General features: G+C 38.5%; 19 protein-coding genes across 46 annotated transcripts; 9 read left to right on the top strand and 10 right to left on the bottom strand.

The window, feature by feature from the left end:
* Nucleotides 1-1,542: 1,542 nt before the first annotated feature.
* Nucleotides 1,543-11,659, bottom strand: LOC112556781 (ras-related protein Rab-27A-like). Its single transcript, XM_025226149.1, has 6 exons — nt 11,480-11,659; nt 8,385-8,483; nt 8,149-8,255; nt 7,401-7,486; nt 6,409-6,636; nt 1,543-5,596 (listed from the first exon to the last, which is right to left on the bottom strand). The coding sequence occupies exons 2-6, from the start codon at nt 8,473-8,475 to the stop codon at nt 5,392-5,394; spliced, it is 717 nt and encodes a 238-aa protein (XP_025081934.1). The 5' UTR covers nt 8,476-8,483; nt 11,480-11,659; the 3' UTR covers nt 1,543-5,391.
* Nucleotides 11,660-13,567: 1,908 nt separating this feature from the next.
* Nucleotides 13,568-20,083, bottom strand: LOC112556787 (AP-3 complex subunit sigma-2-like). The gene is made up of 6 exons (XM_025226160.1): nt 19,892-20,083; nt 19,295-19,386; nt 18,024-18,135; nt 17,455-17,526; nt 16,893-17,000; nt 13,568-15,898 (listed from the first exon to the last, which is right to left on the bottom strand). Exons 1-6 carry the CDS (start codon nt 19,958-19,960, stop codon nt 15,779-15,781), a joined length of 573 nt encoding a protein of 190 aa, XP_025081945.1. The 5' UTR covers nt 19,961-20,083; the 3' UTR covers nt 13,568-15,778.
* A 4,425-nt stretch (nt 20,084-24,508) lies between these two features.
* Nucleotides 24,509-38,302, top strand: LOC112556772 (acidic leucine-rich nuclear phosphoprotein 32 family member E-like). 3 transcript variants are annotated; one of them, XM_025226130.1, is made up of 8 exons: nt 24,509-24,812; nt 30,203-30,346; nt 30,734-30,853; nt 32,739-32,895; nt 33,088-33,129; nt 33,400-33,491; nt 35,215-35,335; nt 36,269-38,302. In XM_025226130.1, exons 2-8 carry the CDS (start codon nt 30,287-30,289, stop codon nt 36,358-36,360), a joined length of 684 nt encoding a protein of 227 aa, XP_025081915.1. In that variant the 5' UTR covers nt 24,509-24,812; nt 30,203-30,286; the 3' UTR covers nt 36,361-38,302. The 3 variants fall into 3 exon arrangements, with proteins under 3 accessions (XP_025081915.1, XP_025081914.1, XP_025081916.1); XM_025226129.1 differs by lacking the exon at nt 24,509-24,812 and adding an exon at nt 26,913-27,070; XM_025226131.1 differs by lacking the exon at nt 24,509-24,812 and adding an exon at nt 28,031-28,187.
* A 4,744-nt stretch (nt 38,303-43,046) lies between these two features.
* Nucleotides 43,047-44,764, top strand: LOC112556795. The gene is made up of 2 exons (XM_025226168.1): nt 43,047-43,547; nt 44,011-44,764. The coding sequence occupies exons 1-2, from the start codon at nt 43,484-43,486 to the stop codon at nt 44,322-44,324; spliced, it is 378 nt and encodes a 125-aa protein (XP_025081953.1). The 5' UTR covers nt 43,047-43,483; the 3' UTR covers nt 44,325-44,764.
* Nucleotides 44,765-46,270: 1,506 nt separating this feature from the next.
* LOC112556749 (WD40 repeat-containing protein SMU1) lies at nt 46,271-58,921 on the bottom strand. Its single transcript, XM_025226076.1, has 13 exons — nt 58,297-58,921; nt 58,001-58,067; nt 56,313-56,456; nt 55,796-55,948; nt 55,351-55,501; nt 54,709-54,797; nt 53,390-53,530; nt 53,018-53,113; nt 50,455-50,582; nt 48,444-48,545; nt 47,861-48,053; nt 46,987-47,139; nt 46,271-46,546 (listed from the first exon to the last, which is right to left on the bottom strand). The coding sequence occupies exons 1-13, from the start codon at nt 58,320-58,322 to the stop codon at nt 46,448-46,450; spliced, it is 1,542 nt and encodes a 513-aa protein (XP_025081861.1). The 5' UTR covers nt 58,323-58,921; the 3' UTR covers nt 46,271-46,447.
* Nucleotides 58,580-63,375, top strand: LOC112556741 (serine beta-lactamase-like protein LACTB, mitochondrial). Of its 2 annotated transcripts, none has more exons than XM_025226029.1 (6): nt 58,580-59,255; nt 59,637-59,703; nt 59,975-60,165; nt 60,420-60,714; nt 60,941-61,106; nt 61,773-63,375. In XM_025226029.1, exons 1-6 carry the CDS (start codon nt 58,614-58,616, stop codon nt 62,353-62,355), a joined length of 1,944 nt encoding a protein of 647 aa, XP_025081814.1. In that variant the 5' UTR covers nt 58,580-58,613; the 3' UTR covers nt 62,356-63,375. The 2 variants fall into 2 exon arrangements, with proteins under 2 accessions (XP_025081814.1, XP_025081816.1); XM_025226031.1 differs by having other exon boundaries at nt 58,935-59,182.
* A 707-nt stretch (nt 63,376-64,082) lies between these two features.
* LOC112556731 (ankyrin-2-like) lies at nt 64,083-77,778 on the top strand. The gene is made up of 6 exons (XM_025226004.1): nt 64,083-65,052; nt 66,454-71,445; nt 73,277-73,450; nt 73,608-73,847; nt 74,134-74,258; nt 76,785-77,778. Exons 2-6 carry the CDS (start codon nt 66,550-66,552, stop codon nt 77,035-77,037), a joined length of 5,688 nt encoding a protein of 1,895 aa, XP_025081789.1. The 5' UTR covers nt 64,083-65,052; nt 66,454-66,549; the 3' UTR covers nt 77,038-77,778.
* Nucleotides 77,779-83,253: 5,475 nt separating this feature from the next.
* LOC112556729 lies at nt 83,254-96,641 on the top strand. Of its 4 annotated transcripts, XM_025226001.1 has the most exons (8): nt 83,254-83,404; nt 83,566-83,706; nt 85,707-85,856; nt 86,043-91,389; nt 93,245-93,418; nt 93,570-93,809; nt 94,093-94,217; nt 95,010-96,641. In XM_025226001.1, exons 4-8 carry the CDS (start codon nt 86,134-86,136, stop codon nt 95,245-95,247), a joined length of 6,033 nt encoding a protein of 2,010 aa, XP_025081786.1. In that variant the 5' UTR covers nt 83,254-83,404; nt 83,566-83,706; nt 85,707-85,856; nt 86,043-86,133; the 3' UTR covers nt 95,248-96,641. The 4 variants fall into 4 exon arrangements, with proteins under 4 accessions (XP_025081786.1, XP_025081785.1, XP_025081787.1 ...); XM_025226000.1 differs by having other exon boundaries at nt 83,343-83,706; XM_025226002.1 differs by having other exon boundaries at nt 83,343-83,706; nt 85,643-85,856.
* A 4,552-nt stretch (nt 96,642-101,193) lies between these two features.
* Nucleotides 101,194-107,126, top strand: LOC112556746 (ankyrin repeat domain-containing protein 27-like). Of its 4 annotated transcripts, none has more exons than XM_025226053.1 (3): nt 101,194-101,972; nt 104,215-104,888; nt 105,299-107,125. In XM_025226053.1, exons 2-3 carry the CDS (start codon nt 104,865-104,867, stop codon nt 106,880-106,882), a joined length of 1,608 nt encoding a protein of 535 aa, XP_025081838.1. In that variant the 5' UTR covers nt 101,194-101,972; nt 104,215-104,864; the 3' UTR covers nt 106,883-107,125. The 4 variants fall into 4 exon arrangements, with proteins under 4 accessions (XP_025081838.1, XP_025081837.1, XP_025081835.1 ...); XM_025226052.1 differs by having other exon boundaries at nt 101,194-102,020; XM_025226050.1 differs by having other exon boundaries at nt 101,194-102,026.
* Nucleotides 107,127-109,936: 2,810 nt separating this feature from the next.
* LOC112556754 (zinc finger protein 502-like) lies at nt 109,937-117,442 on the top strand. Its single transcript, XM_025226094.1, has 4 exons — nt 109,937-109,967; nt 110,149-110,358; nt 110,720-110,889; nt 111,178-117,442. Exons 1-4 carry the CDS (start codon nt 109,937-109,939, stop codon nt 112,102-112,104), a joined length of 1,338 nt encoding a protein of 445 aa, XP_025081879.1. The 3' UTR covers nt 112,105-117,442.
* Nucleotides 117,443-117,676: 234 nt separating this feature from the next.
* LOC112556744 (potassium voltage-gated channel protein Shaw-like) lies at nt 117,677-126,451 on the bottom strand. 2 transcript variants are annotated; one of them, XM_025226044.1, is made up of 6 exons: nt 124,859-126,451; nt 122,142-122,197; nt 121,526-121,753; nt 120,877-120,993; nt 119,968-120,090; nt 117,677-119,271 (listed from the first exon to the last, which is right to left on the bottom strand). In XM_025226044.1, exons 1-6 carry the CDS (start codon nt 125,004-125,006, stop codon nt 118,129-118,131), a joined length of 1,815 nt encoding a protein of 604 aa, XP_025081829.1. In that variant the 5' UTR covers nt 125,007-126,451; the 3' UTR covers nt 117,677-118,128. The 2 variants fall into 2 exon arrangements, with proteins under 2 accessions (XP_025081829.1, XP_025081830.1); XM_025226045.1 differs by having other exon boundaries at nt 122,142-122,364; nt 124,859-124,997.
* A 3,883-nt stretch (nt 126,452-130,334) lies between these two features.
* On the bottom strand, nt 130,335-136,061 carry LOC112556770 (sulfotransferase family cytosolic 1B member 1-like). Of its 2 annotated transcripts, none has more exons than XM_025226124.1 (8): nt 135,564-136,061; nt 134,388-134,565; nt 133,983-134,024; nt 133,647-133,804; nt 133,164-133,287; nt 132,777-132,880; nt 131,401-131,578; nt 130,335-130,941 (listed from the first exon to the last, which is right to left on the bottom strand). In XM_025226124.1, exons 2-8 carry the CDS (start codon nt 134,560-134,562, stop codon nt 130,826-130,828), a joined length of 897 nt encoding a protein of 298 aa, XP_025081909.1. In that variant the 5' UTR covers nt 134,563-134,565; nt 135,564-136,061; the 3' UTR covers nt 130,335-130,825. The 2 variants fall into 2 exon arrangements, with proteins under 2 accessions (XP_025081909.1, XP_025081908.1); XM_025226123.1 differs by having other exon boundaries at nt 135,585-136,050.
* Nucleotides 136,062-136,994: 933 nt separating this feature from the next.
* Nucleotides 136,995-144,797, bottom strand: LOC112555142 (mucin-2-like). Its single transcript, XM_025223373.1, has 8 exons — nt 144,649-144,797; nt 144,027-144,158; nt 142,996-143,182; nt 141,284-141,580; nt 139,064-140,560; nt 138,759-138,865; nt 138,654-138,707; nt 136,995-138,600 (listed from the first exon to the last, which is right to left on the bottom strand). Exons 2-8 carry the CDS (start codon nt 144,118-144,120, stop codon nt 137,552-137,554), a joined length of 3,285 nt encoding a protein of 1,094 aa, XP_025079158.1. The 5' UTR covers nt 144,121-144,158; nt 144,649-144,797; the 3' UTR covers nt 136,995-137,551.
* Nucleotides 144,798-145,622: 825 nt separating this feature from the next.
* On the bottom strand, nt 145,623-148,186 carry LOC112556793. The gene is made up of 2 exons (XM_025226166.1): nt 148,119-148,186; nt 145,623-146,306 (listed from the first exon to the last, which is right to left on the bottom strand). Exons 1-2 carry the CDS (start codon nt 148,136-148,138, stop codon nt 145,919-145,921), a joined length of 408 nt encoding a protein of 135 aa, XP_025081951.1. The 5' UTR covers nt 148,139-148,186; the 3' UTR covers nt 145,623-145,918.
* A 118-nt stretch (nt 148,187-148,304) lies between these two features.
* On the top strand, nt 148,305-152,312 carry LOC112556782 (peroxisomal membrane protein 11C-like). The gene is made up of 4 exons (XM_025226150.1): nt 148,305-148,798; nt 149,523-149,701; nt 150,167-150,247; nt 151,009-152,312. The coding sequence occupies exons 1-4, from the start codon at nt 148,577-148,579 to the stop codon at nt 151,238-151,240; spliced, it is 714 nt and encodes a 237-aa protein (XP_025081935.1). The 5' UTR covers nt 148,305-148,576; the 3' UTR covers nt 151,241-152,312.
* Nucleotides 152,313-152,548: 236 nt separating this feature from the next.
* Nucleotides 152,549-158,793, bottom strand: LOC112556769. 4 transcript variants are annotated; one of them, XM_025226122.1, is made up of 10 exons: nt 158,691-158,793; nt 157,606-157,828; nt 157,208-157,285; nt 156,293-156,412; nt 155,719-155,863; nt 155,432-155,485; nt 155,171-155,266; nt 154,436-154,561; nt 153,994-154,030; nt 152,549-153,670 (listed from the first exon to the last, which is right to left on the bottom strand). In XM_025226122.1, exons 2-10 carry the CDS (start codon nt 157,751-157,753, stop codon nt 153,542-153,544), a joined length of 933 nt encoding a protein of 310 aa, XP_025081907.1. In that variant the 5' UTR covers nt 157,754-157,828; nt 158,691-158,793; the 3' UTR covers nt 152,549-153,541. The 4 variants fall into 4 exon arrangements, with proteins under 4 accessions (XP_025081907.1, XP_025081903.1, XP_025081905.1 ...); XM_025226118.1 differs by having other exon boundaries at nt 158,318-158,709; XM_025226120.1 differs by having other exon boundaries at nt 158,397-158,709.
* A 4-nt stretch (nt 158,794-158,797) lies between these two features.
* LOC112556802 (CDC42 small effector protein 2-A-like) lies at nt 158,798-168,440 on the top strand. The gene is made up of 5 exons (XM_025226176.1): nt 158,798-158,946; nt 165,230-165,464; nt 166,114-166,221; nt 166,492-166,602; nt 168,307-168,440. Exons 2-4 carry the CDS (start codon nt 165,408-165,410, stop codon nt 166,597-166,599), a joined length of 273 nt encoding a protein of 90 aa, XP_025081961.1. The 5' UTR covers nt 158,798-158,946; nt 165,230-165,407; the 3' UTR covers nt 166,600-166,602; nt 168,307-168,440.
* Nucleotides 168,441-178,271: 9,831 nt separating this feature from the next.
* Nucleotides 178,272-199,506, bottom strand: LOC112556748 (leucine-rich repeat-containing protein 71-like). Of its 14 annotated transcripts, XM_025226075.1 has the most exons (19): nt 199,414-199,506; nt 199,056-199,165; nt 198,259-198,477; nt 197,625-197,750; nt 196,019-196,094; nt 195,189-195,263; nt 194,599-194,667; nt 193,988-194,147; nt 193,190-193,273; nt 192,648-192,734; nt 190,548-190,658; nt 189,329-189,416; nt 187,060-187,095; nt 186,159-186,185; nt 184,501-184,530; nt 181,440-181,528; nt 180,912-181,017; nt 179,840-179,955; nt 178,272-178,632 (listed from the first exon to the last, which is right to left on the bottom strand). In XM_025226075.1, exons 2-19 carry the CDS (start codon nt 199,144-199,146, stop codon nt 178,522-178,524), a joined length of 1,701 nt encoding a protein of 566 aa, XP_025081860.1. In that variant the 5' UTR covers nt 199,147-199,165; nt 199,414-199,506; the 3' UTR covers nt 178,272-178,521. The 14 variants fall into 14 exon arrangements, with proteins under 14 accessions (XP_025081860.1, XP_025081845.1, XP_025081847.1 ...); XM_025226060.1 differs by lacking the exons at nt 199,056-199,165; nt 199,414-199,506 and adding an exon at nt 191,874-191,894 and having other exon boundaries at nt 198,259-198,474; XM_025226062.1 differs by lacking the exons at nt 199,056-199,165; nt 199,414-199,506 and adding an exon at nt 191,874-191,888 and having other exon boundaries at nt 198,259-198,474.
* A 12,820-nt stretch (nt 199,507-212,326) lies between these two features.
* LOC112556798 lies at nt 212,327-229,260 on the bottom strand. The gene is made up of 4 exons (XM_025226171.1): nt 228,837-229,260; nt 216,146-216,247; nt 215,823-215,880; nt 212,327-214,777 (listed from the first exon to the last, which is right to left on the bottom strand). The coding sequence occupies exons 1-4, from the start codon at nt 228,886-228,888 to the stop codon at nt 214,675-214,677; spliced, it is 315 nt and encodes a 104-aa protein (XP_025081956.1). The 5' UTR covers nt 228,889-229,260; the 3' UTR covers nt 212,327-214,674.
* Between the last annotated feature and the right edge of the window lie 8,783 nt (nt 229,261-238,043).

Genomic DNA, 238,043 nt, shown 5'->3' with positions numbered 1-238,043 from the left:
AACCGAAATATTCGCTATCCGAGGCGTTCGTTAACCGAGGTTCCACTGTATTAAGTCAGCCCTATATGGATCTGAGACATGGCATGTGACAAACACCATCACGAACAAGATTCAGACATTCATCAATAGATGTCTACCCCACATCCTCAACATCAGATTGCCTGAGAAAGTCTCCAATACAGAACTGTGGGAGAGAACCAACCGAAAACCTGCCAGCCAAGGCATCAAGAAGCAGAAGTGGGGCTGGATCAATTTAACAAGACAAGCTCTAGAACCCACAGGGAAAGTGCAGGGTTGGGAGACCCAGACAGATATAGAGGAGATCAGTTCACAGAGAGGCGGAGGCAGCTGGCTCAGAGACATGGCTGGCTTGACATGGTCTCAACTGGAAAGGGACACCCAGAACAGGGTTCAATGGCGTGGTGTAGTTGCGCCCCTATGCTCCACTGAGGAACCAAAAAAAAAAAAAAATACACAAAACAGGTAAAGCACATGTCCATTTGACCATGACCTATTTTCTGATTATATGCAGGCATGTGCTTAAGAGCATGCACAGAAATAGTATTACTCTATGCATCAGCCTGATTGAAGATGCACCTCCCTACTCAGCATATGGGTACTGATTTATCAGGACAGGTAAATGTGATGGAAGAAGCCAGGTTCCATCTTCCATATGCTGTGTCCTAGACGTGGTTAACCATTTCCAGCTACGTTTTGGGAGCTTTTCCCTTCTTTTAAACATGCCTATGTCCAGCATGAACCTTCTATGCATGCCTTTCTCTGCTAGAATTTCTTCAAATCCAAAAGTACCTGAATGTATTAACACTACTATGCATTCTAGCATATAAAAATGACCAATACACAAATATGATGCCATTAGGAAATCATGCACTTCAGCATTTATGTCAGCATTGTGGTGTGGTCATGCAACGCTTCATATAGTCTGCACACATTGAAAAAAAAAAAATTAAAGGGAACACAAGCCTCACCAAATGGATGACACCATGACAAACATAAACAAAGTGTATGGATGAAAATTAAGAAAGAAGTATGGCTGAAGAGTTTGCTTGTTTATGAAAGATACTTCTTAAAGAGTTGGGTTTTGAGGTTGGAATTTAAAGCTTCAAATGTGGACACTCAGGGAGAGAAAAGGGTAGAGAATCCCAAATGATGGGGGCCAGAAAAGGAGAAAGAGCATCAAACACATACTGAAGAGACAAACACGGGTGGTAAGGTGTCAGTAGATAGAAAGGCATGCTAAAGCAAGACAGGTAGCACAGTATGGCGACTTGGCAAGCTTGAATTCACTGTAGCCAGAGAACTGAGAAGTGTCATATAGTCTGGATTTTCCTATGGAAAGCAGTACAAGTGGCTTTAATGAAATTTTTTGAAAAAATTGTACAGTAAGCGGATCAGGAGATCAACAAAGTTGCAGTAATCCAGTGGGCTTTGATAGATGTAAAGGTAGATATGAGCTTTTGGTGACAGAAACTGACAAGAATGGTTGGATATGACTGATTCTGTGAAGTTCAACGAATGGGAGATAGAAATTCAGTTTATTTCTTGTTAATCCTCGAGGAACATAGGGCTGCAATGAGAGATGGGAAGCAATGCTCTTTTGTTCACAAGTAAAAGAAAAACATTTAAACAGGTTATACCAATGTATTGGCCACAATATTTCTCTATGGATCTAATGTGTTGTTCCTACAACTATATTTAATATTAATGCAGACCTTAAAAATCTGTACATGTTGTTACCACTAAATATCATCAGCAGATGGTGACTGGCATATGAAACATTCTGGACAACCAGATACAGAAAATATATGTCTACTGGTCTGCCCAGTTTTTATCATTGCAGTTTGTAATAAGGCTGTGCAATGGATTTGTCAAAAACAAAATCAATAGCAGCACTTACATAATAACTGTTAAAAGGGTAAACGGGTTCCTAAGTGATGGAAAACTGAGTAAATATGAAGCATGGTCCCAGACCATTTTACTAATCTATAAATAGGGTACAAAACACTACAAATGGCTGTGTCAGCTGCCAGACTGAAAGCAACAGAGCAGAAAGTGAGCCAAGAAACAAACCACATTAACATATGTAAACATTATTAAAGATGTCTTCCAGATGGGTTTCAATAATATAAGACATCCCTACATCAAACACTCAACAATGGATAACACATTTCACTATCCGTATAGAGATTACACATAAGGTTGTGGACTAACATCCATTTGTATATATTCTTGAGATTTTTCACTATATACCTATGATTATCTTGACCATAATAATAAATAGTTAAAAACCAACTTTTAGATGTAGACATTTAATTAAATAATTATAAAACAGTAACATGATTTCAACAGATGTTTCGCTATAATCATAGTTTCCTGATATAGGCATTTTGCTGTTATATCTATAGAATGTGCTGCGATCTCATCTGGACACTTTAAACAAAATAATGCTTTTTAATTAGTGACCTCAATGATAATGAAATGTGTCAAAATAAAATTATAATACATAAGTTTTTAAATTAACATATCAAGCATACATAAATAGACAATTTTTTTTTGAAATGCCAAAAAAATGCACACTGGTTCAAAAAAGAAACCTAAGGACAGAACAGCAGTAAACAAAAATAAACATTACTTCAACAAATAAAATGGTTGCTTTAAAAAATATATCTAGTTTAGCTTATACAAAAATGTTTAATGAAAAATACAATTATAGCAATAATTGTTTACATGTAGCATACACTTTTTAATTATAAAAGTTTGACAAATTCATGCATAAATTTTCCTTTAAGTTACATTATAATTATGCTTCTGGTCCGTTTTTCATGGTTAACTAAATTAAGTACACAACAAAATACAATTCTCAAATATATAATTATTTAAATAAACAACAAGCTTTTTACAAACACTACCAACCAAATATAAAAGAAAGGAGTGTATTTTTGGAATGTATAACTATTTCAGATTCTTTCACAAACTCCTAGAGTTAATGTCTCAGATACTATTGCAGTCTGTTACAAGTATTTACGAACAAGAAAATCAACCATAAACGCATGTTATTTTTCTTATGATTTTGTTGGCTGTATTCTGAAGAAAAATTTAGCCATTGATTTATTGATTTGTATTAGTACTTCACAAGACAAAATAATTTAAACTTCTTTCTTCCCAGTCAGATAAGATCATGTTAGAACTTCTCTCAGACCAGAATTTCATCCAATCAATTTAGTTTTTCATAACAATGCATTTTTCGTAACTCTTCCTATGGCCTATGCAGTTCGCATCCACAGATGTGAACACCTTCATAGCTACAGCTCAGTTATGTCAATTCGTCCATGTTAAATGAAATGAAACTAGGCAAGATAAAACAGTATTCATATCTTCTTATGAATCTTAATTACTTCTACCTTATGCAAGTGCACATGCCAACAACTGATGAACTGCATGTGCATAAGAAAAATAAGAAAAAAAAAAGAATTGCACATATGCCTAATAATTTTCTCAAAGCAAAAGTAGAAATTAAATGTGTCTTAATCTTTAAGAAATTGAAAGGTTTCCTGAGGTTTTAGAAAAGAAAAAAATTGTTAATTAAAGTTTAATAATTAAAATGAAATGTACTTTAAAATCGCAGTAAAATGTATGCTTATAATTTTTAAAAACTTGATGAACCATGCAGAAAATGTCTTAATTTTTAAAACATGGAAACCCAACCTAATTCTTGTAAAACTAGCCATGTTTAAATCTGAAACTGTATATACTCTAATAAAAAAAATGTAATCCACAGTAATAAACAGCCTCTATGACTCAATTGCAAATACTAATTTAACAATACCCACAAAATGTGCTGGTCAGCTAGGCTGCAAAATTATGCTACATTAAAACTGCACCACAATTAGTCAAAGAAAAATAACATGGCATGCCATTTGCAAAATGGCTAACTTAAAAAATTTATATAAATAAAAGAGACCTAACATAATGAAGCATTCAATTTTAAAAGTAAATTTTAAAGTGATACAGCAAATCTTTCCCTTCCCACCCCTAAAAAGGCATATACTGCAAGAACATCAAATTGATACAAATACTCATCTGATTAATATGATGAGGCATTACGAATAAAGAATTAGTGATGTAGTACGAAGTCAGCAGTCAAAATGTAAACAAACTCCATAAATGAAAATAGTAATGAGATTTTAAAATTTACATAATTCTGACAATTTTGCTTCTAGCTGCTCTCCAGAAAAGCATTAAAAACCTTGTTAAAATGGGTCCCACCCACCTACCCATCCTTCCACCTATGCCCAATATTATGTGTGTACAGGTATACATATGCATTTGTATATGTATTTCCTATTTTCTTTGTAAAGCACATAAAACCTGTGAAGGTTGGGTTAGAGTAATAACCTAGAAAGGTCCATGATTTTCATTTTTGCATTTATTTTTATTCATGATTTCTGAAGGAAAACAGAGGATGTATTCTTCAGCAGAATATGATGTGTGAAAACTTTTAGCCCCTCCTCCACTTTCAACAACAAAATCATGACAAAAAAAATAATAAACTAACAAATAATTACAAACTAATAGTAACAAAAATTTTAAGACATTTTATTTCTTATGACTTACATCAATAGGTCCATGTACCAATGCCTCATGCTGTATCATTCATTTACGTGGGTCCCTGGGTCCATACATTCCCTATTGCTATAGGGCCTTTATTTATATTCAAAATTTTAGATTTCAAGCATCAAATGAGAACATGTGTATGCTCTGCATGGATACATGTGCATCCTCATTTACCTTATCCAGGTTTGACTTACTGCCAACAGCAGAAAAAATATTGGACAAATCTACTTTAAATCATGTGGATTCAATATAGCCTTGCGATGATACACTTTAAGCATTGTCTATTTATTCAGGTAAAGTAAATAAAACAATAATGATAAAAATAATGATGACATTAAGATGAAATGGAAACATGACTTTCATGGTGTAATCTATAAGAACGGTTATTTTTCATTATTAGTAGACTTTAAATTATTCTATGTTGCTTGCCTGCTCAAAAGTGGACATAAAAAGTTACTTCATCAGAATGAGCTTTGAACAGAGAGGAGTTTCTTATTTTCATTGCTATTAGTATTATTAATTAAGTCTTTCTGAGAACTTACCTAGTCACAAGTGCTTTCTGAAAATTCAAGTAATATGTGTTGTTTTGCTTCTATAAAACTAATAATTGTTTCTATGGTAACTGAACATACATTGAGATTACATCTCTTACTTGAAAAAGTGATCACAATCACAAAAATATATTTTGATAAAATGCAAGAGACCACATGCAGATAAATAACCAAGCAGTCAAAGTTAAAAACAACAATAAAATATTCAACATGCACAAGAGCCTCCATCTGAAGAGTGGTCATTGTATCTGAGTCCCTTGTTGGAGTTGTTGTTCAAAGCATTCTTTCCCTTTGGCAGCTGCGACTTGTCAACACAGCGCTCCATGCGAGCCATCACCATATCCAGCAGACACTCCACTGACTTTGCTACATTTAAGCCTGTTGCAGCACTGGTCTCAAAGTATGGCAGTCTGCAAGTAACATCATTCATTCAGAACTGGTCAGTGTAACAGGTGATTAATACCATCATTATTCTGCACTGAACACTGAATTAAGTAACAGCTGCTTGTTGCTGTGTAGCTTATTGGATTTATTCTCATCAAGCAGTAGTGCTAAAGCACTCAATAACTATAGAATCTGAAAAAATGAAGCCAATCAAAATTTTTTATTGACTTGCAATATAAGACATTACATTTGAACTTGGCGCCTAAAAAAAAAAACAACCAAAAAGCTGGTCAAAGCAAACCAATCTTTGTTGCGAATAACAGGATTACTTTTGCATTCAGAAAGAATAAAACTTTAGCAGTGAAAGCACTGTAATCGTAACAACAGCAATGATCAACATTACAGAATGCCCTGTGCTAATGGAAATGACTCTGTTAAAAGGTCAACAGAGGAATTATAGAGAGCTAGCAAATTCTCTACCACAATTTCTGAATCTCTCAGCAAGAGATTTCTGCCCCACATGAAAATAATGGGACAAGTAACTGATGTAAAAGACTGTAACTCTATTTTGAAATTATTATATCATGAATTTACTTGTATGCATCCATATTTTAACTTTTTGACTGCAGATAGTGAGAACATAATAAAAAGCATAGTGCAGAATGGATAATAAAATAAAGTAGTGCAGGTAACACCAAAAATATCTACAAGAACTATGAAAACAAAAAATATGAAATTAATCAAACAAATCCACACACAGAGAAATAAACCAAACTGCACTACAAAATGTAAATAAAAACCCATTTAAGAAAAGAAATACTGAAATTGCTGTACTTACCCAAATTTCTCAGCCATTTCTCTTGCTTTGTCTTCAGATACTCTACGCTGGTCCTCCAGATCAGCTTTGTTGCCACAAAGAATAACATCAGGGTTTTCACAGTAAGCATGGGTCTGTAGCTGGCTTAGCCAGTTTCGTGTATTCAAAAATGACTGCTCATTTGTCAGATCAAAGAGCAGGAGAAATCCCATTGCATCTCGGAAAAATGCTGTTGTAAGACTTCGAAACCTGTACACAATATGGCACTGTGACACCCTATTCAATTCTGATTAGTTGTCCTTAGAGAAGAAAATTTAAATAATCATCTACAAATATTTTATCATTCCCCGCTTTCTCAGAATAGACCCAGAAAAAAGTTTCATCATTGCATTTATATCATTATATAAATGTATAAAATAAGAAAAATCTTCTAATCTTAAGCCAAAACTAAGCAATCATATTATTCTTTCTTCTGTCACCTTATGAAAATATTTGCCTGTCATGCACTCCCGCATGGATGTATATTTTTGGGCCGTTTGCAAGGGAATTTTCCTGTGTTAGCTTCTAGAACGAAGCCAAGGCACAAATTCACTTCCAGTATCAACATAAGAAGAAGAGCTGACAATGCAAGCTTTTGTGTTGATGATGGTACAAAAGCTTCAAGCTTTATGGTCTGTTGTGTTTTCAATTTATTTGCTTTAAGTCATTGGAAGTGAGGATCAAGGATGTCTTACATCTTTTCACACAAAAAAAGTAACTAAGTAACAAATTTATTGCAAGTCTATTGCTGACTTTGGACATTTTATCACGATTCCAGATATTAAACTGTTAAATGGTTTGCTGAAACCTGACCGCCTACAACTTCATGAGAGGCAAAAAGCTGGCCTTGTTAGAAAGCTGCAGTCCAAATATATGTCCGTGACACCAGCATGAGCATTACCCACTTAATAAAATCAGTAGTTTCTGGGACCTGTTGAACTTATTTCTATTTACAATATTAATCTTACACTCACCGTTCTTGACCAGCTGTGTCCCACATCTGCAGCAGAACTCTCTGACTGCGACCCATTGACCCATCAGGTCCAGGAACTCTATGAACCTTAAGTCACATACACAGATAAAGATGAGAAGATTCACACTTAATTACTCTTGAATGTAACTACATCCATCACCTTTCTTTCTCATAGGTAAAAATATGTGTGTATATATATATCTACACACACACTATTTATTATGCTATTTTTTAACAGGAAAGCAGATTTTTATAGGGCTTTGCCTTCACAATTGTGTTTCTCACTATATAAAACAAAATTAAAAAAAACTTAGTATCAACTCTTGGGATGAATCAGCAAATAGTCATGATTCAAGGTGAGCCATAAAATTAATGATAACCAAATTCAATTTAATAATAATAATAACAACAATAATAATAAAAGCATGATTTGTAAAGCACATGCTCCTCTTCATAAGGAACATGCTCTAGCACTTGAGAAAAGAACAAGATATGGACAACATAGGAAGGAATGGAAGGATGAACAGAAGTATGGATGACTAATATTAGATAAATATAGAAAATGCCAAGAGGAATCAGGTAAGAACTAACCATGTCATGATTTAGCAGAGGAAATCAAGTAGGGATAGAGCAATAAACAGAAAAAAGGAGGCGAGGTTAAAAAAGGAGTAGAGAATTCTGTGGACTGTTGTTAGGAGAAATGCTCAAGTAAGAGATGTGTTTTCAGTGCACATTTAAATTTGCCTTACCACACGCTTTTCACGGAAATCTATACCAACTGTGGAGATGAATCTACCATTGAAGGTGTTGTCAGTGTACTGGTATAGCAGACTGGTCTTGCCTACACCTGAGTCACCTGTATACACACACATATGCACAAAATTAAGTTGATCACTATGAAAATTACTTTATCATATGAATGAGATGTAATGTGTAAGATATATATCTTTGCAACATAACATCTAAACACTAATCACTTGCTTACCCAATGCCAAGAATTTAATTAAGTAGTCATAGTCAGTTCCGGCACTGTCTCCCTTTGTTCCTCCTCCACCTCCAGCAGGTGGTTCTCCCATTGCTAACTCTGCATTTAAACAAATGGATCATCAAGAATACTGAATATATATATACAACACACGTGTATATGCTTTTCAATACATAAAGAATTTTTAATAGAAACAAGTTCCTGCCACATGACCCACTTCTCATTAGCCTATAATAATGTAAGCTGCTTTACTACAGATAGCAAACAAAGAAAGGAAATGCTGTTAACAAAAGCAACAGATGAGGGATAATTTGATCAATTAATACAGAGAGGGAGTCAGGTAAACTATATGCCAATAAGTTATCATACTTGTTCTCAAACATTTAAAAGTACTGATCACATGAAATGATGCCTTGATTGCTTTAACTGCATCAATATCATTAAGTCACATGTCTAACTGCCTATGATTTTATCCCAAAGAGCTGTATGTCACAATAAGCTGAAGATCCTTTGTTCGACTGATAATCTACTTCAAAATCATATTTAACTCAACCATTTAAGTCCAAAGATTAACTAACCAACCAACCAACCAGCTGACAAAGCGTCTTCTGGTGTTCGTGCTTTGAGCTTTTGATCTACTGCTTTCACTGAGTCATGTTTATTCATGCATAGCATCAGAATAAGGAAACAGTGAAACACTGTGAAATATGCCTTCCCTTACTAGACAAATTTTCAAGTGAAAAAGTGAGATATAAAATGTGGTAGTGCCAGCAGAGAGTACTCTCTGGTGCCAGTCACCAAGCAATGTGCCTTTTCTTTCCCCTCCCACTCTAGCATAGTATATGCTCTTAAATTAGGCGCTGTCCACATGAAAGTAGTAGAATAATGTAGAAATTTTTTCTTTATAGTATTTTCCCATTTGCAATGACTGGTAATGAATTATATTATAATGGAGAAAAGAAACATGTTGCAGGACAACACCAATCAAATACAGGTTGTGATTAACCCTCAGACAACAGAAACACTTCTACTAATTTTTGGTGAGGATTGCACAGAGCACAGAGTTCAACCTCCACCACACATACACATCTACACATTCTACTTTATTTATGAAATTAAGAGATATGATAAATTGTTCTGTTGACAAGACAAAAACAAACAGAGTCAATGAAGCATGCCAGAATTTCAATTGCTGTGCTTTAGATTGTTTTAAAAGTATAATAATGAGATTTCATGACAGGTTAAAAAAAAGAGGTAAAGATTAAAACCATCCTTGGAACACAAATATTTGTGTGTATATATATATAAACATATCTCAGCATCATTTATTTTTTACAAATTTAATGCCTTTCTTATTATTTAATAAAATACTTTTTATGCCAAATTAGTTTATTTTTCCAAGCCAGGGGTGGTAGTTATAAAATGAGGGTAAGTCATTGCCATGGATCATCATAGGAAACTCAAGGACAAGCGTCTCGTTTCGATAATTATAAAGCCATGTCCAGACCCGAAGATGTTGTGCTACCTGTGGAGACGTACTTGTAAATCAGTGGCAAAGGTGCACTAGTATAAAGAAACATGAAGTAGTGTCCGAGGGCTGGACACCATTAACTTTGGAAACAAGAAGCTTATCCTTAAGATCCCCATTTTGCCCTAGGGGAAAAGACTTACTCTCACTTTATAACTGCGGCCCCAAAATACCAAAGGTTACAAGCATAATATAACCACAGATTATATTACTGATGATGTCATAAATAGTCTGTGTCTGATGTTATTCAATCAATAAGTTTGGTAAATGAAGAATAGTTATTATACACAATCAAAAATTTTAGCAAAAATAAATGTCTTCCTTTTGCAAGAAGCAAGCCTTCCATAAGTAACAATGTTAAGTCTATATGAAAGCTTGGAATCTATATATGTTAATTAGGTATTTGACTTCTTTCTGTCATTTATGAATACAAATGTTTGAAGGCTTTACCTCTTAGCTCCTCAATGAGATTGAATTATCTGCTCAAATTTGGGAAATCACTTAAAATGACATAATACCTACTAATGTCTCTTTTTTTAAAGTTCAGTCTAGGGGTTTTGAGTTTATTATACTAAAAACAGCTAATAGCAAAACCTGAAGCACAAACTGAACAGTTACGTAGTTGGTATAAGAGAAGAAAGAACAAAATGCCTGCATGTTGTACTCCCTGTGTATCATTAATAGTGCACACCTACTAATAATGATTACTCATACACCATCACATCTAGAATGTATAAGGCACAAATTATTATGGTTAACAGAAAAAGGAGGCACATGTATTCAGGTGTATATCATCAATAAGTTTAGCCAATAAACCTGCGGATCTAATCAGCCGATGAAGCAAAACACACGGATACCTCCGTTAGCATCACACCCATAATAACTTAATTTAGTTCTATCTGATAATTGATTCGATCTGCTGTGCAGTAACAGTTCTGTCATTTGTTAATCGACGGAACACGTCATTCATGAAATTTAAAATGTTTGTGTCCTGATAAAACTTATTTCAGATACTTTGATATATGATATATGATGTGAATATGATCCCTGTGCTATTGTACCTGATTTTGAGAATAAATCAAATGTACCCTTCTGGCGTTGTGAAACTATTCTGAACCACTGCATTTTATGAACTCAAAAGCATCTCAAATTTTGAAATTGTTTGGGTACAAGAGATTTTTAAACTATATTTATTCGGCTTTTTCGGCTTTACCGGACGAAGAATATGTAGGACGGTTCTCAAATTATTTACCATGGCATCTGGAGCAGACGACAGCATAACAGTTTAATTGCTAACGAAGCAACGAAACGCATCCTTGATAAAGTCTGTACAAAGTGCAATATGTGTGGGACTATGTGCATACACACTAATCTCTTCGAAAGCAATACCGGCATATTTACAGACCACAATTTCATGCATCTGTTGCTACCACTCCACACTTGCAGTCACAAGCACCTGTGTAATTGACCTATCCCTTGACTAAAAAAAGCTATGTTGCAGACGACAGTCACAAACATATATAGCTGGGACGAAAATTACCGCATCTATTCTTTAAAACATACTTACATTTCCGAACAAAAGCGAAGAGTTAATCTACTGTCAGCGTATTCCGCACATAAATACTTTTCCTTTACTTCCAGCTGCTACCACCTATGTTTCTGTCATCGCCACTCTACAACGATAACACGGCTGATCCTACACTACATTCAATGTCTCAACCGCCCGCTATAAGAAACCCAACAGTTATAAATAGTTGCCGCAGAGTGAAGGCAAATATTTAGTTCTCCTGAACGGCAGCTGGACGAAGCAAACCTAACATTGGTCGACTGCATGGTCACGTGAGGTTCTTGCATGAGACGCCGGCCGAATTTAAAACTTGTTCTGTACTAATAGTAACAACCTAGAGAGTTATGGCGGTTTTATTAACTGTTTTGCAACAGGTAGGACCCCCCCGTATCATAATAACACCTTAGTGTTCAATTGTTTGCAATGACTGTGCTAGTAATGAGTTGAAAACCGAGTTTGAGCGAGAATAGTTTCATCGTTTAAAAATCTTAGTAAACATAGTTTGTTTCAAATAACTAATATGAGCTCAGTAAAGGATAGTATTTCCCTAAATCTAGTTGAATATCTTTACCACCCACCCATTTCCCTTAACACACAACTCGATCGTACGCCAGATGAATGTTGAAGCCAATAACATCATCTGACATCAATAAAGGCTACACATAGGCTTGTCTAAACTACACCACCTATCTTTGTAATTTCGAGATCATTCTGTGCAATGAGATGATAAGTTTAGTTAAAGGTAAGGAGTCCTACATTGAATTTAAGTCTGTTTTTCAGAGGAAGAACGCCCAGAGAGATAAAGTCATTTGACAAATGCATGGTTATGCTGGTCTGTCACCAAGGGAACATTAACTGGATAGTGTTTTGCTATATTGTGCAGTTCTTCCTTGACTTCAGTGCCAACCCTTTTGTTGCCTGAAAGAAAGTTTTAGACAAAATGTCATGAGACACATGGCCAGACTATGCTGCTTGAGTGCTGCAAGAAAGGGTTCCTGGGTGGTGACCATGCTATTTAACAATCTTTTTTATGTTACCTTTATAAGATCCTAGAGCAGCTTCTCATGCACTTTTTTTTAACTTCTGAGCTGCTGTCTTTGGAAAGGGTGCCTCACTTCTTAAAACTGCTCATCTCCTTGAGCTGTACTCCATGTTGGTCTTTGGTGTTGCCTAGACTTCGCTCTAGTTCTGCTGGTCTATATTTCAATTCATTTGAATGTCGTTAAGTCTGTTGCTAAGGTCTTGTTCTTGGTGCCTGCCATCATAGAGGTGTGTAAAAAGCATAAGTTGCACATAGACCTCCCACTGACGGAAATGGGGGTCCTACAGGATTTCTCACAAGATGTTCTCTAAGATATTTAATAGCATTGGCAATAGGTGGCACCCACTGGTGTGTGAAAGAAACCTCATGTTTGATTATCCAGTAGTACTGTGTTGATTTTGATATCAGGGCTGCCCAGAGCCAGCATGGGTCCCGTGGGAGATGACCTCTGCGAGCCTCTTGTAATTGTAATCATAAATTATTTTCCCAGCATGATTAAAATTTGATTGTTATCTACGTCATTCCGTAACATAATATAGACTGCAGACATTGGGACAAGTGCACTAGGATCTACATCACTACTTGAACATAGTTGTTTACAGGTGAGTGGTTGGTAAATGAGGAAAAGTGTTGGTAGAGGATCAAATGAAGTCTACCATAGAAAAACAAATCCCTTGAGTGAGGAATATTCCATCAACTTTTCCTTAAAAGAAAATGAAAAGGAGGAAGCAATCCACTGACCAAGGCCAGGCCCTCTTCACAGCCAGGGACCCGGGTACATCAGACCCCTTCCTCCCCTCTCATCAGGCCTGTATGTTGTATAGAGCTTCATTTTTTTTTTTTTAAGGCCCTTTGATTTTGAATTTTCGCATCACGTGCTACAGCCCCTCATCCCACATTCTGTCAAATGCCTTTATAGTTGATGGTCAGGAGCAAGATTTATCTTTCAGACAAATGCAAGAATCAAAAAGGCTAGATCCATAGTTACATAAGTGTTTTTGTGAGAAACAGAGCAAACACTCCTAACTAAAACATTATAACCAAAGTCCTTAGAACATATCTTTTATTTAATAGCACAAGGTTTAAGACTTAATCCATAAAACCATACATTTCCAATGAATTGTGTTATCCATATGATCATGATTAGTGATCCCAATGGACAGGAATTGATACTTAAATAAAAGTAACCCAACAGAACATGGTTCCAATCATAAATGCACCAGAAGTGAACATTTTTACTAGAAGCCAGATGAGACCAACTTTTTTAAACTCTACAAATAAATTATATAAACACAATTTAAAACATAAAACTTAAATTCAGTAATTTTTAATAACAAAATGATAATAATTAACATTTTTACTTGTAATATTAAGAAATCACATCTGCAACTCAATTCCCTTCTTTGCCAGTATCAACAGGCATGTGCTCAAAAGAAAAGTTAAAGCATGGGTGAAGCTGCTTGCTCAAGATAGTACTGTCAGGATATAGCTATATAAAAAGTTTATTTCAAGTATTCTGAATAACATAGGGTAATCTTTACTTTCATATTATGAATAAAAACAGATTTAATAAATTTATTACTTTTACAGCTAGGTTTTGTTGCTTCGAGAATGTATAAACACAAAAAGGAATCTGTTCAGGACATTGTCATGTCCATTACTTAAAAGGTATTTTAGACTGTGCCATACAATGCATCAACAAAAGTATATAGATTACTTAACTAGTTTCAACTCATTTGTAGCCTACACTTTCAAGTAAAGAAAACTGCTTTTGATGCTCCATTGTTGTTAATCCCATACAGGATTTATTTTCGGTCTAAAGTTTGAAACTTTACTACCACTGAGCTACTCTGTATCATTAATCTCACAAGAAACAAGAGCAACAGAAGACTATAGTTCTTGCAACACATGTATCAAAAAAGCATATTCAAAAAGAGTTAAGATTTTTTTTAATGACCAATCACTTCTTTAAGTCATCACCAACATACACATACATTCACATGCAAAGTACTTCTTAACAAAAATGTTCCACCTACATAACAAACATTTTATAGGAAATCTGGAATCCAGTCAATACTCACTATTGCTAAATTACTTTTTTATAATAGCAAGACAACCTGGATATCAGCATTCTGTGCATAAATACTACACAATCCTTGATTTAGAGACCATACAAAAGACAGTGGACTGAAAAGTTCTTAACAAGCCTGTTATCAAATCTTAGTAATCCAGCCTCATAATTAATCATCATAATCCTCATTAGTATTACCATCATTAAGTAGTGTGTAAGGTACCAGCTAGAGCAATGCATGTCTCTATGCAGGAAAAGGAGGGATCAAAATAAACACTTGCAACAATCTCTCTGCCATGTCCCATTCTATGGAATTAAAGAGTAGTTCCCCTTATAAACACATTAAAAAAAAAAAACAAACCCAAAACTATCCACACAATCATGCAAATGTTGTAAGCCAGATTTATGATAATTGTTTTGTACATATTGCACTACATTATCTGTCTCTTTCAGAAAAAAAAAGCTTAAAGAAACATTTGGAGATAAGGCCACAAAACTAATGTTCCATGTTCATTTCCATGCTTCTTTTCATGTATATTTCCACCACTCATACTGTTCATGAAATTAAAGCTCAAAGCATAACTCTAATGTTGTAGCAGAACCATACATAAGTGTATATTTTATAATTATTTTTAAAATGCTTATATATGTAGGAAGCATGGATCCAAAACTTGGAGTTCTAACAAATGCATACATGCTTATAATCAACTTTTGATTGAGAAACAAAGTGGTTGAATTATATTCATATCTCATCAATATATGCACTAAAATATTTTATTGATAGACATGCAGCTTGTCACGAGTTGGAAAGCTGTGATTCCTTTGTATTTAATTTATGGATGAAATTAACATATATGACGTAAGTTGAGACCTACTGTTCCAATAAATCACAGTAGAAATTTAAATTAATGATGGAAATGAAACTTTAATTTTTAAAAAGTCTCAATCAAGCAGTTGTAGTAAACTATGTTACTGTAAAATAAAACACAATTCATTACAATTCAAAAACTTGCTTTAAACTTTTTTTAAAAAACTATTTATGCATCTGCCGTTACAGATATGGTGCTGATGGACAAAACGAAGATGAAGCTAATACTTAGTGACTGTATTTTAGAGTAAACAATAACATTTTTTTAATGAAGATGAAAACATTGGTAATAATGACATTAATCATGATGACTGATGACTAGAACTTGAGGTTTCCAATGGAAGGAAGATCTGGCAACTTAATGTCCTTGATCTTCTGAGGAATGTTCATCTCTTTAACAGCTGATACTGCTCGTGCTGGTGCTGCTGATATTCCTGCCTGTAGGTGATAAAAGGTAACAGCACTTACATTAGCTTTACAAAAAACTAGCAGGGGAACCCAGAGTTGCACAGGATGTTTCTCCCACAAACACATACGAACACACACTGCCATACATTGCTTTATTTGATGGAGAGTAAGTTGTTTCTTTGATCTGATCTTAAACATCCATCAGGTTGCTGGTGGTTGTCTTACATATCACTGATATATATACACACATTATACATACATATCTTATATACATCCACAGAGATAGGTTCAGTTTTATGCAATTTTGGATATTCAACTTTATGTACAGAATTCTGAAAGAATAATCACAGTACAGTCCTTAAGTTGTTTGCACTTTAGAATATTTTATGACTTGAACAGATGTCTTAGTCTGCAGATGTCTTTAGCGGAAAGACTAAGTGAAGTGGACGAGTGAAGGTGAATTTGCCTTTAGTTGTGCAAATATTGCTTTACTACACAGGTCTGCAAAATGAGTCCACTTAAATAACCTGAGAATTGTCTCCACACACACAGTCAATTGTTTATAAAGATGCAGAAAATTAAATCATAACCTGTGTCAGCAACTCTTTTCATCTCAAGCTCTTATATGATTTTTAGTTTATATAAGAAATATTAATTTTAAATGTTATGCTTGATTTTGCTCTCATACATGGTTCATATGTAGGTCTGTGAGAACAGATTTTAAACAAGAAGTCATAGTAATGGCTAAAAATTGTTTCATCATTATAGCATCTAGGACATGCCACAAGGAAGACAGAGCCTTTCACCATTATATACAGTATTCTGCTTTGGTGCTAGATCTGTATGGCCTTTATGGGGGGTTTTTTTTTTTTTAAGAGAGTAAATTAAATGCTTACACCTATTGGGTTTATTCTTCTTCCTGCAAAATATATTACAAAAAGCTGAGAAATGGATGAAAAGTGTTTAAACTTTCTCTCTCGGTGACAAAAAAGTACAAAATGAAGCACAACTAAGTAACCTATACCTCTTGCTTCTCTAGCTTAGCTTGCTCCTCAATACGTGTAATTATCTCAGTCATGTTTGTCTCAAGCACCATGCCTCCCATGACCAGCTCTGCCAGGATGTAATGGACCTGTGCATTTATGACATACACCATTTTTTATTTTAATGAGAGCACAACATGAAGCCAGAAACAAAAATTTCTAGTAAAAAGAAATACACCAAGACAATTTTATACAAACAGTTCATAGTAACACACACAGGAACTAGTTGTTGGAGATGATAATTGTGTTTAAGATAGTTTATGTTATTTCTAAGTGGTTCTAAAATTCTGACTATATAACTAACTAATGCTAAAGATAAAGTGTAACATTGTGTTCTGACTTACAAGTGAAAATGACTTAAAGAAGATCTCAGGAACATGATTTATTCATAACCTGGAGACTGCCTGTCTGGTCCTTTTCCATAAGACCAGTTAGTTTAACATTAAATTCCCATAGTTTTCCTATTCCAGTAATTAAGTCATGATTTATCCATAGTACTTTTAATCTGCTGCCATGCTAGGCAAATATGTAAGAGATACACACCTTATCCATATGGAAAATGAGGTCCAACTCACAGACATTCTCAAAGCATTTGTCCAGTGTTTCAACAAATACCTAAAATGGGACATTTTGATAAAAATGCATAAGGTGAACATCATGTAAAACTTTTAATAGGCAGTGCACATATATGCTGCCTGAGTCAGAAGTCAGCGTGTTTTTAATCGGTTATCAGCTTATGAACAATTTTTTTGCATGGTCGTCTGTTCATGATGCGCTCACAGTTTTAAAGTTAAGAAAAGTATATCTGATTTCCAGACACATTACCAATCTTAGAGATAAAATCAATATCTTGTACTATTTATCTCAAAATGAATAATATCAGAATAGTATTAGCTATTTAAGGAACAAATAAATCCATAGCAGTATATTGAAGACTGATTGAATTTCCACACTAGCTTCTCAACATTTTATCACCACACAGATTGCAGTAAAAAGTGTGTCACCAGTGTCTTTATACTCCACCACAATAAACAATAAAATGAACCATGAATGGAAAGCACTCTTTTCAAAAATATTTAAGCGTTTACACACACACTCTCCTTTACTCTCACCTGAATAAGATCCAGAATTCCCAACTCACTCTCACATGAATCAACACAGAAGACAAAGTACAGTGTAGCATAATGGCGGTAGATCAGCTTATAATCAGACCCACCTATCAAACTAAAATAAACATTTTTATTGACACATAGAAGATATATGGCTATATAAATGAACAACTAAACACAACTTTTACACAATTAAGCTGTAAAATATGTTCCTTGATCCAACACATAATACAGGGGTGGAGAATCTCCAACCTGTTATAAGCCATACATCTCATTCTATCTGGCCCACTTAGGAAATCACCAACTTTAGTAAATCTAGAAACTTTCTTCATGGCAACACAAATGTACATTAAGGGAATAATAAAAACATAAATTTTGAGGAACAAGCAGGAACGTCCACTATAGGATAGATTGAACACCTACGAGTACATGATGGGACAGATTGTATGCTTCTTGTTGGGAGCCCCTGGCCTATGCGGATGATTTTTTTAGAATTATGCATGCATGCGACTTCACCCCAAGTAGAGGAAAGACCACTTTTGGTTTGATATCAGCTGTTGATATGCATACTGTTCTATGACCATGTCTGCTCATGTAATAAAAAAAATTGTCAACATTGATGTGTACCTTAGTGTACAAATCACCTACAAAACACTTTGTAAATGCCATGAATCCTCCACCAGGAGGAGGTGTGTATATATTAAATAGTCATGATTTTTACTATTAACATACTTTTACTGCATAACCACAAACAAAAAATTGTACATAGAATAAAAGGTTTTATTACTTTATACTCTGTCTCCTCTGGTAACTTCTAATTATAAATATATACTTAAAAACTCCACACGGTTGCCTTGCTATGCTTTTCATGGGAGTAAAACCTATTTTTTGTGTACCTAATTACAAAAAGGTGGATTGTGGCAACATGGGATTGTACACGTTGCAAAAGTGTTAAAACACTATGGCCACAACTATAACTTGACTAAATAAAGTAAGCTAATTTTTAAGTAGATAATTTTGTATGGCCCAAAAATGTCTATAAATATCAAAATGGCCTTTGCAGTCAAAAAGGTTCCGCACCCCTGATGTAAAACAACTTGTCCATAAGTCAGAAGAAACCATATGGTTTCAAAAGGGGAAACTACTGTACATTTTAAAACACACACAGAAAATATTGAGACAATTTTTAATGCACAAATGTTTGTACAGTCTTTCTCCCTCTCACTCACGCAAACACATGCAATTTCTTAAAAGTTAAAAAAAAATATACTTACGTCCCTCCCTCAAGAAAATTGCACACATTGTCATCACGTTTGGAGACCAAATGAAATGTCTCACGAACAATCTGCTGTTGCAAATCTTCAGGCTGGGAAAAAACGTCAAATTAAACTTGAAACCTTAACAATTACACACTCGTTTTGGTGAGATCTTTGTGTTATTTACATTAACATTAAATTACAGACTCACAGAAAGAGAGTGTGTGTGCGGTGAGAGAGAAGAAAAAAGATAGAAAGGCCAAGGGTTGATAAGAATAGGATAAACACTACTGGACATACAAAGGGCTTTTAGCTTTGGATGTTTAATATGAAATAGTACACAAAAGTGTCTCAGTTCTCTCTTCAACATTTTGTGTTAAACTCTCCAAAAAATATTAAATATAGTTGTCATAGCAAAAATCGTGACTGCTTAATGAATTTCCAAGAATAATTGCGTAATAAGTATGACTGGCGATTGTATGCTAAAGTATGAGACTTTCTCCTATCTAAACGACAGTACAAAATTTTACATCATGTGATTTCATTCAAATTACATGAAGCGATACAGCGACGAAATATTTTATTTGCAGATTTCTTTTGCTTAAGCGTACTTACGTAATACTGATAAAACTTCATCAACCGAGGTTTCCCGTGGTTGTTGAACACAAGTATTGCTTTTATCATTGTTGAGTTCTGGTCTAGTATGCAAAGTAGTGTGTATTTCACTGTGCACTCCTCAGATCCATGAGGGTGACCACTGTTGTCGTGGCTACTTCCGCTTTTGTGTACCTGTTGTTCGCTTGTCTCCCTTAGAACACCTCCCCTTCCTGGGGCCCCAAACAAAATATACTGGGTCAACTTCTGAAGGAGCTGAAGGACAAAAGTTGGTCAGGTCATTCAAAATCGCGGCAGTCTTGAAATCTAGCTCCAGAAGAAAATTAGATCCTTTTCCAATGCCGCTATCTGCTGTGACATGATGGCATCTGCGCCAGTTCCTCGGTGAGCCTGGGTGAATTCGATCAGAGCGTATGGGGAAAAAAGTTTTTTTAAAAACAAAGTCTGTCCTTAGCACTCACTCAAGAGATGTGTTACCTGTAAAGCAAACGATTAACCCATTGAGGTACAAACTGTACAGAAGAGCAAAGTTTTACCCCACTCAGAATGATTAGATGTCGCGGGATGCTTACAGCACAGTCACAATTATACCACCGTAAACAGGAAACAAAGCATGCATCTGCTGCTAAAGTACCATAAACTACACTGGAGGTGCCAGACCCAGGCGAAGTAAAGGTCGGTAGTGTTGAAACTCCGTCTATGTGACTGGTGCGAACTTTGGTGTAAAAGGGGTGGATGGGAGGGGGGGGGGAAGCGGCCGATAGCCAAAGGCGAGCTGCATGCTCGAAACCCGTGTGGTGCCGCAGCGTCCTTTCCCCAGTTGACCCAGCTTACGGGAATGGGTACCTGACTCCACAGAGAACTGGGGAAGGTAATGCAACGAGAGGGAGAGGATATGGGTACACCCTTACAAGGGGGGCGCGAAGGTGGTCATTTTTCAAAAGTTTCTTATACCGGTATTAGTGAAATTAGCTTACATTGCTGGCTAAGGGGGCGCGCGGACCTACCTTTGTTCGTCAGGGGGGACGTCACAAGTAAAAGGTTGAGAACCGCTGTTTTAATTGCTTTTTTTTTTTTTTTTCCTTTCAGCACTTTTTTCAGATACAAAGAATTTCGTCTTCCAAGGTGTTGTGGTGTCGTCTTTAAAAGATTTTCTGTGTTTACGAATTGTCCGGTTCTTCAGAATCGTTATATGCATCTCCGTTTTATACAGTGATCATGCATGATACACACATGTATGGACACAATGAACTACTCAACAATCAGCCAGGAGACTTCTGTCAGACAACGGTAGTTTTCCGCTTAGGGTCCACCCTATCGTGTGTACTAACATCATGCGAACTGCGAGCCGTTCGCCATGCTCATCAAACCACCGTGGTCGCCAAGCTGGTGGGTCACTAAAAATTCCTTTTGGCAATAGTAAAACGGCGCTAAGCTTGATTTGGCCACGTGATCCAGCACAGCACGTACGCTGTCTGATACTGTCCTCAAGATACCTTAGAAAAGCTCAACTACAAAGCCAAAGTAGTCTAAGGAAAAAAAAAAAAAACCAACTGGATGGCAAGCACAATGGAATGGAATGATCATACCATGCGAGACTTGCTCAAGTAAGTCCTCTAGCTGTGATGATCGTTGTTAGGCGCTGCCTTTATCCAATATTAGATAATCTGTTAAGCATTGGCCAGCCAATACCGGTCAATGGAATAAACGAATACACTATAGAAATTCAAATGAAAATAAATAGAACACAATCACACATGATAATTATCAGAAATACACTGCTCATCCATTTGCTTGCACTCTTAATTGTTAACACTGTAAACTGTAATGTGGTAAGTATGTGAGCTCGACAAGCAGTGATCGTTCATAATGACTACTGAATATGATTTAATATAAAAAAGTGCAAATGTAAGAGATGCTGGAACAGTTGCCTCCATAGCAACTAAGTCACGATTAAGGTAAAAATATCCATTTCTATTTAAACACATTTCAGGCCTCGAAGAAGGCGTTTTGATCGGCGTACATGTATAATGATTCCACCGTCCCGGCGCTCCCCTTATTCATAAGAAGATGAAATCTACGTATTTTTTCTTTACTGAACATTGAGCTAGGCTTAATAGTCTTAACTACTCTTGTAATAGTTTCTGTTCGCATTTACTTATATTACCTGCAATTTTAACGGAATTAACTGATTAGTGAATCGCGTAACACTCCAGGTTCAGTCTACATGCACCACACACCCACATCTCCCTTTGGACACTACATAAGTTAAGGCAGTCGAAGTTTTAGTGAATGGTGAATTAAAGAAATACGGCCATACAAATGTAATAAATAGTTGAAAGTCTAAAAAGTTTGCATTTTGGCCATTGATGTTCATTCTGAAAGGTATAAATAATAAATAGTTTTATCTCCAAATGAAGCTTTTTACTTTATTTTCTGATAAAGGTATTCATTTAACATTATAGATTATGCCTACGTAGTATTTGTCCAATACATTTATTCAACAGATTTGTTATTGAATTACATTGGGACATATATAAAAGATTTGAATTACCAAGAGCACACCTTCATCTTCCGTCTTCACAGTCTCTAAATCTGAGTTGGTTACTGTGACGTAGTGCTAGCATCATAGAATAAGGTTTTCTAGTAGCCACTTCCATTTGCAACTATATTTTCCTAATGAGAAAATGAATTTTTAAAAGAGAAGTAAAAATTATCCAAATTAAAATTTGAAAAAAAGACTAAATTTAGTGTCATCATGTGTCCACAACCTCTCTCCACTGCGTCTGGCTCAAGACCAGATCCCTCGACTCTCCCACGATACAGCTTTGACTATTCAATTTTCAATGCATGAACTAAATCGCAATTGCGGATATATGAAACCTGAACACAATCTTAACATCTGTGACCATGAACCCAAATAGTCTTGTCTCTTTTGATCAACTGAATTGTTGTCATTTTTTTTTCCACAAGAAGCGTTGCCTGTCTCATCTGGAAAGAAAAGTGCACTTATGCTTATTTGAGTGTGTAGAATGATTACCTGAGAACAGAATTTAACAGGTCAATTAAGATCCTTTGGCATATTTAGAACATATTTTCAGAATGTTTTCATTGAAGCTATTTAGCCTTATATAAAACTGCTAGTATAATTACTGCAAAACTGTTTTCAGAAACTTGAGATGTAATACTACAGCAGTTATAAAAGTCTGCATTCACTTGCTAATCACAACACAATACTATCATCGTATTTAAATGAAAATAGTTCATATCATTCCACTTTTGTTTACCAGTCTCATAAACAATTGACTTTCCTATGTAGATGTGAGCTTTCGATTAAAGCTTTAGAGCAGCGGTTCTTAACCTTTTACTTGTGACGCGCCCCTGATGAACAAAGGTAGGTCCGCGCGCCCCCCTTAGCCAGCAATGAAAGCTAATTTCACTAATACCGGTATAAGAAACTTAAAAATGACCACCTTCGCGCGCCCCCTTGTAAGCACGTCGCGCCCCCATTGGGGGGCGCGCCCCACCGTTTGAGAAACGCGGCTTTAGAGTGTCTCAAAGCAGTTTTAAATTATGTTTTGCGACAGAAATTTTACTTTCTAGTTTTATTACATATACATCCACGCAATAATTGGTTATCCAGGTGGAATTTTTCACCTCGCTATAGAGGTAAAAGCACTTTACTGTTTTGAACGTCGTATTCGTGGCCTCCACTCAGTTCTGAAACAGTTTGATTCGGACTTTTATAAACAAATCACTGCTGTTATCTATAGCTTTTAGAATTTTAAGAATTCTTTGATGTAATTATAATAGAACCAATATTCTGATGTGCTTAAAAACACACACACAAAAAAAAAAACAACAAGCGAATGGCTGCAGACTGTTGTCCCAGAGGTAGCAGATAAACTGCCTTTAGGTTATTTTGTGCTGGTGACCGTGGGACGCACTGAAATACCGCTTGCGCTTCGAGGTCAACATCGTATTTCGAGTTTGTAGAACGATAAGAACGAACAAAAGTGCGAGACCAAACATCCACTTTTATAAAAATAGCTTTTCTCTCTGCCGGCTCTTTGTTTTGTATCCACCGCCAGTCTACGGCGCGATAGCTTGACTTTTCGAAATAGCTTGTCAGCTTTCTGTGTGTCAGTACTCTGCCTACGTAGCACTGAATGCGGCATTTTGTCACCAGCATTTGCTGCCTTTAGCAACGATGGGCGAGTAGGCGACATGAAACGATTCAACCTACTCTCAGATTTTACTTTCATTTTGCACAATGCGTTTAAGTCGCAAGTTGATTACTGCAAAACGTTTGCTAATGAACTTAAGCACGATTACACACAGGTACAATCACCGCGCCATGGCCAGCCAAAGGCACCCTTACGAGCAGCTCACATACAGCACCTAAAACTACTCGAGACAAGTGAAATAAAATAGTAGCTAGCTTTAGAATGAAAACTGCGCCTCAAGTGTGTAAGCGAGGCGTCCTACGATACTGCGCTGCACAGGCCCTTACATTTCCCCTACATCTACCGAGCATAGGAAAGCCGCCACTGCTCCACTTTGCTCAGCCTCCCTTCCTACAGTCGAACAGCCAGTAGGCTTAGCTCAACACTGCAGTCGTGTCAGGATGGAATATCCTTAGCCGCCATCTTGAATAGGAAGAGCTGCGAAACCAGTTTGTAAGCCCTAAACCCTTAAATCGGTATTGTATCAGAGACTGGAAACAGCAAATAGTTAGAAATATGTGTCTGTGAACTTATTTAATCAAAACCTTTCAACATTGTGCAGTCGATTAATCATAATAGTCTGACGATGAAGTGGCTTCGTTTCGAGCTTCTTCTCTGCTGTTATTCGGAGGAGTGGAGCACGAAAAAAGACAGTCTCTGGGGCTGCGAATGCATTGTTCCAGTTTGGGATCGAGGTAAGAAAGATTTTGCTCAAGAAATGAACAAGAACAGGATTCCACTGCCCCTTCTAATAATCTCTCCTGCCTAACAGCGTAATTTCTTTGTCAGCGAACTGACCTGGCAAGCGAAAGAACATGTCACGTGACAAAATTGGCGGGAAGTATAAGCACCTGAATGATGTGTGAATCACATCGACTTGCAAAAGCGAATAAAACTCCACAATACCACAAAATGGCAACTAAATGAACATGTTCATTTTCAAGACAATACAAATTCCACCTTAAAAATTAGCATATAAAGAGTGCAGTACGTGGAATTTTTAGGTTATAAAATAATTCTTAATTGTGACCACTAGCAGAAATCTAAGAGTTCAAATTTCCGACTATAAGGATTATTCCCAAAGCAAAGCTGATTAGAAATGTACAGGCCATACTCTTGAAAGATGACTTGGATAATAAATCGATAATAATGATAATTGATCCTCATGACACAGGAATAACAAAACTTTGGAAAGGAATTTAGTTGTCTTCAAAAAAAAAAATGTATCAATTGATTATACAGTAATTATAAGTTTGCAGAAAATCATAGCCTAGTCGCACATTATGCATTAATAAACTTTCATACAGTTTTAAGGAAGCCATCTTTTTTTATGTTTACTAAATTGGTCTCAGTTTGCATGCATTCTGCATCCTCTACGTACTTCACTTGCTTTCCTCTTTGTTTTACATCCAGAAACCAATAGACAGCAAATGACAGACAGCTATAGTAGTACTCTAGACATAACTTGACAATTAACAATCATAGATTAAAGATAAGAGCATACATTCATGCTATGCTCCTTCATGAAAAAAGGGCTGCATGTGTTGTGTAATAGGGCCGCATGTGTTGTGTAATACATGTACTAATTGATAACACAAAAAACACCTAAAACACTATAAAGACCAATATTTCTTATCAAAGTTGTGTGATGCTGAACCCAGATAAAAGTACATTGCTCTAGATTTCAGAAATAAGCAATTTTTATAATGCAGAAACATAGGTGCGTATTTTTTTGGCACTTGACACAAAATCTAGGTCAATATTATAGAATGTAAAGGAGTGGATCGAAAGATGAGCAACAATGAGGATGAAGTACAAAAGACAGTGAAGACAGATGTAACAGTAACAGCAAAGTGTTAGCTAAAAGTAATCACTTGAAAGACAAGCATGACAGACTAATCAAGAGAATAAGAAAACAGTAACAGTAAATGATTAGAAAGTTACGTGTTTGATATTAACTTTAATGCATGCTTACATTTTGAAATATATTTTGTTGTTTAATTCTAGTTGTATTCCTGGCGGCTAGATAATGGCCCTGCTGACATTACCCTTTATTGACTATATAATGTAAAACAATTGTTATAATTATAAATTGGCTGGATTTTATATTAATGATGAAAGATCATTTTCATCCGTTTTTCAGAAACACTTTTAGTTATCTCAAATCTGTGATACACAAGATGCCCGGTTATTATTTAGTGCTTTTTTTTTCTTCACAGTTTTAATTGCTACAAGGTTGTTTTTTTTTAAGACCGGTAGAACGTTAGACTTTGGTAAGGGTTTTTAACCGATCAAATATTGACGAAAGCTTGTACAAGTTTGATAGAGTTTTTATATGGCACTTATGTAAAACTGGCAGAAAATGAGCCTGAGCACACTGCGTCGAATAAAACGTCAAAGTTCGTTATAAAAAAGGCGGCTTAATTTCTACGCGTAATGGCACAGTTAATTAAAACTGTTGAATCATACTCGTAACGTAGGTAATGTTAGACCGTAACAAAGAAAAAGGCTTGGGAGAACAAATACAGAAACCCTAAACAACGATTTACGTTGTCAAAAATAGCCATGAACCACCAGTAAAAAGACAGTGGTGCTTAGAAAACAATTGCCTTGAGAAGTAGAAGCAGAAGCAATAGGTGCGAAAAACCACGTGCTTTTTGTTTTCATTCGCAATGACCGCGTTTCTACGATTGGCTGTTTTAAAGACTTTTTCATCCATATTCATGTCCTTGCCGTACGCGTTTGGTCCGTGATCCACCAATCAGTAGACGTCGGGGACCCCGCTCTGTCCCGCGCGCTCTGTCCGTCTGTTGTACGCTTATCAAGTCAGCGAAAGCTAAGTTGAGTGAGGAAGATCGAGAGGAAGGGAAAAAAATCACAGAAAAACACGAAAATGTCGGTGGGGATGCAGAAAAGAATCGAACTGGAAATGCGAGGGAGAGCAGCAAATCAGGTATTATTACTATTTGTGCATTTAAAACTACTTAGTTTAGTAGAGACGATTTTGCCACAACGGCAGAACTCCCGTCCCTGTATGATTTAGCCATGTTGGTTCCCTCTGTCTCACATGTGCGCACGTAGAGAAGCTGCCTCTTGGAGGACATTGGAGGATTGTTTCTTCCTTCTTGCAGAATTCTTACAGTATCTCTGATACTACCGATACCATTACCATTTTGTTATTCATTATTTAATGAGTTACTGTGCGTTTTGCTTTGTAAAAGATCATTTTTAAACAGAACCATGTGTGTCGCGACTCTTGCTTACTACAGATCAAATATGGCGCCCTTTTTGGATGCTAGCATTCCGATACTTGTTTATTGCGAGCTGTATATCGCTGTCGCATGCTTACGTGTACAGTAAACCTTGTTAGGTGCATTTCGTGATATTTGTCCTCAGCACAAGCTTACATCTCATGGTTATCACCATTAAATAGTTAGTACGTACTGAAGATGGGCGTCCCTCTTTACACTTGTCTGCAACACGCGTTAAGTAAAAGCATGTAATGTCTGGTTGTGCTCGACGAATGACGATATAGCATGTTTGTCGGATTGTAGTGAATGTCATTACTAATCGGACGATCGCGATACTAATAATTTGCTGATTCTTTATGATGGCGCTATACACAATCTTTTTATGTCGACCTTGGCGGACTTGCGCCATTTACATTAAACCTAGTGTTACTGTGAACGTATTTTGATAGCAAGTATGACACGTTATTAAAAAATCATTAATTGATTTGCTCATTCGAGTGCCAACAATAACACTGAAGGGAATATTCCGTTGTCCTAGCATTTACTAGCGCTTTATTTATTATCGCCACTAATGGTTGAGACTGTTGTTGCTTGAGTAGCCAAAGGGAGATCAGTCAGTCCATGTCTTGCCGACTTGGCCCCGTGGATCGAAAAAGGCGTGTAGTCGCCATCTTGAATAGCTTATAATTTTGATTAGAAATCTAATAGGATTTTTACATTTTCAATAAAAAAGAATGGACAGCAATGATTTTTTCCCCATGTCTTTAAAATTTTCTGGTTCACGATCGTCTTTTTTTGATGGTTCATTTTTGAAGAGAGGTAAGGACAAGTTGCTACATTGACCTATTTAAGCGATAACGTGAAGCTGGTCTTAGATAAAGAATGCATGTACAAAACCCCACGTTATAAGGGCTCTATTAGATATATTTTCATATATTTCTGTATTTTAAACGTGCTTGTTTGCAATTAAAATACTTGTGCTATTAAATAATGCGTAAACTAGTTCCGCGCTACTGTAACGCATCACGTCATTCACAAGCGCGGAGCACAATGTCGGAAAAAAGGGATATATACGAACATTATTTGTTCAAAGGTCGTTGTGACTGTAATTTATCCCCCAGGAGCATTGTCTTAAGTCAATTATAGATTTTTGAGGCTATCCTCTTCACTTTAATTACAGAAACTAGAATTTTTTTTACTGGTGTTTTGCTTACGTAGCGGTAGTAGATAATTTGTCGTTTAAAGTTGTTTTTGAGGAGGAGGGGGGCTGTGGGTTTTAACGCATATTCCATAACCTTTTGTGTCTCGGTGTTTGGTGGTTTACCATATTTATTAGAGATAGTGTTGGATAAGCTTCTAAGATGCAAAAGACAGCGGCACGTGACTGACTTTTATGTTAATGAGATTGTGTCGTCTGCTTTTGCGTAATATTGCAACACGGTAAGGCGCGATATCAGATACAAGATTATGTATGTGCTTATACTTTATGAATAATGTTCAGGATGATAGTATGTAACTCAAAATTTGTATTTCGTGATGATGCTAAGGCAACTTTTTGCATAAGAATTAACGATTGAGAACTCAGATATCGCGGAGAATATACCTATATATTAACTGTAGCAGTAGATTTGCTGAGTGTAGCCCATTTTTTGTTTTAATGCTACTTTTTTAAATACAAAATCAAGTTGGCATTAAGTTTTATTACCACAATGTAATCATTGTGATACTATTGTGTTTAGGAAAAAAATTATCAAGTGATCATTTATTGCCGTACCAGTTTTAAAGAAACTATCATCATGCAGACTAAATAAGTCTCATTTTGGAATGGTCATATATCAAATACACTTCTTTGCTTTACATCCTTAAAGTAAAGTGATCCAGACAAAACATACTATATGAGCTTTGTCTCATTTCCTAAACCGTCAAAAATAAAAAATGGAAAGAACCCACTACACTTTTCTTAACAGTAAGGTGGGGTAAAACTGTTTTCAAGTATATTATCCTGGCTATGATTGCATTAAATAGCTTCCAAAATAAGATGTTTAAAACAGATACAAATATATGCTTATAGTAAATGTAACTTTATTATAGTTGGTTGGTCATAGTAGTTGGAAAGAATCCATGAAATAGAAACGGTATATTTATGTATTTATGCACTATATTAAAGCTTTATAAACCCTCCCCCATACTTTTACGCCAGATAAACCTTCCCCATTTCCTTAATAACCATTCCCACGCTTTTCTGCGCATGTATTGTACTCTTACTGTAAATAAACAAACACATGGTATATACTATAGTCATAGATTACACAGTGCACCGAGCTAATCAGGGGCTGGGGTACAACGCAGCACTCTCTGCTTGGTCGCTTCTCTAGCAACCAATCAATGGTGTGTTTACAATTGTGAGTAGGTGCATAGCGTCTTCAGGGTAAATACTTGCACCAATAACTGCAATTCATTATTTTGATTGTTTATAATAGTTCTTTATTAGGATTTATATTAGTAATATATTTGTATACACTGAGCTTTTTTCATCTAAAAATTCATAAATAAAGTTGTTTTTTTTTTTTCAGTCTCCTGAAAGGTTAGGCTTGGCTGTTATTTCAACTGCTGTGCTTTGTATTTAATCAGTGTATAAGATGGTATCTACCAGCTCTCTTCTTTAAGCAAATAAGGCTTCGAATTGGACTTCAAAAATCATTTTGTTCAGTGTAGTACGATCTTATTTTTATTATCAGTTTTCGTAAAGATTTGCATCATGCAGATTTGAAGTTACATAGTTTGAAACTTATTTGTTATCATTAGTGTACAAATTTTGCTTTACTTTTTCACAGATCAAAGACTTAAACCTGGATAATTGTCGAGTTACTGAAATTGAGGGGTTGACCAGTGATTTCAGTGCCTTGGAGTCCTTGAGCATGATAAATGTTGGCCTTCAGTCATTAAACAATTTCCCAAAGCTTGGCAATTTGAAAAAGGTACCTTTCAAATTTTATGTTTATATTGATGAATGAAGTAACGTTTTAATATCTAACTTTGTGCAAGCTTGTACTGAAGTATTGTAGTGACATTCTGCACACTTGCAGCTGATACATTTTAATTATAATCTTACATGACTGTTTGGCCGCTTGAAGTGTCACCATAAAATAAATACGAAAGGTACAGCTGGAAAAATTGTCCATTCAAGTTTGTCCTTCCCCTAGTTTAAGGATAGAATCAAGTAAATGTAACATTTATTTTATCAAGTTGCTTTGTTGACCTAAAGATGAGGCCTTCTTTTTGTTAAATAAAAGTGCAGGAAGAGGATCCTGGAAGGCAGTAAGAAATTTTACAATGCCTCATTTTTGCATGTGGGGTTGTTGCAGCTGGACTTGAGCGACAATAGGATATCAGGTGGTCTGCAGGCTCTTACAGGATGCCCAAAGCTCACATATCTCAGCCTCAGTGGGAACAAAATCAAAGACATTGAAGCCCTCAAGCCTTTGGTAAGAGATTTAATATGGCTCTTCTTAAATCATTCTCTTTAGTTAGTTATAATCTAAATTGTCTTATAGATATAATGGTGATGCCCATCTGTTATTATGATGTGGCTTTAAAGCAGTTTTCAGCATATCTTGACACCAAAGAATTTTAAAGACCCGAGAATTGCAAAAGTGTAAAATTATTTTGTCATTTTCAATGGAGCCTTTATAAGCTTCTGTTTATCGAGCAGTTTGGATAGGTTATTAAAAAATAGATTTTTGGCAAGGATTCCAAATGGGTGATGAATAGTGTTTTTTACGTTTGTTTGCGCCAGTTTTTCATTCACTGACAACGAGCTTAAATATTCCAACAACAACAACAAAAATTACAAGTGTATGAGAAGATAATCTTTAGCTCGTAGACAAGTTGAGCATTGGGCAATGCCTTTTTTGTTATTGTTAATAAAAAAAAAGAAAATTCCAAGAGCAGGGAAGAATGGTTCAAAATGAGGTCTGAGGTTATTCACTGGGCCAGAAAAAGCAATTAGCATGACTACTGGGGTAGCCAGTATAGAAGGTGCTTTTCAGATCCTTTTGGATCAAACCATTTTACTAAGGTTTTTAAGTTTGGCATTTAATTTGCATATGCAAAGGCAAATATCAGAGGTTTTAGAAAATGAATTTTCAACACATGAAATACTATCTATGATGGGAAAAAAAATACTTGGCTAAAAAAAAATTGTAAGCAAAAAGCATTTTCTGAAACAGTAGCAATTCTGTTGGAAGGGTAAAAGTGGTTGAACAATTGTTATGCGGTTGTGGAAAAAAGCAAATGTATTCAACCTTGTATTGGCTAAGTGATGAAATTGAGCATTGGGCAATGATTTATAATAATGATTCCAAATGCTTTACTGATAGCCATCTCTGTTTTCGAAACATTTTTATACCTGCGCATAAAATATGCCAAACAAGCAGTTGCTGTGTAGCAACAACAATTACCAAGCCACATGTTCAAAATAATTTTTTTTTTTTAAAGCAGTTTCCTTGACAAAAGTTGTCTGATAATAGGCTATTTATATAGCAGGTTTTAGGATTTGAAACAGTTTTTATGTAACTAATTGCTAAATAATTATACAAGCAAAAAGCATTTACTGCAACAGTAACAAAACTGTATAATTGTAAACGCAGTGGTGTCATCGTTTTTTTGTTAGTGAAAAGAGCAAATGTATTAAACCTTGTATTGGCTAAGTGATGAAATTGAGCATTGGGCAATGATTTATAATAATGATTCCAAATGCTTTACTGATAGTCATCTCTGTTTTTCGAAACATTACACCTGTGCATAAAATATGCCAAACAAGCAGTTGCTGCTGTATAGTGACTCAGCAATTTGAAAAGAGACCTAGCTACATCTTAAATATAATCTGTAATGATGATTTTTAAAAAGGCAGTTTCCTTTGATGAAGAGTCATCTGATTAAAGGCTATTTATGTAGCAGGTTTTAGGTTTTGAAACAATTTTTGATATAACTAATTACTGAGTAATTTATACAAGCATAAAGCATTTTCTGCAACAGTAGCAAAACTGTATTAACGCGAACGCACTGGGTCATTGTGGTGTTGGGGAAAAGAGCAAGTTGTATTAAACCATGACTGGCTTCAGATGATTTTAGTGTGTTGGCAAAGTGGTTGAACAATTGTTATGCGGTTGTGGAAAAAAAGCAAATGTATTAAACCTTGTATTGGCTAAGTGATGAAATTGAGCATTGGGCAATGATCTATGATAAATGATTCCATCTGCTTTACTGATAGCCATCTCTGTTTTAAATTTTTTTTTCAATCTGTGTTAATGGTTGCTGCACATACTAAACTGAGCTAGCTTTGATGCAATGTGTCCTTTATGTCCCCAGAAAGATCTGCCCAATCTGAAGAGCTTGGACCTGTTTAACTGTGAAGTAACAAACATGGAAGACTACAGGGAAAAAGTGTTTGAACTTCTGTCACAAATTTCATACCTTGATGGGTTTGATCAGAATGACAAAGAATGTGAGGATGACGAAGAAGACGGTAAGTTTAATACAGTTCACCTTTGCAATCTTTGTGAAAATTTTATGTTTAATGTGGTTTTTTAATTTAATTAGAATTTGATTAAAGCAGAAAGTGACACCGCAAACTGACAACATCAAAGCTTGTTCTTTTCAAGTGAAAAAAAGACCTTTGGCAAATAGCATCTTATGTAGTTTTTCTTTTTCTCCTCAGGGGATGACATGGATGGTGAGGATGATGACGACGACGATGATGGTTAGTGCCCTTGGATTATCACTTTCACTTCAGCTAAAATAAAATATTTTGAAACAAAAGAAATGTCAACTTCATTTGAATGAAGTTAATTGCTGTTCTTTTTATCTGCGTTCTTTACGCCTATATGGCTGGTTCCTCCTTCTCAAATGTAATAACTAATTTTAGATGCCTCAGTATTTGTTATCAAATAGACATTAATGATTTTTAAAAAAAAAATTAAAATAGCCTTTGTGTGCATATGTGCATTTTATTCTTTTTTATGCTTTTCAGATGAAGATGATGACGAAAACGACGATGATGATGAAGAAGTGGAAGGGGAAGAAGAGGTTGGTCTTGACTACTTGGTCAAGGGAGATATCGATGTTAGTGTAACACCTTCACATATGATACGGGTGCACTTGTTTCAGTTGTTACTGCTTCCATAGGCAGGTCTGACTTAGGCTGCATGCTTTTGTCTGGATATTGACCTAGAAAGAAAGGAAAAGTACTTTTTCTTGGTTTTGTAGATTTTTGCCATCTTGAGCTGCCCAATTGTATGATTTGCACTTTCTGAAATATGTAATGTTAACAGTTTTTTAAAGTAAAGTTTTTATGATTAGTTGAAAAGGATTAGTAGATTTTTAGAGACTTGTTTAACTACTGTAAGTAAGTCTTGTGGAGTATGTTATAGGTGGGTCAGATTAATACGTAAATGAGTTTTACCTGGGTCTAGCTGTACAGAAGAGCAAAATATGTAAAACTTTTTGTGCTTTGATAAGCAGCTGGTGTTCTCTTTTAACAATTTTTTTTTAAATTTTGGGTTATGTGTAATTAACTTTTTTTTTTTTTTAAACAGACTGCTATGTGTATTCCATAATCTAGTATTTAACTAATAAATGTGGTGGCGTGGATCATTTGTGGATTTACAGCTTTTAGATGAAACAAGTGCACCTTTTGTTAATGTTATTTAAGTGGTGTATCATTTTAAAGGTCATGTTCACAGTTCATTAGAACCACCACCAATACACCATCAAGTGAAGATTTTCAGGGAAATCTAAATATGAAAAGTTTTGTGGAAAATCTTTAAACCAGATGTCAAGTACACAAATTTCTTATTAGAGAAATTTTCGGTGTTTTCACACTAGAATCAAAAGCTTAAGACTGCAGAAGTAATTTAGATTGGAATGAAATTTCTTAGGACTGCTGGCTAACACTGACTTAAAAAGGCTTTGCATTAGATCCGTGTGTAAAAGAATTCATTGTGACTTCATGTGGATATCAAAAGTGACTGCCAAGTTATTTATTCATATCAGTCTAGCTTAAAACTGAGGGTGCAGTTGCAATTTTCTGCATGTTTCCTGTCCGCCAACATTTGTGACTCTGCCCTTTCACCTTCTACTACCACTGATTTTTTTTTTTTAAGTCTAATTTTATCTGTTCGCTTTTGAAGCTCAAGGTCATGGTGCAGTATTTTGTGTTTGAGTTAAAAGTCTATTTGTGAGTTTGTTTGTTTTATGTTTAATATATGCTGCCATGCTTCAAGACTTTCATGATTTTCTTGGAACTGTGATTTTCTTTAGATTTTAATAATTCATGTTTTTGCCCCACCAATTTGATCCCACTGAATTTCCTATTCAGATTTTTCAGAATAACAAGCTATTGCTTAAGACTGTGTGAAAGTTGTGTAGCTAGTATTTGTGTGTGATTGGGAGCATTAGAAACAATTTCATATTGATAAAGTTGATAGAGGAAGAGTCCTCTGTATCGCCTTTTTTGCTTTGTATTGTTCAAGATTTAATATTCGCGTGTGACTGCTTTACTCCGATTATTAGAATTAATATATTTCAGTTCATGTCATAAATTAGTGTCGAGCACTCTTAAATAGCCTTAGGTGGAGAAATCTGCTTTTTATGTGGACTTGCATTTCTTGTTTTGATGTTTATGTAAACCAGGTTGTCATTTGTTATGAAACTTTAGGGATTTTAATGAGTTATTTAAAATTAACAAAAAAATTAATACATCCATGTAGGAAAAGTTCCTTTATTTTTTAATAGTTACTTTAATTGTGAGTTTTCCTGCATTTCTAAAAGATTGTTTTTTTAACAGGATGATGAAGAGGAAGAAGATTTTGAGCCAGAAGGTGATGATGATGAAGAAGAGGATCTTGGAGGAGAAGATGATGATGATGATGGAGAGGATGGTGAGGAGAATGAAGAAGAGGATGGAGGTACAATATAATTAAATTAGTTTTAAGGGTTTATGAAGACACCATTAAGCGCAAATTAGTGGGTGTGGTGTTTTGCAAGCAGTGATGAGAAACAGGAACTAGCAATCCAACTTCTAGGAGAGAACATCCTGGGCACAGATCGCTTCGTGTATTGTCAACAAAGACAATGACATCAAAAGCAACATCAACAAGGCAAGGCATGGTTTTAACAGCCTACGCCCCTTCTGGAACTCCCGAGCATTATCCTTTTGCAGCAAGCCCATCATCTTCAATGCCAGTGTGAAGGCAGTTTTACTAAAACTGCATGGTTCTGAAATCTGGAGAGTGACAAACACCATCAATAACAAGCTCCAGACTTTTACTGATTCCTACACCATATCCTGGGAATAAGATGGCCTGAAAAGACCTGTGGAAAAGAATCAGTTAGAATGCTACTAGCCAAGACATCACATTGGGGCTCAACGAAAATGAAATTATCTTCCTTTTACTTTTAATTCAGACAATACTCAAAGCTACATAAATTGCAACTGAATTTGAATTAATAACTGATTTTAGCCATTTTGCTTACAGGTTATGTGCTCATTGGAAGGGATATATCGAGATTTTGTTTTGTCAGATGCAATGAAATATGCAATATGCCTAGATTTACAAAAGGGTGACCTAAAAAGGCTTTCGATTTATTCACTACTTAGGCCTTTTACTAATACCGAGTATTACAGAAAAGATTGACAAAATCATTTGAAACCATTTTTAGAATCTGTTGAAAGCTTTTGAAATAAAATTTGTAATGGTAGGTGTAAATATAAATTTTTATTACATCAAAACATTTTCTGACAAAATTGGACATGTATTTTGAACTAGCCACCCCATAATCATATGCTTTACTTTTTTTTTTTTTGGTCTTATGCTCATCTGAATGGGTTTTTATTTCAGAGGAAGATGAGGAGGAAGAGGATGAAGAAGAGGGAGGGCGAGGGACAAAAAGGAAGCACGAAGAGGAGGAAGAGGATGATGATGATGCATAACTTGTCTGTCACAACATCATGGCATACAGCAGTCTTTTCTCACACACACTCCATCCTTCATAAACCACCCACCCATCCCATTGTTCATATTGTCATCCAGTCATCCATGTATCCATTTTGTCACCCCCATCTTTACTTTGTTCTCCATGCAAGAGATGGGAGTTCCTGAATGAGAAGAATGGTCAGAGTGAATGTAAATGTTTTGTGGTTTGTATCGGAATCATAACAATGGAAGCTTACATGTCTGTCTGTTCACACCATGTACTTATAAAACAGAATGTTTAAATGATTTTTACTTTGTTCTCCTAGCCAGCGGTTCTTATGAGGGAGGTACACCAAAAAGAAAATGTGAAGTGTCAGTGGTTTTGCTAGACAGTTAATGAAAAGCAGCATATTTGGATGTCTTGTTCCTCTTATGTCTTTAGATTTGCAGGTGAGCCTTTAGAAAATCCACATCAGATACACAGCCAAACTTATTGTGTGTTAATTTTTTTAAAACAGGTTCTCAGAATATTGAAAGTCTACCTTCCATTAGTGTCAGTTCATATTGTGAGATTATTCCATTTACGCAATGTCACAAGCGAGTGGCAGCATGCAAAAATGCACACAGAAAAAACTTTAAGGTTTTGTAAGTTGTCCCCTCAGCCTTGTTTTTGATTTAAAGAGCAGAAATATAGGTCTTGATTGCTTATTATATTTTAAGCATGAAACATAGAATCTTTTGCATGGATATCCTATGGCCAATGACTTTTTCTGAGCAGTAATAAATTTACACAACACCAAAATTTTGTGGTGCATTTTTTAAAATACTTTTTCTGAGAGGATCAAATAGCATCATTATATAGCCTCTTTAGAGTGTTAATTTTTTTAATAAACTTCTATAAAGTAACAAGTCAACTGTCAATCAATTTGTTGGCTGCAAAGAAAGTTTGTTCTGCTTAATACAACAGTGGAAGAAGAACATAGCTTTTTACACCATCCAGTTTGATGATTTAAGTATTATTTTTCTTTCCTTTTCCTAGTGCTTTAATCTGCTATGCAACAGAAGTGAAATACATAAGTGCCTGGTGTATATTTCATCAAACTTGAATACTTGCAGGCATTGGATTGCTTTAGTATTGTAGTTGATATTTTTTTTTTAACAATAAAAACCTGAGGATTAGTACATTTAAACTTTGCTCAGTCTGTAATGTTAATGGTAACTAAAAGGTTTCATATGCAAGAATAATGCTATCTGGCATCTTGAAAAATTCTTTTCTGTGTTGCTGTTCTCGTTTATTATGATCATCCGATCCTGTTGTCGCCCACTTTAGACCGGCAATGATATTGGAATGTGAAGAGAACACTGTAACATCTAGTTTTGTAGAAATTTGTCTTTGTTTTTTGGGAGGGAGGCAAAAATGAACAAGCATAAAGTAGGACGTACTCCAGGGTTGGGGGGGGGGACTTTCCAAAACCTTGTTCCTGGAAGTAGTGCTGCTAAGCCCTAAAAAGGTTTAATGGTGACAATGAGATTTTGACGTGCTTAAAGCTAAAGTGCATTTGAATGTGTAACTTGCTGTCAGTACAATACTGCCATTACAGAAAGCTTATGTTTAACTATGCATGTTATGCATAAAAAATTTATTTGGAATACACACCAATGAATGTTTAGGAAATGCAATCTGCTCTCTTCCGGAAGTTTTTTTTAAATGGTAAGATCTGTTTGCTACACAAAGACTTTCAGCAGTTACACCTCTTTGTAGGGTTGGATTTTTTTTTAACAGATTGTGCGCAAGCTGACAGTTACCCTAAGAAAAGTAGGGCACCATTTTTGTTGGCTGGTTGAAGTTCAGTTGTCGGACAATTTCATGTTATATTTTTAAGTTATTTGTGCATTTTCTTTTTGAACACATCATCCCATTTGGTAAAATTCTAAGTAAACCATGTAAATCTTTGCATAGTTTCTTGTCCCATTTGTCTTTACTGTGAGCAAGATGCTGAGTAAAAGGAAGTGGCTGTGGTCGTCACACAGCTAGGCAGCTGATCTTTTATCATAGAAGTGTTGAAGGTTTTTTTTGTAAATAAACAGAAAATCAGGAACGCATTGCATTGTTTCTTAGGATTTGGCAGAAAATATATAGGTGGGAAAAATAAATTGCATTCGACATAAAGCAAAGGATGAGTTTAGTGAGGAATGTTACAACTGCTTTTCTGTAGCAAGCCGATAACTTTTTTGGAAAACCAATTGAAATGTACACAAATAGCATTGTGAAAGGAAAATGCGAGAAATTAAATGGTGGAACACTAGTTATGATGACACTTAAAATGGGTTTTTGCTGATGGCAGTCATAAATAATTAAAAGCAAGTTGGGGTCCAAAGTGAATACATGATATGAGCAAAGTCCATGCAGTATCAGAAAGGCATTTTCTGTATGTGCTTGCTATCCACTAAATATCAGTTGGGGAAACACGCGAATGACTCGTTTTGGTGCCAAGTGAATGCCTGCTTATGACAGGAATTGGCGTAAAGCTGACCATTCCACGTGGTTTTGCGTGCTGCACTGTAGTGAAACCTTTAGTATTGGTGTCAACAAGGACTGATCCATACCAGTTAAAAAGCTGTGCGGTTCCAACCCGAACTAAGGCCCCAAGAACGACACGCTAAAAGTACCCAGATCAGGAGTGCCCAACCTACGGCCCGCTCATTTTAACCAGACAATATTAGTCATTTTTAACATGATGCTGGCGAAACCGCCATGTTCTGGCTCGCGAGATTATGTCCAGTACAACCTCGGGTGAGAAAAGGTTGGCCACCACTGCCAGAAGAACACTGCTAGATATCTTCAAGAAGCATACTCCAGCTCACCATCACCCCTATTTACGCGAAAGAACCAAGCGGCTACCGCTCAGCAAGTTTACGAAATAACTTTTCAATAATATAAAAAACAAAAACAAACTGAGCTTCCATGTTAAACAGTGCTTGAGCTGTCACTAATGTGTCGGCTTCTCATAAGTGTCGAGCTTAGCATCGTCTTGTGAAGTGCAAAAGTGGGCGTCACCTTATAACTTATCTTCTAGCCGACAAGTTCTGTTTCAGTGTAAGTTTTGTACCTAGCAAGCGGTTGGACTGACTCGCGAGTGTTCGAAAGGTTTTATTCTCGGAACAAAAGTAATAATTGTTTGCATCATTGTGAGGAAGGCCAATTGACAACCAGCAGGAAGAAAGGCCTGGATGTTAACGACGCAGAAATAAAAGTGACAGAATTGTCTTTATTTTTTAAAAGACTATCTGATGTGAATGTCTTAATTGCGCGTTCTTACCAAAAGCATTGTAATTTGGTCGATCTGCAAGGTTTTGGAGAGGTTAACACATCTTTCCGTCAAACTCACTACATGCTTTTTCCCCAGTGCAAGTTAGTTACTGAGATGCTTGGAGTCATCGCCCTAGAGATTAAGTGTTTTTTTTTTAAATAAAAGGTCGCCTCTGTTTGACATGAGAAGGTGAGGGCGAGGTAGAGAGTTCTAGAGCAGTGGTTCCCAAGCGTGGTCCGCGGATGACAGACATCATTTTTTAGCAAAGTGATATTTAAATCGCCGGATACGCTGATTAGTCCAGTATTGATTTCACACGAGTTGTAATTTTGTTGATGCCCAACTGCTCGTTCGCATCGTGTCATTTAACCGCGTTATCCGTTATTTTTAGTAACGCAGTGCACTGTCTTATTTTTAATTGTTATGTGTACTTTGTAATTTTATGTTAACCCATTACTATACTACTGTCACCGCTTGTATCAAACCACTCCAGAGTAAAAGGTAGTTCTAACTAGTGTTTCGTGCATAAATATTATATGGCTCCCAGGCAAACTCAAAAAGGAAAAAGTCTGAATCGTCTGGCCAAAGATCTGCGACCATGCAAACATTCCGAAAGCGGATCCACGTTGTGTGACAACGCCAGGAAAGTGGCCTCGAGATGTACAGTTGGTGCAACCATGACCAACATACCTGTCACTGTCAAAGGTTTGACGATGAACGATATTTTCTGCGGCACCGTGAACGTCTATCTACTCTGATGACTGCTGAAAATGACACAAGAAATGGTGGGTATGGTGTTTACATCACCATAATCACTGTATAATCACTATAATCACTGTATGATTACAGTCTTCCATGACTGTCCTGGGTTCAGATCTCGTCTGGGGCACGCTGTTCTTTCTTTGCATATGGCTGCTTTGCCGTGATATAGCCTTATATCGATAGTGATTGTTCATATTTGTGCGATGCCATACATGATCTGGATTCAGGTTATTCCTTAGACTTTTACCTTTCTACACCCACAATGGACAGAACCTCTACAACTTTCAGCAAAACTTTGTGAAAAGCACATACCGGAGAACACACGCAGAGTCTAGCCACACAATTTAACCATAAGTAATCAGCCCAACAGGAGACCGCATGCTCAATCGTGCCTTTGCCAGGTAGTGCCAGGTAAGATTATACCAATGTTGAAGAAACTCCAGGACTGCAGGCAAAAATCAATTGACTCTCCGTCGACTTGCACCAGAAATAAATGCCATGGGTTGTTGATTTTTTTAAGCGTGAATATGTAAACAGGGTCTAATTGCATTTGAAATGCAAACAAACTGTGTTATTTGTCCTGTATCCGTTACGTATTTAGCTGCTTCTCTGTATGTAACATACACCACTGATAGGGAGATGGAGGGAACAAGAAAGAGCAGTGAAGATTTATCTGATGTGTGTGTGTGTGGAGAGAGTACATAAGTATATCGTGCATCACAATTGTCTGCAGAGGAGCATACAGTTCAGACACTCTTTGATACAGAGGACATCATTTTAATATTTCAACTTTAGAATATGTTAGACGAAAAAAGTTTTTAGAAATAAGTCCCTTTTATTTGGATATTGATTTTAATGCAATGTACACTAGAACAAAAACACGATTTTCTTTTTGCTGTCGGAACGTTTCATCTGCATACTTTGCTACTTCAATATACATGGAACTATTGAATTACGATATTGAATGTCCGTCGGCTAACGCCCATTATTTGTATGCATGTGTGGAAATTATGTATGTAGAGACAAACAGTAAAAAGTACACCCGAGAACTCGATGACGGAAGGTTCTTCGTATGACCGCTCGACAGTAGAAGCAAACCGTGGAAAAGGTATACACATGGTGCCATGCGGACTTCGCCTCTACACTGCACTCAAGAATTTGCTCAAAACATTTCAAAAGCGATTGTTATCTAGTTATTCATTTATACAGTACAGACAAGTCTTGGACTTTCACTAAAACGAAGAGATCTTCCTACACCAGTGGCCAACGAGCACGAGCTGATAAAACCAACTGATTGCTGGTAAAAAGGTTCAACAAAGATCAACCAACAGATCTGAAGCTTAAACGGGAAAGTGCGAGTAAGTAAATAGTAAACAATGTTGCCCTCGGGTTAACCTTTAAAGCATCAATCTCGTTTTTATTTCTACTGCCACAATCGGAAATATCGACTGGCAAAATCTGACTAATACAAAGTTGTCCAATCTCAAAGTCTTTGGTAAAAGATAACTGGATATTTTCCTGTAAGAAGGTTGCGTTCACGCTTGAGAAGTCGCAAAGGTAAGACGCCTCTCCGATTTTCAGTCCTATTTACACTATTTTGAAGTCTGTGTAATCTTAATACCAACATTTTCTCGGCGCATATCTCTCTCATTTTTCTCTCCTAACTCTTCTTCTGTCTCTGTCTTCTTTTTCCGTCTTCATTGTCCTTCTAACCGTCTACTTATGTACCTCGATAAACATGGGTACTATGGTATTTTCGTCTTCATTTATTTTTTCTATCTTTTTCTATCCTTGAAAAACCATTATTGTGCTGAAACTGATATATATCATACCAAGCACACAAGCGAGTTCCTAAGTCAGCTTCTGACAAGAATATAGTTGACTTGAGTGCAGTGGACACCACGAGCGAGTAGCACGGGCCTGTATGTTCGTTTTCTCTGATATTTCTTGTATTTTATCCTTTCGGTCTCTAGGCTTGGCCTCTTTTAATGTTAAATTTCGCTTCCATTTAGCAGGGCTTGAAGTTAAGCTCAGTGATAGGTTTTGGATGAGGCTTACTTCATTTAGTAGATCTTAAGATCCATTTCATTAACTGATGTCCGTAGGTTTTCTCCAGTATCTAAGTCACATGGTTTGCATAATTTTCCTGGATCTTGATAATCATACTTTTGTAATAATTTTCTGATCTTCAGCCGGCATATCTGCCGAGTCTTTTAAGAGTTTTGTTATATTGAGAATAATTCTCCTAATCTGAGGCACATTTTTTTCCATTTGAAAGCTTTACCGAGGTACTTCTCCCATTTTTGAAGCATGCATCCTTCCACGCTAAGGCATTCTTATAGGGAAATATTTCTCCATCTACTTCGACGATCTATCGTTTTCTAATCCCGTATTCGAAAGTTCTGTTCTATTGTTTCTGTCTTTCCTCAAGGTTTGTCCCACACAAAGCCATTTTCTCAGTTTGATTTGGATTGACATCGCTTTCTAATCTGATTTTTTCAGGCCTCTCCACGGACGTGTAAAGGTGGATTACAAGTTCGTGGTCTCTCTAGCTTTGTGTTTAGTCATTCAGACACTGCTACAAATCCGGAATCTCACTCCAGTCCTATTCCTTAAGTTGACTGGATCTCTGAATCGCACCAAAGAACACTTACTACATCCAAATTAAGGAATACAAAATTTGTGGTGTTGGCCGTCGATTCGGAGTGTATAGTTCTTCCTAGAACCGTTGGGTTTTTTTTTTTTTTACATAGTAATTTTGCTCTCAGCATCACCATTTTTTAATGACAGCACGAGTGTGAGCATTCGGATGGTGCGAATATAAAGGATTTTTTAAAAATCACTTAAACGTGCTTACGATGAGAAGCAGTAAACACAAACGTCACAGCATAGTTAAAATACCCGTTGGAAGAGCACGGTGCCTCAAGCGAGTGATTTGTAGAAAAACAATGCTGGTCGGGTGGAATGGCGAGACGCTAATTAATAGATTGACTAGTGGCAATGTAAACCACTCTCGGAGTTAATAATCCTACGCTGCTTGACTTACAGGTATTTCCTGGAAGGAAAGATGGGATGTGGGGAGGTGGCTGGTATTGTCCTGATTGTGTTTGTCGCCAGCACCTGTGCACAAGGTGAGGTCTCTGCTATTCAATATTTTTATCATCCTTTGTCGTACTCCTTCAGTATTGTTTTTTTTCCATTACGAAAATACATTTTTATTTAGGGTAGGGGAAAAACGGCAAGATGAATTTGGTAAACTGTGAATGCGGCTGAGATGGGGGTGGGGTAGAGGCAGAAGAGAGAGAGAGGAGGGGATTGGTGTTTTACGCCGAGGCGGCAACTAGGGCTATATCACGGCAAGGCACCCAGCCCCGTAAAAAGATGCCACATGCAGAGGACGAACAGCGTGCCCGAGACGAGATCTGAACCACGGCGACAGATGCTAACCGTTGCGCCACCAGACCGTCCAGAAAGAGAGGGAAACTCCCGTAAGCCAACAGGAAAAAATATCTAAAAGAGTCAAACAAAACATCTACTCGTATAGTAAAAATAGTTTTGTCTAACAAATTCAAATTGTGTGTTTTCTTTTATCAGATCTGCCTATGCAGGACAACAACAGGCCATCAAATGATATCGAGTCTCCACAGCATGATGAGAAACTCATCCCAGCTGATGATGCTCCCCCAGATGTTGAGCACGCAAGTGACGTTAACACTATGGCGCCGATATCGGGTGAGGGTGACGTAACGCCTGGCAGCATCACCATTGCGCGAATACAAGACCCTGCTCTCTATCCAGGCCGGAACCACGACCGCCATATCCAGCACCTCTTCCCACCACGACGACCTATTCAACAAGCCCGAAGCTCCACGCTATCACAAAGATGCCGACAGTTGAACCCGGTGTAAGAGCAGATGTGACCTACCACAGCGCTAGCTTTGTCTTTAATTTTATTTCAAGCACAGCCTACTCGCCAGAAACTAAACCAAACGAAAACACTAAAAATCCAGAGGTTCCCTTTAATGAAGAGGTTACATCTTTTTCTACAGACAGCATAGGAATTCCTTCTAAAAATGACAATACTGCGATTTCTGTAGAGGAAAGTGGCAAAAGTACAGCATCCTCAACAAAAGATGTCCAAACCTTTATGTCTACTAAAGAGCAATTTATGTTTAAAGGTTTAGCTGACACCACTGCTAGGGAGATAACTACACACTTCCCAGTTAACATTCCCACTACGGTTTCATCTGACAGTAAAACGTGGAACAGATCTTTGCTCGGCAATAGCTTCACAGTCAAAGACTCTCCTCTCTCCACCGATGTCAAGATCCAAATAACTACCAGTTCAGCTATGAGGACAACCACGACAGCTTCCATAAGAGTTACATCAGAAACCACAGCGTCAAATATGAAAACACCCATGGTAAACTCATTTGCTATGGATACCTTCAAGGCTGTGACAGAGAATGAGGTCACATTAAAACCTAGTTTAAAGGAAGACACTGCAACTGCAGCTACTTTCCATAAAATAATTACTGGTCAAATCTCTTCTTTCGACAATGCCATCACAACTACATTGGCCATAAACAAAAATGAAAATATAAAGTATTTTGCTTCTACAAGTCAGGCAGTAACCACAGCTTTTCTTCAATTGAATAAGTCTGAAAGCAGCTCACATGCACCTGTGGCACATAGCCTGAAGCTGGTGCCAGTCATGTTCCCCCTATGCAGTTGTGGGTGCAATCACTACCACCAACTCAGCATGCTGTCTACTGCAGCCATGCCCCAGCACTCACAAGCCTGGGCCATGGCTACCAAGAGGCTTGTAGTTCCAAAACACCAAACAGCCAAAGCATTTGATGGCCTTTTGTTGTCCTGCATAGGCAGATCTGATAAAAGAAAACACACAATTTGATTTGTTAGACAAAAGGCCAGCGCTCGAGATGCACGAACATCATCTGCCATGATGGGAATCTTTGGAATAGTTTCATGCATAGCTGCCATCTTTCCCATCTTTTTTTGTGATTTGCTTCGACTGAGTCATTTTTTGACTCGGAAGGATGGATTGTCAGGCTGCAGTCGACACCACTAAGTGTGCCATTTGAGGGTTGATGGATTGCAAATAGTTTGTTGTATAACTTGATGCTCTGGATTCATTTGTACCACTGTGGAAAAAAAAGAGATGGAATATCGGCAAGTTCTCAATGCTGTTATTTGTGCTGTTCACTGGTTGACCAAGTTTCAAGACTTGTGTTTAAAGTATCTGTGTGCAATAGCTTCCTGGTCAACAATACATTCCAGTGTCTCAGCTGAATGCAGTGGAAGATACTTGGCTTTTGGGGTAGGGGTGACGCAAACTCCATGTTGATAGTGAACGTTTACATTCTTGACCTCTCATGGTCGCCTCCCCACTTGCCCTGGTTCGTACGCCACTGGTATGTACACTGTACATTATCATCTATATTTAAATTTTGCTCTGGAAAATTTTTCAGGAATGTTCATTTCCTTTGAATAAACATAGCATTACTTTTAGTACTATTTCTTTTTGTGTATAGGGTATGCATTTGTCTTCATGATTCATTTTTATTTCTAGCTGTGGAATCAAAACACTACCCCCCACCCACACCGAAACAATAAACAACCAAAAACACAAACAAAACAGAACAGTATAGAGCAAATCAATACTTTTTCATGTACAGAGACTGCTTTCTGTCCACACAATGTGTGCATGTTCACAGCTCAAAGATGTATTATCAGCCTAACTTGTGGGAATGTAATGTGAATGTGTGATGTTAACAATCACATCTGCCACCACCTGCATATGCTCACATACATCAATTCCAGAAAAACTAAGGACAATCATAGTGTATTTTATTTAATAAAAAGCATGTAATCTGGCAACTTTTACCATGAAAGAAATTCAAGTCTCTGGGTTTTAAAAAACACAAAAACCCCAAAGTTTTTATAATTAAAGCAGCATAGGATACAATCAACTGCCGTGATAAAAATAGTAAAACCACAGACTGATAAATTATGGCTTCCAGAGCTTCAGCATGCCATCTTCTGAGTATGTCCCAATCAGGTTCTGGTGAGGATGATGACAGATTCCAATCACATCTTTTTCATGAACCTGTAGAAAGATATAAAGTCAGAAATTTTACAAAGGCTGCCTCACGTTCAGTCAAATGTCAGGTTCCTCCTCCCTGTGATTATACCAGCATTAGAAAAAAGAGAGGAAAATTTGGCATAAGGTACAGTTAAGTGAAACGAACTCAGTGCCAGTTGCAAGCTCATTAAAGCCAAAATCAGAAAAAAAAAAAATCATCATCCCTAACTGAAGTCTGAAATTTAGAATGCAGCAAACTTTACGGTTTGTTTAGCCAATCTCTCTCTATATGTATATTTACTAAAAAAGGATTCTCCCTAAGGAAGGTAGATTTACTTTTTAATCCAATAACATGCATTTGCTGTTCAACCAGCTAAGTTGTCCATTACAACCACAGCTTCTGTCCTTTCAATGGACAAACTAAAGAAAAATAAAGAAAGGACTACAGTGACTGAGACTCTTACTGTCAGTGTTCTTTCCAGCTTTCCTGTAGCAACACTGAAGCAATACAGAACATAGTCCTCCCCAACACAGTAGATCCACTCCCCACGTGGCGACAAAGTTGCACATACAAAATCTCCACCCTCACGTTTACCACTGGAGAAACTCCTCACAATCTGAAAGGAAAGGAGTTTTACATAGGATGTTAAATGACATGTTGATGTAGCAACTACTTTTAAATTTGTAATCATTCTTACTATATTAGTCTAAAATTGGTCAATACTTTAAGTTGCTTTATCTACGTGGCTGTAATCCACCTGAAGATAAAGATAAAACAGCAGAGGCTATTCTAGGATTTAAAAAAAAGAGAGACCCAGGGGTCCTCTCAATGGGAAAAAGGCCCTTTACAATAAAACAAGAGGTCCATCAAAATAATTTTTAAACTGATTTTTCTGATGATTGATATGCAACAGAAAAGTCTAAACTATATGTATTTTTTGGTCCTAAATTTGGAGCTAGTTAGGTGGATAACAATTGGTCAGATTGATCATTCCAGATGGTCCGATTTAAGCAAGTACAAAAAATCTCAACAATTATTTTATAAATGTTACACCCCATGTTCAAATGTGTGCAAGCTACAGTATTTTTAAGGGAGCATGGTCACACTAACTGAAACTTTGCAACTCTCAGCAAAATTTTGCAGGAATCTCACAAGGCCGTAGTCTAGAATAACCTCTGAAGCATGTAGACTTCAAAGACTGAGATTGTTTCATAAACATTCACATACAAAATTATTTTTATGTACACTTTAAAAAAAAAAATAAAAATCCATTTTATAGTTAAAAAGTAGATAAGGCAGAATACAGGATATGATAACAAACCATTCATAAACCTCACCTGGCCCTGAAAGTTCATGATGACTACTGTGTTGGATCTGTTGCAGACGACAAACTGCTCTGCATTCTTGGGCATTGGATGAACACTGTGAACAGTTATGTCTGTGCCAACAGTTCCTCCAAGAGACTTGAATGTGTTGACACACTCAGAATTCTTTACTGACCAAACTTTGATTGTACCATCTGAGCTGGCACTGGGACAGTTAGAAAAATAAAAATATAAAAGACTGATGGAACTTGTAGAAAAAAAAATATAGAGTCAATCAGGAAGAAGAGAGGGAGACAGGAATACGCATACAAATAAACTTTGTCATGCACCTTTTTCTACATATTCAGTAGTGCAATGTGACCATTTTATGATAAATTATCATATGCTGACAGAGCAATACAATTATGCTGAATGTAAAAGTCTTAATGCATGTGAGGTGTGTTTTGATGAAAGTCACACAGTTTTTTTAAAATTAAAAACAAAAAACAAAAAACTCCAAACAAGTTACTTACCACCAGAAGGGAAATGTACTGCATCTTAAATGCTAAACATATTTATGCAGCAGCAAAAGAAATAGTAGACAGAAGATAAATACCTGATAACTTGATGACCATCCTGATTGAAGACTGCATGATTTACAAATGATGTGTGACCTCTGAACTCTTTTAGCTGTTTGCCAGACTTCAATCCATGAATGCTTCAAAAGACAACACACACAAATAAGAAAATGCTATAAGTATAAAACAGACTCTCCATTAACCAAAACTCAAGCAATGGCACATTCATGTGACCGGCAAAAGAAAATAATAATAATAAATTTTTCAAGCGTATACTTACACTCCTAAGGAGCATGGTCTTAGCGCTTAAGAACAAGAACGAAACAAACAGCATACAGGGGACAGGAAAACAAATAACATATGAACTATAAAAGAATAAACAACAGCACTAACGAGGAATAAAATCAAATACAGAAAGCACAAAGAGAAACCAAATAACAAGAACAAGAGTTGAGAGTAACATGATATTTGAAAAGGAAGGGTGTGAAAAAGGACCAGCATTATGGGAAAGGTTGTTAGGAATAATTTTTACGGAGCGTTTTCAGTGGACATTTAAAGGATTCAAGAGTGGGTAGGTGGCGGATATGGAATGAGAGAGAGTTCCATTGTTTCGCTGCACAAAAACCACAAATCCTGTGGCCATATGTTGTTGTTTTGGTGACAGGAAGAGTAAGGAGAAGATCATCAGATGAGGAGCGGAGTTGTCTAGCTGGGACGTAAGGGAAGAGCATTTCGAGAAATAATCAGGGCAGGTGCCAGCAAAGAAATTAAAACACAGCACGGACAGTTTGGACTGGATGTGAGAACGGATGGGAAGCCAGTGTAGAAAACGAAGGAGAGGGGTGGCGTGGTCCTGTTTCCTAGCTCTAAGCACTAGACGTGCAGCAGAGTTCTGTACTTTCTGGAGTTTGTGAAGAAGGTGAAAGTGAAAGATAATACTATAAACAAAACTTAAAATAAAATCAATTTCTACATTTATCTTGCTTCTGCCAATCCCCATGGCTGTCGATTAACTAACAGGGTTCCCAGGGATCAGGGATGGTGCCAAAAAAGGACCTTAAAAGTACCTTTCATGCATTCGTAAGGACCTAAGTGACAGTCATCAATGCTTAAGTTTTTCTTTTGTGTGGTCGGAAAGATGTATTATTTATGAATCTGTGGTCTTCTCTATGTTCTGAAATACATGTATTTCTAGTAATAAATAATCAAAGAGTTAATTTTGATGCCTGTCTGCCATATTTAGATTAGATAACTTAAAAAGTGTCCTTAGCGCGCTGATAACATACACCGTTAATGTTCCAAGTTTTCTAGAAATCTAAGTAATAATAATTGCAAAACCTGAAAGCCATTCTTTGGTGTAATACAAAAGTCAGTTCACGTGTCTCTCTCTCGCACACACACTCTAACGGGAAGATAGAGAGAAATAGAGCTATGCACAGTAGTACTAGAAGATCAAAGTTCAAGAAAGAGTAAGTTTCTAAAGACCCTTTTGAAAAAAGAGTGTTTTTTGCGAATACGGAAGGGCAACTAGTGTTGTACAGATGTGTAGACCAAACATGCGGCGAAAAATCGTCGGTATTTTGCGCCAAAGTGAACTCCAGAAATAAATTTGTGGTAATATTTTATCGATAAAAGGACTTAAAAGGGTCACAGAGAAAATGTAAGGACCTGTGTGAGAATTTGAAAGGACCGCATGGCAAATAAAAGGACTTAAAAGGCCTTTCGGCGAAAATTCAATATAAAAGGACTTAAAAGGACCTTGCAAGGACCTGGGAACCCTGAACTAAGACTCTAGTGTACATTTGGTATGGTTACAACATGAGCTCCTAAAATGACATAAAGCACACATAGAAAATATAATAACAGTTTTTTTTATATTTTTTGCATGTAAGTTATAAATGATTAAGCATTATCATGTACAACCACGCTGTGATGTTAAACTATCATAAACATGCATTCTCACATATACACAACCATGCTGTAATTTTAAATGATCATCTACAAGCACAAGCACTTCAAATATGTATTTTGAACATTTCATTTACCAACCGTATAGTCATGTCAAAGGATGCACTAAGAAGCTGGCTGTTGTCTTTGGCAAACGAAACACATGTAACACCCTTGAGATGTGCTTTCTCAAACTTTCTCAAACACTGACCTGTTGTAATCTTCCACACCTGTCAAATTAAAGCACTTCTAAATTAAAAACAAGCAAATAAATAAGAGGAATACAACACACACAACGATCTAAGTAACTTTCCTTGTAAATGAATTTTAAAGAATTCTGCATGTTCCCTTGGTAACCAGATATCATAAGTGAAAAATCAAGGTTAATCATGGTGACTTTAGACTCTATCCTGATGACAGGCAGAACAATGGTGATGTGTCAGAGGAAGGTGCTGACAATTTTAATTCTTTTGTCAACTCAGTTATAATTAATCTCACATGAGAGGGAACTATTGAGTTCTTAAAGTTAACCATTTCTTCACTTACTTAATTCCTGAAAGCAGCAAGATTTATGAAATATTTGAACCAAAATTCCATGCTGTTAAAAGTTTGAACAGCCTTCAAAACATGAAGACCCACACAAATTTAATGCATAAAAAGCCTTCAAAAATTGTATGAAAATTTACTCTAATGATAAAGAAACTATCAACACATCTTTCTGACAACAAATGCCAACTTTGATGATATTCTGACCCATAATGTGGAAATTTCTATTGCTGAATCAAATGATCATGTGTCAACATGCAAAAATGATGATCAGGCAATTCATCAATTGTTTTAGAGCATCAGTGAGACTGAAGTAAACGTACCCAACACTTCAGTTTCATGCAATATACTGAAGACATAGTAGAAAACACTCAACGCATGTTTTGAAGACTACAGCACTGACTGTTGTAAAAATCTAGAATATGTTTCAGTAGATGTTCTTTCATAGCTATGCCAGACTACAAGGCCCACTGATCTTACTACCCTGGGAATAGTGCACACCTCTCACATTCTTTTGGCTTTTAACTGATATACAAGCAGAGGCAGATGAAAATGGGAAAAATAGACATGTCAGGTTGATAACTGACAGACACTGGCGTGAAGCCAAGCATTCTTTGTGACTCAGCATCAAAATATATTCATGTAGGATGTACAGTGTTGATTTTTCAAATGAACTTAAATTTCAAGAAAATAAAGGTAAGAACAGTGACAGTGATTCTTAATTTAAGTTTTACATTTTTATCTAGGTGTTATGGCTTTTTTAACTAATAATTATTAAATGGAGTTAACAGGTCTGCAAGACAGGCTGTGTGATTGTTAAATAAGAGGTGCTGCTTTACACGACTGCTTTCAGAGGAATCAGCACTTTATAACTGCAAATCAATAATCTAAAACTACCAGATCAACTTTGCTGAATTCATCATGCAGTCATTTTACCACTTGCAATAGTCCTCAGTTATGAAATCAAAACAGGGCAAGAACTACAACAGTTCCAAAAGGAAGTAAGAAAAAAAAAAAAAAAAAAAGCATGCAATATTGACAGTGCACAAAAGAGACCCCCCCCCCCCCCCCAAAAAAAAACCCAACAAAATACAGTGGATGGCATTCCAACTACTGAGACAGTATCACCTTATCAGTTTAAATATGGTGGCTAGTGGGCCTCAAGCACAGCCTACCAGAGTCTGTGCTACAAGGCTGATATGATATTGTCACGTAACCATCCCAACCGCTCAATCAGCTGGCACAAACACACAATCACTCGCTCAGCCAGAGATGGTACCAAATGGTTCCAGTTGAACCACAGCTGAATGCAGGCCACACAACACCAACAAAAACAAAATGAACGGTACAAAACAACAAATTAATTACACATACAAAATAATACCAATAAAATATCCTACATACACATAAAAAAAAAAAAAAAACTGCCCCGTGTACAGACAAAGGACCCCCCCCCCCCCAAAATGAAGGGGTGACGCAAGGGGACACCCTCTGCAGGTATGAAACCAGAGCAGCCTGTTGGTCATGTGGGCGCCTGCTTACAGGTTCGCACCCTCGTAGCTCTGGACGAAAGCTTGGCTGCACCCAGGATCACGTATCCATGCAATGACGGGGTGATGAAGGTGCAGGGTAAACGGGTGGACAGGTGGAGACGTTGACGTAGAGGTGGGGGTAAACTTGGAAATGGAGATGGAGACGTAGACGGCGAGCCCAAATGGCTGGTGACAAGATCAACAAGGAGCAAAAAGGGCGCCAGCTGCCAGGACGACTGTCCAAAAGTGGCAGAAAAACGCGCCAAGAATTGCGCGAGCGAGAAGAGAAAGTTGAAAAAAGAAGGGGGGGGGTGAAGTGAAAGGGAGGGGGTGTTGTCCGGTAAACAGGTAAAAAGGCAGGTAAACAATCCCTGACATGCAAAAGATAATGCATAAAACTTATAAAACTCAGTGACAACTTTCCTGTTTAATTAAACATATCAGTTGGGGAGTAACAGCAACATTAGCCCAATTAAAGGAAGTATGATTCTCTGCAAAACAAGAGCATAAGAAGCTTCAGTATCTGCAATGTCCACCTCAGGCTGGTTAGTTGCAGTCCAAACTAAGACAAGGTCAAGCAGTCATACCTTAATTTTACCATCTTGTGAACCTGATGCCAGCATCTCAGAGTCGCGGCTGAATGCCAGACACAATACTGCATCATCCATCATCATGAAATTATCCTGAATAAACAAATCATAAACAAGTTAATGTTATAAAAAGGCACTGTTTTCTTTTAATGGAACATACAATTCAGCAAAATAAGTGCACATAAGAAAACTTACAGTTGGTATTAAAACGGTAATTCTGAGTAACTTACAAATACAATCTTCTGCAGGAGCTGCCTTTTCGGGAAGTAGGTGTTTTACAAAGTTAGCCATAATAAGAAAAGCACACCTTTATTATAAATAGAAAGAAAAAAAAAAAAAAGCTTCAAAATCACTTATTGCATTTCCTACCTGTGCTTGGTAACGAAGATCCTTTCTGATCTTGCCTGTAGTGAAATTCCAAACCTCTATAAAACCATCAATGGAACCTGTCACAAGGTACTGACCATCAGGTGAAAACTGAGCACACTCCACATGAGCTTTCTGACCAAACTGGAGACCATAAAACCAAGAAAAAATATAAACATTCTACAGAACTGACAAATTATGTTAGCCTGGAACTGTATACACAACACAATTCAAATAACATTGCGACAGCATAATGATCTACCCTATCCCAGACAGAAATTTATATGGAAAAAAAAATAGCACACATCTTTCCAAACAAACAAATGAAAGACAGTAAAAGATTTGTCAATAAAATGCAGTTCTTGGTGGTTGGTCTAATTTTCTCACCAGTATCAGATTGCAAACATTTAAAGCAAAGTTCCCGGAAAAAAAAAATCATGATTTTCATTGTTCAATTTCTATATGAACAGAAAGAAGTGATGAGACTGACACAGAAATACATTTAATATATTTAGGTATCTAATAATAATAATACTACAGTGAACTTATCTAGCACCATATCCTAGTCCTATGGGCGGTTCATGGCACTTCACAGAAGAAAAAAAAAACCCAAAGAAACACACAGACATGCATAGATGCACACAACATGCAAAATTGTTGAGATGAAAGATATGCAGCAAGAAGATGCTCCAGTATATGCAATTAGCATATCTATAAGAAATCTGGTGGTTGATGTCCTTAGTCTGGTGGTTAGTACATTTGATTTGGAGCAAAAGGTTGCAGGACTGAGGCTCTGTCCAGCAAAAGGGAATCTGACACAGCAGGGAAGGTAAAAAACAGAAAAGAGAACACTGGACTTCACCTTTCTTATACTCTAAAATAAACTGATTACATTTCACCTTCCTTCACACAACAAACCAGTCATAAATCACTGACTCTATTGCTGCTTAGGAATGGGATCTCCTGCATCCATCCTTTTGAACCATTTTGGTATGAACTAAGAATATTTCTTAACAAGCGGGGCACTGTAAAGTGTGGAGAGAAAAAAAGGTTGGTCTAGAAACCCCTGGTGAAGTAAAATGGACACCAGAAGGGACTTACTGGAAACATCTGCATAGAAAGGAGAAAAAAAATCCAGATTGCCCTCCCCTTTCTTCTCTTACCACGGCAGCCTACATGCCAAAGGAAGAACAGTGACAACTATGAAATGTGTACATACTGCATATCTGTCATCTACATGTCAGCCTAAAACTTACCAAATAAAAAGAACAATCCAACATCTCTTACTTGTGAACCTCAAGTTTATTTACTTATTCACTCACCTTGATCGTTTTGCCGAGTTGTGTTGGGTATTTCTCTTCCTCCTGTTCTTTCACTGCTGCTTTTCCACGAAACACATCAATTGTTGTACCTGTCATAAAATTGTTTTGATGAATGTTTCTTTCTTTGATGAATGTTTCAAGAAAATGTGAATAAGCACATCCACTGAAATACCTTCCACGCATAAAACATGAGAATGTGCACTGCTGCACACAACTAGAGAACAACCAAGAAATCCATATACTTTTTCATGGTAAAATGCAAATGAGCAAGTAGGATGCATAAGTATTCATCAGTGAAATGGTCATAAGAGGTATAATGCAAAGAAAGGTATTAAAGAATTTAATTACTTGTACTAACAACTGCAACAACAGCAAAGATGCCATTAACACAACAGTGATTTTGAGTGTCTTAATTTAACATTTTGTCCACATTCTCATTCTGTATGATGAAAAAAAAAATTTAATAAAATGAAAATGTTAAACACTATTACAGTCATTTAGCAATGACATTTTGATGAAGGTCAAGTCATTGTGATTAAAAAAACTGAAAAAGGAAACATAAAACACATTGACTGGACATTTAATTATTTGTAAATGTCCACAACTAATACTACTGCATCAACAATGTAAAAAATCTGTGACCTGGAGGTAGTAGTCCTTGATGTTGTTGCCATTTAAGGGCTTGACCCAGTAGGGCCAGCAAACGAGATGGTGGCACTACATTCACCTCCCCTGCCAAAGCTTGTGCAATGGCTTGCCGTCGCTTCTCTTTTGTTTGTCCATCAACATAAGCCTGTGATTTACAACAAGGGTTTATTTATCTGGAGGTAGGAAATTTATGCAATAACAATATCATCTTAAAAAAAAACTTATTTTAGAAGAGAAAACTGTTTTCTTAATAAAATAAGAAAATCAGAAAATCTTTGAAGTCTTTTAGGCAAATGGTAAAAACACTGCAACCTGATAGGTTGCATTAACTATGAGCTATGGCTGCTGGATGCTGCAATTATGTTTTTTCATAAACTTTATTTTTCAAAATCTACTCCTCATGCACTTGCATAGGCACTTTGATGCACATACAACTGACCTCTCTGGGATCAAAGTAAGACCGAGCCAACATATTCTCTAGATGAATGTAACGATCTGGCTGGTTGTGTTTCAACATAATCATAGGGTCAGTCTGTCTCAGCAAAGACCGGGCAGCACCCAGTTCTCGCAGCTCAATCAACTCCAGGACAATCTGCAACAAAGGACAACTTGTTTTAGACCAAATGGCACCAACCGCATTTTATTTTGTTTTGTTTACACCACCACTTCATGAAAAATGTTTGCAATCATGGTATTGTTATTGTATTGAATCCCATCTAAGGACTAAGCTCTCTGAAGAAATGAATAAGCAAGAATCTTGACTCGGATCATTTATAAATCTGCAAACAAACAAAAAGACACAGACTGGACCAAAAAAAAAAAAAAAAAAGATGAAGAAGAAAGAAACAGCAAAATTAGGAGAGGGTAGACAGATATATGCACAAAAGCATGAAGGAGTGTCAAAAAGAAGAATACATATTACAAAAATCTAGATTTTGTAAACATTTTGTACTCACTTGTTCATAAAGATCTATCAGTTTGTTGTCAGGAAGCTTAAGTGTTTGTATTGCCTGCAAAACTGTATCCCAGTGACCAGCCGTTATATCAGCTGTGAAACTTTCAACTGAGTCAACTGTATTCAAGGATATGGAACTCTCTTCCTGCACAAAAAAGATCATTGGTTTAGATGATGGTTTAACAACAAAAACATGTATACACAACATCCATTACATTAATTTGCAATTTGTCAGAATTGTCGCAACATTTAAGGAAAGAATAAGGTCTAATAGCAAAGTGTAATATAGCAGACTAATATTACACAGAGAAAAAAAAAAAAACTCTGATGTGAGGACACCCCAAAACTGTCCCTATAAGAACAATGTACTTTTGTTGGAGATTTCTATATTTTTAAAGTCAGGAGCAGAATAGATTCTCAAAAAAACCCCCCAAAAAACAAAAAACAAAACGTAGTTATGAAATTGTACAAGCTGCTTTATAATGTCCAATGTAAGTGCAAAAGTTGTTACAAAATGTCTTTCCAAAAATATAACAGATGTTATAATTAAGATTTTGGTTCAAAGGTAAGTTTTTTTTATTATTATTGTATTATTTAATTCTGACAAGTCAGGAAAAAAATCTTTGACAACAACTTGAAAATAGCTGGGAGGAAAATTATGGTTGTAAAACTATTCAAGTGCTCCCATACAGTTTTTGCCACATTTTATGGATGCACTGGAGCAGCCATTTTGGGGCCGAATAGGGACAAAGAATGAAAGGCAGTAAAATTAAAAACAAAATAAATTAAGAAATAAACCTAAGGTTTCTGTATGTCAACACAAGCTAAGATTTTGTGAGGGAAGGGAGGGGTAAAAGCAAACAGTATCATGTGTCCACTAGCTAGCAGGTATTGAGATTGTGTTGTTCACATTTTGATTATTATAAAAGAAATTTCTTTTCTTCAAGTTAGCTGTGACTTCAATTTCCATTTCTTGTGAAATGGCATTTGGCTTAATAGGGAAAATTATAACTCTGATATATTGCTGAGATATTAGAAGTTTTCCAATTTGCGCAGATATATAACTTGTAATAAAATGAACATGTGTTTTCTTTTGTTTTGTTAAGAGGATGCCACTGCAAATGTACACTTATGAGAAATTGTCATGTGTATCAAATATGACAAAAGCGTGTGCCGCTAATCTGTTGGACTACAGTATTTTAAAATGGCTGACACTGTCATGAAACTAATGCAAAACTGTCTGCTCATGACAGGTAAGGTGACTAATTTTGTCCCGAAAATCTGCGTCCACATTAAGCTTATGTCTTTCAATCAAAGGTTGTGCAAAACAAGTTTCTGGCCATGGGAGATGTCCATTGCTGAGAATATCCACACATAGCAGATTTTACTGTTTTAAAGAATGGCATCTTAATGCCTGGTTGAAATGAAAGTTTTGCTGTAAATTGTGATACCGAGCAGCATTAAAAAAACAAAAACAAACAAAACCTTATGGCAAATGTATACCAATTTTAAAACATGCATCTACATAAAATCGACCAAAAATATATGCCCATATCATGCTGAAAATTCTGTCAATGGTTACATTTTGCTTATTGTGAAAACCTGCCACATGCTGTCTGGTCGATAGCTTTCATGTGTAACTATATATAACTATTTCTCGTTTATTGAACATCTAGTTTTGTGGTTTACCTGAAGCACTGTCAATGTGCGATGGAGATTATTCTCTTTCAAGTACTGTTCAATCAAACGCACGACGCTGTAAAAGGAAAGCAACAAAAATACTCACTAAAAATTGCGCTTGCGCTGTAAAAGTGATATCTCACACAATATTAACATGCCACTGACTTCACACAATACAGTTAAAAACCTAACATGATAAACTAACTTTTATAAACGTATAAATGGGAATTTTATAAGGCCAACTATTTAACATGCAGATTTGATATCAAACAAAGGGAATAATATAGAATTATTTTGAACCCTACTCTGCAGACTCGATGACGACCGCCATGATGCTTTGAATAGTGGGAAGTAGACTCGGTAAGCTCACACCATACAGACTCAGTTATGTCATGGCGATATGAGACGTGGTTTTCTCGAAACTGTTTACTTGAAATACATAGTTTTAGTGCTTTATTTCAAAACAATAATCGCACGTGTGCACGATGGTTTGTAATGTCATGATTTAGATTTCTCAATTTGCTTAAACTTGGGAGTAAGGGGTGGCTTTGACCTATTATCAAAGAGCATTGAGCTGACTTGTTTCAGTTCAGGATCGCAAGCGAAAGAAAGGCGAACGACGATGTGGACCTTGTTGCTCACTTCAGAGCTGAAGAACTTATGGCGGTCAAAGCTTAGTAAAATTGTGTGTCGTCCTCATAAAACAAGCATAGGTAGTGACAGTGATGGCACAAGAGGTATCGTCTGTAGGTATAGCTGTGACACAAAGAAACCTAGACATTTGTCGTCATCGACACTAACAAATACGTTGGATTTGTCAAATTCTTTATTTCATCGGAAGCACGGAGGGATATTAGTTCGTGATCGGAAGCTTGCCAGTACAAAAGTCGTCTCCCAAAATGATGGAGACGTCTTTTCCAGAAGAAAGACTTCCTGGCGATCATACGTACATAGTCATTTTGAACGCACTCACACTGATACAGCAGGATGCGAGAAAAATAAAGCAGTATCTAACCTGAGTATTTTTCTCATGACTGTTTTTGGAGTAGTTTTATTTCATGTCGCAAAGCGGACCAAAGAATCATTTTGTGAAGAAGATGTAAGAGAGGAAGGCAAAGAAATAGACGGAGAAATAAAGAACTATCAAAATGGCTTGAAGATAGCTAGCAGTACTAATTCCAGTGCAAGCAGGTATGACCAAAGGCAACACATTTCCTTGGAGGAAGCTATTAAGCAGGCAAAAGATCTTTGTCAAAGAGTAAAGGTAGTTATAATCAAAGCTGCATCATTGTAAAATTTCTTCTTGCTAGATTTTGTTTTTTAGGTTTTTGAAGTGTATCCACATTCATTATGATTTTATTGTGGCATACATGACAAAGACTGCCCAGAAAAATTTTGTTTCATCTCCACTAGAACACAGTAAAGTGATGACAAAATAAATCTGATCAACTTAATATAACAAAGCACGTAATAGGTTAAAAAATTAGACAAATATCTTTTTGAATGTCGTTTTGAAAAACTGGTATAAGTTTGGTATTGCTTATCATAACACATGACAAACGTATTTGCTTGAGTTTCAGGTGGCACTGACAATGTTAATGTTTGATGCATTCTATTTTTTTCAAATTTATATCTTTCTTGTTAGGATGAATCCGGATCACCAGGACTAGTAATGGCTGTCAGCGTTAATGGAAAAATTGTGATGTCTGATGGTGAGTGCCATGTAAAGATTTATACATTATTAATCTATTTGAAGTTGAAGTATAAAGAATTAGGACTGAAGGATGGAGATAACCCATTAAAAGAAACTGCTCTATTTTTCTCTTTAAAGAAATTACCTAAAACTCTGTTAAATTAGCAAATCAAATGTAGTATTTTGGCTTATTGCTCATACAATCACAGTAAAGAAGAAAGAAATAAGATATGAATCAACAAATGAACAAAAAGCTGGCCACTTAGACTGCTTCAGCTTTCTCTGTGTAGGTTTTGGATTTGCTGATGTAGAGAATCGAGTACCATGCACACCTGACTCAGTAATGCGTATTGCTAGTATTAGCAAATCCCTGACCATGACAGCTGTTGCTAAGGCAGTGGAGAATAATATACTTGATCTGGACAAACCTGTACAAGAATATGTGCCCCAATTTCCAGAGAAAGAAGTTAATGGAGAAAAGGTATTGTTTTATAATGTTATATGCTGTTATGCTCAACAAAATTAAAGAACGAAAAAAAAAAAAAAAAAAAGAAAAAGAAAAGTAAGGCAAAAGTTAATGCTTAATTTTGTTATATATATCAAACCTGTAAAAATGCTGCTACTTTTACATACATCTCCTGCAATGAAAAATTACCACATAAATGTGCATTCGGGTGAGATGGTACATAGATTGTTTTTAAACCTTGCTTTTTTTGTTTTCTTTCCCTTTGACAGGTCACTGTCACAACACGACAGCTGGTGTCCCATCTTGGGGGTATTCGCCATTATGACAAAAAGTACATGCAAAAAGATGGAACAAAAAATTTAGAAGGAAAGACTTTGAAAAATGATAATGAAGGGCCTTATCCTGAAGTCACAGAAAAATCAAAGGTCAGCCGTGCTAATCCATTCAAGAACTTGAAACTGACCAAGGAGTTTGAGCAGAAAGAGTATTTTATCAGGAAACACTATGCATCTGTTGAGAAATCTCTGGATATTTTTAAAAATGATCCACTTGTTCACAAGCCAGGTAAGCATTACCATTAAGAACAGATTCTTGGTTCTTGACCAACCTGTGCACCATATTCTTTCAAATGAGGTAATACATGTTGATAAAACGTTTATATTTGTGATTTTGCATTCCATTTTAGACATTTTGTAGTTGGAATGATTTTATTCAATTAAACCTTTTGTCATATATATAGATGGTTTGATGTGATATTTCAATAAAATAATAAGTTCTATGATGCTTTTAGGCACTAAGTTTTTGTATACAACACATGGATGGACATTAGTAGCAGCAGTACTAGAAGGGGCAACAAAGCAGAAATTTCCAGATTTGATGATCAAACTGTTCAAAGACCTTGGACTAGAAAATACCTACTTAGAGAAAAATCAGCCTATTATCTACAATAGAGCCAGGTGGGTGAACTTCAAAGATGCATGCACTTGTGTATCTGTCAGCAAACACATATTTAAATATATTTCATATGCAGCATTTCACATCTACTATTTTGTCTGTTCTAAAAGAAAATGATTGATGTAGAAATGTTATTTCTGTGATTCTTGACCCAGTGTGGTTGACATGCTGAGCTATATGTAAATTGTCATCTGCTTCTTTATGAAGCTAACTTTTCCCCCATTTTTATTCAGTTCTTCAAGATAATCTTGGGTAATGTAGCATGATATCCTTTCGTAAGGAATGATTTGTCCATTATTAAGGAAGTATAAAGTGAAACCAAGTCTTAATAATAAAAAGACTAAGACTGTTTAAATAGTTCTAAAATGTATTAGAATTTAATAATACATTATATGTTAATGTTGTATAATTTATCATTTATTTAATGTATATATTAATTTGCTGTGCGTATTAACACGCTGGGCCAAGATCACATTGATGTGATAGTGATCAGAATTATGCAGCAAAATAGCTCATTGTGTTAATATGTATATATACACACCACAGAAAGACAAAAAGTATTAGCATACTGATGTGGCATTTAAAAATTAGGTTGTAAGTTACTGGTAGTATATATGTATATACACATACATATGATATTTAGTCTAATAGTTTCTGTCATTACACAGGTTCTATGCTCGAAGCAAGAAAAACCAGCTGGTGAATGCTCCATATGTGGAATGCTCTCACAAGTATGCCGGCGGTGGTATGATGTCAACAGCACCAGATCTTGTCCGCTTTGGAAATGCCATGCTCTACAGCTATCAGCTTCCAGACACAATTAATCTTGAGCAGAATAGAGAAACAGAGAGAAGCGGAGATGCTGATAACATTGGTGAGTCTACATCAGATCGTAGACTGCCAGGATACCTCAAGAAATCCACCATGCAGCAGATATGGTCACCTGTTTCCCTTGCTAAATATAAAGTGGTTGATGATGGATTCTATGCTATGGGTTGGGCTGTTGTGCCCGAGCAACAAGAAGTAGGCAGTGGTCGAAAGGGGCACTTTTATGTATCCCATACAGGAGGTGCAGTTGGAGCGTCCAGTGTTCTGCTAATCATACCCTCTACAAAAAATGCTGAACTTGGAGAAATCAGCTGCACTCCCCCACAAGGTGTGGTGGTAGCAATGATAGTCAACATGATTTCAGTTAGCCTCCTGGGGACTGCTTTGAAAATTGCCAAGCTATTTGAAGAAGTTTCTGTTTGATGGAAATTCACACCTTTAATCCTATTAATTGCATTATTATTTTTTTTATTTTTATTAAGGACTGTATTTTTAAACAGGTTGCTGTGATAAAGACTTCTATCCAGTTTTGAGAAAGCCATCATTCTTATATGTACTGGTCAGTCTCAGTTCACATGCACTCAGAACGGATTGTACTTTATATGTGCAATTCCTTGTTTTACATCCGGAAACAACTTATTTGCAAGTGATACTTGGCATTAAATAACTTGCAAATCAAATATGACAGATTAGAGATAAATGTAAAAATCTCTTAAAGGGCTGGTTCATGCAAGGAAGAAGAATGCTGAGGGAACACATGCAGATTAACAGGTAAAAATTTTGTAAAGAAAATAAATTAGTTCTAAATCGAGAATAAATGGGTGAGAAAAATAAGCAGTTCAAAATGTCCTTAACTTTTCTGTGCTGTTGGGTTTGAGAATAATTAAACTAGGGATTGCATAGGGCTGGTAAAAACAAAACCAATCAGAATGCATTAAACAGTTCTTACCCAAGTCTTTTAATGATATAACTTGATGAAAGTATATTGTGGCATCTGTTGTTTTGGCTTTGTTACTGATGATGTATATCAAACAAAATTGTTTATGAATACCCAGGGCTTTTAGAGGGCAGTCTGGTGGTGCAAAGGTTAGCGCCTGTCACTAATACATTGAGGGTTGGCTGTCCTGGTTCAGTTCTTGCCTTAGGCTTACTATTCTTTCTTTTGCATGTGGTGTATTTTACAGGGCTGGCTGTCTTGCTATGATATAGCCTTAGTTGCTGGCTTGGCATAAAACATCAATTTCTCTGTTCCCCTCCCACAGGGCTTTCAGTGTGTATTTTGTATAAATGGAACAAACGCTCACTCACATGTGGGAAAGAAAATGTATGGTTTGTTTCAAACACCAGATACACCTAAGTTTGATTTTGATTCTTTTTATTTTATTGATTTTCTGGGTATGCAGATTTAGTTAAATAAGTTTGATGTTTGTGACATATTGCAGGTCCCAGTCAACTTCAGTGACTGAAACTTGGTGAGACCTCACCACAATATTCGTGATGTTTCAAAATTTAGTGTTGGTGTTGGTTTCTGTTATCCGACAACTTGCGTTGTTTCTTGAGTTCATATTCATTGACTTTTATATTTGTAATTGCCACTTGGTGATTGTTTATTATGTGATACTTCCAATATGGTTATACAAGACAGTTGATTTCTTTAGTTTGTTTATTTATTTTTTTTTAGTCTGGCTTCTTTACAGTACCAGAGCTAAGAACTTTCAATTTTACTTGCACTTTGGACAGTACAGATTTTCGAAAGACTTGAATGTGGAATCTGGATGAAGACAAAGGAAATAGCTTAGTTTGGTAAAAAAAACAACTTTCATTCAGGCTTTGATTATGTATGGTTAATAGACATTTATCTTTCATTTAATCTTATGACGATTTGCTTAGTTTCACTGTTACAAGATGAGAATGTAAATTTTTATAATGAAAACCTATTGACAAATATTTCAGGATCTGACGTTTATCTGTTATCAAAAGACTGTGTAAAACAAGTAGATCATGGCATTTATTTCTTTTTGTGCATATAGGTATCAAAAACACTACATTTCTATATCTCATTTGGTATATCTTAATAGTGTGTTAAAGTACAAAACTCCCGGTTCCACACCACTTCACCCCAAAACCCCCAAATTAAAAAGGTGGTCAAATATAAAAATACAAATGAAACTTAAAGCGTGGACACTTATCATAAACGTCGCGTCTCATTTTCTAAGAATTTTACTTGCCACAACAAGTAGTTATGTGAATAAGCTCTTATGGTGGACGAGGAACGAGACCAATTTTTTTTTTCCGCGGAGACAGGTGTAGTAGCCCCATATATTTGTCCATCATTTGGAAGATTATAAGTAGTGGAATGCTTTGTTAAGCAGTCACACCCTGCTAGCCACCCATTAAAGCAATACGCACAAACACCCTCCCACACAACGATTAATTTCTTTGTGATGCATGATAACTTTAGGGAACAGTACCTAAGTTATACATGTATATGTAAAACCCACATTCTAACAAGTATACAGTCACCGAAGCCAACAAGAGGCAGAAGAATCCGACAAATCCTAATGCAGGGGGAGGTGGGATACATTTGCCTGTATTTATATTTTGAGAAAATCATATTTTCGTTTCATTTTTAGCTAGCTATCTTGAAAAAAAGAATGAGCGGGATTTAACGGTTAGTGTAATGAAAAAATTGAGAAATACACTTTGTGGGTAATTTAAAACGACATTTCACTTGCTTTTCTGTTTAAAACACTTTTGGAGTTTGTTTCAACATTCTAAATAAAAGTCGAGTTAGCAGGAAAGGAAATCGAAAGTAGCAGCTTTCCGAGCGTATCCAAGTGATTGCGCATGCTCAAAGCTGAGGCGTATAGCGGAAGAAGCCTTTCAATCATGTCCTTGTGTCGCCATAGTGAGAATTTTCATCGGGAAATTTTGAACTGATCATCAGTCCACCTGTGTTTGTGATACTTCACAAGCTGTTATTGTGGAAATGGTACTTTGTGTCAGCGATTTGAACAGGATCTCTTAAATTGTTATAGGAACTTCAATGAGTTCTTAGATCACTTCAACAAGGACATTAGGCACCTCACTGACAAAAGCTACAGAACTGCAAGCAAAAATGTAAGTTTTCATCAGCCATTTATATCTAAAAAGTTCAGAATGTTTTTCTTCTTTGAATTTCATATACTGTAGTAGTGTGCTAAGGATTTATTTTCCCACGTACCGTCGTCTTATTAAAAGGTGAATTCAAGTAGCGTTCCTTCTTAAAACTATTAATAGTTTTTTGCAGACAGGAAGTTATTTTTTATCGTATTTATCTTATATGACCTCAAGAATGTACAAAAGGGACATTGAATTCGCCATTCAGATTTCTTCTCTTTGGTTTTGTTGTTGCGAGACGGCAACCGGCCATGAACAGCTTTTCGTGCCACGCAAGCACAAGTAGGAAACATGTCTGTTATCGAGCAGTTGCGATAGCGCCTACCCGAAAACACAGCGATTAGTCAGATGATATCGCCTGGTTGAGAGCAGTTAAATGCTAGTGCATGCAATGATTTAGCACTTGTAGATTTGTATGTTATGGAGGACAAAAGTACTGTACGCGAAGAGAACCCCCCGACGGTCAACATGTGCCACATCGAGACAGTAGTACGCCATCCTCCGAGACTGAGCCCAAGACTCGCTGCAGCGGTGACAAACGAACATTTCACCACACAACTACCACCCCTGTCAGGTGTCGTCTGTCCAGCTCTCGGTTTATAAATTATGATCACTGCTAAAATCCCTTCTAAACCAGACAAATATAGGCCAATGTTTCTCCAAACTTGGTCAACGTTCGTACATATTGTCCACTTAATAATGTCGCGAAATCCCACCTGTACCTTCACAGCACACACACATACCTGAACGAGCATCTGTCGGTAAGAAGCAAGCAGCACTGCTGTAAGCAGCGAAATGGCGAAAACGTTTGATAGATGCTTTCTACCGGGAATGCTTTATAACAGCAGTTTCCATTTTACAACAATGCTTCACAACAACCTGGATACGGTTCTGATGCCGCTCGTTTTTCGTATTACCTTGTTTTAAATCCACACTTAAATGCACAGAAAAACGTGAGCGGGTTGCAGATACTGTCGGAAATTACGAGTACAGTGTAGAGCCATTAAGCCGCGGGCCGGTAAACCGCGAATTCACTTAAGCCGCGCAAAATGTTTGGATCCCAATTTTTTGGACACTATGGATCCTGTGGACCTGGATAATGCTGTTATATCTTCTCTCTCTCTCTCAACTCCGATTGAACGTATATGCATGTATTTATTTACACACACATATATCAGTCTAACGGTCATCTCTACGGCTCGACACGTTTTTATTATATACTGTCCAATCTGTCTGTAAATAGTTATTTAAAGTTAATATATGACGTTCATAGACCGGAGGACATAGATTAATACGCAATTAAGATAAACGAGACAGTTTAAGATAATTACTTTAATATCCTCTTGTTTGTTTCCTAATCAGGCGAATAACCTCAAGATGTCACAATCTGGAATCAGCTTTGAATAAATTCTTTTAAGTCTCAAAACTTACCACTTAAAAATCGACAAATTTTGAAAAATGGAGAAGGAAGTGGCCATCGGTAATATTAGATCACCCGGGGAAATCAGCAAAGATCTGAGTTTCACATTTTCGGGAGAGAGGGGAGAAAACTACTACAAGAACCTAATCGAAAACTTGGAAAGAATTGGAAACAGTAATGTCGAAACCCCCAAATGGGTCACTTCGTCAAATATGGAGCACCTCATGAAGCTGAAAAATCCAGAAGTAATGTCGAATATTCAAAAAGACCTAGGGATAGCAAGTGTACACGAATACACAAATAATCTACAATCTCAGATAAAGAAACCAGTTTTGGAGGCTTTTCTTTCAAATGAAAAGCAAGGCGCTTTCCAGCCTGGCAGCGTGAAGTTCGATGACGCAGTGAGTAAACTTTTCCTGGCGTGCGAAAACGGTGAAGTTGGAGTTCTTAAGAAGCTACTTGCAGCTGGTGTCAATGTCCAGGAGACAAGGAATGGGGTAACACCCCTCCATATTGCTAGCTGGAATGGACATGCTGAGGTAGTTACAATTTTGTTGGCACACGGAGCGCACATTGATGCAAGGGATGCGGTAGGGGGACAAACAGCACTGTTTTTTGCATGCTGCAGAGGCCACGGAGATGTCGTGAAGCTTCTGGTAAACAAAGGAGCCGATGTAAATGCTGTTAATGCTGTCATGTGGTCACCACTGCATGCTGCATGTCAGTTTGACAACACCAGCGTGGTAACGACTTTACTTCAGAACAAAGCTGACATAAATGCCAGAAACAATCAGGGCGCAACACCTCTTCATGTCGCAAGTGCTCGTAATCGCTGGGAAGTCGTGAGTTTACTGATCGACCACAATGCAGACATAGAGGCAGCTGACGTGCTTGGCTTTTCACCTCTACACGGTGCTTGTTTTTGGGGATGCAAAGAAGCCGTGGAAATACTGATACGGAAGAACGCAAACTTAAACGCTGTAACCATCCAGAGAAGAACACCATTGCTTCTGGCTTGCGTGCACCTTGCACACGTGATTTCCCAAGCAAGGCTCGAGGGAAGGTCGAGTGTTACAGGTGATCTCGTCTCTAGGCTTAAGGATTGCAGTGGCATCATTATATTACTGGTAAACAATAATTGTGATGTTAATACTGAAGACGAATTCAAAATGACGGCCTTACATCTCGTGTCGTACGTTGGACAAAAAAATCTTGTGAAACTTTTTCTTCAATACAAGGCTAAAGTAGAAGCAAAGAATACAGTGGCACAGACCCCACTGCATCTGGCCTGTTTGCAACCAAATAAAAGAGTTGTAGACATTCTTCTCTCAAACAAAGCATTGGTAGATGCCCAGGACTCTTTTTTAAACACACCTCTGATGTTCGCGAGTTGTTATGGCTATTTTAACATTATTAAAAAGCTTATCGAGAACAATGCCTTGATCAATGCTAAGAACAAGGAAGGGTTATCACCACTCTGTTATGCATGCCTCAACGGGCATAAAGAGATTGTTGATTTTCTGATTTCTCATAAAGCTGAGACTGATGTAGTAAGCACAAAAGGCATCACTGTACTTCATTGTGCTTGCCATAATGGAAACAAAGAGCTGATATGCATGTTGCTCGATCTGGGGCACAATGTGAATGCAGAAGATATCTACGGAAGAACTCCCCTTCACCTTGCCAGCTTGTGCAACACAGTGGATGCCGTTAGAATTTTGCTGCAGCGAGGTGCTGATGTAGATCACCCAGCCAAGGATGGATTCACATCTTTGCATTTTGCTTCATTGACCGGTTTTCTGGAAGCCGTTAAACTTCTTCTTGACTATAAAGCAAACGTAAATTCAAAAACCAAGCATCAAGTAACATCTCTTCAGGCTGTAAGTGAAAATGGGCATGTTAAAGTTACTCAAACACTGATGATGTGGGGCGCCAGTGAAGTTACACCATTACATTACGCTTCTTTTTATGGACACATGGATGTTGTAAAAGTGCTCCTTCATCATCATGCCAGAGTGTACGAGAAAGATTCGTTAGGGTGTTCAGCACTGCACTTGGCGTGCATGAGGGGTCACCTGAATGTTGTCGACACTCTGCTGTTTCACGGTGCTCATGTGAATGAAAAGACAAAGGAAGGCGAGACAACACCCCTTTATTTAGCTTGCGCTAGTGGCGTTCTGGACCTCGTGCGAAAACTGTTACAGCACGGCGCAGATCTTGAAGCAGAAGACACAGAAGGAGATACCGCTCTACAGGCAGCGATCCTTGCCGACAGTTTTGAAGTTGTAAAATTGCTGGTCGACCACGGCGCTAGAACTGACCACCAGAATAAGAGAAGATGGATGCCGCTTCACTTTGCGTGTCAGTGTCGGGACCAGCGTATCTTCGATCTTATCATCGAAAAGTCCAGTAATGTGGACGTTACAACGTCAGATGATGTCACTCCCCTGCACATTGCTTCAGTACGCGGCCATGCTAGCGCAATAGAGGCTTTAATTCGAAGGGGTGCTAATGTCATGCTAAAAAGTAACAATGGTGTAACAGCTCTTCACTATGCCTGCCGATCTGGCCAGAAAAATGCTGTTGAACTATTGCTCAAAGAGAAAGTTTCACTAGATGAAACTACTTCTACGGGAGAAACACCTCTACATGTTGCTAGTATTATCGGCTCTCGTGATATTGCAGAGATTCTTCTCCAAAATCTCTCAAATGTTGAAACCAAGGACATAAATGGTAATACTCCACTTCACTTAGCCAGTTTGAATGGTCACAAAGAGGTTGTAGACTTGTTAATTGAAAGAGGGTCAGACGTTGATGCCATGAATTGTGAAGGACAGACACCTTTGCATGCAGCATGTTTTATGCACCACTATAACATAGTGGGCAGGGTCCTCCCCAACTGTACTAAAGGTGACATTACTACAAAACCAGGTGAAGCACCCATACACTTTGCATGCTTTTTACGAAATGAAGAAATTGTTAGGAGACTGCTTTTGGCCAAAGTTAATGTCAACGTGGCAGACATAAACGGGATGACGCCAATGCACATAGTGTGTTTCACCGGACACTTGGACATCATGAAGCTTCTGATACAATATGGATCATTCATTGATGCTAAAAATAAAGCAGGTCGTACGCCATTGTTTGTAGCATGTGAGAAAGGGTTTACAGAGATCGTGAGATACCTTTGTGAAAGCAATGCTAGGCCTGACATTGCTGATGCAAGCGGCTTCACAGCTCTGCACATTGCTTCGAACTTGGGTTATTTTAATATTGTGGATATTTTGCTCAGAAGAAGCAAAACTGAAATAGAAGCAAAAGATATAGAGGGCAAAACTCCGCTTCATCATGCGAGTTTCAATGGACATAGCGACATAGCCAAACTTCTATTACTCAATGGTGCACAGGTTGATGCACAAGACTTGAGAGGCCGGACACCACTGCACTTAGCGTGTCAAAATGATCACATTAATGTTGCAAATGTTCTTTTACAAAACGGATCTAAAACAGACAGTACTACTTTTGAAGGCCACACGCCACTCAGCATTGCCATATTGTTTAATAAGAAAAATATTGAAAATATGCTGTTACAACCTGGGAAGAATACTTTTTCAGAAGATAAATTAGTTGACACAGAACACAGAGCTTCTCCTCAAACTAAATCATCAGAGCCCCAACTAGAAGGGAGGACGCAAATGAAGGGTTCACCAGCGCAAGAAATGAAATACCCTCCTAAAGAGACCATACTTGTAAAAGAAGATATTCAGGCTAAACCCTTGTTAGATAAAACCACAGACGTAAAAGAAGCTAGTGGCACCAATGATCAGCGCTCATACGAGTCGAAAATAAGTTTCCAGCACATGTCAGCTCTTTCCATGGAACAGAAAAGTAATGACAAAGGGGACGAACTTCACCACAATCAACAAACAAGGGAAGATGCAGAAGACGGCAGTGAGACAGAGAAAGTAAATTCATTGCTGGAGTTTGGTCCTGATATTGATATATCACATTCTCCAATTTTCAATCCTCGCTGGCAAATAGGTAAAAGTTTTTCCAGCGCTGGTGGAACTTTGCAGAAACTAAACTCCGATATTGTGCTGCACGTACCGGAGAGCTGTGTCCACCTCGGCCAGTGGATTGACGTCAAGTCTGCTGTCTGCGCAGACGCTGCTCACGTGCGTCACGTGCTGCGGACGAAGCTTCAGTACAAGAATGAGGAATGGCTGGCCAGCCCTGTGGCCGAATACAGCTCCAGCCACAGCTTCAGCCTCCTGAAGGGCCCCTTCCGCATCGAGCTGCCTCACTGCTTACCTCCTAACCCCGATCCTGACCTTATCCACGTGTACTGCGTCTTACGACACTCGGACGGACACCTCAGTCTCAATAGAGTACGACCCGAAAGAACAGACATTCGTAGGAAAGATTCAACAGAAATCGGTTGTAAAGTGAAACGAGAGGCAGATCATATAGGACCTGCCGTGTCTGCTGCAGATGATGCGTCTCCCGACTTGTCGCCTCTGTGCCGCGATGACTCTTCGTCTCTAAGCACTGGGAGCCTGTTATCTGACTCTGATCGCAAAGATTCATCAAACACCAAAGTTTCAGGTTTTGAAAAAACGCGCCTTAAGCTTAGCACGGACAGGCCACCTACTAGCGACAATGGTCAAAAGCGTGCAAACGATTGTCAGGAAGTAGACGACGACGTGCAGTGGGATCAAAGCGCCACATTCAGACTGCTGCCTGATGGGAAGGTCTCCATCACTACCGATCACTTTAGTGCCTACTTTTGCGCATACTGTGGGATCAGACAACCACCGCCCCAGCTAAACGCCAGAGCCTACGGGTCGCACACTGAACGACGGGATGGCCGACGGGCAGCACACGTGAAAGTACTGGTGTGGGACGACAGACTCAAGATCGCCGACTTCCGCCAGGTACTGTTTCCCTTTAAAGACACATGAACTGGGAATTAAGGAAAAAATGTGTGGGTATATAGATATAATGTCATTAGGACCTGTGGAAAAGTCTTCTATTATTGCCACCTTAAGGTTATGCTAAAAAATTTTACCAGAATGAAATATAGTAACAATAATATTAAAGAAAATCCCCGATAGTCCAAACAATTTTTTGATAACAATACGTCAGCAATGAAGAGTGGTTTCTGTCTCTGCATACAGTTTTCTGAGCTGATCCAAGATGATGCCTGACTTTTTCTTAGTTGTTTTAAAACCGAGTTGTTTTGTGTTTTGGGTTATCTTAATTTTAGACCTGCATGATAGAGAAAATTTATGACAAATAAGGTAATGGCTTCATAATTTACAGAAGGTTAGTCTATTGCTTTTACACTTTGCCGCAGGCAAAAACTGGTTCTTGTATTTGGACGACGTATCTTTCAGTATAAATGCTAGTCATTTGACTTCTACCCATTGGCAGTGTTATGTAAACTATACTTCTCAAACAGTGGAAAAGCCACCTTCATATTTTCTACATTTTGATTAATCATGTTTGTACCAACTGAGCAATTCCTTCAATTTTTTTATAGTGAATTTGTTGTGTGGATGAACAGTCAACGTGAATTTTATGACAGTCCAGTTTGGTCTTGTGCTTGTTCAGGCCTGAAAATTAGGTAATTGAACCCTAACAAATGCGTGCAATTGAACCATATGCACATGACAAGGCAGCATTAACGATAAAAAACACGGAGTGTATGTGCAAACCTTATCCAGTGACATCTCCGTCATTTTAGAGGCCTAGGAGTGTTTTTTCAATCATGTCTCAAAGACGACTATTAAGTGCTGTCGACCAAGAGTCATTGAATGGCAGCAGGAGGGCGCAGATGTTCGAGACATTGGCCGCCGACTATGGTGGAGTGTGATCTCCATGGTGATGGATCCTTCAGATCTTCCTTCTACCAGGTGCAAAGTAACCTGACAGGCGTGGCATACAAAGATAATATTTTACAGCATCTGGTACTGACAGTAATGCTCGCCATTGGACCAGGCGCAAGGACGACAACTCCAGACCTCACAGGACCTGAGTCGTCAGTGACTTCCTGCAGCAGCACCAAGTCAACCGCATGGAGTGGCCTGATCTCCACATCTGAATCCCATTGAACATCTGTTTGATGCCCTGTGCCAGTGACTTATAGACAACCACCGCAGCAGTTGGTCTCCGTCAGCTGCACCACTTCAGCAGGAGTGGCAGGCTATTCCTCTAAAGGCTGTCAGAATATTGGTTCAGTCCATGAGATAACAGGGCCTTGCCTGCATTCAGGCCAATGGCGAACACACAGAATATTGACTTTCTTTTTCTCTGATATCACATATATCTGAAAACATTGGTTATGTCAGTCCAAGCTCAAAATCATGTTAAAATGATTTATTTCAATGAAATTGGCGGTTTCATTTGCTTTAAATGTTATTGTCTGTGTGTTTATTGGCACAAAACGGTGATTGACTATCTATTGGCATTTTCATTGTTTTGAGCAGTATTTCCAGTATATGGATTCAGTAAGTTCTCATTGCAATGTGGGTTAACCACAGATGTGGTATTACTGTGCGATGTTATCAATTGTCACACAAGTCTGCTAAATATATATGTCGTTTTCACAACTGTTTCCAGAAAAGAATCGACAAAAACTTACTGATATACATTGCTGACTCTTTTCTAAACACTACGACGAACATAACATGTTGAAAGCAAACTTGTAAACATTTTCTTTTACGCTCTTTTGCCCTCATTTTAATTCTCTCGTTTAAATTCCAGACTTTGGGCATTCAACATGAAGATGATTATCTGGGAGAGGAAATACTGTACCTAGCTGATACTTTACAACTACAAGACTCGAATTTGAGAATGTCCTTTGAAATTCTTGAAGATTGCGAGGAGTGGCAACATAAAAGAAAAAATAATGGAGATCATATAAGTGCTATCAGAGAGGTATGTAAAAAATGTAATTGTATATGCTGCAGTGAGGGGATAAAGAGAAATGAGAGAAAGAAGTTGTGGTGGTGGTAGTAGTAGAAGAAAAAAAGCAATTTCTCATTCATTTTTTTTGGTCATTCTGATTTAAAACATTTTGAATAACATGTTTCAGAGTTTTCCTTTGGAAAAATACTACGTGAGGTGGTGTGGCGAATGCGAAGAAGAACGAGTAAAGGTGTTTGGGGATTTGAGACCCATCAGGAAAACCTGGCACATTGAAAACAAACTGAACTCGACTCCAGGGTCACACCTCGAATGCCTTGTCGAACTCGAGCAAGTTCCAAACAGTAATGCTGATGACAGAAATGACAACATCATCTTCACCAGCGTGCAGATGGTCCTGAACATGGCGGTACGTAGAATACAATTTTATAAAATAGTTAAGAAACCGAAGAAATACAATAGTACCCAGAACCAAATGCAAAACAAAACAACAACAAAACAAAAATACCAAGAATATTTTTATCAAAGGAAGTCAAGACTGCTTTCTCTCTCTCTCTCTCTCTCTCTCACACACAAAAACGCATGTACACACGCACAAACACAAGCACGCACACAGACATACAAAGGGCAGAAATTTTGTAATGAAATGTCAAAAATCTGCCATATAAATTAGCATGCTTCACGAACTTTTCTAGCTGCCACAGAATGAAATGGAGAGCATTTATGAACAGCTGAAACTAATGACTATCGGGCAACTGGAGGTCCTGGCCAGCCTAGGGAACCTGATAAGCGATCAAGATATGGAAAGGTTACGCAACAGGTAATCGGGGATGAAAAAAATCCACCATCGCTTGCATCTTAAACTTGTTTGAGATGACTAAAGTGTCTGCTGTGTTTTGCGTGGCTTTTTAAGCGTTCAGAATGAACTTGAGAGCCCATAATGTTTTAGATTGGGAAACCACGTAAATAGGAAAGAAACATCCCATTTCTACTGTCTTAAGAAGCCAAGTAGATTACTAGGACCACGATAAGTACTTAAAAGGGAAAATGAACTGCTTCACTACCCATGAAGATTTCAAACAATCTAATGCTGGCTGATTGACCTCTGAATAAGGATGTCTTGAGTACTGCTGGCTATTTTTGTGGAATGTTTTCTTTAGAAATTTGGTGAAAGATTTCGAGCGTTAGCTGATATAGGGGCTGCTTAGAGGAGATGGAAAATATGCACTTTGTCGCTATACTGATAATTACGCACGATGTTTTAATTGAACGAACAATTGTCTATAGTCCAACAGCTGTTATATAAACAAAACGCTTTTGGTAATCGTATTTAATCGTACGCTAATCGTATTCCTTCTTTTTTGCCATCTGAAATTCATTTTCAAGCTAACATGTTAGATGGCAGGCTTTTCCACATGTTCTTGATAGTCCTTGAGCACAGAGTGACTTTCGCCTAAATTTTAGAAAATAAACAACTCATAGCAACTGCTGTGAGGATGCTAGTATATCAGAAAATGCACGAAAAAGTGGAGATAATGCGATTCAATACAAAATGTAATTCAACTTTATTTGTCTGAGGTGGGAATTAGGAAACACACATTTATTATCAATAATGTTACAAAACTGCGAAGCTTAACATTAACAACTAACAACAGCATCGCATATTCGTACCCTCCACACAAATTATCACCAACAAAACCATACCATCACAGTTTATTTACAAACGCCAGTGTTCAGAAGTTGCATGAAACAACGAAGGGCAGCCTCCTGTTGATCCCGCAAGCAGGCACACAGTATTGGTGGCTTGATGTGAGCTGATGGACCACTTCCAAAAGGACATGTATAATAATATCCTCATGTAGTGCTTTTGAAAATGTCTTCAGGTTACAGAGATCTGAAAGCCCTTCTGGTAAATGATAATCGTCGAGGAAGTGCGCATAACTTGGCCCAAAATTTATTTATCCTTGACTGGTAAGTTGTTATAGTAACAGGTGGACAAAGATGACTTCTAAATGTGGTTTGCTTGTAAAACAACTGAAATAATCTTTGGGAGACAAAGAAATACTTCAATTTCTTTAGAAGGAAGAGGCGTTGTTTTCTTTCTTCTTGAGAGACTCAGTACTGGCATCCCCGCAAAATTCCTTGTCCATGTACTTAAATGTGTCGAAAATGTTCCAATCTCTTTGGTGGATGACTCTTAGAAAAATACAAATTGTCATACATGAATATGAATTTATCCAAAATTGCGCCATTGGTATTTCTTGACCCTTAGAGAAAAGAGAGCAATCCAGTATCATACAGGATAACAAAAAGCGGGGATGCAGTCATGACATTCTTTGTGGCAAGTAGGTGCACATTGTGATGGGAATCGAGACTACATTAATACACAGCATCGCGTTGGTAACATCACCCGGTGATGAATATATAGGTTTAAAGAACAGAAAATTTCTCAGGAAAGTGAAATGGGCACAAAGGAATATTGAGTAGCTCAAGGTTGCGAGTACCCATTCCTCCTCGTAGAATCACCATATTACTGTACCTTTTGTTAACATGGAAACAAATACCTACACCACAATTCTTACCGGTGAGTGAAGTAGACCTATCTGATCATGGGTTTGCATCTATATTTGTCCGTGAACTGATCACAAATAAGAACAAAAGTGGATGATACCATGCTTGCAAACATCAGGGATCAAATGCACGTTTTCACACATTCCAGATAAAATCAGCCTGATGAAGTTAGATTGTAGTATAAGGTAAACATTAACGCAAACCAGATGACCGACATGAGTGGCCATCTAACTCAACTTCTCAGTGCACAAGCTCCCGCCCTACTTTAGCACTTGTACCCACACTTTATAACACAATATTTATGTGCAGTTAGAAATTCAATAACACTGTGTAATAAGTAATGAGCTGGGTGACTAACGTGAAGAAGTGTACAAACTGTTCACTGGGGGACCCTCTCAAGCGGGTAGATGACCGTATCCGCTCTGCTAAGCTCCATCAGACTCCTTTCCCTTACGACTGGAAGAAGGAACGTTATGGAACAACTGAACCGAATACGTAATGGTGTACACAAGGCATCCCAGTGTACATAATTCCTAAATAATAGAGAAACTGGCTTAAATACACTTGTGTGTTTTTTTAAAGCTTAAGTTAACTGCGACTTTGTAACTTTGAATCTGTAACATAAGGTACCATAGCTTCATGTTAGCTTATTGCACAGCAAGTCTGGAACTGAACTTCTGCTGCTGTCCATTTTTAGTAATCCACTATAATATAGACTAGACAAGAAGTTTCCTGTGTAAAGCGTTTTGTAACCATGATGTATCATGCTGTGCAGGTGGAAGAATGATGATGCATACAAAGATCAACTCCTCTGTCGGGTATCTGATTCGCCCAAGCTGTTACAGGCTACACTATCTGCTCTGCGCGAGCAGAAGGTTTCCCCAGCGAGTCGGCAGTCGAGACCTTCGAATGCTGTAGAATTTCCAGTTTCTTCTGATGTGGTTGGTGCGGATGGAGTGCAAAAGACGGAATTTATTGATTCTATAGAAAATATGTCCACCCAAGGTTCTGAGTGTTCAGACTCGTGACATATTTTGTGTGTATCATTTTTTTTTGCTGTATATCTAAGGTAGAATGGTCAGCCTCAGATTCAGAAAACCAGGACACGAAAATGGTCATATTTATCAGTCGATAGGTGATTCAAGCATCAAATACTTTGCTTTTAAGACGTGATATTGGAATATATGTTCTCTGCCTTATGATTAGATCAGAGCATACAATATATACAATGAAATGTTCACACTTATCTTCATCTCGAGGGCCGGAAAAGAAATTGGGTCCAGATATTTCTGGCTTAACTCAAATAAATGCTACTATATTACATTGATCACCAGCACAACCAATCACACCGGTATAACCATTACATGTTAAAGGACTAGGGCCAAAGTTTTTTCCTAATGAATGGGGAAAGGTCAGCGTAAGATACTATTTCGCCAAATATGGGTGAATACCCAACTACCCTTCTGTCAGGCGGTTCGCACCATACCGAGTATACAGAGATAGCTGTCTAAAAGGCATACTCGGCATGCGACAACATTTGTCCCGATGTTCCTGTAGTCTGTCACCGCATGCTCAGTATAGTGGCCAGAGAGTTCAATCCCCTGTTAGTGTAGAGCATTGAATACTGAGTATGCGGCGACAGACTAGAGCAGTGATGCCCAACCTTTTTCGGCCTGCGGGCCATATCCATTTCGAACAGCCGTGTCGCGGGCCATATCCATTTCGGACAGCCGTGTCGCGGGCCATATCCATTTCGGACAGCCGTGTCGCGGGCCATATCCATTTCGAACAGCCGTGTCGCGGGCCATATCCATTTCGGACAGCCGTGTCGCGGGCCACTTCACCGCAAAAATACACAAAGGAAAAAAAAAATAGAGCAGATACCATTTTTTATTAGAAACAAGTTGTACTTACCATTAATTATGTAGTAATTAGTGGGATATTTGAAGTGGTTTTCCCGAAACCAACTTCTGATTGTCCGGCCTCATCGTAGAGACACCTCGTCGGAGCACTGAATCGAAATGTTCGTCCATCGCTGAAAAAGATTGGGAAACGCCCCTACGTGGGGATAAATACTTCTCCTTCCCTTTTTTTTTCGTTTTTTTAAGGTCTTCTTTTATTACTAACATGCCGATTTTTTGCACTGTGGGCAGAAGTTTCGCGGGCCGGATATGGCCCGCGGGCCGTAGGTTGTGCATCCCTGGACTAGAGGAACACTGAGTATGTGGTGACAGACTAAATATTATTATAATATTATATACATAATATTACTAATCCTAACCCTCTGGCCACTATATTGAGTATGTGGTGACAGACTACATGAACATCAGGACAAATGTTGTCGCATGCCGAGCATGCCTTTTAGACACCTATCTCTGTATACATGTACTCCGTATGGTGCGAAACGGGTGCTTCTGTTCTCAAGCTATACACCTACAAACATCACTATACAAAGAAACACTTCCACACCACATGTCGGGATCCGCTTACATTAACCGATGGGAGATTGGGAACATGTATGCATATCATCAAGCCACGATTTTGACCGCTTCCTATACATGCTGATGTAAGTGATACGTACATATCAGGAACGGATAATTCTATATATCAAGAAAATTAAGACTATCTTGAAGTGAGCTGTTCTCATAGGAAACAAAATGTTCATCCACCCAGTTCTTTATCATGCTTTAGAAGATAAATAGTACAAATACCTACAGGATATTTTAAAATAATTTTAATTAAGATTTAACATCTAAATCTTTTGTAATTGGGATGTTATAAGAGCTTATATTGTCTGATGTGTGCCATTTTTCTTTACATTCAGTTCTACAATTTCTATAAACTTTACTAAAAGGCAAATACAGCGTTTAATTTAAAGAGTTACGTCCCTTCACCTAAGACTTGAAGATGATGCATTCTGCATTTTCTATTTCTTCGTTGATCTGCTCTAATCATTTAATCGTCAATGTTAAACCTACAATTTTGCTTTGTGCATAATTATGAGCTATATCTTATTTTTGAGTCTTGGCATTTTATTTTTACGATTAGACTGATTTTCACATTAGCTAACCGTCTACACTCAATCATGTTTGAATGTAAGCCACTGGAAAACTATTCAGTCAGCTATACATTTCAACCACGCAACCATTTAAGATTTAGAGCAATATCTGGAGAACTCTTCTCAAAACTCTTCTCATAAATCCTGTATCTTATATGAATTCTGTTTTTTCATTGTGTTTGTTGATGTTGTTATTATAATTAGTAGTACTAGAATACTGTCAATGACAGTGATTCAATATTTAGAATTTAGAGTTTATGTAACCTTTCATATCCAGTGATGACAGTGTCATTAGTGTTATCCAATTGTTTAAAGTTATGATAGGAAAGGTTTACATAACAAACTCGTAATTCTAAATCTTATATAATATATTTGGTTCCCAGTCACTTAATCCCCAGACACTTCATCCCCGACACTTCATCCCCTAGACTTTTAATACCCAGACACTTCATCCCCAGACACTTAATCCCTAAACTAAATCCTTAACTATAAAAATTATGAAGTCAGCGAAAAATTTAATTGAAATTCAAATAATTCAAATTCAAATCATGCTATTAACTTCAACGTCATTTGAATATATACAACATTAGTTAAAGTTCATATAAGCTAGTAAATGTAATGTTCATCAACAATATGATATGAAAATAATTGCTGTTAATCAATATGAAAGGTAAGCTAATGATCGGAGGTACAGAAGACGATCCATTGACTCATATCTCTCTACAATGTTGCTAACTCTCCTGGCTAATTCAGCGTATTTCTTCCTTCACAGAGGAAGTGTCGGGGATTAAAAGTCTAGGGGATGAAGTGTCTGGGATGAAGTGTCTGGGGATTAAAAGTCTAGGGGATGAAGTGTCGGGGATGAAGTGTCTGGGGATTAAGTGACTGGACACCAATATATTTAATAATGTATAATAATGACAAGGAATTCTAAATGCTGATAGTAATGTGCCGTTTTAGAAATAGCTGTGAGAAACATTTTGTTTTACACGTATTTGAGTGATTTACCAAAGTGTTAACTTGTGCTGGGTCTTTTCTTGCACAGGTATCCACAGCTTTATCGTGTGGACCTCTGAATGTGCTTTTTATTTATGCACTAGCATGTTGTCAATAAATTTGCTGATGGAACTGATGCCATGTATCCGTAAAACCTTGCGACTAAAACACTTATTTAAGAAGTGTCTGAGGACACATTTCTTGCTAAACTTTAATCGGCCATCATAGGAGTATGCTTTAATTACTCAGTCACTGTGTCGTGTTGTGCCGATGTGGGGTAATTTTCACGAATGGTAATATCAAAACGCAAGATAATAAAATTTTGTCAGCATGGAAGATTTTTCGTCCATGAGTATATGTATGTGAGGTCTGCGTCGAGAATCAATTAACACATGCTTTTACATAGAGTGGAGCGCATGAAAGTTTCATTTATCGTATGCGAAGAAACCTCTTCTTGGTAAAGTGAAATCTGCATTCTAAAGGGCAAATACGCTCCGCACTCAAAGGCTAATTTCCATGAATGATTACAATTTGTAATCATGACAATTTAGTTTCATAGCATGGATTTCTTAACATTATTTTAACCTGCGTGCAACATCCATCATTCGGCAAACAAATTTATGTAAATTCAGGTCTTCTACTCATTAGCATGTTCATCAACGTTAACTTCACTGGGCATATTTGCACACATAATTATAAAAAAAAGGACAAAGAGGTGAACTAACCCTTCTTGATTTGTTTAGTCGCTGCTTCACATCAAGCTGCCCCGAATTGCCCTTTGGGATAAATAAAGTGTTATCTGATCCAACGTTCAAAGTTCTCCGCGCTTTATACATTTTTACTGTTTTGTTAAAAATGTAAATACGTTCGGCATTTATAGTTCTCAATAATTCTAACCTAAACGATGGTTTACTACAATTATAATTATTAATTATACACTGCTTCTTAAATTCTCTACAAAACTAGGACAAAAACATAGGTGCAAACGAACAGCTCTGTTGATTTTACACCTGGCTGAAAACACTCATACACTAAGTCGCAGAGATGGAGATATACCTCACTATCCGCGTATACTTAACTATCTTCGCCAACGAACATGTGCATTAAATTTATATTTGAATCGTCTCAAATGTTTTCATATGTCTCGTATGTTTTCGTCTTGACAATTCCTCGTTACATTTTATTCATTCTGGTATTGAACTAAGCGACTTTAGTTCAAACGTAAATGTTGTAGTTCTTTTGCAACTCTATTCAAACACAGATTTACTCATCTGAGAAACTGTTCTCTAGTCATGATATGGTCTGGGAAAAAAAAATAATTATGGCATATATAAGCGTACTTCCTCATGAGCTCGATGTGCTTCACAAGAGAATGACACAAAATAAATTCAATTAAAGAAATACAAGAGCCACTTGGAGCAAAAATGCAACGGATTCCTATAATCTGGTGCTGGTTTTTTTTTCACAGTTAAGAGTTGTCAGATTATATGGTTCAAAGCTGTACTAAAGGAAAGGGGTGATATCAGATGACAAGCGTATGTACGTATACATTCAGACAAGCAGGCACCACACGCATGCTCACTCCAAACAGGATCGTACAGATTTAGTAGGATGCATATGGCAGGATAAGGCAGCTCTCTCTAAAACACACACACACAGAGCCACCTGTCTACGAAGATAAAAAAGCAAGCTTGGTCCCGGTCAAAAGTAACCGAGATGGAACAGGGCACCACATCCAGTGGCATTCACGACCCACAAACATATGAAAACGACTTTAGTCTGAAAACGAAGATCAGTGGCAGGGCAAGACATCAGGCAAGACAAATACACAAAGAGTAGTCCCCTCAAATTGTCATTTGTCCGTTCTCAAATCTTACTTAGAATTGGAGCTGCACAAAGGTTCATCTTTTCACCACAGTTGTCTCTGAAATCAATGAAAGTATGGCTGCTAGACACGTTGTTTCTCCAAAGTCAGGCGAAGTATCTTTTCCTGCGAAAATTTCTCCCATGGACTTCTCAAAAGGGGCGATGTGATTGGTCGTGACGTCACCATACCTCTACTTGCAACATTCAAGCGGCGAAAGCTGTTCTGGTTTGATCATGTGACACGGCACCTCACTTGTCACCTGTCCTTCAAGATACCTTGGAGGGTGGTCAACGCGGCGATGGCCAAAAGAAACACTGGCTTACAAACGTCGAAGAGCGGACTGGTCGTCCTGTGCAGGACCTGGTAGTTATCGCCTACAACAGGTGTAAGTGGCGGGCCTGTCAGCTGCCGCGACTATCCATGTGCTCCCCACCAACGACAGTTGCTGATCAAGGGATGACTGACACTATAGAACACGAAGCGTCTAGTGGTTCGCATCCAATCAGGTTTTAGTGAGAACATTCTCATTGCCATGAAACACACAACGCCACAAGAACTACTCTGTGATGTTCACTGTGTGTTCGTGTCCAAGCTGGAACCTGAGGGAAACAATGTGTGGGATACTTCCTGTCCAAAGTGCATCATCACAGAAAGGAAACCGTATTTTGAACATGGCAATAGGGAGAAAATTTATGAATTTGATAAGCCACCACATTATCAAAATATTAGAAGCAACAAAACTGCTTTCTCAAATGCCAAAGGGCAGAACATACTTCATTTTAAAGTAACATTGTAGCTAATGAAATTCAACAAAATGCACACAGTCATATTTCTGTTGCAGAACCCAAAGCCCTGTTTAACAAAGAGATGAAGACCTGACAAATGTTTGCCATTTCCTCTCCATCAGACGCATCTAGAGATGTTCTACATCTACAAACATTACCAGTGAATGTGCGACTTCAACCATGAGGGAGATAGTTCACTGCTTGATGAAGGAAATAGGTCGAGCGGACCTATTATAATAATTATAATAATTTATAATAATTATAGTCTTTGGCTCAAGGAAGATGGACACGCAGACATCGCTGCTACAATGTTTATGAGGCATTGTTGTATCCATGATAATACCGAGATTCCCGACGATCTGGGAAACGTTCATTACAAAGTGAAAGGAGTAGTGGATGTCACACATTTCAGCTTATTTTCAAAGGTGGTTGGAATAATCTCGATTTTGTCGTAATTGATTGTTTTCACTTCATTGGCGGACATAGTTTACTGGTAGTGCAGACCTGCTGGGGCTGAGACCTACTTTGTCACACACACAGCATAAAGCGAAAGAGCACACCATGCTTGAGCTCTCTTACTGACGAAGGTGCGAAAGCAAACATTTACAGGTCTATACTGAGTCACATGTCATATGTACAGTGTTTTAACACTTTATGAGCTCTCGGCCCAAAACGACTCATTATAAAATGTGAGTATAAATATTTTAAAATTAAATTTTATTTTGTCTTCTCAACAACACTAACGTTCAACACAAAAGAAAAAAAAATTGAATTCAACGGACATGGAAAAGGAAAGTAGAATTTTTCAACGAGTATCTAAGCGATCACTGCGCATTTTCACAATGTGCAGACCGGAGTAATAAATGTCCTTGTGTCGCCATGTTGGAATGTCATCTACCTGGAGAAGGTTTTACCTGGCTGAGATTATTGAGTTCAACAAAGCATCTGGGCGTGGCAATGAGTCAGACTGTACAAAACTTCGTGAAAAAATGTAAGTTTTCTCCATTCATTGGTATCAAAATGTTTTAAAATTCTTTCTTTCCTTGTTTATCTGAAGGTTCTTGATTTTAATGTCGTTTTATAAAAGGTGTATTCTATTATCTTTCCTTATCCACTTGAAAATTAATATTTTTGATCAGTGGTTTTTCAGTCTACATTTATCTAGGTCCGTAATTCTGCTTCTGTGTTGTGAAACAGTTTAATAACTTGATTTATAAGCATGTGGCGAATATAGGAAATGTAGACAACACCCATATTAAACCTTGGATATTTATGAGCTAGTCAGCCCGCTGTTAATAGTACTAGTTTAAAGCACAGTAATGTACAAACAAGGCACTGAATTTTTCGTACCAATTTCTTCCTTTCTGTTTTTGCCGTTGCCTGCCACCCAGGCAGAGCAGAGAAACTCATGTGTGTTATTGAACAATAGAACGTACCCGAGTCAGGTGTCGTCTGTGTAACTACCTTTCTTTCGCAGTCGGGCGTGCCGCAGCTCTTAAAGTTGACACGCTGTCAGTAAAATGGCCATTGACAATGTATACACACACAAACACGAACACATGACACCCATGTGCAAAAGATTTATTCCCCAAAAGTACGCACGCGTTATTTGTGAATATGTGACGGCCAAAGCCCGAAGTTCAGCTAGTTCCCGAATAGGCCAGCCATTTCGCACTTTGGCCTAGAGATGTGGTCAAGGGCCGATGTATTTGAGATGACCAGTATATTTCGCGAAGAGACGGAAAATCACTGGCCAGAACTCGGTGTGCTCATATATATCCGTATACCAGATGTTGACAGAGGTCGCGGTGATCCAAGAAGCGTTATTACAGTTGTCATGAACGTACAAGCTAGGAACAAAACATGGTATTTTCAAACAACTGTACTCTAGAAGTGAATTTTCCATTCTGCACGAGGAACTGCTCACACTGGAATCCGTAGGTACGGAAGAAAAAATCCTTACAAAGTGTTGCATCTTCTCAATCACTGACCGACAGCCAAAGCTACACTCGATACAACTGCACTACTAAGTGCTCAACACATCGCTGCATATTAGAAATAACAAACTGTTGGATGATTCAAAATTACATAAAAGTTCATCTTGTTGTAACAAGTGATGAATGAGATTGGTAATTTATTTATAAGTTTAACTATCAAAATTAAGCTTGATAATTTATAATTAATAATCAATGTAAAGTATGAAATTACACAGAGCCACTAAAATCCGTTCATGACTTTTTATTCCGACTTTGGTCGATCACCATTTCGCAAACTGGCCAGCCAAATCCCAAACTCAAGATAAGATCGGACACTGGCCGATCAGTTTAAAGCAACATTGGCCATTTCCAGTTTTGGCCAGACACTTTCCACTTTCCCCGATTTCGGGCTTTGGCCGTAACGTATATTTATATGTGTATATCACTTACTGGTACACAGGTGTATTGTTTGAAGAAACCTATGTTCCGTATCAGATCTCACAAACGTCTGTTGGTAAAAGATATGTTCTCATGCAGAACATAGCATTGTAAGCAGCGAAATAAACCTCTTTTAATAGACATTTCTATGGAAAGAGCATTTTAACAGTATTTTTAGAAGCAGTACACTTGAAACCTTGATATGGTTGTGATGACCCAGTTTCCGTGTTTATACATTAAATCCTGTCCTATTCATAATCGTACTTGAATATTAATAAAGTAATTCTCCATATACTTGTTATTAAACAGGCTATGAAAATCTTATTTTACAAGATTTATTTGCGAAGCTTGCGAAAAATGTAAAATTAGAAGGCAAACACTCAATTAATGATGGATTACATAGTGCAGCAGTGACTAAGGGTGGCATTACAAAAAGAAAACATCCGCATGAAAACGCCTCAAACTCGGCAAAGGTTGTTTGGGGTTCTTTATTTGTTCACCTTATTCTCATAGCAATAGTAAACACAGCGTGTGGGGCTGGCGTGGGAGAGTCAGTAATTCACGATCATTAATCCAGTGACCAAGCTCACCGGATTTGGATGGGGGCAGCTGGTGATGGTAGCCCAGGACAGGAGGCGTTGGAGGGCTGTCGTCGATGGCCTATGCTCCAGGAGGGGCGAAGGGCACTAGACTAGAATCCAGTGACCTCCATATAAGCTCAGACAGCGTAAGTTGTAATTAACCAGTCACCAAGAGTACATTATAATCTTTAATAATCTGGACATTTTTTTTACATGATAATCTTTACGCAATATGAGACGAACGTTACATGATTGCCGTATATAAAACTTAAAGAGATAGTTAAAAGAAGCAAGACAGCTCGAAGTAAGAAACTGTGTTTTTTTCTAAACAGGTAAATAAGCGTAGGAAGTGTCAGTTTGACATCAGCTTTAACTAGCACCTTTTACAAGTTTACCTGCTTGCAAGTATCGTGTGACAAGAATATGGAGAACAACCCGGCCTTAAGAATTAAACTACCCACCGAAATCATCGAAGATCCAAGTCCGATATTTTCAGGAACGAAAAGGGACGACTACTACAAGAATCTAATTGACAAATTGCACAGAAGAATTGAAAATAGTGATGTCAAAACGCCTAAATGGCTGACTTCACTAGAGACTGAAAACTTCGCGAATCTGAAAACACTTGGAGAAAGAATGAACATTGAAGAGGACTTAGGGATGACAAATATTCAGGAATACGTAAACAATGTACTATCAACACTTTGGAAACAGCCTTTCAATCCCGTTCCTTTAGATGAAAAGCATCCACTTGAAGACGCTGTCCACAATGGTGACCTAACGTTTCTCGATGCCTGCATCTGGCGCAGGAGTAAAGAAGACAAAGTGGAGGCACTTCACCTTGCGTGCTATTTCGGTCGAGCAGCAATTGTTCAGAAATTACTTGCGGCTGGTGTCAACGTCCAGGAGACATGGAATGGTCAAATTCCTCTCCACATGGCTAGCGTGAATGGTCATGCTGAAATAGTATCCAATCTGCTAGCACAGGGAGCGCAAGTTGATACGAGGGACACAGTGGGACAAACAGCACTTTATATAGCATGCTATAAATGCCATTATGAAGTTGTAAAGTTGCTCATTGACAAAGGAGCCGATGTTAATACCAGCAATAATATGAGAGTCTCACCGTTGCATGCAGCATGCATGGTTGAGGGCTTCAGTATGGTAAGGACCTTCCTCAAAGGCAAGGCTGACATGAATGGTGGAGACTTTCAGGGCGCTACACCTCTTCGTGTTGCAAGTCCTCACGAGATCAGGAGATTAGTTAGTTTGCTGATAGACAACAATGCAGACATCAATGCAGCTGATATGACTGGCCATACACCTTTGCATTACGCTTGTTTTTTTGGAAACAAAGTAGGCGTTGAGATTCTCATTCAAAAGGAGGCTAATTTAAACGCTCGAAGCATCACTGGACACACACCATTGTCTTTGGCTTGCATGCACACAGTCTCGATAATGTCACAACTTGAAACTGATACGTCTGCAGTAAACCGGAGCCCTTATTCAAATCCACTCTTCTCTAATTGCACAGATATAAGTATTTTACTTGCCAAAAAGTCTGATGTTAATGCTCAAGACATGGAGGGAACGACACCTTTACACCTCGCGTCATTTGGAGGACACAGAGACCTCGTCGAAGCTTTAATAAAGCATAAGGCTAAAGTGGAAATAAAGAACACACTGGGACAAACGCCATTGCATCTGGGTTGTATGCAGCCAAATAAATCCATTGTAGATATTCTTCTTGCTCAGGGAGCATCAGTAAATGCTCAGGATGAATCTTTAAGGACGCCACTCATGTACGCGAGTCAGAGTGGCAGCATTAATATTGTTAAAAGGCTCATTGAATATAATGCCTGTGTTAATGCTAGTAGCAATGAAGGATTAGCACCTTTACATTATGCATGCATCAACGGGCATAAGGACATTGCTGATATCTTGATTCTCCACCAAGCTAAGATGGATGTGCTCAGTGTATATGGCATTACAATACTTCACTATGCGTGCCACCATGGAAACAAAGAACTGATACACATGTTGCTTGGTCTTGGACAGAATGTTAACGCAAAAGATGTTGATGGAAGAACTCCACTACACACTTCGAGTTCGCGCGGCAATGTGGATGCCGTTAGAATTTTGCTGCAACACGGTGCAGATGTGAACTGTCAAGATAACTATGGAACTGCATCTTTGCATCTCGCTTCCCACAATGGCTTTCCAGAGGTCGTGAAGCTTCTTGTCGAATATAAAGCAGACGTAAATGCCAAAACAAGAGAAAAAGAAACATCTCTCCACTTTGCATGTTCAAATAACCATGACGAGGTTGCTGAAATACTGCTTACGGGGGGTGCAGAAGTCGATGCTAAAGATATCAACGGCTGGACACCATTACATATCGCTTCCTTCCAAGGATACATGGATGTTGTAAACGTATTGATGCGCCATCTCGCCAGCGTCAACGAGAAGACTTTGCTAAATGTTTCAGCACTGCACTTGGCGTGCATATACGGTCATCTGAACATCGTAAACAGTTTGTTGTCTCATGGTGCAGAGGTCAACGCAACAGATCCACGCGACAGCTTTACACCTTTACACTTTGCAACACTTTCTGGTCAAGCTCAAATTATAAAGTCACTTATTGACAACAAAGCAGAACTAAATAGAGTGGACTCAAAGGGATTTTCGTCCCTGTGTTATGCGTGTAACAGAGGACAAAAAGAAGTGGTTGATATTCTGCTAAGTCACGGTGCTAATGTTAATATAAAAACAAAGGTAGGCGATATGACACCACTTTTGTTAGCTTGCCAAATGGACTTTCCTGACATCGTGCGAAGACTGTTACAAGAAGGCGCGAATCTTGAGGCGGAGGACGCAGAAGGACGCACCGCTCTTCATGCAGCAAGCAATGGCAGCAGCGTCGACCTTGTGAAGTTGTTGGTCACTAGGGGCGCTAGAATTGACCACCGGGACAAGAGTGGATGGACGCCGCTTCACTTTGCATGCCAGCGTGGAGACCAGAATGTCGTTGATCTTCTCCTTGAAAAGTCCAGTAATGTCGATGTTACAACATCAGATGATGTCACTCCCCTACATATTGCTTCTTCACATGGTCATGCTGGCGCCGTAGAAGCGTTAATCAGAAAGGGTGCTAATCTCGCGTTTAAAGACAAAACAGAGTTAACAGCTCTTCATTTCGCTGCCTATTACGGCAAGAAAAACGTTGTTGAAGTACTGGTCAAAGAGAAGGTTTCATTGGATGCCACCGACTATAAGGGATATACTCCTCTGCATCTTTCTTGTCGGGAAGGCTATAGCGACATAGTTGAAATGCTCATAAGAAACAAAGCAAACTTTTCATTACAAACATCTCGTGGTTTTACACCTTTGCATCTTGCTAGCATTCACGGCGCTTGTGACATTGCAGAAATTCTTCTCGAAAATTTTGCTGAGACCGAGGCTAAGGACGTAAATAAAAATACTCCACTTCACCTAGCTAGCTTTAATGGTCACAAAGAAGTCGTAGACTTGTTAACTGAATGGGAATCAGATATCAATGCTACGAATAGTCAAGGGTATACAGCTTTACACGCAGGATGTTTTATAGGACACTACGAAATAGTGGACTGTCTCCTGAACAAAAATGCTACAGCTGACCTTACTGCAAAAACAGGTAAAACGCCTCTACACTTTGCATGCTATTTAGGAAATAAACAAATAGTTATGAGATTGTTTATGGCTAATGCGAATGTCAATGCTAAAGACATAAACGGGATGACGCCTATGCACATGGTCTGCTTCACAGGGGACATGGAAATCTTGGAACTTCTGATGCAGCGTGGTTCCATCATTGATACTAAAGCTAAAAATGGTTATACACCATTGCTTCTAGCATGTGTGGGGAGATATGCTGATATTGTGAAACGCCTTTGTGAAAGCAATGCAAGGTCTGACTTTGCTGATGCCCGTGGCGTTACACCTCTCCACATTGCCTCAAGCTTAGGTTTTTATGAAATTGTAGATATTCTGCTAAAAAAAAGCAAAAATGAAATCACAACAAGAGATGCCTTTGGCGTAACCCCGCTTCACTGCGCATGTTTCAATGGACACAGTGAGGTAGTGAAACTTCTGTTAAATAATGGGGCAGAGGTTGATGAACGAGACTTCCAAGGCTGGACGCCACTTCACACTGTGTGTCAAACTGACCACGTCAATGTCATAACTGTTCTTTTACAAAACGGAGCTAGAGCAGACTTTACTACCCCGGAAGGGCATACAGCACTAGACATTGCTGTCTGGCACAGAAATGAAAAAGTGATACATCTGCTGCAGAAAGTCGACTCTCAAAAGAAATCTGCATCCAAAGGCAAGACAGTTGACAAAGACGACAGAGATTTTCATGTCGGCCATTTGCAACCGCAGAGCGCAAGTGGAAGAAAGCAAATGAAGGATACACCAACGCAAGACACGAAAAGCACGCTTAAAGAAGATGCGATTGTCAAAGAAAAAACCTTGAAAGAAAACGTCTTGGACATTGAGAATTATGCCAGCACTAAGCACAGATATAAACAACACTCATATGAATCGAAAATAAGCGATGAAGCAGGACTAACTTCGTACCTTGAGCAGCCACCTCACGACAGAGATAAAGGGCATAATCACAGAACAAAAGAAACTGCAGAAGAAGAGAACAGCGAGACAAAGAAAGACGCAAGCTCTGGAGCGTCACTGCAGGCCACTTGTCCCATATCCCATCCCCCAATTTTCAGTCCTCGCTGGCAAGTGGCTAAAAGTTTTACCAGCGATGGTGGAACTTTACAGAAACTAAACTCCGACATTGTGCTGCACGTACCGGAGAGCTGTGTCCACCTCGGCCAGTGGATTGACGTCAAGTCTGCTGTCTGCGCAGACGCTGCTCACGTGCGTCACGTGCTGCGGACGAAGCTTCAGTACAAGAAGGAGGAATGGCTGGCCAGTCCTGTGGCCGAATACAGCTCCAGCCACAGCTTCAGCCTCCTAAAAGGCCCCTTCCGCATCGAGCTGCCTCACTGCTTACCTCCTGACCCCGATCCTGACCTTATCCACGTGTACTGCGTCTTACGACACTCGGACGGACACCTCAGTCTCAATAGAGTACGACCCGAAAGAACAGACATTCGTAGGAAAGATTCAACAGAAATCGGTAGTAAAGTGAAACGAGAGGCAGATCATATAGGACCTGCCGTGTCTGCTGCAGATGATGCGTCTCCCGACTTATCGCCTCTGTGCTGCGATGACTCTTCGTCTCTAAGCACTGGGAGCCTGTTATCTGACTCTGATCGCAAAGATTCATCAAACACCAAAGTTTCAGATTTTGAAAAATCTCGCCTTAAGCTTAGCAAGGACAGGCCACCTACTAGCGACAATGGTCAAAAGAGTGCAAAAGATTGTCAGGAAGTAGACGACGACGTGCAGTGGGATCAAAGCGCCACATTCAGACTGCTGCCTGATGGGAAGGTCTCCATCACTACCGATCACTTTAGTGCCTACTTTTGCGCATACTGTGGGACCAGACAACCACCGCCCCAGCTAAACGCCAGAGCCTACGGGTCGCACACTGAACGACGGGATGGCCGACGGGCAGCACACGTGAAAGTACTGGTGTGGGACGACAGACTCAAGATCGCCGACTTCCGCCAGGTACTGTTTCCCTTTAAAGACACATGAACTGGGAATTAAGGAAAAAATGTGTGGGTATATAGATATAATGTCATTAGGACCTGTGGAAAAGTCTTCTATTATTGCCACCTTAAGGTTATGCTAAAAAATTTTACCAGAATGAAAAATAGTAACAATAATATTAAAGAAAATCCCCGATTGTCCAAACATTTTTTTTTATTACAAAACGTCAGCAATGAAGAGTGGTTTCTGTCTCTGCATACAGTTTTCTGAGCTGATCCAAGTTGATGCCTGACTTTTTCTTAGTTTTTTTAAAACCGAGTTGATTTTTGTTTTGGGTTATCTTAATTTTAGACCTGCATGATAGAGAAAATTTATGAAAAATAAGGTAATGGCTCCATATTTTACAGGAGAAGGTTAGTCTATTGCTTTTACACTTTGCCGCAGGCAAAAACTGGTTCTTGTATTTGGACGACGTATCTTTCAGTATAAATGCTAGTCATTTGACTTCTACCCATTGGCAGTGTTATGTAAACTATACTTCCCAAACAGTGGAAAAGCCACCTTCATATTTTCTACATTTTGATTAATCATGTTTGTACCAACTGAGCAATTCCTTCAATTTTTTTTAGTGAATTTGTTGTGTGGATGAACAGTCAACGTGAATTTTATGACAGTCCAGTTTGGTCTTGTGCTTGCTCAGCCCTGCAGTCAAGAAAATTAGGTAACTGAACCCTAAAAAATGCGTGCAATTGAACCATATGCACATGACAAGGCAGAATTAACGATAAAAAACACGGAGTGTAAGTGCAAACCTTATCCAGTGTCAACACATCTCTGTCATTTTAGAGGCCTAGGAGTGTATTTCAATCATGTCTCAAAGCCGACTATTAAGTGCTGTCGACCAAGAGTCATTGAATGGCAGCAGGAAGGCGCAGATGTTCGAGACATTGGCCGCCGACTATAGTGGAGTGTGATCGCTAAGGTGGTGGATCCTTCAGATCTTCCTTCTACCAGGTGCAAAGTAACCTGACAGGCGTGGCATACAAAGATAACATTTTACAGCATCTGGTACTGACAGTAATGTTCGCCATTGGACCAGGCGCAAGGACGACAACTCCTTACCTCAAAGGGCCTGAGTCGTCAGTGACTTCCTGCAGCAGCACCAAGTCAACCGCATGAAGTGGCCTGATCTCCACATTTGAATTCCATTGAACATGGAATGATGCCCTGTGCCAGTGACTTACAGACAACAACCGCAGCAGTTGGTCTCAGTCAGCTGCACCACTTCAGCAGCAGTGGCAGGCAGTTCCTCAAAGGCTGTCAGAATATTGGTTCAGTCCATGAGATAACAGGGCCTTGCCTGCATTCAGGCCAATGGCGAACACACAGAATATTGACTTTCTTTTTCTCTGATATCACATATTTTTGAAAACATTGGTTATGTCAGTCCAAGCTCAAATTTTTCTTGTTAAAATGATTTATTTCAATGAAATTGGCTGATGTTTCATTTGCTTTGATTAAATGTCATTGTCTGTGTGTTTATTGGCACGAAACGGTGATTGACTATACTATTGGCATTTTCATTGTTTTGAGCAGTATTTCCAGTATATGTATTCATTACGTTCTCCTTTCAATGTGGGTTAACCACAGATGTGGTATTAATGTGCGATGTTATCAATTGTCACACAAGTCTGCTAAATATATGTGTCGTTTTCACAACTGTTTCCAGAAAAGAATCGACAAAAACTTACTGATCTACATTGCCGACTAGTTGCTAAACACTACGAGGAACATAACATGCTGAAAGCAAACTTGTAAACATTTTCTTTTACACTCTTTTCCCCTCATTTTAATTCTCTCGTTTAAATTCCAGACTTTGGGCATTCAACATGAAGATGATTGTCTGGGAGAGGAAATACTGTACCTAGCTGATACTTTACAACTACAAGACTCGAATTTGAGAATGTCCTTTGAAATTCTTAAAGATTGCGAGGAGTGGCAACATAAAAGCAAAAATAATGGAGATCATATAAGTGCTATCAGAGAGGTATGTAAAAAATGTAATTGTATATGCTGCAGTGAGGGGATAAAGAGAAATGAGAGAAAGAAGTTGTGGTGGTGGTAATAGTAGAAGAAAAACAATTTCAAATTCATTTTTGGTCATTCTGATTTAAAACATTTTGAATAACATGTTTCAGAGTTTTCCTTTGGAAAAGTACCACGTGATGTGGTGTAGCGAATGCGAAGAAGAACGAGTAAAGGTGTTTGGGGATTTGAGACCCATCAAGAAAACCTGGCACCTTGAAAACAAACTGAATTCGACTCCAGGGTCATACCTCGAATGCCTTGTCGAACTCGAGCAAGTTCCAAACAGTAATGCTGATGATAGAAATGACAACATCCCCTTCCCCGTTGTGAAGATGGTCCTGGACATGGCGGTACGTCGAATACAATTTTATAAAATAGTTAAGAAACCGAAGAAATACAATAGTACCCAGAACCAAATGCAGGAAAAAAAGGTACCAAGAATATTTTTATTAAAGGAAGTCAAAACTGCTTTCTCTTTCTCTCTCTCACACACACACAGACACAAAAATGCATGTACACACGCACAAACATGAGCAAGCACACAGACATACAGACAAAGCGCTGAAATTTTGTAAATTAAATGTCAAAATTCTGCCATATAAAGTAATTGTCATGCTTCACGAACTTTTCTAGCTGCCACAGAATGAAACAGAGAACATCTATGACCAGCTGAAACTAATGAATATCGGGCAACTGGAGGTCCTGGCCAGCCAAAGGAACATGATAAGCGATCAGGATATGGAAAGGTTACGCAACAGGTAATCAGATTTGTCAACAATCCACCCATTCATGAATCCATCGCTTGCATCTTAAACTTGTTTGAGATGACTAAAGAGTCTGCTGTTTGTTGCGTGGCTTTTTAAGCGTTCAGAATGAACTTGAGAGCCCATAATGTTTTAGATTGGGAAACCACGTAAATAGGAAAGAAACATCTCATTTTTACTGTCTTAAGAAGCCAAGTAGATTACTAGGACCACGATAAGTACTTGAAGGGAAAAATGAACTGCATCACTACCCATGAAGATTTCAATATAATGCTGGGTGATCGACCTCTTAATAAGGATGTCTTGAGTACTGCTGGCTATATTTGAGGAATGTTTTGTTTAGAAATTTGGTGAAAGATTTCGAGTGTTAGCTGATATAGTGGGGGGGGGGGACCCTCTCAAGCGGGTAGATGACCGGATCCGCTGGTGAGCATTTGTCCGCTCTGCTACGCTCTATCAGACTCCTCTCCTCTACGACTGGAAGAAGGAATGTTATGAACTGAATACGTAATGGTGTACACAAGGCATCCCAGTGTACATAATTCCTAAGTAATAGAGAAACTTGCTTAAATACACTTGTGCTTTTTTTTAAGCTTAAGTTAACTGCGACTTTGTAACTTTGAATCTGTAACATAAGGTACCATAGCTTCATGTTAGCTTATTGCACAGCAAGTCTGGAACTGAACTTCTGATGCTGTCCATTTTTAGTAATCCACTATAATATAGACTAGACAAGAAGTTTCCTGTGTAAAGCATTTTGTAACCATGATGTATCATGCTGTGCAGGTGGAAAAATGATGATGCGTACAAAGATCAACTCCTCTGTCGGGTATGTGAGTCGCCCAAGCTGTTACAGGCTACACTATCTGCTCTGAGCAAGCAAAAGGTTTTCCCAGCGAGTCGGCAGTCGAGACCTTCGGATTCTCTAGAAACTTCTGTTTCTTCTGATGGAGTTGGTGCGACGGAAGTTATTGATTCTATAGAAAATATGTCCACCCAAGGTTCTGAGTGTTCAGACTCGTGATATGTTTTGTGTGTATCCATTTTTTTCTGTATATCTAAGGTAGAATGTTCAGCCTCAGATTCAGAAGACCAGGTCACGAAAATGGTCATACTTATCAGTCTAGAGTTAGGTGATTCAAGCATCAAATACTTTGCTTTTAAAACGTGACATTGGAATATATGTTCCCTGCCTTATCATTAGATAATAGCATACAAGCAATGAAATATTCACACTTATCTTCATCTTAAGGGCCGGAAAAGAAATGTGGTCCACATGTTTCTGGCTTAAATAACTCAAATAAATGCTACTATACTACATTGATCACCAGCAAAGCCAATCACACCGGTATAACCATCACATTTTAAAGGACTAGGGCCAAAGTTTTTCCTAATGAATGGGGAAAGGTCAGCGTAAGATACTACCCAGCAAACTCGCAAGATTCGGCCAAACTTGGACCAAGCTTGGGCCAAGCTAAAAACATTGGCCCAAGCTTGGCCGAATCTTGCGTGTTTGCTGGGTATTTCGCCAAATCTGGATGAACTGCCCAACTACCTTTCTGTTCTCAAGCTATACACCTACAAACATCACTTCACACGGTAAAAACGTCAACACCACATATCAGGATACGCTCAGATTAACCGATGGGAGATTGGGAACATGTATGCATATCATCATGTCACTATTTTGACCGCTTTCTATGCATGCTGATGTAAGTGATACGTACATCTCAAGAACTGATAATTCTATATATCAAGAAAATTAAGACTATCTTGAAGTGAGCTGTACTCATAGGAAACAAAATGTGCATCCACCCAGTTCTTTATCATGCTATTGCTTTAGAAGATAAATAGTTCAAATACCTAAAGGATATTTTAAAGTCATTTTAATGAAGATTTAACATCTAAATCAAGTTGCACATTTGTAATTGGGATGTTATAAGAGCTTATATTCTCTAATGTGTGCCTTTTTCTTTACTTCCAGTTGTACAATTTCTATAAACTTTACTAGAAAGTATATACAGCTTTTAATATAAAGAGTTACGTCCCTTCACCTCAGACTTGAGGATGATGTCTTTTTGCATTTTCTATTTCTTCGTTGATATGCTCAAATCATCTAATCGTCAATGTTAAATCTACAATTTTGCTTTGTTCATAATTATGGGCTGTATCTTCTTTTTGAGTATTGGCATTTTATTTCTACGATCAGACTGATTTTCACATTAGCTAACCGTCTACACTCAACCATGTTTCAATGTAAGCCACTGGAAAACTATTCAGTCAGCTATACATTTCCGTGTGCGGACGTTTCGCCGACGGACGTTTCACCGACGGACGTTTCGGAGCCGGACGTTTTGTCGACTGGACGTTTCGCCGCTGGACGTTTCGGAGTCGGACGTTTCGCCGCCGGACGTTTCGCCGCATTATGTCAGAGAGAGAGAGAGAGAGAGAGAGAGCTTACTTACTTCTCAAAGAATGAAAGTAACTACTAGATTACACAATAATTCTTTATTTCAAACACATTTTACACACAGACTTCACAGACAGTTCACTTTGATTGTCACAGATTATGGGCAACAGCTTTGAGAAAAAACATTGATACAATGGCGAGAGAAATGTGTGAGCTAACGGTTCACATGAGGAGGGATAGTGAGAGAGAGAGTTCACTGATACATTGATACAATGGCGAGAGAAATGTGTGAGCTAAGGGGCGTCACACACTTGACTTCGGCTAAAGGTCCCACGTGAAATGCCGAAATGAAGTGCCCCGCGCCGAAACTCCGGTCGGCAAAACGTCCGACTCCGAAACGTCCGTCGACGAAAAGTCCGTGTACCATACATTTCAACCACAGGTTCGCACCATACCGAGTATACAGAGATAGCTGTCTGAAAGGCATACTCAGCATGCGACAACAGCTGTCCTGACGTTTCTGTAGTCTGTCACCGCATACTCAGTATAATGGCCAGAGGATTAGGGTTGGTAATATTATGTATATAATATTATAATGGGTTAGGGTTAGTAATATTATGTATATAATATTATAATGGGTTAGGTTTAGTAATATTATGTATATAATATTATAATAATATGTAATCTGTCACCGCATTCTCAGTGCTCCTGTAGTGTGTCACCGCATACTCGGTATTCAATGATCTACACTAACAAGGGATTGAACTCTCTGGCCAGTATACTGAGTATGTGGTGACACACTACAGGAACGTCAGGACAGCTGTTGTCGCATGCTGAGTATGCCTTTTAGACAGCTATTTCTGTTTACTCGGTATGGTGCCAACCGCCTGTTTCAACCATGCAACCATTTAAGATTTAGAGCAATATCTGGAGCGCTCTTCTCAAAACATTTTACCCCTGTATCCAGGCCCGTTCTTAGCCCCCGCGGGGCCCGAGGCAAAGGGCATGTGCGGGGCCCTCACACCACGATCACACGGTTCATGCGCGATAAATCCTCGGTGTCCAGCAGCCTTCTGTCTCCAAGCGCGTCCAGCGAGAATGTGATACGGCTGACTACACTTCCATATGCCTAGTTACCATATCAATCAAAAGCGCGGGGCCCCTTGAAGCGCGGGGCCCTAGGCAGATGCCTCGTCCGCCTGCCCCTAAGCACGGCCCTGCCTGTATCTTATATGAATTCTGTTTTTCTATTATGCTTCTTGATGCTGTTATTATTGTAATTAATAGCACTAGAACACTGTCAACAACAGTGATTCAATATTAAGAATTTAGAGTTTATGTAACCTTTCATATCCACTGATGACAGTGTCATTCGTGTTATCCAATTGTTTAAAGTTATGATATGAAAGGTTACATAACAAGTTCGTAATTCTAAATCTTATATAATATATTTAATAATGTTTAATAATAACAAGGAATTCTAAATGCTGATAGTAATGTGCCATTTTAGAAATAGCTGGCAGAAACATTTTGTTTTACACGGTTTTGAGTGATTTACCAAAGTGTTCACTTGGGCTGCATCTTTTCTTGCACAGGTATCCACAGTTCTATTGTGTGGACCTCTGAATGTGCTTTTTATTTATACACTAACATGTCGTCAATAAATTTGCTGATGGAACTGATGCCATGTATCCGTAAAACCTCGCGACTAAAACACTTATTTAAGAAGTGTCTGAGGACACATTTCTTGCTAAACTTTAATCGGCCATCATAGGAGTATGCTTTAATTACTCAGTCACTGTGTCGTGTTGTGCCGATGTGGGGTAATTTTCACGAATGGTAATATCAAAACGCAAGATAATAAAATTTTGTCAGCATGGAAGATTTTTCGTCCATGAGTATATGTATGTGAGGTCTGCGTCGAGAATCAATTAACACATGCTTTTACATAGAGTGGAGCGCATGAAAGTTTCATTTATCGTATGCGAAGAAACCTCTTCTTGGTAAAGTGAAATCTGCATTCTAAAGGGCAAATAGACTCCGCACTCAAAGGCGAATTTCCTTGCATGATTAAAATTTGGAATCATGAAAATTTAGTTTCATAGCATGTATTTCTTAACATTATTTTAACCTGCGTGCAACATCCACCATTTGGCAAACAAATTTATGTAAATTCAGGTCCGCTACTCATTAGCTTGTTCATCAACATTAACTTCACTGGTCATATTTGCACACAGAATTATATATAAAAAAAGGACAAAGAGGTGAACTAACCCTTCTTGATTTGTTTAGTCGCTGCTTCACATCAAGCTGCCCCGAATTGCTCTCTGGGATAAATAAAGTGTTATCTGTCTGATCAAACGTTCCAACTTCTCCGCTTTATACATTTTTACTGTTTTTGTTAAAAATGTAAATACGTTCGGCATATACTGTTCTAATTAGTTCTAACCTAAACGATGGTTTACTACAATTATAATTATTAATTATACACTGCTTCTTAAATTCTCGACAAAACGAGGACGAAAACATAGGTGCAAATGAACAGCTCTGTTGATCTTACACCTGGCTGTGATCGCACTTATACACTAAGTCGCAGAGATCGATATAACCTCACTATCTGCGTGTACTTAACTATCTTTACCAACGAACATGTTCATTAAATTGTTTTCGTCTTGACAATTCCTCGTTACATTTTATTCATTCTGGTATTGAATTATGCGACTTTCGTTAAAACGTAAATGTTGTAGTTCTTGTGCAACTCTATGCTAACAAAGATTTACTCATCTGAGAAATTGTTCTCTAGTCTAGTCTGTTAGACATTGGTGACATGTTCATATTATTGCTACAAGCTTTAGGGTAGGCATCAAATGCATCTCCCTGCTGTATTAATGTTGATTTCTTAACTCGTTATATTCTAATTCCTTATTCTCTTAAGACAAAAAACAATCTGATAAAAAACGTTGTCTGAAGTCTGGGTCGAGAATTACTGAGCCAGAGAGAGCAGTTAATACCAGCTTCCTTTTTAGATATTAGTAACCTTCTCCTTGTTCAAATAGACGAAGCTTCCAGTATATCAATTCTTAAAGGTAGTTTAAAAGAGATAATACAAAAATTAATGAACATCGACATGGGTCTCTTAATGTTTTAACCTGGACACAACGTTTGTCATTGTTTTTACCAACTTCTCGGCAGAGCGTTAACATTTGTGTAAAATTTGCTAAAAATTCTGCTCTGTAGCATATCAGAGAGTTAATCAAATTTAACCCATGCATTATTATCATGTAACATTCATTTTCGCAAAGTTTAGAACGAGTTTGACCTACCGGGGTCAGCAACGTAGAGCCCATTCAGTCAGTGCGACAGCGGGCTTCGAAGTCTGGCGGAAAATAATGTCTACCCAACATGTTCAGTAGCAGACATTTCTGGCGCTTTAAGAATCACAAACATGAGTTAGGGTAGGGTACCGATTGGGCAAAGTAGATGACATGACATCATACGATCTCCACAACACCGTTTCCTCCACCATTTGTCTTGCGCGAAATGAGTTGAATCACATACTCCAGAGATCATAGAAGTCTGTGGGTTAAATGTCCCTCTCCCCATCCCTGGTCCCGGTAGCGACTGTATTTTCCCGAGGTTCCACGAGGTTCTGCCACCGAATTGTTCTAAGCTCTAGGCATGCGCAAACATCCCAAGGAGATTACTAACCGCCAAATTTTGACCTCAACCAAGCGTTTTCTCTGCTTACTCATTCTGCTAAAGCAAAAACCTACACGTACTAAATCCTAATCCTAATATCAAACGCTTTCTTATAGACAACAAAATATAGTTTGCAACTGAAATTCATTTAATTTATTTTTACAGTTTCAAACACCTTCGCCCTTCATCTCATGATTTACGTAATATTTCAAGGAATTCCACGTTTCTAATTGGCTGTTGAAGTACAGATATGAAAACAAAATCAGTGGCTGGAGGCACTGTCATACCATGGACTTGTATTGATGGACTGATGTCTGTATGCCAAGACTCTTGGCCTCTTGCGAAGTGATCCGCTGTTAGTCTCGGCGAGCCGTAACAAAGAATGTCAATAAACCGGAAGCCATGTCGTTTTAACTGGAAAAAATCGTCTGCAGCAGTCCAGGGATATTAGTTTGTGGTCATACCGATTAATATACAACAAAGCGAAATCACAGCAAGTACTAGTCGGCGGAGAGAGACGTTTTATTGCTTGGGCAGTCGGCAGTGCTTGTGTACCTCTACCCTACCTGTCGATGTAGTAATTGGGGGCAAGTGACAAGTAGGTGTCGGCACCGCGTGTATCCACCTTCCCTTGGGCGGGCGAAACCATTAAAAAAAAAAACCCACACAATTCCGCTTTTAAAACATAAAATACACGCGCTCGCGCACACACACAAACACGTACGCTGCTCCGTGCTCGGATATTTGAGTAGTCGACCAATATTTTCGAGAGAATTCTGTTTTGCTGCTCGACTACTTGCTCGCTTACCCGTGACCTTTCCGGGTGAAGGGTGTGTGTTGGGGGGGGGGGATACTGGTGTTTCAGCAACAAAGCTATATCACGGCCAACCTTTCGGGGTGAAACAAAGGATAGGACGTCACTTCATGGACGTGTAGTGATATCAGTTCGTGGTCACTTTGCGCGTCGAGTTCCAGCCAGCAGTAAAGATCTGTCCTGGTGATGTGTTTGTGATCTCGTTTTGTTCGTGTTTTTTTTTTTTTTTTTTTTTTTTTTAAATACGTGTGCGCGCGCACATCCACTATGTGGTCATCATGGCACGCAACTTCGAAGTCTATTGTGCTAAAATTTAAGGAAAGATGAAAACAGAAATAACAACTGTTTTAAAACGAGAACTTATTGCCAAGTATTAGAGTAGGGTATTCGACAAACTAAAATACAGTATGCACATGCGTGTTAAAATTAGACCTTTGTCGGGCAAAAATAAAGTTGTGTCCTAGTAAGTTTGTTCCAACAAAACTAATGACAAACTCTGAGGAAGTGGTTATTTTGATGTGTTACTCCAAGCCAGCCAATAAGCAAATACCGACCCTGTTTACAGTTGTGGCATGTACGAACACTGCTCACAACACGTGCCTCGGCTCACTGTGTCACATACACACGGCCAGCCACGCGCCTGAATTATCCGTCCGCAGGCACTTCGAGACGCGGATGAGAAAAGAGACCTTGTGACCCCAGTGTGACAGCTGGCCGCCCAGCTGCGACATAAGAGGCGTATCCGGCACTGGAGGCCGCCACTCGCCTCCGTCTCCTTGACGCACCGCCAGCTCGCTGCACGTCGCACTGGGCCAGGACTAAGTCGGTGGGTGAATAGCTTTCAGTCCTGCGAGTTAGAGAAGGATATGTCCAGGTAACGGTGAGTGTGAGTCCGCAGTACAGCGCGATCGTACGATGCCCACCCTTTATTTTCACTTCCTACAATAAGTTTGACCGTTACTATCGATGTATGTATAAGGCTGCTTTTATTTGCTTTAACAGACTTGGAGACTAGCTACAATACGTCAACCACGCTCTCTTTCCCTTTTGTATGTGTGCATGCTCGTGTGTGTTTGTGTGTGTGAGAGAGAGAGAGGGCTTTGGTTGGGTGGCTACCATAGAAAATGCAGTACAGTATTTCCTTCTTCCTTGGTAAGCCGGATCTTTTACATTAAACCTAGGAGCGATGGTCTCGCTCTTCCTTCGGTTATTTTTCATCCAACACGCTAAGGCGCTCAGCGTTTGCAGAATGGGGCCATGTCAGAGGTTCCTAGTGATGATAATCTATATCTATAATTGTATTCTTCATCTGATGTCACCGAGACTCGCATGCGCCAAGCGTGGTGGTCATTGTTCTAAATGTTACTATCCACGAGAAACAGGAAGTGTGTATTCTTCTGATAAACATCCGGTGATTTGAGAAGAAAAACAGCGCTGGTGTGTGTGTGGAGGGGGTGGGGAGGTGAACAGTAATTTCCCACCTTAGGATTTAATAACTTGAGGTGCACGGTACAAACTAACAATTGTACGAGCATGCAGTCCCGCACACAAGTAAACGTTACATTAGCAGAATGTGATTTGATAACAACTGAACGCAAAGTTGAGAATGAGGCACAGTATAGACGCAAGTGACGTGGGGGACTAATTTTCAACTCGGCACACAACTCGCATTTTTATCTGGCATCTGTATCTGGTCGTAAAGTATGTGCAGAACTGTAAAATCACCCCATACCATTCTAGATTTTATGAGCCTTTCAGTGAAAAAGGTAACCGCATTCGACCCCGATGTGTAAAGAGCTTACTGCTTACGAGTGTAAGTATGCGCTTCACAAATTTTGCATTTATTGTTATTTATTATTAAAGGACTCGGAGAAAGACTGTTGTGATACTTGAAAGCAGGGCCGAGCTTAGGGTTAGTCAGACGAGGCATTTGCCTAGGGCTCCGCGCCACTGATAGTTGTCAGGGACCCCATGCTTTTGATTAGTGAGGTAACTATAGGCTCAAATTAATCCCTATGTCTCGGATCCCCGGGGGCTAGGAAGGGGCCTGATTGAAAGAAGGCATTATCTAGTACACATTGCTAGTACACGATACAAGCGACTAGCCCTTCACAGCGATCCCTTGCCTCTTGTGTCTCCCAGTAGCAAGCAGCCTAGAAAGCACACCTGTTCGTGACGTCAGCCCCTTATTTCAGGCGGCAGGTGTGTGTGTCGTCCAAGACTTCATGATAAAACACAGGTCAACACCCGTGTCTCATCGGGCGATATTGTACCTGTCCAACAGAACCTCGTTTCTCAGTAGAACTCTGCTGGGCTATTTATTGCTGTTATCACTTTCTTATACACATCCTTTGCTCTCGCTCGCAGTAACCAAACAACATCATAAGACCCTGAACGAGCACGAGAAAGCCTCATGTTCGTGTAGCGAAGATATATTACAGTGACATTTTCTGCTGGCGTTTCCTTTTTTTTCTTTCTACCCCTACAAAAAGATGAAAGGTTAGTAGAAAGTCGTCTGCAGCATCATTCAATGCACTTAACTAAATCTGGTTCAGATCCTTCGGGAAGGACTGCCCGGGTGTGTGTGTCACCGGGTCTTTATGATAACCCCTCACAGGATACAGCTAATGCTGAGTTTGTTGTAATACACTCGAGACATTCCGTTTCACATTTCCCTCTCCCCCACACATTTCATCTGTACTGATAAGACCGAACACACTGGGAAATCCAACTGGCGTCGCTGCTCACATAGCTGAATGCAGAATTTTATAATAAATTACCCTACGGCAGTAACGGCTACTGTCACACACACAGTCTTTTGAAACATTCGTGTTTGCTTATGAAATACTTACTAGGAAAAATGTACAAGTCAATTGAAGAAAACATATTCTGCTAAACTTGAACAGCCCAAAATACACGTTGAAGGTTTGTACAAGGATGTGTGTACAAAGATGTGTACAAAGACATGTAAGACTGACGAATTACAAATGACATCATAGGACAACATTTTACACCGCTAACCCTATCAACCCTATCAAACTGAATCGTGACCTTCGTGTCTGTTTCAGACTCAGTGGTCCATGACCGAACCTTCTCCAAGGTCTTTTCAAACGACGACGAATGCTGTTTGTGTGTGTAGACAGGCGCTTGTGAGATTGCATGTTAGCAGTCTGAGGTGTAGTTTTTATCCTGTCACGTGACAGCACGCCTACCAGGAAGTGTACATCCAGTTCGTCGTCGTCCTCCTTCTCGGAACGTCTCACTTTCGTCTTCATTCAGCTCTCTTGACATGCATAGACGGGCGCCTTAACACAAAATTCCGGCATACCTGGGCTATCAGCGACCGTGGCCTAGGACTCTCTACAGTCATGGATCCCATAATAGTAGAACCGAAAAAATGACCTTCACAGCTTTGTTGCGATCGTATCAGATCCTTGCATGGTGGCGAAGTGTAATCTGTTCACCCTGCTTCCATCAGTGGGACAGATTTCCTATCTTGACGAAGTGAGCATAGTGTCAGCTCCTGCAGAAGTTCCGGCTACTATAAGCCAACTAGTCATGAGTGTGTCACATCCAATAATTTCGACCACCAGGTAGTCGTCTGTCATCTTCAAAAGTTGACAGAGACCTCGTATTTCGACGCCTTGAAATACACAGGTGGCATGGTTCGTCCAACGCGGGTTCGTTCTCCGACAGCTTGAAAGGTTGATGTAAAAATATGGGAGCTAACCAAGGCATTCAAGTTAGTTTTTAAATATTACAAAATTAATATAATTAGATTCCTTTAATTAATAATCATTATATTCCTTGAAGATATACAGTTTCATTATTATCTTTACTGATTTTTTATTATATTATTTTGTCACATCTACTTATACATAAGCGTGTACGTCTACATGTATGTGAACGTAAGGGTGCATTCTCTTTTTTTGGAACATATGTACGTATTAGACATTATTGCACAAGCGTGTGAACATGCAGTCACGTGCATTGTATCATTGGCACCTTCCTCGCAATATCACTTTGATTAGAGGCGTTGTCGATGCGCACAACGCAGGGGCAACATTCTTGGCCTTTATTTACTGCGCTGAATCTATAGTCTGTTGATAAAGCATAAATATGAATGAATGTCTTGATTTCCATTGAACGCAGGAATCCGATGGAAAAAAACTTCATCTAGCCAGCCGCAAGGGAGACGCTCGACTAACCCGGAGATTGCTTTTGAACGGCGTCGATCCCGATGCATGGGACAAGCTCCTTAGAACTCCTCTCCATCACGCCTGCGCCGAGGGTCATGTGACTACTGCTCGCATTCTCATTGGCCACGGTGCATCAACTTCTGCTATTGATCAAAATGGGTGGACACCACTGCACTACGCCTGTCATAAAGGTCAAAGGTCGGTGGTGAACATGCTGCTGGAGCACTACAAAGAAGGCTGTCAAAAGCAGGCTGGAGTGGACAAGACACTTGGAAAGGGCTCGGCAGCTCCGGATGACAGCAACCCGTGTCAACCTGAATGTGAACCCTTGACGTTTAATTCGTCTTCCTCAGAACCAAGGCACAGCATCGTCTTGGACGCATGCAGCATGCAGTTAGTCACCGCTAAGCAGGACTACATAAACCAAAAGACATCAGACGGATGGACTCCTCTCCACAGCGCTTGCTGTTATGGCGATGCTGAGATCGTCAGAGAACTACTTAGCTACGGCGCCTCGACGCGCGCTTTTGACATCGATGGACGCACGCCTCTGCACGTGGCTTGCCAGAAGGGCCACAAGGAAGTGGTGGACATTCTTTTAAGGGAGAAGTGCTGTTATGAAGAGAGAATGGTAGACACGATCAACGTTCATGGCTGGTCGCCGCTTCACTATGCTAGTTTTTATGGTCACCTGGACATCATCGAGGCACTGATTCTGTGTGGTTCGTCTGTCAATGCTCAAACTATGGAAGGCGCGACGTCTCTACATTTATCGTGCGAAAGAGGTCACCTGGATGTGGTGCTCGTTCTTTTGAAAAACGGCGCGTCACTCCAGACGCCAGACGCTCACGGCCGAACGCCACTGCACTGCGCATGCACTGATCGCGCTGGACACGTGGACGTGGTCCAGATGCTGCTGAGGCAGCGGCTGGAAATGAACGCCTCGGACGAGCTAGGACATACGCCACTGCACTACGCTTGCAGCAACGGCCATCTTGCCATCGCGAGGCTGCTTATTGGGCACGGCGCTTGCGTCGACGCTACTGACCTCCGTGGCTATGGACCTTTACATTTCGCTAGCGTGTGGGCTTTGGATGAGATGGTGGACCTGCTGGTGGCCGGAAGTGCGAGGACGGAGTGCGCGGCCAGCGACGGCATCACTCCGTTGCACCTCGCCTGCCACTTCGGCCACCTGCTGGTGGTGCAGAAGCTCCTCACCCACTCCCTGGCTGCTCTTGACGCTAAGGACGCGCACGGCAACACGGCGCTGATGCTAGCCTGCACAGCCTGCCATCACCATGTGGTGTACGAGCTGCTGCAGCGAGGAGCCGACGTCAACGCGGTGAACGACAGTGACAATACGGCCCTGCTGTGCGCATGCGCTGAAGGTCAAGTGTCGCTGGTTAAGGTGCTGTGTCAGTATGGCGCTGACGTCAACCACGTGGACAATCAGGGGAGGACAGCTCTCAACTGTACCCAGGCGAAGGGATCTCGCGAGATAATCAAGATGCTCATAGAGGCGGGCGCTACGGTGTAAACATGATGGCGATCTACATAGAATAAAAGTCACATGATGTACATGATAATAACGTACAATTGATGCTGCAGAGGGTTGAAAGCGGCTCTGAACGAATGTTTGATCGTATTTATTAATAAAGCCTTGTCAGAACCTTTGACTTTTGGCAGCTATATGATTTGACTTGGATGTTTCTGGAGGAAATGAAAGAACGGTTTATTTTGAAATTTCATGATAGCAAATCGAGAGTGAGAGAGATAGGGAGGGATGGGGAGAGAGAGGAGGGGGAGGAAGGGAGGGGCACGACTTTGCTTGTCCGGATCAGAATATCATGAAAGGTAAGCCTATATGGTTTTCTAGACTCCGCAGTCCTACTAGTAACATAAGCAGTCAAAGAGTGGTTTCCTGCCAAATGATATATTTGATAATAATGGTTAACAACTTTCTTTGAACCCTTCTATAAACTGTGTCGAAAAGGTTTTCTTTTTAGAAATACTTGATAATGGAATAGATAGTTGAATACTAGGTTTAGTTATGGTCTAGGGCAGGGGTGGGCAATGTTTTGTGTTTGCGGGCCGGTCTCAGAATTTTCAACTATACGGGGTGGGGTGGGGGCGGTAAAATACGAAAAATGCACGTCACGTGACTATACAACAAGCCCAGTAATAACGAGATGAAAACATACTTACATTGTGGTGTTCACTTAACGAATTTAATGTGAAAAGTGAAGGTGGTGGAATTCCTTCACGGGCCTTTCAAAATCTGGCCGCGTTTCCGATGTGGCAATTCACAGAACTGCGGCCAAACGCTTGTCTGTCTTCCACGAAAGCAAGTCGAACTTCAGCAGGGTTCATGTCTTATACACTTTAGCACAGCGCTTCTTGACGTATAGTGCAACGAAAAAAAGAGACTTCGTGGTATATATATATATGAATTTTGCTCAGAAGACCAACATTCCTGCCGGTTAAATTTGGAAATCCATCTCAATTTTTCTCATGGAAGTCAATGCTTCTCGATGCACCCTTTCAATTTCATAAGCAAATCGTCGCCTGCTGTAGTGTCTTTCATTGACTCCATCGAAAGCAGTTCCTGGATTATCTCGAAGTCATCGTTAACGCCACGGATAAAAATAAGCAGCTGTGCAGTTTGTTACATCTATACTATCACCGAATGCGAGTGAATACCAGTCAAACAGCTTACACTTATCCATCAGCTGTTCCAGTAAATCATGTTCCATGTGCTGTATTCGACGCATCGTTGTTCTCCTGGATAAATGAATATTCTCTAAGTCCTTATATGCCACAGTAAAAGTGGCTTTTGTTGGCGCCTGCTGGGGGTTTCTTTCTTTGGTAAGACTATTTTGCTGCATTTTTAACTAACTAATTGGTCTGACTTTCTGCCCTTGTTTCTTCGGAAAGTTCACTGCAATACCCTGGATGTTTTGTGCTAAAAGAACGTTTCAGATCGTGCTCTTTGAAAACTGCGATGCCTTCTCGGCAAATTAAGCTCAAGGCTTTATCTCCAATCTCTGTGAAAAATATCGTGCTGTCTACTCGCTGAATTTACGACACTCACTATCAACGCTCTTTCCTCCGCCTCGTTATTTGTGTACTTTGTCTGTTTGACTGCTACGTGTTCTCGATTTCTAACTGGTCGTATTCAATAAAAATGAACATAGGTTAAAAAAAAAAAAAGAAAGAAAGAAAGAAAGAAAAAAAAAACCCCAAAAACTAGTGCACTTCACATTTTGGCAGACATTTCCCCCCCCCCCCACCCCCGTTGTTTTGAAGCTACACGGGTAGCGGGAATCTTTCGAGAAAAAATAAAATTGGCTTGTTTCAGCTGCAAAATACTAAATGTCCGGGAAAGGGAAGGAGGAAATATGTAACATATGTCTTCCTTACAGTTATCGCCAGAAATTCAGTTTCACGGTAGCCTTCCTTTCGATATCGGGCGGCCCGGTGGCGCAACGGTGAGCGCCTGTCAACAATGCAGTGACAGTTGGCTGGTCTCCGGCACGCTGTTTTTTGTTGTTGTTTTTTTTTTTCTTTGTATGTGGAATTTGTTTAGAAGGTTGGCTGCTTTCCTGTGATATAGCCTTAGTTGCTGGCTCAGAGCTAAACACTAATATCTCCCCCTCCTTCCGTTATCCATACACTTAATTTATGTATTTGTCATCTAAACAGCGCATTAAAAAATACAAGTTTTTAAAAACTAAAACCATGGGGAATGAGATTGCGTCTCTTCCTGAACTGGTTTGATTTACCTGTAATAGGGCTGGTGATCTCCTTTACTAGCTAAGTAAACAAGCAGGGCATCCACTACACACTCGCACTTAGCTAACCTTGAAATCCACAAGAGACCCTTCTTTATCCAAAAGTGTGTTTTCTTCGGTGTGTCTTAACCTTTCAACTCCGGATCGGATGGCATCAGTCCCCTATATATATATACGTCCGTGATCAGTCTCATCATACATGTATTATGTGCACGAGCGACACAGGACTCGATCATTCGCCCAAGGAAAATATGTTTACTTCGTTCATTCAACGACGAAGAACGAACAGCATGCAAGGATTATTGCTGACACACACACAAAAAGAATAGTGTATATTTAAAATAGATTTATTTACATTATTTACACATGCATACCAGCTCTATCATAATTCTACTCTTATATACCTAACGGCTACACCGCTAATAATAGTAGTTACCAACACTAAATGGCTGGGGGGAGAGAACAAGAATTGATATACTAAATATATATATTGTGCGTCTTACTTGTGTTTAGATCATCGATCATGCTGAAAGTGCTTGCCTAGATCACACCACGAACTGTGCTGAAGCACGGACGTTAAGGTGGACTGGCGTCTGCATCACGTCCTTGTGAAATTAGCAGACGACAGTCCGGCAAGCGTTAACAATTCTTCGAAATATGCATACTCATTTAAACACTCTTGAAATATAAAGAGATAAATATTAAAATATATAGATAATACTTACTATTTAATGTCTGTATTAAATTTCATCAGAAATACGAAACTTTAAAATATTTGTATTTCTGCTCTACATCCGAAGATGGCGTCTGCTGATAATTCGTTAATGCAAAGTAGGATGCTGTAAACAATAACACTGTGTTGGATAAATGTTGTAAATCGGTTGTAACCACTGAGTTATTACCTAGATGTGGGAACTTTGTATTTGATGAAAAAAGTATTTTATATGTTTTTGTTTGATGGACTGTCTCGCAATTTAATCGTCAATATTATATTCTACTTTCACAATTACAGCAACAGAAAACATTAGTTTCATAAAAGCGAAGAGTAAACGATCAGCAGCTTTGGAAATGAACAGCGACGAATCTACAAAGTCGCATAGTCTACCGAACTGTAATTTGGTTGGCAAACCAAATAATTTTCGAAGTGTTTACAATTCAATCGTACCTCGAGACGCACGTAGAAAGCCAAAGTTTCCCTTAAAAAGGAAGATTAAAAACAGAGGTATTCTCTTTTTTTGCGAATTAAACTGTATTTCATTTTTGTGCGAGTCTCAATAAGTGTCTGTCTTAACATGTGCGTGATTGTGTTTGTGTCTCTACTCCTTAGTTATTTCCAAAGATTTGGTGGTGGTGAGGGGGAGGAGGAGAAAAAAAGAGTAATTTATTTTTTCCAAGATTAACAAGTTGTCTACATGCATACCATGTGTTAATTGTATTTAGTAACAATAAGATATGACTATAACTTTGCAATGGTAGATTTTGGTAGAAAATGAATGTTTGCTTGGAAATAGGATCTAGCATGTGCAAGGGTGTTCAAAGAAAGATATCAGATGATTAATGTTTTGTTTTTAAATTACCATTAGTTGACAGTGTCATGGTCTCAGAAGACAACTTCAACACTAACAAGGAAGACATGAAGAAAGCAGAGAGTGAAGTCAGAATGTTGTCAGTGTCTGGATATATTCTGAATGTTGACGAGGAGCTGAAAAACTTCAGTGAAGAATTATATCCAAGCATCCTAGATTCAAAGAGAGTAAGTTTCTACAAAGTTGTTGCTTCTTAAATTTCTTACTATTGGCTTTTAATTTCTTAATGTAATGTAAAATCTAGGGATGCCAGATGTTAACTGCTGAGGTGAGGTGGCAGCAGGGTGTAGGGTGGAGGGGAAGAGGTGGTTGGAGGTGTTAACTTAATTTCACTAGAAGTTAAATGCTTTCCAAGGATTTTAAAAGATTATCCTTATCTGATTAATTTTTTAAAAATTTGATATAAAAAAAAGATATTTCTATATCTTAGCTATTCATGATAAATGTTTTGGCAGATGGAGAGCATTGCAAGTGGTGGTGTGGCATCAACATCATACTCATCAGTTCCTGTGTTTCCAGAAGTTGTTCCATTATGTCTCCCTGTATTATCATCATCATCACCACCATCATCACCATCACTATATGTAGATGCACCAGAAGAGCCTGTCTTTCCAGGTCTAAACTCTGACCATAGTGTATGCCCAAAGATGATGTCCACCGAACCTTTAGCACAGTTGGTTGAAGACTTCAGGCAATCAGAACGGAACCCTGAAAAGACGACCCAAGTAAACAAAAATAATCAGACCATCTTCGGTTGCAAGCTTTGTCAAAAACAATTTCTTTCTCGTTCTGGATACTTACGGCACTTGCAAGTTCATGCAGGAAATAAACCTTTCATTTGCCATGAGTGTGGAACAGCATTCTTACAATCTCGTGACCTAACTATTCATATGCGGATACATTCTGGTGAAAAACCACATGTTTGTTCACAGTGTGGTGCTTCCTTCACACAATCAGGCAGTTTGACTAAGCACATGCGAATTCACACTGGTGCTCGACCTTTCATTTGTAGTGTATGTGGACAAACATTTTCAAACTCCAGTAATCTGAATGTGCATCGAAGAACACACACTGGAGAGCGACCTTTTAAGTGTTCAGATTGTGGAAAAGCATTCCCTCAACCCAGTGACCTAAAAAGACATACGAAAATGCACATAGGAAGTAAGGTCTTTCATTGTCTGGGCTGTAAGAAGACATTTTCTCGTTCTACCGATCTGGCTCGACATGAGCGAGTTCATTCTGGTGCAAAACCATACAAGTGTGGGGATTGCGGTGCCATATTTGCTGACTCGGGAAATCTTATGGCACACCTGCGGCGGAAACACAAGGATCCACTGTCCATCAAAGCATCCAAGTGTGAAAATTGGCTTGACAATAAATAGCATCGCATCAGAACTTTTTAATACAGTTCATAAATGCTAACATAGTTCAATATATTTTCGTAACATTGTCATATACTATTGAACAGAGATATCATGTCTTTCCCTCCCCCCCCCCCCATTTTTTACACTGTTAAGATTAAGGGGTTTACTTTTTGAAAGTCTAATAACTGAGTTTTGAGAAATGTGGTAATGACAGTTCTTTAAGTACTTATAGCATGAATATATCAAATATGTATGCAAAGATCATGGTATACATTGTAATCTTTGCTTCTCTAATTGTCTTTTTTTCCTGAGGATACTAGTCATCATGTAGCTTGTAATATTAATTTCTAAGTAACTGATTTTTCACTGCTGATTTGAGATTTGATGTATTTTGCACAAGAGACTTGTTAAATGCTGTTATTAGTGTGAAACTTATTGTTTTAAAGAAAATAATATATATGTATTTACAACCACACCTTTAAATGCAAGGCATTTAGTGAAAACTGTACTTTTGCAGAATCAAGACTTGTAAGCATTACTTATTAAAAGTGTAGTCATAACCCATTTATAGCAAAATTGTTACAAAGCACTATTCCCTAAAGTAACTTTTGCATCTTGCCAAGCTTCTTACTGTCATTCTCCTGGAGTTGATACACCTGCTACATTTGAGAAAATTATAAGACAAATAAAAATAAACCATTTAAAATGTCAGAAAACTGCTTTTTGTTATTAAAAAATAGAATGTTTTGTATTTTCAAAATGACGGATAACTTGTGAGTTATATTTGTAAAAATATTTTCCTGGCTAAATTTTAATCCCATTCCCTTTTTAGCAGTAGAATTTTAGGTTGCAACATGCTGTTTCTGCATTGTTTGGATGATTTTTAAATTGTTATTTTTAAGTGCAAGGTTGTACACTTTTATTTGACCATATAAATGGTTTGTGATATTGCAAATCGTAGTTATTGCAAGTGTTACTTTCAGTTGTAAATTTATTGCCGTCTTGCACCTCACATTGACAAATATGTGGGGATGCTTTTTATGGAACATAACTTATCTGCAGCAGGTGTTTGGAAATATCACAAAAAGTATTGGGTTCCTTGTGCCCGTGACATCCATATGATAATCTGAAAAAAATGTAGAAATGAAGCTTTGTAATTTGGTCCTGCTATCACTCCCTCTTGTGCAGATTTGCTTTTACAAGGTTGGTTTTTGCTTTTTATGTTAATGCAGCATATGTTGGGCATTTTATCTTTCCCAGTAAGTTAATATACACTATTCCACAGTAAATCTTTTTTCTAGATTTAAAATTTCAACTTTGGTTGTTTGATCCATTCCTACAGTTCTTCTGTTAATGGTTTATTTATTTTTAACTTTAATGGAGTAATGTCTTTAATGGTTTCAGTGTTGTGCCATCCACTTATAAATACATATTTTTTAAGCATACAAGAACTGAAAAAGACTGTATGTCTTTGAATGCAAATTTATGTCTCATTGATCCCAGAGTAGAGAACTTTGATAATAACACTACTTTATACCTCAGTATTCTAACAGGATCATGTTCTTTTTCTTAGTGAACTGCGTACTGTTGTAGGCTCAACATTTTAAGAAAGGAAATTCCCTGAAAGAGACAAAGGAAGGTCATTTGTAATCTTGTGTGCTTGCACGCATGCTTGCATATTCAGTGTGGAAAGTGTGACTACAATTTAAAATATAAATTATTTATTCATATGTAGTTGGATTTAAATGCAAGTAAATGCATAAAATGAAAGTTAAAAGATGTCTTAGACCACTTTTCCCCTCTTTTGTGTAATAAAATCCACTGCCAATAGCAACACATTGAAAATTGTCAATACTTTCAGGGATGTTTCTGACAGATAAAGAATGCAAATATCTTAGAATGCACGATAACTATAATTCTTTTTGTAGGCTAAATCTAATTAAAGAGGAAAGAAAGTATGAAAAAGGTATATAGTTACCCGTGATAGTTCAAACTAATGTACAAAGTGAGTACACATTCTTCTGTCTTGATGATATGCAGACTTCTAAGAGCCTAAAACGCATTGTCTTGCTTTATCTTATAATCCAGCAAAGTAGAACTGGAGTCGCTGAAGGTTAAAAAGTACTTGAGCAAGACAGGGGTTGTGGACAACAATGTTAGATGGAGGTAAGATAAAAATCTTGTAAAGAGTATAAGAATGGTCCCAAAACTGTTAAGTCATTGCGAAGCTTGCATGACTCTGTGTTTGTATATTTACATTTTTTTCTTGCATATTTTATTCTAGACAAGTGGTATAACACATAGATAAAAAAGAACATACAGAACCAGGAGGTTGTATGGACGAGTGTCCAGTGGAGTTTACTTTTGCTAAGGGAGGCTAGCATTACTGATCATAGCTTTACTTTTCAGGGTAATGACATCTTTATCCTTCTGCTTTGCAATTAATTACATACTAGATGGAGATAGCAAATAGATGAAAAAGAGTATGCAAGATGATAACAAACCATAATATATTACCCCTTCCTCAATCATCTTGTGTTGGTGTGTAAAATAAGTTTCTGTATTGCAAAGATTCTGACAACGAATGATTTAAATGGCAATTCACACTTGGTTGTTTAAATTAGAAGCTAAAGTTTTTCATGCTGTAGTGACATTTTAGTAATTTTCATAATGGGAACACCAGATGTACTGCCTTGTGTATCACTCATGTAAATTTAAATAAAGGGCAAGAATAACGCCAGTAGAACACAAATTACCACAGAAGTGGTCACTGCCTGAATCTGGTTTTAATAACATAAATCAAATGGTAGCCTTAGGAATTTTCATATATTTTTTCAATGGCACTGCAAGTTTAACTGTTCAAAGTACTTGTGATATTACAAGATCACTATTTATTATAAAAGTTGTGCTAGATTATAATAAAAATAATAAAATTGTTCAACTTGTTTTTAGTTCATATTTGAAGATGAGTATATACTATCATCACCTGTTAGATGGTTTGGGTTGACAACAGGATGATAAGTAAAAGAGAATGGGGAGGAAGCGTAATACTTGCAGGTATTAAATAATCTGTAGTATCAGGTACATAATGACCTAAAGTGGGACTTGGGCTGCTTTATACTATAATTCAGTTGTGTGCCGTTTGATACTCTTAATAAAGACATCAGCGGAGACCCATATTTTTTTTTTTTGTTGGTCAAACTAACATTGTGCTCACCCTAAACTTAAACTCCTTGCTGTCTGTGTCAAATTTGAGTGAGTATCTTCTCAAGATGCAGGAGAATACCTAGAAAATGACAACAATAAGAAAAACAGCAGTAACCAATAAACCATATAACTATTTGAAATGTTAATGTATTTAATATAAATTTGGTCAGTTGTTCATGCTTGATTAAAACATTGTTCATGATAAAGCTTAGTATGAAATTATGTATTCATATTTTCATTAATTTATAGTCACTGTATAGACTTTATTTGGTCATCTGTACATTATTTATTTGCTGCCAAAAGCTGTTATTCTTCAAAGATATTTAACCTTTGGCACTTTTTCCTGGTTGCTCAACTCAGAAAGCAGGAAACAAGGCCTCTGCAATCTGATGAAGTTTGTTTGCTTGGTTCAGGTTACTGTGATAGAAATATTTGTTTTAAAATGTGGGGCCAAATATGTGACTAGTGAGCACAATGTGTTTTGGTCTTTATTACCCTTTTTGATATTGACATTGCTGACATTGTGCATCTACAGAACTGTTAGCATGATGATTTAACAAGATTTGTGTTGATGGAACAATATTTCTGTCTGCAAAGGTTAGGCCAGTGCATCAATGTATTTAAGTTAAGCTTCCATACAAACATCATAATAACTTTCAGCTACTTTTTGAAGCAGAGCTTTGTTGACTTACCAAAGATTCCATGCAATGGCAAGGCTACAGACTGCATCTATGCTGATGGCATTTACCTTCTCAACATGAGTAGCTACACTCACTCAAATCTGGAATGCAACGAACTCTTTGCTTTGGGACCAACTTCCATTATTATTATTATTTCTGATTTTTTTAAAATAGTGGAGTAAAGAACTATATAAATCATAAAATTTATTATTATTATTATGCTGAAATTCAGGCTCTCGGTGTATGTTTGCGGTTTCTGTAGCGTTTTTTTTACAGGGTCGGGTTGCTAGCCCCACGCCCAACCCTCCTCCTTCATCCTGGCTTGGGACCGGCAGATTCTGTAGCAGATTCTGTGTCTACATGGTGGTGCGATAGAAAACATACAATGTTATACAGAGTATTCGTTATGTGCAAACAACTCATTCTCAACTGTAAACTGTATTTTAAAAAAAAATCGGTGGCTCCCAATTACTTTAAGCCGTTGATCACACTGAAGGGCGTGGGGTTAAATTGGTGTTTGGCACCTAGCCAGCAAGGCTATATCACGGCAACTTAGCCAAAAAACAGGTGATACATGCAGAGAAAAAGACAGCCTGCGTAACACGAGATCGGAACCCAGGGCAGCCAATCCTGTGCAGCCTTCGGTCGGTTCGGCGTCGCGAGGATTGGTGTAGCTGTTGTAGCAGCATCATCAGGTCTGTTACCAAATATCCTCATAGTTCCCGTTTCGCTCTACAGACGTGGAACTTTGCTTGCCCCAAAAAAAAAAAAAAAAAAAATTCCGGGCATTCCTGTTTGGTTTCATGAACGGCAGTTTTGTGCTTTTAGGATTTTTTTATTTCTTTGGTTTAACAATTATTTTGTCTGGTTTTTTAATTAAGAAGAAATGGAAAGTTTTTTTTTTAAAGTTCTGCCTTTCTTTCTTAGAGATGCTGCATTTCATTTCAAAGGGAGAAAATCTTACCAGCTTCACTTTTCTGTATTGGAGGGTTCTAGGGTATGGAACGTACTTTAGAAGCCATAGCTAGATACCTTACCTTTTCTCTTTTTTTATGATAAGTAAGGTAAAGAATCGTATCACGTGCCGTTGACGAGCCAGTTGTAACGAGTAACCGAACAAATAATTAAAGAAGACTAGGAGACATTTCGAATAACTTGTAGAAATACTCGCCGCTGGATAAGATTAGGACTTTACGAGTGATTGAAAGTAATTTGAGAGTGATGATATTCACATTGTTTAAAAATTGCCAACAAGATGACTACTGAAGTCGTTGCGTACCTCTCACAACACATTCACTCTCACACCTGTGTATGCGCACGCGCACACACACACACACACACGTATTTACTGTTTATTCTTCTTCACATCAGTTGGTTTTGTCGTCCATTTCTTTCTTTTTAAAATAATTTGCTTGTGTGTGTCGTGTGTATGCGTGAGCCTTTCTCCTGTGCGATTAAACAATACAAATAAACACCATTTGAAAAGAAAACTTTACATATAAACTATTCAATGTTTCACTCATCCATCCATTAGGCGGTCCGGTCGTTTGTCCATTTGACGTCATCTGTATATCCCTCACTCATCTATTCGTTTACCAACATACAAAAACTACCCTAAATAACTGTTTTCTTTCATTCACATTCATTTGAAATAAATATCACACAGGTTAAACTAAACGTTTAATAATACGCAATTTGGTTGGTCTCTGAAGATGTACCCTGTTTTCAAACGACATGGGAAAACGATCCCCTGCGGTCACAATCTCGGTGACCAAAGCGCAGAAGACTCTACAATTAAACACCCACACCCACGCACATCACGTGATCATAAATTGACGACTCCACAGAAATAAAGAGATCGTTTCCGAATCTTTAAAACATTTCGAGTTGCTACATAAACTGTCTAAGGTCGTGCTTCTCGGCATGAATGGAATACAAAAGGTACATCGAGAGGGCCACCTATATGACATCAGCAGGCTCAACATCTGCTTTGTGTCCAGGGTCCTCGCCCAAAGCTGACGAACTGGGTATCGACCACCCGCCCAGAAAGCTTGCCTTACACTCATCTCCTCCCGGTCTGAATAAGTTGGACATCTGGTAACATATTTTCCTTGTGATTGTCCACGAATTGACTGCGGTCACCTCTATGGTCGTGTCACGTGACACGTAGTTTCAGCAGCTTGGCCAGGTCGGCGGTGTCGCTGCTTGTTGCGTCGTTCTGACGGGTAGACAACTCTGCTTCGTCTTCGAGTAAAGCTGTACCATCCTCAACACTCTGACTGACAGTTTTCTTTGTTTTCTTGTTGCTCCTACACGTCTCATTGCAGGAAGGACCGGGTTGGCCATTGGCTGTATGGTGATTCTGAAAACACTTCAGCACTGACATCTGCACCTCCGGCACTCTCTCGTGGAGGCCTTGCGCGCGTTTCTCCAGGCATTGCCGCCGCTGCTTATTCACGTGCGCCCGCCGTTTGGTGGCGCGGTCTCTGCTGAAGGCGCACTGCGTGTGCTGGTAGTACAGGATGAAGTTGTTGACCAGCACGGGTACCGTGAATCCCACAACCAGCACGCCACAGATCGCCGTCAGGGTGCCCACCACGTACCCCCACCTTGTGGTCGGATACATATCCCCGTAACCCACCGTCGTCATGGTGATAACCGCCCACCAGCAGGCAGTCGGGATGCTGGTGAAGACCGTCTGATCGTCAGCGTAGTGGATAAGAGAAGCGAAGAAGATCATGCCGACGAAGACGAAGAGCAGTAGAAGCAGCAGCTCTCGCAGGCTTGCTTTAAGAGTGTAGAAGAGGATCCATAGTCCCGGGAAGTGACGCATCAACCGGAATATGCGGAAGGTGCGCAAAAGGCGCATATTGGTGATGACGTCGACGGTGCTTTGCCCTTTTTCATGCCGGAAGATCCGGATGCTGAACTCTATGATGTCCGGCAGCAGGGCCAGCAGGTCGATGACAGTCGTCGGCATGGCTAGCATCTTCAGCTTCCGGGGGGACAGAAAGAACCTGCACGCGAACTCCGCGATGAAGAAGACAAGACACGCGCCGTCCATGCCCAGCAGGACAGGGTGAACCTCCGTCAGACCCTTGGTGATGTTTTGTCTGTTTAGCACCACGGCCTCAGCTGTTACATTAGCCGATGATGTGTTATGTGTGATGGGATGTGTTGCCTTGCTTCCCAGGTTAGCAGCCTTATGGTGACTAGGAACGCGAAAAAATTCATGCGTCTGTGCGACGAAAGAGAAGATGCTGATGATGACGAAAGTTAGTGAGACATAGCCGTATAGCTGAAACAGAAAAAAAGACGGATGATGATGATGCTGATGATGATAACACAATCTTAATTTCAATAATCATCGACAAGATTGGCAGCAGCATAAGTGTATGAGTTTTCATGAAGGAGATTGTAAGGACTTACCAAATAGACAGATCCGTGAGCGCATTAAATAAAAATGAAGAGAAAGATTGATTATCGTCAACAAAGGGTTACAAAACTCAAGCTCAACTGTCTCTTCTTTGGTTAAATTCCAGCTTGACTACTATTTAGTAAAATTATTTGAAATCAAAGCGTTAGCGGCTCAGTGTTGTAATCCTTCTAGCACTTTCACAAATCCCACACTTGACTACACACAGCGAGACTTATCCGATTTAAAAGTAAAGATGTAAACAACTCGATAAAGCATCTTTTAAAAAACATCGTTTACAAACATAAGTTTTTTCCTGATCTTTACTGTTTCTCTCTTTCCTTTCTTATTTTTACAAAACACGTGTAAGAATGATAGTGACAAGTTTGACATGAATTTGTACAATGGCAATAAAAATAAAGACAAGCATTAGTGATGACACCACCGAACTATTCTACGCTCATTAACACACATTCATGTGCACTCGTACATAAAAGCGAAAGCAGGCAAGTGAATGTAAAAGAAAGTCTTACGCTAGAGGGCAAGCACCTGACATTGTTTGAGAAGTGTATTTCTTACATTAGCAAGCAGACTGGATCTTGGATTATGAAGTATGTTCCAAAACTTTATTTGGAGTTCACGAACTTTGCTGTGACTTCTCTCGACTTCTGGCCAGTCATCCTGTGATCCTGGCATGTTGACCTAACGATTAAAGAAAAAATACCACTAGAAGTTCAGATAAGTGTTTACTGCAAAGGATTTTAACGAATAAATAGCGATACACACTCAATACCCCAAAGTGAATATAAAATCAATAGCAGTTAATCATAACATTACTTACAGAAAAAACTTACACACTTAAAAAAATCTATTTGACTACATAAGTAGCAGAAATTAACATATACAAAGAAAGTACAAGAAAAGTAGTAATAACTTCGAAATGGTTAAATAAGTGATAACTGAGACAAAGACAAACTGAGACAAACGAGTCATTAAAACGAGAAAGTTTTGAACAATTTTTTAAATTGTAAAACTTTGAACAATCAATTAAAACAATATAGAAATGAAATGGTTGATGGTTTGCGCATTCAACTTAAGATTGATATGGAGTGAATGAAAACGCAGACATAATTTTAGAAAGCCGATGGTGGCTTTTTCAAAATTGATTAGAGGTTCAGATATAAAATTTACTGAAGACCTCTCTCCTTCACATGTGTCATTCTACGGTCACGTGACTACCCCAACAGCCTCATCAAGGTTACCCGAAAGGCGTATGGGAAAGAGGCAGATGGATGAGCAAGCAACACAAAACCCGCTCCAATTACAATAATACAATATAATACAATTTTATTAATCCACTAAGGCCATTCGAGATAGTGCTCATAGTAGAAATATGCAGATAAATACATATATACATGCATGTTGAAATAATCTCTCTCTCTCTCACACACATTTTACACAGTCACACGTACACACACGACTGCCTACCTTTCTGTCCTGCTCCAGTCTGCGCAGTGCGTCAAGTGTGGTAGTCCATGAATTGTAGTTGGTCCAGCAGCACTCTTCGATCTCGTCCTCCTCAATGCCCCAGAACTCCAGCTCCGTCTGCCGCCAGTAAAAACGTCAATGTTTCCCTCTTTTCTTCTTAGTGTAATTGTGTTCATTTTATTAACCAGCTGAACTAAAATAGCTTATTATTTTTATCCAAAAGCAGGCTAATAAACAAACAACCCCGACCCACCAACAACAGAAAACAAAAACAAAACCATCCCTCCCCCCTGCCCCCCCAAAAAAGTAAACCCCCCCCAAAAAAAAAAAATCAGAAACAAATCAAAACAAAACAAAGAAACCACATTGTATTCCACTACCACTAGTTAAGTATAGTAACGGTCCATTTTCATTTATGATATAAATATGCTGGTTCATGTTCGCTTCCTTCCTTCATTCCTGTAAACGACTGTCTGAGAGATATTCTACTGAAGATATGAATTTACCAAAACTGAGTGGCATTTCTGAATTTCTGAAGTAAATTACTCCTTCACTTAGATGTAAAAAAAGACTCCCCCCCCCAAACAAAACAAAACAAAACAAAAACAAAACAAACAAACAAACAAACAAACAAACGAAGAGTTGTTACCTTGACAGCGGGACCACAACATTTAGTTGGTAAGTGGAGTTCTCCTGTGCGAAGATAATTCAAAATCGCGCAGAAGACATCCGGGTCCCGATCAAAAAAGTAATGACCTTTCTCTTGTCTGAAGTGCTTCCGGAGAAAAGAGTCGTCTGCTAGTGGACTGTGGGGCAAGCTGTGTAGTGTGGACTTGTAAGTCTCAAACATGGTGCCTCCCACATTGAACACAACTGTCTGCGGAAAGGTATGCATGTTGCTGTGATAGCGATATGTCGCTTATTTTGAGATAAATAATTTTGAAAGTTCAAATCAGAATAATAATTGACATTGGTGTAGACTTTGCATAATACAACAGACTGATATTTGCGACAGTCATTAAAATTATCATTCGGAATTTTTTGCTATTTAAAAATACAATAGGAACACGTAGGTCTAAAGCTTTCTTAAACTTTCTTTCTGATAAATATTTTGTGAAACTTGTTCTGTATGGAAAGTTTGAAAAATTGACATAAGATATTAAAATAGTTCACATGTAAAGTTTAACACTACACAGTTGAGCAGAGTACAGCCACAGGTACAATAGATATATGTAGGTACTTAAAATTCAACTGTATTCACCTACCTCGTTGCCAGTTGCAACATGGGTGAGAATTCTACCCGGTTCTTGAATGCTGGCTCCTGGAAGTAAAGCGTTCAAGACACTTTGTTTATATTTTGACCTTGACCCAGTAAATGAATCCATTTGATGTTGTTTCTTTGTTGCTGGATCAACCTCAGAGTGTGATGCAAAACAGTTCTAAGCTTTACAAGTGAACGACTGTGAACTTACAGCGGGTGCTGATCTTCTGCGAACATAAAATGACATTCGAAAAAAATACACATAGAATAGACATTTATGCTCATGTTTTGCATCTTGAATAAACACCTATATGGAATACACATTTATGCTCATCTTTTTGTATCCTGAAAACGTATCTGTCGGAACACAGTTCTGCCCTGTTAAAAAAGACCTTAAAAATCACAAAGGGCCTTGTGGAATCTAAGCTCATGGCAAATTTACACGACGGTCATATAACAGATTTACCCTACAGTCATAAAAAAAAATTACACTCTAGTCATATAAAAAATCCATAAGACACTTCTAAAAAATAAAAAAATGTATCGTGACATACTTAGACCATAATTCTTCTCTGTTAAAAGACCCTGAAAGATGTCTGACAAACGCACGACTCATTTTTCAGTTAAATTCATACAGACATTGTAGTTTTATGTGTGCACATAAATCTTGAAGACGCACACTCGAGCTTGCGGGATGTTATCCCAGCAAACCGTTGGATTCCGTACCCTTTACCAGAGACCACAGAGACGGGTACCCCCATGCAGATTGGTGGGGCGGAGGGTTCGGTGCTAGTGTCTCAGTCGCTCATTGTTTTATGCTGTTGGTCAATCATGCTGTGACCAAATGATGTCATGTGGCATTTCATCAAAGTGAAAAGCACACACCTGCCAGTGCCCTTCATAATTTTATTTGTCCGAGCCAGTACGGAATCCTATAAATCAGTGATGCCCAACCTTTTTCGGTCTGCGGGCCATACACATTTCCGACATGCGTGTGACGGGCCCCTTCACCGCAAAAATACAAAAAAAAAAAAAAAAAAAATAGAGCAGATACCATTTTTATTAGAAACAAGTTGTATTTACCATTAATTATGTAGTAATTAGTGGGATATTTGAAGTTGTTTACCCGAAACCAACTTCTGAATGTCCGGCCTCATCGTAGAGACACCAAGTCAGAGCACTGAATCGAAATGTTCGTCCATCGAAACAAAGATTGAGAGATGCCCCTACGTAGGGATAAATACTTCTTCTTCCCTTTTTTTCGTTTTTTATGTCTTTTTTTATTACTAACATGCCGATTTTCTGCACTGTGGGCAGAAGTTTCGCGGGCCGGATGGCACCGCGTCGCGGGCCGGATATGGCCCGCGGGCCGTAGGTTGGGCATCCCTGCTATAAATCATCGCATCACCACATACCTGCGCAGAACGACTTTAGGAATGTTATATATATTTATATAGAGTGCAGATGCTGATCTGGTAAACAACGGATTTGTTTTGCTGTTGTTTGCCACATCAGCCGAAGACGTGACGTCACGATGTCACGCACCTTAGGGCCTACGCAGACTTTGGGGCAAACCAGAATAACCGTGTGAAATATAGTACAGTGGTGTTTGGAGCTGGGCGATGGTTTTGAAAAATACGTGCGTCCCTCGGTGGACAGATAAAGTCACGTGGATGTATAGGTTCGTGAGGGACTTCATTAGACAGCATGCTCTCTGGACAGAAAAGCAAGCGTGGCTGTGTCGATGAGAAGACAGGCCAATGTTTTGGTCCTCAAGGTGCAGTGTGTAACAGTGTTGATGCTCACGGTGCAGTATGTAACAGTGTTGATCCTCACCGTACTGTGTGTAACAGAGTTGATGCTCACCTTACAGTGTGTATTAGTGTTGATGCTCACCATACAGTCCTCAAGGTACAGTGTGTAACAGATAGTGTTGAACCTCAGGATACAGTGTGTAACTGTTTTGATCCTCACCGTACTATGTGTTGATCTCTCCTGTGCAATAACAGCTAGTGCGTTGATCCTTCAACAGTAACAGCAAGTGCATCATCTTCATTGTACAGTAACAGCCAGTGTTATTCCTAGTGTGGATTGTGTAGCAGCCAGTGTATTATTCATCATGGCACCTGATGCAACAACATGTGTACTATCACCAAACAGGGTGTAACAGTGTGTTGATCCTCACTGTACAGAGTGTAACATCCAATGTGTTGATCCTCACTGTATGGTGTGTAACATCCAATGTGTTGATGCAACAAAGAGTTCATCCCCATTGTACCGTGTGTAACAGTCAATGTTGAGGGTTTATTATTGATGTTGTTTATGTTCTAATCCAAACTAAAAAGTGTTTTTAACATAGCATAACAATACATCAGAAAATGACTTGGAAAAGCTTTTGGTTGAATTGTTCCAACTGTACTCAACATTCTACTATTTTTTGTGCCTGAGGTAGTAGGCAGCTTTTACACTTTATGATTTATTTATGGCTATGTCCTTTCATCCATATAGGCCAAATAGCCTGAAAAACTGGAAATTATTATTTTATACCCACCCACACCCACACACACCCTCTGTCTCACACACACAGAGATACACGCCAGGTCAGAACATACAACCCGACCGCAATGAACAATGGCAACATAAAATAATTTCATCACCATGACAAACTTTGTGAAAGAACTTCTCACTCACAACAACAGGGAGTGAAGTAAGCAGCCATACCTGTTTTTGTGGCCAAGAAGTGTGGAGTGAGAACACGACTTATGCTGTCTCCCTGTCTCGTGCACGTCACACAGTGAGGGGACGTCAAGTTGACGGCGAGAAAACAGCCTCGGGCCTCACGTGTTCGCCCCTCCCTTCCTCCCCCCATCCACCACCGGACATCTCCGGTGTTGTGCAATGACTGACCTGACACTTTCCTGCCATTCACCTATTCATCTGCCTTGCCATCGACAGTTTTAAAGAAGTTCCCCATCTCCATCACAATCAGCAACATTGTAGGAATGCTGGTTACATTTACTGCGTCTGATGTCAGGTACAGCGCACAGCTTCATGACTGTGGACCCCGGTCTGTATCAACTGCGTATGATGTAGTACAGGTGTGGTTCCCGTAAGCTCTTGTCGTAATTAAATAGATATTCACACCACAATGTCACTCCACTGGTTAATACTTTTGACACAGCACTGTCGGCTCGCTCTGCTTTCCTTCTCTCAATATTCCCGAACTCCAGTGAGTTAATGAAACACCTGAGTGAGTTAATGAGTCATGAGTTGAATGAGGCAAGAGGTAATGGAGACAGATTTCCATCTTTTTGACGAATATATCTTGTTTCTGTCTCTGTGTTTATTTTTAATATTATTTAATTCTTAATATTAGTTAATTACTAATGTCATTTAATGTATTAGTAGGTAGGCATTAGTCAATGTAAGTTCGGGTCCCAGTGAGCCTCATCATGTTATTCAATGAATGTGTACTGGTGTGTAGACATGGGGTAAGTTGTGCAAGTTGTTCCCCAGCTACTGTGTAAGGGCCGTCTTCAAGCTCCTGTAATGCAAGGACAGAACTGTCACTAGCTGTGCCATAAACACTGTGCCCTGGCGTGCATAATGCCCCAGAATGACAGCGGCTAAAACCCGCCACAACCCCTAAAAAGAGAGAGAAGAAGTTTGCTTCCACCTCGACACCTGATGCTGTACCTGTTTACAGACATTTTTCCACTAAGGTGGGCTGAACGAAAATAAAAAACAAACAAAACCAAAACAACCCATCCTGGACTATGTATAAGTCAAAAAGACGGGAAATATATGTTGACATGTACCTCACTTCTTTAAAATTAAATTGTGCGTTTTGTCTCGTCTGGTCAAGAAACACTAACGGTAGTAACGTTTCACTTTTGTGAAAACGTAAATAGGCTTTGCTGTGCTAATCCGCCAATCCTGGGTAAGTCTTTGCTAATACCTCTTTGCCATCAGTACCAGGATTTGTGAACGCAGTAACAAACCCTGAATGTCCCTGCAGTCTTTTGACATGGCAGTTCGAGACGGAGTATGAATATCCCTGGGAAAGAGAAATGAGCCACTAAAAATAACATGTTGCCCTGTCTGTGCCTGTGGCAGGTTGTCCCTCTGCCGCCTGTTTCAAGACTTGAGAGGAGATTAATGTAACACCGTGGTGCTCTCCACGACAGGATAATCCTTGCCTTACCCCAGGTGTCTGCTTTCGCAACCCTTGTGTGGGTCGGTTGATGCGCGCAGATTCCTGCTTGTGAGAACAGGGTTAGTTGATGACCATCGGCGGGCTCATTTGATCTCCACCTCAACGTTTGACCACGAACTTGTACTACTGGACTGCTGGCAGATGATTTTTTTTTCCAGTGCTGAAACGAGGCATTAGACGACAAAGCTTCCGGTTTAGTCACATTCTTTGTTACGGCTCGCCGAGACTAACAGAGGAGAACTTCGCAAGAGGCTAAGCGTTGGTCTTGGCAGACAGACAGCAGTCCACCTATACACATCCGTGGTTTGACACCCACCAACGTGCGACGATTGCTAGTGTCACTGAAACATTGTCACCGAGAGTCGTCTTGACACTGCTCGCAAGATGAAGTAAATAACGGCCGTGATAAATGGCGAGTCAGTTCAGTCTTTTCAGTTTTTCTCTGCCTTTGGTCCATTCATCCGGAGCTAAATGCCAACTGTATGTTAGTCGGAGAATTTATCTCTCTTTTTTTAAAATGTCTGAAATAGTTTCTGTGTCCCCTGTCACTGTGTGTGTGTGCCCGTGTATATTTGAGTAGTTTTATGTGTGCAACATGAAGAGTGGGCTCTGTATAAATACCGTAACTGTTATTTAACACATAACACAAGGTAAAAAGACAGTGTGTTTAATTTTGTTAAAGCATAAATTAAAAATATGCTCACAGAGCATAGAAAAAAGTTGGGATTTATTTATTTCTATTTGAGATTTAACAGATTTAACACTTCCAAGGGGAAAGAGATTTTCTGAAGCCCAGTGTCTCTGGATAGAGAATACAAATACAATGCAGTGCGGTGAGGGCAAACTCATGTTGGTAGTGAACGACTTTCACGTTCTTGCCTCTTCAGGATCTTTTTTAGAGAGGGCGGCTGCACCCCTTGACCCCGCTGGTTCCTACGCCTTGCAATGCTCAGTACTTCATGACCTGCAAGCCAGGTTACTGTGATTTACGTGGCAGTTCTGCTTGACCGACTTTGCATCCTTTTCCACGATGCTTCTGTGCTTTAAGGGAGAGTTGACAGTGAGGAAATACTAAACAGAATGGAGCAAGTGACTGACCATACAAAGACCTTGCTACATATACGCCAACGAGACACATTTCAAGATCATCGGGATATCGACAACCCTGCAAAACAGCAAAAAAGTAGAAGGAATGGTAGATGAAAAATAAGATGGGAGGACATCTACGAGTAGACAGGCTTGTAACTCAGCAGTTACAAAAGAATGTCGGAGAAAGAGAGAGAGGGGTGGTTGGAGTGGTTGAGAAGATCATTAGGGTTCACCTTGGACAAGGGAGATGACTATGATGAGTTGGCGGCTATTGCTTTATGTGCACACCTCATCTTGCGGTGCATCCGTGACCTCTTGGCTGGCTGAAAGGTGTGGTCTTTTCTTGCTTTGCACCAACTGACACATGATCTGCTTCTTACCTGGTAAGCAGCTTAAGAGTATGCGCTGTGTGAAATTTGATACATTTTTGTAAAAAAAAAAAAAGGTTCCCTCTCTTCCTGTCTTACGTATCTCACGTCTTTCGAGACTCTCTCCTCTAAGGTCACTTTTCGTGTCTCAAAGCCTTCTAGAAATGTTGCAAGGTGAAGTTTTGGGTTTTTATTGCCTACACAAATTCTGTGAGCATGTTACATGACAGCAAGAGACACTCCTGTAAGACAACGGAAACTTTCTGATCTGAATCAGAAAGGTTAATCACAGAGGTTGCAGAGGAACTCTGCCAGCCGTCAACACCAGTCAGAGTGACAGTTCGGGTTATTCGGATGTTGAAAGTCTGTATGTCTCGTGCTAAAGTAGCAGTTTTTTAAAACCACGAGAAATGCAGACTGTCAGCGTCCGACTAACCCGAACTGTCGCTCATTCTCTCTGTGATTGGTGTTGGCGGCTGGCAATGTTGTGAATGGTGTACCAACGTGACGTCATACACTGTTATCAGCGCTCGTTGATCGCAGGGGATAATGAATTAACTGGTGGGTTTTGGAGGCTGACATTTACAGTTTATTCTTATATCGCATATAGCTACTGTTATATGAAAAAAACGCCAACCGTTCAGGTTGGTCTTTAACATTTACTCGCCTCATCAGATCATTGACAGAGGACTGGGGAATCACTAACTCATGCTCAGGGACCAGAGACTACTTTAGTGTAGAAACATTATGAGGGAAGTCGTGTTTCTCACAGCGGGCCTTAAAAGGAATTAAGCACGTTGGGAAGATCACACTTACCAACGCCAAGTTCCATTGGATGGTTTTTTTTTTTTAGTAGACCAACCTAGACAAATAGCCCAAGAGAGGATAGAAAATACAGTAAACCTACCTGGTCTCCTAGGAAATTGATCAAACGACTCGTATTGTTGTCCAGACTAAGCCTGAACCCCTTTGGTGAGGCGTTTTGTCGGTGTGAACTGTAGAATTATTAAGGACGGGATCTTTGGGTTCGTTGTCCTTCCGAGTACGGGTGGATGAACTGTCATTTCTTTGTCCGTCCATTAGTTTGTCGTCTTTATACACACACCGTCTCATCCTCCCTCTCACATTTGAGGACATGTTTTTACGCGGAGATGCGAACACATGCAGTCAAGGTATTCTTGCTCTGATTGGAGTAGAAGCCTTAGAGAAAGCATGGACAAATTCTTCACTTCTAGTGGGCAAGGACTTCCCCTAGGTTACATGTGTACATGTCTACAAATTCTAGGCATACAGGATAGTGTAAGATGACTAGACGCTTAGGGAATGTTAGTTCGGTTGAATAGTTTAGGTGATGGTACTGCTAAGTGCTAACACATACACAAGGTTGTTCTGGCTGTATTTCACAGTATTGGTCTTATCAAAAATCAAAATCAAATCAAATCAAATCAAATCAAATCAAAACAGACTTTATTGTCTGCCCAGGAGGACAGAAATTTGTCTTTGCTCACATACCCATACAGACATTTAACACACAGTTAGGAGTAAAAGTGAGGAGTAAAATAGTGTTGATTGCACCAGTCCATCAAGGCAGTGTATGTTTATCCTAACAACAAACCTTGGGTGACCAAGGGCCTAAAAGCACTGCTGAACAAAAAGAAACATTTGTTCATCACGGGCAGAAGCCCACGACAGAAGATTAGTACATAGAGAGGACCATGATGCCTTATCACGTACAGTGATGTCTGAAAGGAGTTATATATATATACACAACAGTTCATTGAAGTCAGGATGAATGTAACATTCGCTGACACACTTTTTATCACCTTCAGTTGTAAAACGTTATTTAAATTCCTGTTTTCACACCTGCTATTTCCTTTAAAAAAAAACACCATTCCCAACCTCTCGTTTTAGCCGTTTAGCATTTAAGGCAATAATAAAAAAAGGCAAATGAAAGGCCCGGCAACACATTCCTGAGATATCAGTTAAAGCCGCTTTGTCGTTTACGAGGCTGTCGTGTCATCTTTGTGACACAAAAAATGAAATACGATTAAGAAACAGGGGAGGTAAGTGGATAAAATTACAAAATGTCGGAGCAGACAACTCGTGACGATTCTTTGTAAGTCAGCGAACACGAACTTATAAACGATGACGTCACACACGCGAGCACGCGCAGTCACACACACACTCAGGCAGCGCGTGTGGGCGTTCGTGCATCGATGTAATGGCGTCTCGAGACATGTTTACGTGTGATGATACTCTACGTGCCCTCAGGAGGAAAAGCAGCAGCAAGCAAAATGCATGGATGAAGATGAGGAGCTGAGGAGTGAGCAGAAGAGCTGGTAATGAAAGGTATAAAAATGAGTGCAAGAGAGAGAGATTAAAAGAGAGGAAAAGTATTCAAGGGATGTAGGTTATCTCTGGCCAAACCCGTGTTGCATTACTTCCCTTGGAAGTCACAACTACTTCCTAAATTTATTTTTAAATATTTCATACAGAAAACTTAGAAAAACAATCATAGCCAATATGAACCTGGTAAAATACTTTATTTCGCACATGATGGTATTTCGGGATTTTTCATGAAGTTCATGAGCTGTTTACCGAAGGATTAAAAACTTGCCTATAAAAGGCCATTTTTAACATACTCATTCGTGGGTCAGTAGATTGTCAATTTTTAAAAAAGTTACCTCCAAAAAGTTTATTGATATAGTGTGTAAAAGTTATGAGTATAGAACAAAATAATAACATTATTGAGTTAGCGTGTAAACATTAGGGAGTCTGGAATAAAATATCAACATTTGTGAGTTAGGAAAAATCAGTCAGCACGAGTTAGCAGCAGGTCAGGTAAACAAGTGTTGCGACCTGTTTCTGGAACAAGGTGCATGAGCATCTGTATATGTTTCAAATACATAATAGTCTCAATAAGCTTCAGATGATTAATGGGTCTACAACCATTTTCATGTATGTAAATATGAAAAATATGATAAGAAAGCGTGTGGGCCCTAAGATGAAGTGTGTTCAAGCTTTCAGGTAACGCTCAGCAAGTATGGTTCCTCCCAGTTTCGCTCTGAACACCTCGTTGAAGGCAGCTTCCTCCTCCTTTGAAAAAAAATTCTTCCAATCCCCAATCACACCTGCAAATGAAGAAACAAAAGGGTAAAGTTCATGTAACATTCAGTGATATAATGTCATTCGACGACGCACTAACACTCGGGGACAGGTACACTCGGTCCGAGTAGCACAAAAGAATCTCCGTGTCAGTTGTAAATCCGTAGCTATGGCCGCCCACATTCCTGTCTCCTGTCGTTCTTCGACATCAACAGGGTATCAAAGTATATTAGCTCAAGTCAGACTGAGTTTTCTCCACCGTCTTAACTTGTCCACGTCATATCTAGAAAGTCTAGAGTTTGTTTAAATTGGTCTTAAATCATTGTCTAATGTTCTTTGTTCATTTCATATTAAAAAATAATAATTTTAATTTTTGAGTAACTATGTATTCAGTTCTCTAGGTTTGTTGTCTTAATCAAGGTAATGCTCATTCTGCTATCCTCAAGAGGTTTTACACTAGTGTCACACAGAAAAAAAGAACAGACCTTTCCTGCAGACCCCTTCAAATCCTTCCTTGTGGTCGCCACGTAAAGGGTCTGGACGGTCAACGATGACCTGCTTCAGTTTCTTGAACTCGCAGGCTGCAGCGATGCCAGAGCACAGCTTTTCATCCGCCGCATAACCCAGGAACCGTTGCACCTTCAGCAGCTCTTCGGCGCAGTTCTGATCGCGCACCGACCCACAGGTCAGCAAGGGACAGATGGGTATGGACAGACGAATTCATACATCATGTTGCATCATTGCCTAATTCGACAAACTTGAGGAATATATGGACTTGACACGATTGGGATGAATGATGTGTTCCACGTGTGGTGACAACAAAAAGTAAGCACAAGAACGAAGAGAAAGAAGGGGAGACCACTATCACCATTATTCTTAAAGGCTGAATGGGATAAATTATTTGTTTCTAATAGCTTGGTAAAACTCAGTGTAGAATACCATTTACCAATATCTTGGTGAAGCACAAAAAGGTCAAATTGGTGACGTAACGTTTGTACACGGCTAAACCTAATTATTGTCCTAGCTGTCCCATTGGCTGAGGCCTTTATAAACCTCAGCGAAGTGCGCTGTTATCAGAGCACGAGAATCAAGTCTTTAGACATGGAAAAAAACGCCAACTGTTCAGGTTGGTCTGTAGGAAACAAAGTTAGAACCTCATTTTGCCGCGACGTCTCGTTCAACAGCAATAATAATATCCTGGCTGCTACCTTCAGACGAGAATGTAGGTCAACTTATGTGTACGTCTCCCCCTCCCCAACCACACGAGATTTCGCAACGCATATTTTAAACGTGTGTTTGAATGCACTTGCGTGACACACTAAGGCTAACACAACGCCCTGTGCTGCTAACCTGCAAACACATTTGAGGCTGATTTCATGTTTGAGTCAGGGTTAACCTTTAAAGGTAAGTTTGTAGATAATTAAATTTTAATCTGCTGACACCAGTGACTAGAGGCAACGCGGGACCAGGGTACGCGTATTCCCTAACTCTAACCCAACCATTACGACGGTTTGAAAATACGCCTTAAAACCTAATCTTATGTTGTGCAGCGGACCCCTGTTATCGATACAGCGAGTCATGGGCTGTGTGCTGTGGGTTCTCTCCTCTCCTTACTTTCTATAAGTGGTACTTGTTTATAGGGCTGGGATAGTTGACCGGGATACAGTGTTGGTTGCTGGATCAGTTCTATGTTTAAGGTTTGCTGTTTAGTTGGAACAACAACAAACAAACAACAAACAAAACAACAAACAACCAAACAACAACCAACCAACAACCAACCAACCAACAACCAACCAACAAACAAACAATCAACCAACAAACAACCAACCAACAATCAACCAACAAACAACCAACAACAAACCTTGAGTAAATCCTCGTAGAACACGTGCAACACGGGAATGTCAGGATTGTCCTCCAGCGTCTGCATTATGTGCTGTTCAAAGTCGATGAACGATCCATAGGGCACTGCCACATACAACAATCATTCTCTAAGTCATCGTCACAGAGATCAATCATTCTCCAAGTCATTGTCACAAAGGCCACTCTGGGGCTTACCGATTCCTTACAAGATGTTTACAGAAGACTTGCGGGTGTTGCACGTGATTCACTGAAGAGGAAGGAACGAAAGAAGTAGATAATGGAAGGAAAGAAAGAAACAAGGAAGAGGAATAGCAAGAAAATTCGAAAAGCCACAAAGTAGATGACATCTACAACTAACATCCAACTTACAGGTGGTACGTCTACTTACATGTGCCCTCTAGGAACAACTCCAGGAAATGGGAGAAAGTGCCGTTGTAGTCAAAGAGCTCGGCAAAGCCTTTCATAAAACTATAGTAGGATACCACTGTATCCTTCGGGTCACGATGTAGAACCTGTCACAGAAAGGCATCACAATCACACTGGATGTCACACCATCGACGATTGACTGAACACTCCACTGAACACTTACAGCACTGGCCACATGTCTGCAAATACCTGGGTGAAGCTAATTTTTACACCGTCCTCTTCTTATTTCTCCTTGATTTTTTTTACATTTATTGTTTTTTTGTGTTCTCATTATCGTTTTCTTTTTTTCTCAGTGTGACAGCTATGCTAGGCGATTTTTAGGCGGTGCTCAGATGTTATCATAAATTCATCTGCAGACATACAGACAGAGATTGTGTAAGACGAGGCTGCGGGAGAAGGGGAAAGGGCTAGTGACAGTACAGACTAAGGTTTCCAGACCACTGACCACAAACTTGATCTTCTTCTCCTTGGTCTGTGCTGGCAGGTGATGGAAGTAGAAGTGCGAGTTGAGTGTCCGTGGCGAGGGCATGGCCTCCAACATCTCAGGCGTCATGAAGTCCAACATGTAGTTCTCTTTAGTGTTGGCGTCGTACTGCACGCTTCCTGTCACATGACAACTTCATTAACACTGACTCATTAATGACCGATATCATTAGGTTCATCAAAGCCAATGAAATGATAGAGGTCGGTAGTTGGTCATTACTAATATGCCGTGATTAGTATTTCTTACTGAAATATTTTATTGGCTGTAGTTTGTAGATAATAAAGACACAGCACAAACCTTTAGATAGCATGCAAATCATTTCCCACAACCAGTGACAGCCTGCAAACAAAAGACATTTTGTTGACAGTGACGTAGGATATCACGGGCCAAACAAGAAAGCGAAAACAAGCGAGGGAGAAAGACAATAAGGCATAAGAACCAGCTAGCTCATCAATATCTTTGACACTTATGTAATTCTGGTTTTAGATCAGTTACTCAAACACAACCAGTGCCGACTACTCTGGTGTCAAATGTGACTTACTAGCTTATCACATCTGACATAACTGCTTGCCTATAGGATGCACACCTCCGCCCCATTCGGTCTGTCGCGTCCATGGCGGGCGCTCAAGCTGGGCACAGGTCACAGGTCATTGACTTGACCGGCCTGTAGATGGGATAAAAGTTTGAACACACAGTACACACCTGTTCTGGGGTAACCCCAAAGCAGAAGATCATCGTCCCTGATCGGTAAATTCCTGATGTTCGAAAGGTGGCGCTTGGGGTCCTTGGTGAAGGGAAAGAATGGGAAGAAGCAGCCCTCCACATACAGGGCCTTCATGGTGTTGCCCCCACTGTCGATGGCGTGAATCACCGGCATTTCCTGCCACACATCCCCAGACATAACGAAATAAAACAATTAGACAAATACTGCAGCAAAGGCCTTCGTCAAATATTACAACAGTCCGCACAATGCTAGTACATCTTCTCCCCTCTCCCTTTTCGTCTATTGACTTCTTCCTTACTCGTCTTTCACTGCGGAATCGTGATACCCTCAGTTTTTGTTACCCGATTCATCTTTGTGTTTCTATGTCTGTCTTTCATTAGTCTTCGACACTGTTATTTATCCTTCCGTTCTTCTTAGGCTTCTCAAGTCTCGTTCTTGTGTCAAGCGCTAAAAGCTAAAAGCATCCTTACGAGCGTGAGTATGCGCTATATAATAAATCAAGCGTTTATTATTATTATTATTATTATTATTATTATTATTATTATTATTATTATTATTATTATTATTATTATTATTATTATTATTATTATTAAATGGGCTGGATGCCATTTGGGAAGTTCCTTGAGCAAATGACGTAAGGTGTGACGTGAAAATAAAGTGACGACAAAAAGGTGACGACAAAAAGGCTGAGGAGGAAAAATGGCGGATCGGAGAAGGAGCATCGACGTGTGGCTCAGCCGTGGCTATTGTTCTAACCCGTACATGAAAGGGTTGTGCATCTGCTGACAGTTCCTGCCCTTTTGGGTTGAGTGTTGGGTTGAGCTTTTTGGTTTGAGTGTTGGTTAACCACTCTGTTACAATTATTACTATTGTCGTGGTGGTGGTGACAAAAAAGTCTTAACCACTGTACTACCGGGCACCCTATGTATTTGACCACACTCCTGCTTTTCATCTTATCTTGCTCTCGCATTCTGTCGACTTCACCTACCAAGACATCTTCGTCTTTGCTTCTAAGTAATGAAACTTTCTTCCAGCCCACAGTCGTCATTCACGGTCAAAGCCAGTATTCAAACGCTCGTCATAAGTTTACCTTCATGCTTAATTTTTACTATCGTATCCCAAAATTTCTGGCTAAAACTTGAAAACTCACTCACCTGCCTCGTGTACTGTCTTACCTTGACGTGTTAGTCTGAGCTTTGTGTGAGCAATGGAGTCGTAGGAAGGTGTCAATGCCGGCGGCAAGCAACGAACAGGTTGAATAGGTGTGTATACACTCTTGTCGGGGCAATGGGTTGCAAAGCGCCGCGGAGCTGTAATGTTCGGGTTGCAACACCGTCTGATGTGGAGCAGGTGAAAGACAGCTAGCGACCTACATAAGCGACTACACAGCTTGTGGCACAATCATCGCCACCCGTTGCCCTAACAACCCTTGCGACCTACGATCGTCACGATCAAAGTCAAGGTTTTGTTCCCCCCACACCCCACACACCCTTTGCTATGCCTTGAGTAAAGATTTGTGAGACAAAGGAGAGAATTACACTGGGGATAATCATGGTTTCTTCATTCGGTTGGGATCTCCATTTGGCAGTTTGTAACAAGGTGTTACACCTGATTGACAGCAGCCAACGGTTACCGCATGTCGTGTCTCATTGATCACAGCCTCACAGTATTTACTGTCGCCACAAAGAGGTTTTGTTCATGCACGGTGCTCGAGGTTTCTCCACCTTGTTTATCAATATTCAGGCGAAAATTCTGTCCTATTTGTATCACTCTTTTCAAAAGTCATTGCAAGGTTTTCTATGCAGACGAGAATAATTATCAAAGTATTCTGTTTCTGTAACACTACACGTGCAAGATAAACTCGATCTCCTCGTCAGAACAAGGGACCTGATCCTGTGAGGATAAGCCTTACGATATGTTGCTTTTATACTATGTTGATATGGCTTTGGTGACACATATAAAACAAGCATGCAGTGTGTATGCCGTGTCATAGAGCAAGCAAGAAGTTGAAAGGTGAGGTGTCGATTTTTTTGCAGACTCTACATGCATGAATGGCTGGGTCATGGCAGTCACGATCGAGCGAATCGAGTATGTCAAAGGGAACAGTGTTTGTTGGGTTTTACTTCCTCGTACCACAAACTAATATATCTGTATACGTCCATTAGTTTGTCTGCATATCGTTGAAGAGATACAGAAACATCTTTGTTCCCCAAACAATCTCCTTGAAGCAGCTTCGCCAACAAAGCGAAGACCTGTCAGTCCAGTAGTCTGTGGCATACAATGTCCGGGTTTCTATTATGAGGCTATGGCTTCACAAACAGCAACAGCACTCGAAGAGAACACGTGAACATACATAAAATATACGTATGGATGGTACGTGTGCGCGCATGAGGCGATGTGCATGCGTGTGTCACTGAGCGAACTCACGTGGGTTCGTTTCTAGAAGCACGTGCTTACTTCGTCACAGACATTATATGTTCTCTTGGAAATTGCGGACATAAACAGAAAGAGATATTTGTGTATCTGCAGTTAGCGCTTACACTGAAGGAAACAAAATCATCAATAAAAACAAGTTTACACAGGAACAGGGCTTCATGTTTATTCAAATCCTTTACATATACACAGTATATATCCCGAGAAAAAAATTAGAGAAACATACGAGTGAAAAGAGAGAGACTCCAACAACCCCACAAAGAGCTTCAAGATACTCTGAAAAATTCTGGTGAGACGACTCTGTGAGCAGGACAAAGATGAATCTCTGCGGAGTGGACAATATTACTTTTGAAAAAAAAATGATATTGTAAACAGACTCGAATTTAAAAATCACAGCTGAAACTTGTCGATTACATTGATTCATGTGGATGAACGCAGATTGCCTTTAGCAAGGAGGCTCTTCAAGCAGATATTAAAATAATAAAGAAGTAGAAAAGAAATACCATAGAGACGCTAGTCAGTGCAGAACTGTAGTACTGGTGACCAGTCGTCTGCTGTATTGTATATGGATATATCTCTTGGTCTTGTAGAGCAAGTCATGTAGCAAGTAGGTACCGCACTTTGATCTTAGCGTAGAGGTTAAACGGATTTTTGTCGAACTCACAAAGTCGAGTCACCACATAGTGACACATGACACATCATCTCAATGTCAAACCGGGAGCCTCTCCGGACAGGTGGTGGAGGTGAACTGACAGCTCCTAGCGTTGTCGTCCCACTGCAGTCCGCTTGGACACTGCCGATTGTCCACCATGAAGCCTCCCGTGCACGAGACGTACACAGAGCAGCCGTTGCACGACTGGTAGTTGCCGTCCACGAGCCACTCGCACGACGTGATGCACGTGCTGCCAGTGGTAGACGTCGGTGTGCTTGATGGCGTAGTGTTAGATGCTGTTATAGTTGTTGGCGAAATGGTTGTTGTTGGAGTAGTGTTAGAGTCTGTTGTAGTTGCTGGCGAAATGGTTGTTGTTGGAGTAGTGTTAGAGTCTGTGGTAGTTGCTGGCGAAGTGGTTGTTGTTGGAGTAGTGTTAGAGTCTGTTGTAGTTGCTGGCGAAGTGGTTGTTGTTGGAGTAGTGTTAGCGTCTGTTGCAGTTGCTGGCGAAGTGGTTGTTGTTGGAGTAGTGTTAGCGTCTGTTGCAGTTGTTGCTGAAGTAGATGAAGCGGACGAAGGTGGAGTGGAGGTTGCTTCAGATGTCACAGAAGATGTAGGAGATGATGAAGTAGATGGCAAAGAAGAGGAAGTTAATGGCGTTGAAAATGTTTGTGAAGAAGTTGTTGAAAGGGATGGGACTGGGCTAGAAGACGTGGGCAAAACATAGCATGCTAAAGGTGTTGTGGACGAAGGTAAAATGACGAACGCCGTTGAAGTCGGCTCAGCTGAGGTTGTAAAAGGCGTGGTAGGCACTGAAGAAGAGGCTGTCGTAGTGGTGCCTCCAGACGTAGTGTCAACTGGTGTGGTGGTGCTACCGGGTGTCGTACTGGTGACTTCAGATGTAGTAGCACCTGGTGTGGTGGTGCTACCGGGTGTCGTAGTGGTGACTTCAGTTGTAGTGTCAACTGCTGTGGTGGTGCTACCGCGTGTCGTAGTGGTGACTTCAGTTGTAGTGTCAACTGGTGTGGTGGTGCTACCGGGTGTCGTATTGGTGCCTCCGGATGTAGTGTCAACTGGTGTGGTGGTGCTACCGGGTGTCGCATTGGTGCCTCCGGATGTAGTGTCACTGGTGTGGTGGTGCTACCGGGTGTCGCATTGGTGCCTCCGGATGTAGTGTCAACTGGTGTGGTGGTGCTACCGGGTGTCGCATTGGTGCCTCCGGATGTAGTGTCAACTGTGTGGTGTGCTACCGGTGTCGCATTGGTGCCTCCGGATGTAGTGTCAACTGGTGTGGTGGTGCTACCGGGTGTCGCATTGGTGCCTCCGGATGTAGTGTCAACTGGTGTGGTGGTGCTACCGGTGTCGCATTGGTGCCTCCGGATGTAGTGTCAACTGGTGTGGTGGTGCTACCGGGTGTCGCATTGGTGCCTCCGGATGTAGTGTCAACTGGTGTGGTGGTGCTACCGGGTGTCGCATTGGTGCCTCCGGATGTAGTGTCAACTGGTGTGGTGGTGCTACCGGGTGTCGTATTGGTGCCTCCGGATGTAGTGTCAACTGGTGTGGTGGTGCTACCGGTGTCGCATTGGTGCCTCCGGACGTAGTGTCAACTGGTGTGGTGGTGCTACCGGGTGTCGCATTGGTGCCTCCGGATGTAGTGTCAACTGGTGTGGTGGTGCTACCGGGTGTCGCATTGGTGCCTCCGGATGTAGTGTCAACTGGTGTGGTGGTGCTACCGGGTGTCGTATTGGTGCCTCCGGATGTAGTGTCAACTGGTGTGGTGGTGCTACCGGGGGTCGCATTGGTGCCTCCGGATGTAGTGTCAACTGGTGTGGTGGTGCTACCGGGTGTCGCATTGGTGCCTCCGGATGTATTGTCAACTGGTGTGGTGGTGCTACCGGGTGTCGCATTGGTGCCTCCGGATGTAGTGTCAACTGGTGTGGTGGTGCTACCGGTGTCGCATTGGTGCCTCCGGATGTAGTGTCAACTGGTGTGGTGGTGCTACCGGGTGTCGCATTGGTGCCTCCGGATGTAGTGTCAACTGGTGTGGTGGTGCTACCGGGTGTCGCATTGGTGTCTCCGGATGTAGTGTCAACTGGTGTGGTGGTGCTACCGGGTGTCGCATTGGTGCCTCCGGATGTAGTGTCAACTGGTGTGGTGGTGCTACCGGGTGTCGTATCGGTGCCTCCGGATGTAGTGTCAACTGGTGTGGTGGTGCTACCGGGTGTCGTAGTGGTGACTCCAGATGTAGTGTCAACTGGTGTGGTGGTGCTACCGGGTGTCGTAGTGGTGACTTCAGATGTAGTGTCAACTGGTGTGGTGGTGCTACCGGGTGTCGTAGTGGTGCCTCCGGATGTAGTGTCAACTGGTGTGGTGGTGCTACCGGGTGTCGTAGTGGTGACTCCAGATGTAGTGTCAACTGGTGTGGTGGTGCTACCGGGTGTCGTACTGGTTACTTCAGATGTAGTAGCAACTGGTGTGGTGGTGCTACCGGGTGTCGTACTGGTGATTTCAGATGTAGTGTCAACTGGTGTGGTGCTACCGGGTGTCGTACTGGTGATTTCAGATGTAGTAGCAACTGGTGTGGTGCTACTGGGTGTCGTACTGATGACTCCAGATGTCGGTGTGCTTGCTGCACGTGTTGTTGTACGAGTAGTGCGAGATGTCGGTGTGCTTGTTGTACGAGTAGTGCGAGATGTCGGTGTGCTTGTTGTACGAGTAGTGCGAGATGTCGGTGTGCTTGTTGTACGAGTAGTGCGAGATGTCGGTGTGCTTGCTGCACGTGTTGTTGTACGAGTAGTGCGAGATGTCGGTGTGCTTGCTGCACGTGTTGTTGTACGAGTAGTGCGAGATGTTGGTCTCCTTGTACTACGAGTAGTGCGAGATGTCGGTCTCCTTGTTGTTCGAGTAGTGCGAGATGTCGGTCTGCTTGTGAGACGAGTAGTGTTAGATGCTGTTGTAGTTGTTGGCGAAGTGGTTGTTGTTAGAGTAGTGTTAGAGTCTTTTGTAGTTGTTGGTGAAGTGGCAACTTGTGTAGTGGTGTTGGGCTGTTTCGTGCTTGTGGAGATATTCCTGTGAGACAGAAGTGAGACAAAATATATGAACGTTAAAGAAACTTCCACACTGGCATACTCTACAGTTTGTTGAACGGGAGATATTGCGTCTATCATTATGCGCATGCGCATTAAGCGCTCGTCGTCGCATAAAGTGGAAGCTGGGATTTAGTCAGTTTACTCTACGGAGACTTACGAACAGAAAGAATTAAGTGAAAAGATCACTTTGTGATATAAACTGCCAATGGTAGATTTAAAATAGGTAAGAGAAAAGTAATTATCCACACAACACACAAGATTGGGCCAAGCAAAAAACATTGGCCCAAGCTTGGACCAAGCTTGGCCAAATCTTGTGTGTTTTGCTGGGTATTAGTTGTTTTCCCGTTCGTAAATACCTAAAAGCTTGAAAGACGAAACTTGTGAATGTAAGAAGAGAGAATTAGTTGATGACAGCAAACTCAACAGTATGGGTTCGACATTTACTTATCCAAATTTTTCAGATAAATGACACGTGTTTAATCAGCTAAATCCCAATACTACTTTCTCAACAAGCAAGTTCATGAAAGCATACAAGCGTCACCGTGACAAGTAAAACAATCACTTGACAGTTTAAGCTGGAACTTCTTTGCCATGCTTACCTACAAGGCCGTTAGGGTAAAAGGGTAATCTGTCACACAAAGTTCTCCGAAAGTTAAAACAAAAGCGTATATTTAGTAAGCCAATAGTGGGTGATATCTCTTACCCCGGGCATGTGTTGGACACATAGTTGCAGATCTTGCGATTGTCGTCCCACACCAAACCTGCGGGGCACGGTCGGTTGTCGAAGAATTGTTCAGAGAAGCAGGACGCGAAGACGTGGCATCCGAGACACGACTGATAGTCGCCGTCACGACGACCCACGCATGACGTGATGCAATTGTTAGACTCAGGCCTTGGTGGTGTCGTCGTCGTCGTCTTCGTCGTCGTCTTCGTCGTCGTCTTTGTCGTCGTCTTCGTCGTCGTCCTTGTCGTCGTCGTCTGTCCGGAAGGATTTACAGCACTGAAAATAGCAGACGACTAACCGTTAGTTCACGTTCACGAAGCCCTCATTTCTCTCTGTGTACCTGTCGCTCTAGTTTGACATAAGGCGTGTTCTACAACCAGACTATATTACTGCGAAAGAAACTTTGATATAGAAGTTTCCATAACGAATAATTATGTCTTACGATCTAATTATTATACTAATTTAGTTCTAATACTGTTACATCTGATTATCCGTGTATAGTAAGTAACATACGTAATTGATTTTATATGTTTCCAGAGTATTTGATTTTACATGTAATTTCTACAATCCATCATTTCAATTTACTCGTAATGTACATACACGCCCCGCCTCATAGTTCTCAAGATAACAAAGATGACAAATTGTTGGCCTCAGCACAGCACCGTGACACGGTTGACTGGATCGTGGTTGAGTAGAAAGATCAACTGCTACAACAGCTACACAACTCTTCATCTACGTGCGTTTGCAAATCAAACGTTCACTCTACTGACTGAGAAACGCGAATTGTAAGTTTATCTTACTTTCCAGTTGCCTAGGTATTGTAAGTCATCATTGTATTGAGCAGAAGACAAGTGCACTTCACAAACAAGAAACAGAGGGAAGTGCGGCAAGACTCAAAAACTAAATAAGACTTTTTACAATGTCCTAAGTCACGATGAGTTTTATTTATTTATTTATTTTTTTTTTGGGGGGTGACAAGGAAAAGGTCATAATTCATAGTTTAGACTGGTGTTTGCCGCCCCACCATCACTGGGGGCATTACAGTTGCAGAGTTTAAATAATCAGTTGTTCCCCCAACATCCGTGCAGGTCCAAAATCGCATGTTCGTGCCTATGCGCTAACCTCAGAATACAATATAAAAATGCAAAGAAACTGTATAAAAATAGTAAAATGAACTAAAAATCGAACATTTCATTCTCTATTTCTTTCTCTTTCTTCCTATTTCACAGTGTGGTTTTTTAAATGAATGAGAGCGACACTCGAGATACAGAAAATGTCCCTCCCCTGCAATTAAAATTGAAGACAACAGAAAATAAAGCTTGGAGACTACAAACTGTTGTAAAAATTTAGAACAGATGTAACTTTTATCCCTATGTCGGGTATATAAGACCTATCTAATCTAACGCCCTGAGAAAAGTGCACACTTGTTGATTTGTATCTGTTTAGTTTATTGATAAGGAGGTGCTGAGGCAGATAATACGCGCGTAACAGAACAACAGTTTCATTTATCTTAAATTCAAGTTTAAAATACCTTTACAATTTTTCTAGGTCATATGATTTTTTTCTATTTTTTTTTTAAATGCCCGATCCACTAAGTGTCTAAAGGATTGATAAACTAGATTCCTAAATTTCACTAAAAAATTCTAAAGCACGTTGGTTTCGAACCGCAAGGGCCCGTTGTTTAAACTTACCTGCAATTCACTGCTCTGGCGTAGTTACAGACTTGGATCTGTGGATCATAAAGGGTTCCCATAGAGCAGGTGACCACTTTGGATGTACTACCGCACAGCACGAACTTACTGCAGTCAGAACACAGCGGGTACTGACCCATGCTCCTGCTGCTACACTCCGCCACAGAGCTCATGCAGACGGCCGACCCTGTAATGAGGACGGTTTGTGAGGTCAGCCACCCGATATGCAGCATTCATCAGACTGCACAATGCCAACACCTTACAGCAGGGACTCAGCCAGTACGAATTCACAGAGAAAACTGAGCAGTTACTCATGACAGAAGTGTCTTTACGCCTGTGTCAACCCGTATGTCTACGAACGGTACACGGGTATATCTCCATCGTATAAAGTTGTCCCGTTGGTCTGCGGTTTAAATATTGACTAATATATTCGTTCCAAAGAAACCCTTACTAACCTCTCCAACATTCCTTCTAGTTGAGAACCTCAAACTTGCCCCTTCCTAAATCCTGGTGCCCGAGGAAGATACCATCACTGGCAGAACTGTGGCGGCATATACTGGTGATGTGTTTTGTGTTACTCTTTTTGTGTTGAGCCCTTACTTTCAATTCAATTACACAATTCTTTTCTTAAATGTGTTGGCTGTATGTGAGACAGGATACTGTCTTACTTGTTCCTGCTCTCTTGGTTCTTACTCCCACTTGTCGAGACGAATAAATAAAAATTAAAGACGATAGAAAAGTAAGCTAGAATCATATTTTGACACTTTGCATTCAAACAAGTGTAAACACTTGCACGTGCTCTCGTGAACACACGCGCTGTCTAGAGTCATTCGTCTTGTGATGTAAATAACTGCCCACCGACTGGACCCAAGCCTTTCCCATGGTACATCTTCTACCTCCAATCTGTCCCTCACCTGTATGTAGTTTTCTGATTTGATGAACCTGTCGCCTGTTAGACAGCTCAACAATCGTTTGGCTCTACTCTGAACAGTATACTTGCCTAACTAGAACATTGATAGATTCATACTTACCAAACTCCGTGGGCATCTGGACTGAGCGTTGAATCATGAGGGCAACCAATGGTAGTGATATCAGCTGGAAGTACTGCCTCATTCCCGATGCCATTGCTCTACTTAACTCAGGCTGCACAATGTGGAGAAAAACTGTCAAAATAGATGAAATCATCTTAAAACAAAGCATGTCACAGAATGATAGAGTTCAATGTCACTTTTAAAAAAAGAGCTCTCACAGTCCACCTGCTAAAGCCCTTCCCCCACCACCCCACCCCGTTCCATCTATCTCACTGTTTTCACCTCCTTCCCACTTTTCACTTAAAATTGACGGGTTTAAAAAAATGTAGAATAAGCAAAAAACGATAAAAAGCCCCAACAAAAAAACAAACTACATTAATGGCGGCAAAATAGTAGTGGGAGACGACGACGACGACGATGATGATGATGAGGAGGAGGACGAGGAGGAGAAGGAGGAGGAGGATGGCAACAATTATGAGCATAAAATAGACGAACTTAGTCTCTTTTCAATATTTGAAAAGTTTCTTTTCCTTGAAACTGATCTTACGATATGAATTAAAATAAAACAATAACAAGGGAATCTAAATTCCATTCAAGCTATTAATTATGAGTTTCGAAATACCTTTCCGCTGTGTAGCAAGTGTCCAAACGTCCAACGCTGACTTGACGGAGAAAGACCAGAGACTGGTCCACCGGTCACGTGGCTTGTACTGACGGCGACGGGCAGTTATAAAGCATGACGGCCCTGCTCATGGATGGTCGCGGTCATCCCCCGCCTTGCTTGGCTGACCAATCGTATCACATAACCATCGACAGTAAACTTGCTTCATCAGATACAATAGAATCATGTACCCGCTTTCTTCCTTCTACATGATGTTATCAATGTGATCATATTTACGTTGGTGACCTTAGGTATTGTTTGTCCAAACGTTTATGTTTGAAAGAGAGATGGGAGGATAAACAATATTTCCGAAGGACCAGAGGTGTGTCGTATCTTGTAAAGGATTACTGAGGTGTTTATTTCAAAACAACGCGTTCAAATCGATGTCGACTGTATCAGAAAAACAGAAAACTAGATGCCGCCAAGATTATTATTTCTTGCTTTGTCTTGTTTCCTTTGTCCCTGCGATGAGATCCCTATCATGCTGACGGTGACCATTTCTTCCACTCGTCCTGCGGGATCTCTTGACAGATCAGTAGGTAGAAAGTCCTGTCACATAGTTATAGTTGTATTTATTTTTAACATACAGACACTACTCTTGTTCTGATCAATGTCTTTTATTTTTCAACCAGACAGAGAGAAGAAAAACGACTGTTTTAATCATGCACATTAAGGTTCATTCATATCATCATCATCATGACTACTACTACTACTACGACGACGGCGATGCTGCTACTGCTGCTGCTGCTGCTGCTGATGATGATGATGGCAATGCTGATAAAATGAACTCCGTCACCTGCAATCATTGAAATTAAAAAAAAAACACCTGATCTTACAATGGGATTCAAAATAATAATTATAAGCAAAGGAAATACCCATTTAATTGAATGTTGATTCAAACTATCTCTAAACAGGACCGGAGCTAAACCCCTCACTACCCTTCCAGTCCGCCAACTGTCAAGTAATTATAACATAGTCAGCAATTAATTGGTAGGTTTTAGTCCTCAAACTGAAGCTTTAAATCTCTTTTTTTTTTTTTTTGCTTTTTGTTGTACAAAGAAAGTTACTCTTTCCGATCTAGTGAAGCAGCCATGCTGCCAACCCAACCATTTTTGCACTAATGTTGACCTTAGATAATGTTTAATTGATGTTCATTTTGAGATAAACGGGTAGCACATACGAGCTTTGTCTGAAAGGTAAGAAACAATTTATTTCAACTTCAAACAACAAACTACATGGTTTTCCCTTCAAAATAACTTCCTTTGAGTCGAATGCCCTTTTCCATCCTCCTCTGCCATGCTTCTATGCACTGCTGGAAAGGTTCTTCTGGGATGCCCCTCAGCTCCCTTGCGGCCTTCTTGATGGCCTCTGCGCCTTCAAAACAGGTTCCCTTGAAGATCCCCTTGAACTTGGGGAAAAGATAAAATTCACATGAAGTTAAAACAGGTTGATATGGAGGTTGTTCCAGTCCAGCGATATTCTTCTCGGCCTGAAACTGCATGATGCTCAGGGCGTTGTGAGCAGGTGCTTTGTGGTGGTGAAGCAGCCCCCTTCTCTGCGTCCCCCTCATTGCGCCCTCGGCAAGTGCCTGTATAGATGGTCTAATGGTAGAACTGGGCCTATACAATGCACACAAAAATCGTTGTTTTTCATACACCTCCTTCAAAATGATATAATAAACAAGAAGAAATGGGTCATGAAGAATAAAGCTTTTTTGTATCTGAATAGTAAGTTCCTGTATTTATGTCAATAGCGTTTCTGTATTTACATGAATAGTGAGTTTTTGTATTTACTCATAATTGTTTTCAGAGATTGTTTCGAGATCACCACTTGTACACAAATTTCCTTATCGTCTATACCAGGGATGCACAACCTACGGCCCGCGGGCCATATCCGGCCCGCGACGCGGTGCCATCCGGCCCGCGAAACTTCTGCCCACAGTGCAGGAAATCGGCATGTTAGTAATAAAAGACCTAAAAAAACGGAAAAAAAGGAAGAAGAAGTATTTATCCCCACGTAGGGGCGTCTCTCAATCTTTTGTTCGATGGACGAACATTTCGATTCAGTGCTCCGACTTGGTGTCTCTACGATGCAGCCGGACATTCAGAAGTTGGTTTCGGGAAAACAACTTCAAATATCCCACTATTTACTACATAATTAATGGTAAGTAAAACTTGTTTCTAATAAAAAAATGGTATCTGCTCTATTTTTTTTTTGTATTTTTGCGGTGGTGGCCCGCCACACGGCTGTCCGAAATGGATATGGCCCGCAGGCCGAAAAAGGTTGGGCATCACTGGTCTATACCATTCAATGTACATTTCTCTCTTGACACTCATTCTGAACACATGGGAGACACAAGGAAAGAGGAATGGAAAGAAATCTCTGTAAAAAACGAGAGAGAAGCAAATGGAGAGAAGACTGGAGTTCTCATATTTGATGGCAACAGCTGTTTTTAATAACTGTAGTTATGATGAGACGAGAAAAAGACTACTGTTCATATCTTTGCATAATTATAGTTTTAATCGGGGAATTGTGCTGTTTAAAGCAAACCAAGACTGAGAGAACAAACCAGGTTTAATGCAATAAGTTCTTGTTGCCAAACAGGGAATTTCGACAACACCTGCAGAGTAACATGCAGCCCAGGGACGACACAAGAACACAGGCTAAAGAAACTAAAATAACAATTACTATAAGCATGAATATGAACACGCTTCATGCCTCGGGTGGCCTCTAGCAGTAAAAGAAAACAAAGTACCCACAGAATGTCGGCTTATTTATTGTCAAGGGACACCGTTACTCTTGAACCGTTTCTCGCTTCACGCCTCGCCTCTCATGAGTGATGGGATCGAGGCTCTCAGTGCTGAAGGCGGAGGATGATGGGTGGCGGATTGACCAAGATACCCATCATCAAGTCGTAGAATTCTTTTGCTTGCAGGCATGTTCAGGCCGAGCTCAGTTATCAGCAGCAACTATACTGACTCCCAGCGCCTGCGCCAAAGGGGTGGAAAGACCTTGGATCAGTTTTCTTTGACCTCGCTCTCACCGCCCCAAACGTATATCTCACAAACAAAAAGAATCAGAAATAAACTGTTTCGGAAACAGCTGTTCACAGAAGACTATAGGGGAATTGAAGAAGTACCTGTGTTTTTATTCTTGTTGCTCTCGTCTACGCACACTGACATACAGTCCATCTCGTGAATGCGTTGTGAAAACATCAGCTTCTGTACTATAGTGGCTCTAAATACTTTCACTTCCATGATATTTTCGACATCCATTATTATTATGTTTGTGTCTTTTCAATAAAGCTCTTTAGGCCTACCTGTGGAAATACAAATCAACATATTATTGCTATTAATGGGTTAAAATCTTCACATAAGTTTCTTAACCAGCCCGCGGCTTTGAGGCCATTTTATTCCGAGGACAACACGTACCGTTCTCGAGAACGAAGCATGTTGTAAAGCTCGATGCACTACGGAAGAAACAAGTCTGACAAAGGGGTTAACGATATACTCGCTGAGTAAGTCAGACGGCGAACGGCCAAAACTGCCGTGGTCGTCAGCAACGCAGACGTCGAAGCTCACGCACCCAGCTGGTCCTACAGTCCGACATCACAGACGACAGTAGCAGACGACACCATCGCGGATCTCAACGCAGTGATGATTTTCTGCCCTTACAAGAACACAGTCATGTGCTGGAATAGTGAAATGGGAACGATCTTGTTTTCGTGTCTTGTCAACAATTTATGAGCTATTTTTTGCTTGTTTGTTTATTTATTCTTAAGTCGCAAATACCGACAATATGACATCCGGCAAACATGACTGCCCTCAATAACGAAAGCTGTTAAGCGACCTTTGAGCTTATAGAGCAGCTGCTAAACTGAGAATACACAATGTCCAGTCTCGTAAAAGTGTTGGAGAGTTATCGAGGGAAAGATCGAACAATACGACTGTTTACATATGCATTTATGTACCTTGGGGGAAAAGGAAATACACCGCTGCAAGCAAAATTTAGAAAGCTTTCTGCCGAGCTTGGAGCATGTCGTGTTGTGCTGCGGTTGTTTGATGATTACTCGATGCTTGCGCTTAATTTGGCCAACTCTTTTGGGCTAAAGGTATTATTGCTCAGTTATTTTATATGAAAACAATTTAAGTTTTTTTCTGCCTCTCGTCATGTTTTCGCATACAAACAGCAAACGCCGCGTACACACATCGAAATTTTGAAACAAGATAATTCTTTAAAGAATTAATTTTCTAAATAAATAAATCAAAACAAAAGCTCATATGTTTGTAAGATAAAATGTACTATAGCCCTTGTGCTTCCATCATTCTTCCTAGCATCTATGTGGCTTTTCCAGACCAGCTGATAGAATTTAATAAAATTTATTAACATACTGTAACTGTCAGTTGATTGATGTTTTTATTAGGTTTGTACACTTTAAACATTTTTGAGTGCAAGTAACATATTTCATGATTTAATTATATACAAGATGCACATAATAAATTGTACAGAAACAGTTAAGTAAAAACACCAAACAAAACAAAACAACCTTGTAGCAAACAGATCTACAGAACTGAAATTGAAAAACAAAAACATTGCCAAGACCTGTTACAACAGCAAGTCAGCACACTCTTTGGAGTCGTAGGAGATTTCATGCTAAATGATGTCATATTAGATTGATGATTAATAATAACAATAAGCACATTAAAAAGGTGCTGAAAAGCCAGAGAAAGTGCCTTTAATCATTGTAATCTATAATAGGAAATGTATTGGTAATGCCATGACTTCATGGGTCAATTTATTGCTTATTAATTAAGATATTAATATTTCATTAATAGGAGCCAAATTGGCTGCTGCGACCATTTGAGGTTGTTGCCAACATTTTATACCAGCTGTACTACCCAGTTGAGCATATTGCCTGGCTGAGGGACAAGGGTGTGTTGCCAGGCAACTCCGGGGTCTTCTGGTTGCTTGGGACAATCATCTGGGCAGGGTCTCTTACTGCAGAAATTATCAAGTAAGAGTGCTTTCGAAGGAGTTGCCTTGATATGTTCTGCAAAATATCATGGGATGTGGACGCCGTTAGAAATTTTATGGAAAAAATAGTCAGGACAGGGGTGGTAAACTCATATATTATTTTAAGTGAGATTTACTTTGGTAAGAGTTGTGGAGGTAGAGATACTGAGTGTTGTTTGACCGAGCATTGATTTACTATAATTATTATTATAAGTTTGAAGAAGAGAAATATGCATATAAATTTTTGTACTGTATGCATGAACATTTTTGCATCAACATTTATGAGCCTTCACAAACCACATTAAATTAGATAAATTTTTTTGTCAATATTAACAATAAAGTTTGAATAATGAATGTGGACTTATCTGGGGAAAGATTTGTTATTATCAATGCCAGTGATACTATCATATCACTATCAAAGCTCCATCAGCAGTACATGAAACTGCATTGTGCCTTATTTTTTCAGGTGTCTGATTAATCTGCACATTAACAGTCTCAAGACACAGAAACTGAAGAAACAAAGATACCTGGAGAAGACAGAAGACAGGTACTCACTTTAGTTTCCTCTCTTATCTTCATCATCTTTATGACATTAACCCACTGAAGCTTTAATTATATTGCCTAGCAGATGCTGCTATAATGAGAGTAGGTTGTGAGATTCATGTGTGTGCAAACGACAAATTTCTGTTGGGAACTTGCACCTTATACAGACAATTATGGCCTGTTAAAAAACGTCTGATAAAGTATTGGTGAGTTTTATTGCTGCAAAGTATTTTGATGAAAATAATTCTTGTGAGCTGAGCTAGAGGAAAAAGAGCGAGACAGTCCAGCAGTCAGCAGAATAAATAAATAATGTATTAAACATTTTGCAGCTGAGTTTGTAACAGGATTAGCTATTTACTTGACATTTAACTACTTCAAGTCTGGCACCATCGACCCTCCTGATAAAATTCATTCATTATGTAAGATAGTTTGTAAAATTTTTTTTTTCTTGTAGTATTTTATATTCTGGTATTTTGGCACTTTGAGCTTGGTAAGCGATTATCTCATGTTTCTCTTCCTCAGATATAATGGCAAAGCAGCCGGCCCTGTAGTAAAGGCAAAGGGGATGTTAATGGACTTAACAAGTCTTTGCAGGGAATGGGAACTGTTGTGGGGATTTCTCTTACCATTGCAGGCTTGTGAAGGCTTTGGGAAACTAAAAGAGTGAAAGGCAATATTAATTGATAATAAAGTGATGGTGGCAGAGTGTGTGTGTGCACCCACAGGTGCATGTTCATGCTTTTGATTTTGATTTACTGTGTGCAGGGAAAATAATTCCCAGCAAGAAAAGCTGATTGAAGAAAATCTGGAAAAACTTAGGCTGCAGCGACGTGATTTAATCCTCAATGTCATACAATCAGCAGCAGATCTGACAAATGCCATTAGCTGGCTTCCTAAAGGATTCCTTTGGTCCCAGAAACTTCACCCTTCAGCAAATGGATTGTTTGGTATGCTAGCCACATTAATCATGCTTCATCGTAATTGGCCATCGAGTTAATACATAGTAGCTGTCAGGTGAAATTGTTTGTATCAATTACATTGTTATCAGGATATTTTCTTTACCATAGAAAAATGTAATACAACAGAAATTCAGAAATTGAGCATTTAAATTTTGCTGCTTATTGTATCAGCATCATTTGTGAATCACTTCTTCTATGAATGGAATATGAGGAAGTTTTTTTTTTTGGGGTGGGGGTTGCCATATTGCCATCATGTGATTTGTACAGTGTGTGCAGTGGTGATGATGCCCAGTGGTATTTGATGATCATGCTGCAGTCGTCCACAGTTTAATTGATTGATATTAAAAGGAAAGTTTTTGGTTTGATGTTTTATTCAATTTTACTTATCTGGTGTTGGGAAGGATGAGAGGCAAGGTTGTGGTATCTTGCTGGGCCCACAACTGATGTTTTCATGTCACTTTTTGTGTTATTTTATACAATTTATGAAAGGATATCAAAAGTATTATTTTAAACTACTTCATGTTTATTTTGAAATGTACATATGGTAAATGCGTATCCTATGATGGACAAGAAGTTGAATTGCAGCATTTAACTGCAAATAGGTGTTTTTTGATTTGCTTAACAAATGCCATTTCTTATTTTAACTTTGCTGAAGTCTTTATAAAGGCAAATAGCACACATTGGCACAGCTAGGTGAAAATTAGTAGTCTGCATTGCTGATGTGTAATATGCTGCTTTATAAATTCTTCCTTTTGAGTCACTGATGTTAAAATTTACCACTGGACTAAATTTATATCAATACTCGTAGCTATGATAGTATAGACAGTGCTTTTTCTTTTTGAAAATGTAGGAGGGTGCTTTTCAGAAAACTAAATGAAATGAGGTATTAACAGATTTTACAACTTATCTTACATTTATCATTTTATTTTCCCTGTTTTATGCTAGCATGTGAATGTTTTTAAATATATGAACAGCAAACAAATGTGCATCATATGTGGACTGAAAATCTTTTTCAGTGAAGAGAAGGATTGTGAATATTCATCAATATTAACAATGATCCCTTATTACATGATTTAGAAAAAAGATAATCATATGTACTTGCCTGTAATATGCATGTGTTTGTGTTATTTCTTCTGGGTACGCATGAATACTTTCTGTGCCTGTTAACAAAATTCACAATCCACTCTAACAATTAATTTTATATCATATAATGATGGGTGCTTATGGAGCACTTCATGAATACTATGCTTGCGCGTAGTCAATCTTTGCTTGTATTGGGCTCAACATTTCCTCATATAGAAAGTGATAATACATATATCTGTCAAAGATAAGTGAATACATCTCCAAACATTTTAACATCAATATATTGATACCTGAAGTTATGAAAATTTAATTCCAAGTCCCATTCTCCAGAGATACGAACATCATTGCAATTGTGTTTTTGGCAACATTCAGTACACTAGGCATAAAAGTAGCACAGATATTCTGATGAAGTTATGCTACTTCCATTGCATAAAGAAGGAAAACCAGCAGAAAAAATAAAACCAAATATCCTAAAACACAACCATAACAAGCAATTCAAATACATACAACAGTTATTAACACACCATAACTCCTGAAAAAGAAAATGCACAGCGGAATGTAAATACAAAGAGCCATTACCAAATCTAAGAACGTTTGCCTCCATCAATGTGCCCTCCTCCCATCACTACACATTTATAAGGCCACCTTCATTCCTTTAAATTAAAATGGAAAAAAATGTTTACCAATCAGATGACATTTTATTATAACCTTTTATAGCTCAGCCAAACATGGATAGAGTTAATCCTTTTTACAACCACGCTTGATGAGCTTATCAGCAAGTTTACCAAAAGCCCACAGAAGCTGAGAAATTTCTTAATATTTAAAACTGAGGCAGACAATTTTAGAGCAAAGGTAAGGACAGCCATTCTCCCATGAACATCCATGTCAACAGCAGACAATCTTTAACTTAAACCCCCAAATAAAACTGCCTTTGAAACCGTGCTGGATGACCTTCAACTAAAAGCTGCTGCAACAATTTATACTATTTACCATAGTCACTTCAATAATCATCAACAGTTCTTGAAGCATGTAAACAGGACATCAAACTTTTGACTAAATGTTCAAACCTGGCAAAAGGTTTGTGCTAAAAACAACAGCAACAGAAGAAAAAATTAATGAATGAAAAAGGCTACATTTTTTCAGTATTTCTCAAGCCATAAATTGGAGAAAGCAGTTACTTAACATCATAGATTAAAATTAACACACTGGAACTGTTTCAATATGGATAAAACAGAAATGTAGCAATGAATTTGTTTTTAGTCTTTTTTCATCTTGGAGTCACTTCCACCTGTGATGCAACAGAAGATGATGACTATGACAAATGTAAATGTCAGCCCTCCAGCAACAGCCAGGATCAGAGTGCGGTTTTCTCCCTGCAGCTGAGACTGGAATAAAGAAGGCAGTCTCGTGTACTTCGTAGTTTGATATTATCACTGTTGTTAGTGATAAACTACTAAATATATTAGTAACTTGTCTCATTAAGAAGAGAAGCCCTCTCTGAAATAATAATATGATGTCACAGAGGCATGAATATAAGGCTTGATGCAATTTCTAACAAAGACTGAAAAAGATGTATGGTCAGATTCTGAGACAGAACAAAAACCTGAGTTTTTTAAATATCATCTTGGACTCAAATTTTATGCATGTTTCATGCATGAGTGTTTTAAAGCATACTTAAAATTAAAACGTCAAACTACGTAAAACTTACCTTGATATACAATGCAATATTCTCCGTTAAAGCATCACTGAAAAAAAGCATGTTATATCATTTCATAATGCATTCTATGAACATATGTGAAAACTCTGCTCTTATTTGAAATTGGAATTAACATTACGAAACTTATGAAGATTTTTTTTTTTAACAATAGAAACTTACAATATTCTAACCCAGGATATCCACTATGGCTGACACGATGCCACTATGTTAGCCACTACTATGTAAATGCATGGGAGCAATCTGTTAAATATTATGCTTGTGGCTGCTTATATGTGAACGTTTACAGTTACACATCTGATTTATTTACTTTGCATGTATTGAATGCTAAAATATATAGTGAAAGAAATATAAAAATACTTGGAACTTCTGCAAGTTACAGGAGACATAAGAAAAGTACAGAATATTGACCTACTGTGAAAAATAGTGTACTCACAAAGCTGTGCTCTCCACAGGAACAGGTGAGGCTTTAACATTTCTATACCATGACTTGACAAAAGAAGTCACAGATGGTAAATCATACTTTTGTGTCTCATAGCGATACATCTTTCCATCCCTGAAACTGTCAACAAAGAACTGAAATTGAGTATACTAAGACTAATTCTCACAAGCATCCCAATAAGATGAGGTTTTCATAATTTTATGGTCTGAAAACCATTGAAACCAAGTTTTTAAAAATGCTCTTTAATCATCTGGTGCTTGGACCACCTATAGCTTTCTTGGGCATCTTTATACAAAGTTTTTTTCTTGCGCCACTCCCTTTTTCTCCCTGAGGAGAGGGCCTTCTTAGCCAGAGAGGTATCAAATATGTATCATTGGCCAAATTTTACATAACATTCATAAAATATTTTCCAATCACATGTTCAACTTAATTCAGTCTGGCTAAGAAGACAAAGCTTTACATCATAAATGTTTCCAAGACTTATATACATTTTAAAACTTTTATTTGACTTGGCAAGCTTTCAGCAAAACTCATAAGACGAAAAGCCTAGCTTCCCCTTGATAGATACATTCAAACTCAAACATTAAAAAACATCTATACAAACCTCATTTTACAATGACATACGTACAGATAGCATCATACGTCCAAACAAACAATTCAGCGACATAAGTAGGAGAAAGACGGTTTATGCACACTACTTCACTAAATGAGAAATGCAAAAGGTCATACTATATGAGTTCTGGACATGTGGTGATCTTGAAACGCAAAGCCAGCTTGGGGTTTGCATCCACATCAACCTTGGCAACATTTATCCATGACTTTTCACTAAAGCCAAAAACAAAAAATCAAGAAGTCAGTGTTCAGGAAGACAAAAACATAAGCAAATCTTAAAAAAACTGGACTAACACAATTGCACTCACTTCCTCTCTTTATCTCTCATACACAAATTATTCCCCTCAAATGAAGAATACAAAGATACAAAAGACTTACTTGACACCTATGCTTTCAAGGATATGGAAATAGTCTGGACATGACTGCCGATAACTGTAAAAAAAGATTCAGCTACTTAAGATTTGTATCACATTTTCACTGACGTAAAATTTCCATGTATTTTTTTTTAATAGCAATCATAAGACATTGTTATTCTGTTGTGTTTCCAATAAAGCAACCTCTCATTTATAAAATGAAATTGATTAAAATTTCTTTCTTTCTTTTCTCTTATGTCTTCCTCTATGTATGTGTGTGTGTCTCTCTCTTTTGCACTAATTAAAACTCACAATAAAACAAGCCAGTGACCAGTAGTTGAACCTGTTGATGCCTGTGTCAGATGTTCAAAAGTATCATCAGTCAAAAATCGAGTCAGTGATGTGGAACCTGCCTTTCCCAACCATGAGAAGATTTGCTCAGAATCATCCAATTTATCTGAGGATGATGCATCAAATAAATCAGTATTAACTTAGAACCAAGATAAAAATCCACGAATGAAACCTGTACAGGCTGAAAATAGTCTGCAAATAATCTACAAAAAAATATATTTTGAGATAATGGTGATACTAGAAAAATGACAAGGGAACAATTTTTGTAGACAATTCTGCACTATGGTGACTACTTGTTTCCCCGAAAACCTGATTCAAAATTAAATAAGGCTGTGTATGGCATAAAGAAACAGAGGCTTCAGTGAAATTCTAAATTCTGCAATATTTTCATAAAAAAAAACCAGTTTGGAGACATTGAGTGTAACAAAAAATTAAAAAAAGTTCAAGACTGCAATGAAGAGTAGTGATAGCAGAGAAAATAGTTATAGTAAATCTAGCATGGCAGAAATAATTCCGACCAAATAAAACTGATTACCTGTATATACTGCAATTTCTCCATCTCTTATAAGTACGAAAGTGGGTGAAACTTGAGATTTCAGTAAAGAAGCAACAGCCCCATTAGTCTTTTCTTTCATAACTTGAATGTCTGGTATTACTGGAAAAAAATGTATTCATTGAGAATAAGTGCAGTCAGCATAACAAAAAGTAGCAAAGCTATAATAAGATGTAGATAGTGTAATAAAATGTAGTATTAGTCACGTAAGAAGAGTCATAAAAGGTACCATCTCTTAAAGCTGCTCATACCGGAAAAATTCCTTAAAGAAGTTATAAAATGCTTTTGAAGGATCTTTAAATGATTACAAGCAATAGAGAAGTAAGCAAAAGATAATTTCATAAATATATATTTTGTTTTTTATTCTTATTCAGTGTAAATCCTTTTTAACTTTTTTATCAAGAAAAAAAATTATGCCTGACTGTATTATAGAAATTGCATAAGCCCACAGCAGACCAACATGTTACAAACAGATTCTATGTTATTATATATCAATGAAAATAAACTTTATGCTGAAAATCTGATGACATATTGATTGGGCAAGTTGACATAAGTCTTTTTGTTTTCCATCAGCTTTCAGATCTATAGCTATGTTGTTTAAAAAGCAAAGCAGCTGGCCCTGAGAAAAGTGTAATCTTTTAAATGTTATTCCTAATGACTGCAAGGTTAAAGAACTACTTTTGGTTTTTATTTTAACTTTATCCATAACAGCAAATTCCTTACCACATTAGGAACTATTTATGTCTGTATACCCATTGAGAAGTATTTGAATGCTTGCTGTCTCACGTCAAATGCACACCTCAAAGTCATATGAAAATATGTCTAATAAAGCAGCTTACTACAGTCATGGACCTTGATCGTGGGTCTGTAATTACAGCTGTAGGGTGTGTTACTTACATTGACTGATCTCCCCTTGGCTTGTCATTGTATTCAAGAGGTCTTCAGCTTCTTGACATGCTTGACAGCTATCAGAATCTATACACACAAACATACAGGGAATAACATAAAACTGGTTTACAATTTTGCACCTTTATGCTCACCCTCATTTATAGTTGTCAATTAATATATGGTGCTTAGCATTCACATAAGTGTGTACCACCTGGATGTGGACTCGTGCATCTATTTACAATACAGAATACAGGATCACATCTATGTATAATTTAGCACCTTAGTTTTGCACCTTGCCAAAAGTTATGCTCATACAATGTCAAGGCTACACTGCGATCCTCATAAAAGTTGTATTAATGAATGTTCAAATGATAGTAATGTTCATATTAAAAAAAAAAAATACTCACAAAGCAACACCAATAATGGTGCCCTGATGTTTAATGCATCCTGTAATTTATGCATATCCAATTCTTCCATTGCTCTTGGACAGTTGAAAAGCCCTGAGAAAATCACACTCAATATACAAAAACTAGGGAAAAACCACATGAAAGCCATATTGGTGATCCAGAAAAGATTTATATTAATTCATCAGCACAGTTCTGTGTACAGCTGCAGGCTTGGGACTTCAACCTGAAAATAATCAAAAGTCTTCAATAAGTTGACAATTTTGTTTGTTTGGGAAAGAAGAGAGAATAGAGAGGTATCTATATATGTGTTCAAACATTAATTAATTGATTGTTTGAACATTATATATATATACCTCTCAATACTCTCCCCTCCTGATCAGGGCATAAATGTTGAAGCTTCATTCTAGTTCTTTTACTCTGCATGGATAGCTACTAGCAGGTTGCCATGATTGACTAATGACTCACGCACATTGCATGAAATACCATTCATGCATAACAATGCGCATTAAATGAGTGTAGATGCGTAATTGTACGTCATACTTCACCTGGGATCCATGCACAAATTAATTGCATTCAATCTCGCTGTTATTCTGGGGCTTCAGTGGCCTATATCTATGCCTTGAAAGTTATGAGCAATTCTGATGAAAGGAAAGCATGCTAGTACAAACACAAAAATAAAAATTTAAAGCTAATTGCGTACGTATATACTTACAATTGCATCTGATACTTTAGACAAAATTTACACTCCTTAGTTGATATAATAATTGTCTTCCACATATAGTAAAAAACACCTTTTACGGTTTAATCCTGTCTTTCAAACTGTACTTGATGTAAAAACATCCAAATCGTAAGTTCGCAGTCTAACCTGAGCTGAGTTGAGCACGAAAGTAACAGCGCACTGTTTGCAGCAGGCTGCTATCGTGATCATATCCACAACTGGACATGTAAATACGTCCTACAATCAATGCACACAAGATGCTGCCATGAATAGATCAATTCGTGTGAGTATTGAAAGAGTTGTAACACCCGACGTCAACAGCACTGCTGAGAAAATGAGGTCAAACCTAGCTAACAGAACAGATTACCGTCAACAACGAAACGCGGTGTGAGCAGACGATTTTTCTTGCGAGTCAATGCAACGTGGTTAGATCTCGCTGAGTTGCACCGAACTCTCGCGAGATATTTTACTGTTACAAAAACCTATTTCCGGGTTCGGGAAAGGTCAAAGCTAACTACATCGGTTATCGTAGCTCGTGAGAAACTTTTTTTTTAACTCAGGGTTTCATCTGACTAGGACCAGTAACAGTTCGCAATGCCTACATAACGACACAAAACAAAAAGGTAAGTGATTCAAACTTTTCTAGCTTTTGTATAAAATGTTAAATCTTCGATCCTGAAAATATTCGAGCACTTTACTTCCAGTCGGCGAGTTGACGCCATTTTTGGAAGTGGTATGTATAATTGATCAAGTTCAGCCGAGCGTGTTAGTGAGGCTGCGGTGAGATTGATATTTTGATAGTTCCTAGTGAGGACGGGTATTACATATCAAGGATATGAACCGGTTAGGGGGAATGTGTAAGAGATATACGTTAAGGAAGACAGAGAAACTAAATGTTATTTTGCATTTTTTGTTATTTTTCTACTTTCCACTTGGCACTTCCACTCTTCCAATTTAATTCTGTATGCCACGGTTTGGGTTCCACCAATAGAAGTTTGTGACCTCCCCGCAATTGTGATGGAGCTGCTCTAAAAGTATGCTATAATTTAATCATTCAATTGTTAAAATGTGAACTAAACCGAAGGAAGGTACAGAAAAAGCGTGGTGGGATTATTTCTTAATACATGATATTTTGTGTGGATTTGCATCACAACAGTTGCAGGTCCTGTTAATGAATGACCAGAAAGGCAGGGTCTAATGATATTTGAGTTTTCCATCCACAAAATACTAGGGATTTTTAGATTCTCTCCCCCCCCCCCACCCAGTAAAAAATTGTTTAGTGATTTCAGAACCTCAGTGAAAATCGGTGTTTTAGCTCCATTCCCTGATAAAAATAGTATAGACTTTATCAGCAACAAAAGTACACATCAATGTCCAGCTGTTAATATTATTATTACCATCATCCCTGATATCCTGTTTTTATACATATAAAAGTTTGTTGCTGATGTTTTATAGCAAGAAATATTGATAAGGAAACATCATCACCTTTCAGGTCCAGTTTATTACAGAATGTCTCTAACATAAACTCTATGAAGTTTTCAGACCTGACAATGCCAAATCCTTTATAAGATTTCAGATCCCACGATAAATTTTCTTTACATGATCACGATGAAAAGCTCAATCTTTCACTTGATTTACAAACATTTTTTATATGATGAACAACCCTGTAGACACATGAGTTCATGTTCGCAAACACAACCCATAAAGCAGTTGTACAATAAACAAATGATAATCATAAAAAAAGCAAGGTTGAATAATATGAGACGTGATATGGATCTCTGAATACGCAATCTGTTATCAGGTCACTTAAAATTAGACAAAGTAAAAAGAGCTCCGAGCACTCTGAGTCCGCGTTCGACGAAGACTCCCCCGGATGCGTACACTTCACCAGTCTTGGACACATCTTTGAACAAAGTGCCCTCGCGACAGGCTGCCCCTCGACAACCAGTAGTGGACAGCTGCAGAATTGCCTTGGCAAACTACTGCTACTATTGGTGGAGATCTCAGGTCACACTCCGTTTCCCCAGGCAATGATGTTGGAAGTGAGTTTTCCGACACACTGTCCCTAACTCACTAGCACTGCTGCTCCTCTGGTTGCCCCAGGCAATGGACAACAGATGAGGTGGTGATCTCAGGCGACAGTTGTCCAGCACCGGCTCCAGACGACCAAGACACTAGGGACACACAGGCACAGTAGTTACTACCCCCAGCGGTTGCCCCAGGCAACGGTTGCAGAGTTGCTGTTGCCAGTTCTGACGGTTTATCCCCTTCTTGTCGTCTGCGAGGACAGAGACCCCTTCCTCGCTCTCCATGGTCCCAGACTGTAAGTGCCAGCAAGTAGTGCTATGCGTTCACATGGAACAGACTTGCCTCAGACTTTCTGCCTACAGCTGGTAAGGCGCTCAGAAACGGTAGTCCCTGCTTTTGTGTTGGGGAAAGACACCTTAAACTGCATACTATTAGACCACGTGACCCCTTGGCATCAAATCTACCCGGCCCTGACGCTATCGCTCTAATACTAACAAAACTACTGCCCACCACGCTACACCCCTATACTGCTACATCTTACCCACCAACCCTTTATAACAGTATTACTGATGTAGAACTGAGTGAAAATGTGGGGCATAAAGAAATATGCTGAATTATTTCTCATGGCTGTTGATATATAACTTATGTTGGGTTGTGAGACATTTTTTATAGCGAACATTAATGATTGTGAATTAGAAGTGGTAATAAGTTGAAGCAATATCTTACAATAAAGAGTAAGCAAAAGAATTTGAAATTGTAGTTAAAGATAACGTTTCCCATATTTTTTGTGCTTGTCAGTAAATGATTGCCATTTTCTGCTTATTTTCTCTCCTGCTCATTCTTAACACCTTGTCTTCAATTTAACCTTCATTTGTTGTCTGATAGGAACAATTTAAATAAATGTAATTGATAGGGAAGTCAAGGGTGGTGTTGAAATCCTGGAATTAAGGCATCCCATGCCCTATCCTCATCATATATTTCACAGTTTCAGTTTCATAATTTTGGGGTCATTGCACTATAGGCCAGAGTAAGCAGTTCTCATCAGCCATTATCAGCATGACCATACGTCTCTGATCAGTTTCCTGTCAGACCAACTTTGCAGTATGCCTTTAAAATAAATGTGTTAACCTCCGTGAATATGCAGATAAACAAGAAAAACTATAGTGTGTGGATGGTAGGTGGCAACTGCTGCCCATGATGTTGACTATAAGGTTAAAGTTTTGGGCTGTATATTTTAATTAATAATGGTGCTACATTGATATTTCTTTTTAAATTAATGATAAACAGTCCAAAAATGTTTCTGGTTTCCTTGATTGTGCCCTGAACAATTTTTTTTATATTGTTTGATATGACATCCTTATTTTCTTGATTTTTGTCTAGCCTCCTTAATTCCCCCCCCCCCCTTCCTGCACACACATACACACACACTTTTATTAGGAACTTGACATTTTTTTCAGTGCTGGTTTTCTCTGTGTAGATGTATCACACCTATCTTTATTATGGCATCACAGCTGGACAGACTTTGTTGTAACAAGGGGCACAGGCAGTTGCAGACTGATTGTTTGGCTATGAATAGATGCTGATAAGATCAGTAAAGTGATGCTGCAGGAAAGCTAGCCTACAGAGTAGCATCTTAAAATTTTCTGACCCACTGTTTGTGTTCACATTGAAGCTGCTGAGTTCAGCGTGTAGTGTGCAGGATCTTTATTTCTTCTAAGTGTATTGAGCAGCATATCATGAAGCTAGGCCCCAGTTTTTTTCTTTGGAATTTTTATTCTTGGTGCTTTGAGTTTCTGGGTGTACCAATGAAATTCAAACCAGAGAATATAGTCATGCGGTCAGTACTGTAAGTTTTTTTATTGCTTTAGCATAGGCAGAATATCTTAACATACAGCTTGCTTGAATTATTATAATCTCATTTGTATGCCTTGGTTCTGAAATTTGCTTTCTTTGTATGCATGAAGACATCCAATACTCTTAAGAAATAAGCATTGAAATTTTCTTATATACAACCTTTACTGTTATTACACTCTGAGAAACAGATTTTGAAGTGTTGCTGCTGAGCAGAATGTGAGAGAAGTGAAAGTAAGATGGGACCAGGATTTGAGTAAATAGCTGCTGTGATATACAACATCTGAAACTTTAAAAAAAGGGCAATTACTATAGTATAAATAATACCTATGTTTAAATCATCAAGCATCATAAGTGGTGGTACATTTTTGACACTGCATGTACTTAATATTTGTAGGTGTTTTGACATTGGGAATAGGTTTTATGGCAGCCGTACTCTGATTAATAGATATTCTCTAAACCCATCTTGCATTTGATTGTCGGCTTTTCACAGCAGTTAATGGTGTCAAAGAAAAATTGATGAAAACATCACTAGCATAGGCAGTGGTTTCAAACTCTAGCTGATTAGGTCAGGAGTATTTCTGAAACATTTTTTATGCCAGAAAATTATTGTAAACTTATATTGTGAATATTAAAAGCAACTATTTGAGCGGCAGTGAATCCGCATGCCTTTGTTGCAGGTAAATAATAACTAGTTAAGGCATTAGGGTATAAGATCCTCTTCAACTTTATTGTGAAGGATTGCAGCATCTTTTCTTAACACATACCATATGGCACAAAATGTATTGAAAGTTGGAGTAGGATTCCTTAATTTTGTTTTTAGATATGCACATCTGCTTGTGATGAACAGATGAAATGTCATGGACAATGGAGAGTAACAGCTTGCAAAATGTGACGATGCTTGAACTTTGAATTTTCCTCCATGTTCCATTATGTATAATGCTACATGAGCAAGTGCCATAAAATTGCAATGCATTTACTTCTGGCATATCAGCTAGTGAGTTCTTGCATGTTCATTTGCACAAAAAGTAGTCTTTTTTTAAATTCTGTTCTACTGTGTAAGAATGTGCTAGAAAAAAAGGGATGACAAATCAAGGAAGTTTTTGATTCCTAGCTCATGTCAGTGAGAGTTAAGTTTTTACCCCTGTGTACACTATCAGCTCTGCACTTCAGTTGCAGCTACACTATTAAAGGGCATGTTATTTGCTGGGTGTGTGTGAGCAGGGGTAAATGTGGAAATAGAAAAAGGCACCACTTTCCAGCGCATTTGCTGATTTGCTTCTTCACTAAAGCAAGGAGTTTGAGAAGAGGGAAAATAACTGGAGGTAGTAGAGTCTTGTCCATAAAACAATTTCTACTACAGAGATTTAAGGTATGTAGCACTGTACTGGGGAGAAGTAAATCATGCCATTCACATTTCACAAGCACAGTGACAAAAATTTGAAAAGATGCAAAATATTTTCAGATATGCTTAATGAAGTGCACACACTCTTAATAACATAACGGACATGCTTGCCATTTGCTCAGCATTGTTATATTCCTTCTTTCTGCAAGGTCATGTAAAGAAATGTAAGGAGTCAAATTTATCAGAACAGAATCATCTGTACATTTGAGGTGAGCAGTGAAGCAATCTCCTTGCCTTGTTCAAATAGGTGTGTGAACTTTGTGCTGTAATCACTGTCAGCACAGTGAAGGTAATCCAGACTTCTGTCAGCCTGTTTAGTGATGGCTGCACTTCGGGTATTATGTCATTCGTTTGAATTTAATTAGCTGTGTTGCAGACAAAGTGGTCCAAGTTGTAGTGACGCACAAAAATATCTCAGGTTGAGGTCAACTAAAGTAATGTAGATGATAAAATCATTTCAAGAATAAGTTGCAAAGCATTATAATTGACAAATTTGTTTTGCTAATTAAGAATATTTGAATTACTTTTAAAGAAAATTTGCAGAGTATATTCAGAGTGGAGTGGCTGCTTATTCGTTTTGGATTTCCCAAATAATATATGTAGTGTCAAGTATGAATAGTGAATGTCATGAAGAGTAACTGGTTCAGCAGGAAATGCTGACTTTTTCCTGTTCATGTAACATGTGACATCTGAACTTTGGACTTCAAGAAAACAAATGCAAGCATTCATGTCGTAAGGAGAGGAAATAGAATTAATGTAGGGGTTAAGACATTCATGCATGATGAGCAGTTATAATGAAGGGATTAGGTTAAAAAGAATGTAGCTGCTTAGGTTAGAAAGGTGTTTAATCTTTAACATTGTTTAGACATATTTAAACTAAAGGATTTGGTCATGTTCAGAAAACGATCTATACCATAGGCACAAGGCATAACCATTGACGGTTGAACAAGGGGAATTAGGGATTAGACTTTTCTTTACCTGATGAATGTGTAACATTCACTTCCTATGAGATAAATTCAAAATAATTTGTTTTATATTTGGGATTTAGTGTAACAAGCTAAACAGCTGGGCATGTGATAAAAGAGGTCCTAACACAGTTGCCTTATACTTCCTATCAAAATATGGGAAGAAGTAACATATGGGGGAAAAAATAAAGAGTTGTTTTCATCTTTGGTACATAATAGTCAGCAATAACAATAAATGATCCTTTTATTCAGCTCAGTTATCTGTAAAGAGGAAAAAGTACTGCCACTAACATGCAACATATTCAGTGTGTTTTGAGGTTGAGGGCCGTTCATGCATGTACAGTAGCATGAATGCAGACCAAAGACTTGAAAAAAGAAATTCAAGAAACCATTGGTTGAAGAGTTAAAGTGATTTAATATTGTTGGTTTTCATCTTTGGAAACAAAATTGTTTCTCATCTGTTTAACCTGTATAATTTTGGAAACACAAAAGAAGTATACTTTAGGCAGCTTACAAAAGAAAACAAAACCAATTTAAAAGGTGCTTAGTCTAACAGAATGTTTATCTGATTCAGAAAAAATACCATACTGCAGAGTAGTTTACCTTTTGTCACTGCTATAATGACCTCTTCCTCAGATTTTGTTTTCCCTTTTGCAGCTCTGCACTACTCCATTTCCAGTCCAAAGAAACAGTTTGGCATCTCTCATCAAGGCTTTGGGAACTTGGTGGTTCACTTCAAGCTGGTCTGTTCCTGAACCCTTCCTGCTTGTTCATGCTGTCAGGCTGCTAAATACCTGTAAAAGAAGCATCCTAAGCAGGGCAGATAGTCAGCCTGATGATGGGAGACGCCCTTTTGTGTTTTAGTTGTTGCATAACAGAACAGCCGCAACCTGTAAGTAGGCTGCTTATGTAGTTTTTAATATTCTTGAGGTATATTTATTAATTTTTATTTTGAATTGAAAAAAATTCAGAAAGATTGATATACATACACGTTTAAATCGAAGGATTTGGTCATGTTCAGAAAGCCATCTACATCAGTGGTTCTTAAAGTATTTCGGATCGTGGACCAGTTTGCTAAAGTAAAAAATATGGCTGACTACCAATGCCTAAAATCACTTTGTACTATGAATTTCAAATTTAAACTGCCGCATTTGCTTCATTACAATTCAAAACTAAATGTACTTTTGTGATAGTATTGTAGTAATAAGTTTACATAAAATTAAATACTTCGCAAAGTACACATAAAAATTAAAAATAAGGAAGTGCACTGTGTTACTAAAGGAATAACAGATGACCCAGCTAAAGGTCACAAAGCTCACGCTGTGATATAAAGACTTTTGTTGGTGAGCGAGAGTTTTATGTGAACGAGCAGTTGGATATCGATAAAATTAAAACTTGTGTGAAATCGCCCTTTGAGAACCATTGATCTATGCCATAGGCGTAAAGCATCTTTGAAATTTATCTTTATTAAGAGACATCAGTTAAATGTCAAGTCAGTTCTTATGTTTCGTTTAAGTTAATTTAAAATTTTTTTTTTTCAGAAACGCCGTCGACGCATTGACCCTAGCATGATTGGTTTGCCAACAAATTTCCGTCACACAGCACATATAGGTTCTGGAGATGTACCCAATAGCTTTAATTCTTCACATGTGAGATATCTTACATTTTATTTGTCATTTATAAAAAACATTTTTTAATAAATTATATTTTACTTAATGCTTATGATTGATTTTTAGGTAATCTTATAGCATCTTTTATATATTTTTTTTTTAGTTGCATGAATTTTACTGAAGTACTTATGCTAGAGTTTGAAAAAATCACTTAGAGAAGAATCATATATATATATAGAGAGAAAATGATCAAATAAAATACACAAAGAAGATAAATTTTGAATGTTGTGTTGTCCACCTTATCCACAGCTCCATTCCGTGCAGAACCAAATGGCCTCTAAGGGAGATTATGAACACCACCTCTCACCTGGACACCTGCAGCTTGCTGTCGTAGAATTACCTCGGAAAAACCCTTGACAGGTTTGCCATTAATGTAGATGTGGGAATAGAATGTTATCATCATTATTTTGCTTTGAAGAGGGTTTTGCACAGAATTTTGAAATGAATGTTTGTGATCAATGAGGTTTTATTTTATTAGGACACTCCTCCAACTCTGCCTTCCTCTTTAATCATAGATGAGGTTTTACCACATAAAGCTACTGGCCAGGTGAAGCGCATACCCACGTAGTAAGGATGCAATGCAATGAGGTAGCCCTAGTCTTCAGCACCTCTTGAAAGAGTTCGCTATTCAACCTAACCCCAAGAACCCCTATGCCACCTCTCTTAATAATGACTTAAGACTCATTGCCCTGAAATCTGCTGTGGCAAAGTGTATGGAGAAGGTAGAAGGTTAGCAGTTGTTACCACAGACTAACATTTCCCACAACCTGCAGCAGTTCATATGTTGCAAAGTACACAGGAGGCAGTCATCACTGAGCTCAGTTTCATCCTTGAGTGGCTTGTAGTATTCATGTCATCTGTCTGTGTTCTAAGTTTAGCGTTCAACACCATCAAGCCCCACATTCTAGCTTGTAAGCTCCTCTTCTCTTAGAAGATTATGACTTGACCTAAAGATCCGCTGTGAGATCATTTTTTTTGAGTCCTTAATTTTCTTACTAATTCTCAGTAGAGCATCTAGTATCATTGACTGCTCTGGCTCTGTCTTCAATCCCGAACGAGAGTTGCAAAATCAATTACTAGCACTTAGATATAGCAATATATCACAACCATTTGCTCCTCAGTTTCTTGCTGAGCAGGTTGATGTAATTAAGTTCCTCATCATTCACCTAAACATGAGGCTGCCTTTCACAGATCCTTCTGTCTTTACAAGAAAGTCCAGAGCAGATTATATATGCTTCATAAATTGCACTTGTTTGGCATCAGGGATGAGACTTTTAGGCTGTTCCACAGCTACTTGATTGAATGTCTGCTCATTTTCTCGTTCCTTGCTTAGTTTTGGAACCTGTCAGTGAATGATTAAATCCAGTGGTGAGCTGTCATGCATGTACGATTAAGTTTCTTTGTCTTGTGAGCCTTTATTTTAGAGCATGAAAATTTTATTCCACTCAAAAATATATCAGTGTACATATTGGTTTTATAAAGTTGTCTTATCAAACAGTCACAGGATAATGCAAACATTAATTTAAATACTGTAGATGAATATTATAGTGATCTTGATCTCTGTTGTCAAAAACTGCTCTAAGGGATATGTTTTTAACACTGTGTCACTGACAGCTGAGAACAAGTAATGATGAAATATTTTCTAGCATTTGGTTTATTGTGCAGTGTCTTAAGTGATAAGACCACTGACCTAAACTCTTATTTTTTCAGATACACTATTCCCTGCTCTCTCTGTGTCCCAATTTGTTAACATTTTCTGATCCTCTATACAAATTTTCTTTGTGAAATTTTGCTCTTTCTCTTTGTGTGTGGATGTGTGGAGCATTTCAACATTTTATTTAAATGAAAAACTGTATAACTTTTTTTGTTAAAAGACTTGACATAGATATATTGATCTATACATTTCATCTATAGGATAATTTTGTATTTTTGTTGTTTAATAATGTATTCGACTGATGGTATGTTTGTAGTATGCCGATTATATTTACTCATTATCAGCATTTTGAAACTTGAAGCATATTGTAATATTAGTTACAAACCACTTTTCTTTCTGATTTATTGCAGAGTGACAAATAGGATGAGTGAATATTTGTGTCTGACTGTAATTAACAGTAGAAGATGGGACTTGGAGCTCCTACGGCTTTGTCTTCAGATCTGCTTATATACATCCACATTTAACATCTTTATAGACATCTAAGGGAGTTCAGAAGCATATATTTTTTACAGTGCATCGACAGTTCATTATTGCTAATGAAAAGTCCACACCAAACAGCTCAGCATGAGCTTAGACTGAAGTATTTAAGTATTTTGTATGATTGCATCTAAAGAATACTTTACTATAGCAAGTTTTGCAATAAAAAGTATAATGCTTTTGGAATCTTGAATAAAAATATTTGTTAAATTAGTACCTTCTCTGTTTATGCCTGCTGCATTAAAAACATTGATCAGTGTGGCTGTGCCACAAATTGCAGCTTTCACATGTTTTCCGGTGCATAAACTCTTTGAGGCAATCAGGTTATGTCAGATTCAACATGTTGCTAAAGTCCTGGATCTGGATAAATGCTAAGCTTTGGTTTTTCTTGCTTGTAATACTATTGTCCCTTTCTTTTAATCACTAGAATGAAAGCATGCTTACATTCCTATAAAAATTTTCCAGGACCCTGAGTGCTTATCTTACCTGTTAAAGCATTCTTGAAGAATTATTTGGTAAAGCCTCTTCAGAATGGCATCTGTTCATTTTCATCTGGAGATAATAAAAGGTTTGGGATCCCCTTTTCCCCAAATCAAGACGGTGCAAACAAATATGGAATGTAGACCAACACTGACAAAAGGAATGTCATCGTTAACACCAACAACAATGCAGATACCTACATGAAAGGAGTACAACTGAAGGAGGTGAACAGCTTTGAGTACTTGAAAGCTACCCTTTCCAAAGATAGCAGTTCCACTGCAGACATCTGTACCAGGATCGTGACAGTGGTAATGGCCAGGCTGGACAGAATCAGGCGCAGCAATGCATGCTGCCAAGACCACTCAATGCTTTTGTACTTTCTTTTCTACTGTACAGATGTGAGCTATGGACTCTGCTTACTAGCTGCTTGAGGAGAATCCAGGCATCGAAGAATACATGCTTGATGAGTCTACTCCAATTATCATATGTGGAATGCAAAGCTATTGACTTTGTATGGCAGCCACCCTTGTGAGACACCAGGAACCCTTTTTCAATTAAGTAAAGTGGTACAAGCTGGTCTGGTTTGGTCATGTGACCTTTAAGACTGTTCTTAGAACTCGGGGATCGTTGCTGAGGTGGACAGAGGAAGAATCAGCTTGCAAATGTGAAGAAGTGGCTGGTCATTTCATGCAGGACCTGCTCACCGTTGCCCAGAATAAGCTTAAGTGGCAAGCCTTGTCAGTCGCTGCATATGTCCATTTGTACCCTCCCCTTCCTACCATGACAAGCATAACCATTTGTCAACTAGTACCACATAAGGGATGAATGAATGAATATCAAGAGCATCTTTGATACTGGGAATTCAAAGCTGTTCATGTGTATCCTAAACTTGAAGCATGTTATTAGCCTGTGATTGTTTGTTCTTGCTGTGAAAGTCAGTATAAAGCTATTGAATGATTAGGAAAATAGTTTTTTTTTTACAATGTATTTTTTTTGCATGTTATTTCGTGTTTTATTGTACACTACGTAGGAGTAGTTTGTAATGTACAGACTCTTTGACACATTTTAATGTAGGTTTCTTGGTTGCTTGAATTAGAATAGTTAATAGTCAACCATCTTCAGGTCATTGCTACAATTTCAACTGTTGCAGCACTATTATTTACACCTACAGCTGAGTTAGACTAGATTCATATTTCTTCAGAATATAGAAAATATCAAAGCAAATGTCTAGCTGTTTTGACAATGGTATTTAAACAAATTCTTACAGTAACATAGAAATATCTACTCAGAGTTTGACAATGCCAGGCACAAACTGAAATTTTAGTTATTGGCATAAATAGAACCATTTTAAATGATTCATACAAAGTTTGATACTAACATCTTCCCTGTAACAGCAATATTTTTCAAGTGTAGTCCTTCAGAGAAGCCCATCTTAATCCATAAGTAAGTCAGCAGAAGTGTCTCTTGCATTTAAAAAAAAACAAACTTTGGAACTATTTTCATCATAGAAAGATGACATTGTTTAAAATGTTGAAAGTCCCTATAAGGGAGCCTTTTTTGTCAGCTTTCAACTTGCTTTCCAGAACTATTGCATCATTAACAATGCAGTCAGCACTTTCTCTTTAAACAAGTGTTTTTATTAATGTTGAATTACTCCTGTGCAGCCAGTTGTATTAAGGGCAGTCTTTTGTCAAATCTTGTTAATGTATTTTTCATGCTCCCATGTGATGAACTGGCAGTGGATCTTCCTTAACAATTTGTACCTGCAGTTGCAAACATCTTCATAGCTACAGCTCAGTTGCACTGATCCACCTATGTTGAATGATCTAAAACTCTTCTATGCATGACAATACACTTTTCTGTACATTTCTGATGGGCAGTTGATATTTCAGTAGGGCTAATTGTTCCTTCATTTATTGATTGTGAAGATGGTAGGTGTCACTTTTCATATTTTATGATCTTTTTACCTCCACTAAAATATATCTGCTTAGAGATTAAACAGTGAGGTTTTAAAAGCTCGAAAATGGCTAGATCTTAAGTTAGATGTAGAGAACTATGAGTGTTAACTTACAGGTCAGGTTTTTACTTCTTATTTTTTGAGAGAGCATTTAATGACAAGTTGCAAGGTCCATTTATCGCTGGCTTACGTCAATACAGTCACATTATTTTGTAGCAATCATGCCTTTCTCTAATGCTTCTGCCTTACAAAAAATTAGCTGTATTGTTTCGGAGCTAATTTTTGCCTTGAAGCAGTCTTGGAACTGTAAACTTTTCTTAGCATAAATTTTTAACATGTTTTTGTTAACTTAGATGTCTAATTTTCTTGTGGTAAAAGCAAGTTTACCAGTGTGGCATATTTTAATCAAAGTTTGTGCACCATTTAAAATCTGAGTTTATTGTACCTCCTGTAGTAGTTTAAAAAATGCTGTGGCTTTGCATTTGACCATTCCTCGCATCTTTTTAAACTAAACAAGTATGTTTTCTTGAGTAGAGATGGAGCTACATTATTTATTTTTTTTTAAAGTGCCTTAAATGTACAGCAATTTTGACAATACCAACCTGCTTTATAAAAGTGAAACGTACTTGTCTCCCACCAGTCTAACAAAGAAAAAAGATCGTTGGTTGCCTTTTGTGTTGTTTATTTTTAATAGTTTTACCCTTTACTCTCTCTAAGATGATCTTAAGAATTTTTAGAATAGTTTTAAATGAAGAGGAAAAAATCATTTGCAGAACTGTTCGCAGTAGCAGATGTTTTAAATGTATTTTTAGTCTTCAGTGTCTTTATTTTGTTTTTTTTTGTTTACTTCCTTTGAATTAATCATTTTCTTTGGCGGGAGAGATGCTTACAGCAGCTAAAGCAACAGAGATAGGAAAATAGCCTTTTTGGGGAAAAAAGTCTTTTTGTGGCTGGTGTGAATGTAGACTGAGTAATCTATTTTGTACTGTGCAGTTTTAGTTAAACAGATGCAAGAAAATGCACTTAATTGCTTTTTTTTCTACCTCTATTAACAGTTAAGGGTCCTTTGACAGGTACAGTACTTTTCATTTGCAATTGATTAAAGAAAGATTGGTCTTTTATGATAAAATGTTTTTTTACATGGCACTAAGCCATCTTATTGTGGTCTTCTGGGGTCTGTTTTCAGTGGGATACAAAATGCAATGTGAGGCAGGCTTAAAGTAAAAAAGAATCATGATCACATTTGTACAGGTGTTTTTATTTAGTTTAATATATTCTTTAAAGGTAACTGATTGTTGTATGAAGATTGTCATATGAAGAGGCGTCCAACTGTCATATTTACTGTGACTATTTAGTGGTCAAAAGCAAGTTGATCAGTATTGCTTTTGTACTGCAAGGCAACCCATGACCTCTTGGGATGGTGGCTTTGTCTCCTACACACAGAGCTGATCATGATCTTGTTTTGTGTAGCAAATCTCTATGTTTCTCTTGTGTTAGATAATGATGGTGCTATTCTCCCACCTCCCCACATTTGTTGCCTTCACATGTATAGTTTTTAAACTTTGTGGCTTTCTGGTTTGTTAATGAATCGAATATATGTACATGCATCAGTGAGCAAAAGTCAAGATGAGAGGATAGTTAACAGGAAGCTGTATGGTCTGTTTTACTTATATACATGCTTGTTACAGTTACAGTTCATATTATGTGCCAAAATGAATAAGATTTTAAAACCTATAAGGAAGTGAGCATGTTGAACTTGTACATTTGTTCATAGAAGGAAAAGCTGCTGAAGATACAGCATCTGAAAATTTTCAAAAGGGGCATGTTTAGCAAGATGGTTTTAGTTCCTTTAAAACTGAACATGTGGATGACCTGGTCCAGAACATGCTGAGTTCATTTCATTTCTGCTGGTTTTTGTTTTTGTTCACATAAAAAAGAGAAATACGTAGTAAACAACATAGTGCATAATTTTAATCAGCAGCAAATAAGTTAACCAAATGTGTGAACAGAAGGAAATGGAAAAAAATGTGGTGTCTGGTAGATTGTAATCATAAGTGGATTTATTAGCTTTTTGATGACCCTGCCCCTTTTTCTGTTAATGAGGTCATTCAGTTTGCATAAAGTATTCAATTTAGAGATCATTGATGCAATGTTTCTCCTGACCAGACTGCAATAGTACATTTTGCGTGAAAGTCCTATAATTACATCTGGCATTATTAGGAGTCTGTCAGTATTCTGCTTTGCTTCGAACTGCAAGCAAACACTCGCACACACAAAAAAAGCAAAACACATGCTAGGGTGTTAGTACACACAGTGTTTGATGCAAGCTATATGTAAACATAAGCCTGAAATTTTATTGTTTAGAGCAGACCTGGGCAAAGCGCAGCCCGTGGGCCGAGTCCGGCCCGCTTCCTGTCTCTGACCGGCCCGCCAGCTGGCCCGCCCGTCAGTATATATACAGTCAAATCTCTCTACTATGCCACCCCTCTACTATGCCACTCTCGGTATTATGCCACTTTTGCTCGGTCCCGACTATAAATTCAATGTAAAAAAAAATTTACTATGCCACCCCTACTCTCGCTACTATGCCACTTTTTTGTGATTGTTAAAAGGCACAAGTTGTGAAATTCCACGCAGTGCTCGATTATTATACTCTAGGGTAGTGTGGGACATGGCAGTTAGGTGGACGGAACCTAGCACGCACACAGGGAGGGTGGAGGCTGGCGATGGGAGAGCGGGAGGGGGTCGACTAGCGACAGGATGCAGGTGCGAGGATGTGGTTGGGAGGGGTGGAGGATGAAGAGGTGAGGGGGAGAATGAGAGGAGACAGCTAGCGCCAGCCGATGATTCTTGAGAGCGTTGGACTGACGGGTAACGAGCAAATAAAGCCGTTTTTACGAACCCTCCGTATTATGCCACTCTCGCTACTATGCCACTTTTGCTCGGTCCCAGTAGGTGGCATAGTAGGGAGATTTGACTGTACTATATATACAGTATTGGGTAAAACGGAGTTAACTATATTAGTCCAGCCCTCTAAAACCATCCCAGTTTCTCATGCGGCCCCTTGGGAAAATTAATTGCCCACCCCTGGTTTAGAGGAAAACACACAGTAATAGTCGTATTGTTCACAAGGGTTTAGAGGGAATATTGGTTGAGAAAGGAAACATTTAGTAGCTGTGATTTATGTGTATAAATCATTTTCATGATACTTGCGCTTTTCATGGTCATGTCATTGATTGGTACTATGATCTTAAAAGCTGTTCTTGGTCTTTCAGTGAAACTTAAAAGGGACAAATTAAAGTCTTTTTGGATGAAGAACTCATGTTACTTTTTATTTTTGTGACTTTCACTGAAGAATTGTTATAATGTATAGTGTGTATATGAGTTATTTTAATATAATCAACAAAAATAAGCAATTCAAGACATTTTCTATCCCCTGCATTGCTTAAAGCATAATTTGCTTTTTGTTCTTAGTTGATGGTTTTACAATCTTCTACTGACAAACTGCAAAATCAAAATTATATTGATCTCCTAGAAGACAATTGTCTGAACACTAATCTATGTTTGATGTGTTCTTCCTTTGATAAATTAATGCATTTAGATTTGTTATTCATTTTAACACATTAAGAAGGAAGCTATTGAAGTTCATTAGAAGTCATCTACAGGGCTTCTGCTTAAGCAAAAAATTGCGTACAGTACGCATTAAAAGTTCTGAGGACCCCTTCAATTTTCGTCAATGGGGTCCCCTTCAAATTTGGGCGAAGAACAGGGACCCCTTAAAAATCTGAAGGGGTCACTGGGACCCCAAAGAATTTAGCCTTAGCAGAAGCCCTGATCTATTTTTTGTTGCTTGCAAGGTTTTTTTTTAAAAAGTGAAACCAAAGTACAGAGGATGATTTTAGAAAATACCTTTTTTATTGGTTTAATTGCTCAAAATATTTAATATTGTGATTTAACAGTGGATGTTTTAAAAACATTACTCTTTTGTTCTGTGCAGTAATGCCCATTTACAATTAAAGAAAATTTGGTTAATTTTATGTAATAATAAACAATAATAGAATTTCTCCATGTGGAGGTCAGCTCAGAGTACTGTAATTTTAGATATTAACTTAAAAAAAAAATACTACTCAGCATTTAGGTATTTGAGTCTTTGTGCCTGTCTCATTGAAATTTGTATAAATTTGTTAAGGTGGTGTTGGTCTTTTTTATTTATTTATTTTTTGGGACTTAATTATAAAACAAGCAGTGAACAATCTATGTAGCTAGGATAACAGCATTCCTAAATTCTTTCTGACCAAAAATTTTGAAACGTCAGTAGTTAGAGTATATATTTGCAGTTTCAATCACCATGGTAAAGAAAATATTTAGGTCACTATGTTAAATATTTAGGTCATCGTGGTAAATATTAGGTCACCATGGTAAATATTGCTAAAAGTCAACGGTAAATTTTGTTTGGTGACTAAATCTCACTCCACATCAATAATATATTGTGACAAATTATAAATGTTGTTTTTACTTTTGCGTTCATACCTTAAAGTGTTTAATTTTTCTTTCTTTCCAAAGAAAAACATTACTACCAAAGAAAACATTGCTTACTGTTAATTTTCTCACATGCATTTTGTTTGTGGAAATTGTAAACATGAAGTTGATACCACAGAGCTTATAACTTGTCTTCTTTTAGCCCAGAAATGTTTAAAAGTTTATGACCACACATTTCTTTGCAGCAGGCTTTCTCAAAATGAAAAGACCTTATATTTAATGGGAATCAGGAATTCTATGACTGTCAAATGATCTGTTTCTTTTAATGTTGAGGCATTTTTCTATAAATGTGCTTATTGTATTAGTGTACAACATTAAAGAAAACAGTGGTACTTCTAGTGGAAAGTAAGTTTTTGATATTAATTTAAAAAAAGAAATTTAGAAGAATTGATGTGTATATTTGCTCTGAGAGTGTTACAAAAGAAAATTACATCAAAATCATGATTCAAATGCAATGGAATGGATTGTTTTCAAGCAGGTTCATAAGGTTAAATCAGTCTTTAACCTCATTACAACAAAGTATTCATAGCAGTGTTCATTTGGTTTGTCAGTTCCGGTTCATGTGACTTGTAAGCATTACACTTTAAATTATCTCATGGCCCATGTTTCCATTTATTCTACTTTAATTACCAGAATTACAGAAATCTTTCTTGTCTGGTAAATGTTAAATGTACATCTTAGTACATAGTATTGTTGGCCGTTTTATTTCAGAAGGTAAAAGTTTAAATCTAGAACTTCAGTTCATCATCCCTTCACATCTTTAAAATGAATAAGACGGTGGCTGGATTTGTATGGTTTTCCTTATTCTTGATTTCTTGCCTATGCAATATATATTTTCTAAAGTTTTTTGGAGAGGGTGGTGTGGGGGTCCAGCTTACCTTTATGCCTTGGTACAAAAGGTTATAAGAGATAATCCCCCCCAAAAGCAAAGGGTTATAATGATACTTATATTTTTATTATTTTATTTTTATATTTTTGAAAATGTTTGAATTTGAAATGAAGTTCTTTTTGCATGTTCACTCATATTTTATTGCAAACACAAACCAGTCACTGTTGAACAAATGCTAGTGACATAACTACTGTGTTTAGGCTGTTGAATACCTCTGCAATTTCTACATTTCATTGCAGTGAAAGTTTGCTGTGTATTCAGCTATTGAGTGAGAGGCACACCCTGCACGCAATGAAAGCTACTGCTGCATTTGCTGTTAAATGATCTGCTTACAATTATTTATTTTACATGAATGAGCATGTCGGTGCTCAAATGCCTTCCCCATTTTTGAATGACCTGTCTCGCTAGTAATAACACATTGATGCCTGTAACTTATGTATACAAACATGTAATTATTGCACATGCTTTTGCATCTTGGACAAAGTGTAATCTAGGTCATAAGTATAATTTATTCTTTGTGTTTGGGTTTGGGAAGCACGCTTGTTTTGATCAAGGTCAGTTTGGAAAAGGGTATCTTGTAATCTTTAAGTGGCATAGCATCTTAACTCTGTCTTTTACTTGTGTATCTAAAGACTGTTTTGCTGATGTGAAATTTTGATATTTTTAAAGAGAAAATGCTAACATTGACAAACTAAAACATGGTTGTACATGTAACAAAATGTAGGAATATCAGACATACTATCTGCTGTTGCAACTATCATTTTGATGTTGTACTTCAAAGACTGCTTAGCACATCTTTGGTAAAGGAGGCAGACGGTAGTCTTTTTGAGAGTTTGGAGAATGGATGTAAGTGGCAACCCTGCCTTAAATATTTCATCTCTCTTAGGTACTGTAATGTTTTGATTTTGTTGTGGGTTTTTCAGAAACAGGTTTCCTCGAAGATTCAGTGAGGATGTTTTGTTGTGGTTTTCAAAATTAGGTGAACCAATGAGACAGACCTTTTGCATCAAAATTTTTCCCACCTTTTCTTGTCATAATAACTTATTACTTTGAATTTTTTTATGTGACCCATCTTTTTGGTGTCCTTGACCCATCAGTCTTATTTTTTTTTTTCGCTAATATTGTAAACATGGATACTGTCAGTAGATTAAACTGTTAATTGCACGTAGCCGAGTATTGTGGCACTTCTTATTTTCAACTTAGGTGACAGATTTTTGAGAAGTCTGCATATCATTTCCTTATTTTGCTAACGGTATGAACACATGTTTTTATTTACAAGTTGTCTGCACAAGAATGGAGTGTACCAGGAGACTGCCAGTGCGAATTGCAGTATGTACGTGTATTTTTTTGTATATACAATCTTTTCTTAATCTTTTACACTGAATAAAGGAAATTAAGTGATTGAGTTATTTGTGTGGCTGCAAATCTGGTTTAATTAAAAACATAGAAAAGCAAGTCAGAATGCTGTGCTTATTCCTTTTTTGCTTGCATAGGATGTATGTTTGTATGGTGGTCAAAAATCTGTTGTGCTGCTCTCTTTCAATCCTGTTGAATATTTTTTGTTTTGTTTGGTATAGCATTTGATGGGCCCAAAGGTGTCTACTGGGTATTGATAGGTCAAGCTCCCTAAACAAAAATTGTGGATGAAAAAAGATACTATTGACAATGAGTTATAGATCCTACCATACAATTTCTGAAGTAGGCAGACAATGAGCTAGTCAGTTTGTCAGGAGCAGAAAATACCAGGTTGCAGAAAAGAAAACAAATCAGGAACTACTTCCCTTGCTTCTCCAAACTAACTTTACCAAAACAAATATTAGTACAACTACAGAAGATCTCAACAAAAGAAATTACTCCAAAATTTCTGAGAGTTTATGATCATCTTGAAATGATAGCAATTGTATAAAATAACTTAAGTATTACAGTATATAATATAATTTATAATATTGTTGCAAAAGAAGAGAATGTCTACAAAAACTGGAAAAGTTATTTTTATTAGCTTTTATACAATGACAGTTGTTAAATGAGTCTGAGGTATAGGGAATGAGAGGCATTTCCCTTATATACAAAAAAAAAACAACAACAATAAAAACCAGTGCCAAGATAAGTGCTGTCTTGACTTCCTCATAGAAGGTTACAGCATTTCCTTTTGCACCTCAGATTGTGACAAGGTTTCAAGAACTTCCAGCTACAGTTAATACACCATAGGAAAAGTTTGATGCATTAAGATTGCTCGCTGTCTGGTGTGACTGGACTTTTGTAGAAAGGATCTTTTGCTATCATGTGGTCAGTTATCTTCTTGAGAATATCATTGTCTGCTGGGACAGCATTTCTCTGAAAGGAAAAGAACACCTGTTTCATTATGTGTTATAATGTTTTTGAAGATCAACAATTGCAAAACAGTGCTGGTAATCACTTAGTCTACACATCAAATTGATAAACAAGTAGTGCAAGGAATGGCAGGTGAGTACATTCTTTTGTCTAAACAGTATGTCAATTATTTCTCAACCCGTACTGTGCAAAGGCTTTTTTTTTTAACAAAAGTGAATAACCCTAATAACCAACTTTGTTGGCTTGATTGGCCTATGTTTGGATTATAAGTTTTATGAGTGGTCATTCCAACATAATGAATATTGCATCCAAAGAGAGTTTAGCTTTTACGTTGACCAAGGTTAGAATTTGCACTATTTAAGTCCATATATCACATAAGAAGTCCATCTGCATAAATCTAGCATGATCTTCAAAACCTGCATTTGCTCAGCTGTGATATTCATACTACAGTGTCATCCTTTCAAACCTTAAGTATACAAAGCAGCACTCAAAGTTTACATAATTTAAAGATGACATAGGCTTCCTAAAATATGGGACAGCAAGTCAATATATCCAACATTTATAGGTTGCTGCCTCCACCAAACTGCACTTATTCTGTCTCAGCTGGACTACTGCAATTATTTGTTGGCCTTCCTAACTGCCTGCTTGACAAGGCAAAATAATGTTGCTTGCATTGTCTTCCATAAGCATTGAACTGACTGTTCAGTAACACTCCATAAACTGCGTAGTCGGTATTTGCCTCAGCTACAAACGCTCTATATTGTGCAACCATTATCTTCATTTACTGACCCTAGTAAACTTTTTTGAGACCTTAACAGCCGAATGGGTTGTCTAGGTCTGTTAGTCCATCATTCTTGCATGCACCCCATTTAAGAGCTCTTACTTTTCCAGCAGTGTCTGGAATGCTTTGGCCCTATTGTTTCATCAGGTGACAAACCTTTAAAGCTTTCAAACCTGGCCTTAAGATTCGCATCCTTTGTAAAAAAATCTTCTAGATGGTGGTCTTCTTTTTCCATCAACAGTCTACCCCTATTACTGCCATTTTGTTCTGTAGTTTGCAACAGTTGCTCATCGAGCTGACTTCCCTGATGGCAAATGTGCTGTGCATGTTTTATTATTATTCTAATGAGGTATATTTTTACTGGTAACCTAACACTAAACAGGATTTTTCAATTTGAGTGAGAGACCAAGTGTGATTAAGCATTCTAACAGTAAGACAAAGCCGCATGAGGCCAGTTCCACTGCTACGACTGTCCAGCGTCAGCGTTGTCTGGTACTGGACTGCTTTAAGCAGTGCCTGCAGTCCACTCTCTCCTATTTCATTTCCTGCAAAGACAGAATTCATATACTTGAGTATAAATGTGAAATTAAATTTTCATTTATTTCTAATATTGATTTATGCAATGTTTTTCAGAAGGACTGCATATAATTTGAACATTCCTATCGTGGAAGCAATTTTCCTTTACAATAATAGGAGAGAATCTTATGGTTTGATTTTTTTTTCAGTATTTATGTGAGTGATTTGTAATGTGCCTTCACTAATACCCAGTCTTTTTTTCATGTGGTTGTCCATTCACTATAGTGATATGGACCAAGCATTTGTGCAACATACTGGCATTTTCAACACATGCACAGGGCAAAGTTGGCGCTAAAATGTTCTTCAAAAACTCAACGCCATGTTGAAAAACGTCAGCAAGAGGACAAAGGCAGACTGATGAACAAGTGGAAAATGTATAACTTCTAATTTGCATAGCCTGAACATAGGTAAATCAAGTCATCTAAATAGGCTGCTTCATCTCACTGTTCATGTAGGTTATATTACAAAAATGCCCCTTTAAAGAAGTTTTCTTTGTAGACACCTTTTATGATAAGACTTCTTCAAAGACAAAAAGATCAATAATTAATGTCAATTCCTCTGTGACCTTTAGAACTGTCTCTTGTGGTGAAAACCAGTGATTCTGAGCATCAGAAGCATACCAATAAAATTATATTACATGGTGAAACCATTTATTGATCTATCCAAAAAAAATCCTGATTATTTAACATTTTAGCTTTATTTAACTGATATCTCCATGATTTTTTTCATGAGAGTGTTCATAAAATCTTCGAAGATATTGTAAACATTTCAAGAATTTTCAAAGTTTCTGCTTCTGACTGCCTAATCCCTACTCTCAAACTTCTGTGCTACATAGCCACATCTCTAAGTCTTATAATCCCTAACCTTTGATTTGTCTTTTGGAGTTTAGTAATCTTATGAACATAAATGTGCAAACAGTATTTACTTGATAGATTGAGGTTGATGAGAACACGGTTTCCTGCAATCATCAACTCTCCATCAATGAAGTCTGCTTCCTCCATCAAAGGGTTGATAACCTCTAAGACATCAACCTGTGAGAACTTGCCAATTCAATACATTGATGCACAAGTAATGCATGTATGCATATTCATGGTGGATGCACACATGTCTACAGAATAGCAATTTGAGGTTTATTTATATATTATCAAAGACTGAAGACATCAGCATAAGTACATCACACAAAAGCATGACAAACTGCATTATGTTATGCAAACTATGTGTGTGTTTCACCATTTGTTTATTCATGCTAGTGTATAGTCCTCTCATACAAGTAATGTAAAATTATTGAAAAATAAAACTATGACACCTAAATTTGTTTTAATGGAAGGCGTCATGCCAATTCAAAGGCTTTTATAGTACATTTGTCAGTTTTATGGCACTTAGGATTATCTCATTCATTTACCATGAGACTGCTTTCAATTGCTTGCTTTGCCATTGTCTCACATGTTATTACCTCTAATTCAGTTGCTGAAGGTTTCTTGTCTTTCTTCTTGTCTTTAGTCTTCATACCTATTGTTTTTGCACCATCAGTAACCATTGAAGCTGCAACAGGAAAGGGTACTTTATCATTAAAGTGACATGTCTAGCTTTGGTTTTGTGGACAGAACACTTAAGTGCACTATCCCTGATATTTACAGTGGCAGTTTACCCTTATGTTAAACACTTTCATCCACAATAAATCAATATAAGAGTGCGCTAACAAAATTGATGTAGGAACTTATTTCTATTGAGAGTAAGTAAAATGCTGAGTAATTTACATTTTGTTTTTATTTTTTGAGAATATGATTAGTAAGTGACACAGCCGAGCACATTAGTAAAACAGATATGTATGTCAAGACATTATTGATATAGCCTATTTTGTGTAATGTATAAGCATATGAATGCTAAATTAAGTTTGCTGTTATACCAAATGCACTACTAAAAAAAAAAAAAAAATAAATAAAGAAAGAAACAAAAATATGCCCAAGAACATATACCATTTTTTCGTACTTCTGTTTTGTTCTTTCATGTAAAGATTCCTATCATCTTCCCCACAACCCACCCCAGGGGATGAGGGGCAAGCTTTCTTCTTTCCATCAACTATCCTTCCCAAAACTCAGATATGAAAACTTATACAAAAATGAATATTTGTAATAACATTAAAATTCCCAAAATTTAAGTTGATACCCTTGGATACTGGTACTAAACTAAGTCACTGAAAAAAAGAAACCTAAGGTGGAGCAAAGTGCAGGTACTAGAAAAGAATTTCTCAGAACAACAGTTAGCTAGAGACTGAGGAAGGTATAGCAAAGACAAAGCAAGCAAGTCAAGAAAGGAGGGATATGTAAGGTTGTTCATTACTAGATGCCAACAGCATGGTAAGAATCAAGAGGAAGAATGATCAATCCTGTGCATAGAGCTGGATAAGGTGGATATGTGGGAGGTACAGTAGGAGGGCAGAGGAGTAAAGAATCAGAGATGGTGCCAGCTATGACTGCTGTGACATGCAGACTATATATGTTGCTGATGGTTCAAACTGCATGGTTAAGATCCAATTTAAAATACAAGAGCACACTAAAAATGTTTTCCCAGTTTTATGTATGCTTATTCCTATTCACACACCAAATGCAGCAGTAACCTTGAGGAGAAAGTTCAGAAAGTCATTTGCTCCACTAAATGTAGTTACGAAAGTGTTCAACTGCAAATAATTGCAGATATTGTTATTCATTTAAAATAAAAAGCAAATTATGATTATCTTTCTTGAATGGAAATTAAACAAAGATGTAAGGGTAAGGTAAGCATAGTTTATAAATAGCTCACTACAAAGACAAAAATCTAGGTTTGATACTAAGAATTCTAGTATCACATGTAAATGAGACCACAATAGGGCTGTTATTTGACTACACATGGATCTTACAACCTCAAGAATGTCCCAAACATTCAACTTCTAGCTATAGCAAACACACATTACATAGTATGACAATGAAGTACTGATCAGGCTTAATCTACTCTTTTCATTAGTTTCACCACAACAAAATTACAATATGTTAATATACACAGGTCTATATACACCTATAAGAAATGATACCTTGGTGCATAAGCACACATGCACGTGAGCACCAACATACAAACTCACACACAAGATGCTTGGAACAACAAAGGAACAACACAATAATTTTTAATGTTTCTCTTGTCATGGGGTCAGTGAAAACTCCAAATGCAGCTTGATTATTTTGCTAAAATGGCATTTTCACTAATGTTCCTAGTCTGTCATAGGATAGAACACATCTTCAAAAACTAGAAAGCCTGCACATTACATGTTTCAACAATCTGATAAGGAGACACTGATGTTAAATCATCTCAACATAACAAACTACTATGGTAGTAGGTGTTGCTAGATTATTTTCCCTTATCACTATTATCCTCCTCATCATCAGATGACACAGGTGTCCTCCAAGCACAATGCCCCATGTGAGAAACTGTATAGTGTGAACAGCTTAGACTTCATACTTATAGCATGCAACATGCAAGCCTACATCTGATTTAGGTCCTGTGCAAGTCTGCAAGCACTGTGTTTGGAAAAAATTTGTTTGTTCAGTTCTGATAGGTGTTGATAATATATCTTTAAACGTCTATATCACAATAAAGAAAATTTCTGATTTAAAGAAAAAATTTAGTTTGAATCTGAGGATGAAAATGAACTTAATTTATTCTTTGAAAGATGTGAAGTTTCTAGTTACTTGTGCTGTATACAAGTGTAAGAGGAGAGAGCTGTTTATGTATTAGTAAGAAAAAATAATATTTATTCCACTGGAATCCTACATTACAACAAGAGACATACCTAATACAGCACTCTACAGTACAGTTTTTGCTTCTGCATTTCTTGGTTTTCCAAATTTGCCTCAACTGAGAGTCAAGATCCATTTAAATTGCAATTAACATTTCATTTCATGACATTTGTTATTCTCAACCCACTCTCAAATCCACACATGAATTTTTGTCAGCTGTGACAAGTTTTTCACCATCTTAAAAAAAACATCATTTATTGTACATTTTTATAATGAGCGAATTCTTTGCATTTGGATAATATAGATAACTCTAGCATTTTAGCTTGAAAACTTTTGTGATATTTCAAAATAGGAGGAAAGAACATAATTTTTTTTAAATGGAAGAAATGAATAAATGCATCATCTTATGAATAAACAAAAGAATGAAGAAATAAGTTTAAATAATCCGTGAACAAATGATTGAAATATTATGCCCTAAGAAGTTTTCAAGAAGGATATTTTATGCCTGGACTTAACAGGCTAACACTTGCAACTCTGCAGTAGTAAATATAAATTTTGACATAATAATAGTAAAGCATGCATTGCTGGTTAAAACCACACTTTTAACACCATTAGTCCTGAGTCTCAGTTGAGAGGCTAACATCAAGCAAGGCAGTCATGCACTGGATAAAGGTGATAGCAGGTAAAACTAGGGGCTGTTGATAAAGGGTAATGATATTTGTTTGGGTAAAGTTCATTTATTTTTACCGGCCAAAGTAGACACAAGCCGGAAAGTAGCTGTTTATTCACAACAGAAATTTTGTTAGTCAACACGTGCTAAGAAAGAGATAGCAAAACTGACAATAATTTAAAAGTAGAAACATAGTTGACACTTAAGAATTGAAAAGATATCTATGTATATATAGACAATTATAGTTACGTGGATGTGAATGAATTTGGGTTATCAATTTTTTATAGGTGCTAATGTATGTTTATGAGTCAACATTGTACGCTTCTGTAATTTAGACATGACAGTGAAAATATGATGACATAAATTTGTTACAAAAGTGCCACAAATGCAAATAGCTTTTTCTTCCAGACAAATCTCCCATGCAGCATGGAAGATACAGAAGTCCATGTATTTTGCTAAGGATAAGCTTTGGACAGCATGTGATATTTTATCATCAGCTACAAAGTGTTCATACAGGTAATAAATTAAGAAAGTAACATAATGAGCAAATGAAGGCACAAAAATCTTAAATATATTGTATATGCTCTTATAATACTCTCTCAGCCTGCACTCACTGTATATCTGTCAGTCTCACACACATCTGCATGGATATGTCTATGCACAAAACTGGGAATAAATTAAATGATAAATGATTACATGGGGTTGCATGTGTTATGCTAAGAATAATGTTATTCACAGGTGGTATAAATACATGAAATAAAGAGCACATACATATATATATATACTTGCTAGTTAATAATTTCAGTTATTGACAGGGTAGTAAAATCAAAAGGGAAAATATAGTGATAATCCATAGTTTATAACAAAAAGAAAAACATACGAAACATATAGGACTTCGAAATGATGGTACAAAACATGAATGAAAATGGAAAACAAGACTACGCATATTTATTGGCTAATTATTGTGTTTTTTCTTCTCTTTGAAATGAAGCTGTGAACAATCAATAAATAGGACTCTATACACTTGTCGAACAGCAAAATAAATGGTGTATAAGAGAAAAGTGAGCATTCCCACACGTGTGCATTTATGTATATGTATGTTAGCCAGTGTGTGTTTCTAATGAACTAAAAGACTGGAAAGCAGAAGTGTGTTACAGAAGGCCATAAGGCGATGACATTAGTAGGATGATACTTGAGCTGTGCCTATGTATGAATAAAAGTTACTGATCAATTTTGCAAAACAAATTGAGTATATTTCCAGTTATGTGGTGTCAACATATTCCATCTATATCACTTGAAATATTCAATAAAGAAAATTAAAGATGAATTAAAATGGGTGCAAAAAACAACCATGCTGGATTATAACTTGCATTCCTTCAAATATTAACTTTATTGCTTTATCTGACTTTACTGTCTTTTTTCACAGAACTCTCAAAGTGGCAAACCAAAATTTGTGAAATTTTACTTACCCATAAAAAATTGAAACACTTAAAAGGAAACCTAGCATATGCATGTATAATGAATTTAGCTGATTGAATAAATACTTATTTAAGGATGCAGGGTCTTAGCTTGAATGGCAAAAGCCTTCATTAGTACTGATAACAACCATGAAGGGAAGAGAAGAAGTGGAAAAAAAAGCAGGTGATGGGACTGCACGCATCAAAGTGAGGTGTGCCAATCAGAACACAACCAAATGGCAAAACACAAGTTTGTGACAAACGTTGCTGCTGTCTACCTTGGCTTGAACTCCCCTGGCTTGCTACTAATCCCAAAACAAATTGTGAAAATATTATTAAAATTGCTATATGGCATAGAAAAAAAGCATTTCATTTAAATGATCGTATGACTGATGATTAAATTCTTTGGCATCAAAATTAATGTGATAGGTTTATAATGTTCTTGCTTCAAACTGCTTAACAAGTCCATTATGTTGTGTGTGTGCATATGCATGTGTGCACACATGTACCATGTACAGCTCATGCATATGTGCTTATGCATGAGTGTGTATTGTGCCGCAAATATGCATGCAGCTGCATGTATGGATTCATATATGTTTCATGTTTGCCTGAACTTCATAGTAGCAAGGCAAACAAAAAGGCTGATAGGAAGTGGTCTATGTAAATCATGATAAACACCATCAGACATGTCATGTATAACAAAGTGTGATGTAACTGTAAAATGATATTAGCCAAACTCCAAATAAAAAAAAATAACAATAATGAATCACAATTATCCCCAAAAGGAACAGTTTAAACAGAAATGCAACAACTGATCAGATGAACAAAACTGATGAGTTTGAAATAATACATTCATAAGCAGCCAAAGAAACATTTCAAAAACAGATAAAAATTTTGTTGTTTGAAGAGTGAGTGGCTAGGTTTATTTTTTGAAAAGTGTCATATTTTCTTTCCAGTAAACTATAAGCTGTTAATTATATCAGCTGATTTAAACCAAAAGACAATGAACTTGCTGAAGACAGTTATTGTTGGACAAGTTTCACAATTATACATGGTCCCTTAGTCAACACCCTGAAACTAGAATGCATGATGAATGCTTTCATCTAGTACCTAGTCACCCAATACTTATGACTGATCACTCTTCAGACAACGGATATCAAATTAGCATAAGACACTTGCTCTCTTGCTTCTTTTTTGGCTTGGGTGCATTTAATGCTGTGAAGGGATAAGAAAAACAAATGTCCCTATAGAAACATCAGTTTGCAAATTGATATTATGTGAAATACAAAATGGATGCAGAAGTAAGCATGAGGAAATAGCATAAATAAAAGTAAAACTAAAAAATAAAATACCCTCTGGGCCAAGAATCATTCTGTCTTAAACATACAAACTAAGCATAAGACATCATGCTGACATCAAATGTCAAGCAATTCTTACTTAACTCTTGTATATTTTATGTTTTTTACTCTTAAGTTTCAACTAAGGTATTGGTATATATTGACTTGAGTAAAGAAAAGGTGAGTAGATATGATGGCTTATAATCCATTCTATAAATTTGTTTTAAATCCATGATTAGTTAGCTATCATACACCACACTGTGTGTAAAATATAGAAAAATTAAATATATATTACATTTATAACAGTTAATTATCATGCAGCTGTAAGGTTGTGATAATGCACTGCAAATAATTAGGGTTCATTTCCTGACAAGAGTGCATGGCCCACTCATAGGGCAGCATTCAATTTTATCTTCCTCTGAGTATAAGCCCTATATTAACTATATCCTGCTGCTTGTGCAGTAGGTCCTAGCACTGCTAATGGTTTATTCAGGAGGTCTATATAAGTTGTGGACATAGGTGTAAAACATAATTAAAAAAACAAACAAGGGCTGAACATAGATTTGTAACAGTGATTATACACTCGAGATTTTGATTGTATAGGTTCATAATATATATACTTTAAATTACATGTAATAATAATAATATATTTGAAATATATTTATATATTATATAACATGCTTTGTAAAGGCATTATATTATTAGCTTGAGCAACACCACAGACAGATGAGTTAAAGCTGCGACAGAAGATATATATCTGTCTTCATGATTTATTTAAAATTTAAAATATAAGTGGTATATAAGTGGTATGGCTTTCCTTGCCTCTTTTTTCTGAATATACTCAGCTTATGGTTATGCATCCCCAACCTGGTGACATCTTGTCATGGTTTGGAAAATTATAAGACCTCTTAACTTTAATTTTCATATATTGAGAAATCTTTCCCAGACTTTTTTCTTGGAAAATCAGTACCCCGCCTCTTTTTATAATAAATTCTTTCTCAAACATGAAGGTGTGATTCAGGTAGGAGACAAATCTTGTTTAACAAAGAGTAAAGTTTTTGCATGTAGTGAACAGAACACATTTTAAAGATCAATTATAGAGAATAATATTAATAGGACAAGGGAAGGTAATTTATGTTCTCTTACTTTTTAAGTGGGCTTAAATGTTATGTATTGTTAAAGGTGTTAACTATCAAGATGTTTAATAATAATAATGGTGGGTGAAACAAATATCACCTTTACATCATCTGTTAGAAATCTGGGATTCATCATCACTGCTGACATGACCCTAGCCAGGCAATTAAGTTACAGTTGTCTGTCAGTCTATTATAAGCTATGTAAGCTTAGCACCATCTGTCACATTTTCTCTACACATGCTGCAAACACTCTTGTCTGTATATTTAATTGTTCATCTAGACTTGATTACTATAACTCCTTGTTCATAGGCTGCCCTGCATATCTTTTTCATAAACTCCAGAAAGCACAGAACTCCGCTGCACATCTGGTGCTTCGAGCTAGGAAACAGGACTATGTTATTTCCCTCTTCCATTCTCTGAACTGGCTATAGGTGCTTACACACACGAAGTTGCATAGGCACACACCTTTTCAGTAGGCATCAAATGTATCTAACAAATTTGTTCACTATCGTTCAAATTATAATTGTTCACTTGGTCTCTCTCTCACTCTCTCTCACTCACACACACCCACACATAAAAGCAAGGTACTGGAGGAAACTGGAGTACCCAGAGAAAATAAATAAAATCATATAGATTGTAGTAATATAAATCAATCTGAAAATGAACTACTACAGGTCTTATAACTTAAAAATAGGAAATGCAAAATGTGAAGTATTTGAAAACTGTGCTAAATTTATGGCATTCATAGCACAAAAAAACTACTGTTTGTAGTTGATTATTATAAATGTTTGATTATTTTCACAACTAAGTTAATGGTGCAAGGCATTCAGCTTTCTCTATTTTTCTTTACAATCGATGCTTGTCATTTCCACTCTCTTGAAAAACTTCATTTTCATGAGCCCTTCTTCAGCTCAATGCTCACAATTTTTCAGATGACTTTGCATAACATTAATCACTGCATATACATGTACTTGCCTTTCTTTTGTGTCCCTTTTGGATCTTCTTTTTCCTTTTTCCCTCCTTTTGTTATCTCTTGATCTTTTGCCTCCTTTCCTTTTGGTTCCTGAAATCCAGGATTTATAATTTAAACTTTTGAGGATTGCAAATTTTTTTTCTGTAATCCCATCATGAGGATTTTATGGTCTACATAATTTTCTTCCTTTAATACTTTAAAAAATTAAATTATCTTCCTTCAGTGTGGATTTCCTGATAAAACTCTCCATGATATTTAAAACTAACTTAAAATTGTTAATTTGTAAATTATAGATTATTCATGATCCTGTTGATGATGATTATTCATGATCACAAAAGCACAGCAGAAAATTCTTAGTCAACAAACCTGTCATGAAGTTTAACCAGAAGCCTAAATGAAATGAATGTAATTGTCTGCTGTAATCACAGAGCATATAATATTATAACTGATGTTGTGGAATAGGACACTTTTAATATATGAAAATAATTAGTAAAACCTCCATAATGCTCTCCATTTTATATTACTCGCATATTTCTATGAGCATTCAGTTGTGCATTTAACACTGCACAACCCTCATTATCTGATACATTAACATGGAGCTGTGATATCATGGTAGACATTAATTAGCCAGGTTTTATGTGGAGCACACGCATGAAGCTGTGACAGCATGGTAACTATATATACTCTTAATAGCTATATGCTTATGTGCTAATTATAATTTTTGTATTTTTGATGGGTGCTAATATGACAGGATGAAACATAAAATGTAAAAGACATTTTAAAATATCTTAAAATTATTGATATGGACTATTTGTCTCCATCAAGATCCATCAATGTGATTGTTATGAATAGATTTTTCTCAACATAAAAATTTGTCTAGTTTCCATATATATTTAGTTGTTAAAAATTCCTGCAAATATAATTAATCTTCGCAATAATTTAAATTACTCTAGCTGGTTTGTGCATAACTCATAACACGTCTCCAAAAGTAAAAGAAATTTTAAAAAACTCAAAAGAAGAGGATAAATCTCCCCATGCCTTTGCATGCAATTAAAATTTATGTACACAGTTTAACACAAATTATTGCAGACACTCCAAGTTTACTGCACCTTTTGAGGCCAAACAGATATATGTATGGTGATCTACAAGCTTTTTTGGAGAAACAGAGGTGTGGATTGTTAGCCCTTAGCAAAAGGACAGGAAGACATGCAACTGTCAAACCTTCTTTCTAGCAGAAGGCTTTTCGCGTGTCTTCTTTGTATCAGCATGTGTGCCTGAGCTGCGGACACTGCCGGGTCTGTCCTTGGAGTCAGCTCGTCGGCTTGGTGGTGGCTGTGAGGAAGGTCATGCAAAAACAAACACAACAACAAACTAAATAATCATGCAGTATGGAAACATTTGTGACAAGCCAGTGTCAAAAAAATGAAAAAGAGCACTAAAACACAACTGGGATGGTAATTATAAATTTGAGGAAATCTAAAAAACTTGTTTCCAACCTTAATGACTTGCCCAAATGCTATATAGGAATTTATAAAAGACAGAATTAAATTTCATGGTTTATTGCAAGATAAACTAAAGCTACATTGTTTTCATGTATCAATTTCTTATTAAATAAAATTTCCTATGTGCAATAAATGTATGCTCATAAAACAAATGTTTCATATGTTGGTAACTGGTTTCATGTACATTTAAATTAACTGTTTTCACGTTAACCCAGTCATTACATCATACTTAAGGGCCTGTCTGTCTTCAAAAGACAGTGTGTTTTATGACTTCAAACAATCAAAAAACAAGTTTTATGATTGTTAAACAATAAAAAAACCAACAAGTTTTATGATTGTTAATTGATAAAGAAAAACGTCTTATACAGTAATTTAAACTGAAAAAGCTATTCTTACCTGAAATACTTGATTTATTTCATTTACAATTATTTATTTCATTTTTTGTTACACTGTCAGGTGATGGAAAAATGTCCGAAAACATAATCACAGTTCAGAATACCATATATTGAAACATACTGCTTATTTGACTGAGCACAATGCTTTTAAGTTTATGAAAAATAATTACTATTTTTTTTCTCCTCAGTTTGTGTTATGTTATTATTCTTATCTTCATATCCTACTGAAGCATTCGAGTCTCATCTTGGCAGAGAAGGAAAAATAACATGAGATAACTTCTTCTTTTTCACTATTTTCTATATGAACCACTTTTGAATGCAGCAATTAATTTCCTAGAATGAGTAATCTTGAGTTAAAAACAAATTTCAAAATTCCTGGTGGATCAGTCACAGAATGCCAGCATACATTTTCCCTTTGGAAGTGAAATTTCAGAATGGCATGACCATGCTTTAAAAAAAACAAACCTTCAGAACTAAAAATGACTGGTAGTGACGTGTGGCATTCCTTTAATTTCATGCAAACATGTACTTTTAAGTTCACAAAACAAGCTGTCAGATAAAGTCTGTGAGTGAGTGAAGCAGACTTTATCATCTGAAGGCAATATGCAGCATTTTAACAAGAGAAGTAAAACACTTAAATAAATTCTTACGTGGGCTTCTTCTCTCTGCAACTCAATAGTCCACCTAAATTTATCACTCAAAGAACACAGCTAATTTCAAGAGTTAAACTAAGTTCTGAAGTAATGTCTTTAGCAAAAGATATAAAGCAGTAGCAGTTCTCATTTATGAATACACTCACTGCATCTGGGATTCGCTGAAATATTTCATCACACAAAATATATTAATTGGTTTCTAAAGATTTTTCCATGGCATGCTGACAAACTGTAGAATAGCAGGCTACAGGTTAATAGCATTTGATGACCAACTAATTTCTGACCTGGTCTGGCTGAACTTAACACCACAGAAATTCTTACAGTCCTATTATACATCACAAAGTCTGTGTATGATGGTTTGGCTAGAAAGCTGTGTGATAGGCTAGATAGTCGTTCTTTGTATCACTTTAACATTTCATAAAGTCTGAAAGGCAGGTAAGCCACATTTTGCTTTATTCCCGAATAGACAATTTTCAAAGCCACTGATGGTAAAAGAGTCATTACAATCATCAATTGTTTTATAACAATACATTCCTGAATAAGCAGTATGTATAGGTTGAAAGATTCTGGCTTGCAGGCCTCTCTTTTTGCATTTTTTTCCACATGATTCTTATCTACATTTAGCTGAGTTGTCAGTACAGTGCTACAAACAGGACAGTATATTTCTCAACATAAACAAATGTAATAATATAATAAGGTTCTTTGAAGCTTGTTTTCCTAGATTACAAAGCAGTAGATAAGAAAAATTAAAAACTAAACAAGCAGACTTACTGTTTTTCTATCTGGTGACCCTCTTTCTGACATAAGTCGTCGTCGCTCAACAACCTCCTCATGACATAAAGCAAAGCGGGACAAGGCCTTCAACCAAAAAGAGAAAACCACTCTGTTTATATTTGCCTGCTATACAATATATCTGAGCAAGGAAGTAGCTGAACCCTTTTAGACATCACGAAGATGTGTCCAAGAGCTGCAACGTGTTAATGAGCTAATCAATAATGATTGAGTGACATATAGAGTTTACAAGAAACCAGACACATCATTCATATATACAAAAGATAAGTGCCAAAGAGCAGATAATTTTCTGGTTATGTCTGTAAAAAGAGAAAAAAAAATCTCAAATTACAAACACAGAATATTATCTTCCTTAAGTACTTTAAACAAGATATGAGAAAAATGGAGTCTGTAGTCATTCCAAAACAGATTATGTAAAAGATCAAAAGGCTTCATCAATGTGTAAAATACTCAAAGGCAATTAAGTAAGCACACCTTTGTTTTCTCTAACACTCCTCACCTGTGTGCACAAATGAACTTACCTCTGCAATTTTTGCTGCACCCTTATTGCCAATTTTGTTTGAAGACAGGGTTAAAGAAAGTAAATTTCGATTAAGTCTCAGGCCCTGAAGATGGAAATCATTGAGAAAAAAAGTATAGAGGAAATAGCTCCACAACAGATATAAGTAGATATGGCAATTTATTGTACTTCTTTGTAGTATGTATACATTAACCTTCACCAGTTTTCTTCTTTAAGAATAAATCCATTTATTGGGTACAACATATTTTACTTTTACCTTCATGGGCATGTATGTATTAGTGGAGGAATAAGGGAGTGAGATGATGACATGGATTAACTTCCTTTTAATGAAGAAATGAAGGGATGAGGTTTAAAAAAAAAACCCCAGTAACCTGGCATTGAATAAGAGTACCAGCAGCCTTTAATGTTTGATAGATAAAAGATGACATTTAAAAAATTTTCACCACAATACACTAAAATACAATACATTTGCAAAGAAAATGCACAAAATGAAAAGATACAGAAAACAAAATACAGCAATACAAAAAATATGAAAAAAGTAAGTTACGTATGCAGTGGCTTAGAAAAGGGGACAGCCACCCGCTAAAAAGGTGGCAAGAAGATGAGGAAAGAATGTGAATGTTCACTGTCAGCATGGAGTTTGCCCCCAACCGAAAAAAAAGCATCTTTCTATGCCACTGAGATGTAGACATCAAACAGCTGCAGGCAGTGTGGACATGAACATGTGCATGTGCTGATGCATAATTCAGACAGACAGGATTTCTACAAAGCCAGAGCATAAAAATAAAAGATAAATAACCTTTGCAATGTGACAGGCACCTTCATCACCTATGCAGTTGCCAGAAAGATTTAGGGAAAGCAGCTTGGTGTTTGCAAACTTAGTGGTGCCCAGTGATGCACCAATGTTTCTGGCTCCAACTTCACTAATGCAGCAAAACCGCAATGAAAGGTTTTGAATACTGCAGAGTAAACAAAATCATTTTAATTGCTGATCAAATTTTAAAAAGCTAAAGGACTAGAGGAGTGCAAAATTATTTTTTCAGATTGAATAAAGCTCAGTGCAAAATACCATTTCCCCAAATCTAGGTAAATGCCCTAATATTATACTATACAAACATCCCCATTAATTACTATCCCCGAGGTCAAAATAGTGACGTCAGACTATACATAATAAACATATATGTTCTGAGCTTTCCCATTGGTTGAGGACTTCACAACATACAGGTGTCCATGAACTTGACATTTGTGTTGTTTACCTCTTTCTGCACTGAATGCGTATGGTGATGTTTGTAGGTGTGTATCTCGAGAACAGAATCTTGTTATAGAAGCAAAGAAGATGTGAATAAATGGAATACTTTGGAGTGCCTGATTAAAATTAACAAATTCTAGCTTAAAACAGATTGAACTTACATGCTGTCTTCTCCTATGAGCTCATGAAAATTCTCTTCTTTTACAGGGTTACCATCTAGGATAAGATTTCTAAAATATGAAAAAAAAATTCATGGTTGACAGTAAAGCAATAAAATGTGCTAGCCACTTCATACATATATAGCCTCAATTTTCACGAAACACAGTATTTTCAGTAACATTTTAAAATAATAATAATGTTTACTTATAGAGCAAATGCCCCAACAACAAAGGTGGACTCAAGGCACCAATGTACATTAAGATGCACGAGTAAAACTTATCAGTAGGCATCAAATATCTCTTACAAACTCATTCATCATCATTTAAATCATAAATACTTTCTCAGTTTGTGGCTTTGTCGGGAACCAAGAGAAAGGTAATTTTCATTACTTTTATTGCAAAGTTCAAGTTTTCTCCTTTCCAAAAATGTACAAGTTCTAATTGGTCTAATGTTTACCTCAGAGCAGTAATAATAAAAAACAAACTTCACCCTCTGTACGTCTTGTCTTCACAGTCTTCAGTTATAAGCTAGTCATTGTAATGTTATATTTTTATGTCGTGCTAAGTAGGATTAAAAACAGCTGCATGCTTACTTAAGATTTACACATAATGGGAGGAAAGATGCCATGAGATGAAGCATTTCTCCAGTCAGACCAGCTTCCCACAAGCTGAAAAGAAGAATTTTGTTTTTTTAATAAACAGAAATTGTTGGTTATTTTTACAACACACATGTGCAGGCATGCATGCATTCAGGAACATATGCACATGCAAATCATGCATGCACATACATACATATGTGTGCATAGTATGTATGCATGCCTGCCCGTGTTCTAAAAATAACCAAAGTAACGTAAGTATGCATACATATGCATTTAAGATGCTCTAAAGGTATACTGGATTCAGTGTGTCCATAAATCTAGCCAAAGAGATATAACATAACAGTGTCATAGTATGGTAATCTCAGGACCACAGTGGACCTTTATCTCTGGACTGCTTGCAAAGAAGTTTTTTGCGTTAAGTTCTAGAACAAGGCCAAAGTACAAATTCATTTCCCACTTAACTTTCAACACTAAGAAGAAGAGCAGGACGATGCAAACTCAAGTGTTGACAGAGGTACAAAAGCTCTAGCTTTTTGACTGTAGTGTTTTTAGCTTATTGGCTCTAAGTCATGGGAAGCAGAGGTCGAGAACTTTTGCCAATAAAGAAAACAATAAAAAGTAACCAAGTAAAATATTTATTACAAATCTGTTGTTGACTTTAAGATATTTTATTGTTGTTGCAGATATTATATTGTCATAAATGGTTCTGACAGCCTACAACTTGGCCAGAGGCTAAGAGTTGGTCTTGGAAGACAACCACTAGTCCAGAGAGATATATCTGTGGAACCATAAACAGTACTCCTTCAACAGCCAGTAAAACATACTTTATTGTATGGAGTTTTTCCAAGGGAGGCCAGCATGACTGAAATATTTCCATCATTGTCTGATCAATTTTCCAACCTGCACAAAACAACAGCACAAATGAGTCACTCAAAATACACAGTCTTATGTGGAAGTGAATGTCTAGATAATTAAAAAAAACCCAGCTAATAAAAAGAGCTAAAATAAAGGAAGAGGATCATCTGAAATCAGGGTGTATGTAAGTCAAAGAAAGGAGGCTGAGTGGAGACTGATGAAGATTTCTGTAAGCTGACTAGCTGGTTGACTAGGTAGAAAAGTACCTTTACACCTAGAGGTAATTTTACACTCTTGAAAATATTGGGTGGGGGAAAAATAAGAGTACATGAAGAAAACCAGCATTGTGAAATTGGAAACCTGAATCTTAACTTGATTCTTATTGTAGTGGTGACAATCAAGTGTTGTAATAATAATGAACTGTACATTATCTTACAGCCCCAGTGTTTTGTATAGGTACTTTACACATCACAGTATCAGTGAGAGGAGACTTTTTTAGATTCTTCTGATACTTTGCTTTCAGGTTGGTTCAAATATGAGGGAAGGTGCCATCATAGCCTGGTTGTTTGTGCAATGACTTTTGTGCAGCAGGATGCTGGCTTAAAGGGATACTCAAGGCTTGTGGTAAGGCTGTGGCGATGGACAAACGTTTCAAAAATATATTTAGTTACAATTACAGACCACGAGAGCAATACAGGAGAAATAAAAGATTGGTTTATCACTTAATTACCACTTATTATCACTATTTGGTTGCTGATGTTTATAAAAATCGAAAAAATCCAGTGAAATCGATCCATGTGTCCTTCTGCTGAGTAACCACGATAGCTTCCCGAGATGGTCAAGCAGACAAGTCTGGGTGTGACATCAGTCAGAGACGTACAGGAAGTGTATGTGGTCATTGTGAAGATTTGACGTTGTCATCGGTGGTGTCTCGTGAGTTTATTTAGGTCTTAAAGTGAACTTTTCAAAGCACAGTTATAAAAATCATAATAAACAGTCTGTCTCCCTTGGTAAGCAGTCTTGGTCATATGTCATAAGGTCACGTGACGGAGAACGAGACTTTGTCTAAGTAAACGAAAGAGACCTATGTAATTTCTCTTCTTAAACACAATATGCTACAAAACCTTCAACTTTTCCCATATGAACAGACGCGAAAATAGACAAGATTCAAGTGGATCATGCTCTTTACGCGATTCTAAGCAGTTTTATTTTGCCTTTAGAATCCCTTTAAGGATTTTCTGGGACTGTAGCTGATAGATTCCACTTTCCATCCAACAGATGTACATTTGATTTACCAAAGACAGAAAGAATACGACGATGACGAAGATGATTAAATTAACTTATATCCAAAGGGCTGCAAGGGCCATGTGTTTTGACATGCCTGATGTAAAGCATGAAAAAAAATCACAATCTCTCCCACCTGTGCATTTGATAAGAGGTGCAAGTCTATTCACCATTTTGCAACAGTTCAGTACCTACTAAAATTAGCAACTCAAACTAAGCAACCTCCCGTCATATATTTAAAACAATGATTAGTTAGCCTCATTAATTAAAACTTATTCTTTGCATTCATACCTCTGATATAAATTTCTGTGACAGCTTCCCCTTTATCAAGTGGATCTATTTCCACTTGAACGCATGGCTTAAAATATTCAAACTTGTCTTTTGTTGTGTATGTTTTCGGTGGTGGCTCAACTGGCTCTGAAACAAAAAACACACGCAAGGCATAACTGTTTTTGGTGGCAGTTCAATTGGCTCTGAAATATATGCACACGACATAACCAGAAACATTAAACATATGTCACAAATTAAGAAACAAGATAGATTTCAAGTACTCTGGTTTCCTCCCCATTCCCTCATAGTGCAAAATCCCCTCCAGGTGGAAACACCTTCATGCCAAAGCAACCAACCAAACAGCCTGAGATCTAAGATCAAACTGCAAAGATCTAGATAAGCAGCATGCATAATTATATACAACTACTGCACAAAAACAGGGGGAAAGCATTTGATGAACCCCAAAAGACATAGACATTAACACTGCAGGCTTAAAATAAAGCAGGAGAAGCTGTTACACAAACAGGATGCAATCTTTTTTCAGTGTATCTTCTTATGTCTTTAATCCTTATGCTAACGGTCTCCAGAACTTTCTTTCCACTCAAGTTAATGCTTGCTGCCATTTTCACAAAGTTTTAACATTAAACCTACATACCTCCATCTTCATTGACTTCTGGCTCTGGCTCTGGCTCTGGTATAGGTGCAGTTTGCTTCCCTTTCTCCTTACTTCCCTTTTCAGGCTTTGTTTCTGGTGGTGGTGGTGGTGGGCCAGGTTTTGGCCTCATGACAACAGAGGGACTTGGAACTATGGTGCTTCGACGACACATCTCTGGAAAGTCTGTTTGAAAGTTTCCCACACACTTGTATGATGGCTCTGTCTGCAATGTCTGTTGCTCATATGAGCATTTTTTGAAACTTTAACTGGATTGCTTGTCTCAATATCTTTTCAATTGTAACCTTTTTTTTTTTTTGATTTACAGATCTTGCAAGTTTCACGTTTACGAGCCTTGTACTTCATCGCAACATTTTCCATTATATGTTTAAATCTTATTTCTGTGTGTGTGCAGGACATTGCATTCCCAACTAGAAGTGTGTTTATTCTGCCTCTTGCTCCATGTATTTTCTTGACTACTTCATGACAACTCATACTTCATTGGTTCCAGAACTGATGACCTTGTTTGTTAATTACTTTTGTTATATGTTAGTATTTTTATCAAGCACTTTGTAATGCCCTGATGGGCAGGAAAGGTGCTATACAAATCAATATTATTATTTTATAAGCAATTAACTTAGCTGAATGATATACATTAGCCTATCCCCTTAGCAGTGTACTGTGTGTCCAGGCTCATGTCATGTGCTTACTCAGTCATTTAATCACTTCCTCCCTCTCTTCTCTTTCTCTCTCTCCACACACACACACAAAATGAGTGCCTTATATATGTAAAAAAATACCTGCAGTCTTGTTTGGGTCGTCATCTACATCTTGGCTAACTGAAGACTGGTTTTTCTCTTTGGATAGGGCCTTTTCAATTTTCTTCCCCATCTTGATTTTGAAAGCAGCGCTGAAATTGACGAGATCGTCTTTGTACTAATATAAATGATGATTTAACACCTCGCGCTAATCGTTCAAATGCACGCCAGCAAAAGCCCTGCAGTTCTGAATGAAAGACGAGGCACACATTTACAGATAATAAACTGGGCCATTGTCCGAAAAACGCCCGTGGATTATACGCCTATCAAACTATATCTTTTGCACATTGCTTTCTCCAACCCCCGCACAATAAATAACAGGAAAAGAAAACGTGCTTACCAAGCAAAGCGATCTACATGGCCCTTGAAGCGGCCATTTATAAACAAAACTGTGGCTACGCTAGACGCCGGAAGTGGCAAGTGACGGTTTACAAACTGTAATAATGTAGTGCCATTGATACCAAACGTTTGGTGACTTATTTTAAGTATCTAGACTATAAGCATTTGATGATTTTAGAAAGTAATTAGCGCATCAGATATTTCCAGAGTTTTACAAAGTTGTGTGATGAATGTGTTAAGATTTTTTTCGTGGCGCTTTGTTGACTGGCGTAGTCATAACAACGTGCGTGGGTCGATGGCGAACATTTGTTACCTCCCTTTGAGCGTCAGCGCCCTGACGTTACTACTAATAATAAATACAACATTTGTAAAGCGCATATACTGACACCCCTAGGGAGCATGCTCTTAACGCTTAAAGAACAAGAACGAGACATGGACAGCATACGAGGGACATGAAAACAAACAACATATGAACTTAGGAAGAATAAATAATAACACTGACGATGAATAAAAACAAATACAGAAAACGCAAAGAGGATCCAAGGAAGAAAGACAGAGTGTCGTAAGTTTGCTAAAAGGAAGACGAGCAGGGAAGTAGCAATATGCAGAAAAGGGGGAAGAGTGTGAAAAAGGACTACTGGTGTTGGGAGTAATTTTTAATGAAGAAGTGCGTTTTTAGTGCACAATTAAAGGATTCGATCAATGATGGGTAAGTTGAGGATATGGCAAGGGAGAGAGTTCCATAGTTTCGCTGCACAGTTACTAAAAATCCTGTGACCATATATGTTGTTCTGATCGTGCAGATCTTGAAAAAAATTAGCCCGTATTCAATGCGGTCCTATAGGCTAGGTCCTCTCACGAACCACATGCAAGCGGCTCGATACTGGTGTGCTGCAGGGTACTTCGCCCTGAGGTGTGGATCGAGTGGGTACCGGACTACACGTAGGGTTGGGGAAGGTAAGGGAGAGGAGATGGTCACAAAGCCGGTCCAGAGAAGTGAGGGCTCTAACTCCTCACTAGTCATTTACATAAAAGTGGATATAGTGACAACAAAGATCGTACAACACACACACGCTCGCACGCACGCGCGCACAATGTGACAATTTTTTAAAAAAAATTAAAACCGTAAGACAGACAGAGATAAGAAAGTTAGGGAAACAACATCGTTAGGGCGTAGGATTACCTCATATTGACTACCTGACGTATTTTACCTCAGCGACAGCGACTAACAAGTCTCGACTGTGTAGGCAGAATACGACAACTCTCATTTTATTGTGTCATTTTTTTCGTAAAAATGAAAACCAAGCACTTCCTCGTCAAGTATTACAAAAGCGAGTAAGCGGACGACGAATGATGTTCTAGACAAGGCATCAGTAGATATATTGAGTCGCTCGATTGTTAGCTGCTGGAGGGGGGAGGGCCAGGTGAAATGAATAGTAGGGACAGGTGACGCAGACACACTCTGGTATAAAAACAAAGACACCGGATCAGCAAAACAGCATCCTCTAATTAGCCTTTTGGCTCCTTCTGTTTCTGTCTACATCTGAGCGCCTCAACTGGACGCTGACAATCGATCCTTATCGACACGTGTCGTACAAAATGTCTGAGTGCTGGATTAGACGTCAATGATCAATACATGTTTCAGGTTTATCATCTCAACAATAATTTAATAATAATTTGTCTTTGTCTACAGCTTGACACTAACGAAGGTAAGTATTAAACTCTTGCCCATGTATTGTTGCAAAACAGACTTGTTATCATTTTCTTCAGAAAAGAATCCCCTCAACCACGCTCGTCAGTTTAGTGCACACCTGCTTGTCTAGCTAATAACAGGAGGAGTGCAAAAATGATTCGAATGAAGAAAGGCGCCAGAAACAATTAGACAGAGGGAAGAACACAGACCATGAAAGCAACAGATAATAAAGATGTGAAGACATCTTGACAAAACTACTGGCTGAGGTTCTCAAGAGAAGTGAGACCTACCCCATGTGAAGTGGAAAGACACATTCAGCGTTATGATGATGTCTTCTCCCAAATAATTTCTTTTGAATAAGTTTTTTTTGGCTAGTCAGATAAGAAATGACTGTTTTGTTTCATAAATTTTGGTTAAGTTAAAATATAAACAATTAAAGAAACAATGATTTTGAAAGGGGAAATTTGTTCGGATGTATAGTATTCTTTATACCTAACCCCGAAATCGCTTCAAAAACCCACTTCAGTACTGGTGACACTAAAGTACGACTCTAGCTGTTTGAGTAATGTAATATTAGGGACTTTACTTTTTTCAACCTTTTCGTGTGATTTTTCAGGACCTCTAGGAATAATAATAATAATAATAATAATAATAATAATAATAATAATAATAATAATAATAATAATAGGTAAGACAGGTAAGAAATCTAGAATTCACTACAGAACAAGCATAAACAAGCATATTATCGCATGAAGATGGACTGTACCGATACAGTTAATATAGACAAAGCAATAGGCATTGGAGAAGAGAAAGAAACTTGCAGAAGTCATAGAGTTAAACATGAAGCAGAAATGGACCCCTTTATATTTTTAAAATGACAAGCGATGAACAAAGATGACAATTTTACAATGGTAGAAGGATACTTATTAAGTTTATTTGAATAACAGATGTTTAGGACTGTACATCTTCTAGGGGTGAGGAGTTCTTGCATCTATAAAAGACAAATTTGAAACCTTTTATAGTGAAGAAAAAAAGAAAATATATTTCATAAATTAAGTTTTAAACTAAGAGACGGTGATGGAGTGTGGAAGATGAGGAAGGAGACAAAAAATGTCATGAAAAAGAAGTACAGAAAAAGAATAATAAGAAGAAAGGAAGTGCAGAAGGAATTGAAGGAAAGAAAAGAAAAATAAGGAAGGAAGGAAAGCTTGCATGGTCGCCGACGGTAGGCTGTTCACTTATCTGGGAGCGTCACCACATGTAAGATTTTGAATTTCCCGTCAGACCAGCTGAAAGAACAGGCTCCGCGATCGCTCACCTGGTCATCGTAGGCATCGAACCGTCATCGCTTGCAGATGGGTACTCCATCTTGACGCTTCGTCTCGGACAACGTCTGATTTCACACCAGCTCGAGCAGCTGCCGCAAACACTGGCGGAGACACTTTTCGCCAAAGGTTATGCCCGTTGAGGACTTTGTTTACCCTTTCTGCAACGACTGCATCGATTTGACCAGATCTCCAACAACAAGCTTGGAAACCCAATCATCCAGAATCTGGCTCGAGTGCTTCTTGAGACTTCCCCATCTACACTTGCCGCTGTGTCCAGGCCCGCTGCACACGGGAATTTCGGTACCGCGGCCGCCATGTTGTCGTGCTCCGTTAGTGACGTCACCGTGCATCATCTGACTGATTTCTCTCTCGTCCCGAATACTTGAAGAAGTGAACGATTCTCACGGAATTATTATTCCAGTCACGTCACTTTGACGTCGATGTGGCGTCATGTTGACGTCCACGGCACATGAAAGACACCCGAAATAGTTTTACCTTTTCTGTACCGTGGCTATGTGACGTAAGCTTTGCAATCACTCACCTGGTGCACGCTCACCTGGGTTTACCTACCGTGATTTCATAGTTTGAACGCAAGAAGAGCAGTTTGTTCTGAAGTAATAATTTTTATATTCACGTTGACCCAAAGACAGTTGAGGCGAAAGTGCAACAGTCTCATTTTATTTTTTTGTTTTGTTTTTGTTGTTACATTAGATTACCTTTACTGCATCAACAATTACCAATCATTATCAGACTAGTTGACTGTAAATCGTTAATAACAGCACAGCAATAACCATGATGCACTAGCAGTGACGTCACACACAGGGAGGGACTTCTGTCATGAGGGAAGCTCAGCACGTCGACTATTACAAGAGCTCAGGCAGCAGCAATAAACCAACCGTCAGCAGCGGAGGGCCAGCTTCCAGGCGGGGATGGTGGGAGGAGAAGGGAGGAGCGCTGGAGGATTTCGATTTTATGGGGCGAGAGTCGGTGAGGCCGACAATGGAGCTCTATACCTGAGCCAGGTAGTGGCCAGGCATGATCAATGAGCACTGCCACGGAGATCAAAGCCGGCCACGGTCCGATAACCTGACTGTTCTTGCAGCAAACAAAAGGTTGGGAGGACTTCTTGTTTCCCCTCCTTGTAGCTTTCGTCTAAGATGGAAAATTCTGGTTAGCTGATGGTTCTCTTTCCGCTATGCTACTAACAGCTTCGCCAACTACTACTACTATTGTTGGTACCACCTTTTCAGCAAGTGTAAGCAACTGTGCAGAATGGGTCTTGAATTATGGGCTCATTAGGACATTGATTCTCGAAGAAAATTGTCGAATGAACTGAGTTTTAATAGTTTGAGAGACAGTTATCGACTTTTTATGACAGTCTGGGTCATGGGTATTCAGAAACTAAGCCTGGGAGAGAACCCCAGAAAGCAGAATAGAGCCCTGCATATGAAGTATCGAGCGACAACCGAAAGGTCTGCTCGCTTGCGGGATTAAGGCCCCAAGATTATGTCTGTCTGTCTGTCTGTCTGTCTGCCTGTCTGTCTAATAATGGCCACAATCCATTTTATTTTCCTAATTTGTCTCTACGTTCTGCCTGTCGTCTGCACGCCTATCTTCCTGTTTTCATTAGCAGATCGTGTTTCTTTAACACGCCATTCATGTCTTGATCGTGCGAACTATTTAATTACGACAGGAGACGACGACACCCTACACTGACGCAGCTCCAACTTCCAACGTCTCTTTGGTTTCTAAGGAAACACGTCAAGCTGTTTACAGTCTGATCACGACATGGACAATAAACATAGAAACATAAAAATAAATACAGCCCACATCAAACAACTGTAGAGGTCTGAGACGTGAAAATGGTTTTTTTTTTTTTTTAATCAAAACGAAACACAACCGGTGGGAAATCACCGTTGTGGTTGTACAGAAAAAAAACTGAACAAGACTGCCGTTACTGGAGTATCCGCCAGAGCCGAGGGTGTCTATGGGTCTGGGAGCAGTGTTCAGCCCACCCGTTAATCGCTCTTCCTGACATGAATCCCGACCTCGCGTTTCACCGGGTGCCGGGTGTCGGCGTCTTCACGCGAGCTGCTGTTCCGCATGATTGGCGCTAATGTGTGACTGACATCGATCAGGGCCTGCAGGTAATCTGCAACTTTGTTTCCAACCTGTGGGGTAGAGCCTGGAGTGAAAGCTTTTCACTGTGTAATTTTTGTGCTTGATATCAAATCAATTTTTATTTTTGGGGGAGAAAGGACCAAAATAAGGACTGAGACACAATGGAGAAAAACGGAGACCCGAGGTGGAAGGCGGTGTTAATGTGGGTAGGGGAAGGTGCGAATGCACTGTTTGGAAGTGCTTGCAAGACTGTGATAGTAGTTGTCTTGTGTTGGCTGGGGTGGGTTTGTGTCAGTCCATAGTCTACACGTGTTAGTTGTGTTGAGGGGTATGATGGGAAGACTACAATATTAGTTGTCTTGTGATTTTTTTCTGTCTTTATGTTTGTGCGTCTACTTTCATGTCTCCCCCTCTGCCTGTCTACTTGTTAACCTGTTCACCTGTTCACCTGTCGGTATAGATTTGTCGACCGGCATTTGCTCTTGTTTGTTTGTTTTTTTTTTTTTACCTTGAGACCCAGCAAACTCATTATCTCTGTTACTGTAGTTGTTTGTGTCATCTTCCATTTCCAAGTACACTTTTTTCTTGCATACTTGTAAATTTTCTTTCCTTAATGTGCCCACTGCTGAAATATTTTCCCATTGATGTATAGTATTTCTGCATATGTGTCTATGTGGAGGCGAGTATTATTAAGAAAATATATCTCATATTTGCAGGTTATTTGAGGACTTGAATCCCTCTTTAGTTTAACAATCTGAAACTTCTCACGCCACACGTGAGAGCTTCCTTCACGCAAAACACGTTTTCATTTAACTGCAGGGTTAAGTATAAGAAAGGAACATGTTTGGTTAGCACAGATGATAAGAACTTATTTTCATTAAAACGTTAATGAAAAGTGTAATTCTAGAAACGTAGTGGCAGGTGTGCTGTAATTGTCTCGCCCAAGGTTTGTGAGCATCGGCGTGGTAAAAAAATGACTGAAGATGTAATCTGAGGAAGGTAATGAAAGAGGAATCGCGGTATTCATGACGGTATTCAGGTAAAAATCCGAGATTGTGACGGAATGAGTGTAACATATCCGTTCTTCATTAAACTAGAGCCACATTCAACATGCACAGTCAAGCATCCATAACGCCTCCAGACTTTCTCTACTTTAGTACACTTAGTACAAATTGAAATAATTTTACAGAGCTTTCCTTTTCACAAGTCTTTTCTTCAAAATTTGAGCATAGCAATTGGTATATTGCATCCAAACATCAAGAAATTTTGTTCGAAAAAACCTAAATCCAACAACATTTATGAAATATTTTCAAGACATTTATGGAGATAGCAAAAATTATAATAAGGATTTCTTTCTTTTAAACCAATAAAAGTTAAACGTGGTCTTTAAAACTATTTTAAAAGCAATAATAAATCGTTTAGGAAATTGTGATAATGCAAATAGTGTAGTACTTCTACTAATAACACTACTACTACTGCTGCTACTACTAACAATAGTGTGAGTAGAGTTATTTCCCACTTTCACCTATCTGAGTTTGATGACAGCGCCTGATAACAGCTCACACGATATTTGTCTTCATTGTTCTTTCGCCGAGTTTTAGCCAATCTCTGAAGCTGATTAACAGACGGTCATTCACTTAGACTCTCTGCCCACCCACCCTCCTTCTTGATTACCTTGACGTTTTATTTTTTTGCCTCACAAATATTGTAGATGTCAGTTTATCAACGGACATTAATCACATTTGTTTAAGATTTTTTTGGTGAAGCCATTTGCCAAGAAACCCACGCTTGATGTCGGTGAGTTAAACAACTCCAGCTCAGTCACCAACTTCGTCTCTCCTCTTTAAGTATTCGAGAAAGTAGTTTTAAACAGCTTGGAATCATTACAAACTCTCCAACTCATCTCCACTGCCAAGTAGAGTATTTTGTTTAATCAAATAGTGCCGAGACTGCTCTCGTCAAAGTAACGCTGACATTCTGTTTGCCCCCAACAGTGAGGATGTTTCTGGCTTGGCTTTGATTGACCTGTCTTCCGAATTCAATACAAGTAGAGGGTGTATACGTGTCACGTAAACTTTGTCAGACAGTGTAGATAAGGGTGTATATGTGACATAAACATTGTCAGACAATTGAGACATAAATATTAAACGGGTGTACACGTGATGTAAAAAGTCAGATGGTACACAACAACTTGAAGCTGAACGAAGCTCTCTTCAACGACTATCGGAGTACCCAAACCAATAATGTTGTAGAGGCCGACATTCCCCTTGCCGCCTGTGTTAGGAATCTTACTTTTATCATCACTGCTTACATCATGTTGACAAACAAGTTGCAGCTCTGTCAGTCTGCTTACTACAACTCCCTAAGATTAGTGCCATCCACTACTTTTCTCGGACAATATGCTAACACCCTTGTATGTTCATTCGTTCTCGAAAGGTTTCATCGCTGCAACATCGCCAACAGGCTGTCCGCAACCGTTTTCACAAACTCAGCATGTACATAACTCAGCTGCACATCTGCTGCTCGAATGAAGGAAACTTGATCGTTATTTCTCTCCTTCCCTCTCCGTATGTTGTCGGTTTGTGCTCGCATTTAGTACAAGATGTCTGTGCTCTTTCTGTGAAGGCACTTGTTCTGCATGCTCCTCCGAAGTTCTGACCCTCTACATTCCATCCAGAAGCCTCTCTAATCGTCTCTCAGTGCACACTGTCTTTTCCTGTCACCAGAACAATAATTTACAGTTACCAGATTTTTAGCTATGGTGCAACAAAGCAATGGAACTCTCTACATCCTCCACTTACCTACCATCGAACCTTTTTAACTGAGATTAAAAACATCTTTACCGTGAGGACTACTAAACACAGCTCATTGCTAACCTGTTCTTACTACCACCACTACTACTATATTACAACTTATTGGGGAAAGACTTCCAATGCCAATATTTTTTTTATCTCCTTCGTCTTCTGTACATAAGGATTCTGAAAGAATCGCAGAAAAATAAGCAAAACTAAAAAAAAAAAAGTCGTGAAGACTTACATTTCTTGCATTCATTTAAATAGTCAGCTAAGAAAAACCATACAACAAATTTTTGGATGCTTCTGGCAAATATGCAGATAATTCAGCCTGATAATTTCTCTCTCGCTCCGTTAGTGTTCCGTACAAAATCGTTGTGTCTAATCAGTCTGGAATTCGAAAGAGAGTTGTTCCCGAAACCTGACAACCATGATCTGCAAGCGAGCGGCAAGGGGGCTACAGGGGAACGAACAGAACGGAACACAAGGGAGAGATCGGGAGGGCAAAGCTTGGCTGAACTGAACTCACTCCGGAGGATGCTATGGGCACAAGGGCGGGCTTTGCAGCTTCTTCGGTTCGTGACATTTGGGCGAGTTTTTGGCCGAACACTCATCAGGCGCCTGCCCGCCAGGCCGTCCATCGCCGACCATCGATTACGTTACGGCATCCTCGGCGGTTTAACCTGCTGCAACCCAGGCGCCTCCCTGGCCCAGCTTCACCTCGTGTGCCCAGGATTGTAGGGTTAAGGAATTACTTCTAGATAAAATACTTAGTAAGACCTTTTTGTTTCTGTATTCAACGAAAGGGGAAAAAATACAGATGGAGAGACAGAGAGGGGGAGAGAGAGAGATAAAAAGACTGACAAAAATGAGGCAGTGACAAGGAGGGAGGGACAAGGTTGGAAAAGAAAGAAAGACAGGTAAAGTAAGAGGAAGAGAAGGGCAGCTGAAACAAGTAACAACAAAAGTAATGAAAAGAAACGAAAACAATGTTATGTACAGAAATTTCGATCTCCACCAGGTGGTGGGGTCGGGGTCGGGGAGTGGATTCTGGAGGGGTTGTTTAACCTTCCTCTTTCCCACATTTGTGTTCTTAAAGCACACATAGCAGTTAAGGAAACAAACAAAGATAATTATATAGCGATAATGATTTCAACCACCTGGGTGATCATGAGTTTGTTTGACATTGCCTCTATATTCCACACACACACACACACATTCGTGTTCTTAAAGCCTCGTGACATTTATCATAATTGCTTTACGTGAACACTTTTTTATTATTTTAATAATATTTCTGTAATACTGCTTTCTCTTATTTTGTTGCCATTTTATGTGGTTTGCCAAAGGTGGGCATTTCTAATTTGTCATTTTTGTGGCAAAAATACATTCTTGTTTCCGTCATCAAGACATTCTGTCACTAACTGCTTCCTAATGTTTACAAAGTGGTCACATTATCGTTCTTTATAATAATAAAGAACTCCTTATACTGCTTTATTCATGATTATTTTTCAACGCGCTCACAAGATCACAATTAAAAGCTGAAGATTATTCTGGCAACAATTGTAGTTATTTATCTATCTACTTTTATTATAAGTCAGCTTTCTTTGACAGCTTATACCTGACTCTTCCTTGGTTTATATCAAGGCATGATCATTTTTATTTTTGCTTTCTGTGTGTTTCTATGTTTTTGTCTTAGAACTTTTATTGTAATATATCTTAAGATGTGACATGTCTTACTGCATTATGTATTTTGCTTCATTGTACATCAAGACAACGCTTTAGTGAATATCTTAAGATTAAAATATTCGTACTGTATTATAAGTAAGAATATAACCTATTACTGAATTACATCTGTGGATACAATGCACTATAAATCCTTTAAACGTATACTAAAGCACATCTATAGTGTCTTACTGAGTTACATCTTAGGATATAATGTCTTTTTGTAATATAGTGTTAGATGTGACATATTATATCTTAGGCTAAGACATATTACTGCACTGTATATTTGGATAAAACATCTCTCTGTATTATACATCATAGTTGATAATATCTTACTGAATTAAATCTAAGGATATTACGATATAACGAATTATTGCATGTATGTGTTCACAGATTAATGTAATATTACAGAGGATGTGACGTCTTGCTGCATTATGTTAAGACATACTGTTTTCATATATTATAATTAATATATAGATATATATCATCATACCCTATTATACTGTAGGCTACTGTCAGACCTTTTGCTGTGTTATGTCCGAGGATATTGCTTCTATCTGTATTACTATTTATTATATTATAGGAAATGACAGCTTGTTGCTTATATCTAAGGATATAACATCTAACGTTGTATTATATTTTAGTGTATGACATTTTACTGTATTATATTTTAGGTGTATAAAGTTTTATTCTGAGATCTTACCATAACGCATAGAATATTATAATTTGAGGTGAAATGTTTCCTGCATTATACCTTAAGATAAAATATCTTAGTGAATTATATCGTTAGATACAACATCTTAGTGTATGTTATCTTTAGATATAGCATCTTAGTGTATGTTATCTTTAGATATAGCATCTTAGTGTATGTTATCGTTTGATATAATGTTTGATATAACTGAAATGTATCTTAAGAGTAACTGCTGATTGGAATTGTGTTAAGATATACACAGTTATTTTAGGGTATATAGTTATACTCTTAGATCTTGAGATACAGTAGCTTGCTGTTTTATTATTTAAGATATAACAACTTAACTGTATTGTATTTTAAATATAACACCTTGTTTTATAACAGGACATTACACTTTACTATATATATGTTTTCAGAGATAATTTCCTCTGTTCTTTAAACATTACCGTTATACTAATTAATCTTACTGTCTATTTTCTGATAGTTTCACCAATTTATCATGCAAAGTTTTGAACTTTAGCAGTTTAATCAGACTAGGAACTTTGGGAAGTACTTTAGAGCTCTCCTCATCTTAAATGCCACGGCTAGTGTGCATGTCTGTCAGCTTCTGTCAATTTCAAAACAATTATTATTCTGGAGCTTTCTATCGAACAAAACACTTTCCATTTCTGCTTAAATCAACTTTGTATGTTAGCCTTCAATGTACTTTCTATTTTTCCCTTAAAGCAGCTTTTTATGATAGCGCTTTCTCTTGTGAACCACTTCAGGGAAACGTTTTCTGTATCTTTCAGTAAAGATTTGTCAAACTTTGACATTTCAGATTGATCAGTTTGGTATTATTGGCGAAGGCTACATTAATCAGCTGAGATTAAGATACTCAGAGTAACGATAGAGGACAGAAACAAGAAACTACAGCAACACATGGCGAAAGATGAAGACAAAAGCAAAAAGAAAAAAAAATATTGAAACAGGGAAATTAGAAAGAACACAGCAGCAGCAGATGTCGACGACAACAACAAGGATAAATAAATAAGGTCACGAAGAAGAAGAAAAAAAAAAAAAAAAAAAAACAAGCATGAAACTATAGTATTTTATAGACGTGTTTGAAAGTTTGAGCATCCCAGCACGTCCTCATAATCTCATAATGTTTTATTTGAATATACTATTCATGTGTTTCAGTAGGTAAGAATTACTGGTTTGGTAATCAGTGGTTCGCAGAATGTAGTTCTATGATACGTAAGTGATTGTGCTTTTTTACCTTTTTGTATTCTCTTGATTTGTTGATTATTGTTGCTGTTTGTGGTCCTCTTGATATTGTGCTGCTTGTACAGCAAGACATCACATTACATCACTAGATGAAGCCTCGTCCTCGTCTGTCAGGTGTGACACCGACTGTGGCATTCAGTGATATTCGGAGTTAAAACTAGCGATTGGAATATTTTCTGTTAACTTCCAATATCTTCATGTTTAATTTCAGGGTTGATTTTTGTCAAAGATAAAAAATGAAGTGATGTATAGACCAGAAAGAAAGATTTACTTAGTGTAGACGGAGTCGCAAGATGTCAGAAAATGCCATGGCCTGACATCCACATCAGTATGAGCTAGCGAATATCATGATTCAATGATCACAGCTCCACCAGAGGCAACTCTTTGACCGAGTCACTCAGGGTGAAGTCCTCTTGAGACAAGGAAAGCCAGGAATCGTGACTTTCAGTGATATAGACTCTCGGCCCAGGGATGCTTCTGGACATTTTAGCAAACATCAGCTTTTCAAGCACGTGCTAGTTTCTAAAACACTTTCTCACCCCGTTTTTAAGAATATCTCTTGAAAAGAGAACTCTCTGAGCTACCTCTTGGGAAAAATTCTCAGTTCATGTAAATCATTTCTAAGAGAAAGGTCAACCCGATATGAGAAGTGGTGACAATATCTCCTGTCCACGGCACGTGAGAACTTAATTGTTTTAAACGTTTTTAATGTCCACATTTCAGCTGTTAGCCAGATAGGTAATTCTCTAAGTTTTGAAAAAGTTATTAAAAGTCAGTATCTTTTATTATAAAGTTTTTATATATTGTATTTCTGACTGCTGTGTCTTCTTCATCTTCCCCTCCAGCACTGCTTCTCTCTGTTCTTCTCATTGCTTCTCTCTCGCCACTGTTACTCCCTGTCTTCGTCTCTTTAATCCGAAAACTTTCTCCTCTTTTACTTTTTTAGTGTTCTACCAGCCAACAAAGGTCTCAGATCTGTAGCATTTATATCATATAGTCACACTGTGCTACATACATTCGTTATTAAAAATACGAACCCTGGGGTGGGCGACTACCTACAGCAGAACCTTAAAACAACTTGTGGGGAGCTTGGTTCGTCTGCTGTCCACAGTATTCAAAAGGAGTTGTGTCCATTTTTAAAATTTTAATTCTTAGGTCAAAAGACAACCCCAGTCTTGTACAAAGTAACCCAAGTGCAAAGATCAGAATGTACTGAAGCTGCACGAATGTCGTGTATGTAGGTAAAAACAAACCCATTCACCTCTCAAAACAAAGTAGTCAAAGGAAGGATGAACGACTCAGTCAAGAGATTCAACTTTTATTTTCCACAGATCTGTGCGTGCACAATATCCAAGTTCTTCTATACATGCAATGTCAGTGCCGACACTTGTTTTACGATCAGGTACCGACAGTTATCTAACGAGTGTTGTGATGGCGTTTGTCTACAGGGGAAAGGGAGGATAGAGAGATAGAAAGCAGCCTTCACTGGTAGTTTTATTTCAAGTGTCTGTAAATGGAATGTGATATGGATTACAAGTTGATTCCATTTGTTTCACAGATTGAAGAAAGCAAAATTTATTTGTTAAACTACGCTAGTATACTAAAAATCAAGAAAAATAAGTATTTCTTATGAAAAGATAAGGCCCTATAGAAAACGTGCCCTATATCAAGCAACTTTTTTAGACAACAGTATCAAGTAAACTAACTTCCATATTTTCCTTGTCAGTTTTTTCATGGTTCAACGACATGTATATAGAGAACATACATTACAACGACTCCTCTTGCTCCCCAAGCATGAGCAAACAAGCTAGAAATGGACTAGCAACCGATTGCATCAACTACTTGCATCACAGTTGATGAAAAAAGAGACAATAATAAAGAATAAAATCAGTATATTGTCAGTATACGCTAGACAGAGAAAGAGAGAGGAAAGGGAAGATAATAACCAGAGGTAAAAGAATAGGGAGGTGAAGTCCGCGAATATTGCATCAGTTGTGAAGAAACATTTTTTTTCTCCTGGTTGTAAGTGTCAGTGTAATCTTAGATAAGATGAACTATATTTGCACGAAAACAGTCGCCCAGTTTTGGTGAAACTGTTGCAGGTGTAACACGTAGAGAGAACGACAACTCTAGAAGGACAAGGTCTTGAGAGAAAACTCCAGACCCTGCTGCTCTCCCCTGTGTTCACCGCCTGCCCTCAATGCACCAGATAGAAACAGCAAAAGAAAAAAAAAAAAGCAAAATGAAACAGTCAGCCAGACATAAAAATAGTCGTTTGCAGCGAATGATGACATTTTAGTATCAACTTCCCTCCCTGAAAAGTTTATTAAGTATGAATAATTAGCAACGAATTAGGAAAGCCAAAAAACGTTTTCTTTGTAGGAAGGACGAAGGCTTGATCACTTGCTCACCTGTTTGAAAGATGATCGTTTTCACATCCCGTGATTTGCTCAGAAAATGAGAAAAAGTTGGATGTTTATCAGCGACTTAGTTTCTCCATGTTTGTTGCTTAATGGCAATGATCAACTTTTTTTAACTCGACATCATCATCCGCTTGACAACCATTCCTCTATTTAAAAAAAAAACAAAATTTAATTATGGCCTCCGTTGACACACGAGAACTCCTGAGACTCCAGATAGTTATTTTCATGATCATTTTCTCGATGACTGAAAGTTTTTTTTATTTTCCTTAAAAGGGAGAGGGCTGAATAAGATTTTTCGAACTTTGAGAGATTGTCGATGAGTAAATCAGGCAATATGATGGAAAGACTGTCGAGGGACTCAGCAGATGCCTGACGAAAATGACAGAGAAAGTGAATTTTAGATTTGACAAAACAGTTGTCCACACCTGTAGAAAATGTGACAGAAATACAGAGATACAGTGCGACATAGACATATGACAACTAGAGGTAGCAGTGAAACATCCATACGGACTGGGAAATATTTTAAACAATGGTCAGCTGTGAACTTGCTTATATCATTATATTATATTCGCATTATCTATTGTCCAAAACACAATATGCAGTGTTGGAGATGAATTAGTTTTATAAACAATTTGACCAGGGCCTTGACGAAAAGCAATCCAAAGTAGTTAAACCCTAAATGTACTTACAAATAAAACATTTACTCAAAGAACTGCCACTGTAACATTACAACTTAATAAGGTTATGCCACTTTATGTCACTATGCAAACAAATATATTCCGTATGTCTGGATGAAGCAAAACAAAAAGCCATACTCAAAGGATTGAATATGAAGCACGGGATCTCATGCCATCAGGTTTCTTTCACAAACACATATAGTGTCGGTAAGTAAAGGCTCTCGCCACAATGGAACCGCCTCATCAAGGAGAACAGTAAACTTCACCAATCAAAGCCAACCATTTATTTCGGCAAAAAGTCTGTAAAATTTCACTATGCACATGCCATTAGTCTTTTAGCGATTTCTTTGAATTCTATAAAGGCGAGACTGAAAGACAAACGAAGAGAGAGGGAGAAGGAGGAAGAGAAAGAGAGAGAAAGAGCAGAGAGAGAGAAGGAGGTAAGAAGAGAGAGGGGGCGCTGCATATGGCAGCTGATGACGTAAAGTCCGTTAGCTGCGGCTTTGTGATCGTTCAGCACGTGGTCGGCTGCTGGTACCAACACGCACGTTACCAGTTGCTATAGAAACCCGACTTATCGTCTTGGTCTCGTCGCCTTTTGTCCGGCAACTCCATCTTCTGGGCTGCGTCACCGCTGTCTGCTCCGTCTAACCTGCACAGCCATGGACATGCCTTGTCATGATCAACTTGCTACCTACCTCTCTCAATATATATATATGTAAAATAATATCTTAGCGTACATACACGTGCGTGTCTATATATATGTAAATATCTAAATATACATACACACATACTTCTCTCTCTATATATATATGCACGTGTCTCTTGTATTTGTTTGGTTGTTTTTATTTCTTTCTTGTGGTTAAGTGTGTCCAGGGTACCTGCTGCTTTCTTATTTTATCAGTTCGCGCATTTTTGTGTACAGCTATGTGCGCTTAAGTGTTTGAATACATTTGTATGTGTGCTCGCGTTTCTGACATCCATATATGCGCAGACGAAGAGGAGATGCTGACAATGACTAATATAATTGGTTTTGAAACGAGGCAGCTAAGCACTGATGGCTTCAGCAGCTTGCAAGATCATTTTCATTCGCAAGACAACCTAATCCCTGGGTCTGTAAACCTGACAAGGCGGAAAGCTATAACGTCCCTTCCCCAGGAGCTCTCCCGAGCATGAAACCGATTGGGTCGATTAAATCCGACAGTCAGACAGACGGGAGGACATAGAAATTACGTCATCATTTGCATAGGAAATAAATTAGTAATGGAGGGGGCAGTGGAGGGAAGAGAAAGGGAATCTAGAGGGAAAAGTTGAGGGAAAGGCAGCGAGATGCAGTGAATAATGTAGATGCACTGAAATAACCTGCTTGATGGCAATGCCATGCCAACACTTGTGGCTGCTCTCTCTCTCTCTCTCGCCTGCTCTCTCTTCTGTATCTTAATATAAAGTGCACATCATGGGGGAAAATCACAAATATTATCCATTATTCTGAAGCCTACATCAGCGGTGCTATGGAACATTTAGAGTTTTTGACAGGCGATACCTTCACACTTAGTAAAATTAGTTTAGATACAATTTAATTTGATTTATAATTATGTAATACAACTTATTCATATAGAATGTTAAGGATTACACAAAATAGTCACTGGCTGAACATCTCCACCAAAAATATGTTAACAGAAATAAACAAAACTTACCTGCTTTGTGAATTTAAAGCGAGTAACAATCCGTTCAAAATGCTTCTTGTGTGAACGTCTGTGAGGACACAAAAACCAGTGAAATGAAATGTTATTGATGTCTTAACTAAACCTAGAATACAGATGTGAAATAATTGGAAAAATGAATCGGGATTTCATAAGTATTTCTCATAGGCTTATTATAAGTAAGACTTTTATAATTTCTGAGAAGATTTCTTATAATAACAACTACAACAGCAAATCCCACGACTTGTATTTCTATTACTCGATATATGCGATCAAATGTTATATGCACTGAAAGCAGTTCAAAGATTGCTACTCACTATGTAGACAGGACTCTCTGATGCGGTTGTCTTGGATACAAAGTGCTGTCAACAAGAAGCTGGCATCGTCTGAAGGAGGGCGAAGATCTTGTGTGAGAGAAGCTGTGGACAATGATCCAGCAGAAATTACAGTTACATAAATTACAGTTACACGTGTGACAACGAGACGACATAGACAGTTACACGTGACAACGAGACGACATAGACAGCTACACTATGGACGTGTATTGATGGACTGATGTCTGTATGCCGAGACTCACTCTTGGCCTCTTGCGAAGTGAGCCGCTGTTAGTCTCGGCGAGCCGTAACAAAGAATGTGAATAAACCGGAAGCTATGTCGTCTAATTCCTCGCTTTAGCAGTTAACTGTAAAAAATCGTCTGCCAGCAGCCCAGGGATATTCGTGGTTACACGTGACAATGAGAGTTACACGTGTGACAACGAGACGGTAGAGACAGTTAAGCGTGACAGGACATGGCCTTTGCAAGATAATGTGTAGACAGAGACAGTTACATATGAGACAAATTTCAAGACAGGTCTGTGCGTCTTTTTCTAGAATTCATTGCTCTTTTGTACGTATTACCTCATCATACATATATATGTCATGTTGAACATTTCAGTTTTTGGCGATCATTCACGTGCAGTTAGTTAAACAGTTCAGTTCGTCTAATAAGATAGACTCATAAGAATTCAAATACAATATTTTGTATTGTTATTGTATCTTCCTGCCAAGAAAAAAAAACATCACCAACTTGATGGATGAAGGAAAAAAACAAAACAAGTTTGCGCAGTCGGTCTACCCCTGTTAGACTAACGCCCATTGCTTTCCGGTCATGCGCACAATTGATCCATTGCGCAGATAATGAACCGATTTTGTGTTGTCAGATCAAACCTCCTGCTTGTGGAATATAGTTTAGGATAATTTCTCTCTGGCCTTAAATGCTAACCCGAAGTAAAACAATAATCATTTAAAAACAAATATTACAAACAACAACACATAATTTAAGTACGCGCGTGAAAGTGAAAGCGACAGAAAATTATCTATTTCCAATCGCAAAAGTCATTTAGTATCTGAAAATAAAAAATAAAAAATCAAGTCGTGAAACTATTTAATTTGGCTATCTGAACTGCAGTTCAAAGGGAGGTAATGGGACGTACTTATCGCCCCTTTAAGCATTGCCAAGACAGTGATAAAAAACAAGCTGCCGGTAGTACCCGGTCTCTATATCCGGGTAAGTGGGTTCAGTTTGTCCGCTTGTCTTGCACCTGTTTCACGGACAAACGGAGGATTAGGTGTTTGCGGCGAGATTAAAAGCCGCATCACACCACTAATACCCCGGCGGCTGGCGCTGCTCCTCGCATCCAGTCGCCACCTCATCGATCTTCTGCGCTGTCTTGGGATTAAGGTTAACGAAAGAGTGAGAGAGAAAGAAAAGAAAGAGAGGAGGAACAAATATATGAAGAGAGAGAGAGAGAGGCATGAGGAGAGAGAGAGAGAGAAAGAGCGAAGAGAAGAGTGAGAAGGGTAGAGAGAAAGAAGGATTTTTATTGGCAGTTACAATTCCAATAGAAAGAACATTTATATCTATGATTTAAGAGCAAGTAGCGTGGACTGAGTTGTATAAACATCTACTGTCAGTGTCAAACGCCTCTGACATTAATTGTTTTAATGGCAGGCAGTGTGGGAAGCCAATTGTCATGGCGCTTTACTCAGACTTTAGCCAATGTTTCAATGCCTTTCAGCAGGTCATCTTCAACATAAAAACTAACATTACAAACATCCTAATTAACTTGTCATCATTACATCTGTAGCAGCATCGGCTGTTCTGTGAGCTTTAAGGAGATACAAAATATGGAGGTTTAAATCGCAGCCTTAAAATGTCCGCGATGCACTCCTTGATTCAAAACTGGAGACCTGGGTTTCAAATACACATCCCTCCAAAGAATTCCTCAAAGTATAACTTTTCTAGCCTTCTGAAACACAAATACATTCACTGATAATCACAGTTGTGGACACAAATCAGCAAAGGTAGCCAGCCACCAGTCGGGAGTGGTGTTCAGTGTTGTGAGGAGCTCGTCTGTCGCCTGAGTTTGTTTGTTTGTGTTTTATGCCGTGCCAGCAACTAGGACTATATCACGGCAAAAGGTAGCTTTAACTTTAAAGGTTTAGGGATGTCTTCCCAAATCATATAAATATGATATTTCGTAAAAAGCCAACATAGTCTGACACCAGTCGACTCGGAGGCGAACAGAACAGAACTCAGTGATAGATGTTGAAACTGTCTTTGCGCTGCGTGCTTTACTGCTGCTTCACCTCAGAAATAATAAAAATATTGAGCCAATAATACCGAAAAGGGGAGGAGACTTGATGATTAACGAGGTGCCGTGACATCCTGCAACTTTCATCGCTCCCAGCCTCCGGTCTGTTTACATCTCATTTTACATCGAGATCGTGTGTCCTTTAAATAAAGCACATCTCAAAAACACAAGAACAACATGAAATCAACGAATGATAGGTAGTTCAATACTTCCATCTCAACTCTCTTGCAACTCGCTAAAACGGAACAAACACGATCTCGCTGGTTTTTTTTTTTTTTGTTTCTTTTGATAAATGTCTCTATCCATAACAAACTTTTCCCCTAAATGCATACAAGCGTGAGCACATACACACACACACTCTCTCTCACACACTCACACAAGATAAATATATATCTTGTTAATAAATCAAATTGGAACAATAAAGCCGGATGAAGCTGTAACTACATTTGTAAATCAGGACGTCTCCGTTCAAAAGGTTCTTTTGAAGTATGAATAACCTTTTACCCCCATCATACCCAAGAAAAAAAATTGCAAGGTGCCCGGATGATAAGCACACGCCTTACTCCTAAATGCTAATACCCTGACCTCTAAAGCTGACCGAAACAAAACTCATACTCTGTCCGAAATGTAAATCACAAAAAACTGGAAGCTGACCAGAAAAAAACAACAAAGAAATGTATCGCCACTTGTGAGCAAATGAATTAGCTTCTTGTAATTGGCATCTGGCCAGTCTCTAGACGGATTGGGCTGTTTAAAAACAGTTGAGCTCTCGACACAAGGGATTCCTGGCTTGAGAAAGTAACAGTAACAACTGGCTAAGTGCCACTCTTAATTGTGGGTAATTTCCGTTAAACGTCGCCGTGTGTACCTCGTTTCGCTGCTTGTGTGGACAGCAAGTCCGCGCCTGTCCATCACTTTGTTCACTGTGGCGGACACTGGCTTGCTGGGCGTCCTGACATGTCCCCCCGAGAGATCACGTGCTCCGGCGTCAACATCCTTTTGTACCAGTCAGGGGGTGGGGGCGTGGGTAGGGAGGTATATACTGCTTATGGAGCTGTGGAACTGCCACCAAACCTATGGAGCTATGACACTGCCATCGAAGACCTGAAGGTAGTAGTGTTTTTGGTTTTTTTTTGGACGCCGAGCCAGCAACTAAGGCCATATCGCGGCCAGCCCTGTAAACAGATGCCACATGCAGAGAAAGAAGAGCGTGCCCGAGACGAGACCTGAACCCAGGACAGCCAAGTTTCACTGTATTGATGCCAGGTGCTAACCGTTGCCCCACCGGACCGCCGGACTGCAGGTGCGCGAGGTGTACGAGCGGGACCTGCAGATTACATTCAGATCATCGTTTGCGTGCAGAAAGTAGCTTTGGATCGGAGATAAAGCAGTGTAGAAGGCAGAGATGGTCCAGAAAACAAGCGGGAGCCTTCAAATTCAAATTGTTATAGATATTAGTCTGCAGTTAACATAAGGGTGCCTATCTTGTATCTCGTCCATGTCTGAGGCTGGAAATGAAGCAGCCACAAAGACAACTGTATTCCAGCTGTTTATATCAACTGCTTGAAGGTAGCACATCCGGAGGACAATGCTACTGAAGGGGGAATAGAGAGTGTGCGGGGTGCGACAGGCTGAACAGTTCAGCAGAAATCCAGAAAGACGCTGACGTCCTTCCGCACCTCAACACAGACTAACAAACAATCACACTAAACATTATTGTACACTAAGGTCAAGACGGCTGTTAGTGTGTAGTCCTCACGAGAGGTGTACCCGGGTGTATCCAAGCTATTGTATTTGTGTGTGTGAGGGGTGCGTGTGTGTGCGTGCATGTGTGTGAGGAGGTGCGTGCGTGTGTGTGCGTGGGCGTTCACCACGCGAGGTTTTACGCACGTGACAGCAGGCGCAGTTTACGGTCACGAGTCTTCGCTAGTGTGACTGGCACACTGTGTCAACATGTCAACCGACGCACGACTAACGTACACGAGTCACCAGCTCTGGGGAAGGAGAGTTACGGCGCCTGAGGTTCGTGTCGCGCGGCTGGAGGAAATGCCAGAAAATAAAACAATCTGAAACAGTAACTAAAATAACCTCAAACTAGAGAAATGTCAGGCCTGTCTTTACTCCACGTATTTATTGGTCATAAAGAAAAAAACCGGTCATGAGGGGTTAGGATGTTGAGGTCTTTTGTATTCAGCGAGGAACACTGCATTAACATCCGATATGAGTTAAGTAGGGCACGTTGACATAATTTGTATCATTTATGTCACATGCACATTCATTCGTCTGTGATAAATAAAAAGCGGATGTCGGAAAGTCTGGGAGGACGACCACCTGGTCGCTTGATGCCATGGAACTGAAAGGCGCTGAAAAGTTCTGGAAACAAAGCCTGTCTGTCGAGAACATTCCAAGAGTTACATGTAGCTCACTTTCATACACAATCACGCCAAAAGAAAAAATACAACAGACTGGGGAGTAGTTGATCCTTCATCTAGAACATCCTCAAGGTGAAGTGTTAGTACATAATTTTTTCAAGCTTATCCTAGTCTCCTCAAAGGCAAATTTTCCCAAGCTTCCATAGTTTGTAGTTTCTTCATAGCTTTCCTAGGTTTCTATGAGCTCAAACTTCACTAGCTTTGACGACTTTGCCTTGTCCTTCATGGCGCCTTCCTTCCGCTTTGAGCTGAGGCCCCTAACTTCCGTTACCAACTCCCTCTTCCTCCTCTTCGACGACGAGACTGGTCCTCAGGTAACTTCATACTCAGACAAGTGCGAAAATTGCATGCCTTCCTAAAATACAGGATAAAAGTTTAAATACATTTTCACCAGAACCTAATATCAAAAAAGTTAGTGCATTCCATGAGGACTAAAATGTCCTTTTTAAAGTATCTTCAGATACCGCCCACGCTGATCCCTATATAACGTAAACATAATTATTGTTTAAAGAAGAAATAATGGTTACCATACCTTATTCCCTTTTTCACACCATACACTATAAAATGAAACTTCTAAAAGATATTTGAACCAATCTTTTTATGATCATCAACATTTGATCCAATGTCCCTTCTCGAACGTTTTTGAGATATTTTGTTGTCAAGTCAGGAGTAACATGTTGAGGTTTTGTAAGCATCAGCTGTGATATGTATTTAATTATCTGAGTTTGTCACAAACACTCTTTTTTAACAGAAAAAAAGGATCAGATGCCATCTTGATTACCTAGCTATCTACATCATGTGGAGCAATCGGAATCTGATGTCCTCGATGACACGCAGCTGGAACTTGCACTCGCCAACTGCGAAGGACGCAGCTGAGAAGTCAAGAGGTCAAAAACACACAAATTATGAAGTCACTCTATCCGGTTGTTTTCATTCCCATAACCTAATGTGATTCAGAAAAAAACTCCTGTTGATTCTGGAAACAGGTTGTTTCTCACACCTCACATCTTCATTTTCACAGCAAGCCTTTATTTCATCCGAGTAAGCCAAAGAAAACTAAAATGGTCATTTGGGGCCAATTTCAGAATGGTAGGAGGATGGAAAACCTAAATAAATGTGTGTGTGAGAGAGAGAGAACGAAGGAAGTTTTTACTGACTCAGGCCACGTGGCCTTAACACTCTGGTGACGAACACAGCTCATACAACGACATGAAATAAATATTTTGTGACACAGCATCATAGTTGGCTTACAACTGTTTAGTTAATTATTTCTATTTATTGTCTCGTATCCACTTAATACAAACAGTCATGAAATGCAGTTATTTTAAGTACATAACAGAAATTCCTTGCGAGTGTAGAGATATCTAGCAAAGCTTAGGGTGCCTAACATCGGTACACAAAACAGAGTAGAGTATGATCGTTAGTTCCACAGTGAACTAAACTCCAGTCGTAGATCTTTTACAAGGGGGCAAGAGAAAAGGTTGACACAAGGGGGAAATTCAAGAGCAACTCCGAGGTGTTCACATATATGTGTCTCGAGGTCGCAGACTGCCATATGAAATATAATCAGGGAATCAGAATATTTTTATTGTTAACATTGTGTAGCCATGGTTGTAACCGTAGACTTGGCTGTCGAGTTACATAAACGGTAAACCTCGAGCTGTCTGAACCTGTTGATGCCAGTCTTGTCTGGAACAGTCAGCAATGTGTTGTTTAAAAACACGAAGGAAGAGTGTCACATTCTGTGCACCCTGATTTCACCACACACATTTACCAAAAGCAGACAAATGAAGAGTCGTGCACACTTCTGATACCCAGCATCCCTTCCCTCCACTGTGTTGTAACAACATATTAGCAGTCTACTGCAGTCTATGGTACCAGAGTCGCAAGCATGAGCTGTGGTGTGCACCCACATGGGGAATTATTTATATAGTTTTAGAAATGACATTTAACAATGTCTTCAGTGCAAAGGTATGAACTCACTCCACGAGGAGATGGAAATCTTTAGGCCCCATATTTGGGATCCGCACAGAAGCAAAGTCTTATCTGGCTGTCGGAAAGTTGGAAGAGAAAGTTTGGTTTCCCAATCTTCTAAAGTGTTTTACAGATTTGAACGAGTGAGACAGAGAGATGGAAAGATCCGAGACCCGACTGGTGGGTGGGATATTTTCAGAAGGTATTTTGACCTACGGTTTGTAGCCATGAGACCGATGAGGTGGAACAATTCGTCAGCCCAAGACCTGAAATAGGGGCACGTGAGTCAAGGAGCAGCGACTTCACATTCTTAGCAACATACTTGCAAGCCTCTTAAAAAAAAAGCATGTGGCCGCCATTTAGGAAATATTCATTAGTCCTATCGCAGATGAATGGTCACGCGAGCTGGCATCACGCTATCGTGCTGTCACGTTCCACGTGCCAAGTCCACCGTCACGCTCCTCAGCGCTCAGAAACAAGGGCGACTATTGATTACTCAACTCCAGGTAGTCTACCCTGGGTGGGGACTGGGGTGGGCACATCCCGCATTTTATAGATGAAGTGGAAGATTTCACTTTCAGGAGGTGTCTTACAGTGCATGCATTTAATCTGAACACCAAATCTGTCAAAAGCTTTCTGACACTCTGAAAATTCAAAAGTGCCTGTAAAAAGATACGCCTCCTGTATTTTGTTGTGGAGGAAAGAAGATCTAGGTGTTTTCTCAGGTGTTGACAAAGGGTTGTTGTCATCATCAACGCAAATAGTTTTCCTGTCTGCCTGCTTGCTAGTTTGCTTCTGCCTTCTGTGTTTGTCGTGTTTGTCTGTCTGTCGCACAATCTTCTCCGTTGGAAATCAATTCACTGCTAGAAGCCGCCTCACGAAAACCACAACTCAGAGAGATTTAGACACAAATAAACAATTTTATAACAGGTGTGCTAAATAAATTTTTGCATTTGTGTGTCTGGAGTTTTACTTTAGTTGTTGTATTAGGACGTTCTCTGGAAGTGTCTTAAAATATTATGTTTCCTTTAGAAAAATAACCGGGAAAACACACACACACTACACACACACACACACACACACACACACACACACACACACACACACACACACACACACACACACACACACACACACACACACACACAAATACAACAACGAGCAAAGTTGTTTTTACGTCGGGAAGTGTTGACAAAGGAACCTTGTACAGGAAAAGGGAGGGAAAACTTCTGTAGGAAGGACAACTCTGACGACGTACTTTTTAGACTTCTTGGGTTAAGCGTGAAGTCTAGTGATGTGTACAGTCTAGTGACGTGTGCAGTATAGCGCGTGTGCAGTCTAGTGACGTGTGCAGTCTATAGTGCATGTGAAGTTTAGTGACGTGTGCAGTCTAGTAACGTGTGCAGTCTATAGTGCATGTGAAGTTTAGTCAGGCATCAATTCTACGAGCTGCCACCATTAACAGCATATATATATATCAAAAATATTTTTAAAAGAAAAACAAGGGGTTAAAAAAAAGTCTGCACAAAATGGAGCGAAGACGGGAAGGAGTAAATGAAAGAAGAAAAGCTAATCAGGAGGGACAGAACGAATAAAGGGAAAAGATAAAGGAATAAAGACAGTAGAAAAAAATATTTGTCGAAATAGTCGATTCTGTTGTCATCACAACTGCCGCACCATTGTCTGCATGTCTGGCTTCTCCTCACTCTAGTTACGACCTCCAAAGAAGAGACATTTAAAAAAAAAATGGTGTGTGCGTTTGAAATGAATAGCTGAGGGCTACTGGCATTGCAAAAAGTAAATCACACTAGAGAGAAGGCGTTGCTGGTTGCTCCGGGGGTCAACTCCTAGTTGTACCCAGGCCGAGTGGCATCTGTTCGGCTTGGTGCATTTGAAGTTTGTTGGCATTATCTCAGGGCGCCGAGCCACGCGGGGTCAAGTTTGAGTGAAGAGATTTCAGGAAGTGCGCGACAAGACGGAGGCTTCTCAGTCAAAACCCTCCAGAGAAAATGAGCGGGACAACTCTTTGCCAGTCCAGCAAATCAGGAACGACAAATTGAACACTTGTTCACACGACGATGGTATCGCGTCATTATCGGGTAGTCTCCCTTCTCCGACACTGCGTCCTCGTCTGGCTTGGAGTGGCTTTCTCTCGGCCTGGTGCAGGGTGGACGTTTGGAGGCAGGAGACAAGAGGTGGGCAGTTTTAATTTGCTGCCTTGTTTTGAGGGGAGAGAGGGGTGTTGGGAGGGCATAGTGGGGGCTGCGTTCTTCGACGAGCCAATTTTTTTTTTTTTTAATTAAAGCGAGACTCAAGCTACGAGGGACGGTTATTCAAAATCAAATATTCCAACAGACGTTGTAAAAACAGCAGATTGATTTCTTTTCTATTTGGCTGCCTTCTTCCCTTGCTCACAACTATTGCGGTCGCACGCATGGATATGTTAGTGTGGATGTTTGTGTGTCCGACTGGTTTTTTTTTTCTCTCTCTCTCTCTCTCTGTGTGTGTGTTGTGAATGTTTATGTTGTGAGTAAGCATACATAGATAACAGCTCAATGATTTCCACTATGCAGTCATTTCGGGTAAAAACACACAGGTCTTCTGCCTATCTTTCTTTCTTAGATCATCTCCCCGCTTGTCTGTCTTTTTTAAGGTATGTAATTATTGCATACATGGCGTTTCGTCGGTGCTCAGAGCCTACTCAATCATAGTTCTATCAGATCCAACAAGTAACAGTCCTGTAGTCTTCTCATAAACAACTGTCTGGCCCTAGCTCTCATGCTGACGTGTTAGTGGCTCTACTTTCCATTGCCAGAGATGGTCACAGAAAGATGCCACACTCAGACTGACAGAAGGACGACCGAGTTACTATTTATTACTTTCTGTTTCATCAGAAATATCGCTTTTAGACAAAATGTGCTCAAAGGACTGAAAAATGTATCTGGTGTGTGTACGTGGGTGTAAAGTTTATTTAGATGATTTTGGATGTTATTAAAATGCAATGGAAAGAAAGAAAGAAAGAAAAGAAAGAAAGAAAGAAAGAAAAGAAAGAAACAAAGAAAAAAAGAACAGAAGCAAAATAAAAGAGAAAGTTCTAAAAAAGTGAAAGAAAATGCAGAAAATCGTGATCCATTAAAAAAAATGAAATGCGACAAAGAAAAAAACAAAAGGTTAAAAAAAAGAAAGCCTAGAGACCATTGCCTCACAAAAATATGAAATCAAGCGAAAGTCTCTAGTGGCAAGAGGTGAAAAAAAATTAAATAAATTTATTAACAGTTCATTATGTCAACGTCCGCGCTCTCTAGACTTTAATCCATATAACCAGAGGCCATGGACAAAATGACATCGATTTTTATTTTGGTGTTAGTTGATCCCTTGATGATAGTGTGATGTAGGTGATGATAGCGCTGTCCAGGGTCTGCGAGGCGCCAACGATACGAGCGGTCGGCCAGTCGTCCGTCCACCTCCAGCAGTCATGTGATGTCCAGGTCAAGTGCTAGTCACCGAGGTCAAGGTCTAGTAACAGTCGGTGAAAACCAAGTCTATTCCTAGTCAGTGATATTCAGTTCTAGAACTAGTGGGTGATATCCAGGTCTTGTCCTCAATCCGAGATTTTTCAAAACTCAAAGCCCGTGTGGATGTTGATTATATAATCTATTTATATAGTTTCTTAGCTGTAAAAAACAAGTTCACTTAAGTTCGAATTTTGAAAATGCATAGGATATTGAAAGCAAAGGAGTGATAATTTACACAAATAACAGCAAAGTGATAACACTAGACCTCACAGGTATATATTATCTCAGTTATCTGTATATTACAGCTAGCTGATGAAATTCTCTACCTCATCGGGCCACACACAAATGTGTCGTGATTTTTACACAACAGAAAATTTGTAATATTTTGTTACACCCGATATTGTTCGTTTAATTAACTAAATAACAATAATAAAATTAAGAAGCCTCCCACTTGTATCTAGTAGAACGGACTTTTCATGTAGCAAAATACTAGCAAGAGGAGTAGGATAAAGCCGACAATAATTTAAATAATATTTTAAAAGCGCAAATAGCACAAGTTAGACTATAACATAGGATTATGCACGCGACTTCATGCACACCGATACGAAAGGAACACACAAACACACAAACAACACACACACATATCTTACCAACACACAAACATTCAAACCTAGAAGAAAAGGAACAGTCCGGGGCGCACACACTAGCACAAGCACGCGCACACATACACATATCTAAACATACATTTATTTATATATTTATGCACATATAAATATGCCAATAAAGTTCGTAAGGACAACTTTTTTCTCCGTGAAGCATGCATGAAAGTATCACGTGATCGTCTGTTAAACGCACCTGACGCGTGCCACCTCGTCATCAGAGGCGAGCAGTGAGCGAAATTACACGTGGGAAGACAGGGCCAGAGAGCGGGGAAGACCTTCTGTCACTTCGCCTGCTATTTACGGGTGATGCAGCCGCGGCTTTCAGTTACATCAAAAAGCAGCGGCAAATATTTTGTTAAAGTAAACCTTTCAGGAACATTAAGAAAGGGCAGTTTGAGAAAATGAATCATTGCAGGGTTAGTGAACATGCTTTAAGTGCTGAGAAGAATCTCAGAATACAACTATAGCTAGTTCTGGAAGCCTACACTCCAAATACAAATATCTCACAAATTATTGTACTACATTTCAAGCTTTTTGGCGGAAAAGACTAAACAAAATTTTTTTTACTGTGAGTGCGTCCGAAAATAAAAACAGTAAAGAGAGAAGGAAGGAAGAAATAAAAAACAAAGAAAAGATAGAAAAAAAAGAAGAGCAAAAAAAAAGTAAAGAAAAAATCTGAAAATAGAGGGAAAAAATCACAAATTGATGCACGAAAAGGAAAAAGGAAATAAAAAGGAAAAACATTAAGTAAAAAAATGGAGCGAAATTAAATGAAAGACGAGATAAAACGATCAACGGTTCGAAAATCTTTGGTTTTCGCGCCTTAAACAGAAAAAAAGATTGGACTAGAACCGGGCCACCTGCCGTTTGACTGATGGACAGACACACAAGTCATTGGTAGGTAGCTACATCAGTATAACAGCTTAATACATCAAGACAGGTGTACATCACATGCTACGTAACAGGTTTTAGTCTGACAATGAAAACGAAATCATTTTAACAAATATATTTTCGCTGCTGTAGGTGATATATTTACTTGGCGTTCTTTGGTTGTTTTTTTTTTTTTTAGATATATCTAAGTCTTAATTTTAAGGCAAATCGCTGCATGGTCGTACAGGGCGAAGTAAAACTACCTTCATTCAACCATTCCAGTCTTCTCAGTCTATTCGATGACCCACCGGTTAATCATTAACGGTTTCTTTCTTTCAGGGGAGAAGTTTTGATGACACACCCGTTTGAGGTGGACGATAAGGCATCAAATGATATTATCAAGTGAGCGCCTGAGGCTGGAGGGAGAGAGCAGCACAGGATCAGAAAACAGCTAAATATAATTCTGTTGAGGTCACTTAGGAAATAAACAATGACAACAACTGGTCTGCTGTGACAATTGTTATTAACAACGAAGTTCTTGTGAGAAGATCCGCTATTTCTGGTTATCGTTTCAATTAAAAAAAATGTCACTGCTGTGTAAGCACCTTTGAAAAATCTGGCAACAACATTACTGAATCGTTGTCTTTAGTTTGCGACAAATTAAAAAAAAAAATTCAAAGTCTCAGTCGTTGAAAAGTAGAAAAGTGAGGAGGAAGATTAGAAAATAAATCAAAGAAGAACAAAGGAAAAGAAAAGAAGAAAAGGGAACAATCTAGGAAATAAAGAAAGAGAGAAATGCCAGGAAATGAAAACTAAACGATGTTCCAAAGCAAAACAGCAGAACGAGAGAGAGATGGAAGACAGAAAGAAATTTGAGATCTGTGAGAGAGAAAGAGAGAAGTAGATGGAGATTAACCTACCTTTAAAAAAGGAGAGAAGGAGGAACAGCAGGATGGATGCCCCGGGCCTCATGGTCAGGAAACTGCTGACTTTCTGGCGGAGATTTTCGGCAAGGTGTGTGTCTAGCTAGCGCCCTCTTTATAAACTCAAATACAATAGTGTTTAGTTTCTCTACTACACAGCCAGGCAGCTAAACGAGGACTTAATTGTTTTTTTTTCACTTTTACTTTCCCAGCTACTGCTGACTATAGCTCTACTTTCTTTCCCAGCTTGACAATCGCATAGAAGAGTTTCTGTTGGAACTTTCTTTCTTCTCTTTTATTTTCTCCCTTCCCTGTTCTCTAAAATGAACGGTTCCCGTCGAACACCAGGACTTATAGTGAGGCAGGCCATTAATTATTTATGAGATTAGAAGAATTCTGGTCTTACGTGAAGAAGAGCTCTTGTTCTGTGCTGCCCACCCCCACCCCGAGCTGCGTGGCTTGTTAGCCCGGAGGGAGACTTGGCAATAGGTGAGTGGGTGGGCAAGAGAACAACCAGCAGGATGGAGATGAAGAATTAGCTGCATGGGAGGGTGGGGAGCCGAGAAATAGGAACTGATACGTTATATGAGCCAGCCAGCCAGCCAGCCAGCGGGACAGACGCAACAGGAATAACGAACAAAGACTGCTGATGCGGAGGATGAAGAATGCGTGCGCGCAAACGTAGAACGTGGGTGTGCGTGCGCGCGTGTGTGTGTGTGTGTGAGTGGTGCTTGTTCGTGGGTGGGCCCGTGAGCGTGATATGTTGTGCTGACATAAAGATAATTTGCAGATGCTCTATTGACAATAATGGAGAATTTGAAAAAAACTTAAGAAGTGTTGAGAACGGAAGTGCAGAAGGCCGCCAACACATTGCTGAAAGAATTGTCTGAAGACTCTTGTTTGTCTGAGACCAGACTGACTCAGCAACCACTTGCTGCCCACGTGTAGGTACTGAAGTCATCCCTTACCCCATTGCCATTTGAATAATTATAAAATCGTTCTGAAGCCCAAAAATCAGCTTAAATATTAGCCTGCAATACTTGGTAAATGAAAATCTTACCAACACTGTGTTAACACTTTTGCAACGCGTAACACTCGCAAGCTGTTGGTCAACGACTGTCCTCCTAGTCACCACAACACAGGTAGATGGGCTGCAGGTGTCGCATGTTCTGTTACCACTCTGTATATCATCTACACATTAAAACAACATCTAGACGACAATTCACATGAGAATGACGCAATCAGGTTTTGCTGAGGGAAGAAACTAGAAAACGCTCACTTAGTCTTTGTCCACTCTCGTCACTGCTAGTGAAACCTGATCACCACACGAACTTGAATTGTCGTTCACAGCGTGTTTTATTGTGCAGACGATATACGATAAACAATAACCCAGACTCCTCGTCTTTTTACCCCTCATTTAGTCCTTGTCCAGTCTCATCATTGCCAGTAAACATTCAGCCAGCCGACGAGAAGCATGCGTGTCTGTGCCGTAATGTACTCGTCGATGTCCTTTCTATCTTACAATTGAAGTTTCATGCAAATCCCTCAAAAATTTACCTTATTATGATGATTCAATTAATACTAAATCTCTTAGCATTTAAAAAATCTCCTAAATTTACTGAATTTCGAGTTCCGCCTGCGGTTGCCATGTCAGGGCCAGACCAAATGATTTCGCAGGCCGGACGTTCCACACCCTTGCTCTAGGGGGCTTGTAGAATAAAAAAATAACACTCACTGACAAATAAAAATAGAGATCTTGATTGTTGTTCTTAAAAGCTTACAATCGTTTAAAAAATACAAAAAGGGTGAGAAAGCGAGAAGTTTATCGTAGAGAAAAAGCCAGCTTACAGCACGCAGTACACTAAAATCAAAACAAAACAAGATGAAGGAAGAATACAAGACAGGACAACAGAATGACACCGTGAAAGGCACAATCCTCAATTCTTTGCACACGTTTACCAGTCTTTTTGTCTCATCATGCCATGTTCCCCTCGCTAGCAGAAATAAAAGAGTAAGGTTTAAAAATGTAAGCAGTGTTCAGTGTCATGCCGGATCCTCGTCTCTCTAAGCTCGGACAGTTTCGCTGAGAATCGAACACGTGCATTGATCCCAAAAGATGTTTTTCTTACATTTTGAATTGTCCAATGTCATTTTTTACAGCAAATGCACTCTACTCCAAACGTACTTCATTACTTTTTGCCTGTAGTTAGTCCCTTCACTCCTGTTATCGTGCCAAGGATTTGCCATAATGCCGAAAACATGGCCTTAGATGCTCTTGTTTAATGTCAAAGGGTCGCATTCTTCGACAGGTTCTCTAAACTGTCTACAGTTTGTGTTAAACCAATCATCCAACCTGTGAAAGAAAATTTGGGAGAAATCTCAATCTTCAGCGATCTACGGAGAGAAAAGACTTTGCTGCTCTTGTTGGACAACTTACAGCGCCATTCTCTGATCATCACACCACAGAAGATGAAGAGCATTTTCTGTTTAGCGGTCCCTGTTGTGAAATTCTTCGAAAGAAATTTTTGTTTTTTGTATTATCAAGATCCTTGTATCTCCACCATGTCATAATGACCATGAGTCAGTAGCATGAGAGATGTCATGTCATGCCTCTGATCATAGAAATGTAGCATCTACAGCCGTTGCCAAGGTTACCAGAATGTATGATCAGAGGATGACACTGTATGTCGTCCAACACTTGTCCCAAGAGTTGCTAAGAGCAGCAAAGTTTTTTCTCTCCGGAGCTGGCAACGACTGAACATTCAGATTTCTCCAAATTTTCTATCATAGGTTAGATGATTAGTGCAGTTCAGCATTCTTCGTGAGGGGCTCGTCTGTTATTACGAAATCTGACATATCAACACACAATTTGAAATAAGTGGGAAGCTGACACTTTGGAACTTTTATCAATTAAAAAAGGAAAAAAAAGTTTTAATGTGATAAAAGAAGACATTTAATCGAACATTATCTCATTTTTGTCTTGATCATAATATGGAGACTACACATGCTTCTGACACCTGTTTAAAGTGATTCACTATCTGTGAATTAGCTGTCTGCAGTTCTACATATAATAAATACTGATAGCATTTATTCGTTCATGGGGAAAAATGAAGTTAACACTTGCATTCTAAGTGATCTTACTCATGACAATACCCAGACATATCACAATGTGATAGACTACAGGAATATATAGACAGTTAAAGACATCCTACTGCAGTCCACACAAAAGCCTGTCCCCAGCCTCGTCCTCCTGTAGAAGGAGGGTAAGTATGTCATATCATGTCCACTAATGTCTAATCACAGTGTGATAGACTGATGTCTACAGAAGTATATAGACACAGTTAAAGACATCCTACTGCAGTCCACACAAAAGCCTGTCGCCAGCCTCGTCTTCCTGTAGACAAAGTAAGTATGTCACATCCTGTCCACTAATGTCTAATCACAGTGTGATAGACTATGTCTACAGAAGTATATAGACACAGTTAAAGACATCCTACTGCAGTCCACACAAAAGCCTGTCGCCAACCTCCCTCCTGTAGACAAAGTAAGTATGTCACATCCTGTCTCCACACGAATGTCGCAGCTGTGTGTGTTCTCGCCAGATTACCGATGTCGCTGCTAAAAATGCATTTTATTTTGTGCATTTAACCAAGTCGAATCCTTTACTTCTGGGGAAAAGACAAGTGAAAATTGGAAGGTTTCCTGTAAGTGTCGTCTGCCATTCGGCTTTGACACGAAGAGGCAGTGACTGTCTCCCCTGTTGCTGTTTTTAGGCTCCTGAGGCTGAACTCCCCTGCACATCTTCATCTTGATCCTGCAGGGTTCAAGCAAAAGTTACTTCTTTTAATCTGGATTATGAAATTGATAGAAGGACTGATTAGTCAATAAATGAATAAAATACTTTTTATATTATTAGCTCGTGCCATGAGGAATGATAAGAAAATTGTAGCTGCTGGAAGTTTGTTATTTTATTCATCTTTTATTATCCAACTCATTCACAGATACGACAATCTCCTGACAAAAATCCCTGTTTCATTTTTAAGTAAATATAAACTCAAAATTATTGAGTAGGCAGTCGGAACACTTAAAAAACAATAAACAAAATAAAAGATGTATATGAAGTTACTGTGACATAAGGTTTACACATCTAAATATGGAGACAACTTTGCTATTTTATACTCTCTGCCCTAAACAAGCAAGGTAAAAATATACACTGGCAGATTATGCAGATTAAATACAAAAAACCGATAAAGAAAAGCAGATGAAACATGATGTTAAATACCCAGCAATCAATGCAATCAGTTTAAATTTCGAGTCCGGAACCATCATTTTTATAATTCGCTACATGTAGTCTCACTGACATTAGCAGACATTTATAGAAACATGCTTAAAACAAAAGAACATGAAACACAATTCTGATTCCGTAACACCCACACAAAAATTACACAATGAAGCGCTGACATTTTCACTAGAGCTGGTAAATTGTAAACTAGGTGGCTTGAGACATTCAATTCACAGCATCTGCATTAATCCCCTTCAGAAATTATTATTTATCTCCATGAACAGCAGATCGCCACTGAGCGGAGCGCCGTGAGAATCGAGGATGAGCACTAGTAGATAAACAGTTAAGTAATTCAAAGTCATGGGACGATGAGGAGAAAGTTCGGTAGGAGTATAATAGCAGGTGAACAGGCAGTCTGAGTGGGATGCTGGCCATCAAAGGGACGACAACACAATCACCCGGTACGCGCGACACGGGTGTCCTGTCCGTTACATCTCGGCCGGTTCAAACTGTCATCATCAAGATGAAACCTTTTCAATCTTCACACCAAACCCGCCTACGACTCTCTTTCTGCGGATTTCATCGATATAAAGATGAGGACGAACCACTGATCTTCTGGAGAAAGATGAAACGGTTGTGGAAAAGCGGAAACGTATCCAAATCCCACGGCCGTTGGCTGCAGATGCACCATTGCGAGGACCGGTAGACTCGGAGTCAAAGAAATGAAGCACAAACGTGTAGACGGCAGGAAGGCGTAGAAGAATAATTTCAGCAATAACCGGGGTAGCCTCCATATCAAGTACAACAGCGACAGTCACACAAACTCTCCAGTCACCAAAAGAAGTAACAAGAGAAAGGAGATGCGGATGTCACTCAAGCACTGAGCGGCCATCTTGAACATTAACTCTGAGTAGTTGCTTAATTAATATCATCTAGTTCAGTTCATTCAGAACATACTGAGCAGGAGTGTTGATATTATTTTTCCACATATATATAGCAATAGGTGTGCGAGGACCCATGTTAAAAATAACTTTAGCGCAACTAAATAAACACTAAAAAGATGGTTAAATCCCAGTTTCCAGAACACAGCTTGATATGTTAACTAAGGTAACATTTTTACAGAGGTTTAAAAATGACCAGAAGACCTCTCATCAATTAAATGCCAACAACACCATTTTTTCGGCACGACATGCAACACTCTCAAGAGAATAAGAATAGGATGAAACTATTAAAATAAACACTCCTAGATATCTGTTCATAATTAAAACTTTGAATTCGTCGATCGACAAGTAACTCCCATTGTGGAAGATAACAAAGATATATCTTCCTAAATTTACAAATACACTGAACTGCTTTGCAGTGCTGTAGAAAATATCAAGTTCGACCCGAGGGCCTTTTGCGATATTTGAAATCAGAATTCCATCCTTAGGAAGTAATAGAAGTTTAAGTAAGAGGTCAGGGTTTAGCTGGACTCCATTTGTCATGATGTGGAAAAGAGGACAGGGCTGCATTTCCCCCTGTAGTGGAAAACATCTGTAACATATACAGGAACATTTGCGGTAAACATAGGTGGCTCAGTAAGAATTATGTACAGACATTTCACATCAAATAATTCATGCGACCATGAATACTCTTTATCACGCAGAAGCGAAAATATCCAAAGAGCAAACAATAACAAATCTTCAAATTACTAAAATTTCCTTATAAACACTTCACTCGTGGAATTCCTCCTTGGACCAATCGATACATTGAAGTCACGGGCGCTGTTATCCGGTTGCAGATTTATTGTTATTGATGTGGTTCGAGTAACACCAGACTCTTTACCTTGAAAATCAAGGTGAAACATTGTAAGCAATATTTTACTTTTTGTCTCCAAGTGCGTGAAGGTGTAATTCATACTACTGTTAACTCCATTTTAACACTATCGTATAACCAGGTACTTGTATTACTGGACTGCTTGCAGACGACTTCCCCCCCCCCCCAGTTAACTACTAAAATGAGGCTGGTGTATACTAAGCTTCCGGTTTAGTCACATTCATTGGTTAGGTTCGCCGAGACTAACAGCGGAGAACTTCACAAGAGGCTAACCGTTGGTCTCGGCAGACAGACAGCAGTCCACCTATACACGTCGATGGTACAATATTTGCTGACCACTACCATCATTAAAACACGCGTGCACACCTTAGTCGTTAACATAAACCATTGCGCCTAGCCCACCTGGAAGTGAAACATTAGTTGGTCAGGTAAACAACAGGAAATATAAATTTGTAATACTGTACAGAAGGAAATTTAAATATTTGTGCTGTGTAGTAGGACATATAAATACTTATACTGTGGTGCAGGAAATGTCAATGTTTGTACTGTGCAGCAGGATGGTAACGACGGAGGACATCTCAACTCGCAGGATTTGTGACTTCGATAGCCATGCAAATGTCCGCAGCGCTGGCCTCGTACATCACCTGACATCTCATAACGAGGCTACGGCGGCAAGACAGCTATCTGGAAACACACGAGAAGACACCTGTAACGGAGGGCAAGTTCTACATGGATGACTTTTGTAACCAAAGGTTCCTGGATACATCAAAATATTTGTAAGAAAAGGAAGCTAGACACAAACTAATACTTGTAAGGAAGATGAAAGCTAGACACGACAAGTAACCTGGAGAACTTTGTCGCACCCTGAGTGGTACCAATCGGCCATTCGGTCATCACAGGTAGACAGAGCAAGTGAAAGGACAAAGAGAGCTGGAGCAGGCTGGATGATAGTGAAGACGAACAGAAATGCGTTATCATTATCTGTATTTTCCGGTTAACAACATGTATGGCTACACTTTACAAAGGTTTGACAATGAATTTCTTCAGCTTGACACTCAAGGAACAGAAATAAAAAAATATCAGGACGATTTTCGATAGTTTCCGAAAGAAGAAAATTATTAGATAAATAACAGAAAAATAGCTTCTTAGAGGACGAAAAGAAATTCACACAAAATCCAGGCTTTATTTCCTTCTGAACTACCGGATAATGTTTGGCTTGTTGACAGTTTTTTAAACCGTAATTCTAGAAGTGCGTCGTGGCTGTTGACATTAAGCCTTTTAGCAGAAGCATTAAAAAGCATCTCTGGCCATACAAACAAACTGCTAGTGACTGAGTCACATTTGTTGGCTGTCTATGACAAAGAGAACTGCACATACTGTGGCCTCGGACTCGCTTCCCTCCACAAGATGGAGCTAGTCTTCCAGTCCGCACTCTCACAAGAATAACGAGGACTATTTGTCTGCACCTGTGGATGTCGATAAAGAAGTCCGTTCGATATTATTGTCTTTATTCACACCATAGTGACGCAAACAAACAATTGCTTCTTTTTCTTGGCTGTAATTTTAACACCAATCAATCAACAGAATTTTTATATGTTGCCATGGAGAATGAAGACTGCAGAAGCCCCGACTCCCTCTGCCCTTTCTCGCTGGTCATTTCCCACCCAGATTATCTTTCTGTATGAGAATAGAAAGGCGATAAAGTTACAGAGGATTACGTGGGGTGGCTCATGTTAGTTACCATTTGAGTTTCTAAGACTACAGTACAACAATGGCGCTCTGAATCGCAAATAAATGTTTTCTAGTATCATAAGTGTAATGCGAGCCCATAGAAGTAAAAATGGAAACGGCATAACTCTTAGAAATGTCCAGCAATGGCTGAATTGTATTTCCGACAACACATATTGAGTTGCAAGAGTTGTTAAGTTTCAGCAATGTTTTCAACTTCAAGATGAAGAACGCAGTAAGATTCTTAAAAAAAAACAACTCTTGAAAGATAATATTAAAATAATGAGAGACAGGAACACTCATGAACTGATGGAATGCGACAGGCTGAACCTGAAACATTTCATACAAAGAAACAGTTCTTGACATTTACTAATTCTATTACATTCGCCTTGACTGTTGATATAATATATCATATACTGCTACCTGTTGTGATGTCTTTATCATGTATGTCTATTTAATGAATGCAGTTAGTTTTGACTAATGGTGTTTGTGATCTACAGAATGCAAGTTGTTGATCCATTTAGGTTTAAACATTTATAATAATCAAGTAAATGTTTCACAACACATTTCCTCTAGAGTGGGTAATGCGCTCAACAAAAACTTAAAAAGTAAAATCGGTAAGTTTATAAATATAGACTCACAAATAAACATAGTTGACATACACAGACCAAACCATATCGACACAATAGACTAAGATACAGTGTATCAAAGTTCAGGAGGAAGACCTGGCTGTCTAGGTAAGAGGACAAAGACTACTTCATGTACTTGTTTTGCGGTTGTGCTTTAAAGAAACCCACACCTGACACCCAACACCTGACGATGGTCACTTCCTGCAAACACAAAGATGACCGACACCTAGTGAACACAATAGTGGTTTAGAGCATGCATGGCGCATCAGTGAACACAACAGTATCTAGAACACTCATCCAGCATTAGTGTACCCACAAGTGATATAGATTATTAATTGAATATCAATGTACATAATAGTAGTCGAGAACATTTATGTCCCATTAGTCAACACGCTATTAGTCGAGAACATTTATTACGGAGCATTAGCGAACTCAGCAGTAGTCTAGAACATTCATAAAGCATCAGTGTACACAATAGTAGAATAGAATATTCATGGCGTACTAGTGAACACAACAGGAGTCTAGAACATTCATGGAAGCAGGATGGCACAAAACACGAATATCATGGCCCGCACACACACACACACGCATGCATACACCACGAGCTGCACGTCTCGGCATGTCTGCATGAGTCGGGCGGCGGGGTAAGGATGGAAGCTGGGTAGGTACTTAAATACTTCTATGCATTGCTGGGCTTTCATTGCATGGCCATAGAGAATCAGGACCGCCATGGAGCCGCCTGGTGGTCAG

The sequence above is a fragment of the Pomacea canaliculata genome, linkage group LG2 (assembly GCF_003073045.1).
Source record: "Pomacea canaliculata isolate SZHN2017 linkage group LG2, ASM307304v1, whole genome shotgun sequence".
Lineage (NCBI taxonomy): Eukaryota > Metazoa > Mollusca > Gastropoda > Architaenioglossa > Ampullariidae > Pomacea > Pomacea canaliculata.
This window is presented reverse-complemented; position numbering and strand designations above follow the sequence as displayed.

Bases quoted from the DNA above. Each gene is read 5' to 3' on its own strand.
- LOC112556748 (XM_025226075.1), bottom strand. From the start codon at position 199,146: ATGGGGAAGAAAATTGAAAAGGCCCTATCCAAAGAGAAAAACCAGTCT. The intron at 195,264-196,018 runs GTATGTTTTACT...TCTTCTTTTCAG, and splicing joins GAAAAACTCCATACAATAAA to CTTGTGGGAAGCTGGTCTGA. The intron at 184,531-186,158 runs GTAGACAGCAGC...GTGAATAAACAG, and splicing joins CCAGGGGAGTTCAAGCCAAG to CTACTTTCCGGCTTGTGTCT.
- LOC112556802 (XM_025226176.1), top strand. From the start codon at position 165,408: ATGATGGGAGACGCCCTTTTGTGTTTTAGTTGTTGCATAACAGAACAG. The intron at 165,465-166,113 runs GTAAGTAGGCTG...TTTTTTTTTCAG, and splicing joins TAACAGAACAGCCGCAACCT to AAACGCCGTCGACGCATTGA. The intron at 166,222-166,491 runs GTGAGATATCTT...CCTTATCCACAG, and splicing joins ATAGCTTTAATTCTTCACAT to CTCCATTCCGTGCAGAACCA.
- LOC112556772 (XM_025226129.1), top strand. From the start codon at position 27,011: ATGTCGGTGGGGATGCAGAAAAGAATCGAACTGGAAATGCGAGGGAGA. The intron at 33,492-35,214 runs GTTAGTGTAACA...TTTTTTTAACAG, and splicing joins TGGTCAAGGGAGATATCGAT to GATGATGAAGAGGAAGAAGA. The intron at 35,336-36,268 runs GTACAATATAAT...TTTTTATTTCAG, and splicing joins GAATGAAGAAGAGGATGGAG to AGGAAGATGAGGAGGAAGAG.
- LOC112556793 (XM_025226166.1), bottom strand. From the start codon at position 148,138: ATGCTTCGTTCTCGAGAACG. The intron at 146,307-148,118 runs GTACGTGTTGTC...TGCATTGTATAG, and splicing joins ATGCTTCGTTCTCGAGAACG to GCCCAGTTCTACCATTAGAC.
- LOC112556754 (XM_025226094.1), top strand. From the start codon at position 109,937: ATGGCGTCTGCTGATAATTCGTTAATGCAAA. The intron at 109,968-110,148 runs GTAGGATGCTGT...TCACAATTACAG, and splicing joins TGATAATTCGTTAATGCAAA to CAACAGAAAACATTAGTTTC. The intron at 110,359-110,719 runs GTATTCTCTTTT...AATTACCATTAG, and splicing joins AAGGAAGATTAAAAACAGAG to TTGACAGTGTCATGGTCTCA.
- LOC112556781 (XM_025226149.1), bottom strand. From the start codon at position 8,475: ATGGGAGAACCACCTGCTGGAGGTGGAGGAGGAACAAAGGGAGACAGT. The intron at 7,487-8,148 runs GTAAGGCAAATT...ATGTGACTTAAG, and splicing joins ATTTCCGTGAAAAGCGTGTG to GTTCATAGAGTTCCTGGACC. The intron at 5,597-6,408 runs GTAAGTACAGCA...TGTTACTTGCAG, and splicing joins GAAATGGCTGAGAAATTTGG to ACTGCCATACTTTGAGACCA.
- LOC112556769 (XM_025226122.1), bottom strand. From the start codon at position 157,753: ATGGCTTTCATGTGGTTTTTCCCTAGTTTTTGTATATTGAGTGTGATT. The intron at 156,413-157,207 runs GTAAGTAACACA...ATTTTTTTCCAG, and splicing joins CCAAGGGGAGATCAGTCAAT to TAATACCAGACATTCAAGTT. The intron at 155,864-156,292 runs GTAATCAGTTTT...CATCATCCTCAG, and splicing joins AGAAATTGCAGTATATACAG to ATAAATTGGATGATTCTGAG.
- LOC112556744 (XM_025226044.1), bottom strand. From the start codon at position 125,006: ATGGGGGGAGGAAGGGAGGGGCGAACACGTGAGGCCCGAGGCTGTTTT. The intron at 122,198-124,858 runs GTATGGCTGCTT...CTTTACTTCCAG, and splicing joins CTTCTTGGCCACAAAAACAG to GAGCCAGCATTCAAGAACCG. The intron at 120,994-121,525 runs GTAACAACTCTT...TACTGGCGGCAG, and splicing joins GTTGTGGTCCCGCTGTCAAG to ACGGAGCTGGAGTTCTGGGG.
- LOC112556731 (XM_025226004.1), top strand. From the start codon at position 66,550: ATGGAGAAGGAAGTGGCCATCGGTAATATTAGATCACCCGGGGAAATC. The intron at 71,446-73,276 runs GTACTGTTTCCC...TTTAAATTCCAG, and splicing joins AGATCGCCGACTTCCGCCAG to ACTTTGGGCATTCAACATGA. The intron at 73,848-74,133 runs GTACGTAGAATA...GAACTTTTCTAG, and splicing joins AGATGGTCCTGAACATGGCG to CTGCCACAGAATGAAATGGA.
- LOC112556782 (XM_025226150.1), top strand. From the start codon at position 148,577: ATGTCCAGTCTCGTAAAAGTGTTGGAGAGTTATCGAGGGAAAGATCGA. The intron at 148,799-149,522 runs GTATTATTGCTC...TTTCATTAATAG, and splicing joins CCAACTCTTTTGGGCTAAAG to GAGCCAAATTGGCTGCTGCG. The intron at 149,702-150,166 runs GTAAGAGTGCTT...TTATTTTTTCAG, and splicing joins CTTACTGCAGAAATTATCAA to GTGTCTGATTAATCTGCACA.
- LOC112556770 (XM_025226124.1), bottom strand. From the start codon at position 134,562: ATGCCGGTGATTCACGCCATCGACAGTGGGGGCAACACCATGAAGGCC. The intron at 133,805-133,982 runs GTTTGTGCTGTG...GTCATGTGACAG, and splicing joins GATTTGCATGCTATCTAAAG to GAAGCGTGCAGTACGACGCC. The intron at 133,288-133,646 runs GTCAGTGGTCTG...TTTCTGTGACAG, and splicing joins AGAAGAAGATCAAGTTTGTG to GTTCTACATCGTGACCCGAA.
- LOC112556795 (XM_025226168.1), top strand. From the start codon at position 43,484: ATGGGATGTGGGGAGGTGGCTGGTATTGTCCTGATTGTGTTTGTCGCC. The intron at 43,548-44,010 runs GTGAGGTCTCTG...TTCTTTTATCAG, and splicing joins CGCCAGCACCTGTGCACAAG to ATCTGCCTATGCAGGACAAC.
- LOC112556749 (XM_025226076.1), bottom strand. From the start codon at position 58,322: ATGGCGGTCGTCATCGAGTCTGCAGA. The intron at 58,068-58,296 runs GTAGGGTTCAAA...TTCCTTTTACAG, and splicing joins GTCGTCATCGAGTCTGCAGA to CGTCGTGCGTTTGATTGAAC. The intron at 48,054-48,443 runs GTATTTATCTTC...TAACTGTCCCAG, and splicing joins GATGGTCATCAAGTTATCAG to TGCCAGCTCAGATGGTACAA.
- LOC112555142 (XM_025223373.1), bottom strand. From the start codon at position 144,120: ATGGCATCGGGAATGAGGCAGTACTTCCAGCTGATATCACTACCATTG. The intron at 143,183-144,026 runs GTAAGTATGAAT...TCCTCATTACAG, and splicing joins CCAGATGCCCACGGAGTTTG to GGTCGGCCGTCTGCATGAGC. The intron at 140,561-141,283 runs GTAAGAGATATC...TCTGTCTCACAG, and splicing joins GTGTCCAACACATGCCCGGG to GAATATCTCCACAAGCACGA.
- LOC112556746 (XM_025226053.1), top strand. From the start codon at position 104,865: ATGGGAGCTAACCAAGGCATTCAA. The intron at 104,889-105,298 runs GTTAGTTTTTAA...CATTGAACGCAG, and splicing joins GAGCTAACCAAGGCATTCAA to GAATCCGATGGAAAAAAACT.
- LOC112556798 (XM_025226171.1), bottom strand. From the start codon at position 228,888: ATGAGGCCCGGGGCATCCATCCTGCTGTTCCTCCTTCTCTCCTTTTTT. The intron at 216,248-228,836 runs GTAGGTTAATCT...CATTGTCCACAG, and splicing joins CCTTCTCTCCTTTTTTAAAG to CTTCTCTCACACAAGATCTT. The intron at 214,778-215,822 runs GTAAGTTTTGTT...ATGGCTGTGCAG, and splicing joins GCTTTAAATTCACAAAGCAG to GTTAGACGGAGCAGACAGCG.
- LOC112556741 (XM_025226029.1), top strand. From the start codon at position 58,614: ATGTGGACCTTGTTGCTCACTTCAGAGCTGAAGAACTTATGGCGGTCA. The intron at 60,166-60,419 runs GTATTGTTTTAT...TCCCTTTGACAG, and splicing joins AAGAAGTTAATGGAGAAAAG to GTCACTGTCACAACACGACA. The intron at 61,107-61,772 runs GTGGGTGAACTT...GTCATTACACAG, and splicing joins ATTATCTACAATAGAGCCAG to GTTCTATGCTCGAAGCAAGA.
- LOC112556787 (XM_025226160.1), bottom strand. From the start codon at position 19,960: ATGATAAAAGCAATACTTGTGTTCAACAACCACGGGAAACCTCGGTTG. The intron at 18,136-19,294 runs GTAAGTATATTT...TGTTTATTTTAG, and splicing joins AATTTTCTTGAGGGAGGGAC to TTTGATAGGTGGGTCTGATT. The intron at 15,899-16,892 runs GTATAGGTTACT...TATCACCTACAG, and splicing joins CTAAGCTAGAGAAGCAAGAG to GCAGGAATATCAGCAGCACC.
- LOC112556729 (XM_025226001.1), top strand. From the start codon at position 86,134: ATGGAGAACAACCCGGCCTTAAGAATTAAACTACCCACCGAAATCATC. The intron at 91,390-93,244 runs GTACTGTTTCCC...TTTAAATTCCAG, and splicing joins AGATCGCCGACTTCCGCCAG to ACTTTGGGCATTCAACATGA. The intron at 94,218-95,009 runs GTAATCAGATTT...CATGCTGTGCAG, and splicing joins ATGGAAAGGTTACGCAACAG to GTGGAAAAATGATGATGCGT.